General features: G+C 35.7%; 3 protein-coding genes and 1 long non-coding RNA gene across 9 annotated transcripts; 2 read left to right on the top strand and 2 right to left on the bottom strand.

Moving 5' to 3' along the window:
- Nucleotides 1–39,125: 39,125 nt before the first annotated feature.
- Nucleotides 39,126–49,125, bottom strand: Slc7a13 (solute carrier family 7 member 13). Its single transcript, XM_026384624.2, has 4 exons — nt 48,441–49,125; nt 46,902–47,033; nt 42,083–42,444; nt 39,126–39,377 (listed from the first exon to the last, which is right to left on the bottom strand). The coding sequence occupies exons 1-4, from the start codon at nt 49,123–49,125 to the stop codon at nt 39,126–39,128; spliced, it is 1,431 nt and encodes a 476-aa protein (XP_026240409.1).
- An 11,221-nt stretch (nt 49,126–60,346) lies between these two features.
- On the top strand, nt 60,347–69,779 carry LOC144255749 (uncharacterized). The gene is made up of 3 exons (XR_013343918.1): nt 60,347–60,432; nt 60,634–60,753; nt 69,728–69,779. It is a non-coding gene; the product is annotated as an uncharacterized LOC144255749 (long non-coding RNA).
- A 50,251-nt stretch (nt 69,780–120,030) lies between these two features.
- Nucleotides 120,031–224,235, top strand: Wwp1 (WW domain containing E3 ubiquitin protein ligase 1). Of its 4 annotated transcripts, none has more exons than XM_026381689.2 (25): nt 120,031–120,244; nt 138,506–138,601; nt 153,122–153,212; nt 157,133–157,271; nt 157,783–157,907; nt 163,387–163,524; nt 163,618–163,681; nt 166,321–166,505; nt 176,807–177,173; nt 186,852–186,947; nt 188,954–189,128; nt 190,716–190,770; nt 190,866–190,950; nt 191,060–191,188; nt 193,229–193,304; nt 193,407–193,478; nt 195,160–195,248; nt 199,091–199,250; nt 202,303–202,436; nt 202,529–202,669; nt 207,526–207,646; nt 211,182–211,286; nt 213,507–213,603; nt 214,255–214,327; nt 220,883–224,235. In XM_026381689.2, the coding sequence occupies exons 3-25, from the start codon at nt 153,143–153,145 to the stop codon at nt 220,980–220,982; spliced, it is 2,796 nt and encodes a 931-aa protein (XP_026237474.1). In that variant the 5' UTR covers nt 120,031–120,244; nt 138,506–138,601; nt 153,122–153,142; the 3' UTR covers nt 220,983–224,235. The 4 variants fall into 4 exon arrangements, with proteins under 4 accessions (XP_026237474.1, XP_026237541.1, XP_026237349.1 ...); XM_026381756.2 differs by having other exon boundaries at nt 163,615–163,681; nt 176,834–177,173; XM_026381564.2 differs by having other exon boundaries at nt 163,615–163,681.
- Rmdn1 (regulator of microtubule dynamics 1) lies at nt 222,428–259,072 on the bottom strand. 3 transcript variants are annotated; one of them, XM_026383439.2, is made up of 10 exons: nt 258,533–258,993; nt 252,464–252,581; nt 242,899–242,986; nt 241,264–241,423; nt 237,054–237,143; nt 233,115–233,170; nt 231,633–231,720; nt 229,827–229,857; nt 226,920–227,053; nt 222,428–226,467 (listed from the first exon to the last, which is right to left on the bottom strand). In XM_026383439.2, the coding sequence occupies exons 1-10, from the start codon at nt 258,659–258,661 to the stop codon at nt 226,429–226,431; spliced, it is 933 nt and encodes a 310-aa protein (XP_026239224.1). In that variant the 5' UTR covers nt 258,662–258,993; the 3' UTR covers nt 222,428–226,428. The 3 variants fall into 3 exon arrangements, with proteins under 3 accessions (XP_026239224.1, XP_077656648.1, XP_026239234.1); XM_077800522.1 differs by lacking the exon at nt 258,533–258,993 and adding an exon at nt 257,143–257,225; XM_026383449.2 differs by lacking the exon at nt 242,899–242,986 and having other exon boundaries at nt 241,264–241,418; nt 258,533–259,072.
- Nucleotides 259,073–259,613: the final 541 nt, after the last annotated feature.

Genomic DNA, 259,613 nt, shown 5'->3' with positions numbered 1-259,613 from the left:
TACTTAACTTCCTAAAATAATTGATGTTCCCAGCCATCAAATGCATTACCCGGCATTACTGGCTTTTGCAAAAAGATAGGTGAAAACTTTGTGGATTGGTTAAAAAAAAAAGGTCGACCAGGTGATATTTCCTGAAGCATATATCCAGAATTGAGTGATCAAATGGGACAAATTACTTTTAAGGTTTCATCTCCAGTGAAATAGATAAAAATTGTGCTCTCACATCCCTCATGGCACCTGGAAATGAATCATTTCTATCTTTTTGGTCATCTTTTATTACTTAAAGCCAAATAAAAGTAAATCAAATGGAAGAGTAAAGAGTGAGCAGACAGATGCATAATCTCCTCAGTAAATACTGTAGATCCAGGAAGAGCAGGTGGAAATTTAAGTCAGTATATTTCCCAGAAGGAAGCATATATCTTTATGTTCAAGGAATAGCTTATACTATCCTGCGCTATAAAGCCATTTCCAGGCAAAATCAGAAATGTGAATCAAAAACAGCTGGGCACACTGCTGACCCCTCCTGAGCCACATGGAAGGTATAACCTAACTTAAGACAGGAGGAATTTGCAAACATGAAAGGCAGTAGCAAGGAGAAAAGAGATGCTTCTGTAAAAAGAAAGTAGAAACCAGCAGGCAATTCAGACGGAACTTCAACAGAGCAGATGATTTTTTTTTCACCCCTCAAATTAGCTCTAGGTTGGAGCCATGAGAACTGCCCACTTTGAGAGATAACTTAGGAAAAGTAAACCAAAGCAAATCTTGCTGAGGTTAATGAGAGCATACACCCTTTGTAAGTCATGCTAATGCCTTAACATTTTCCCCATTTTCTTTCTTTTCATTTTTAGGGGTTTTGCTGTGTATTTTCCCAGTAGAATATAACTATTGTAGTACAAATGTTAAATTTAATTAGGATAGAATAGACTCAGAATGAGAAAATAAATGCCAACCTTAAATATAATTCCTAGGCTTTATGGAAGCCACAAAATGTAATATCTCAGAGACAAGGGAAAGCAATGTTGTAGCTTTTGCTAAATGTCCACAGGACCCACTAGAGCAGCTATTTAGGTGCTCTTTATCTCAGATTCAACAGTTAATAGAAAATAATCTCCAAACTCTGAAATTCTATGAATGTAGTTGCAGGTACAAAAGAACAGCTCTTTTTATTAAAATAGAAATTGTAAGAGTTTACTTATCATTTAAGCTGATGTAAATTGAGAGTCTATCTTTTCAGGCTTCTGAAAGTGCTAACAGCCCTATTACACTGTTTTAGGGACCAAATGATACTGCTAACTAATGTAAGCCAGAATTTAATAAAGAGAGTTTTTGAGCATTCTTTTAAAAAAAGCTAATGGGGACAGATATGTCCTATTTACTTTTGACACCACAGTTTCTCAGCTGTGCCTCATGCAGATCACAGGGATGTACAGATGTCAGTCCCCCAGCCTGAGGATTTCCGTCTTCTGGAGATAACCCAGGTTATCTTTTCTCCCAAGCTCCCAGGTGCCACTCAATGTTATCATTTTATGATTATGAAATGGTGTGGAAAATAGGGAAGCAGTTTTAGCTAAGCAAGATAGCAGATGAATAACCATGGTTTCTCCAAAGAGATATTAGCCACAATCAGTAGAACCCATTTTTATATTTTTATGATACTCTTATGGACCTCAAAACACCTGTTCTGCATGCTCTATATTCTCTGTAGCAAGGCCTTTGTCTTATGATGAAAATTCTAATGAAATATCTACAAAATATCTATGAATAAATTGATGTACAAGAAGTGACCTCTCTTAATTTTTATACTGTAAACAATTTGCTTTCTTGGTCATATCTTTGATCTAACAACATCAGTACTTTACACTAATATCCTTTGTTTCCTTATTCAAAGTTGACTTCTAAGAAACAGAACTTCATTTCTTCCTTGCTATACCTTTCCTAAAGAGAACAAGAAACAAGATGTATGATGTTAATAATGTATGAAATATATTCACTAAACACATGCTGAAAAATACAGTCACCAACTTAATGATGCTTGAATTACAATTTTTGACTCTACCAAACTGCAAGTGATATATGTCATTTTGATTCCCAGCAGTGCAAAAATTGGAAAAATGAAAAGAAAATCGTATTTGGAATTTTGATTTTTTTTTCCCCCTGCAGTATAATACTCGCTCATAAAGCTAAGAAGGTCAAGATAGTTTAGCCACACTATCACCAGGTAAATACCAACACTCTACAGTGGATTATGTTGCTAAGCCATGATGTTTGGCAAGTCAAGTGTATTAAATGCATTTTTGATTTACAGTATTTCCAACCTTCTATAGGTTTATTGAGATGTAACCCCACTGTAAGTCAAGGTGTATCTGTATAGAATTTCAGAGCTAGAATGGACATGAGTCTTCCAAATAAGAAAATTAATATCAGAGAAAAGAGTCAAAACTAGAGGTATGTGTCCTGATTTTTATATATATACATATATGACTTTCTCAGTGTTACCTTCATTTTTACAAGTCATACCATCAATTTAAGACTAAATAAAGTGTTTAGTGGGCCAGAATACGATCTATGAAAAATAAGAGGAAATCAAACTAGCTTAAAATTCAAAAAGGAAATTTTATTTTTGCATGTCATGGGAAAAAGAAGAGCTCATGGGATTGGACCCAGAGCTTCAAACTTTTCATTAAAAATTGTCTCTCTCTGTCTTTCCCCGTGTAGTATCAGGGAGATCAGCAGCAGCCCTGGCTCACAGACTGCCAGTACCCAGCCCAGTAAGTAGAAAGAGTACCTCTTGTCCAATAGCAACAAAATGTTCTGGGTTTGCCAGTAACTGACCTGCCAAGATATTTCAGGTAAACCTTTCCAATTATAATATTTATTATTCCACTAATATTTGAGAAGTTAGGACAAATTATAAAAATAATATGCTATTAACTTATTTCTATAAATTATTGGAATAGTAGAAGTACCACCTACTTTAATTATTCATTTAATATATTTTTGAGCATTTACTGAGTACCAGAACATATCACACTCTGTATAATTTGTGATTTCTAGTTGGAAGTGGTGTTGTCAAGTTGGTTTATTCAGATTTTAAATTTATAATGTTAATAGTTAAGGTTTTTTGTTTTTGTTTTGTTTTGTACCAGGGATTGAACCCAGGGGCACTTAATCACTAAGTCACATTCCCAGCCCTTTTTTATATTTTATTTTGAGTCAGGGTCTCACCTAGTTGCTTAAGGCCTCACTGAGTTGCTGAGGCTGTCTTTGAACTCACAATCCTCCTGCCTCAGCCTCCCAAACTTCTGGGATTAGAGGCATGCAATAATTAAATTTTATTGTGCCATTAGGTCTCTTTCTCCCATCATATACAACCCATCAATAAGTTCCCCCAATTCTACTAACAAAAATATTAATATAAATCATACCAGAAATCAATCTTTTTTCATCTTAGAAATCTAGATTAGTGCTATAGACCTCTAACTGTAATCTAATCTTTTTTCAATCTATTATCCTCTGTAACTGAGAGTGTTTTCTAAAAAATAAAATAAAATAAAGTCCGTGTCATCCCCTTATTTCAAACTCTTCTGTGACTTCCCCTTGTATTTGAAGTAAAATCAAAACATTTACCATGACTGAAATGCCCCAGAATGGTTAGGTTTTTGCCTACCTTTTCATTCTTTTCTCCAACTGGCTCCTCCTGCCCTCCATCCACTACCCCCCTCTCACTGGCCTTTAATTTTTATTTATTAAAAATGTAGCTACTTTTTCATTTGTTTATTTGTCCACTTTTGTGCTGGAGATCTAACCCAGAGACTCTCAAATAATAGGCAAGCACTCTCCCACAGAGCTACACCCCTGGCCTCTGGAAGTTTCCAATCCTCCAAGTTCTAATATTCATTTTGGAACCATTACACATATTCTTCTCTCTACATGGAATCTTTTTCTGCTGGATTTTCAGATAACTACCTCTTTCCCCTTTCAGATTTTAATGTCTCCTCATTGTCAAGTTGCCCAACTCCAGTAGGTATCTTTCATATCTTTGGAATTTTGCAAATCACCAGTACATGAAAATATGGCATACCACCCTCAAAGAGGTCCTCCAGTCTTAAGGAGGAACCTTGAATGTTGGTCTTTCTCACATTGTCTTTTGCTTCATAATTCTAAGCACAATTTGCAACAATAAATGCATTTTTTGGCTTTACTTGTTTTGCAATTTCAGTCTTCCCCATCCAACTATCCTACTAGAGTAGGCATTTTATTTATTTATTTATTTATGTCCATTGACAACTAAAGATATAAAAAAATTAAAAAACAAAGTTTAATTTCAATCACAGAAGAGTCAGAACAAACTCAGCAAATGAATGAATTCATATATTTCTAGTGAGGCACAGACATTTTGATACCCAGGAATGGAGAAGGCAAAGCAATTGAAACTGAAAGGTTCCCACAGCCTCACTCAGAGAACATACAAATAAACATCCAACGATAGAGACCCTGTTGTCTCCCTCTCTGATGAAACCCTGAATCACAGTGCAATGCTCAGCACAAAGTAGACACAACACATATTTGCTGCATGAATAATCCATATCTGGTACAACTGCTGCATCAGCACCACATCTGAATCCTGAAATAAACAAGGGAAAGAGTAAAAGGGGACCTTCCCCCAGTACAGCGTTCCCTGAGAGCAGGGAACAGCCAGACCATTGTTGTTTGCTTGCAGTGATATTTTGGCACAGCTCTGTCACTCAGAAGCCAAGCCAGTTCCATCACAGAAATATGCATCAGCCCAAAACTACTTAATTAAATAAAGTCTTCTTTCCATGAGCTACAGATAAATGTGCTCCCAGAAGACAAACTCAAAAGATAGGTAAATACACTGAGATTGCTCCATGATACTCACCAAACATCAAGACAATCTTGGGATATGACTCACAGCCCAATTTTGCCTCTCTGCTCAAATGTTTAAGATTCTACGCTAAACTTCATAGGAACCTAAAATACATAAAGAACTGGTTATTTCCTTCATTTATGGCATGTATTAAAAGAGAAAAAAATCAGAATAAATTATCAAGTGAAATTTACTCTGCCATGTACTGTTTGTTTATTCAACTAATTTTGTTATCTCTCCTTCAAAGTGCTCCTGGCACATAGGTCAAAACAGAAGCACAGAATATTCCATTTCAGTGATGAAAATTAATGAGTACATTAAAGGGGAAAAAAGATAAATGATGTAAGAAAAAGGAAGAGAGAAATTATTTCTAACATTTGCAAATGGCACTTAAGGTTAATTCCAAAGTCTCTGGCATTATTGAACCCAGTGTTCAAATACCGGGCACCAAGCCACAAAGTGTTCATCCCATCAAGAACAGAAAGGCACACAGACTACTTACTCTTAAGCTGGAGGAATAGGTATCAAGACTTTCTGAAATAATTGTTTTGGGGAGTCTTGCACTTATTACGTATTCATTGCATGCTCTCCTGACTCTTAGGGAACACTTAACCATCTATCCCATTGAGCGACCTTTTTCACTTAATGAGAGAGGGACATTCCATAATGGACTCCTTCAGGTGTAGGTGAAGATTAAGAAGCAAACAATGTTCAAACACAGACCGCCAGCCACATGAACATACCATCTCATAAACCCTCTGAGGTTGTGCAATTCTCTCTCGGGAGCTGAGGAATGCTGAAAATGTCCTTGCTAAGCACCACAAGCATGTCCTCAGTGACAGCTTCTCCAAAGCCCTTAAACATTAAACCTAACCTCAGCAAGTGTTTCTCACATGCACCATTCCAAGCCAGATCCTCAAGGAGGCATTTTCCAAATAAATCTATTCAATGGTCCTAATACTGCCATGTGCATAAACTGAACAACACCTGTGAAACATGGGCCCAGATTAAGGAAGGTGATAAAAGATGAAGGTATTTGGACATACTGGTCATTATTTGTTGTTCTTCTGCCATAGATACTTAAATCTTCACTGGAACCTACTTCACAGTCATGGGGGGGGGCGGTATTCCAAAAACAGGGCAACATCAGACACTTTGCTTTAGTAGTACATAGAAAAGCTCAAAGAGCTAAATAATGTGGAATGATAATGATGATGAAGATGATGATGATGATGATGATGTCGTCCAATTCCCAAGGAGATATCCCCCTCTAAATCTCTTATTGGTCCAATGGGTTGCCTTCATTCTGCTTGCAGAGCCCAGCTGATGAAAGCCTGATAAATAAGTGCTTCAAACCTTATCAGTCAAGAAACAAACAAAATTGGACTCTAAGAAATTAACTGATTAGAGCCCAAAAGGAAATGACTCCAAAATTTAGAGAGATTTGAATCTATCTGCTCTAATTTCCAGAACTATGAAATACTAGGCACGTTAATGAACTTTTCAGTTTCCCCATCTGTGACAATGACGTGAGTTTATCTACTTCTTCAGATTTCTATAAAAGTTAAATGATATGTTTTAGTGCTTAGTGTACAGCATGACATAAAGTGTGTGCTCAATAAATAAATTCATACCTCCTTTGTATTAGGATGACTTGTGTGACTACCCCAATCACCAGACTGAACACACATGGAAAATAAGCACCATCTCTTATTTATGTGTGTTTCCGTTAGTTCACAGCATAATATTTGCTCAAAATAAATCATATCTCCTTTTAAAATAAGACCAAAATTTTGGCATTAGAAATAGATAGATGGATAGACAGATTGACAGATTGACTGATTGATTGATTTAGACTAAAATAATTTTACATTACAGCAGGTTGCATATTAATTCTAATCAATGAGGACTCTCACCCTCTATATCCACCAACATTGTACTGCATGGTTTCCTTGGTATGGTGATTTCTCCTGTTACCAACCCAAGACCTCCCTTCCCCAACCCCCTAGAGCAGTTCATGTGCTTCTTTTGCAATTTCAGTTACTCCCCTTCCTCTTTGCCCTCCTAAATCCTTCATAGTACTTACTGTCTGCCACAATGACAGCTGAGCCCTTAGTCACTTCTGTTTCCTAGGACTCTTACCTTTCTTCATTCATTCCCTTTCCATTCCCCATGCCTCAACTCCATCTTACAATAAATTCCTGTAGGAAATTTAGATAAATGCATCTTGCCTTTTTAAACAGTGGTCTTCACATAGAGTATAAACTCTTCTTAACAGCTTGGGGTGCTCCTCCACCCTGAATAATAATAACAGACATTTATTTCAAGAAAAAAAATAAGCCCGGTAGACCTATGTGTTCTTCTTTGAAAACCTCCAAATGAGTACATGTTCTGTAGTTTTATGTGTGCTTTTTCTATAAATCATTTTCTTGCCCCTCTCTAAGGCCAGGCATGGTGGTGCATACCTGTAATCAGAAACTTGGGAGGCTGAGGCAGGAGGATAGCAAGTTGGAGGCCAGTCTCAGGAGTGTAGCAGATACTCAGCAACTTAGTGTTACCCTGTCTCAAAATAAAAAAAATAAAAAGGACTGGAATTCCGTGGTTAAGTACCCTGGGTTCAGCCACCAGTACAAAAAAAAAAAAAAAAAGGTTACTTTTAGTTACTTTTTAGAACTTTTCTCTAGCCTCCTTGTATTTCACTTGATTTGGGATTTATTTACATGAAGCCATAGACTAAAATTCTATACCAGTTAAAATTAGGTCTAAAATTAGAGAACATACAAGCTTTAGCACCTGGACTTTTGTGACGCTGCTTTGAATATTTGGTAAACTATTCAGCTTGATAGATTATCCTCTATTTCCTGAGAGTTTAGATTGCTTTCTTAAACAACTGCTGAGTACGTGAGGGTTTTTGTATTAACATTGTTGTTGACAGGAAGTGGGGCTGACTCAGCAGACTGATATGTCCCCTAAATCAGTATTAAGTAATGTCTTGTGAGATATGTAAAGACCTTGGGTCCTGGAGATGCCAGTTGCCAGTTGCCAAACTACATTAGAAAAATCAAGCTTTTAATTCTTTCTGATTATTAAGTACTCCTCTGAATATGTGTGTGATAACAAAACAGTACAGGAAGGATATTTTCTTCCCAGTGTTCTGCCAAATCTCAGCTTGAATTTAACACTTTGGCTGAGTACATTTCCCCTTTCTATTTCATCTGGATGAATTTTGCTTTTTTAGCTTCCTGTCATATAAGGTTATGTTTACAAAAAGGCCATATCTCATAACCTCTCATCTTTGGGTAGAAGGAATTTTTGCAGTGTACTGTCAGACTAATTAGTGAGTAAAGCTGCTTACTGCTAGCTGCTATGGAAACATCAGGTGCTTACAGACGTCAGACTGTGTCATTTTAATTGGCACTGAGGGAAAGTGGGCCTGATATCCAGGAACAATGGAAGCCAAATCCTTTACCAACTTAACATGTCATTTAAAATTTGAAGTGGAAAGTCTACTTCTTGAGAGGAAAAACATATTCTTTTTAAAAATAAGAAGAAGGAAAAAAAAAGGACAGTCCAAAAGAAAAACACTATTCAAATTGAATACACGTGGATCATAGGAAAGACTATTGACAATTGATGGTCTACTTTTTTTTTTTTCCTGCAACATCTAATCTCTCATAAGAGCTTTAGTGTGTGGGTTTATGAGAAGTGAAGTGCCAATCTGCAGAACAGAGAATCAGCCAATAATGTAGTAACTTTATAATAGTTAAGAGTCTTTTATTTGCAAGCGAAAGAAACAAACTTTAATTCAACCTAGTGAAATGGGTGTGAGTCTATGTGTGTGTGTGTGTGTGTGTGTGTTTTAAAAGGTCTGCTCACAGCATCAATGGAAGAGCAGGATACAAGAAAACCCTTGAAGAGAAGAGAAATAGCAATAGATCTGGAAAAATGACCAGGGTTGATGCTCATGAAACTTCTCTGCAGGATGCTCACATCAGATCTGGGAAACTTCAGTTTCTGTACATCTCAATTCATTTCCAAATGCTTGTCACAGCCAGGCCTCATTTTTCTGCCACTGATATGGATAGAGCATCAAGGGAAGGCAATACTCACAGGTTCACTGTGTACTGAGCAGCAACCCTGTTGCAGAGCAAGACTAACCACCAATCACAGAGGTTCTCGGCCTTCAGTTCTTTGGGATCTCACCAGAAGGATTTCAGAGAAGTCACTCAGAGTATCGGGAATGAGTTTATTAGAAGGGATAGGAAAAAGGAAAAGTGGAACACTCTTAAGGGAGAAACACAGAGAGTGGGTTCTCTCAGAGAGAAGAGGAATAGTGTGTCCCTCTTGCCCTCCTTCCCTGTCCCGGGGAAGTTTCCATAGAGTTCCACTCAAATCCACCTCTTGACTTTTGATCTGCAGCAGGATTGCTTCAGACTTTCAAGTCCCCACTGTGCATGGCATTACCTCTTGGAGGGGAGATTCTATTATTATAATGACATGCCAAAGATCCAAGGCAGCCCTGGGTCACCTTGGCCCACACTGACCAGTTCTAATTGGAACTTGCTTTTATAGACTTTATAGTTGGAGAAGGCTTTGCTTTTAGTTATCCTGTCTCCCTGAGTCCTGGATCTGTCTGTGTACAGGTCAAAAGAGTTACCCCCCAGGTTAATTTCTGTTCTTATCGGCAGGGAGGAAGCTTTTGAGTCTGCATTTCTCCTACGTATCCTATTGACTTAAGTCAGGCAGGGCCAGAGTAGCCTGGTAAATTGCCCTTGAAAAGAAAGCATGTTAGAGACACCACAGTAGTCCCAGTCCACAGAACTATCCCCACAATCTCATGTCCTCACTGCTCACGCCTGTCTGCACCTATCAACCCCACTTTGCATTTATTATTATTGAGGAGTACATATCCAGGCTCTAGATTCATGTAGCTATTAGCCGAACTTTGTTTTTTCACATGTTTTTAACCTTTCAAAATAATAATTTCAACATTTTATAAAGTACTTACAGCATACCAGGAAGAAGGCAATATGCCACCTATAAGAAGATAATCTCTCACTCAAGTAAAGAAAGATGCAAAAGTATAAAGAGATTAGCATCAGAGTGAATAACAAGGCTTGTGCATATGTAGGGGGCTATTAGAAAGCTTTGAAGAAAAGTGTCAGTGTACATATGCCTGAAGAGATTTTTAGAGAAAACCTCTCAGAGGAAAGACTATTTGGATTGAGCTTAAGTGCGGTTTTGCTATGAAACAGAAAGAAAGTCATGCCCTATAGAAAAGGTACCTTTCAAAGCATATAAGAACAACAGCAACAAAAAAAAGCAAGGCTCCTTTAAGAGCTGCAAATAGTTGAGTACTGTTGGAAATTTAGAATCTGAAGATGATACTGAAAATCAGCCTAGAGAAAGAAGTGGGTCCCTGAAGCTTCTATTATAAAACATCAAGGTGAATGGACTTGAAGCTTTAAACAATGGAGAGTTGTTGAAGGATTTATGATTTGTGGAATTGATATGATAAAGGTTGGTTTTAGAAAAATCTACTTTGGCAGCAGTGTGGAGGACAGTTTGAATAAAAGATGATCCGATATAAGATAGCTGCAATGGAGCAGAAAAGAGACATCTAGGGAAATTTAGTTTTCTTTCATAGACAGCAGACTGGCTAGTGGACTCACTGAATTAAAGAATTTAGGAAGAGAATGTTGAAACCATTCTAAGACCAGGTGCAAGCATGAGTTTGCAGTCAGAAAACGGAAATGCTAGACTTGTGCTTCTGAGTCAATGACATGATGTAACAAATAGCTCAAAGTGTGGGTATAGAGGACATTTTCTACATATAATAAATTAAGCACAAACCTCTGGCTGAATCCTTGGAGACAATTAAGGAGTAGATCAAGGAAAAAAAGATTGAGTTGGAAAATCAAGAATAGTAGGAAGATCAGTAAGGAGCCAATATGAGAAAGGGAAGAGAGTTAGGAACAGTATGTTATTCACTAGGATTAGACTTAGCTTCAGGCTATAGTCCTTTCATAGACCAGGTGTGGAGTTGAGCAGCCAGTCTTAGTATGGGGGTTCCATTATCATCTGGTCCTTTCTACCTTCTACTCTGTATTTTATAGTCCAAGATGGTTGCTGTAATGTAAGTTCCTGTAATGTGTCCCACTACCTCCTCTTTAAGAACTATGACACTGTTTTAGTCAGCTTTTTCGCTTCTTTGACCAAAAGACCCATCCAGAGCAATTGTAGTTTATTTGTGGGCTCACAGTTTCAAAGCTCTCAGTCCATTCCTTGGGACTCAAGATAAGGCTGAACATCATAGTGAAAAAGTATGGTAGAAGAATGCAGCTCAATGCTAATCAGAAAACAGAGACATCATTCAACAGGTACAAAATATACATCCCAAAGGCAGGCTCCCAGGGACACACCTCCTCCAGCCACCCCTTACCTGCCTACAGTTAACGCTCAGTTAATCCCATCAGGGATTAATTCACTGGTTAGGTTAAATCTCACAACCCAATCATTTCTCCTCTAAACCTTTTTGTATTGTCTTACACATGAGCTTTTGGGGGACATCTAATATCTAAATCGTGACAGACATATATTGGCTTCTCTTCCCCAGGGAACTATTAACTCCAACAAGTCTGTGATTCTCTGTTTGCCTCACATGGTAGCTTTAGTGCCAGCAGTGCCTGGCACATATTTGGTACCCAGTAAGTACCTGCTGAATACATACCTGCCTGTTATAATTCCTTGAAAATGATAAAATAATATAGACAAAATATATATATTAAGAAATATTGGGCTGGGGCTGGGGCTCAGTGGTAGAGCTCTTGCCTTGCACATGTAAGGCACTGGGTTTGATCCTCAGCACCACATAAAATAAATAAATAAATAAAGTTATTGTGTCCATCTACAACTAAAATTTAAAAAATAAATTAAACTTAGTCTTAAAAAATATTATGATTTTTGAACAATTTTTTTTTCTATTTTTAATAGCTTTTTCTATTTTACATTTAAGGTTTCACAATTCATTTCCTAAATGATGACATTTTTGTTTCTATAAAACACTCATAACTAAACCATGATAAACTAATTATTTAACTTGAATTAGATCTGACTTTTGTTATTATAACAGAATTATGTTAGAATGAATGAGGGTAATATTTATAATGAAGTTTTTGAAATTTCTTTTCTCCTATTTTAAAAATCAGCTTTCCAGAAACATATTCTTCCTCTTTATACATTAATATGGTTAAAACATAATATTAAACTATTTCCTGTCAAAAGAAATTTGTTTCAATTATCAGAAAACACTTATCTCTTGGAAAACACTTCCAGTAACTTCTAGTAAAGTGAAAATTGCATCATTGTCATAATTATTTAGATTATATCTACTGGAAGAATTTCCATGTATATGGAAAAGTATATTCATGACTATTTCCTCTTGGTTCTTTTTAACTATTTGTACATTTTTATGCTGTTCTCTTCCTCCCAATGAATGTTTTCTTTTGTCCTTATGGCACTAAATGCAAATTATATTTATTTGGTCATGTAAACAATTTCAAAGACTGGGGCATAGCTCAGTGGTAGGGCATTTGCCTAGTCTGCATTAGGCCTTCGGTTCAAACCCCAGCACCACAAAAGACAAAAACTAACAAAGAAACAAAATGTGAACTAATTGGTAAATGCAATACCTTTGCAAACATCATACCTTTTTCTTGGTATATCTATTTCTTCCACATTATTGCATCTTAATTTAGAGACTAAGATGCTCCATCATGGGGAAATATGAAGAAACAGTTGCTACTCTTTATTAATCTCTGTCTTTTGGAATTTAATGCCAGTTGTGATTGGGTAGATATATTTTAGATTAATACTAGGGATCTAGTAAGTCCCCTATGGTTCCAAGTCCAAATCATCTCCATATTAGACACAACAGAAACAAAGGCCTTATACAGAATAATCAGATTAAGTGGCCAACTCTTACCTGCGAGTTGGCCTCTCTCCATTGGTTTTCTTATTCTTATATCTGGATGTCATCCAGCAATACAATGTCCCTTGGTTGCAAAACTGCATGTTTGTGCATCACCTTATTAAATTTTCTTGTTTGTCTATCATTCTGAAAGTGCTCCTGTTCTTCAATGAAGCACTGTTTTAGTATTATGTTGTCTTTCCCTATCAGCACACACTATTTGTTGTAATTAGTCTCTGGCTCCAAGTCTACACAAAGTGAACAGGCAGTTGCTCAGTCTTTCAGTTGTATTTGATCATTATAGACAACAAACTGACAATTTAGACCAAAATAACCTCATTCTTCTCCTTAATGAGAGAATAGCTTGTAGTTTTTGCTTGGATTTTCTATGGACTTCAGTTGTCCTAGTAGATTTATATGAACATTTTTTTCCACCTCTTATTTTTGAACTAAGTATTATAATTTAAACACTAATCTGTGTTTGTTTGTTTGTTTGTTTTTTAATGATACACAGCTTTGGGAAGTGTACTGCGTGTGTGTGTGTGTGTGTGTGTGTGTGTGTGTGTGTGTATGTTCCCAATCTACTTCACTGCACATTTAAGGGAAGAAACTGCCATTCTTTCAATTTCCAGGGCTCTCACAAATTTATCCGTCCTGGAAGACTCATGCCCCATCTGAATGTCACTGGGCTACTTAGGGAGTGTCAGCCCAGATCATTCACTGCCTTGTTGAATTACTCCCACCCTTCTGGAGAATGTTACTTCAAAATAAATGATTCACAGTTAGGAAAATCTCCAGTAGAAGAGAAGAATGGTGTGTGGGAGGAGATTGATTTCTGTGGTTAAGAAGCATGGTTTTTTTAGTCTTTTGGGGCTGCTGTAACAAAATTCCATAGACAAAGTAGCTTATAAATAACAGAAAATAGATTTCTCACCATTCTAGAAGGTGGGAAGTTCAAGACCAAAACATAGATTGGGTGTCTGACCAGGGCCATATTCTTGTTGAAGCTTGCCAAACAAAGTCAAAAAAATTAAGCATTGGGTTGAAGGAGCCAGATTAGGAGCAGGAACATGTCCAAGAGTAGATCCCTTATGAAAATGTTAGTTTCTTATATGCTGAATGAACCCTGGGAAAAGGCACATTTGGGGCATATTTGATACCACCCTTGAATTACCCTGAGCTGTGTGATAGTTTGAGAAGACTGTTCTGTGTATGGTGGTAGTGGATGGCAGTAAAAAAAGAGAAGCCTGCAGTGCATTAACCTTGTCCTTCTTGGTGCTCATGGACAGTAGCTGGTGGCCCTTTACCAGGCCTGAGACAGAGCCAGTCTAAGGCAGTGTATTATATAGGAACGATTCTCATGGGCCATCTAGGGGAGGTAAGATTTCAAATTAAAGACGGCAGTCCCCTTCCCAAAAGTCATATAATTTTTCTCTGTCCTGCTCCTTATTTAATTCTTATTGGATTGATTTATCAAAGAATTAAGAGATTCCATGATTCTTTAAAGGACATTACCTGTAGTTCATCCTGGCCTAAATATTTCCATTTCCAAAGAGTTTGCCTATAAGTAAAAGTCAGAAGACAACAGATATTAAGCCACTTGTCATTGCTATCCAAGTGGTCTCAGTGATTCATAGAGCCATTGGTGGGAAGAAAGATGTCATGATAATGCTCTGCATTTCAATAACATAGTATTCTAATGACATAAGACAATGCATAGGAGATTCCTTATATTAAACAGCATTTATTTTATAAGCTTTATTTCACAGTAGTTAATCCAATAACTATTGAAAAAGATTGTTAGGCTGGGGATGTAGCTCAATGGTAGAGTACTTCCCTAGCATGCGTAAGGTTCTGGGTTCAATCCCCAGCATGGCAAAAAAAAATTATACATGTATAATATGTATATGTATATATGTATATGTATATATGTGTGTGTATGTGTATATATGTATATGTGTGTATATGCATATATGTATATGTATATGTGTATATGTATGTATATACACACATATGTATATATACATTCATATATAAGTATATATAACACATTTAAAAATTACATGTTTATAATATAAACAGGTTATCATCTGTTCTCAATTTAAATGTATAATCTCCAACCTAGACGTTCACTGAAAGCTAAAATAGCCATTCAGTTTTCAATATGCATTTATTTTATATGGATGTGTATTTATATATAATTTGCATGTCTAATATGCAACTATTCATTTCTCTATTAAATCCTTACCATTTTTTCCCATTGTTATGTGGGAAAAATGGTAAGTTAAAGGGCATGTACCCAACCAGCATTCAACAACTACACATTAATGATGACCATGCTGTGATGATTTAAGTGGTAAGATGAGTTAAATTCAACATTTTCTTCTGATCCAGAAAACATAATTTTTTTCTTTCATGACAGAATTCAAGTGAAAATGATAAAAAGAGCTTTTACAGTGGAATTTTCCTCATTTTGTCTGCACCTTCCTTTTTTTCACACCAAACCTATCTGGAGGGTTTCCTCCAGTGAATAAAGGGAAATATATATATACCATGCCTGCCATTCTTCTGCTGAGATTTGGACAAGCATTAGAAGCAGTTGCTCCAGACCTCTTCTTTCCAAAAGGCCCTACCCTGGAGCATCTTACCAACCTCCACTATCAATATCATATCAGCAACAAATTCTGAGACTCTTTCTGTACAGGTGACATGTGACTCCAGTTTCTTGGAAAATTCTGGTCTCCTAAAAGCATTAGGCAGACAAATCAATGCAGTACCATAATGGATAACTATGAGTATAATGCAAACCAAGTTGCACATTGGAATATCTGACCAGGTCTGCATATCCTTCAACCAGCTAATAAGTTCAACCCTCTGAGAAGCATTGTAAACCTGAAACCAGGTAATCTGAGTTTTTCCTTTGGAAGTTTGAAACCAGTGACCTTTATGTCTCCTTCTTTTTTTTTTATTATTTTTTTTTATTGGTTGTTCACAACATTACAAAGCTCATGACATATCATATTTCATACATTAGATTGAAGTGGGTTATGAACTCCCAATTTTACCCCAAATGCAGATTGCAGAATCACGTCGGTTACACATCCACAATTTTACATAATGCCCAATTAGTAATTGTTGTATTCTGCTACTTTTCCTATCCCCTACTATCCCCCCTCCCCTCCCCTCCCATCTTCTCTCTCTACCCCATCTATTGATCAAGAGGTCCCTGGTTCAAATCCAAGTGCCTCCTGTGTTATGTCTCCTTCTATGAATTAATTAGGAATGTTTATTAAGTGATTTTAGCTGGATCAGTTTTAGGGATACATTTGATCTTGCATCAGGCATGATGCTGACCTTAATCTCTTTGTTTAGTCTCAAATGAAATAGTGTCATATAAATTCCACATTTGATTCATGGCATTTCCTCCAGGTACAAGAAAAAGATTACTGTGTAAAGAAGATTTATCATGTTAAATGGGCCATGATGCTGTAACTTCCTATTTATCAGATTATTTCCCTTTTCATCCCCAGAACACATTTGAAGTTATAAAAAAAGTTTTGCCTGGCAAATAGTAGGCATAGAAATAAAAGGGCTTTACCATGAACTGATTCCCAGTCCCAGTCCCAACCTATTCAGTTTCAATTAACTTACCTGAGACAAATTGAAACATAATTATCAATGAAAATAACACTAATTTTTGTTAAAAAAATCATTCTCAGGGCATTCCCAAATTACAATATTTTGATTGTTATTACCTCAAACAATCTACCTCTCCCAAATTATTAAGTCAATTAATGTATCTATTTTATCCAAAGTTTCTAAAAGAAATTTGACCAAAAAAAATTAGATCCTTTAGTAGTACTACCTGCCAAAACAAATTAAACAATTTGGAAAAAGTAACAATTTGGAAAATCTACACATAAAATAATAAATGAGAAATTTATTGGAAAATTTTAGTTGATGAGGCTTTTTGTAACTCTGTGGGGATAAAAGTTAAACTGCAGAAAATTGATCAAAATGTAAATAATTCCTTTGTTCATGGTTGCCATGGTTTTGATATGGTTAGAGTGTGTCCGCCAAGGGTTCACGTGTTGAAATCTAATCTCCATTGTGCAATGTTAATTGGGTGAAAAATCCAAATACAATGTTTAGAGATGGGATCTTTGGATGATGATTAGGAATAGATAAGATCATCAGGGTAGAGCCCCCATGTCAAAATTCTGGTAGCTTTATACAAAGAGAGAGGAGGACCAGAGGACACCCAGGAACACATGCACCCTGTATCTTCCATGTAATGCCCTATACTGCCTGGAGAGTCTGCTAGCAAGAAGGCCATCACTAGAGGTATGCCTATGAACTCTGAGCTAAATAAATCTCTTTTCTTTATAAAGCAATATGCTTCAGATATTTTGCTATAGAATGAAAAACAGACTAATACAATGACAATGCAAATTAATTTTGCCTCATAAATAAATCTCTGTAAATCAAATACATATATATGTATATTTTATTTTTATTCATTTATTTATTTACTTTAGTACCAGGGATTGACTCCAGAGGTGCTTAACCTCTGAGCTACATCCCCAACCTTTAAATTTTTTTTTTTTTTTGAGACAGGGTCTTCCTAAGTTGCTTAAGTCCTTGCTAAATTGCTGAAGCTGGCTTTGAATTTGGAATCTTCCTGCCTCAGCCTCTCATACTTCTTGGATTATAGGCATGCTTATATTATAGGCATGATATAACATATCGTTGCTTTTTAGAAACTAACATTTAGAAATGAGGAACTATGATATTCACTATGTCTATAATACATGCTGGGATTCATTAGAGAGAAGATTGCTACTACAGGATTGTTATTAGAGGATTCATTATAGGGAGGATTGCTACTGCTTGGAGAACAGAGATTCCAAGGAAGGATTCAGACTGCTACCTTCCAATAACAAAGTCAGAGACAAAGAAAAGAGAAATTATAAACAAATACGTGGAAATGGAGCTATAAATTAAATGTTAAAGGAATGGCAACCAGATCAATTGAATCACAACATGAGTATAAACGAGGAAATCATAAAATGTAAGGTCAGCAGAGACTGCCATTTATAAGAACCTGAGGTAGGAGGTGAAGGAGCTATTGTTTCCCTTGGGCGCTTTCTATGAAACTGGTATTTCACAGTTTTTAGGGTGACATATTTACAAGATGACTTTTGAGACTATGATAAATATTTAAGAAATAAATATGAAATAAGTAATTGAGAAACTTAAAGGTTGAAGAATAATGCTATTTTTATAAACAACACATCTCCTTACTAGCATTATGCATTCCCTTTCCACCAACCATGCAACTTCTCCAATGGACCCAGGTATCTTTCTCAGGTGTGGGAATCTGGCTATCTGTTAGTAAAATGTTATATGAATATAGAAATGTAATGAACACTGACACACAGAGATTTAGGTTCAGCTCTTGGCTCTGTCACATACTAACTCTGGCCATGGGAGCGTCAGGATCTTCTTTTGTAAAATAATTTTATATGGTTCTTACCATCTTTTCTTTCGACTTTGTGGGGACAAGACTGGGGGATAGGGAGGCTGGGGAAGGAGAAGATGAGTCAGGCATTCAGCACTATTATTTCTTTAACTCCATCTTCTCATTCAAAAACTGAAAAGCTCAATTACCTGCTATTGAATTGAGCCCTGAGAGTGGTAAGGAATTTCTATTGCCTGGCACAGAAAATTCTAAGTAAAATTGAAGCATCCTTATTTGTGCTCAAGGTTTCAGTGATAAAATCAAAATAACACAGATGTAGGGAGTTATCTTATATAACTCTTCTGTTGGAGTTATCTTATATAAGAATATGGAATTGACCAAGCATGCATATATAGATGAATGAATAAGCAAATTGTGGAAGATACATACAATGGAATAAAATTCAGTTTTATAAGGAAAGGAATTTCTGATACATGCTAAAACATGCATGAGCCTTGAAGTCCATAAGACTAAACAAAATAATCCAGTCACAAATGATTCCACTTACCTGAGCTTCCTAAAGTAGTCAAAATTACAAAAAGAATTCAGTTGCCCGGGGCTAAGGAGAGGCAATGCAGAGCAAGTGTTTCAGGCAGGGAAAACAAAAAGGTATTGGGAATGGATAATGCAATGTTTGCATGACGATGTGAAATGTGTTTAAGGCCACAGAACTGGATGTTCAAAAATTGTTACAGTGGTAAATTTATATTATGTGTATTGTACCACAAAAAAATATGGACTTGAAATTCCCTAGTCTTCAAGGTGTCCTCAGAGAGTATTTCCTAAGTCAATGGATTGTCCTACATAGACCCTCTTGATGTTTCTTATGTTCCTATCACTTTCCCTCCACAAAGTCTCAACTTTCCCCTTCTTGATCTTCTTCCTTCCCCACTTCTTGGGCACTACCATACCACCAGCAGTTAGACATTCATAGGCTTTCTCTGGCATCTGGGAAATGTTATTTGCTTCTAGCACAAGTTTTGAATCATAGTCATTCTCCACTTCCCCCAAGGTCCACTATTGGGTAGGGAAGAAGAGGCAGCTTCAAGCCTCAGAAATGAGAAGATGATGAAGATAATCTTCCCATGTGTGTTAGAATTTGAGTTTTTGATTTGTTTTTCTTTGGTTGTTTTTGAGAATATAAAATAATTAAAAAGCATCCCTTCATGAATCTATGTTAAGAGATTCATATCTCCCCTGGTAGCATAACTTCAGGTTTATGTAAAAGAGCTGAATCCCTCTTATCTTCTCAGTTGTATTTCAAAATTTTTCCATGAATTTAGCCTGAGAAGGTTCCGTGATCAATTAAACCTTCCCCCAAATTAGAGTACCCTCATCCACTCAAGTCCCACCCATGCTAGGAGCCACAGCAAAAGTATTATGATACATGGCACTTTTGGTTTAGGTGACTGCCAGCTAGCCATTGAGATGATATGATTATGTTAAGATTTACATTCATATGGAAATTGGACTCCTGCTGTTCACCTCGGCCTGTTAAGGGACTCACATTACGGGACTCCCGGAGAGTTCCCATTGGTTGGGGAAGGATAGTAGGAGGGAACTTCCGGGGGAGGTGGGGGGGGGCCGGTTCCGGTGGCGAGACACGTGTGTCGACCGGCTTGCTAGCAGGGCGCACACGGGATGCTGGCGGCTTTTTAAAATAAAGCTTTGTTTCCCACTTGAGCGGCTCGTGTTTCTGTGCCCAGCCAGGTTGCGGCACACCCAAATCAAGAATATGGGACAATTGATAGTCTTACCATATTTGCCTAATAATGAGAAATAAAAACAATACTGGTGAAACCTCTACCAGCGCCTGACACAGATACTTAACATATTATGGACGTTATGAAGATCAGAATGTGGGCTGGGTGGGTATTCCATACCTGTAGTCATAGCTACTGGGGAGGCTGAGGCAGGAGGATCACTTGAATCCATGAGTTTGAAACATAGGAAAACATAGCAAAACCAGGAAACATAGCAAAACCTCATTTAAAAAAAAATCCAAAAGATACATAAATACCATGGTAAAATTTTAAACATTGATATAATCTTAATAGGGTACACATTATGGAATTTTGGTCAGGGGAATGATCTGTGCTTCAGAAAAAATGAAATTAGCATCTGTGAAGAAGATGGATTGGTAAAGAATGCAACTAGATGCAAGAAGATTAATTGAGAGGGTATTGCAGTAATTGCTAGACTCATACTAAAAGGAAAAAAAGTGGCTACGTCAGAAACACTGTTCAGGTAGAACTAAGAGAATTCAGATAGCTGACAGAATATGGAGAGTGAGGGAAGGCAGGGCTCAAAGATGACGGGTAATTATGATTCTAGTTGCTGGAGGATATTGATGCCACTAGCTGAGAGGTGAAAGTAGAGTAGATTTGGTAAAGAAGATGTTCTAATTTTATACCTGCTGCCTTTGAAATGCCAGTGAAATATTCCACTACAACAGCTCAAGTATACAGACATAAATATTAGGGTGCAGTTTGGCAACAATGTTACACTGTATTGAATCAATGGAGATCAGATCAACTAACATGGGACTTGTTGATATGTTATCCTCCATGTTGGGTGACTTTTAGAGGAAAATCAAACATTTAGAAATTATTTTTATTACTAAAAAAGCAAGTTGAGAAAAAGTTGATTTTCAGGAAATGAGAAAATATAAATTATCACTAAATCCCTGAAGGGTTTGCCTTTGACAATTTATAGAACATGTGCTATCACTGACCTGGAGACCAGACGATGCGTTTGTCTGTGTGGTGTGTTAATTATATTCCTGCTTCTCTAGGTCCGTTTCTATTTCCTTTGCTCTTCTGTATAGTTTTTTTTTTTTTTTAAGACTTTCTTGTCTTTCTGTTTTTCTACATTCTGAAATGTACCCTTTCAAAAATATGAAAATAATATTTATTAGCAATTTCCTTTAATACATTCCACTTTTTCACAAGCAGCTAACCGTGTCTAATCTTCCTCAGAATATTGAAATGATACAACAGAAAGCTGGCAAGATGTAGTGGGAGAATGGGTGGGAGACAAGAAGTTGTGAGATACGGAATACAGGAAGGTTATTCTGCACAATCTCAAGAGTACTTCTAAGACTGTGGCATGAGCTCTGATTTGCAGCTCTGGTTCTAATGATTAGCATTGTAGTTTTTATAGTAGTACATTTTCTGTTACTGTATAAAATACCCAAGGTTTGTTAACAAAAGGGAAAGAGGTTTATGTAGCTTATAGTTTGAGAGGCATAAAAACAAACAGCATGTTGTCAGCTCTGGTACAGTTCTCTTATCTACAGCACAGCATGGCAGACAGTATCATGTGGAGTGCATATATGAAGGAGAGATCCTACAGTGATAAAGAAGCTAAAGAGATTCAGGGGTCAGGCTTGCTCTTTTACAACAACTAATTCTTGCAAGAACTAACTCAGGGTCCCACAAGAACCACTTTGATCTCTTCTGAGGTCAGTGCTTCCAATGACCTAAACACCTCCCACTAGTCCCCTTAGTTTCACACCATCTCCCAGTACTACCAAGCTTGCAACACATAAACCCTTAGGGTTGGTGGGGGCACACCATAGCAGTTTTCAACTTTGCTGAACATTTTCTAGTATCTTTTAAAAGGAGTCTTGATACTTTTGGACTAAAAGATAATTCTCTCTCAAAATGTCAGAAATTCTTCCATCCATCCTGTCTTGCTAAAAAAATAAAAATAAGTAAAGCCTGAATGTCTGATTGAATGGTTGACATGTTCTTTCTATAGTTGCCTGATTCAGAGTAGCATCTAAAGACAATCTAAATAATAGCCTCTGTGCAATAGCTATTTTATATGGCCCATATATTAGCAATACCCACTCACATTTACTGAACCCTTATTATAGGTTAGGCAATTTTTATGCATAATTTCATTTAACTTTCACAACAATTCTAAGAGGATGGGATCTTGTCACATCAGAAATTCAAAAATCTAATGTAGAGAGTGATAACTGCTATTTTTAGTCTTTTTGCATACCTTAACTTAGACATTTTTGGGTGGATATTCTCTTATAGTGGAGTTTGAGCTCTCATTTTACTAATATTACTGCCACTGAAAATTCCTCAATGCTGACAGGCTCCACCCAAATCATCCATAGTGTCCCTTCTGGAATTACAGATTCACAAGTTTGTGAATGAACTTTTGTCCTCATCAGACCACAAGCTAAGTCCTCCCCTGACTGGCACTTGAAGGCTACTAATCCCTTGGGATTCAACAAGGGACATTTTCCAGCTCATCTACAAGGTGAAGAAAGCTGATGGCACTGTCCCATTAGTGGCTTTCTTTCTCTCAACCACAGATATGTGCCCATGATCTTTCAATAGCTTTTTAGAAGAGCAAAAAAAAAAAAAAAAAAAAAGAAGAAGAAGAAGAAGAAGCTACAGAATTAATTCTTCAATGACTTTGGCTTTCTGAAGCCATATGTCTAAGGTTCAGCCTTTAGGCTCATAAAATATTTAAACAGAAGTCATTTACTTCTTTCCAGTCAACTTTACACCAATTTAATAATTGGTTTAAGTCATTCCTTTTATAAAAGGCAATTTGGATTCTGTTGAATCAGCCATCAAAAACATCACGAAGGTTTGAGCTGTTGCTTTGTAAAATATGATTTCTGTAGAACTTGTAATCAGGCTTTGTAAAAATTACAAAACAAGAATGGGCTTTGAGTTCAGGTATGACGTCAAGAGGTTAGTGAGCCAGAATTTTTCAGTGAAAAACACAATGTGTACTTCCTATGAGCAAAAGAAAATAATATTATCTTTCAATGTTATGTATTTCTTTTAAAAATATAAACTGTTGTGATAAGATTGGGATTAACAGACAATGAAATTCTAGTTGGAATTGTGCTTGTGCTCAGGATGTGCCCATTAATTCAGAAGGGGACAGAATCACAGAGGCCCTAGGCTTTTATGAGAAACACCTTGTTCTGTAGAAACCTCTTCAGTGCATTCCATTTGTTTTAATGAGTTCTGTTAATGGCAAAATGCTAAGTGCATGTTATATAAATTGAAATTCAAAGCCATATACACATGTAAGATGATCAGATACAATCCCAAGATGAGAGACAAGATCTGTCCTTAATACCATTTAAAGAGATTTCTCATGAGGGACTCCAAGAATTTTCCATGATGCAATGAATTACTTACACCAGCACTCTAAAAACAAATAAACAACAACATAAAATCTAGCCATGAAGTAGAAGCAGTAGTAATAAAAAGACTTCCAACAAAGAAAAGTCCAGGAGCAGATGGATTCTCACTGAATTCTACCAGACTTTTAAATAAGAACTAATTCCAATGCTCCTCAGATTGTTCCATGAAACAGAACAGGATGGAACACTTCCAAATTAATTCTATGGAGCCAGTATCACCCTCATACCAAAACTGATAAGGAACACATCAAGGAAAGAAAACTACACACCAATATCCCTGATGAATTTATATGCAAAAACCCTTAGTAAATTATTAACAAATCATATTAAATAACATTAAGAAGGTTATACATCATAACCTAGTTGATATTTATCCCAGGGATGTAAGGATGGCTTAACATATTCAAATAAATAAATGTAATCCCCCCATCCCTGTAAACAGAATTAAGGACAAAAATCACTTAGTCATTTCAATTTTTTGCACAGAAAATCAACAAAATTCTTCTCCCATTCATGATAAAATCACTGAAGAAACTAGGAATAGAGGAACTTATTTCAATATTACAAAGAGTGTACACATCAACCCTAAAGCCAACACCATAGTGAATGAGGGAAAAGTGAAAGCATTTCCTTAAACTCTGTACTAAGATAAGGATGTATACTCTGATCACTCCTATTCAATTTAGTACTAGAAAATCTAGCCAGAGCAATTAGGCCAGAGAAGGAAATAAAGATATAAAAATAGCAAAGGAAGAAGTCAAATGATCACTGTTTGCAGATGATATAATCCCATACCGAGAAGATCTGAAAAACTCCATGAGAAGACTGGTAGAGCTAATAAACAAATGTGGCAAAGTAATGAAATCTAAGCACAAAAGTCGATAGCTTTACTGTATGCTAATATTGAATCTGCTGAGAGAAAAATTGGGAAAACAATTCCATTCACAATAACCTCAAAAAAAAAAAAGTACCTAGCAATAAATCTAATGAGGAAAACATCTCTACAATGAAAACTACAGAACACTGAAGAAAGAAATTGAAAAAAAAACACAAGAAGACGGAAAGATGGCCCATGTTCATGGATAGGCATAAGCAATACAGTTAAAATGGCCATACTACACAGATGCAGTTTAGGTTATCAGAAAAATTCCAATGATATTCTTCACAGAAATAGGAAAAAAAATAGTCCTAATATTTATTTGGAAGAATAAAAGACCCATAATAGCCAAAGCAATTTTAAGCCAAAAAAAAAAAATATATATATATATAATGCTGGAGATATTACAATACCTCCAAATTATATTATATTATATTACAAATTATATTACAGAGTTCTAGCAACAAAAACTGCTTAGTACTTGCATAAAAACAGACATATAAACCAATTATACCGAATGGAAGACAGAGACAAACCCACACATCTATCATCATCTAATCTTTGACAAAGATACCAAAATCATACACTGGAGAAAAATAGCCTTTTTAACAAATGGTGTGAGAAAATTGGTTGTCCATATGTAGAAAAATAAGAAGAGATCCATATCTCTCACCTTGCACAAAAGTCAACTCAAAACAAATCAAAGACATGGGACTTAAACAAGAAACTATGCAGCTCCAAGAAGAAAAGATAAGGTCAACATTCCAACCTATGGATGCAGTCAATAATTTTCTCAGTAGAACCCCTAAAGCTCAGGAAATAATGCCAAGATTTAATAAATGGAATGGCATCAAATTAAAAAGCTTCTGCCCAGCAGAATAAATAATTAAGAATATAAAGAGAGAACCTACAGGATGGGAGAAAATCTTTGCTAGCTACTCTTCTGACAGAGGATTAATATCTGTAAAAGAACTCAAAAAACATCCCCCCCCTCAAAAAAACCCACATAACCCAGTTAATAAAGGGGAAAATGAACTAAACAGATGTCTCTCAAAAGAAGAAATACAAGTTGCCCACAAATATATGAAAAAATGTTCAACATCCTTAGCAATTAAGGAAAGCAAATCAAAACTACACTGAGATTTCTAATTTGCTTGTTAGAATGACAGACAACAAGAATGCAAACAAGGGGGGATCCATCATGGCGGCCGGCGAGGAAGCAGCGATTCCAATGTCTCCACTTTAACGGGATAAGAAAGACCCACCTGAACAGATGCAACCTACCTACGGAGGAACTTCTAGCATAATTCCCTTAAGAGGAGAGCAGCTGTGAACTGGTAGGTTTATTGGAAGCGACAGTTCGTCCCAGAGAAGTGGATCTTGGACAGCCTCTCGGGCACAGAGGTACAGTCCCCCAGCCATCAGCCGCTCGGCAAGCGGCTCCCCCGGGAGGCCTAGAGCTCGCTCTGGGAACAGCCACTTCACCTGCCCGGTTCCTAATCACGCGGCCACAGTTAACTGGCTCCACAGGTGGCCCAGCGGCGGGTGCAGAAGTCGAGCCCTGAGGCCAGCGGCCACTTTTGCAAGCGGCTGACACCCGAGGGGTTTGGCCCGCCCCGCCAGAAATGGCAGTCAGCCTCCGCCATCAGGGCTCCCCTGGGAGGCATAGAGCTCGCTCGGGGAGCAGCAGCCTCACCTGCCCGGCTCCTAACCACGCGGCCGGTTCCTAGCCACACGACCACAGCTACCTGGCTCCACGGGTGGCCCCGCGGCGGGTGCAGAAGTCGAGTCCTGAAACCAGCAGCCTCTTTTTCAAGCGGCTGACACCCGAGCGGTTTAGCCCGCCCCGCCCAAACCGGCAGTCAGCCTCCGCCATCAGGGCTCCCCTGGGAGGCACAACCTCATTTGGTGTAGGGGCTGTGCAGAGCTGCCATCTGAGCAAGCAGGGCAGGCAGACCTGCAGCCCACTGGAAAGACAGGCCAGGTAGCTTGCCAGCGAGGTGGACACGCAACACCGAGGCAGTCGCGTCACACTGGTTGGAGTGGGGGTGGAGCAGAGTCGCCGCCCGGGCCCGGAGGGGGCTCAGCGACCCGTTGGAGAGGTAGTCAGGTACCCCCATTGGGAGTGGGGGCTGTGCAGAACTGCGACCCACCGGCCTAGAGGCCTGCCAGCGCGGTAGACACGTCACACCAATTGGAATGGGGACCCAGCAGAGCCGCCACCCACATCCAGACCAGGACCAACGACCCCAGGGCGTGGTAGTTACGTTACCACAATTGGAGTGGGGGCAGAGCAGAGCCGCCACCCGTGCCCGCAGGGGGGGCAGACCTGCGACCGATTAGCGGGGTAGACAGATCACCCTAATTAGAGGAGGAGCAAAGCCACTACCCGCCCTGCAAGGGAGACTTCCCAACTATACAAGAGCAATATAAATAAATAGGGGGTAAAAATCAAAAACACAACAGTTGCACCAAGCAGAAAGAAACGCGAGCAGTATGAAAAGACAAGGAAAGAAAGGACCACAAGCAATGCAGGTCAACTCAACTTTAGAAGAGGTAATAGCTGCAACAAATGGAATGTCAGATAAAGAGTTGAGGATATATATGCTTCAGATGATCTGGAGTCTCAAGGAAGACATGAGACAGCAAAATCAGACAATGAAAGGTCACATCGACAAACAAATCCAGGAAGTAAAAGATCAATTTCACAGGGAGATAGAGGTAATAAAAAACAAACAAATAGAAATCCTAGAAATGCAGGAAACAGTAAACCAACTTAAAAACTCAGTTGAGAATACTACCAGCAGAGTAGATCACTTAGAAGAGAGAACATCAGACAATGAAGACAAAGTATTTCAACTGGAAAAGAACATAGACAGCTCAGCAAGACTGCTAAGAAACCATGAGCAGAACATCCAAGAATTATGGGACAATATCAAAAGACCAAATTTAAGAGTCATTGGGATACAGGAAGGCACAGAGCTCCATACCAAAGGAATAAACAGTCTATTCAGTGAAATAATACGAGAAAACTTCCCAGACTTGAAGAATGAGACAGAATCCCAAATCCTAGAAGCCTACAGGATGCCAAATGTGCAAAATCATAAGAGATCCACACCTAGACACATTATAATGAAGATGTCCAACATACAGAATAAGGAGAGAATTTTAAAAGCTGCAAGAGAAAGAAAGCAGATTACATTTAGGGGTAAACCAATCAGGATAACAGCTGATTTCTCAACACAGACTCTGAAAGCTAGAAGATCCTGGAAAAACATATTTCAAACTCTGAAAGAAAATGGGTTCCAACCAAGAATCGTGTATCCGGCGAAATTAAGCTTCAGGATAGAAGATGAAATTAAAACCTTCCACGATAAACAAAAGTTAAAAGAATTCACAGCTAGAAAACCATCTCTTCAAAAAATCCTTGGCAAAACATTACAGGAAGAGGAAATGGAAAATAACATTGAAAACCAACAATGGGAGGTAGGACAGTAAAGGGGGGAAAGTAGTCAAAGTGGATAATAAATCAGGTTTAGTAACATCAATAAACAAATATGGCTAGAAGAACAAACCATATCTCAATAATAACCCTAAATATTAATGGCTTAAATTCACCAATCAAGAGACACAGGCTAGTAGAATGGATCACAAAACAAGACCCAACAATATGCTGCCTACAGGAGACGCATCTGATAGGAAAAGATATTCATAGACTGAAGGTGAAAGGTTGGGAAAAATCATACCACTCATATGGACTGTGGAAACAAGCAGGAGTGGCCATACTCATATCTAATAAAATAGATTTCAAGACAAAGTTAATCAAAAGGGATAAAGAAGGACACTTCATACTGCTCAAGGGAACCGTACACCAACAAGACATAACAATCATAAATATATATGCCCCAAATAATGGTGCAGCTGTGTTCATCAAGCAAACTCTTCTCAAGTTCAAGAGTCTGATAGACCACCATACAATAATCATGGGAGACTTCAACACACCTCTCTCACCACTGGACAGATCTTCCAAACAAAAGTTAAATAAGGAAACTATAGAACTCAATAACACAATTAACAACCTAGACCTAATTGACATATATAAACTATACCACCCAACATCAAGTAGTTACACTTTTTTCTCAGCAGCACATGGAACCTTCTCAAAAAATAGACCATATATTATGTCACAGGGCAACTCTTAGACAATATAAAGGGGTAGAGATAATACCATGCATCTTATCTGACCACAATGGAATGAAACTGAAAATCAATGATAAAGGAAGGAAGGAAAAATCAAGCATCACTTGGAGAATGAACAATAGGTTGCTGAATGATCAATGGGTTTTAGAAGACATCAAGGAGGAAATTAAAAACTTCCTAGAGTTAAATGAAAACACAGACACAACATATCGGAATCTATGGGACACATTGAAAGCAGTTCTAAGAGGAAAATTCATTGCTTGGAGTTCATTCCTCAAAAAAAGAAAAAAACCAACAAATAAATGATCTCATACTTCATCTCAAAATCCTAGAAAAAGAAGAGCAAAACAACAGCAAAAGAAGTAGAAGGCAAGAAATAATTAAAATCAGAGCTGAAATTAATGAAATTGAAACAAAAGAAACAATTGAAAAAATTGACAAAACTAAAAGTTGGTTCTTTGAAAAAATAAATAAAATTGACAGACCCTTAGCCATGCTAACGAAGAGAAGAAGAGAGAGAACCCAAATTACTAGCATACGGGATGAAAAAGGCAATATCACAACAGACACTTCAGAAATACAGAAGATAATCAGAAATTATTTTGAATCATTATACTCCAATAAAATAGAAGATAGTGAAGGCATAGATAATTTTCTTAAGTCATATAATCTGCCCAGATTGAGGCAGGAGGATATAGACAATCTAAACAGACCAATAACAATAGAGGAAATAGAAGAAACCATCAAAAGATTACCAACTAAGAAAAGCCCAGGACCGGATGGGTATACAGCAGAGTTTTACAAAACCTTTAAAGAGGAACTAACACCAATACTTTTCAAGCTATTTCAGGAAATAGAAAAAGAGGGAGAACTTCCAAATTCATTCTACGAGGCTAACATCACCCTGATTCCGAAACCAGACAAAGACACTTCAAAGAAAGAAAACTACAGACCAATATCTTTAATGAACATTGACGCAAAAATCCTCTATAAAATTCTGGCGAATCGGATTCAAATACATATCAAAAAAATTATACACCATGATCAAGTAGGATTCATCCCTGGGATGCAAAGCTGGTTCAATATACGGAAATCAATAAATGTTATTCACCACATCAATAGACTTAAAAATAAGAACCATATGATCATCTCGATTGATGCAGAAAAAGCAGTCAACAAAGTACAGCATCCCTTTATGTTCAAAACTCTAGAAAAATTAGGGATAACTGGATCATACCTCAACATTGTAAAAGCAATCTATGATAAGCCACAGGCCAGCATCATTCTGAATGGAGAAAAATTGAAGGCATTCCCTCTAAGATCTGGTACAAGACAGGGATGCTCTCTCTCACCACTTCTGTTCAACATAGTCCTCGAAACACTGGCCAGAGCAATTAGACAAACGAAAGAAATTAAAGGCATAAAAATAGGAAAAGAAGAACTTAAATTATCACTATTTGCAGATGATATGATTCTATACCTAGCAGACCCAAAAGGGTCTACAAAGAAGCTATTAGAGCTAATAAATGAATTCAGCAAAGTGGCAGAATATAAGATCAACACGCATAAATCAAAGGCATTCCTGTATATCAGAGACAAATCCTCTGAAAAGGAAATGAGGACAACTACTCCATTCACAATATCCCCCCAAAAAATAAAATACTTGGGAATCAACCTAACAAAAGAGGTGAAAGATTTATACAATGAAAATTACAGAACCCTAAAGAAAGATATAGAAGACCTGAGAAGATGGAAAAATATACCCTGCTCATGGATAGGCAGAACTAACATCATCAAAATGGCGATATTACCAAAAGTTCTCTATAAATTCAATGCAATGCCAATCAAAATCCCAACAGCATTTCTTGTAGAAATAGATAAAAGAATCATGAAATTCATATGGAATAATAAAAGACCCAGAATAGCAAAAACAATACTAAGCAGGAAGTGTGAATCAGGCGGTATAGCAATACCAGACTTCAAACTATACTACAGAGCAATAGTAACAAAAACAGCATGGTACTGGTACCAAAACAGGCGGGTGGACCAATGGTACAGAATAGAGGACACAGTAACCAATCCACAAAACTACAACTATCTTATATTTGATAAAGGGGCTAAAAGCATGCAATGGAGGAAGGATAGCATCTTCAACAAATGGTGCTGGGAAAACTGGAAATCCATTTGCATCAAAATGAATCTGAATCCCTATCTCTCGCCATGCACAAAAGTTAATTCAAAATGGATCAAGGAGCTTGATATTAAATCAGAGACATGGTATCTGATAGAAGAAAAAGTTGGTTATGATCTACATGCTGTGGGATCGGGCTCCAAATTCCTCAATAGGACACCCATAGCTCAAGAGTTAACAACTAGAATCAACAAATGGGACTTACTCAAACTAAAAAGTTTTTTCTCAGCAAAAGAAACAATAAGAGAGATAAACAGGGAGCCTACATCCTGGGAACAAATCTTTACTCCACACACTTCAGATAGAGCCCTAATAACCAGAATATACAAAGAACTCAAAAAATTAGACAATAAGATAACAAATAACCCAATCAATAAATGGGCCAAGGACCTGAACAGACACTTCTCAGAGGAGGACATACAATCAATCAATAAATACATGAAAAAATGCTCACCATCGCTAGCAGTCAGAGAAATGCAAATCAAAACCACCCTAAGATACCATCTCACTCCGGTAAGATTGGCAGCCATTAGGAAGTCAAACAACAATAAGTGCTGCAGAGGATGCGGGGAAAAGGGCACTCTTGTTCATTGCTGGTGGGACTGCAAACTGGTGCAGCCAATTTGGAAAGCAGTATGGAGATTTCTTGGAAAGCTGGGAATGGAACCACCATTTGACCCAGCTATTCCCCTTCTCGGTCTATTCCCTAAAGACCTAATAAGAGCATGCTACAGGGACACTGCTACATGGATGTTCATAGCAGCTCAATTCACGATAGCAAGACTGTGGAATCAGCCTAGATGCCCTTCAATAGATGAATGGATAAAAAAAAATGTGGCATTTATACACTATGGAGTCTTACTCTGCATTAAAAAATGACAAAATCATAGAATTTGGAGGGAAATGGATGGCATTAGAGCAGATTATGCTAAGTGAAGCTAGTCAATCTTTAAAAAACAAATACCAAATGACTCCTTTGATATAAGGGGAGTCAACAAGGACAGGGTAGGGATGAAGAGCTTGAGAAGAAGATTTACATTAAACAGGGATGAGAGGTGGGAGGGAAAGGGAGTGAGAAGGGGAATCGCATGGAAATGGAAGGCGATCCCCAGGGTTATACAAAATGACATATAAGAGGAAAGGAGGCGTAAGACAAGATAATACAAATGGAAGAAATGATTTACAGTAGAAGGGGTAGAGAGAGAAAAGGGGAGGGGAGGGGAGGGGAGGGGGGATAATAGAAAATAGGACAGACAGCAGAATACATCAGACACTAGAAAGGCAATATGTCAATCAATGGAAGGGTAACTGATGTGATTCAGCAATCTGTATATGGGGTAAAATTGGGAGTTCATAACCCACTTGAACCAAACCGTGTAATATGATGTATTAAGAACTATGTAATATTTTGAAAGACCAATAATAAAAAATAAAAAATAAAAAGAATGCAAACAATAAAAATGCTAGAGAGGATATGGAGAAAATAATATTTTTACACTGATGTTGGAATTGTAAATTAGTATAACTGCTATAGAAATTGGTATGGAGATTCCTTAAAAGACTTGGAATGAGACCACCTTATGACCCAGCTATACCACTCGTCAGTGTTTATTCTAAAGAATTAAAGTCAGCATACTAATCCAATACATGCATACTCATATTTATAGCAGCATAACCCATAACAGCCAAACTATGGAATTGCCCTAAGTGTCCATCAATGTGTGAATGAGTAAAGAAAATGTGGTATAGACACATTTGAGTTGTTATTGTTTAGATATAAGGTGTTACCCAAAAGCTTACATGAGAGACAATGCAAGACAGTTTAGAGGTGAAATGATTGAGTTAGGAGAGCCTTGATCTAATCAGAGAATTAATTTACTGATAGGATTAACTAGGTAGTAACCATAGGCAGGTAAGGCATGACCAGAGAAGCTGGGTCCAGGTCAGGGGTCTATATTTTGTCCTTAATGAGTGGAGCTCTCTCTCTGCTTCCTGATTATAGCATCCTCAGTTGCTTTGCTCTTCCATACCCTTCTGTCATGATGCTCTGCCTCACCTTAGGCCCAGAGCAATGGAGTCGACCCTCTATGAACTGAGATCTCTGAAACTATAATTCCTTCATAAACCTTTTCTCTTCTAAAATTGCTCTTGTCAGGTCTTTTAGTCACAGAGGCAAAAAATCTGACTAAAACAGGAGTTCTATTCAGCCATAAAGAAGAATGAAATTATGTCATTTGCAGGGAAATGGGTGGGGCTTGAGATCATTAAGTTAAATAAAATAAAACTCAGAAAGTCAAGGGTTGTATGTTTTCTTTCATATGTGGATGCTAGAGAGGAAAAGGGAAAAGAAAGGTAGTGGTAGGAAAATCTCATAAAAATTGAAGTGACATCAGTAGAGTAAAGGGACTAGGGGGAGGTAGGAGGGAAGAGAAATTAAAAATACTGGGAAAAGATATTGATCAAATTATGATGTCATATGATGTATTCATGTACAAATACTTAATAATGAATCCCATCATGTATAACCATAGTGCACCAATAAGAATATGGAAAACAATAAAAATAAAAATACAAGAAAAAAAACTTTAAATGATTAAAATGATAAGGCCTATCTTATGTCTATTTTCCCACAATAAAAAATAATAAAAAGTGGTTTAAAAAACATAAAAGAGCTATTTTCCCCATAATAAGTTGCAAATACAATGTTTTATGGAGAATTCATATTTTGCCACTTACCATTCTAAGTTCTCCAGAGAAACTATATTACATTTTTCATAGCATTTGTTTGGATACCACACTACTGTTTCTTCTAGCAATTTAAAGTAGTACCAATCGGCACTAAAATCTGTTGACATTTATTAGTTTATTCACGTATTCATTTATTTTTTCATTTATTCATTTATAAAAATGTATTTGATATCTATTATGTTCCTTGTTTTAAAATTTTTATGGAGCATTTACATATGCCAGATGTTGGACTTTAAAAAAAGAGCTGTGCATACCTCCAATTTGCATACCTTCATTAGGCCAAATCATAGGTGTTTTCAAGATGACTATTTAAATGAAAAAAAAAATAGAGGTCTTAATTTAAAATAATATTAACTTCCATATCTTTGGCATCTACCATGTGCCAATCACTAAGGAAAACACTTCTTATTTTTAAAATTTTATCTTATTTAATTCTCATAAAAATCTAAGTGGCAGGCATTAAGTACAATGTGTAGATCATAAAACCAGCTTAAAGAGATTGATTACCAACTTTCATCACTAAGTGATCTTAAGCACCTTATATTTGACCTTTTTTTTTTTTTTTTTTTTTTTTTGCTGGTTAAACCATTTTTGGTTTGAAGGAGAAAAGTTAGGTAAAAGTGTCTTAAGTCACAACATGTTCAATTAAGCCACAGAATAAGAAATCTGGAAGCAGCAGTTCCAGGACTGCAGAAGCTCTGTTTCACCCTGGTTCCCCTAACTGGTTTCAGGGTCACAGAACAGTCAGCACAGATTTAAGCGTCATACTTCCACACTAAGAAAGGAACGGATGGAGAACTTTTTCTGGTTTCTTTCAATCAGGAAGGAGATAATTTTATAAACTCTACTAGACTTTAGCTTCGGATTGGATCTTAAATATCCACCCAAGCCTGGAGTGTTGAAGGGTTGGTCTTCAGATAATGGTGCTATTGGGAGGTTTGGAACCTTTAGAAGGTGAGAGGAAGTTAGGTTATCAGGTGAATGCCCTTGAAGGGAATATTGCATGCATGCCCACACACCCACTCCACATGCCTCCACCAGCTTTGCTTCTTGGCCACCATGAGGAGAGCAGCTTTCTTCTGTCACTGTGGGCTTCTCCCTTGATATTCTGCCTCACCTTAGGCCTTCAAGTAACCAGGCCAAGTGATCATGAACTGAAACTATGTATCACAATAAACTTTTCCTCCTTTTAAGTTGTTTATCTCAGGTATTCTGTCACAGCAACACAAAGCTACACAACTTTCCTTGCCATTTCATTGGCAAAAATTGGGTCACGTGTGTGTACCAAAGCACAGGGCAGAAGGGATGGGATTTAATGATTGGCTAAGATTATTTGTGATTCATTCCTTGAAGCTGAATATGATTTTTTTTCTTTTTTGAGACAAAGTCTTGTTAAATTGCCCAGGCTGGACTCAAACTTACAACCCTTCTGCCTTTGGCTTCCCAAGTAGGTGGAATAATTTTGCCTTTTACACATATAAAAATAACTTCTCTTAGCAAGGAAGACAAGGGTAAACAATGAGTCTCACTCGCACACTAAAGCGCCTCTAGAGCTGGGCACAGTGACACACCTATAACTCTAGCTACTCCAGAGGCTGAGATGGGAGAATAACAAGTCTAAGTCTGAAGCTAGCCTGGGCAATTTAGGGAGCCCCTGTTTCAAAAACAAAAATTTTGAAAAGGTCTCAAGTCTGAATGGTAGAGTACTTGCCCAGCATGCATGAGCTCTGGGGATTCAATTCCCAGTGCTGCAAAATAAAATAACATTTCTTTTGCTACTATTAACCAATTTCTTGTGAACTAGCTACTGAAAGTTTCCCTGGGAAATGTTATTGACCTGTCACACTTGCCTAGGTGGTATCTGACTCAGATTTAGAATAGGTGTGTCTCAGCCATAATTTATATGAAAGATGTAGGAGGCATAACAAAAGTAAAATATTTAGAACAAAGGAAGTGATAGTTCTGCTTTACCCGGCCATAGTCAGACCATATCTAGAGAGACTGCATTGCTTACAGAATAAAAATTAAGATCGAATATTGGGGGGGGGGCTTAATCTGGAGGAGACTGAGAGCCATGATATGGTTGTCATTAAATTCTGAAAGGATATAATGTGACAGAGTATTAGACTTACCCAGTAGAAAGACATTACATGGAGATCATGTTAGGTAAAGGTTTAGAAATGCACATCTGTCCAAAGATGATGATAGCACCGGTTATTGGTGAGTCCTGCTTCCCCTCTTGTTGAAGTTTGTTAGAGAAGCACGCAGAGGCAATCATATAAAGCAGGGTTTATTTTAAAAGGGGAAACATAGACTTCTCTCACAAGGGAGAGGGGCACCAGAGCTGGTATCCTGGTATCCCAAGAAGCAAGGTGTTCTGCCCTTTTTTATGTCCTAGGCTTCTTTTATTCTCCTGCTCTCTTCCCCTTATCTTTCTCCTTCCTGCTCAGTGGTGTGGCCAAAAGGTGGGAAACAGGTGGGCTGAAGGCGGAAGGGCAGGATGGTGCAGCCCAGAACACATTAACAACCGTATAGCTCCCTGTAGAGAGGGATAATTCCTGGGACAGGTTACCTTAGCAACAGGTTGGAGCAGGGGCAGGTTCTTTGGAGAAAGGGCTCTGAGGCAATCAACATTTCAATCCCTCAGGGGGCAGTCTCCAACTTCCAGGGCTCACTCAAAATTGGCCTCCTTGATCCAAACTGACTGAATTTACCTATCTATACTGATTGCCTATCTAATTCTGGCTCCATTGGGACCAGCATCTTTACCCAGTATTGATTCCCTTACCCCTAAAAATATGCAGGTATAGGAGTGTGAGCTATTTTGCAGGGGGTGATGGCATTAAAGCTTTCTTTTAATTCTGACATTAATCAAATATGTATTTCTTCTCACTTATAATTTAAACATTTTCAGGTCCTCAGAATCTGAAGTTGTGATCCTGAATCTACTAAATATGAATGGCTTCTATGGAACTAAATTTAAGAAGCATTTTTTTTGCCACACACTACGTTGAAAGTTCACAGGAAGAGGAAAGTTAAGCTGTTGTATAGATATGGCACAGGTTTCCTATGTAGAGAAAGTTGAACCATATTGCCCACAAGGGCAACTATCTTAGGAAATGAATAAGTAATATGGTATACATAGATGTATCTATCCTGCTAACTTGAATATGTTGGCTAAACTTGAATGTTTAGCAACATATATGCCAAAAGGGGAAGGAAGCTGGGTGCAGTGGTACACACCTGTAATTCCAGCTGCTTGGGAGGCTGAGGCAGGAGGGTCGCTAATTAAAAGCCAGCCTTCACAATTTAGTGGGGCCATAAGCAACTTGGTGAGACCCTGTCTCTAAATAAAATACAAAAAAGAGCAGGGGATGTGCCTCAGTGGTTAAGCACCCTATGTTCAATCCACAGTACCAAAAAAAAAGAGGAAGGAAGGAGTGTCTATAACTGAGAAGATTTGTTGTTAGAAAGCAGCAACAGGAAGTCTAAATTGACAGAAAGCTAAGTTAATTTTATTAGTCAGGGTTCTCCAGAGAAACAGAACCAACCAACGCATGTGTACACGGAGAAGGGGGCATCAGTAATTCAAAGAAATAGCTACGGGATTATTGAGGTTGTGGTGTGGGCTGGCTGGCTGGAGAACAAGTATTGTAGTTCAAAGTCAAAGACCAGCTGCTGAGAATTTCCTCCTGCTGGTGGATGTGGGGTGGAGAGTCCATCTTTGTTCTATTATGAGCTTCAATTGACTGAATGAGGCCCATCCACACCTCATTCTGGTTTATTCAAAGTCCTCTTACTTAATTTGCTAACCTCATTCAAAAACCATCTTTGTAGAAATATCCAGAATAATGTTTGACCAAACGTCTGATCAGTATGACTCAGTGCAGTTGACACATAAAATTAGCCATCGATAATTTCCAGCTTGCTCTTGTTCCTTGCCCATCCAGGCATGGGGGCACTCTCCTGTAGTCCCAAGTACTTGGGAAAGCTGAGGCAGAAGGACAATTTGAGCTCAGGAGTTTGAGGCCAGCCTGGGCAAAATAACAAGAACCCATCTCAAAACAAAAAAATAAAATTTAAAAAAAGAAAAGAGAAGGAAGAGGAGAATAGAAAGGGGAAAGAAAAGAGGAAGGAGAAGGAAGAGGAGGAGGAGGAAGTACTGGAGGTGGAGGAGGAGGAAGAGGAAATGATTAACTATCACATTAGAGGATGACTTCTTACACTTGACAAGAGGCATTGTGGATGCCACCTTTGAGGCCCAAAAAGATGAGCAACAGAGCTGCCTAACAAAGGTTGCTCAATGTCTTCTGATATTGCCTCTCTTCTTTCTGAAAGTGTTAGGTCCCAAGACATTAGTAACTCCATTTTGGTTCTGGGACTCTTATCTTGACCAGAAACCAAAACATAAACTGCCAAGAAATAGAAACTTAAGATACCCTGTTCCCATACCCTCCCCCCACTCCAAGATCCCTAAATTCAAAATCTGTTGTTACCCAACCACCTGCACCCAAAGTCAATTCTAGCTTGCTGTACCTAAGGTCATTTCCAGCTTGCTTTTGTTGCTTTTCCAAAAGATATTTAAGCTTCCATTCTGCGCCTTGAAGAAGGACAGCCTCTGTCAAACCTTTGCTTGAACTCAGAGCTTGTGTCTCTGGTGGATATTTGCATCAGCTACCTTAACAAAAAGGACATCTCTTAACCCAGATCCTTTAAAACTCTATACTAAGTAGAGAAATTTTAAAAAATTGAATGCTACCAGATGAGGGTGTCTACTGGAACACTACCCACCCCTTTCACACAATTTTTATACATACAATAAACACAGATTGTAAATGGGTCAAATTTTAGTACAGTAAAGACATGGTAAGATTGTTCTTCTAAGGCACCTCTGAATTTAAAGAAAGGCAACCAAATGAAGATCAGTTAAAAACTTATGCTTCTAAAATAACAATTAGGTTAAAAATATATACCATTAGAGGGGAAAAGCTAACAGAACAAATGGAATCATTCTCTAGAGCTTCAAATCAGCACCACCACCACCACCCCCAAAAAAAGACTTAAGATGAAGAGAATGCTTTTTTTTATTTTTAATCATCAACTTTTACAATTAGAGCAGTGCAAATTCAGTAGCAAAGGGATGCAATACAGAAAAGAAAAATGAGAAAATGCGATAGCATCAATAAATCAAACTATACTAACTGATTTAAGTTTATTACCAAACAAAACAGAGCTTTAGTGATGCATAATTATTTCTCTATGAATTTAAAGTCAGGTACTGTCTTTTACACATATTATTTCATTTGAAAAAGTTGTCATGGGAATTTCACTGTTAATATCCCATAGTCTGTTTTGTATTTTTTGGAAGGCTGTTTTTTTTAAAATATATTTTTAGTTGTTGATAAACCTTTTATTTATTTATTTATTTGTTTGTTTGTTTGTTTATTTATTTATAGGTGGTGCCGAGAATCAAACCCAGTGCCTCACACATGCTAGGCAAGCTTTGTACCACTGAACTACAACTCCAGCCCAGAAGGCTAATTTTTTTAAGTATCTACTTCTGTCTCTTCATCAGATACATCAGGAATGCAAACATTAAATAGTAATTGTAAATAGCAAGTCATCTTCTCAAACCAAACCAACTTCAATTTAAAATATACTAAAGGTATGTAAAACAGCAATCCACTGAGAAGAAACAAAAAGACATAGATATAATGCATCTTGGGAGACTTTACCAATGGTATCAAAACCATGCCCAGGCTGATGGCCATTGTTATGAATGTAAATGGCAAAAACACCTGAAAAGAGCAAAAATTTAAAGAATAATAATTAGATATGAATATTCATGTGTGACACATACATATTTATGTAAACAAAAAATGAGGCATAAATTAATGATAGAAAATAGGCTAAATTGGCTATTGAGTTAGATAAAGCAGGCTTAGAACTTTTGATCAATGTCTGAATAAGAGGAAATGATTAAGACTCTAATCTGCAAGGTTAGGTTGGAGGGAATGGACATGTAGCCTTTGATTGTTCGGGCCTGGAAATAATTATGACCATGTGCTGGTAAAATAGCCATCTGTTGATCTAGATGGCATGAATTTGTTCAGAAGGAGTTTCTAGGGCCAAGGGAAAGTCACAACCATCTTCCCTGGAAAATACTTCAAGTTAGTAAAAAATTCAAAACAAAAACATAGAGACCATTTAGACTCTCTGTTACATTGGTAAATACTGGTAAGTAAAAAATTATGACTTTATAAGCTCAGCATATTAAGAAAGAAACCAAAAACTTAACTCAAACAGTTCTCCCTGGTTTTTTGTTTGTTTGTTTGTTTGTTTGTTTAGCCAAAAATCTTAAAGATCCATCCTTGGCACCTGCTTTGTGTTAGGATTAGAGAGATCCTATATTACCCATTCTAGGGAGATAATATCAGTCATTTTTGAGATGAATTTATACCCTTAAAATACAACACATCTAGTCACAATTTATGAAACACTTTAATGAGAGGGTCCTTCATTTCGGGCTTTAATGAATGAAGAATCTCCTCCTAATTTCAAAAATACCCCTAAGATAACGATCATCCTACAGCTCAACACTAGTTGTCAAATAATTGAGAAAGGAAGAAAAAGCACTAATGTGGGAAGACAAGAAAATTTTAACCTTGTACTTGGCCTTCCTTTTGTCACAAACATAAGTCAAATAATAACCATTAATGTCTGACCCTGGATTGTTAGCATGCCTTGGCAAGCTACAATATACAACATATTAGCATATACAACATTTCTAGGAGGCAAGTATTATGCATCCCCATTTTAGATATGAAGGAATTGAGGGTCAGAGGCTAAATAACAAGATAAAGTACAGCAAAATGGTGAGGAATTGGACTTGAGTCCAAGCTCTTAATGGTTATACTGTTTCTTGGCGTATTACAAATTCATAATTGATTCATAGCTTCTCTTTAATTTCGTCTAACAGTGTGGGTCAGAAAACAGCAAAGAAGGGATAGACTGAAAAGATTCAGGGTGTGAAACCAGAAGGATAGAAGACCTTGGGGAAGCCCCTCCAAGGGGCAACATGGACATCCATACCATACATCCATACATCCTCTCCCAAGGAAGGATCCTCTGGATGCCACTATGGAACAGTTAGCACACTATGGTTTTTGTGTCACCTGATTGTTTCAAGAGATTACAACCTGCCTAAAGGAAGGTGCCAAGTCTTAATTTCTTTCTCAACCCAAAGAACCTAGGAAGGTGTTTCCAATATAATCACTTCTTAATAACAAATATTCAAATACACAACATTGAAGTGGAGGCTGGATGGAAGAAGTAAAGGGAGAACTGGAAAGATGGCTGTCAGTCAATCAAAGTTGTGATGATTGGGACATTCATTTCTTCCTCCCAGAACAGTTTCTTTTATTTTGTTAAATACTCTGAAGAGACTGCCTAGTTCAAATCTTGGTTTGAACCAGGACCTTTACAGGAACTAGCTCCATGCTAGGTGAGCTCTGGTAAGTGACCTAGTTCCTCTAAACTCATTTCCTTGTCTGTAAAATGGAACAGAAGTATCCACCTTTTGGGGTTTTTTTGTTTGTTTGTTTGTTCAGTTTTGGTAACAGAGATTGAACTCAGGGGCTCTTAACCATTGAGCCACATCTCCAGCCCCTTTTATTTTTCGAGACAGAGTCTCACTAAGTTGCTTAGGGCTTTGCTAAATTGCGGAGGCTGGCTTTGAACTCGTGATTCTCCTGTCTCAGCCTTCCAAGCTGCTGGATTTACAGGTGTGCATCACTGAGCCTGGCTAGTATCCACCTTTTGTATTATTGAAGGGATTAAAGGTGATCATCCAAGCAAATCTTTGCTCATACTACCTAGCCAACCAAAACTATTGTATTAATCTGTTAGGACATCTTTCCCCATCATATCCTTTATGCTGCTAAGTTTTTGCTTATATCTTTTTCTATGGTTAAAGTACTGTCTCCTCTCCTGTGAAATGTTTCATCATCTAGACTGAAAGTAAGTTTAAAAGTAGCAAAGCTGAAATGATGAAATTAGTTAAATGATCAAAATCAGTTAAATGATCAAAATAAGCTGATGTTTCAGAACAGTAGATGTCATCCTTTGTGATCTCACTTTGCCTCTTCTCTTTCTCATTTGCTGAATTTGACCCCAAAAGTGGAAGAAACTTGTTTGTATAAATAGCTACATAAGTAAACCAAGTAATCTCTGGTCAAAAGACACATAATGATCTGTCCCATCACCCAGAGAATTATCTTTCTAATGAACCATTAGATGGAAACTTACAGTCTTTATACTGAGTAAAGCCTATCCAATAAAATTTAAAATAAAAATTAAGATCCGATTATCCTTACGTATTTCACAATTTGCTGAGTAGTAAAACATCTACTCATAGGTGTCCTGACTATAATCTTCAAATACAGTTATACATAATATGTTTTATTTCACATAGAAAAAAAATATTTAGAAAACCCACTTTTACCTTATAAGGTCTATGTAGATTCGGCTCCTGGTATCTCAGTTTTAGTATTCCCATCATTGTTAATACGGTCCATATAGAAATCATGAAATAAAGATTGTTTATCAGTTCAATTAGGTTTGTTAAGACAATCACAGTGGATGCTAGAGCAACAATTAGTAGTACAGACATTAGTGGAGAGGAGTGAATGTTAAGTGTATTAAATAACAAAGGCAGCTGGCCTTGTTGGCCTGCAATATATGTCACTCTTGTTGAGTCAAGCACATTAACCAGAATGTTGCTATATAATGAAGCAGAAATAGCAAAAGGAATAATCCATGTTAATTGGGGGATCATTCGATCAGTCCATGTAATAGCCACAGCATCTGCAGAGAAACAAAATACATGAAAGGAAAAGTGTTAAGAAAGAGAAATGAAGCATAAGCCTTTTAATAATATTATTTTATTTAAAAACAAAAAATTTAAAGAGAATAGAAATTTGTTTTTGTTATAATGTCATATGCATATGTCCATTTTAGCCTCATCACAATTTATCATAAGTGCTTATGGTGTTCATGTCTTCCCCAAAAGACCAGGAAATTTTTGAGGTCAAGGTCCCTCCATATCTTTTCTACAAACCTAGTACTTCACTCGCCAACAGACATAGAGTGAGTTTTCAATAAATACTTGTAAAATGAATTGGTTTTATTGAACAGATGATTGAAGGCATGCTTGTTTTCTAAAACAAATATGCAGAGTGCTGATAGATACAGTCAGAGAAAAAAAAGCACAGCACAACCCTGTTGCCCCAGGAATGAGACTTACCACACCACGGTGTGTAATAAAATACTCAGAAAAAAAGAACCAAGTACACAGAGAAAATAAATTGCACAAGAATAAAAACATGTATGACTTTTGGGATTTGTCTAAATTACAGGCAGGTGACTCTCAGCTAGAGGTCATGTGGAAATGTCTGAAGACTTTTGGTTATCACAACTAGCGGGGTAGAAAGTTGCTACTGAAACCCACTGGGTACAAGCCAAGGATGCTACTAAACACCCCACTATGCACAGAACAGCCCTATACAATAAAGAATTGCATAGTCCGGGCTGGAAACGTAGCTCAGTAGCACAGCACTTGCCTAGCATGCATGAAGCCTTAGGTTTGATCCCCAGCACCACACACACACACACACACACACACACAATATATGTCCAAAAATGTCAATGGAGTTGAAATTGAGAAACCCTGCTATACATGCTACAGATGAATCTTTAGAAAATATTCTTTTTATTTTCCTTCTTTCTTTCTTTCTTTTTTTTTTTTTTTTTTGGCTTAAAGGTGAAGAGACCTTATAATACCAATTCAATAAGAGGCAATAGGTATTAAAATCACCAATGAAGATAAACATAAATTGTTGATGAAAATCCACTTGAGTTCAATTTGTACTACATGGATATATACTAGGACAGATTATTCTATCACAGAGAAACAACTTCTCAGTTTTTCAGCGGAATAAGTACAACAGGGCCTAATGTCCCTGGGGGTAGTACCCTCTGGGATTACACTTTGATGTGTAGGTAGGCTGGTTTCCAGGGGAACCTCCAGGACATCAGTATACTGGTCTATATAACAAAAAGACTTTTCAAATGTGACAAAATTAAAATATCATCGATGCTTATGTTCTCAAGATCTTTATTTTTAACCCATTTTTAATAGCTTCAGGAGTCATGTTGATTTTCTCTTTGATACTATTCTATAATAGTGGTTAAAATATCTCTAGTTTCAGTTCTTAATCATTTCAAAAAAAGTATTGTTAATTGTTTGTCCAGACTTCCACATAACTACACACTTTCAGATACATTTTTAAAAATTTTTTTCTTGTAATGAAAAGTAAATTCTCCAATTTCCTAGTGAGTGACCTACAAATGTAGTAGGTTATAATAGGAGGAGAATCCAGTGCAGCTCTCCCAGTGTGGCTGGCAAAAATAATACATAATCTTCCTACATAATTTTTATCCCTCAAGTGATTTTTCTCTTTTCTACTCCTTTCCATGTGCCATTTTTTCTTTTTAAAATTGTATCATATATGCTTTTGTAAAAAGTAAAATAGCATTGAATTCATGAATTAAAAAATAAATGTCCCTCTCCTCAACAATTTCTTATTCATGCACCCCAAATGTAACTACGTTAACATCTCTTTGGATCCTATTCCACAAATTTTCTACAATTATACTGTAAAAGCATCTATGAGGGGTGTGTGTGTGTGTGTTTATACTTGTGTGCCTGAATGTTTGTATGTGTGTGCTTATGTGTGAGCATGCTTAGTCTCGCTTTTGCTCACTTCCCGAAGTATCTTGATTATATTTACATCCATCTAACTTATATCCATCATTCACATCGATCTAATTATGTTGGTGAATTCTCAATAAATTAATTTATGGACCCATTCCACAATGGTGGATTTGTAGGATATTTTCAGGTGTTTTTTGTTTGTTTGTTTTGTTTTTTGCTAATAAAAAGTCATGCTTTAAATTTTAATAATCGTATTATTCTCCTCAAAGTAAATTCTTAGAAGTGAGACTTGTGAATCCAAAGATATAGACACTGTCAAGTAAGAAAAATATTATAAAATCACTCTCTAAAAATGATTGTATCAATTTGCAAATAATTCTTATATTCCCACTTGAATTTCTAAATTTTTAACCACCTCTGGGTGTTTGAGACCAGCTTTCTAGAAGGTATGTCTGAAGAAGAAAACCTTCTTAGCTCTGTCTGCATACAGTTTATTTCCTGTTAAGATAATCTTGTCCTGTACCAATATTCTCTAGTCTTAAATATGTCATCAAAACCCCAACAACACTACTGTAAGCTCTCCTGTCAGAATGTGTTAGCAGGGCTTCCAGAACACTGAAATCCTAGGGCTGAAGAAAATGGAACCAGGCCTCCTCGCTCCCACGTTTCCATACACCTTGTTCTAGATGGTGTCCCTTCTTTCCTCACTAAAGAATATTTCCTTTCTTCTAAGAAAACAATGGATGAAGAAACAGGTCAGTTCTCCTACACTGACACAGACAAAAATGTCATGTGATTAACAGCTTTGGTTCTTTTACCACATAAACCATAGAATCTAATATTTATTACTGCTTGGCATAGTTTTTTCAGTGTTCCTCAAATGAAATGTAACAACCAATCCACATTGTATCAGAGATATCCCTCTGCATTTAGAAATTCTTCACATCTTTCTGATATACCCGTTTGAAACAAATGCAGCCCCCAATCCTTAAAATTTCTAATTCTTTTGTTGGTAACTTTTCTAACTAATTATACAAATTACGCACTGCACTAAAGAAAATCTGTTAAATTCAGTGTAAAAAAAAAACAAAGGAAAAAAATCACAGTACTATGCCAATTGATCATGATTGTTAACTATCTTTTTCTGTTTTATGTGAGAATATCATATTTTCTATCAGTATTGCATTATAAACATTGTTCCTTTAAGCATCGTCAAAAATATTATCTTTTATGGGTTTTTTGTTTTGTTTGCAATACTGGGAGTCAAACCCAGGATCTTATGCATGCTAGGAAAGTGATCTACCACTGAGGTATATCCCAGACCCTTTTTAAGTCAGGGTTTCACTAAATTGCCCAGGCTGGCCTCGAACTAGTAATCCTCCTGCTCAGCCTGCTGAGTTGCTGGGGTTGCAGATGTGCACTGCCAGTCCACAGTTTCAGAATAGTCTTTTATGTACTTTCCCCCAAATTATGTGTTTATTACAGATTTATTGGATATTTTGTGATCTTTAATTTTTGCTGCCACACTTAATGATGTGATTGATGGCCATCCCTATATAGATATTTTTCATACATAGTTCTAATTTTCTAAATTTGAACTTATGCAGAAATCTAAATTCAAAAATACTAATTCAGAATTTAAATGGTCTTAGATCTGTATTCCTGAAAGAGTAAGAATTATAAACCAAATTACAAGTGATTATAGTTAAAACACTTCATGAATTTTCCACACAAGCCCAACTATTGTGCCACCTACAAAATTGCTGCCACCATTACAAGGCTTGAAAAGGAATTAATCCTATAGGTGCTGGGTGACAGGCTTATCTCAGAAGGTGATAAATTAAGGTTTAATGCTTGTGTGAGAAAATTGCTAGATTTCCACTTTCCCTGTATTTCAATTTCTTTTTATTTTTTTATTCCTTAAATCTGCTATTTTTAAATATCTGTTTATTTCTCTAAAATTTTCTTATTCTTTTACACTGTATTCTACAATGTGAGCTTTAAAATGGTAATTTTTAGCCAAATTTCCACTATTTTCAGGGTCTTTTACCACTATAAATTTTAGAGTTAGAGTTATTAAGTATGAACTCCATTATTTTACATATTAATTATATGCATCAATTAATCATTAGTATTTACTCTTTTAATGGCTAGTATCGCCCATTTTAAATTTATCATTTCTTCTTGTCACATAGAAAGATATCAAGAATCAAATGCTTTGAAAATTTTAGTAGATATAAACACCGATTGTACAATGTCACTGTGATAAAAAGCAATCTTGAAAGGAATAATTAATTTCTTGAATTTTACATCAGAATTACACAAACATTTTCCACATTATCAGAAAATGTATAGTCATGCTTTTAAACATGAATCTCCTTTCTAAGCCAAATCACACTCCTCAGAACTCTGTTATTAGAAAATTACAAGTGTACTCTATATATAGAATAATGAAGAACAAATAGCAGTACTGACTGGTAAAGTGATACTTAAGATGTGCTGAAAGGAGCAACACTTTATTTATTGCCTTAGCCGTTTGTGTACAAACCTGAAGAGAGAATTTCTCTGGGTGTCAGAACAGTCAGGTAGGAAATGTTAACCAGTAAAAACAAAACAGTCACCAGAGGTATTGCTGTAAATATGCATTTGGGAATGGTTTTGCTGGGTTTCTTCAGCTCCCCTATAAAACATGAAAGAGCAAAATCATATCTAGCAAAAAAAAATCATTTCTTAAATTTATCTTTAAAATTGTTACACATTTCAAATATTAGGCAGGATTCTTCCTCCTCTACACACACACACACACACACACGCACACACACACAAACACACACACACAGAAGCAAGCCACTACACACCTATCCCACTCCAAATTTAGAGCTAAGTGAAAAAAAGGGAAAGTTTCCCAAATATTTCCCTTAGATGATAGTTTTTTGAACATACAAAAATCAAAAATGAAATTTGAGCCCATAGTGTCTGGACCATTTGGGATCTACCTACATCTTCGTTCTCTTCTAGTAGGAACCAGGCACTGAGTTAGAGTAGTAGGAATAAAATAGTGATCAAAAATTCCATGAAATTTAACCATTAAACAATCACATAAACGAAAGTTAAAATAAGGACTATTTGACCATCTGGAAAGAAAGTGTTGTGGGATATATCATGTGACAATTTGATGGTCCCATTTGCCATTTCTGTTATAAATACACAGAATGGCACTTTTTTATTCCTCAAAAATGTCATGCCCTGGCTTGCCAATGTGGCCATTCTCTTATGTGGAATGACCTTACTTTTCCTAGTTGCCTAGATGATCCCTACACAGCACAGCAAAATTACTACTTCTTCTGGGAAAGGAAAAGAGGAAACTATCCCTGGTTAACAAAATTGACTTCTTAAACATTTGCAAGGCTTATTTTAAAGAGAATTAAAGAATCAGTCATAGATTTTTCTCTCCCTTTCCTTTATACCAATAGTAAGTGCAAAAGGCGGGGGGGGGGGGCAGGGGGGAGGGGGCATGCTTTGGCATCATTGTAATGGTTTTTCTAGAACACTGTTATTTTCAAATGCTTTTCAATTTGTCACACCATTTTTCTCAATTTTGACATTCTCTAAAAATTACCCCAACCCAATGAACTCAACAACTCCAGACTTGTTTACACAATGTGACCCTCTGCCCTGATCACTGGCAATAGAAACAGGTGACATCCTACCCAATGGAAGCCAATCATTTCCAATATATAAGAAAATTTCTCTCAAGCATTTGAAGCAAAAGTCAACAAAGATTAAGAGAATCAAGAGAAAAAGAATGAAATGGTTGTTAAAAAAAGAAATATTAATTAAGGAGTCTCATATTTGTGGTCCTAGAAAAGAAAGGTTAAAAAGAGAAGTTGTTCAATAAAGAACTTTGGAATACAAAGGAAAAAAAAATTAAAAGTAAGTGGCAAGTATGAGGCTGACCGGAAAAAATATTGAATCATTTATTTAAGATAAAGCTCAAAATACAATAAAAAAGATGTGCATTTCATAATGTATACAATAAGTCAGGGCTTGAGTTTTTTTTATTTTTTCTCAATAGACTGGTAATTACCTGCTATGAACGATAAGTTTCCCCCGCCTGAAAATGCAAAATATCCTTGGAAGATGGCTTCTATTATCTGGGAGATGTCTGGAAACTCACCATCAAAAGCATTCTGAAATCTTTCTACATTCTCCTTCTTGCCTCTCACCAGCATGAACACTCCACTGAGGGAAATAAGGCCAAGTATGGCCACTTTCAGCATTGTGCTTACCATCTGAAGCCAGGCTGCTTCTCTCACACCTCGAGAATTCAGAATTCCCACACTCCACAACATGGCCAGGGCTAGACATTTCTTTGGTAGTTTTGGTGTTAAGCAGCTGGGATAAAAAGGTTGGATGCTGTACTCAGCAAGAAGCAGGGCTTGGGTAGCAATTACCGCTGGCCCCACGAACAAGCTTGTCCAAAGTGTCAGGAAAGCGATCAAGGGGCCAAAGCATCTCTTGAGAAAATAATAGTGAGCTCCACTGTATGGGAAGGTTATTCCTATCTCTGCAAAGCAGAGAGATTCTGTCAAGGACAACACGGCACAGATGGCCCAAACACACAGGGAGAGGCCCACGTTCATGCAAGTATACTCCAAAACCCCTTTAGGAGACACAAAAATCCCTGCACCAATTATATTAATAATTAAAAAGCTTGTGCCCCTGAAATATCCAAAATTTCTCTTAAGCTGTATTTTCTTCTCTTTATCCATGGTAATTGAGGAACTTTTAAAATCTGTATAAGTTACCTTTGCTGAATTTTCCTGCCTATATTGCTGAAAAGGATGGATTCTCTAAAATAAAACAGTGCTGTCCCTTTTGTGCCACCCTCACTAAATACAGTCTATTTTCAATGATTAACATAGTATAAGTGACACATTTAAGGGAAGAACAATAAATTACTTGTGAAAGTTAGTTTAACTTGTCTTTTAATTATTATCAAAATAATACATTCAGATGGAAAAAACGGAATTTCAAACAAGATGGTATTTTTGAAAAAGAAGCTTCTTTGCAAAACTTCTCAAAAACAAAACAAAACAAAACATTTCCAGAGCACTGTTTTTAGCTCTAAGGCTAGTGCTCTAAGGCAGATCTCTTAGTTCCTTGAAAAAGTCCCATTTGCAGGGCATAGGTTGCTATTTAATATGAGTTAGAAATTGCTCCATGGGAAAATCCCTATTTGTAGGTCATCTCTCTGTCATTATCTAACACAGCCATTGCCTAAGGCTACAATACCAGTTGAGAAAAACAGAATGCAAGACTGGACTATCTGGAGGAAATGTCCACAGGACCTTCAAAAAGTTCTGGCATATTCCTGAAGATTTAGAAGTCTACATGTATATTCAGAGATGTGCAAATTCCCAGGAAATATCTAAAAGAATTCTATATAGAGCAAAACAATTTTTTAAAGTTGGAGGAGACAAAAACATACTCCAAAATAAACAAAAGCTGAAGGAATTCACAACTAGCAGATCTGTTCTAAAAGAACTACATCAGCCTAAAAAGATGACATAGATGATAACTAAAATCCACATGAAGAAATATAGCATCAGTAAAGGCAACCACATATATATTTAAAAAGCAATATAAATGTCTTTTTGGTAACTACTATGTTCTCCTGAATTAGAACACCGAAGTTGATAGTCTTCTAATGCAGAAAGATTTAATTTGAGCTGTAGACTTGAATTATGTTGTAAATTCATGTCTGAATAAAGAAAAGGGAACAAACACAGATAATTTATATAAGATGTGTTTGGTTAAAAAAAATCAACAATAAAAAAGGTTTTTAAAATGAAAGCATTCAGCCCATAAAAATCTGATGTGAAGGAGATCCATTTGATTATATCTGCCTCTTTTCAGGAGAGATAGTCCTCCCTTTCAAGTCATGATCACCACTAATAATAATTAAGTAGCATGGTACTTTTAACTTAGTCATAGCTATCATCATACATTTTAAAATTCAGTTTTATTGAAACCAAATTTATACATAATAAAACTGACTAAATTTAAGTTGTATAATCTAAGTTTTGATGATTGCACACATAATTATATAACAAATGTAATAACTACAATATGGAACATTTTTATCATCTCAAAAATGTTCCTTTCTTCCTCTTCGCAGGCAATTCCTTCTCTCCATCTGTGATTCTGAGCAATCATGAATCTGCTTTCTGTCCCTGTAGTTTTATATTTTTCTAGGATTTTATACAAACAGAATAAAGTAATATAAAAGGCAGGAGAGATATTTTATGATCAATTCATTATGAATCAATGATAATTATAAACTTATAAATACTTAACAACTGAATTCAAAATATGCAAAACTAAAATGGACAGAATTGAAGATAGAAATAGAGAATTCAACAATAATATTTGCAGACTTTAATACTTCACTCTCAAAAACTAATAGAGGCAAATAGAAAGAAAATCAGCAAGGATATGTAAAATATAAAAGAAAAATTATCAACCAACTTAAGCTAATACCCATTAACAGCAGCAGAATACCCTATTTTTAACCATACATGAAATATTCTTCAGGATAAATCATATACTAAGCCATGCAGTATAGTATTAATAAGTTTATAAGAATATGAATCATACAAGTGGAGTTAAAGTAGAAATCAAAAATAGAAGCTGAGCATGGTGGCACACGTGTGTTATCCCAGGAGGCTGAGGCAAGAGCTTTGCAAATTCAAGGTCAGCCTGGGCAATTTAGCAAGACCTTCTCATATATATATATTTTTTTTCTTCCTTTGGCCTGATTTTTTTAGTTGTAGACAGACACAATACCTTCATTATATTTATTTTTATGAGGTGCTGAGGATCAAATCCAGTGCCTCAGAAATGCAAGGCAATGCTCTATCAACTGAGCTACAACCCCAGCCCCTTGTCTATGGAAGTCAAAATTTAAGAGCAATGAACTAGGATATCTGGCAAAAGAAATTTTTTAGCAGCAAAGGTTCATGCCTGGCTGCTTTTAATTGCTTCCAGTGAAATAAAACCAAAGAGAGAAGTCAAAGGCAGAATTTATAATTGAAAGGGAAACAGAATGAAAACATTTGGGAAATTTTCAGCCTGGCTGTGTGGTAAAGAATGACAGAGCATTTTCATCAGGTCAGGTGATATGTGCCTATAATCCCAGCTACCCAAGAGGCTGGTCAAGAGGATTACTTGAGGAGTCTGAGGCCAGCCTGAACAACACAGAGAGACCCTCTCTCAAAAACAAACAAGCAAAGAGATTAGCATAGAGAAGGGGTCATCAAGACAATGGGAAAAAGAACCTAAAGACATCTCAGGAATCTTTGAAGTTCCCCTCCCCACAGGCCCAGAGCTCCAGAAGGGCTGAATGGTCAGCAGGAAAGGCCCAGGGTACCCTCCCCATTTTGGTTCCCCACAGAACTTTGTCAGGATTCTGCTCCCTGCATTCCAGACAGCACTCCTGAGCTGCTCCAACCTCTGCTCAAGCTGACTCAAGCAGCCCAAGTATGACTCCACCTGCTGCTCAGCCAAGATCCAAATGGTAAGCCTTGTGGTATTTGGTGGGGTTAAGTCTGTAGGTACATAGAAATCAAAAGCTGGGGGGATATGGCTTCTTCTATCCAGGTCAGCTGGGGGCCCAGGTAGAGTCCTGATGCAGAGGTGGAGTCACTGCCGAAAACCCCCAGTAGGACACTGCTTAGTAAACCCCGAAGCCACCTCAGGGGCTTAATGGAGGCAAGGGAGCAGTATCACTTTGGAGATCCCAGAACTGTAGAGCTACCAACATGCAATATCAACATGGGAGAGCTGTCCACAGGAGATTCTAACCCAAGAGAGCTAAAATGTAGGCTAGTCCAGCAAAAACCACAGGTGCCAAGCTACAGAGGCCTATGCCAATATGCACAGAATGTGGAACACAGACTCAAAGGAAATTATTCTTCATTAAAACTTAAGTTTTCTGTTTGTTTTTGTTATTGTTGTTTGTTTGTTTTTTATGGTGCAGGGGATTGAACCCATGGCCTTGTGCATGCAAGGCAAGCACTCTACCAATTGAGATACGTCCCCAGCCCCTCTGTTTGGTTTTGAACTTACTTGTGACTAGTTATCCCTTTCTACTTGCCTCTATTCTTCTTCTGAATGGGAATGTCTGTCCTGGGCTGGCCCTCCATTGCATTTGGGAAGTAGATAACTTGTTTTGATTTCAAAGGCTCATAGCTGGAGTGAATTTACCCCAGAATTTGCCCTTGAGTCTCACCCATATTTGATTCAAATGAAACTTTGGACTTTCAAGTTGGCACTGGAATGAGTTAAGACTTTGGGGCTATTAGGATAGAATGAATGTATTGTGCATATGACAAGGACATAAATGGGGGGGGGCAGGGGCAGAATGCTATAGTTTGAATGTGTTCCCCAAAGTTCATGTGTTAGAAACTCAAAACCCAACTTTATAGTTTAATGGCATCTGGAGGCAGCCCATTGTACAAGCTCAAAAAGTCCTTGATGGAATTAGTAGCTTTACAAAAAGAGGAAGAGAGACCCAAGCTAGGTAGTAACTTGCTCTGTCTTATCATATCATGTCCCCACCACACTATTTTGCAGTAAGAAGGTTCTCACCAGGTGCTGGGCAGATGCTGGCACAATGGTCTTAGACTTCCCAACCTTCAGAACCATGAGTCAAAGAAATTTTTATAAATTTTTAGACTTTTATAAATGACTCAATCTCTGGTATTATAGTAACATAAACAGTCAGAGATACTACCTAAAGACAGAATCCACAAAGAGAAATACAATTACTTTCAACTTTCTTCCTGATAGTTCGCTAACCAAAGAAAATTGAATTCATATCATAAAGAAAGAGAACAAAAATTGAGCACCCACACCTAGAGCCTGTAGGAACTTTGTCCCAGGCCATTGTCTGTTCTTCAGGCCCATTGATTTCCCCTACAAATCATTTACTATTCCCTTTAAAATTGTCTACAGCCCCCTGACTTCCCTCTTCCCTATGAAGACACTATGCAACCTTCCATCATCTGGCCCTGCTTTGAATTTCATATTTTACGTGGCTTCTGCACACTTGCATGCATCAATCAATTTATATGGTTTTCTTCCGTTAATCTATTGCCAATTTGTTTCAGCCAACTCAAAAGAGGCAAATCTTCAGAGACAAAGGGGGAATTTCCCTTTGCCCCATATATATCTCCTCTTCCCCCACCTGTCTCTTTCTTTGTAGTTGTTTCAGTGCTGCAGAGTGAACCAGGGCCTCATGCATATTAAGCACATGCTCCACCACTAAGCAGCCCCTGTCCTTACATATGTAAGGAAACAAATACTTGCATGTACAAGATCAAATGAGGACGCCTGAGAACTTAAGTTACTTATTTGTTAATTTTGTTTTTTATTTTATTAGGTCTTTGTGGTTATGCTTAGCAATTGAGTTCATCCTGACAAACTCAGAGATTACTTATTGTAATAGTTTACAGATTGAGGACAAAGGTTTGCTTCTACAAACAATGATTTTAAAATTAGGGATCTTTCACCTATCTTACCTCTGAACTTTGGAATCTAGTTAAATGATGTGTGTTTAGACTTTTAGACTAACACAGGAAAACAGCACTGTTTGAATACACTCTTTCCAACCTTCTGAATTTAGAAAGAATGTTCTGGTTTGCTTCTCTCTCTTACATACTGTCTAGGTGGCCATTCGTTATCAAGGTTTGCTTTCAGTGTTTTACTCACCAGCATTTTTTTTTCTGATCCTTCAGTTTAAAATATTTACAACATATCAATTTGTGTTATTGCATTCTGTCTTGTTTTTCGGACACTGATCAAGGAGTTATGTCATTTAGCTAATAAATATAACATCAACATGTTAAGTATTTTTATACTTATGAACTGAAAAATGTTAGTAAATAATTGAATGTTAACTAGCGTTTTTATGTCATATTTTTACTTGGATCAAAAAGTTACAGCTCTGACATAATAGCATGTACTTAAGACAAGGATCATATTTGTACAGAATAAAGTAGGGAGGAGTTATTCGAAATTGAAAATTTAGAAAACTTTTCCACTACTAGTTCTGTTGCACATGGTGTGTTGTTTAACATGCTGGGGAAAACAAGGACAAACACAAAACTCACAAACTTCATAAAGACAAAGTGTCTTGCCACAAAGGTAGGTAAGTATTAAGAAAATCTCCAGATACTTTACAAAAAAATATATTGCAATGCAGTGATAAAAGGACCACAACCAACAACAGCAACAACAACCAAAACAAAGAAAAATGAAGGGCAGGAAGACTAAAGGAAAATGTTAAAAGAAGAGAGTTGGAAAGGAAGAGAGATGAAAAATGTAAGAAAGGAAATCTAATTCATCCTCTTGCTATTAATTAAATCATATTCTTCTAATCTTAAGAGATCATTCAAAACAAAAGTTTTTGGACTTGTTTGCTTGTTTTGTTTTTGCCTTTGCAGTACAATGGCTAGAACCCAGGGGCGCTCTATCATTGAATATCCCCAGTGCCTTTGAAGTAGGACAGAAAAGGTTGAACAAAGATTTAGGAAATTCTTTGAATTTTATATCCGGGAAGGTATAGGTGGGGGGTGGTTGGAGTTTGCATGACAAGTGCTCTCTGTTCCATCCACCTCAACCAGACACAGGGTTCACAAGTTCTTTTGTTGTTGTTTTTTTAACTAAGAAAACAGAGATAATATCTTTTTGTACAACAAGCCTACAGACTCTAACCCTGTCACACCTTTTGTGCACAAACCTGGCCTTTATAAGAGAGGAAACTACCAACCACAAGAACATCTACAAACATCCTGCTGATCTGACAAGAGTCTTTTAGGTGGAAGTGCCTGGTCTGCTTCACCTTTTTATCTTTTATTTTGAGACATGGTCTTACTAAACAGCCCAGGCTGACCTGAAACTTGCTATCCTCCTGCCTCAGCCTCCCAAGTAGCTGGAATTATAGTTGTGCATCACTGCACCTGGCTTCAAAGTAGAAACTCTTATATTGACCTATAATAATGCCTGAGGGGAAATGGTCAGTTTGTAAAAATTCATGCTTGTCTGCATTGTTCATGAGTTGATACTTATAACTAGACTTAGATAGAAAAATGGTAGATGGAAAGGGGGAAAGGTAAATAATAAATATATCTTCAATTTTGAAATTGGCCTTGAAAATTTTCATTATACAATGTCCAGTTTACCCTCAATCAGCAGTCTTCCAAGTATTTGCATAATCATCTCTCATTGTATCAGTTAGAACTATGTTCAAATGAGGTTCTAAGAAATCTGAACAGTTTTAAAAATATAGTCTATTTTTTCTTGCATAAGAGGAAACTTGAGGTAGCCATCACTCAGTGGCTTATCTCCACAAGGTCCTAATGATCCCAAGATGCTGCTGGAGATTTTGGTATAGCAACACCAACCAGGGGAAGAGTTAGGAGAGGGAGATAGTACAACCTCATATTACGTTTCTTCTAAAAAAAAAAAATTAAAACCAAGAAAATTCAGTCATTTTGAAGAATAGAAAGAACTATTGGGTAAATTAACCAACAGTCTGAGACGTTTTCAGCAGCTAGTTTTATTGTTGCTGTTTTTGTTTTTGAGACAGGTTCCAGCTCTATTGCCCTTGCTGGCCTTAAACACCTAGGCTCAAGTGATCAGATTCCCCATTAGCTGGTACTAGAAGCTCACACCACCAAGCTGTGTTTTTGTTTTGTTTTGTGGTACTAGAGATTGAACCCAGAACCTTCACATGCTAGGCAAGCAGTCTATTGTGGAGCTACAACCCCAGCCTAAATACTGTTTTTAATTCTTTAGCCTAAAATCCTTATTATGAAACAAATAAGTTTGAAAACTTCAAAATAAACTGTAAGTCATTGATTCTGATAGAATTAAATATTCTATGAACTATAGTAACCTATATGTCCTCATCTTGTATTATGCCCTATAGTAATAAAACAGTAGGGCCTGACAATCAAGCATAGAGATGCACACCTGTATTCCCAGTGGCTCAGGAGACTGAAGCATTATTCTAAGTTCAGGGCTAGCCTGACAACTTATCAAGACCCTGTAACAAGATAAAATAAAAAGGGTTGGGGATGAAGCTCAGCACTTGCCTGGCATGTGCAAGGCCCTACAAGAAAGACAAAACAAAACAACAACAACAACAAAAAGTTATGACATTGTACACTCTCTTTGTGTAGGTATAACAAAATCCCTAAAGCAAGGGCTTCCCTTCTAGTGTCCCAATGTGGCAAAGAAACAGAAAGAGGGGCAGCCATGTGACGACAGCCATATGTAGGACAGGAAGCAAGAGAGGGAGAAGGACAAGGCTCTCCCTTACATAACAACCTACTGTCATGGGAATTAATGAACGCCTGTTGGACCCAACCCACTCTGCAAGATCAGCACTAATCTATTCATCAAGGGTGAAACCCCCTTAACCTAGTTACCTTCTACCGGGCTTCGCCTCTTAGAAGTTCCACCATCTCAATACCACCACGCTGGAGACCAAACTTCTAGCACATAAACCTTTGGGACAAGTCATATTCAAATCATAGTCCACACCTCTTACTAAGAGAACACAATTACCTTCAGCATCTGTCTATCAGGGATAGTTACTTGGCCCAACAGCATACAAAATTCAGTGGCTTATGGCTGCTCTATGTGACCTAATAAAGAAGATGAGTTGGGCCAGCAGATTCTTCTTCAGAGAAAATGAAACTTAATAAAGGAAGCAGAAATGCCGTGAAAAGATCTGTGCCTAGTAAATGTGAAAGTCTTCTGCACTGTTGAAATGGATCCATGGTAAGCAATGTTCATGTGCAAGGAAAGGTTGAATGGAGCAGTCTATAGAAGAAATTTGAGTGCCTACAATGCACCATTTAAAAATGTTATTTACATGATTTGAAAACCACAGGCTTAGTGTTTTAGTTAGCTTTGATAATTATTAAAAAAAATACCTGTAATAAGTCAACTTAAAAGAAGGAAAGGTTTATTTGGTTCACAGAAGCTTTCAGATCATGACCAATTTGCCCCAGTTCTTTGGGCTTGTGGCAGTAGAGTTCATCAAGGCAGGGGCATGTAGCAAAGGAAGCCTGTTTACCTTTGGACAAATGTGAAAGAGGGGAAAAGGAAGGGACTGGGGTCCCATTATTCCCTTTAAGGGCACCCCCACTCCGCAATGACCTAAGATCTCCCCACCTCTTGCAGATTTCTACCACATCTTATTAGTGTCAATCTGAAAACTAATCTTTTAACACTTGGACCTTGGGGGAACATTTAAGATCCAAACTATAGCACCTGACAAGTTTCTTAAAGTCACGAGAAAAGAGAAATACAAAGTTTCCAGAAATAGCTGTTTAATTTCTGTAGATCTTCTAAGAAAAATAAAATGCTATTCATTCTAATCTTTGAATAAATGTTAACTTACAATCATGATTAAGCAAAATAAGCAGTGTAAATCGTAGCCAGCTTACACAGAAAATCAATCTAGATCCTTTGCTATTGAGTAATGGTATTGAAAGATCTGTGCCTAGTATTTCATGTGAACATAACAAGTTCTGCTTGCTGGAAATTTAGAAATCCCTTTACAGAAAAACAAAAACAAATAAATAAACAAACAAACAAACAAAAACCACTGAACCATATTATTTTCCTGGACCAATGTAGTAGATTGATTTTGTTGTTGTTGGTTGATTGATTTTGTGGTTCTGGGTATTGAACTCAGGGTCATGCTAGGCAAACACTCTGCTGCTGAGTTTCATCCCCAGTACTTTCTAAATTTTATTTTCAGACAGGGTCTCACCAAATTGCTCAGACTAGCCTTGAAACTATGATCTCCAACCTCAATCTCCTGAGTAGTTGAAGTGACAGGTGTATACCACTGGGCCCAGATGTTTTTCTGGCATCAAATTTTGGTTCCCTAACTGCTTTGAATGTTTGCCCTTCAATTTTATTAGTTTATTTATTATGTTTCATAATATGTCCATACAATAAGAATCTGAGAAAATATCTCAGGATGGAAATAATTTTTCTTCTTCCCAACTGGTTTCACATATAGGTATTGATCAGAGCTATTCTCAGAGGAAAGTTAATAAAATAGACTTAGCAATGTTGGAACCTATCTTCCAGGTCTAATGAGAAGTGAGCAGAACCATTAGATTGTGTTCATGTTTCTTCCAGCAAATTCTTGGGCAAGTCAGGCAGAACAATTTAACCAACACTATCAAAGAATCTCAGGTTATCTATAGAAGAAGCCACAAGTCTCTCTGTTTATAATTGTTCCTATTTCTGACTGAATATTTTGGTAAAGTTAGGACCTGGCCATTGAAGCCCTGTTTTGCTCTTTTGAAAAGATTTGGTAGAAAGAATGATTCTATGGAATTCATTGAAACTCAAGGACCTCACAGGATTCTATGCAGACACCACGGTTGAGATTATTTAGATTTTTAAATGATAGTTCATATTGAGAATGCCATGAATTTGTTCTTTCCTGCCTGCAGAGATAGACAAAGGCAGAATGGCCTTCAAAGCTCAGCCTCTGTGACCAGGAAAGGTCACACACAAAAACCAAGAAACTATTTTTGATAACTTGGCCTTGGCTAAACTAGCTTAGCTCCCTGTGAGCTATTTAAAACCTGCTCTAGATTCTCAGGCAGCACAAACTCTTCCAATTACATGTTTACTAGTCAGCCTTTAAAGATTTCTGCAGTCCTCTACTCCTCAGCTAGGACACCCAATGCTATTAACCTTTAAGGGGAAACCCAGATATAACAGATTAATCTCCCGAAATATCAATGCATGGAGTTACATGTAATCAATTCCATTTTAGAGATCAGCCAATAAGCTAGTCATCCAGTGTCATTGGGGGAATCCACACTTAATCTGCCTTTAAATCTATGCTTTTCCAACTTAGTAACAGCTCTCTGAATCTGGTTTACTGGAAATAAAAAACTTGAAGAAATAGAAGACACATCCTGAGAAGCATGAGAAGGAAGTGATACATATTCCAGAGTCAGACTAGCTATAAACTTTAGCACTTTGATTAATTTTTCTGTGCCTCAGCCCCCCATTTTAAAATGGAGATGACAATAAGCACCCCATAGATTTATTGTGAGAGCAGAATGAATTTAATTTTTGTAAAATAGTGAAAACAATTTCCTGGAACATTCTGAGTGTTATCAAGAGGATTCTCCATCATTAGTACAATGCAAGAAATCCTGTTGTCCATAAAGGTTTATTTCCAAATGCCAAAAACAACTAAGGTTTTATCTTTTCTCTAAAAATAGGAAGTTGCCCTTGCTCTTTTATGACACCAATGATCTATCTCTTTTATCTTGTAAAAGCTCATGTGTGAGACAATGAAAAAAATGTTAAGAGGTGGAATGATTAAATTAAGAGCTGTAACCCTGTTGGTGAATTAATCCACTTGAATAAATCAACTGGGTGGTGACTATAGACAGGTAGGGTATAGCTGCAGGAAGTATATCACTGAGGGGTGTACCTTTGGGTTTATCTTTTGCCCCTGTGAGCAGAGTGCCCCTTCCCCTCTCCCTCTTGCTCTCTCTCCCCCCTTCCTGGTTACCTTGTTCTGAGATGCTTTTTCCTCTGCTATACCTTTTCACCATGATGTTCTGCCTCATCTCAGGCCAAGAACGATGGAGTTGGCTTACCATGGACTGAACCTCTGAAACCATGAGTCAAAATAAACGTTTCCACCTCTAAAGTATTTCTGTCTTTTGGTTACAGGGACACAAAGCTGACATCTTGCTCTAGAATAAATGTGGTCCCTGTCAATCATGAAACCGTGGATGTGAGGATTTTTTTTTTTTTTTGAGAGGGGGAGATATTTTCCCCCCTGCAGCAGGGGTGGAATCCGAGGTGCTCTACCAATAAGCTACATCACCACCCTTTTTAATTTTATTCCAAGTCACAGTATTGCTGAGTTGAAGAGACTGAACTTGAACTTGCAATTCTCCTGCTTCAGCTTTCTGGGTCACTGGAATTACAGGCCTGTGTCACTCAACCAGCAGGTATAAAGATTTCAAACTGCAAATATCGGGAGTGCAAATGTCTGTAAATAACTTTTATTTATCTATAATTGAAATTCATTTTATTTTCAAACTCCAATTTCTATCTGTAGTAGATACTTCATTCTCATTAATTCAAGGTAGCTTAGTCACTTTCAATTTAAAACTGTCTCTTAACTCTCCTCCTTTCACCTCTCTTCACAGAAGAAAGTTCCTGAGAGATTTGTATGGTGCTTGTGGGAGAACAAGGATTTCTGTGTCTCAGTGCTGACCTCACTCATATTTGATTGCAACTGGAGTGGAGTTCTGACTACCTGGATTTGGGTATTTGCCTCTCTCTCTACCGCCCTCCCATAAATTCCCTCGGCTAGTAAGCACAATCTGTTGCCTTAACCTAGATGGTCCACCTTGCAAATCCTGCTACATAGTCCCATAACACTGGTCTTGAATCCCCTAGCAGATCTTAATCTTTAGCCAGAAAGAGTTGGGGGGAAGAATGGACTAGCTCATGTTCACTTTATCCAAATATACCACACCACCATTTCTATTGGAGCCAACTTTTGTTGGTGCAAGATTCTACTGGTCAGCTATTATTGTATAACATATTACCCCCAACACTTCATGGTTTAACACAACAAACATGTGTTGCCTTTGTTTCAGTCAGTGAGGAATTCAGAAGCAACTTAGCAGGGTAGTTCTAGCTCAGGTCTCTCTTCTGACCTAAGCTCAGAAGTCTACCACCACTTCTGACCTATTCCACTGGTCACACTGACACAATGTTAAAGGGGACCACAAAAGCATGTCAGTACCGGAGGAGATCACTGGGAGACCTCTAAGAGGCCAACTCTCACATCAGTATCCATCAAGCTTCCTTTGTCCCAGAATTCCACATGGAATGCTGGGCAAAAGTCATTCTTCTTTCTAATCCCAAAACCCATGGAGATGGTACAGGATCCGAAATGTATTGTTTGGGTTCTCATTCTGTTTAATCAGTTCTTGTTTTTGCAGCACTGGAAACTGAACCCAGGATACTCTAACACTAACCTGCACTCCCAGCCCTTATTCTTTTATTTTGAGATGGGTCTCGCTTAGCTGCTGAGTCTGGCCTCAAACTTGCAATTCTCTGCCCCAGCCTCCCAAGTCACAGTATTACAGGTGTGTGCCACCATGTCTGGCGCAATAGTTACTCATTATGTGACTCTGGGCAATTTATTTAATGTTTCTTCCTCATACTCCTCATGTTTAAAATGGAGAAAATCACCACTGCTAACTTTTATTATGAGAATTTTAAAAATAATCTATGTAAAGCACTGAGAAAATCTGGCACATGCCTATTGCTTAGAAAACATCACCACTATCATCATTATCATTATTGCTATAAAGATTCAACCCAGCAGTGGAGTGAAGCCTCACATGGTACCTAAGCCCTCTGTCTCTTCCAAATCCTCCTCCAATCAAAGGAGTAATATTTTGGGTGGTTGTTTCTACTTTTTGTTTGTCTGTTTTTCAGTTTTCTTGCTTTATAACTTAAAACTCTTCTTATCCTTATCAAAGCCTCACCCCTTAACTGGGAGGTTGGGCAACTCCCCAGAGTTACAGGCCCTTTATAAGAAGTCCCATTGTTCCATGGGTTTTAGCTGACCTTGGAGGGTGAGGGCAAAAATATTGGCTGTTTTCTTAGCCCTTTTCTTTTCTGATTTTGGCTTCCAAGTCTCAGTTCTTGAATATCTAGAAGGCCAGTACTACCAGTATTGAAGTGGGAATAGTGGGTTCTAATTTTAATTTTTGCAAATTTACAAACACCCCTTCCATTGAAAAGGAATCAGTAGTAGTATTAGAAGCCAGTGTCACATCCTATCTGTCCTGTACATGATGGTTGTCATCTCAAAATACTGCTAGAATATATAGAATATAAAAATATTGTTAGCAGATGTACTTCTGCAATATACTAATAGGCAACACTTAAAAAGGTTTACAAGGAAAATGCAAAACAATTAACAAGAGTAATAACAGCCAATGTATATAATAGTTCTGAACCAAGAAACATAATTTCCTTATGATAACACTAATGCACCTGTTTGGCCTTTCCAAAAAACCTTAAGTAATTTGTCAATTTAATCACACATAAATTTTATCAATTCTATTTCTTTTTAAAGCCCATTTATAACTTTTAACTAACTTTTATAATTTATAAGACCCTTACTTAGTTTTATCTATTTTTCTAATTTGGGATCACAGTAAAACTTTATGACAAATTTTATCCTTTTGGACAGAATTTCAAATGGGCTTAATTGTAGCATTCTTTGAGGCCCATCCTAACATGGAACAGAGCAAAAAGCAGAGCCTTACACCAGTGAGGATGGCCTTTTGACAAATTTTAGCTTAAGTTTTTATATTTGAAGCTAATCCTTGCCCTCCTTCTAAATATCCTTCTATTTAGTAGTAAAAGAAGACAAAGTTTCATGTCCTATTTTTTGAATTTGTTTGAGGATCATTTAACATAATAGCATTGCATCTGAAACATGAATAAAACAGAAAGGCGAAGAGAGCTTTTAATTTCTTTGTGGAAAAAAATGGCAAAATGACTCCATGTTCCACATTGTCAACCTTTAAATCAATCAGATTCTCCTTATTATCTTTCCAAAAATACATTTATATTTCCACCCTCATGTAAATAATAACATAAGTATCCATATATAACTTATCAATAACATGTTACTCTTAGCCAATTGCAAAATTTAAGTGACATTAAAAAATCCCACCTAAATTTTCAATTTTTATGTAAGCCTGAAAAAGGCTATCACTACTAACAATTGTAATTTGGAGAACAATAGCTTGGTGAAATGCTCTCCTAAACTTTATATTTTAGAAAGATTGTACACTTGGAGAAACATAAATACATTTTACATACATAGAATCCAGTAACTATTAGCATCACAGTTACACAGAAGAAAATAATTTTAAACCACTTTCTATACATCAGAAATTTATGAGAACACATTTAATAGACCCATATATATTGTCTTCTTGCAGACTTTAAGAAGCCAAGAATGTTTGAGTTTATAATTAACATTTTAGTATTTCAGGTTACTTGTAAACAATTAGTGTCTTTTTTCATATTTTTATTGGTGCATTATAGTTATACATAATGGTGAGATTTGTTGTTACATATTGATAATGTACACGATAGAAAAATATAATTTGGCCAATATCATTTCCATCATTTCTCCTTGCCCTCCCCACCCCCTCCCCCTGGTGCCTTTTCTCTATTCTACTGATCTACATTAGATTTTCATGAGATCCTCCCCACATACCTTTGTCTTGGGTGTTTTTGCTTATCCTATTTATATCTACATAATGTACTGCTTTCAGCTAGTTTTACATTACCCATGAAAACTAAAATATCAGAAAAGCATACTTAATCTTTTAAATTATTTTTGTCAAAGAAAAACCCTGAAATCAATGGACATTGTATTTCAAACATCTAACAGAGACAAATACAATCCTGATTGGTTAATAACCTAGGCAACTACATAGTTTTAAATTATTTATTATTCTTTTATTTTTATATGCGTGTATTTATTTATTAGTTAATTAATTAATTATGTGGCACTGAGGATTGAACCTAGGAGCAAAAAAGCATTTGGGTTCATGTTTTCTGAGTTTATGAGTGCTCATTTATCTACAAGCTAATTTGGCACTGAGGGTAGGGATTTTGGATAAAAAGAAAGATAAAACTGAATTAAAGGAAAAGCCCATGAGCCACTGAGATGCAGAATGCACAGTTGTAAATCTTGAGTGACAATCCCTTGGCCCATGCTCTTGTAAAATGAGGGCAATGCAGAAGCAAAGGGAACACTGGGGGGAAATTGTGTAGCTCTACCCTGCCTCCATCTTTTGTCCAACCCCTAGCATCAAACCTCAATAAATATTAACACCCCGCACAGATGGGTTGCAGACTCTTCCTCTGGAGATAGACTGCATTCTGCATTGAACATGTATCTATGTTCCTAAATAAACCTCTATCTATGCCTTTATCTGGCATGTGCTGAAATTCTTTCCCATCATGTATGCCAAGAACCCTGCCAGTCCTAAGTCAAGTTCTCTCTTCTCTCTGGGAAGTCCTTAGACCCTTCTTCTTAGACATCACTTCTCCCACCACAGTAACCATGAAAGCAAAGTAAAAACACAAATACACATGTAGTCACAACAGATAATAGGCACATGAACACAAACATTCTTTGAAAAATAGAAAATTGTTTTACAGCTTTCATTTAAATTTGGTCATTTGTTAGTTTTTAAAAAGTTACTATTGAGGCCAGGGTTGTGGCTCAGTGTAGAGTGCTTGCCTAGCATGTTTGAGGCATTGGGTTCCCACCCCTGGCACCACATTAAAAAAAATAAATAAATAAAACAAAGGTATTGGGTCCATCTACAACTAAAAAATAAATTTTTAAAGTTATTAAAGTTATTATTTTATAGCCTTAAACAATTCTTAATCTTAAATCTTCACTTCCAAATGTATAACTTAATTGGAAATTTTTCATCTCAAAGACAGAATTTAAACATCATTGAGAAAACTCAGTGAAAATAAAAGGTTTAAAGGTGAGGCTGGTTATTCAAATTTAAGTTAATATCTTTCTATATTTTTAAAGTTGATCCATAGAGGGTGACATATTTACAAATGGAAATTTCTGTCATAAAAGATCAGAAAAAAAAAAACATACTTTGGGGAACTATCTAGTTGATTACTCCTTCTGACCTACTTTGTTTTCCAACCAGATGGAGTTCTTCAATGAGTATGGAAAAGAGCACTTTTATGCGTACCCAACTTGAGAAAGCCTTCCTTGAGCTTTATAAAACTTTATTTTTTATTTTTTAGTTGAATGTTTTGCCCAATGCTGTTTTTAGAATTTATTGTTTTAGAGGTTTATTGGCTTGAGCAAGAGTCAATGGTAAGGAAGTGTTTGGGGGTCAGTAAGATATTCTCTTTATAGAGATTCTTTCCCAGTCACTTATGGGCCAGATAGATATCCCTTTTAACTAAGAAGTATAAAAGTGTTTCAAGAGACAGGAAATGGAAAAGAGTCAAAGACAGAGCTATTTCTTTTATAGCTTACATAGACCAAGGATTGAACTCCCACATATAAGGGACAAGAGATTTGCAGATGCTCACTAAACAGAGCACACACCATATTTAGTGTTTCAGAAACCAAAACAGAGCCCATAGAGTTTTAGAAACCAGAACAAAGACCATGTAATGGTTCACTCAGTCTGTAATCTAATACGGACTTTCCGAAACCAAAACAGAACCTGTCACAGATGACTATTGTGTGACACATGAGCACTAAGGATAAGAGAAAGATAATAGAATATAGCAGGGATGGCTGGGGCAGCACCTATCAGTCATGGCTGACACTGAAGCTGTGGTTCAGATGCCATTTGTCATCCATGAAGCAGATCTGCATCAAACATCAGGGCTGTTCATCACCTTCTCTGGGACCCTCTGAAGAGGAAGACTTTTCTTTTTTTTTTTTTTAAATGAATTCAAATACCAAGACCAGGCAAATGATTTTACAAAGAAAATCATCTTTTTCTTAGTCATGGATTTATACCTCTATGTTAACCAATCACCCCTTTGGGCTCTCCGAAGGTATTGAGTTTGAGTAGCCCACTTCAGATTTTAAGAAAGGAAACAAAAGAAACAACCAAGGGAAATCAAAACCAAATAAAGCACCCTTCCAAAACAAATGTCCCCAAAGGAGAAGCTGGTACTTGTCTTTTTTTATTCTGTTTTATAACATTTGTTACCCCCAAACATCCCACATTAGATCTAAATGGCATAAAATCCCTCAGAGTGGAGACAAGATTCTGGACTTACTCAGATGGAGTCTGTTGAGTGTCCCCCAATGCCATTTCCTTTTTTTTTCCCCCAACAAAATTAGTGGCAGTCAGTGCAGTAAAGGGAAAGAAAAGGAGGTATCCCAAAGGCAAGATAACCTATGGCAGCTTCTGGAAAGTTCTCTCAAGATTCTCTCAACATGGAGGGCTAGTACCACCATGTCCTTACCACACTCTAATAGCATGAATGGGAAAGACTGGGTGTGTGTGGGCTCATTAGATTCCTATGCCCATTGTAATTGAAGGGGAGGCTCATTAGGTATTCTAGGCTACAGCTCAAAAGTACATCCTATAGAAAGTCAATTTCTTCCTGAACTTTAGGCAGAGGATCATGGACATAGACTGTTGGTCAGAGAACTCTAAGTTTGGGGTCCTTTTATAATACCATGAAGGCCTGGACATAAGGAACTTCTGCCTCTTTGCCTTTCATTCACAAAAGAGATCCAACTGCAAAATAGGAAGAACATTTTTGAGCCAAATTTCTTCACTCCCAAACTTGTATTGAGGCCATACAATGTTACAAAAGAAAAACAACATCTTTTTCTTGAGGCCCAATATTAGAGGCAGCTCAATTATTTAAAATGCAACCCAAAAGGGCATCAGTTGGGATCAATGGGTACTACCCATTTGGAGAAGTTGACAGATGTGTCCTTTTGGTCTGGAGATAAAATAGAGAGATGGAGGGAGCCCTTGGTATTCTCTTAATTCATCCATTAGTAAGGAAGACAGAACAAGCATGAGGTATGATTTTATGTCATCTTACTAAGTGTTTTGCTTCAGAAATTTTAAGTGTCTTCACTTGACAGACATGTCTGCCTCCAAGTATCCCCAAACACCATGATCCTTCAAGTTTGCTCTAGGTCCCACTAAGAGAGAAGAGAAAGACCTGCAAAAGGTTGGAGGACTGCTGACGATAGTAAAAATGATCTGCTCTCCTTTTTTTCTTCCCTAAATAACACTACCAAAGACAAATATTTTGAAAAGCATTTATAAAAACACATTGTACCAAATCCTATCATACATCTTTAAAAATAAATTAATATTCAAAATATTAATTTCAACTCCCAAATTTAGCTTTATGTAGTAAATTTGACTTAGAAATGTAAACTATAATATAGGAAACATCTGTATGCATTTTACTCAACCTAACTGCATGGGCATCAGGCCAGACCTCGGAGTGGAAGTACACCTCTATGCAGGTGATGTGCTTGAGGGCTGTGTACCACACAAAACTCCAGAGACCAGTAAGCACCACCACGTCTTCTGAAGGTACAGCTCTTATGTCATGCTAAGGCTGTATTAACCAACAAAACCTAAACAGTTATTTAAGTAAATCATCTGTAACACTTAAAGTACCTTTTATATCTCCATTATAAAATCTGCTCATAAAATAAACTAAGCATTAGATATAAATTATAACCAAAACAAGTTTTATGGGGTGGGGATATAGCTCAGTGGTAGAGAGCTTGCCTTGCATGCACAAGGTCCTGGGTTCAATCCCTAGCACCAAAAAAAAAAAAAAAAAAAAAAAGTTTTACAAGAATTAGATGAGAATGGCTAGCACTTGTGATAAAAGGCAAATCTCACCAAGAGCCAGTGAAAAATGCTGTCATAGGAAAGACTGGACCCTTCAGTGATGGTGTCATGAGCTCCCATGCTGGTCACCACCTCCTTGTTGACCAATGTGTACGATTCCTAAAGGAGAAGTTCCTCAGGATGCCTTATTAGTATCTCCCAGTTTTGTTGCTTTTCCAGCCAACTGGAAAGCTGCAGGCAAAGATGAGGGCACAGGATACCAGCTGGATTGCTCACAAGTTGCTTGTTTTGTACTCATTAGGTTCATGGGCATGCCTGTATTGGACAAACAGTTCATGGACATTTCATTTTGGAGAGTCAGTATTTTTCTCTGTATCCCTAAATTCCTACCTCAGTAATAACTAACGTAAGGAACAGGCACAAACACAAATGCTTCATCCATTACTCATTTAATCATCACAACTGCATGACATAGTGTGACATAAGAAGAAGTATATATAATTTCCTGAGTGATAGAAGGATAGAAGCATCTTTTGTTATAATACTTGACCTGAGTCACAGTACCTGATGTAAGCACTTGTAAAACATTTGGAATAAGTGCCATCTTTTGTTATTCATAATAAGCCCCTTTCAATCTTACCTGAGTTTATAGGAATGAGTAACTTTTAGAGGAAGGGTGCTAGTCACAAGAGGAATCAACACTGTGATTAAACATGCCTATATAATGGCACATCCACACACACACAAAAAAATAGGCTAAACAAAGGGATTCAGAGAGTTTCAGCTTGGTCAACACATGGACATGCTGGGGAGAGGGGGTACACTCTGATTCCACAAGACCAGAGCTTGTGGGCTTGGGACCTTCCAGTCCTTGCCCTTATAGGTCTTCACCTGGTTGTTCATTTATATTCTTTTTAATGTTTTTATAATAAACCAGTAATAGCAAGTAAAGTGTTTCTCTGAGTTTTGTGAGCCATTAGAGCAAATCATCAAAGATGAGGAGAGGGAGTTGTGGAAAATTCCTATTCATCACCAAGAAATGTGGGTAACTTGAGGGCCCACTACTTGTGACTAGCATCTGAAATGGGGGGCAGTCTTGTGGGACTGAGCTCTTAATCTATGGGGTCTGTGCTAACTCCAGATAGTTAGTGTCAGAATTGAATTAAATCACAGGATACTCATTTGGTGTATGCAGAGAAGTAGACAATTGTTTGATATGAGAAACTAAAATACTTGGTGTCAGAAGTATTATGAGAAACAGTTTTCCTTTATGTAAGTATTGTTACCTGAATTTATAGATGAAGCAAGCACATGGAGTGCACAGAAATTAATCAAAAGAGGTGACCTTGGAACCCAGGCAGCACAACTCCAATGTTTGTGCTCTTGACCACTACCTATTAAACCAAAATTCCTGAGCCCAGGAGATCTCTGAAATAAAAGAGTTTATTGAGCCATTGCAGAATACTAGACAGAGAAAGGACCAGGTTCCACTACTACTGAATAAGTTATACTGAGTTTTTTCTTTCTTTTGCAGCACTGAGGATAGAACCTAGGCACTCATGCACACTAGGCAAGCCATGTAACACTGTAACACTGAACTACACCCCTGAACCCTAATGAAAATTTGGGGAGGGAAGGACCAATTACATTGAACCTACACTCGTTGTTGGTAATAGGGGCTGGATTATTCCAATGAGGAAGGAAAGTCTTCACCTTTGAGAATTTCTAAAGGAAGGGAACCATAGTACAATGTCATCACTTCTAGTCATTTACTCTCCAGTACCAGCTGTGGGCACCCAGCACTCCTTGCTTGTCCCAATGTGGTTCTTGCTATGTTGTATTTATATTTCTTTGTTTACAGGCTAACTTTCCTATTGGACCATGAGTTGCTCAAGAAAAGAGACTACCTTTCAATCATTCTTATATTTACAGTATCAAGCACAGTTCCAAGGCTAGAATCAGTGGTCAATGAAATGGCTTCTGGATAGAAACACTAGCAATTAAAGTAAAATTTGAAAGAAGCCTCTGGGTTTTTGTTTTGCTTTGTTTTGTGGCACTGTGGTTTGGACCCAGGGTCTCACACACACTAAGCACATGCTATACCACTGAGCCACATCCCCAGTCCCAAGAGAAGCCTTTTGGGAAAAAAAAAGCTGAAATGGGAGAAAGTTGTAAGACAGCCTGAGTAGTCTTTGTGCCAAGAGTTCTTTCCTGCAGCCCAGGACACTCATGGAGGATTTAAGAGCTTTGACAACAGAGTCAGAAATCCAAGGTTATATTCTCAGCCTGAAAACATGTTAGTTTCACACCCGTGGCTCTTTACTAAACTTCTCTATACCATGATTTTTCTATTGACAAAACACAGGTAATGAAGTACATAACATTTTGCTGATGTGGGAATTAGAATCACGTTGAGTTTTTGGCAGTATGTCTAGCATTCTGTAATGGTTTCATATTTGCTAGCTGCCACCCATCATCATCATCATCTTCATCGTCTTTGGTACTTGGCACAAACTTATAACTAAGACATCTTTTTCTAAATAATTTTTAAACAATTTTTAGTGTGTGTGTGTGTGTGTGTGTGTGTGTGTGTGTAATTGGGGATTGAACCCAGGAGCTCTCTATCACTGAGAAGAAACAGAGAATGAAGGTTCATGAATAATCCACTAACGGGTTTTAAACCTGTAAGCATTCCTAGTTGCATGGTTGTCCAAACACAATATTTCCTCAGGTCAGGAATGGTCTTTTTCCAACTTCTGCAAGAAATATCAGCTTCCACTCCTTTCCCATCCTCTCCTCTTCTCTTCTCTTCTCTTCTCTTCTCTTCTCTTCTCTTCTCTTCTCTTCTCTTCTCTTCTCTTCTCTTCTCTTCTCTTCTCTCTCTCTCTCTCTCTCTCTCTCTCTCTCTCTCTCTCTCTCTCTCTCTCTCTCCCTGAGGAATCATTTCAACATATCAGACTTGAGAGTTTTTATTAAGTAGTACCTTAAAGATAAGATGCAAAACAACAAACTGGAAAATTAGGATTTAGACAACATTATTGTTGAATGATTTCCCAGGCAAAGAGTAATACACATTGATATCCTATCAGATCATGACTGGAGCATCTTCTCAAGTAGAAGAAGAGTCATATGAAGATATGTTTCCCTTAGAAGATCTAAATTGCTTGAGTTCCTGCTATTTCCATTTCAGTTTCCCTTACAAGAACAAGGAATTTCAAGGATTGGGGTTGTAGCTCAGTGGTAGAGTGCTTGCCTCACATGTGTGAGGAACTGGGTTTAATTCTTAGCACTGCATATAAATAAATGAATAAAATAAAGGCCCATCAACAGCATATATATGCATATATTCCAGATTTGTAAAAGAATTAATTTATTGAAATGGTTTTTTCATTCAGTGATCAAAATGAATAGACTTTCCCAGTGTGGCGGTCATGCCTATAATCCAAGATACTCAGAAGCCTGAGGCAAGAGGATTCCAAGTTCATGGCCACTCCCCGCAATTTAGTGAGACCCTGCCTCAAAAGGCGGGTGGTGGGGGTGCTGAAGATGTAGCTAGGTGGTAAAGCACCCCTGGGTTCAATTCCCAGTACCAAAAAATGAATAAATAATTGACATTATCATCACATCCATAACTAGAGAGGTTAGAACACTTTGGGAATAATAAAGGCACATGACCCTCTGGTTTGCAGTGCAGTTCAGCTACATTGAAATAAATACAAATTGGTCAAAAAGGTGCTAAGAAAGGAAGGTTGTTCCTAAAGAAACATCTCTATCAAGGAAACACATCATGCAGAAGATGTGTTTGGAAACACTCTCTAGAAATGGAAATGTTTTATTGATACAAAATGGATATAGCTCTCTCCTGAATAACCAAACATGTGGAAGTCCTTTGTTTTCTTTGTACCGGGGATTGAATTTAAGGGCGCTCAGCCACTGAGCCACATCCACAGCCCTATTTTGTATTTTATTTAGAGATAGGGTCTCACCGAATTGCTTAACACCTTGCTTTTGCTGAGGCTGACTTTGAACTCAGGATCCTCCTGTCTCAGCCTCCTGAGCTGCTGGGATTACAGGCATATGCCACCGTGCCCCGCTAGAAGTCCACTTTTTAAATGAATTTTAATGTAATAGGTGACTCTCTTCTGTACCCCATGAAATCTTTGAATACATCTATTATTGCATTATACTTTTGATGTTCTGTTATCTCCCCAACTCTATTTCAAACATTTTTAAGATTGGTTCTATAGTTTTCATTTGTGCAAACATAGCACCTACCTTGGTTTCTGACATAGGAGATAATGGAAAAACATGTTGAATGGATGAATGTATAAATATTTTCTAAGGTTTATTGACCTTGTGGTATAGTTAGAATCACAGAGGGAAAACACAAAGCAAACTGCTGAAAATAAAGGAAGCAAGATAGAGAAGGAGGGAGAAGAAGAGCAAGACAGGAGAACAGAAGAGGAGATGGAGAGGGAGAAGGACTACATCATAGTATTCTTTAAAATATGGTCAGCCACAAAAGTAGACCACGAGATGAAGGCAGTGGATTTAGACACACAGGTCTGAATCAACTCAAAATCCGACATAAGGACTATTTTTTTTTATTTACAGATGAAAAATAGTTGGCATAATTGCCAACTTAAGGGAAGTCTAAGGAAATAAAATGCACTAATAATAAAACATATTGATTATTATGTAGATGCATGTGGATAGAACCAAAAGAATACTCTGGCACTGGAAAGGAAAGCATTTCATAACAATTTTTTTTTAATCTTTAAAAAGGAGATTTAGTCCCTAAAATACTAAGTGTCCTTAAGGATCCATTTGCTCTGGAACTCAGTAATTCCAGTTTGTCTTTGATGGCACTAACCTATTGGCCTCTCATAAAATAAGAATTTTCAACATGATGAAATTAAAATGACATCACATGGTTTGTGCATTTTAGTAGCTTCACTGAGTTCATTTTTTAAAAAGTCTCTGAGTATTTTTGTTCCCTTTTAAATGCCAGTATACAGTCTCATTTAAAGTTTTCTGTCTTATTTACTGTTCACATCCAATTATAATACCAATGCTGAACATCCCCACACCATTGTTCTTCTTTACTTGTCTAAAAGATTTTTCACCATAAAGAATTAAAATTCTGGGGCTGGGGTATAGCTTAGTTGGTAGAGTGCTTGCCTTGCATGCACGAGGCCCTGGGTTCAATCTCTAACACCACAGGGGGAACAAAAAAAAAAAATTAAAATTCCAGAGTAAAGCTGGGCCAGGCAGTGTGGTAGAGACCTCCTAACCCTCTTGTTCTGTTCACCCTATTGATGAAGAAGGGATCCCTCACTTTAAATAGTACAAAATGGCCTAGCATGTAACATCCAAGACCGAACAGATGAGAATGGCAGGTATTGAAAGAATCAGATGTAAGTAAATGAATATGGAGCACAGATATCCAAGATTGAACAGAAGTTATCCAGAAACTGACAAATTTAATTCATGCCACAAAAGCACTCAAAAATTATTACTAAAAAATAACACTCAAATAAAGAATGATTCCATCAGACTGAACATTTGTATAAACACGAAAGAAAACTTCACACAGAATAATCAAGTTAAAATATATGTTAGTAAAATTAGAATATTTTCAAAATGAAGAAAACAAATGGAAGAAAGCAGAGAGAGAGGGAAGAGGAAGAAAAAAGGTGGGAAGGCAACAGAAGGAAGCAGAAGGCGTTTTTCGGGCATCAAGCAGAAAATGAAAATCCTTAAGAAGACAAAACTGAGGCTGTCTTTACTTTCTCACAGCCTGATCCAGTCCAAAACACAGTGGAGAAATATATAAAGGAATTTTCTAAAGGAAAAAAAAAAAGCATATGGCCCAAGAAGATTATTCAATCAAGATGTCAGAACACCAAGCAAACCTTCAGAAATCTGAAAGAGCTCCAGGAACGTAGGACTCATGAGTTCTTACTCAGAGGGGGAGAAACCGAAAGACAAAAAACAAGTTAACAAAACTCAGAAGTGGAAAATCCACGTAAATAGACGGGTAGGCATGAGTCTACCTAAATACGGAATAAATACTATGCTATCGTGGTTCAACAACAATGGCATGAAAAACAATGTAAGTAGTACACAGTTTGACAATATAAAACAAGTTTCCCTAACCTTTGGGGATGAGGACACCACTGTAGAGAAGGCACAGCTGTGGGGTCTGGAGCTTAGGGCTCTGGGCCTAGCAGAGAGCTCCAACCATACTGCTTGCTCAGTGATGTGGCCCTGGACGCTCATGTAAACTTTCTGTACTTTAGGGTTTTTGTTCATCTAAAAAATGAAAATGATAGTTCCACCTCATGGATTGCAGTCATCTTCATAGGATGACATGATTTCATGCACTTAGAGCCATTTAGAATAATGCCTGACACGTGGTCATCCCTCAAGGGTGTGTTAGTTAACTCTTGCTACTACTGTCCTCATTTTCCATAGCAGAGACTTCAATCAATACTGTTAGAAATGGAAAGAAGTAGTTTTTAAGAATGACTTCAATTTCTTAATGCTTTTCACTATCACTTTTTTTTAGGCTAGGGAGATTCTCTAAATAGAATATCCCTCCAATATTATTTCCATTAAACAAAAAACATTTAAATGTAATATTCTTCATTTAGAATAAGATCTCATTAAAAAGTTATTTCCTCAAATCTATGCTTCTGTATGTACATATGTACAGACATATTTCTGGAGTAAAGTTATTTCTATGAGGGAGGATTGGCAATAATTTTTAAAGCTTGTTTTTAAAGCTTTTTTTGCATTGCTTAATTTCTTTATATTGATTCTGCTTGTGCCACAGCACCTGGCAGTCAGAAAATCTTTTGATTCAGCTCTCTACCCTAATGGAGCCTATAGGAGCTTTTAAAATCATATTTGTTTTGACTTTAAAAATCTTTTTAAGCTGGTGTGGTGGTGCATGGCTGTAATCCCAGTGAATCTGGAGGCTGAGACAAGATGATCCCAAATTTAAGACCAGCCTGGGCAACTTAGAAAGACCCTGTCTCAAACTAAGAAAAAAAAAGGAGAGCCTTTGTCTACTATGTGCAAGGTCCTGGGTTAACCCCAGCACCACAAATAAATAAATAAATTCTTAAATTGAGAAAACAATGTAATCTCAGAAAATCTCAAAGAAAAAAGGTATCACGAGAGACGTAAATCCTCTCATTGGCAATCCTGCCATTCCCATGTCCATTGCAACAATTTATTTTTTTAATTCAATAATCATGTTAGCTTCATTTCCTTAAGCAACAATTTCTTATCTCATTTCAAGAATTTGTTAAGTATTAACAAGTGTGTGTATGTGTGTATGTGTATTTTGGACACTCTTATTCACTATTTATTGTTAGCATATAAATATAAAACTCCACACATAGTTCACTACCTTAAATTAGCCTCCAAGGAAAATGGACTTGAGATAGAGATTTGCACACAGATCCTATATGGAAGGTGACCCCAGGAATGATCCCTGTGGGAGTATAAAGGAAACAGACTGGGCAGAAGTGGAAATGCAGTGCTGACAGCCCCACCAGGTTACTCTTGGCAACCACAATGATTCCATATAATTTTGTTCTAATCTAACCTTACCTACTCTTGCCACCAGAATTTATTTACAAAAAGATCAGTATCCAGTTCCTCTGAGGGAACAACAAGGGAACAAATCTGTCAGATCCTGGGCCAGGTATAAAAATCTGCAGTATAATGACCTTATATCTTTTCTTCTCAATCTTTTTTTTTTTATTAGTTGTTCAAAACGTACAAAGTTCCTGACATATCGTATTTCATATATTTGATTCAAGCGGATTATGAACTCCCGTTTTTACCCTATATACATATTGCAGATTCACATCGGTTACACATCCACTTTTTTACCTACTGCCATACTAGTGTATGTTGTATTCTGCTGCCTTTCCTATCCTCTACTATCCCCCCTTCCCTCCCCTTCTCTCCCCTCCCCTCCCCTCCCTTCCCATCTTCTCTCCCTACCCCATCTACTGTAATTCATTTCTCTCTCTCAATCTTTTTTTTATATGTTTTTCAATGGCATTCAAGAAAAATATACTGTCCATGTATTAATTTTGTTTTTTGTTTTTGGATGTAGTGCTGGGGATGGAACCCAGGACTTTGTGCACACCAAGCATGCACTTTACCAAAGAGCTATGACTTCAGGCCTACAAATTAATTAATAATGTTACCATAATAATGTTACATGACCAAACTAAATTCAAGGGTTTTCAGAAACAAGCATTTATTCTCAAGCTCAAGGATCTGCAAGTCAACTACAGTTCATTGATTTAATATGGGCTCAGCCAGGTGGCCATGCTTTTGGTTTAGGTCCAGAGTATAGGTCAGATTCAGGTTTGTTCTATGTGTGTTTGTTCTGCCGGAGCCATGCCCTCATGGTGTGTCACTATACTAGAATGCCAGGACCAAGCCAAATAGGAACCAAGCACATTTGGTTCTGTTCAACTCATGACTACTAACATTCATTGGCCAAAGCACATCACAAGCCCAAGTACAATCCCATAAGGCTGGTGAAGTATATCTTACCTACAGTGTGAGGAAGAATAAATACTTACTGAGTTATTACTCAGATTGCCACAGACTGATTCACTTAACTTTATAGATGCTACCATGCAGATCCTGGATGCAGCTAGTTAATTGACAACATCCTCCCCACCCCCATCTCTTTCAAAATTTAAGGAAACTTTTCTAGATTGGAAATAGTTTTTTCCAAACAAGAAATCATGCATGGAGCTAGGTTCAGAGGTACAAGCCTATAATCCCACTGACCTGGGAGGCTGAGGCAGGAGACCACAAGTTCCAGGCCAGCCTCAGCAATTCAGTGGGGACCCTGTCTCAAAATAAAACATAAAGAGACCTGGGGATATAGCTCAGTGGAGAGTGCCCCTGGGTTCAATCTCTAACAAAGAAACAAAGAAAGAAAATCATGCATGAATAATTTGGAAAAAGAGTATAAATAAAAGTTGGCTACAATAACATTAATAAGAGATTATTACTCGGTATGATTATGTATCATAAATAATCTATTATAATCTGTTTATATTTTATGTTTTAGAGCATGCATTTCAGTTGCCATAAGTGATGAGCATTTTATTAGGTCATTAAATATTCTTCATGAACAGGATTATATGATATTATATCATATGGAGATATCCTGATTTTTTTCAGTAATATTTATTACTGGACATCAGTGTACATAAATCTGTGAACCTGTGATATTTTCTCAGTACTCATTATCTTCTTCGTGCTTGCCCTCTTTGCTCCAGCCACACTTGTCTCTTAGCTGTTCTTCACACTCACTACATTGTGAAGAGGAACTTCAGTAGTTATATAACACATGAAACCAGCCTTCTATAAGGCCAAGTGGCCATTCTTCTGTTCAGATCTGGTTAAAAGCATGGACTTGCCACACACTCATTGATATATCCACAAACAAGGACTGCAGTCTAAATTCCAAGTACCAGAGACGGAAATCTTTAGCCTTGCAAAGACAGAACAGTTTGAACTTTTTGAACATTTATTGTGTTTTTTTCAGGGTATTCTCTGTACTTGTTTGTTGTGGTTTTAAAGCAGTTAGTAAAAAGAAAAAAAAAAAAAGTTCTCTTATGATCAAATTGGTCTAGGAGCCGGCATTTATTTTATTTTATTTTTTGTGGTGCTGGGACTTGAACCAGGGCCTCCTGCATATTAGGCAATCACTCTGCCACTGAATAACATTCCTACCCCAGAGTAAACATTTTAAATAATAAAGATCACATTCTATTCACTAAACCTTTAAAGTGTTTCAAAATCCAAATAAAGCTCTCATATTACATTACTATCGTATTCACAGTTTACATATACTTCACTTTGGAAGTAAATGAATCATTAGTTATTCATATATAAATGCTTTCAGATTGTGTCCCCCTACCCACCCTCCCCGGCAAAAAAAAAAATCAATTCTGCTTTTGTCTAGTTAACATGTGCTTAGCATAGCTGAATTGTTAAATCCCAACATCATCTACTCTTGGCATAATTTAAAAATATAAAACTAACAGAATTATTAAAGTTTCCCTAAGCTATCTCAAACCTCTTAACTATTCACTAAAGTGGTAGTAGTCTTGTATGCAAAAGGAATTTGCTTTCAGTGTTTATAGTATGTAAGTAAGTGAGGTTAAGTATTTTGTTTAGAATATTAGTAACTTATTATTTATTTAGTATATTAGTAATTTCTTGTTCTCTCTCTTCCAAATGTCCTTGTCTTCTTTGTACATGTTACTTCTTTATAATATATATGTATTTCTCTTTGAGATTTTTCTTCTTTGGTCATTTTTCTTCATGTCAACAAGAGGTCTAAAATATTGTTTCAATCCAACACTCATTATTTGGAGGAATAATTTTCTTTTTTAAAATAACTTTATTTTATTTGTTTATTATTTTATGTGGTGCTGAGGATCAAACCCTGTGCCTCATACATGCAAGGCAAGCACACTATCACTGAACTACAACCCCAGTCCCTCAGGACTCATTTTCAAACTAGCTTTACAATTAAACTCAAAATGGCATGCAGCTCAAATGTACAGTGCTTGCCTAGCACACAAGAGGCCCTGGGCTCAATTCCTTGTACTTGTAATAATAATAACAATAATAATTACAACAATAATAAATATATACTCAAGAATATTATGAATGGTTGATTTTATTGGCATGTTTTATTAATATTTAATTTATGCACTCTTAAAATTTTTTCTCTACATTTTTTTGGTGCTTTATAGTTATACATAATGGTGGGATTTGTTGGTACATATTAGTACATGCCCATAATATAACAATATAATTTGGCCAATATCCCTCCCCAGCACCTCCCCTGTTCCCCCACTCCCTGGTCCCTTTCCTTTAGCCTATTGATCTTTCTTTGGTTTTCATGCAATCAATCACCTTTCTTTTCCTTTTTTCTCTCTAATTTCCATATATGTGAGAAAACATACAACCCTTGACCTTTTGAGTTTGGTTTATTCTACTTAACACAATGTTTTCAAGTTCCATCCATTTTCCTGCAAATTACATAATTTTCATTTTTCTTTATGACTGAATAAAACTCCATTGCATATATATAGCACATTTTCTTTATGCACAAATGTGTTGATGGGTACCTAGGTTGGTTCCATAGTTTGGCTATTGTGAATTATGCTGCTATAAAAATAGTATGTATGTATCACTGTAGTGTGACGACTTAAATTCTTTAGGATAAACACGGAGGAGTGGTATAGCTGGGTCATACAGCATTCCTTCCATTCCTAGTGTTTTGAGGAGCCTCCATACTAATTTCCATAGTGTTGTATTAATTTATAATCCTGCCAACAGTGTAAAAGTCTTCCTTTTCCTCCACATCCTTTTCAGCATTTATTATTGTCCATATTCTTGATGACTGCCATTCTGGCTGGGTGTGAGATGAAATCTCAGTATAGTTTTGATTTGCATTTCCCTATTAGATAATAATGTTGAACATTTTTTTCATGTATTTGTTGGCCATTTGTATTTCTTCTTTTGAGATGTGTCTGCTTACTTCATTTGCCCATTTATACATTGGGCATTTTTACTTATTTATTTATTTTTGGTGTAAAGTTTTTTGAGCTCTTTATATATTCTAAATATTAATCTTGTCAGAAGAGTAGCTAGCAAAGATTTTCTCCCATTCTGTAGGTTCTCTCTTCACCTTCTTAATTGTTTAATTTACTCATTCTCTTTCAAAAGATAATACACTTTCACATTCATTGGAATGGTTAACATTAAAAACAAACAACAACAACAACAACAACAAAACAGAAGGTTTGGCAAGGATATAGAGAAATGGAACCTGCACATCAGTTGTGGGAAAGTAAAATGGTATTGCTTCTGAGACAAATTTGCAAATAAAATATACATAAAATTACTGCATGATCCAGTGATTACACTTCTGAGTATATACTTAAAAGAAGTAGAAGCAGGGATTCTACCAGTTATTTGCACACCTTTGTTCAAAGCATCGTTGTAAACAAGAGCCCAGACATGTAAGCAATGTAAGTGTCCATGGACAGATGAATGAATATATAAAATGTGGTATTATTCATCCTTAATAAATGGAAAAAAATTCTGATGTGCTGTTATATGGATGAACCTTTAAGACATTATGCCAAGTGAAATAAACCAGACACAGAAGAATAAATATTGCTGGGCATGGTGACACACGCCTATAATCCCAGCTATTCAAGAGGCTGAAGGCAGGAGGATCACAAGTTCAAAACTAGTCTCAGCAACTTAGCAAGACCCTATCTCAAATTTAAAAAGTAAAAAGAGCTACCACTGAGCTATACCCCCACTACCAGAAAACAAATAAATACATAAATAATTATTATGTGATTCCACTTGGAAGAGACACCTGACAAAGTGAAATTCAAAAAGGAACAAAGTAAAATGATGGCTACTAGAGGTGGAGAGAAGAGGGAAATGGGAAGTTAGTATTTAATGGGTATGGAGCTTTAGTTGATGAAGATAAAAAGTTCTGGAGATGGATGGTGGTAATACCTGTGCCACATGTGATTGTACATAAGGTAAAGAACCACACACTAAAAGTAGGAAGATGTATGTGTGTGTATTTTTACCATAACACAAAGCAAAAAGGACAGTTAAATAAATAAATGAGGGGTAAACACCCATTATTACTAATAAAGAATTGAAGCAAATCCTTCCAAAGGCTTGACACAAGTTAGGTAGCACTGATTGTATGGTACTTAGTGCAAGCCTGATGAAAATGGACTATGAAAAAGAAATCACAAACTTCAGTCAAATCTTTACTATGCAGCTTCAGTTCCTCTGTGTGAAGTTCATTTCCATATCATCAAAAAATACAAAATTATATTCAAGGATAAAAGACTTTCCTGCATCAAAACAGCTTTCTTTTTTATGATAGAGAAGTACATATCTATGATACTATAATCACATAAATTGAATAAATGCAATTTTCTTCCACATATAGGATGAGAGACATCCCTCAATAATACAGTGGCACTTAAGCACTTGATGAATGCAAAACATTTTTCTCTTAGTTGTTTGCTAACAAACATGAATGAAGAACTTTCTGGAGGGTCCAACAACATAACTAGAAAAGAAACCAGGTCATTATGGAAACTGCTATGAATTATGTATTGTGGAATCATCTAGGATGCTTCAGCAGCCCAAAATAAGAAAAGAAAAATTATGAACAAAATAAGTAGTGCTCATTAGTTATGATTTTTGGAAAAGATATTTGCAATGTAAAGAAAATAATGTTACAGAAACATTCAGGCTTTTCATGTTACTGATAGCTTTGTGAAATTTAAAACCACCTCAAATATTACATGCTGTTTTCGTGCTATGAGTCTCAACTTTTGTTTTAAAAAATATGGTTAATACACAGAACAAGAATAAGAAATTCTGGCTTTGTGGTTTACTGTCAGTTCAATCCAGAGCAATTTAATTGCCTTACAGTGAAATGAGAATATAACACCTACCTTGCTCTTATAAGGATTAGATAATAACATAACTCATATATTTGGAAAATAGTAGATATTTGTTAAATTGATATTACTGTTAATACTAGTAGTGTAAGGAGCTGGGAATAAAGAAGGAATCTGTCTAAATCATCTCTATTTTTCCAATAAACTTCATGGCTAGACGCAGTGGCACTTGCCTGTGATCTTGGCAATTCTGGAGGCTAAGGCAGGAAGATTGCGAGTTTGAGGCCAACCTCAGTAACTTTGCAAGACCCTGCCTCAAAATGAAAAATTAAAAGGGCTGGGGATGTAACCCAGTAGTAAAGTGGCCCTGGGTTGAATCCTCAGTACCTAATAATAATAACTAATAAAGTTAAAAAAAATTTAAAACACCATTATCTTCTTTGTAGCTTGAACCTAAGAGAAACTAGAATAAATGCTTTTTACTTATTGCATCCCAAGCCACCTTTAAATTATCCTTGGACAAGACACATTTTATTTCAGACTAAAAGTTCTACCCAGACCTGGAGTAAACACAGACATTTCCCCAAATGTAGTTCTCAGTCAGGTTCATTCCCACTGAGACCTGAAATACCAGCAGTTGGGAAAAGATTGCAAGATAACCTGCCTGGTAATGACTTTTCTAAACCTGTCTTTAGGGAGAGTGATGTTGACTTCCATTTATCCCATCTAGCAGGAGAACAAGAGGAAATTGGCTCAGATTGAGCCAGAAAGATTTACTGTTATTATGGAAGTTTTCTTCATTCTGTTCTTCCCTCAAATTACCATCCTATCATTCTTTACTTTCATTACAAATGTCACAAAAATAGCTCCTTCTTTCTACCAAGCAATCTATGCAATGTGGTTTTCTTCTCCTTCCTTCTCAGAGATCACTAGTAACCTCAAAACAGTCCTAAAATGCCTTCTTCCCACTAGCCCTCTTCAACTCTCTGTAGCATCTGACTCTCTCTACTGGCCTGTTCTTTCTAGAAGTGGATTAATCACTTTGAACATCATTTCCTAGCCTCCTGGCTGGATTCTCTTTTACCTGCACCTGAAGAGTAGACATTCCCTGGCCTTGTGTCAACTTTCCTTTTGTCTCTTGTGTAGCACACCTTCTTTGGAACCATTTTCATGACGATAAAATGCTGACCTCAGTACTCCTTCTGTCTCCACAGTTTTGCTCTTGTTATTTACTCTGCTTAAAAATCTTCTCTTCAGCATCGCTTTTCCAAGACTCAGCTCACATGGCCAGCTTCTCCGAGAAGCCTTCTTTCTCATCAAATTGAACATTCCTTTCTATGATTGTAGTAGTTTATTTGCCTCTCCTTGATGGTACTTCTGAGTTATTGCCTGTTCTTTCTTCAAGAGTAAATTTATGCCAAGGGAAACCAAAGTACTTAGCAAGCATCAAATTCATATATTAGAGGAAGAGGAAGCCAACAGCATAGGTAAGAGAATGAAACTGGTGTGCGAAAATCACTGATATTATTCCTAGAAATTTCCAGTTTCTCTGTCCCTTCATATGCATCTCTACAAAGACCCCTACAGGCACTTGAGTTTGTTATTTGTTTGTACAGGGGATTAGCCTCAGGGGTGTTTTACCACTGAGACACATTTCTAGCCCTTTTATTTTTTATTTTGAGACAGGGTCTCACGAAGTTGCCCAGGCTGGCTTTGAACTTGAGGCCAGCCTCGAACTTGCAATCCTGCTGCCTCAACCTCCCAAGTTGCTGGGGTTACAGGCTTGCACCACTGCTCAGGCACATCTCTTAAAGTAAACTTGGACTTACACTCCATGCAATAAAGTTGAGCAGATAATTTGAGTGAAATGTCTATTGTACCTACATGTATGTTGTTTCCTGGTTTTAGAAACACATTTACCTTGTCAAGGAGAAATGAACAAGAAAAGCAGATGAAGTACATAGCGAGGTTTCTATCTATTTTTCTAACCACAGGTAGAGTCTGGAAACACTAGGAATGAAAGGAATGAGAAAAACAGTAGCAGCAATCCTGGGGAAAAAGTGACCAAACTGTTGTCAATTTAGGGGGGTGGAGTTGTGGCTCAGTAGTTGAGTGCTTGCCCTAGCATGCCTGAGGCATTGGGTTCGATCCTCAGCACCATATAAATGTAAAATAAAGATACTGTATCTAATGAAACAAAGATGTGAAAGGAAGGGTCATTAACCAATCCTTATTCAAAAACAGAAAACAGCTTTGGTATTTAGTCAAAGTACCATGAACTGACAGTACAGCTCTAGGAGGCCAAGATTATTAAACCCTCTGACAGTTGTAAAACTGAGTCTCAGAGAAATTACTTGGCTCAAAAGTCATGCAGTAAGTAAGCACAGAGGCAGGGTGCACACCATTTTGGTGTATTTCCAATGACGGTGCTCTTCCTGGAAACCCAGGCAATGATGTCAACTGTTGCTCACTAAACTTTCACTAGAAGTAAAAGCTGAATGAGCCACTAATTTTAAAATACATAAATTAGAAAGAAATATTAAATATTAAAGTATTCCTAACAAACAATTAATGCCACACATTGGTCAGAAAACCATCAGTAGAAAACAGGACTAAAGGAAGATCCAGAGGACTGGATTTGGGATTGTTGTTTGTTTTAGAAATTCATAGCTTGCAGATGAAAAGTTAGTTCTGTAAATGATTACTTAAAATTAAATATTTCAACAATACTTCCCTTGAAACTTCATGTCTGGATTAACCTCTGAATTTGGACTTTCTGACTAAAGAGATCTGTCCTTGCTACTCACTGACAACCCGCATTCCCAATTCTAATTCCTTTCCAATCAAAACCGAGGAGGCAGCGAGATAGCAAAACAAAGATGTGAATTTGGATTATCATTAGCATTTTGACTGACTCAGTTTAGCCATGTTTTTTAAACTCTTTTATTTTGAAATAATCATAGATTCAAAAGTAGTTGCAAAGATTCCAGATGCCTTTCACCCAGCTCTCTTGAGTGGTTAATCTGACGTAACTATAGAATAATATCAAAGCTCCTTTGACATGGACTGATGCAGTGTGTATGTATCATTCTGTATCACTGTATCACAAATGTAGATTCATGTCACCACAACTTCAATCAAACTAAGAACTAACTATTCCATCACTGTAAAGCTTTTCCCTAGTGCTACCCCTTTTATAGTCATGCCCCATTTCCTCTCCCCCTCCCCATTCCTGTACCCTGGCAGCCATTGATTAGCTTTCCATCTCTATCCCTTTATCAGTTAGACTATTATATAAATCTAATAAGTGGGATCACATAGTATGTGACTTATTAAGATTAGGTTTAGGGAGAGAAAAGGGAAATTGTATGGAAATGGAAGGAGACCCTTAATGATATATAAAATTACATATAAGAGGTTGTGAGAGGAATGGGGAAAAAAAACAAGGAGAGAAATGAATTACAGTAGATGGGGTAGAGAGAGAAGATGGGAGGGGAGGGGAGGGGGGATAGTAGAGGATAGGAAAGGTAGCAGAACACAATAGTTACCAATATGGCATTATGTAAAAATGTGGATGTGTAACCGATGTGATTCTGCAATCTTTGTAATGTTTTGAACAACCAATAAAATTTTAAAAAAAGATTAGGTTTATTTTTTTACTTTGCATAAAGTTCTTGTGTGTATTAATAGTTCCCCTTTGGACCGAGCAATATTTCATAGACTTGGTATTAATCCATGATGGTATTCCATGGAAACTGTTGAACTATTAGCCTATAAAAAGACATTTTGAGTGTTTCCAGGTTTTGATTATGACAAACAAGGCTGCTCTGAAAAAGCATGTACAAATTTTGCATAGGTTCAAGTTTCATTTTTCTGGCATAAATGCTGAGAAGTGTGATTGCTGGATCGTATGGTCAATATATGTTTAACCTTTTAACAAACCACACAATTATTTTTAGAGTGGCTGAATCATTTTACATAGAGTGTTTAATATTGTTAATATCTTTAAAAATCTGTCCTAATAAGTACATAGTGGTATTCATTTGCATTTCCCTAATGGCTAATAATATCGAACACATTTTTATATGCATATTTGCCATTCATGTATCCTGTGGTGAAATATCTCTGTGTACTTTGCTCATTTTCAAATTGGATTATGGGTTTTCTTAACAATGATATTTGAGAATCCTTTATATATCCTAGATATTTGTCCTTTCTAAGGTATATAGTTGCAAATTGCTCCTCTTGATCTCTAGCTTTTCTTTTCACTTTAACACTTGAACTGCAATATTGACTCTTTTCTGGTCTCCAAATTGATGGCACACTCTGCAAATCTTGACTTTGCCAGCCTATGCATTGTGTGAGACAATTCTTTTTTTTTTTTTTTTTGAATTTTTAATATTTATTTTTTAGTTCTCGTAGGACACAACATCTTTGTTGGTATGTGGTGCTGAGGATCGAACCCGGGCCGCACGAATGCCAGGCGAGTGCGCTACCGCTTGAGCCACATCCCCAGCCCCTGTGAGACAATTCTTTAAGAACTCTTATCTATGCATCTACCCATCCATCTATCATCCACACTATTGGCTCTGTTTCCCTGGAGAACTAACTCCTGGCTAATAAAAGTACTATGTTTACTTATGAGTATTATACAAATAATCTCTTAGTGTTGACATATTATCAGTTTTAATGAGCATGGAACCCCTACTTGCCTTTATCTCTCTTTAACCTCTGCCACTGATAATATAATTGTCTTAAATATTTCCTAGATACTTTGAGAACAGCATTAGTCAGTATTGTATTTTACTCATATTTTAGTTCACGCCTGTGCTCTTTCTTTCTTTCAGATATCCCAAGATACTTCTTTCATCATTTGCTTTCTGTCAAGAATTTCCTTTAGTCGTCTTTTTAGAGTAGGCCTTTGGTGACAAATTCTAATAATTTTATTTCACCTAAAGATGGCATGATTTCACCTTCATTCCTGGAGGATATTTTCATTAGAGGTAGAATTCGGGGCTATCAATTCTCTTCTTTCAGTACTTGACAAATGTTTTCTTACTTCCTTTTGGCTTCCATGATTGCTAATAAGAAATTCACTTGTCATTGAATTATTTTTCCTGATAGGTAATGTATCATTTATCTGTGGCTGTATTCAAAATTTCTCTTTATTTTTAGTTTGACCATGATACATTGTGGTATGGATTTCCTTGAGCTTATCCTGTTTGAAGATCACTACATTTTTTTAATCTTTAGGCTTTTTAGATAAATTGTTGCCCATAACCATCACATTGAATGATTTGGGTTCCATATTCTTTCTGTTCTCCTTTTGGCATTCCAGTGACACAAATATCAGACATTTTAATGGTCTCTCATGTCCCAAGGTCTCTGCTCATTTTTTAAAAATTTTTTATCAGTCTATGGACTCTCTGTTGTTCAAATGACACAAATCTCTTCTGTCTTCAAGTTCAATGATTTTTTTCCTTTTTTTTAAATTCTTCTGTTGAATTCATCCACTGAAGATTTTTTTCATAATTGTTAATTTGAAATTTTCATTTGATTCTTCTTTATAACTTTTTATTACCATAAATTCAATTCATTTTCTGAAGTTTTCCTTTTTAAAATTTTGTTTCAAGTGTGTCCATGTTACTCATTGAAGTATTTTTATAGTTGTCACTTTAAAATCATTACTATACAATTCTAACATCTGTGTCATCTCAGCTTCAACAGGTATTGATTTTCTTGTCTCATTCAGCTCATTCTTGTCTCAACCAGATCTTACTGGGTTTTAGAATGACAAGAGATTTTTTTTTCTTTCTTTCCTTTTTTTTTTTTTTTTTTTTTTTTTTGTGTGTGTGTGTGTTTGTGTACTAAGGATTGATCCCAGGGGTACTTCTTTAGCTACATCCCTAAGACTTTTATTGTACTTTTTATTTTGTAAAGTTGCTGAGAATCTCACTAAGCAGCTGAAGGTGACGTCAAATTTGCAATCCTCTTGCCTTGGCCTCCTGAGTTGCAGGAATTATAAGTGTGAGCATCCATGCCTGGCCATAAAGTGATTTAATGATTGAAACAATGACATTTTGGGTATTATACTGTGAGACTTTGTATCTTGTTTGAATTCTGTGAGTTAGCAGGCATCTTCTGGTGCTGCAATGTTAGGGGGCACCTCCTTGCTGTTGCCACGTTGGGGAATAGATCAGATTCTCCACCCAGCCTCCATTATCACCCAGATGGCAGGGGTTCTTCATTACTGCAAGGTCAGATGAGAGTTCAGGCTCTCCCTTGGGCCTTTCCTGATACCACCTGTCTAGGAGAGAGAAGATGTCTCAATATTGCTTCCCAGGTGGCCTCCACTGACAGGAGGAGGGGTAGTAGCTTTGCTATAGCTCAGTGGAGGTTAATGTCTGACTCTCCAGTAGACTTCTGAGCTGTCTTGTTGTGGGAGGGAGAGGTGCCTTATACTATAGTGGAATTTCCACTATATCCTTATAATAATCCCACTATACCCTCCTTACTAGTCTACACTGACAGCTTTCAAGCAAAGGGAAGGCATTTAGGGATCCTAACTACAATCTGACAATGGGAGAAGTCTGGGCTTTCCATACAGCCCTTGCTGGTGGGGTCAGGGTGGGGCAGTTTCTTCTGTGGTGTTTGGCTGGAGTAAAATGGTTATTATCTAAAAGCTTTCTGCCTTATTTGGCTGCCCCTTCTTGAACCTTTGGCTAGGGAGAGCAGTTTTCTTTAGTTGTTGTTGTTGTTGTTGTTTTGTATGAGACCATTGGCAGTTTGGGTTGCCAGCTTCTCCAGCATGCAGTCTGGGATATACAATAGCCCTTCCTTTTCTAAGGTTTTTGCTTTCATGGTTTGGGCTACCAGTGGTCAGTTGCAATCAGAAATAGTAAATGGAAAATTCCAGAAATAACAATTTCTAAGTTTTATTTTTTTTTTTTAAAGACAGGGTCTTACTGTGTTGCCCAAGCTGGTCCTGAACTCTTGAACTCAACTGATCCTCCTGCCACAGCCTCCTGAGTAGCTGGAACTACAGGTGTGTGTCACTGCCCTTAGCTCATAAGCTTGAAATTGCATGCTATTCTGAGCAATGTGATGAAATCTTGTAAAGTCTTCTGGGATGTGAACCATCCCTTTATCCAGTGCATACATGCTGAATGTAGTTTTACTACCTCTGCCACCTTGGTAGCCATCTTCATTATCAGATCAACAGTCACGTTATCACAGTGCTGTGTTCATGTAGCCCATATTTTGCTCAGTAATAGCCAAAAAGCATGAGAGTTGTGACACTGGCAATCAGATATGCCAAAGACAAGCTATAAAAGCCTTCCTTGAAAAGATGAAAGAAAAATAAGGTATTCTGAGAACAAGATCACATTCATATAACATTTATTATAATATAGTTATAATTATTCAATTTTATTATGAGTTATTGTGAATCTCTTACTGTGCCTAACTTATAAATTAAAATTTGTCACATGCATGTATAGAAAAACTTAGTTATATATAGGGTTTGATACTATCCATGGTTTAATGCATCTCCTGGGGGTCTTCTAACATAACCCCTCCACATAAGAGGAGACTATTTATAAGACCAAATAATAATAATAATAAACCCAGACAATTTAGCACCATGTCATTCCTTAAAGGACCCTAGATGGTCTACCTTCTTCTTGGCACTTTTCAAAGCTTTCTTATTTGTTTTATGTATCACATCTAGGAGGTTTTTTTTGCATTTAGTGGGAAGAGTAGGGGAATGAATGCATGTTTACTTTATCTTCCTGGAAACGGAAGTCCTCTGTTTAGAATTTTAAAACATTTTAACATATTACACAAAAATACATAGACTTTCTCATTCTTCAGAATCTGAGGATTTCTTTAATAGATGTTAAGAACCTAAGGGCTGAATTGTGTCCCTTCAAAATTCATATGTTGGGTTGCTAATCGTGGGGTGTGCTATGGTTTGGATATGAGGTGTCCCCCAAAGCTCACTTGTGAGAATACGAGAAGGTTCAGAGGAGAAATGATTGGGTTTTAAGAGTCTTAATCCCATCAGTGAATTAATCCTCTGATAGGGAGTAAGTGAAGTGGTAGGGTGTGGCTGGAGAAGGTGGGAATTGGGGTGTGGTTTTGGTGTATATATTTGTATGTGACAAGTGGAGACCCCTCTCTCTCTGCTTCCAGATCATGATGTGAGCTGCTTTCCTCTGCCACACTCTTGTGCCATGATGTTCTGCCTTACCGTGAGCCCTGAAGAATGGAGTCGGCCTTTTATGGACTAATACCACTGAAACTATGAGCCCTCAAATAAACTATTCCTCCTCTAAAATTGTTCTGGTTGGGTCCTTTAGTCACAGCAGAAAAAGGCTGACTAAAACAGGGTGTTACCATAATTGTAGACTGGTAATTAAGTTAAAATGACATTAGGAAATTACATACAAGTGACATTAGTCCAATATGACTAATTTCTTTATAAGAAGAAGATATTAAGACGCAGACAGGTAAGAGGAGTAACCATGTGACGATACGGGAGCAAAGATGACTATCCACGAGCCAAGGAGAGATCACTAAAGGAATTGACCCTGCTGATACCTTGATCTTGTGCTTCTAGCCTCCAGAATTATAAGCAAATAAATTTCTGTTGTTTAAGGTATCCAATTCATGCTACTTTGTTATGGTAGCCCTACAAAATGGAGACACAGTACATTACATTAAATAATGTTTTGATTTTTTTTTTAATTTGGGGGGAAATTTTTCTACATGCAAAAGTTAGTTCTCTCATTTTTTTCTTATCCCTTCCTTTTGGCTTAGACTAAAAATTTCACAATTGTAACAGCCAGCATATGCTCCAAAAAAGAATTACTTTTCTCCAGGAGAGATATTCTAAGAAAGTATTTAGAAGTTGAAAGTCTGGAAATTCTTCTGCTATTGAATCTGTTCCATAGAATGCTGACTAGAACTTCTAAATTCACAAAATACCTGTCTGATGCAAAGACAGATGGTGCCAGAAAAGAAAAAAAATCTGGGAGAAAAATGTGAAAAATAGCCATACTGCACTGTACAATGAAGCAAGTAAAGACTGAAAGTTAGATGGAGGGACAGAAAATTTTAAAAGAGAAGGAAGTATGAGAAGAAAGAAGAGAGCATGGGAAAGGGGGGTGAGGAGGAAAGAGAAATGAGGTTGAAAAAGAGGAAAGACATAGTATAGGGACAGAGAGAAAAAAAGAGTATTAATTCATCTATCCTCTTTACTGTTATTTATAGAAGCTCATGGAGTTCTTCCAGAGTGGAAGTGTCTGTAGGGGTTGATAATAATGTTTTGAAGAAAATGGCCAATGTGCAAAAAATTATGCTGTGAATGTTTATAAAATAATACACACGGTTTCTCAGTTTGTTTTGCTGAGTTATTCATGACAATGATGCAGAATAGAATAAAACAGTTAATTGAGTGGTGGGAGTTTTCAAATGCAATGACCTTTCAAAAAATTGCAAAGCATAGAACATCAGAGAGAGGTTTTTCTTTCAATGTTTGGTTTCAGCAGTGTTGAACCATTCCAAGCATTTGTGCATGTTGTTACCAATGACTAATTGTTTTTACCGACTGATAACAACTCTTGGCTGCCCCTGTCCAGAGAATCGCCTCAGCCACACAGGAACTACTTTGGGGGTTCAAGGTTCTCAAGCACATCTACCCAGCAATAACTGAGAAAGCAAGTCTCTGATGACTGTGTAGAATCAAGAGAGATGAAATGTAAAATGGGATAAAGGTGAGTCTATTAATAGGTGCACAATGTCCCATAACTCAGAACTCGGTATCTTTGTCAGGGCCTTGGCTGAAGATTCCAGTATGCTATTGGGTTGGCTCCTGGAAAACTTGGGGGAAAAAGAACTGACCCCCATCAAAAAAAAGTGAAAGATACCTTATCTTCCAATGGCAAATTAGTGGAGGAAGGGATCAAAAAGCTCAGAGAAGTGGACATGCTAGAATGGGATTACAATGTAAGACTAGCAAACCTTCCACATGACCATGCTCAACTCCAGGTACTTCCTATCTTATAAGGAGCAAACTTAAAATTTAACCTCAGTTGGTAAAAGAATTTCAAATTCCCTCTTGACCTCATCTTATTCACAGGAGTGATATCAGATTAAGATGAGGACGGAGAACTATGCATAAATATCCATCCAGGGCCTTCCTCTGGTCTTGAGGGCCTCCACTGAGGTATAATTGTATTAACCTAGGCTTTATGTTTCCAGATTATTTTCTTTATTATACAATTTAGCATAATTTATCCATATGAACTTAAAAAATAATTCAAATATTTCTGTTTTTTAACTTTATATCTGTATGGCAACAAATTTTCTTCATATACTTCAACTGAAACAAAATATTATACAAGAGTGAATGCAAGCAGGGAATGGTGGTGCACACCTGTAATCCCAGCATCTTGGGAGGCAGAGGCAGGAGGATGGCAAGTTCAAAGCCAGTATCAGCAAAAGTGAGGCACTAAGTAATTTAGTGAGACCCTGTCTCTAAATAAAATACAAAATAGGGCTAGGGACGTGGTTCAATGGTCGAGTGCCTGTGAGTTCAATCCATGGTACACTTCCCCACACACACACAAAAAAGAGTGAATGCAGAAGTATATATGAGAATTCAGCTGTCCACTATCTGGCCAAATATGAAAAATATTTGCAAAAAATGTAGAGTGATTCTACTTCTTGCATAATTTCTTTTTTGGTTTGGCAGACTATAGTTATTTTTCATAAACATGTTATCTAGATTGCTATGTGATAAGGTTTTATGGATATTTAAAAATTAATTAATAAATGTTTTTAAAAGTTTGCATATAGTAAATATATGTAGCTATAACCCAAAATAACAAAAGCTCTTTGGAATCCTCAATAATTTTTAAGCTTCTTAGGTCTAAAGAGCTTAAGATCCACTAATTTACAGGTTCCTATGACTTCCATAAAGAAGCTCAAACAGAATCATTGTTACGTCTCTTGATTTATGGTGCTGGGGATTGATCTCAGGTCCTCACACATACTACGCAAGTGTGCTGCCACTGTGCTAAATCCCCAGCCTACAGATAGAATCTGGAGCAGAGGAACATAGAATCTGAAAATGAATGGAATCACATCTCATTGGGTCAGTAGGGTCTTAACAAGAAGTTCTAGTCATGAGTCCATTGTCATGTAGCTTCCAAGTTTCTATTGTTCATGCCCCATCTCAAGCCCAGTTCTCATAAATTAATGAATTTCTCATCTTTCAATAAATTGACTTCACTTAAGTTAGCTGGGAATAATTTCTGTTGACTACAATCAAATCATGCTAATGAACACAATGTTTAATTAATATTCTTTTTTTTTTTAAGTCTGAGTCTGAAATCTTTCCTTTATAGTTCAAACTCTGTTGTGAACACTCCACCAAATGAAATATTGGTGACATTACAGGGGTCCTCAACAACAAAGGAAGAAATGAATTGGAAAATCCGGTTTTGCTCTCCCCAATCTATTTTAAGCCAGTAAAGAACTGTCAGCTCATAAGACACCATCTCCCTTTCTGATTGCATGTTGACAAACTAGTCATTAAAGGTCTGCTTAGCCAGAGTCAGTATGTCTATTGCATTTTATCTTCAAAGTGTGGAACATACATCAGTAGAATAATCTCCTCAACAAGTATAGGTATTGCTGCAGATAATATTAGCCTCATTTTGAAAACTAAAGCAATTAAATCTCTTCTCTTAGGTCCTCAAGGGAACACACATTAAAAGCTTTGCTGTAAAGCTCACATCACTCAACAGAATCATGGCTCCCAGAGAAAACATGGATGTTCAGCATCTGTGCAAAAGGAATTTGAAAACAGCACATTTACTGAACAAAATTTGTATAAACCCTTATTTTAAAATGCAGTAGATAACTTGTGCTGCAAATTTATTTTACTTCACTAAAAGATAAATTTTCTATTTATCCTTTCAGACACTCTTATCTAGTTTCTTCTTATCTTTTTGTAGAAGAATATGTTCCCTGAGAAGGCTTATTTACTATCTTTGGTAAGTGTAATTCTCAAACTCTAGTTTTGGTAAAAGATTTATGAAATCTGAGAATCAAAGCATTTAAATACCTACAATGAGCAAAGATAAAGTCCTGCTCCACCCAGTAAAGACTACATGTGAAGGCTTTGCATTTATTTTTGGATATGACAGATTTAGAAAAGGTATGAAGTAGAGAAGGATGGCCAAGTTGATAGACGAGATCAAAATCATATTTTATAAAGAAATTTAGAGTGTTTAATCTAGAGATATTTGGACTACTGGGCATGAGTATTGTAGTCCTCCATATCTGAATAAAAGATTTATTAGACTTCATTAATTGATTCTAATTTGTGAAAGATACAGGCATAGTTCTCTCTTTTCTGAAGGTTTCAGAGCATTCCCCAATGCCAAGACCATACCAGTTAGGCATGTCATAGGCATTGGATGTCATGCCTAATCGGATCTGAGATGCTTTCACTCCCTAACTCACCTCACTTGTTATTTAAATCATTTCCACCACTGAATCTGAAAATCTAATTAAATTAATAGAAGTAACCATGGAACCTACATCATACAAAATAATTTTGTGCTAAAAGTTAAAAATCTGTAAGGATAGATCAGTTTTAACTACACATCTTATTTGTAATTGTATGAAAACAGTAGTGAATTTAAGAATACACTTCTGTCCTCAGGTAATTAAGAATACAGGAAATGTACACAAAAAGAAGTAAATTAAGTTTTAAGTTTAAGATCTTGGTTCTAAACATCTAAAAGGCCAACAGAGCAAATGAAGCTGTCATTTTATCTGGAATCAGAGCTCAAAATATATTTCAGGAAAGAGAAATAAAATTTTACTTTCATTGGATGCATTAAGAATGAACTCTATAGCTAATATAGAAGGGAAAGAGAACAAAAAGAATGGATGAGTGGAAGAGGCAGTGTATGACTTATCAAGATATGAATATGCAGCCGGGTGTGGTGATACATACCTGTAATCCCAGGGTCTCCGAAGTCTGAGGCAGGAAGATCAAGTTCAAGGCCAGCCTCAGCAATTTAGCAAGGTCCTATGCAACTTAGTAAGACCCTATCTCAAAAAAATATAATGAAATGAAAAGGGCCAGAGATGTAGCTCAGTGATAAAGCACCCTTGAGTTCATTCCCCAACACAAACAACAGCAACAAAAAAAGAGTGGAGTGTGTCTTACCATCATAAATCATAAAAGGCGACCTTTCTGGGCAGATGTAGCCTTCACTTGTGGGCACTGAAGCAAGCAGGACCAGCTGGCTAGATGCAGTTCCCACTGACCTGCATATCTTTAAGAAGCTTCCCTGTGACTAAAGGTACTTGATTTTCTTTTTAACAAAAGAAAGCAATTTTCAAGATAAATTCTGTGCAGTTATAAAAATATGTCTGTTACCATATGCTACACACTATGTACTTAGGAATATGCATATACATATGATTTCATTCCTTTTAAAAATAAAAAGATGTATAGAAATTTTACACTGATGATATTACCGATGATTTATCATTACATAGAATTTTGAGAATTTATTCCCATCTGAGGGATGTAAACATTTAATGGTAATTTTAAATATTAAATGATTTGTTTCAAACTAAATGGAACAAAATTAATAGTACAGTCAAGTTAATTATAATACAAATTTCCTCTAGCAAAAGGAGGAAAATATAGATTAAAATATATCTATGGAGGTTTAATTATTTGGAATAAAGCCCATCAGAAATTAAGGTTATATGGCCAATAGCATAAATATAGTTTTTAAAAATGCTATCTAAATTTTTTTTTAAAACCCAGATAAGTTTTTGTTTATCTTCCTGTAAAATACAAGTTAGTGGGGAAATGAGCTAGTATAAAGAGTTTAGCTAAGACTACTTTTGAAAGAGATTTTATGTTGCAGGATTTTATTTTAAAGGACATGGCCCAAAAATTAACTTTTAAGAATTAGATTAATCAGTATTCTACTTTTAGGATAATGGTGTTAAAGTAAAACAAGCTGCTAACTAAGTAGAATAGATTGTTTATGAGTTTTCCATGGAACCAACCTAAGTATCAACATGGTTCATTTGACTAATCTCAAGCAGGAAAACACCAATAAAATTAAAAATTAAAAAAACACCAAGCTGGGAGTAGGGTGCATGCCTGTAATTCCAGCAACTAAGGAGGCTGAGGCAGGAGGATCACAGGTCTGAGCAATTTGGCGAAGACCTAAGCAAATTAGGGAGACACTATCTCACAATAAAAAGGGCTGGAGATATAGCTCAATTATAAAGTGCCCCTGGGTTAGATCTCCAGTATCAGAAAAGTGGGAAAAAAAAGTAAATAAACAAACAACAACAACAAACCCCACAAGTTATAAACTCAAGTCTACGACTATTCACAATTGGAAAAGATCAACACTAACTGGTGTAATTTTCCACCTGTGAAGGGGTGGAGAATCCAAGGGAAATTTGAAAACTGGGCCAAAATAATTCTCCTTAAAGTTTCCAAGAGAAAAATAAATCACTATTACTCTCGACTTGATTTAACATTTGGAGGATTCTGCACTAAACTCTGCAGCTTAGGAAAAAAATAAAGTAGGCAGACACTTCTGATATATAATTTGAGAGAAGCAAGCCCTCTCTGCTACCCCAAAATATCTCCACAGCTAGTCTCAGATTTTGCACCCCATAATTAGATGTGCATTCTTTCTTCCCCTTTAAGGGGTTTTGTATCTGAAAAACACTCTTGGGAAAAGCAAATCTCTCCATTAACACTTGAAGGAGAATTAGTTACTAAATAAGGAAGTGAGAGGTCTGAAGCAACAGAAAAGAAGAGAAGCAAGGTGTACCTGAGGCAAATTACAAACACTCTTCAGTTGTCTCACAGGCCTGCAATCCCACCTGTTGGGAGACTGAGGCAGGAGAACAGCAAAATTAAGACCAGCCTGGGCAACTTAATGAGACCCTGTCTCAAAATAAAATATAGAAAGGGCTGGAGATGTGGCTCAGTGGTAGAGCACCCCTGAGTTCAATCCTCAGTACCAAAAGGGAGAAGAGACGCGAGGAAGATTCTGGAATAGGGAACCACATAAGCCTTCCTGTCAAGGGTTGGTGGTCTATAGAGTGTGTAGCCATTCTGAAAGATAGTTTTCTACAGTTCTCTTGAATTTCTGCCCTCATGAGCAGAGGTACTGGTAGTCTTTTGTTCTGGACTATTTTTTCACATATGTTTGTGTAGCAATCAGTATGGAAAGATGGAGTTAGTACCTGCTAGAGGAAAAGGCAGGTTTGTTTACTGCCAAATGTAAGAAACATAGTGTTTCCCTCCAAGACAACAGTGGATGTGCTTGCCTGCAGTGCATTAAAGATGATTCGGTTTCCTCAGCGCACACACATACACACACACACACACACACACACACACACACAATTGCTTATTCAGCATCTACCTTGGCCACACCATTTTCCTTGAAACTTGAAGAACAAGGGGGACAGACGTGAACTTAGGCCCTTCACAGTTCTTGATACCCGTAACATCCTGTTCTTGTCTTAATACAGCTCTTGCCATTATAGTCTATTAATTTCTATCACAGGAAGAAAACTGATAATGGAAATTAGTGACTTTAAATTTTGGAATACTTTTAACAATGACTTGTGCAGGAATAAAAGCCCTAATGTGTATAGTATTTTCCAATTTCCAAGTATAAATAACCCTTACCTTGGTCAATTTTAAGGTACAGAGTTGAGAGGAGATCAACTCTCACAAATCAATTCTAGTAACACCCCCCACCCCCCGGCTTTGTAACAGAATTCATTTCTTGCCAATGGTACATACTCTTCGTAATCTGTCTTTGACTCTGCATCAATTCATTCCCATTCCAGGCTAAAAAAATCAGCTCTTAACTTGGGACATATCAATTGTGTGGCAAAGGGAAAACTCTTAATGGTTGATTCTGAATGATTCTGTTCAGAATTGGTATAAGTCATTGTCACTCATATTTTATTAACCAAAGCAGATCACATGGCCAAGCCTGGGGTCAATAAGGTGGGAATTATATTCCTCGTGTCTAGGTAAACCCAGTAAGGAGAAACAGCAAAATTTTATACTAATGCAATCTATAACATTGCATATCTAGTCTTATTTCTCCTTGATATCTACATCAGCCAATAGGATGCTTTGAATTTAGTGAGTGCTCAATTAATGATAAAACTAAATGCCAACTCAGGAGGCTGAGGGAGGAAGGATTGTGAGTTCAATTCCAGTTTCAACAACGGTGATATACTAAGCAACTTAGTGAGGCCCTGTCTCTAAATAAAATACAAAATAGGGCTGCGGGTGTGGCTCAGTGGTCTAGTGCCCCTGAGTTCAATCCCCAGTACCCTGCCAATAAACAAAACAAACAAAAAACCTAAAAGGCAAGTTAGTGAGACTCTTGACATTAACATGAGAAAGTAGATTAAAATATTTTCTGTGAGACCAGCAAACATTGTGATTGGAACTTTGTTTACCTTTCTCTCAAAGTCTTCCAAGAAGTTTACAAATCTTTCTCAAGCAAATACACTATATCTAGTGGTTAAATTCATCCATGTGTTAGCAGTCTACATTCAACAAAAATTTTTTGAACCCATACTTTGAGTTGGCATTGTTGCAGACTTGGGAATAAATAGTAATAAAGAAAGCAAAGATCTTGTTCTCACTAAGTCCATCAGGAGACATATTGTTGGCAAATAAGCACATATATACCATGCCATGATAAGTTCTATGAAGAAAAATAATGTTTAATTAGTGTTTATAAACATGTATGAACCCATAGGGTATGAAAGAGAGTTCTTCTGCATCATCATTGTCCTGATTAGTAATCCAATATCCATGTATCAAAAATAGGAAATTACACAGATTCCATGACATGCATAAACAGTGAATTTGAAAAGAATAATCTCCTGCTGTGGTTTTTTTTATTCTTTTCTTTCTTTCTTTCTTTCTTTCTTTTTTTTTTTTTTTTTTTTTGTGTGTGTGTGTGTGTATGTGCGTGGGTACTGGTGGTTAAACCCAGGAATGTTTTACCACTGAACCACATCCCCAGCCCTTTTTATGTTTTATTTTGATATAGGGTCTCACTAAGTTAGGTAGGACCTTACTAAGTTGCTGAGGCTGGCCTTGAACTTGTGATCCTCCTTTCTCAGTCTCCCCGGTGGCTGAGGTTACAGGTGTACATGCCAGCCAGGTTTTGTGGTTTTTATCAGCAATTAATTCTTCATTAGATTTTATGTGGGTAATACTTGACATTCTTTGTTTCTAGTTTTAAAAATTAAGCAGACTTGGGTAGAGCTCCCTTGGTTTCAATCCCTAGTACCACAAAGAGAAAAAAAAAATTAAGCAGTTTGCTTTTTGGGGGGAGATTTTCATTTCATTTCATTTTTCTTTACAGGCCTTTTTTTCTTTTCTGGGCTCTATTTCATGTTTTTAAATTTCTCAACAAGGTACAGTGTTGCATGCCTATAATCCTAGAGATTTGGGAGGCCAAGTAGGAGGATTGAAAGTTAGTGAGACCCTGTCTCAAAATTAAAAAATAAAAAAATCTAAAAAGGATTAGAGATGTAACTCGGTGGTAGAGCATCCCTGAGTTCAATCCCTAGTACCAAAAATAAATAAACTCCTCCCTCCCTTCCTTCCTTTTCCTTTTCTTTCTTTCTTTCTGTCTTTTTTTCTTTCTTTCTTTCTTTTTGATACTGGGGATCGAAACCAGGGACACTCTTCCACTGAGCTACATTCCCAGCTTATTATTATTATTTTTAAATTTTAAGACAGGGTCTCCCTAAGTAGCCCAAGCTAGCCTTGAACTTGTGATCCTCTTGTCTCAGCCTCCTGAGTTGCTGGGATTATAAGCATGTGTCACCATACCCAATTAAAACTGCTTTATATTTTGAAGACATAAGTAAAAAAATATGGAAAGCCATTTCCCTGGGGCTTGAATAATGTTATTCAGTGTTGTTTAAAGTGATGCTACACTATACCAGTGCTAAGAAATGGCTGTGGAGTAACAAAGACACCTGCATGTCCTTTAATTCACTTTCTGTGTTTTTGTCATATACTATGGTTTGAATGTTTGTCCCCTCCCCTTAACATATGCTCATTTCAAAACTCATGTTGAAATTTAACTGCCATTGTAACAATTTTAAGAGATGAGACTTTTAAGAGTTTATTAAGCCATAAGTGTGCCCCTTCATGGTTGGGACTGATGACATTACATGAGGGCAAGTTCAACCTTCTTTTGCTCTCTCTCACCTTCCCGCCTTCTGCCATCTAATAATATGCCAGAAGGCCCTTGTCAGATGCTGGGACTTTGACACTGAACTTCCCAGCTTCCAGAATTGTAAGCCAATAAATTTCTATTCACTATAAAATTACCCTGTCTCAGGTGTTTTGTTATAGTAGTACAAACTGGACTAAAGACATATTATATGGGACCCTCTAAAGCAAGAAACTATGTAGCTCTTTATATGCTATAGTAAAGAATTCAGATTTTATTTTAGATGGAAACTCTTTGAAGAATTCTGATCTTACCTCGATTTTTAAGTTATGTTTTCTGAATGCAAAATATAGAAAAAAAATAGATGTAGGGAGACAGTTTGAAGGCAATGCTCAAGGTGTAAAATTTAGTTGTTTTGGACAACTAAATGGTGGATGTCATCAGAAGTGGTCAAATTCTGGGTATATTTTGAACATAAAACAGAAAGAATTTGTTGAAATGGATATGAAACACAGAGAAAGGTCAATGGATTCTTCAAGTTTTAATGCTCAAGTCTACCTTTCTAAGGTTAATATTCTCCACTTTCATATGACCATCTTCAAAACTGGATTTCTATGAAGATTAAATATAACAAGCCATGTAAGGTTGTTCTAATGATGCTTGGTATAGAGCGATGTAATAAATATTGGTTATTAAGTTACCTTTTAAGCATCACCTGATAAAACCATCTTTCCCAAATATCCTCTTTCATGCCTCTAAATTTTTGCCCATTTATACTTCTATAAGTAGGGATCCAACAACCCAGTTCTTTTCCTTTTAAAATCTATCTAACAAGAGTCTGAAGGTGAAAAAGCTTTCCAAGCTTAAAGGATTAAAGATCACATATTGAAGACAATAGGGGATGGGTTGATGTTTGAGGGACTTGGAGATCCCTTCACAAGCAGTTGCCTCTTTCACTTCCTAAATCTAATTGGCTAAATCTGAAACTAATTATTGAGTACTACAATAGAGTAGTATCGAGTACTATTTCACTAACAATTTATTAATTGCTAATGATTTAAAACAAACTCACCTACATGCAAGAATATATGCATAAAAATAAAAAACAAATCATCTTGCCAAGAGACTAATAACATCATTGCCTAACTGCTTCAGAAACCATCTCCAGTCTCTAATGAGAAAATATTTTTAGATTGAACTAAGGAGACCTCATATCTAGTAGGGCTTATAAATGATACACACCAATACACTGGAAAATTGGACTACAACACATTATCATTATATGTTTTACAATTGGTGAAGTTGTAAATAATCCTCCATATTGACATTCTGAATATATTCTTCCAGTACCATAGAACTAAACTTGTATTTTCAAACACAGGAGAAATTCTAAAGCCTGTAACCTTTAAAACTTGCTTTTTTCAGTGTTAGCAAGTAATCCAATCATTCATTATGCAGTCCAAAAGGTATTTGCAAAGTGAAGATAATTAGTCAAAGAAATTAAACTGATGTGATCATCAAAATGATTGCCACTATAGTTATTGGTGATATACAGTCCTTGCTGGGGAAAAGGGCAATGTTAAACTTTGAGGCAGTGAGACCATTTGGCTAGCAGTCCTATTCAGTCTTATATGGAAACTACATTTAGTCAAAAAGGTACTATATTTTCAGGCATAAACACATAAAAGTATCGTTTATGTTTTTGAGGGGATAACTCTTTCAAGATGGCCTTCAATAGGTGAATGGATAAACTGTGTTATATCCAGACAGTGGATATTATTCACTGCTTACAACAAATAATAGAAATGAAGAATACTTAAATGCTCATTACTAAATCCTTTCATTAAGTAATGAAAAGGCTACATACTGCATGATTCAACTCTGTAACTGGGAAAGACAACATTGTGCATGCAGTAAAATCAGGAGCTAGGGAAAAGAAGAGGTAAAAAGGTAGAACACAGATTTTTAGGACAGTGAAAATACTTTGATACTATAGCAATGGATACATGTCATTATGCATTTATTCAAATCCATAGAATGTGCAACACTAAGAATGAACCTCTATGTCAGCCATAAACTTGGAGTGGTCATGATGTGTCCTCATAGGTTTATCGTTTGTAACAAATGTATGGCCCTGATGGAGGATGTTGATAATGGAGGAAGCTATGCATGTGTGGGGTGAGGGAGTATATATGATACCTTTGCATCTTCCCCTCAATATTACTGTGAACTTAAAACTTGTCTTTAAAAAAATAGTCTATTTTTAAAAGCCCACCAATGATGTATAGTTTAATCAATTAAATTAAATTAATTTATTTGCAGTACTGGGAGTGAAACCAGGGATCTTCTGCCACTAAGTTACATCCCCTGCCTTTTTTTATTTCTTATTGTGAGATAGGGTCTTGCTAAATTGCAGAGGGTGGTCTTGAACTCCTGCCTCAGCCTTCCAAGTGGCTGCGATTGCCAGGGTGCATCACCACAACTATCACTTTAATCTATTTTAAAGTAATAGGAGAAAATTCCTGTGATAATGAAAAATAATGAACTCTGTGTTCCATTGCATTGAATAGCATTGAATTTTTTACAAGAATACCTATACTGTTCCATAGATGTTCATTTTTCATCAATTTATTCCATCAAGTTGTGAACCAGTTACTAAAATAAGGAACAGTAAAAGAGGTCTTAATAGAGATTTGAACAGTTCAATTCAAAACACAAATCTTTTTTTAAAAAATATTTTTAGTTGTAGATTGACACAATATCTTCATTTTATTTATTTATTTTTTATGTGGTGCTGAGAATTGAACCCAGTGCCTCACATGTGCTAGGTAAGTGCTCTACCCCAGCCCCTAAACACAAATCTTAAGCATCCAAGTGAAGATGTTGTTACAAAGGAATTGGGATACACAAATCTGGATATTAGAAGATTTATATGGACTGATGAAATGAATCACAGTAGCTGGAAGTAATTGAGGTCACCTAAAGTACTGAGTAGTGAAGTGATAGTGACTATGGACTGGATTCTAGTGAATTCTATCATTTAGAAGACGGAACCAACAAAAACAGATGAAGTGGTGAGGGACATACAAGAGAGTAGAGTATGCTTCTTGAATAATGAGAAAAGAAAAAAACATTTCAAAAAAAAAAGAGTAATAGAGTCAAATGTTACTAAAGGATAGGATAACTGGAGCCATTTTGTTATGTCAGGTAAGATTAAAACAGAAGAATATCTACTGGATTTGGGAAAATATTCACTGTTGTTCACCTTTATAAGAGTAGTTTCATCAGTGAGGTGTACTAAAAGCAGAATGGGTGTGAAAAAGTGGAGGCAGCATTTACAAATAACTCTTTTGAAAAGTTTTGTTGTGGGCTGGGGATGTGGCTCAAGCGGTAGCGCGCTCGCCTGGCATGCGTGCGGCCCGGGTTCGATCCTCAGCACCACATACCAACAAAGATGTTGTGTCTGCCAAGAACTAAAAAATAAATATTAAAAAAAAACTCTCTCTCTCTCACTCTCTCTTTAAAAAAAAAAAGTTTTGTTGTGATCTGGGTGCAGTGGCAGCAACTCCAATAATCCCAGCTACTGGGTGCAGCTGAGGTAGGAGGATTACAAATTTGAGGCCAGCCTCAGCAACTTTAGCAAGACCCTGACTCAAGGAAAAAAAAGAAAAAGTGCCTGGGAATTTTGCTTGGTGGTAGAGTGCCCTGGGTTCCATCCCCAGTACAAAAAAAAAAAAAACAAAAAAAGTTTTCCTGTGAGGGAAAATAGAAAAAGTAGGAGTTGGAGAAAGGTACCAAAGGTCAGTGTGGTAGGAGAGAGACATTTTCCTTTGTTGTCACAAGAGGGAACAAAAAATACAAAACAGGATTGTAGCAATCACAAGAGAAAATGAGCATGCTTTACTCAGTGAAGTATAAGAAAAGCCATTTAGTTGAGAACAAAGGAGTTAGTAGAGTAGGCATGAAAGAAGAGCAAAGTAATATTTCCTGAGAAGTGTGGTAGGATTTCTTCTGGTGGTTACTTGACATGCGTAGTTATAAACTGAAGTGAAGTAAGTCAGTGCAGTTTTGTGGTTTTCTTTGCAATATTCTGCTATTCAGTGATAGGCAGAGAAGACAAATAGATGGGTTCAGCTTGGGCTGGAATTTTGCCAGGCAATTATAAAGGCAGAGAAGAGGGTGAATAAGTTTTTACTAAGGAGAGAATTTAATGAGAGACCATGAAATGTAACCATGTTCCTGAGTGAATTGAGGAGGGATGGATAGGAACAAAGTGGTAAAATCTATGGTATGGAAACCTCAACGTGTTGGAAGAATTAGAGTAAGGGGCATACTCAGACAAGTAAACTGAAGGACGGGAGGCAATAGTTAAAGAGTTAGATGTTTGAAACCAAGATTTTGGAAAAGGTAATATTTATTGTATAGGGACAGAAAGTCCTGAACATACTACTGCATAACTACCCCCAAAACATAGTGATTTAAAACAACAATCTTTTGTTTGTTTGTTTGTTTGTTTCTCACAATTCTGGGTTAGCTTGTGAGTTCTGACCTGGCCTGGGACTATTTGATCATTTCTGGCCTTATTCATACTGAGGTCAGCTTAAAGGTCTGCTTGGAGCTTACTGGGTAGAGATGACGTCATCTGGGAAGACTGGGCTCTGCTTTACATGGTCTTTCATCCTTCAGTAGACTAGCCTGTGCTTGTTTTTCAGTAGTAGCAGAGGATAAGGGGAAAGAGAGAGGGAGCATGCATAAGAGAGAGAGAAGAAAGAGAGAGGGAGAATAGATGCATGTCAGCCTCTTGAAATCTAGACTCAGAATCTACTATAACTTCTACATTCTTCTATTGGCCAAAGCAAATCACAAATCAGCCAAAACCCGAGAGGTGGGAAGAGTATCTCTCCTGCCTCATATTGTTAGAATGAAACAACTAGGGCCATTTTGTTATCAACATGATCTAGGATGGGATCTTCTTCCTATCACCTTCTTCCTATCACCACTACTGAGAACACATTCACAAATATATTACATTTGAATAGCACTTTTGAATTTGAAAACCGTTTGTAACTATTTGATTGATCTTTAGTACAGTAAGTATCTAATCCCTCTTTACAAAGGGACGGTAATTAAGGGTTCAAACATGGTCAGATTTGTGCATTAAAACTTTATCCTGGGGCTGGAGACATGGCTCAAGTGGTAGCGTGCTCGCCTAGCATGTGTGAGGCACTGCGTTCTATTCTCAGCATCATGTAAAAATAAAAAAACAAAGATATTGTGTCCACCTAAAACTAAAAATGAATAAAAAAAAATTTATCCTGGAATGGGATACTTTTTAGGTATGGGATACTTAGAGAAGGTGAATAGGTCAGAAGAGCAGTTGGAAGTCTATTGGAGGGTTCTGTGGCTTTAGACTGAGTCTGATCTTAGGCATTAAACATTAAAAAAAATGATATACAGAAATATGTAAGAGCAAAGTCAAATACAAGATTTATTGACCCATTGGGTATATGTAGGCAAGGAAAGAAGGTGATTAATCTTGTTTTTAGGTTTCTAATTATGGCATCCAGATGGATCCTCAAGATAGGGAATTGAAAATGATCAGCAGGTTTGAGGCATAGGCATATAGGCTAGCAAGTTCAGTTTTTGTTACATGGAGTTAGAGACTCTTAGAAGACTTAAACAAATATTAATTGACTATTGGAAATGTGAGTTCCATAAACTCAGGAGAATTATGTGTTCAATGTAAATCGAGACTCTCTCTAACAGGTGGTAATGGAAGTAAATATATATGGAACCAATATATTAGGAAAGAGATTATAGGAAGAAAAGAATTTCGATTTAAAAGAGTTTATAGGAAGAAGAGACTTTAAAATGGAGCACTGAGAAACAGCAACACTGAAGGGCTGATCTGAAAAAGAGGAGGTAGGTATAATCACCAAGGAGACAACAGGGAGCAACAGTCGGAAAACCAAAATAGAAAATTATGGAAACTGAGCGACTGCTGGCTATCACGTCAGAAGTCTGAGTACCTGAGATTGTCACAAGGTGAGGAAGTCCGGCCACGTGGAGAAGCCATGTGTGAGAGTCTGGTCAACAACTCCAGCTAAGGTCCCAGCCAAAAGCCAGCAATGACTGCCAGATGTGAATGAATTGTCTCCAGGTGATTCTAGTCCCCAGCCATCAGGTCACCCACTGCTTTCAAGTCTTCCTAACTGAAGTTCCAGATGTTGTGAAGCAGAGATAAGCCATTCTCCTGAGCCCTATTGCTCTTTCTGACCCACAGAATCTGTGACCATTAAAAATGGTATTTTTAAGTTACTGAATGTTGGTGCAATGTCTTACACAGCAATAGTAACTGAAACATCACTGAAAGAAATGACATCTTCACAGAGAAAAGATGTGCTTTTTATGATATGATAATTTTCAAAGGATCTTAAATTTGCAAAATATCCTTCCCAACTCAAACTCTAATCCTTGCACATTTTAAGGTTGAATAGTGTTTAAATTATTTGTATCTTTTTCCAAGTTTCTCAAGATTTACAAGAATCCCTTACTATAATTTCCTGTTATCTAATATCTAAAGCCTGTCCTAAATCCTATCTTCTCTCTGAAATCTTTAGTGAGTACTTTTGATAAACATAATCTTTCATCCCTGTCCTTTGAATCCTTTTAACAGTTTTGTTTGTTTTTGACATAAGGTCTATCTTACTCAATACATCTAGCAAGTCTAGGACTTGGTTGTTTCCTTGCACGTATCTCAGAGTATTGTGAATAATAGATCCTCAAGAAATACCTGTTGAGTGATATTTGTTAATGCAACTATCATTATTGGATTTTAAAGCTGGTTATTTTGTTCTGTAACTTAATAAAATTCACTCTACTTGCTTGCTTTCAAAGAAAGAGATTGTGTGGAGTGTTATATAAAGTATATATCCTCTTAGTGTCTTCAAACTTTATTACTGTCAGCCAGGCGTGATAGTGTATGACTGTAATCCCAGCGGCTCAAGAGGCTGAGGCAGGAGGATCACAAGTTCAAGGCCAACCTCAGGAACTTAGTGAGGCCCTAAGTAATGTAAATCATCCTTCCTTCTTTTGAAACAGTGAGACCCTGTTTCAAAATAAACAATAAAAAGGGCTGGAGACGTTGCTCAGTGGTTCAGCACTCCTGGGTTCAATCCCCAGTACCAAAAAAATAAAACCAAAACAAAACAAAAACAACTTACTACGTTAATAGAATGTATTTTCACTTTGATTCTGCCCTCTAAATAAATGAATTTCAGTGATGAAAGTGTCCAGGCTAAGAAATGTGATCACAATCCATGTTGAAAAGTGCTGGGCCAAGTTTGTACTCACTCACGCAGTTTTATACGAATGGAAAAGAAACAGAGAGAGGAAGGGTGACTGGCTCAGTGGGAGGTAGCTTGTTAATTAGTAAACAAGTGCTGCATACATACTGAGCAGTGTGGCTGCTTTTCAAAAAAGCAAAGAACATGAGAAATCTCAGCTGTTTCCTGAAAATATGCTCACTTACTATTCCCTGTAGATAGAGGTGTGTTTTATTATCTGTGAGAACTGAGGAGTTTGTTTACTGAGAAGCGAGAGATAAAATGGTGATGGTGAGGGGACTTTAGAGTGTCTTTCTGGAAGCAGACTGAAGAAAGAGAAAGTGTTTGTGGTTGAGGGCCTGCTCAAGCAGCAAGCAGTGAGGACAGTCATGTAAATCACCCTTCTTTTTTACGAAATTTGCCATTTCAGAATTGAGATCAGAATTTGAGTGTGGATGGGGTGGGAGATGGGTGCCAGTTGTTTTCCAGATGTGTTTAAACATAGCCATTCACGGGTTGTGGTGGCAGGCCTGTCATCCCAGGGACTCTGGAGGCTGAGGCAGGAGGATCACAAGTTTCAATGCCAGTCTTAGAACTTAGGAAGGCAGGCTGGGGATATAGCTCAGTTGGTAGAATGTTTGACTCACATGCACAAGACCCTGGGTTCAATCCCCAGCACCACAGAAAACTAAACAGAACTTAGGGAAGCCCTACATAACTTAGTGAAACCCTGTCTCAAAATTAAAAAATAAAAACAGGCTGGGAATGTGGCTCAGTAGTTAAGCACCCCTGGAATCAATCCCTGGCACCACTCCCCTACCCCCCAAAAAAGCAGACATTCTAACCAAGGACCTATAGAATCACAGACTCAGACTCTTGTCTAGGCTCTCAGCCCATGATGGTGTTACTGAGTTCATGGACTTTTGTTTATTTATTTGATAAATATTTGCTAAGAACATATTACAAGCCAGACATGGTTCAAGGTACCAAGAACACTACAATGAGGCTAGGAGGAAGACCATATCAAAGTCTCTGCTCTAAAAGAATTTATATTGTATTGGTAGGAAGATAGACAATAGGCAAATATGATTTCCAGATGATGATAAGTGTTATGGAGAAATTAAGTGATATGATAGAGATTAAGTAATAGAAGTTAAGCGATGTAAGAAATTGGCCTTGACATTCAGTAAAATGAAATCCTTTGCAAGGCGCCAGACTGCCTGATGTATCAGAGCCCTTAGAAGGATCATGAACCACTCAAAGCCCACGCCTGTGTGGAAAACTGTGCATTCATCCCTATTGAATAACAGCTATAAAGTCTCTTGACTGGTCCTGGACCTCACTTTGGTTACGAGAGATTCTTTATGATCCCAAAGCAGGAATGTTGTCCAGTAACTTAGAATCCTTTTGAAATAATAGTCCTCTTTCAGCAGATGCTTCTTGACTGAAACAACTCTTATCTGTAAGCATGCCCTGATTTATGTCCACCTTGTTTGATTTTCGTGTCTTTATGTCATTGACATCAGATTCCACTTAACCTTGAACCTCACTTCCTTTTTTGCTGCCATATCTGGACTAGCTTGTTAATGTCATTGATATCAGATGACATTTAACCTTGAGCCTCACCTCCTTTCTCTACTGCTATGCATAAACTATCCTGCTTGCTTTCAGAGACAAGTCAAGCTTGCCTAATCCTATCTAGGACCTAACTGGATGGAACTTGCTGCTCATGTGCCCCATAATTATGACATCTAAATGGCAGGTTAACTAGTTGGCATAGAAAAACAACATCAATTAGTTCAAACAATGTTGAGTGGTGGGTACACCTATAGGCACAGATAGCCATGGGACTACCTGACCAAGACCTAGTAGTCCAGGCATGTACCAGAGAGTTTGAGGTACCCTGAAATAGCTATGTAAGCTTCTTATTCCAGAATCATTTGCCTGGAGGAGCTAAGAAAGATGTTCCAATAAACCAGGTGAAAAGAGAATTTATTTGAAGGATAAGTGGGAATCTCATATAATCCAACTGCAAATAGTACCATCGGGTCTCATAAATGTTGAAAAATCTTCCAACCACTTCTCTTTTTCTTCTGCCTTTTTGTTTAAGATAGCACCATTTCCCTCTTCTTCATCTCTCTACATGTCATTTCCTTGATATAGCTGGGCTTTTCCCCCCAGGTTCTTGTTTTGTTGTTGTTGTTGTTGTTGTTGTTGTTGTTGTTCCTGGATAAATTCAGTTTAACATGAGCCTCTGCTCTGCTGTGGAGCTATTTGACTCAGACTTGACCAGATATTTCAGTGCCAGCACTCACAACTAATTTGTAAGTCAAAGTCAACATCTCTTGGTTCAAAATCTTTGTTGTTGTTTTGCTTTTGTTTGCAATATTATTGGGGATTTAATCCAGTGCTTCCTGCCTTCAAAGCAAGCATCCCACCGCTGGAGCCACACATCCAGCCCTTTTTAAAAAAATTTTATTCTCTAACTCCAAGTCCTTTTACCTAAAGATCCTGAGTAGCTGGACTTACAGGTGTATGCCACCACACTGGCTTAGTTCAAATTGTATTTATTTATTTATTGGTACTGGGGATTGGATCCAGGGGCACATTTTTACTGAGCTACATTCCTAAGCCTTTTTAATTTTTTATTTTGCAACAGGTTCTCACTAAATTGCTCAGGGCCTAGCTAAATTGCTGAGCTGGCCTCAAAGTTGTGATCCTCTTGTCTCAGCCTCCCAAGTTGCTAGGATTACAGGCATGAGTCACCATACCTGGCTCTTAGTTCAAAATTATTGTGCAAGAAAATCTGATTGGCCTGAATAGACTTTGAATTGTTTTCCCCTGGGTATTATGTGGCAAGACCCCAGCGCTGGAGATACTATGAACCTGTGCTACAAACATGGTAGCCATGGGTGTGGTCAGAGGAAAGATTTTCTTAGATGGTGGGCAATGTAAGAAGGAGACAACAATCAGCATCCACTGAGGCTATAAAGCTCCAACAAGGCTATAAAGTTTGGCTGCTACCTTCAATTATCAAAGAGGCTAGTCCTAAGGCCCAAATATCGAATTGCCTATTGCTGGGGGAGAATATAGCTGTTTTGTTTTGCTGCACTAGAAATTGAACCCAGGGTCACTCTACCACTGAGCCACATCTCCAGACCTTCCCATTTTTAAAAATTTTGAGATCTGGTCTTTGTTAAATTGCCAAGCCTGGTCTCAAATTTGTCGCATCCCCCCAATCATTGGAATTACAGGCGTGTGACATAGCACCCTGCCAGAATATCAATTTGTTTATGTTACAAAGGGGGAAACAGATTGTAAACATGCTGAAGATGGACATTTTGTAAATATTGATCTAACAGAGTTAGTCTAGAAAAGTAAAAACTTTTAAAGCAATAGTGAACAAGGATTTGAATAAAAATAGTTTATAGCTGGCTATGATGGCACATGTACACCTATGATCCTAGCTACTTGGGAGGTTGTAGCAGGAGGATTGCAAATTTGAGACCAATCTAGGCAATTTAGTGAGATCCTCTGTCAAAATAAAAAATAAAAAGGGCATTGGGCATGATGGTATAGGCCTGTAATCCCAGCAATTTAGGATACTGAGGCAGAAGGATTGCAAGTTCTAGGCCAGCCTCAGCAAATTCAGCAAGACCCTGTCTTAAAATAAAACACTGAAAAGGTCTGGATATACAATTAAGTGGGAAAGACCCTTTGGGTTCAGTCCCCAATACTCTTGCCTGGCATGCATGAGGTCCTGCATTTGATTTCTATTACTGGGAACAATGAACAACAAAAGCAAATTTTATGAAGAAATACTCAATTTTCATTGAATCAAGTAATATCAATGTTTTCTCAGATATGTGGAAACTAGTCCAAAATGGGGCTGGGGGACAGAAAGGAAAAAGAAGGTGGGGGGGTGGAGATTCCATCAAAATAGCAGAAAGAACAATGAATTAGATGAAGGGGATTGAGGGGAAGAGAGAGGGATGGGATAAAGGAAGAACAGTAGAATGAATCTGACCTAACTTTCCCATGTACGTATATGAAGATACCACAGTGAATCTCACCCTCGTGTACATCTACAAGACATTAACTAAAAACAGAAAACAGCAGCAACAACAACAAAAATTACAAGTAAATAGCAGAAAGATCAGGAGAGTAGAGGAAAGGAAAACAGGGTGGGAGGGTGGATAGGAGGAAAAGGGGAAGTACTAGGGACTGAATTAGAGCAAATTATATTCCATTCTTTCATAATTTTGTCAAAATGAATCCTAATGGTATGTATAATTAAAAACAACCAGCAAAAATTAGCATATTTATTTTGTACCACACATCAATAAATGTGATATAATACAACAAAGTGGAGAACATAAAGTAAAAAGAAAGTCATAAATGTGTTATCATTACCATATAGTAATCCATATTGAATAGACGCTAAAACTCTATTCAATATTACTAACTCCCCCAATTAATCACTTTTGTTCTGGAACATCAATGTGCTTATCAGTTATTTGTTCAATACTTGTCTGTTTTCCTCCCTGGAACATATACTCCCTTGGGGCCCAAGCTAGGTTTGATTTGTTACTACTGAACCCCTGGTGTGTAGCTCAATGCCAGCACATAATCAAGCATTCAACAAGTCCCTAATGAATAAATAGTGAATGAATGTAGACATATAAGGATAAAACAGTTGCATATTTTTCAAAATCCAAAATTGGGACAGTTATAAAAAAGAAAATTAAGCTACCCTTTATTTAAGACAATTTATAAAACATAATTTATTCAAGAAAATGAGTTCTTACAAATAATGGAATCATTTAAAAGATAAATCTACTTTGAATTTTGGCAAAGGCTAATTAGTTCAAGAATTTAGTAACTTGGGGGCTGGGGATGTGGCTCAAGTGGTAGCTCGCTCGCCTGGCATGTGTGCGGCCTGGGTTCGATCCTCAGAACCACATACAAAGAAAGATGTTGTGTCTGCCAAAAACTAAAAAATAAATATTAAAAAATTAAAAAAAAAAGAATTTAGTAACTTGGGAAGCCAGACACAGTGGTGAATGCCTACAATCCCAGTAATTTGAGATGCTGAGGTAGAAGGACTGCAAGTCTGAGGCCAGCCTCAGCAATTTAGCAAGACACTTTCAAAATTAAAAAACACTGAAAAGGACTAAGGGTGTAACTCAGTGGTAGAGCAAACCTGGGCTCAATCCCCAGGAAGGAGGAGGAGGAGGAGGAGGAGGAGGAGGAGGAGGAGAAGGAGGAGGAGAAGGAGGAGGAGGAGGGGAGGAGCCCGAGGAAGAAGAAGAGGAGGAAGAAGAGGAGGAAGAGGAAAAGAAAGAATAGTTTAGTAATTTGTTCAACAAATATGTGTTGTGCAGGAGAAAATGAGGTAAGCTTGGTTTCTGTTCACATGGAGTTTATAGAAATCCAGAAGGTATTAGAAGGCTCAAAGGTTATTTTCCTAACATGTAAAAATAAAACAAAAAAAATCTATCACAAAGAACCTGCATATTTGATAAGCAAATACATAACAGACCTTTGATTGTATTCAGTTAAGTAACTCCCAGTCCCATGCTGTACTCTGTGATTTCTTGTATAATCTATGCTTTTCCACATTTCAGGTCGGTGTTCATGCTGTTACTCTCTGCTGAAATGTTTTCCCGCCTATATCCTTTTTGTTTGTTTTAACCAATTCATCCTTAACTTCTGAGACAGTCTCCCATCTGCCACTGCACAATTCTCAACCACTCTTTAAGCCTTGTGTGTACCCCTTATCCCTGGTTTATCATAGCACATTAAATTCAGTATTTGTTTAAATATTTGGGAACTCAAGTTTCTGGAGAGCAGATAAAATAGTTGCATAATTTTTAAAGTTCAAAATTTGGAGAATTATAAAAAAGAAAATTAAACTACCTTTTATTGAAGGGTAGAGCAGAGGCTAATTTTCACTGATTTTGTGTGTATAATGCCCAGTATATAACAGGTAGACAATAAATGCTTCAGTGGAGCTGGATGACTCTGTATTCTGCTTATAAACCTTTATTTCCCTAATATATGATCAAGGACTTTATGTGATGGCTTATATTTCCAAAATTTATTTTTTTTTAAAATTTTAGTTGTAGATGGACACAGTAAATTTATTTTGCTTATTTGTTTTTTTATGGGTGCTGAGGATTGAACCCCGTGCCTCATACGTGCAAGGCAAGTGCGAGCAAGGCAAATGCTCTACCACTGAGCCATAATCCCAGCCCTTTCCAAAATTTCTTTTACAGTTATTCAATCTGAATCATTGGAAAGGCCATAGCTGAAAGCATTCAAAGCCTGAGTACATTCTCTTTGCTTCCCACCAATAGCTCAAATCTACATGAAAATATGAGTTAGAGAACATTATTATCTTTACCATCTTTTTCTTTTTTGGTACCTGGAAATGAACTCAGGAGTGCTCATCCACTGATCCATGTCCCCAGTGCTTTTTATTTTTTGAGACAGGGTTCACTAAGTTGCATAGGGCCTCGCTAAATTGTTGAGGCTGACCTCAAGATTCTCTTGTCTCAGCCTCCCAAGCCTCTGGGATTATAGGCCTGCACCACTAGGCCTGGCTATCTTTACCATCTTGATTACATAAGACCCACTTAATTTCTTAATACCTCAAACTATCTAATGGTTGTATAATAAACAAGGTTAGAATTCTTTTTGGCAAGTCTAACACCTCAAATGCTACTAAAGTGTTAGTGGTTAACAAGGAGTGGTAAAAAATTTTTTTCAAAGATAGAATAAAACTTTTTTTATTCTTTTTTTTCCCAACTTGATTTAACAGGCATTTATAGAACCATCTTCATTATCTCCATGACTGCAAAATATGTACCATTCATATGCACTTGAAAATTTCATAAAATATTTTGGGGCATAAAAATAGTATTAGTAATTTAAAAGGAGAGAAATAATACAGAATATATTCTCTGACTCAAGATTAAATTAGGAATTAAATTAGGAAACAACAACAAAAAGGAGAATTCCCCAAAATTTTGAAAATATGTAACACATTTTCTAATATCTCATGAATCAAAAAAGAAATCATAAGGAATATAAAAATTTAGAACTACATGAAAATTTTTAAAAAATACATTGAAATTTTTGATGATTTTTTTTTTTCTGATGCCAAGTTGAGAAAGAAATTCATGATCTGTATCCTGTGTTAGGAAAAAAAAAAAAAAGCCCGGCTGGATGCAGTGCCCCACTGTAATTTCAGCAGCTCAGAAGACTGAGGCAGGAGGATCATAAGTTCAAAGCCAGCCTTGGCAATTTGGCAAGGCCCTAAGCAACTTAGGGAGACCCTGTCTCAAAATAAAAAATAAAAATGGCTGAGCATGTGGCTCAGTGGTTAAGTGCCCCTGAGTTCAATTCCTGGTACCACTCCTCCCCACCTCCCAAAAGAAGATTGAAGTCCCAATAGAATAATGTTAGCTTGCACCTAAAAGAATCTAGAAAAATAAGATTGAATAACCCCCCAAGTAAGTATAAATATGGCATTTATAAAGAGGAAAGCCAAAATTAAAAAATAAAATGAATAGCTGATCTGAAACAACACATGGAAGATTACATACTGGATAATCCCATTTATATCAAATTTTCGAGAAAATAGAATAATTTTATAGTGTCAGAAAGCAGATTATTAGTTGTCTAGAACCAGGAGTAGCTGGGGAGAGAATAAGGATTCTAGGATTTTTTTTTTTTTTTTTTTTTTGGTGTTGGGAAGGTTCTGTGTCACAAGTATGATGGTAAAACTACACTGGCATAGTAATTTGTCAAAATTCATTGAAATTTACAATTTAGATGAAGTTATGTTAATGCATGTAAATAATACTTCATCAATTAAAGGCTCTCCTGTGATAGTTAATTTTGGATGTCATCCTGACTGGATTGAGGGATGCCTAGAGAAGTGGCAAATCAATAGTTCTGAGCCTGTCTTTGGGGTGTTTCCAGAGAAGACTGGCATATGAATCAGTAAACTGGTGGGAGAGGGGCACCCCAAACGTGGGAGGACACCATCCAATTGGCTGGGGGCCAAGGAACAGGAAAACACAAGAAGTACAACTCCCTCTCTGGTTATTCTTCCCTGAGCAGGGTATTTTTCTCCTGCTGCCTACCCTTCAATAACAGACTCCATATGTGTATGTAGTCTTTGGGTCTGACACCAGTAGCCCTCTGAAGTTTTTGAGCCTTCAGCCTCCTACTGGAGGCTGTTCCATTGGCTTTCTTGTTCTGAGGTTTCCAGATTCTTGGATTGAGTTATTCCTACAGGCATCTCTGACTTTCTAACTTATAGATATGATGGACATGGAACTTTTCAACTTCTATGATTGTGTGTGCCCATTTCCTAACAAATCCACATATATATGTAGATATCCTATTGATTCTATTTCTCTGAAGAACCTTTACTAATACAATCACCAAACATGATTTGATTTATAAGATATAATTGCTTTAAGTTATTCCCAACCTTTAAGTCTAATATACTTGACAACTGTGTCATACTTCAAGAGTAAATAGGAGAGAGAGCCATCAAGGGAGAGGAGACCTGCCTCTTGTTGATTCCATTACTTTGGAAAGGAGCAGCAGATTGTCCTAAAAGGGGCACTGCTATCTCTGGACTTAGGCTTTGATCAGCAAGGGAGTTTGAGGAGTATACTAGGGAGGGTTAAGAAACAGGTGAAGGGGCATCCAAACCCTACCTTTTCCACAAGTACAATGAGAAAGGAAATTCTTAAGGTTCTAGGGAAAGTAGACAGGTTGGTGCAGTTTCTTCAGTGCTAATGCCATTGGGACCTGGCATTTGTGTTTTGCTTGAGTGGAGAAAGAGGGTCCTCAGCCTCTACTCATTAGATTGCAAAGGAACTGCTACCCCCAAACCATCATCATTAAAAATGTCTCAAGACAATGACAAAATTCCCTGCAAAATCATTCCAGCTTGAGAAACATCAGATGAGTATTAGTTTCTATGGCTTGGTGACAAATTATCCCTAAAATTTAGGGGCATTAAACAATAAGCTCTTATTAGCTCACAGTTTCTATGGGCGATTTGGATTCAAGATCCCAGTGAAGTTTCATTCAAAATGAATTAATCCATAAGCTTGATTTAGGCTGGAGGATCTGCTTCTAAGAGGTGTGTTCCACATGGAGATTGGCAGGAGGCCTCAGATCCTTGTTGATTGCTGGCAAGATGTTTCATCTCCCTGCCGTGTGGGCCTGTTCATAGGGCTGCTTGATGTGTGGTAGTTGTTAATGATCTGAGAGAGAGAGTAAGGAGAATCGATAATGCCTTTTTATGACCTAATTTGAGAAGTGATAGTTCAGTCTCATTGTATCTATTAGAACCAAGTCACTAACTATATTGCACACTCACTTGGAAAAGAATCAGATTCTGGTTTGTGAAAGAAGGAGGATCAACAAAGTTGTGGACATATTTTAATATTACTACAGTTAGAGAAAGTTTTTTTTGTTTTTTTGTTTTATTTGGTGGTACTCTGGGAATTGAACCCTGGGATCCTTTTTATTGTATTTTTGAGACAGCTTCTTGCTAAATTGCTCAGGCTGACCTCAAATTTGTAATCCTCTATCCTCACCCTCTGGAGTCACAGGGATTATACACAAGTGTTACCACCCCTGGCTAGAGAAAGATTCTTTGACAAATAGACTGGGAAATACTATGAGCTATTTAGAGAAAATAAAAGAATATCACTCTAAAATAAATCTTCAAAGATTAAATTACTTAATGAAAAAAAAAAGAATTGTCTAACACATAGAAAAAAATAAGAGCAGAAAAATTACATGACCTAACGATGAGAAAAAAATGTATGAGGTAAAAAGAAAACAAAAATGGAAAAGACAAATAGTTTAATGAAGGATCAATATCTACACGATAGAAAGTGCCCTCTTGTGAATTACGCATCCCAGCAAGAAAGTGGACTATGGACCAATGATAAGATAGCATATTTACCAAAGTTACTCATTGTGACTTGGGCACTGTGAAGAAGCACATTTATTGTCTTGTAGTGCTGTGGGAAAATTTATAATAACAATTATGGCAACAGGAATTCATTGATTATGTGTCATACTTATGTGCTAGATAGCTATAAGTTTTCTTGTAGCAAGTTATTTCCTTTTTATTACAATATCATGTGGCAGCACTATACTAATTTCCTAGCTGAAGTACAATCAGATTAAGTAATTTGGCCAAATCTCATGGTTTGTAGGTGGCAACAGGGCCAGCTAATCCATTAGGCATAATAGGCACAGTGCTTCAGGCTCATAACACAGTTAGAGCCCACAAAAATGCTTTAATTTCTATTTAGATCAGAAGGAAAAACATAAATGTTTAGGTAAAAGAAAAAATTGGGGGAGGGTACAATATGGGTTAATGGCATATGCTAGGCAACACTCTACCTCTGTGCTATAACCCCAGCCCTTTTTACTTTCTTATTTTGAGACAGGGTCTCAAAAAATTGCCCAGGCTGCCCTTGAACTTGCCATCCTCCTTTCCTCAGCCTCCTGAGTAGCTGGGATTATAGGTGTGTACCACCACACCTGGCTTAAAGAAAGTATTTTAATGTATAATGTCCATACATTTGTCTCTATACCAATGCAGTATGAAAACATAGTTTGTAATTTTGTTTTATGGAGGAAGAAGCCCACAAAAATAAAAGTGTCTAGTATCTTGAAAGTCAGAAGGTGGCCTGCAATGGCAGAGCTGTGTTTCAATCCCCGTGTTCTTCCTGGAAAGCAACTTGCCAACATGTTTCAAAAGGATTAAACTTGTTCACACCCTTTGATGACTTTTAAGAATTTAACTTAAGATAGTACATAAGGACATGGACAGTGATTTTTAAAAACATATGTACAACTGTATCCATTGGAAACCCAAGAAATGTTTAGTAATAAAAGTAAATATTTGGGGCAGGGGTTGTAACTAAGTGGTAGAGTACTTGCCTAGCATTTGAAAGGCACTGGGTTAGATCCTCAGCATCACATAAAAATAAATAAATAAGCTGGGCTTGGTGGTGCACTTCTGCAATCCCAGCAGCTAGGGAGGCTGAGACAAGAGGATTAGGAGTTCAAAGCCAGCCTCAGCAATGGTGAGGCACTAAGCAACTCAGTGAGACCCTGTCGCTAAATAAAATACAAAATAGGGCTAGGGATGTGGCTCAGTAGTTGAATGCCCCTGGGTTCAATTCCCAGTACCAATAAATAAATAAATATTAAAATAAATAAATAAAATAAAGGTATTGTGTCCATCTACAACTAAAAATATCTTTAAAATGTAAACATTCAATACTGGGTGTCAATTCAGGGGATGAGAAGAACATTAGGAGCTTCTGTACAGGGCTGAGGGGACACTGAGCAATTGGGGGAGATGAAAGTGAGACAGAGCAGGAAGCAGGAGGCTTTGTACAAGTTCTGGAGAAGGAGGACAGACGCTGCTGGGGATAGGCATAGTGTTTCTGGGGGGGTGTATATAAGCAGTTGCTGCATTTATTGAAAGGGACCTGACAGCAAAAATATGGGAAAAAAGAGGAAACAATATGTATTTAAGCACAGAGATGAGTTAACCCATTCAGGCAACTATGAAGAGTTCTCATTACAGAAGAAACTAAGGATGAAAGGGGCCTTGAATCTGGTTAGTCTTTGTCATAAAAGCTCTAAAGAGCCAATGAATGATGTTAAGCAGTAGAGTGATATTATCAGTTGTATATCTTAAATTGATCTTCATGCATCATGAGACGATGCGCCTGATTCAAGTGTGAAGTCAAAGGGCAGGGATTAAGGCACTAGAGTGGAAGGGAATGTACATTGTTCAGTCAAGAGATATTTGTTGAGTGTCACTGCTATTTTTGTTACACACTTCTTTCAAAAAGTTTAATGACAATGGAAAAAGATAACTAGAAAGATGCTTGAAAGTCAAGAGAAAACTTAGGATAGAAAAATCTTAAAACATGATTATGCTGTTGTAGCCAGGAGAGACAATAAAGTTTTCGAGACAGGCTAAGAAGGGGGTCCCAGGAAGGAGCAGTCAGTGGAGGAGTTTCCTTTGGAGAGGAGCAGAAACTCTAAACTCCGAGAGGGCGAACTAGTAAGCTTGGAGGTTGGTTGCAGGTAGTTTGTAGGGGTTGGGTAAGTGGTTTGGGCAAAAATTGTAGAAACCGACTTTGATTATTTATCTTAAGACCATGTCATCTGGAAAGTCTTCTACTTGCAGGGTGGCCTTTCTTCTAAAAGCAACAGATTATCAATAGCATTTTCCTAAACCAGTTAACTCATTTGTATAATGGAGCTAATAGACGCTACCTTACAGGACTGTGGTGTGGATTAATTGCATGGACACATGTATTTGCTTTATTATTGGCCTGATGTGGTAGTGGGTGGTGGGGGAAGTGAGCAATTTGATTACTAATAAAAATGGACTGCAAGTCTTCTGGTAGGACCATCTGCTGAGTCCAATTATTTATTCTTGTAATGGGTTCTAAGTAGAATACTAAGGTAAGTCAAGGAGTATTTACTAGCAGCCTACAAAAATAGGCTGCAAAGTGTTCGAGAAAGAACGCCACTGCCCCAGGACCTTACTTGAGGTCATGCACAGGGTTTGGCGGACCGGAAAGTCAAGTCAGCAGTTAAGTAGTCAGCGTGAATTTAGTGAAGCCTCTTCCTAAATCTCGGCGGCGGCCCCGCCCCTTCCACAGGTTCTGGCCACGCCCCGATCTTCTATTGGCTAGTTCGCCACCTCCACTCGACCGCTCCGAAGACCCGGAGGAGCGGAGTTGTCCAGAGGCAGCTTCGGTGCACCCTCGCTGCGCATGCTCGCGGGGAGCCGGATTCCGGGTCTGGAGTTGGAGGCTTTGGGCGGCTTCGGCGCAGCGCGCTGTGTAGGGGCGGGCGGGGAGGCGCGCGCTTGGTGCGCGTTGCCGGCGTCGCGGGTACGCGGCACGCTCCCGAGGAAGGGAGGTGTGGGGTCGGCTGCGGGTAGCGCGTGGCCGGGGTGGGGGTGGGGGGAGGGTCGGGTGTCCGCAAGCTCGGCGTGCGGGTTCCGAGTGGCTGCAGGCGGCCTGGGCTGCCAGGGCCGACGCCTGGGTGGCTGCCGCCGCGCCTGCTGCGAGATGGCGATCCTGGGCGCGGAAGGGTGAGAGCACCCGCCGGTGGAGGAGGCGCTGCTGCCTTGGCCGCCCGGCCGACAGCTTCGCGCCGGGTAAGGACGCCGGGGCGCGGGGCTGGGGCTGGGGCTGGGGGCGCGGGCGGGGCGGGGGCGGGGGCGCGGGCCGGGAGTCTGCGCTGCGGTGCCAGGAGCCCGGCGCTGGCTGTCCGCTGCAGGACCCTTGGAGGGACTGTCGGGGGTCAGTCCGCTCTGCGGTGGCTGCCTTCTTCAGTCTCGGGGCCGGGAGTTTCTGGGGTGGGGTCACAGGTCTTGCCCCGAGTTGGCCCTGGCACAGGCCTGTCCTGATGATACTGGAGCGGAGCGAAGTGTTTTCGTGACTCTGCAGCCGCAGTTCTCAAGCTTCCTCAGCCTTCAGTTCGCCTTCTTTCTACCTTTCTTCCTTTCCCTAGCACCTTTCTCAAAACTGCCGGTGCCCTGACTTTCACCCCAGTTCCACCATCCCAAACCAAGGACTCCTGCCTTAGAACGTCTTTTTCTGACGTGTTTTAAGCACTTCGCTTCTATACTGGCTCCGTAGCTTCCCCCACCACAACCCCCCACCTCCACCTTTTGTGACCTGGTAGGTTCCAGTGACCTTGCAGATTTTTACTAGTCCTATTTTATCTGGTGGCTTGGGCCCTGTCCTGTGATATTTTTAATTTTTTTTTTAGTTCTGTAGTTTGTGCATTGCTTTTACAACCTTTAAATGATCAGTTTGTGTGTGCAGGAACTGTGCAGTCCTTTCTTTGCTCCATCGATTTGGAGTTGAGGTTTTTATTTTTTTTTTGTTTTTTTTTTTTCCTCCAGAAATTATATGAAGTCTCATTACCAAAGAAGAGGAGTTATCTATTATAATTTTGACATTTTTATTCATTCAGGATAAAATATTTTCCAGGGAGCTTGATTTGTTTTTCCAAGTTTTTATCCTTTAGTGTAGGCGAATGTGCAACAAGAGTTGAGCTTCTGCTTTAAAATGCTGCTTGTAATAGTTATGGAAAAAGATAACATTCAGGCTTATCTTCTGCTTCCCTTTGGTGGCTTTTTTTTTTTTTTAACCAGAAATATCTGGTTTACAGTTGTCTGCAGGTTTGTACATGAGTTCAGACTTATGCATAAATCCACTTCACCTGTCTTACTAAGTATGTGTGTATTGTGCAGAGCAAAATTAGGAAAAAATTAAATTCTTAAATAAAGGCATCCTCTTGGTTTTATGACTTGTTTTCCCCATAAAGTAGCATATTAGCTATGACTGGAAATTAGTATTTTTCATAAATAGTTAATGTTTAAAAAATTAAAAATGTAGTGGCCAAGTTTGGGAACTACTAAAACTGAGATGTATGAAGTATATGGTATGTTTCTTTGGGTCATGGCTTATTAATATTTTAAAATAGTTCTTCCCATAAAATATAGAACTGCTTGTAAGACCTAAGACACCATGATTTTGAAAAGCAATGTGAAGATTTATGTTATTTGGAAGCCTAGCAAGATACAGGAGGTCACAGATCAAGTCTGCTTTAGAAGAGAGACTAATGTTTGCTGTTTACTTAACAATGGCTGAAATTTCTTTTCCTTGCACAAATATTTAGCATCTACTGTATGACTGAGGTGTTTTGGGAAATACAAAAATGAGGATGATTAGTATTGTTTGTCTAAGGAGGTAGGCACCTATGTCCCATTGTTCTTTTAATCTATACTTAAGTTTCATAAACAATACAAAAATCCTCTTAGAATTCAATCCCAGAGTGGGTAGAAGTCAGATCATTTGGCAAAGTGGAAGTAGAGTGGGTTAGTTCATGGAGCATTTGTCTTTTGAGATCTTGGATTTGAAGGATGACTATGACTTTTGACGGGCAGGGAAAGGTGATCCAAGCAGATAAAAGGATCTGAGAGTACAGAGTTTATACATTTAGAAGAGGCAAGTGATTATGTTTGTGTGGGACATAAAGTGTTTGTACTAGGATAAAGGATGATAAAGGTTGAAATAATCATTTGGTCCAGTCAATTGTCTTGTCCCCCTTCTCTGCCCCTCCCCCACCATGGGAATTGAATCCAGGAGTGCTTTGCTACTGAACTACATCCCCACACCTTTTTAAAAGTTTGAGACAGGGTTTCACTAAGTTGTCTAGGATGGCTTAGGACTTGGAATCCTCCTGCCTTGAGTCTCCCAAGTAGTTGGAATCACAGGTGTGCATCATCATGGTAAGCTAAGTGGCTTGTTTTTAATGACATGCTAATGACTTTGGATTTCTTAGGCAGTGAGGATTCCACAGATGATTTTTGAGTTGGGAGAGCAAAACAGTTTTAAAACTTTGTTTTAGGAGGATAAATCTTGTAGTAAAATGTAGTGTGATTTGAGATAGGGCAAGCCTGGGGTACATAGATCTCCCTATTGTTCAGTTCATAGGTCTGAGCTATGAGTCTGAGCTAAGGTGGTAGTAATGCTAGTGGAAAAGAGAAAGGCAGCAGAATAGACAATTTGATGAAGTCAAATAACTTGATTCTGATGCAGGTTTATTGGGAGATTATTGGTGGCATTTTGAGCAAAAATCCATGGAAGCATTTTGTGTTTTACTTTACAACCTTCTGGGGGATTTCTAATCCTTGTTGAAATTAAAGAATTCTGTTGACCTGGAATATTTTCAGATTCACTTATAGATTTTGGATATGATTTTAGGGAAGGCTGTGGATTACATGAATCTCCTGTGTGAAACCTGTGGGCCAGTCTGTTGGGCTGGAGGCAGCTCCCAGAATTACTGAGAATTTTTTAAAAATAGTAGAATCTTCATATTTTTCCATTCACTGATATTAAGAACTCCCACTGTAGGGACATAGGGACATTATTTGCAGCTAGAAACACGTGTGTTGTAGTTTACAGATAATTTTGACTAATATACATTATTTGCTGTTATGTTACAGAACAAAGTAGAACAACAGTTTATATAATTGCACTACATACTGGTCAGCAAGTGGGTAAAGCAAATCAGGAGTTTGTTGACATGATGGTTTTCTTTGTGTTTTAAAGATCATCCAACTCATTTACCATCAGTTGGATATAATTAATGCCTTTAAGTGACCTCAGCAGTTAAGGACTAGATCCAAGGAGATTCCTTCTAGTACTTAATTCTTGGATTTTAGATTTTCATTGGAATATGTGTACCCATTTTGTTTCTTAGTGTTTTGAGAGCTGATGAGTCTTGGGGGTGAGTTGGGTGGATGGAAAGCACATAACAATGTCAGACCAGTCATTTAATTATAATTGCCTTTGTAGCGCTCAGTTTTGGATGTAAGTGATATAAATGAAATAAGAAACTTTCAACAATTTTTTAATCTACTCTATACCTGCATGCCTTAATTAAGAATATTCTTTACCTTACCTTCATTCATTTTATCAATTGAACACCAAAACTTGACAAAATAAACCGTGTTTCTTATTTAGTGAGTTTTCTTAAAAAAAAAAAAATGAAGTTACTCAATCACTAGTGTGTTTAAGACATGGTTTGATTAATGAACAGTTGACCTATCTGCACCTTCAAGATTGTCTCCCTGGTAAGATAGAAACAGAACATGTTATTTGGTTTCTTTTCCAGCTTTAGTAACTTTGATTGCATAATTATTACAAAAACTGGAGTCTTTTTACTGATTGTATAAAACTGTAATCATAATGAACAGTGGAAAATCAATAAATTGCCTGTTATAAACTGTCCAAGGAACTAGTTATTAATACTTGATGGAGGAAAAATGTCTGTTGAAAGCAGATGTATTTTACTTTTTGATGGTATTAAGAAGAGTATCCTTATAACATTTTTCATTATTTCATAATGACTGTAAATGCTGGATTATCTGATTCTTTGTGACAATTGGAAACTAGGTGGGTCAGGAAGTAATCATTGCTTTTTAGATGAATATACAGAGGCTCAAAAGAAGTTTAAAGAACTTCAGAAAAGTTAAATTTGGAGGATATTTGGCTAGTTAGTGGCCAAAATCAGAACTAGAATTAAGCCCATATTTTTGTATGTAGGTCAATATTTTTTTCCCAGTAAATTCCAATTCTTCACCTACAATGGAACTTTACTTGTAGGAAATATGTGAAAAGTTTGAATTGATCTCTTTGGAGTGTTTAATTTTTGTGAAGTGTAGATTTGAACTTGTCTGTTTCCCTTTTTGTTGTGAAGATAGATGGTAACCTAATTGTAGTGGCTGTTTTTAGATAATGTTGAAATTTGTAAGTATTTTATCACAGAATAGTTATAATTTGTTAAGGATAAAGCAGAAGTGGTTTTCTTGTTTGGAATAATACATTGGTGAGATGTAAGTATTAATTTCCTTTTGAAAATTTGTTGATTTCATATATTTACATATATATTTTTCTTTGGTGGTGTTTGGAATTGAACCCAGGACCTTATGCATGGGAAGCAAGCACTCTACCAGCTGAGCTATATCCCTAGACCTGAAAATTTGTTGATTTCAATTCTGCTGTTTTTATAAGATGAAGGGCTGGGGATGTGGCTCAAGCGGTAGCGCGCTCGCCTGGCATGCGTGCGACCCGGGTTCGATCCTCAGCACCACATACCAACAAAGATGTTGTGTCCGCCGAGAACTAAAAAAAATAAATAAATAAATAAATAAATAAATATTTTATAAGATGAAGTCTTTGAAAAATTGTATTTTGGGGGCATATGAATCTGAACCCAATTTTCCAGAATATCTATCATGATATTTTATTATTTTTGCCTTTACATACCAAAATTTACCATTAAAAAAAAAGTTGTGCCATTGAAAGTCCTTAGTTTATACTTCAAATTCATGCTTAAACCTCTTTTTCTTGGACTGGGGTTGTGGGTCAGCAGTAGAACACTTTCCTAGCAAGTGTGAGGCCCTGGGTTTGATTCTCCACACCACATATAAACAAAATAAAGATATGTGTCCACCTACGACTACAAAAATGTATTTAAAAAATATTTATTTGTCTTTCTTTTTTTCATTTGGTGAATGTATTATGTTAAACCATGTGTCAGACACTTTCTAAGTTGTAGTGATCGAGTAGCTTTTGTTGACTTAGTTTTGGTATACTTACTGTGTGCCAGAGTTGGCCTAGGACAACAAATAGGAAACTGAGCTTAAGTATTGTTTCACTTATCTATTGCTTTGTAATAGAAAACCCTAAAATTAAGTGATTTAAAACACTTATTTGTTCACAGTTTGCTCTCTTGGGTTGGGCTCCCTTGGGTGGTTCTGCTGGCTTTATTGATGATCACTCTAATGGCTTCCTTCACCTGACAATTAAGCTGGGGGGTGGATGCACACACCTCTGTCTCTTCATGTAGGCCGGTATTCTCAGCCCTGTCCTCTCCATGTGGCCTTTGCAGCATTGTACCAGCCTTACCTGGTAATTTAGGGTTCACAAGAGTGCAAAATAAAAGCAGCCAGCCTTCTTAAGGCATAGGCTTGGGGCTGTCACAGTATTGCTTCTGTCTCATTCAGTTGGTTAAAGCGAATTATAGGTTTAACCTAGATTCAAGGGGAGGGAACTACACAAGCACATGAATCTATTCAAGGTCTTCAATGTAACAGATTACCACAATTTTTTTTTAAGTCCATCATCAGCTGTCTTACCAAAGATCTCCTGGAAGATTGCTTTGAGAGCCAAGGCTTAGACTGCTTACTACTTTCCCCAAATCTAGGCTTTGAGTCTTGCCTGCCTGAGGGAAAGCTAAGTGTGAAATGCAAATGGCAGCACTTTTGGCTTAATACGAAGCTAGCTAGCCTTGGTCAGAAATGAAGAGGGGCTGGGGATGTATCCCAGTGGTACAGAGACTGCCTAGCATGTGTGAAGCCTTGGATTTGATTCCTAGCACTCCCCAACCCCAAAAGTGGTGAAACTGGGACCTCTATGGTTTGATCTACTATAGTACTATTATGGGGTAGGATTAACTGGTTCTGCCTGAGAGCAGTTGGGTCTAAGAAAGTACCAGCACCCAGGACCCCAGGCTGCTAGAAGCAATAGGGATTTATTCAATTTCATGAGTGAGACCAGACAGCACTTGATGCAGAGAATGGACTACAGGTGGGTAGAAATCCATTACTTAGCCTTTGTGATTAGATATGAAACCTAGGAGGGCAGAGCTTCTTGACCAGTCACTCTGGATTTGACTGTCCTTGAGCATCTTGTGCCTCAGGGATGTATTTTTTGTTTACAATGTCTTAACAAAGGTTAGGATAGCTGGGCATGGTGGTGCATGTCTGAAATTATAGCTACTTGAGAGGCCAATGTAGGAAGATTGTAAATCTGAAGCCAGCTTTGACAACTTAACAGGACTCTGTCTCAAATGATTAAAAAAAAAGGCTGAGCTGTAGCTCAGTCGTAGAGTGCCCCAGGGTCCAATCCCTAGTATCATAAAACAAAACAACAACAAAAAGTTTGGGATAAGCCACTCTTCTCTGGGAAGAAAGAATGCTCTTTCCTTCTGTAGTCTGGAGTGCAGGTCTTCTCTTATGGAAATGTAAGGAATAAGGTAATAATCCTAAAACAGGTAGACACAATGATTGTTATCTGTTTATTTCCTCACTTGATCACTATCTCTATGACATTTTGTCATATTAGTCTCAGTAGTACCTTTTTTGTTGTTCGAGTTAGCTACTAAGTGATGGCATGGTATGCTTGAAATGAAGAAAATAAGTGTTTAGTTTTTTTTACACGATAGTTTCTGAGTGGAATAGTGAATTAATGCATTTCATTTGAAGAATTTCACTTAAAAACAGGCCCCCACAGTCTCCTGCAAATATCTTGCAAATTTCTGAAAATAGTAGAGGAGGAGTTTGGTGATTGAATGTACTGAGAAACATAATTTATAGAACTTAGGAAAGTCTAGTGTGCAAAGAAGGGGACAGATAGAATTACATTAAGGTGTTTCTTGAAGGCTCTCTGCTCTGAATTACTTGAATAGTTAAGCATGCTCCAGCAGTAACAGAAATGTAGGTATGATAACTTTATTTAACTAAGGAAAACCAGTTCTTTTGATAGCTGTTCAGTATACCCATAATTATGATTAAATAGGATGGGTGGAAGTAAACTGTTGAGTCCTGACTTGAATTAGGTTAGTGTGGCTGTGTGTTAGTTCCAACTTGCCAAGATATACCACTCTTTACCAGTGTGGAGTTAGGGTGAAGTGGAGAATTAACTGAACCTGGTGTGTGTAGATTAAGATATTCTTTACCTTAGAAGTAAACAAACCAAACCCCCTACCCCCCAACTCCCCTTAAAAATTTTAAGAATAGATACACTCTTGGCATATGGATTAAGAGCCTTGTTTTAAAGTCAGATCAGACTTCTGGCAGTGTTGCCTGTTTTCTTTTGCAAATATAAAGAACATTTTCATTATTGGATTTTTCTAAGGATTATTTGAAATCTTTATAAAACAGAAAGTGTGATGGCTACAACATCATAAGCCCTTAAATTATATTTATTGCTCTTAATTTGTTATTATTAAGTTGAAAATTCAAACTAGTAGTCATGACATTGTGGGCCATTCATTTCTCATGGGTAGTAGTTGGTATGGGCAGAGCTGCATGTTAACTCTCACCTCTTTAATTTTTAAAAGTAAGTTGCTAAAAGATTAAGGATGAATCTGGGAGAGATACTGACAGAACCCAGTGCATCAGTAGTGCATCAGTAGGTGATGGTTTGGCTATACAATCAGATCAAGAAATTGTTAACACTATCATTAGATAAAATGTGGTGTATACCAGTGTTTGTGAAAATGCAGTCCCTGCTTCACAATCATGCTTGTTAAACATGTAGGTTCTGGAATGTCTTTCAAGGTATATGGTTTGGTCCTTGAGAGGGGAGCCCAGCAGTCTTCATTTTTAATAAATACCTCAGATGATGTTACACACACACACACACACACACACACACACACACACATATAAAATAGCTGCAGATATAAACTGAATCTGAAATTTGGGATCTTAGTGTGCTCTGTGGGACCATTTTTTTCCTAGCTAAAGTATTCCTACTTATAGTTGTAATATAAACACAAAGAGAGCTTAACATCTGAATCTTCCACATGTTTAAAAAAGCTTAAGATGATTGCCAAGGACTTGATACATACAAACTATAGAAACCTGATATAAGGTGATTATAGTGAAGAATGGGCAAGAGAAATGACCTTGGCTTCCTTGTTCAAAAACTTTCCCACACAAGAAGAAATTCTTTTTAATAAAGACAGTTCTTTTCTTTTTAGTTTTTAAAAATATTTTATTTTTTAGTTGTACACAGTTAAAAATTTTTTTAAAGTGGTGCTGAGGATCGAACTCAGGGCCTCCCATGTGCAAGGTGAGCGGTCTACCGCTGAGCCCAACCCCAGCCCCAGTTCTTTTTTTTTTTTTTTTAATGCCTACTGATAGAGTTGTTATATATTATGATTATCACATGGTCTTATTGCTTTTCTCTTAGTTAAGGTAAATCACACAAAAATATTTTTTTTTCTTTTTCTTTTGTGCCAGGGCTCAAACCCAGGAGTATTCAACCAATGAACTACATTCCCAGCACTTTTTATTTTTTAATTTGGAGACAGGATCTCACTAAATTGCTGAGACTGGCCTTGAATTTAGATCCTCCTTTCTCAAGTCTTTCAAGTTATAGGGATTATAGGCATGTGCCACCATGCCTAGCCCCCCTGTATATTTTTTGAGACAGGGTCTTGCTGAGTTGCTTAGTCTTTATAAAGTTTCTGAGACTGGCCTTGAATTTGTAATCCTCCTGCCTCAGCCTCCTGACTTTCTGGGATTACAGGCTTGTGCCACCATGCCAAAAATAGATTTTGATTGAAGTGTGTCAAATTTGGAATTCAGGTTTTGAGGTAGAAAATAGATTGGCTGTGGGTGTAATATCTTTTGGGAAAAGCTATTGCTCAGCATAAGGGCATTGACTTATGAAGAAAGTCATGAGAAAAGGTTTAAATTTAAAATGAAAATGAAAAATACTTTAGATCAATCTCTAACTTGCTAACGGTGACAGCCCTATATCTGTATCTTAAACAATCCTCAGTTCTGTGACTAATAGGACCCCAGAAATCTGATCACATCTGTCATTAAAACAGCAGATCTTTAAATTGGGGACAAGACCTGGAAAAAAAAAATCTACAAGTACGGTTGCTATAAACTTAGGTTATTGCTAGTACATTTTGTTTTGTTTTTTTTAGTGAAAAAGCCATAATTCTTTCTAAATTTAAGTGGAAAGGATTAGTTGGCATTTTTGTTTGAGAAGTCTATTGTTTTTGTGGGTTCTTTTCACTGTCTTTCAGGGCCCGCTGTTTGTTTGTTTGTTTATTTATTTATTTATGAATGACAATGGAATGGATTTCAATTCTTATTACAATATAGAGCACAATTTTTCATATCTCTGGTTGTATACAAAGTATAGTCACACCAATTCGTATCTTCATAACTGTACTTTGTTTTTTTTTTTTTTTAAAGAGTGAGTGAGAGAGGGGGGAGAGAGAGAGAGAGAGAGATTTTTAATATTTACTTTTTAGTTCTTGGCAGACACAACATCTTTGTTGGTATGTGGTGCTGAGGATCGAACCCGGGCGGCACGCACGCCAGGCGAGCGCGCTACCGCTTGAGCCACATCCCCAGCCCCATAACTGTACTTTGGATAATAATGATCATCATATCCCACCATCATTAATAACCCAATGCCCCCTCCCTTCCCCTCAGGGCCCATTCTTTGATGGTGAAAATAACAATAGAGTATTTCTTTTTGACCTATGATCTTTGGTCTGTGGTTGTCAATGTTTAGCTGTGATTATCCAGAATGGAAAGAACACATTATACTTGGGAATTTCATTTTTTTAGGTTAAAAATTTTGGTAACTATAACTTGTTTTAAAACTCCCTTTGTGACTTAAGTTTTTCCTTTTAAGTGTTGTCTAATAAAAAGCTGAGGCCTTAAGGTAAAACAAACCTAGGTTTGGGTTCTGGCACTCACTTATTGGCTGAGTGATACTGGTGAAGTTAACCTGAATTAAGCCCCAGTTTTATCATATGTAAACTGAGTTTTCCTATGTAAAGTGAGAATAATAATACATAATTCATAGATTTAAACCTGGCACTAAGTATTCAGTAAATACTTACTAGGGTGGTATGTAGTACTTTGTCATTCATTGATTTTGGCATCACAGTTTTAATTTTTAGAAAGACAATGCATCCCATGTACTACCATGTTATGTAAAACCTCAGTGAAATCTAGGGTGGTCTCTGTTTTTGTTCTGTAAATGTTTAAGTATGAATAAATAAGAACAATAAATAGCCACACATTTGGCTAGATTTTAGTGCTGTATGAGTTCAGGTCAATTCACTTTTTTCCCAGCAAATGAGTTACAAAGTAACTTTTATAGTTTTTTGCATGAAATTTTGTAGATAAAGGGTTGTACACTTGTATTTTTACTGCATTTTAAGCCTGAGAAGGATTACATTAATCTAGGAGTAGCGTTTTAGTTATTTAATAGGTTATTTCATTTTGGAAAATGTGTTCTTATGTTTTTTTCTAAGAATGAAGAATATTTGATGAAAGTTGATGCTTTATAGCATGCTTTAACATTCTTAGGAATAGTATTTATATTCAGTAAAATAACATTATCTGTCTTTTGCTTGAGTAGCTCTCAATTAATTTGAAATTGTATATTTATAACAAAAAAATGTGATAGTAATACATTCCTCCCAAGTACTCTAACATAATTTTGATCCAGTCCTTACTGCAGGTGTGGGTGTTGCTGTGTATTATTATGTAATATGGCTATGTAAATGAAGAGCCTTTCTTTACCATGGTCCTTACTTAATCGCTGTTGTGAAGTATGGTAGAAAAATATTGGTGTTTCTATAGTTCAGAATAATTGAGTATGGTTCTGGTTGATATATCAATGGGAGAAGGGACTAGGAAATTAACACTTCCTGGGCACTTTCTATATTCCTGTTGTGGGAAGAGTCCCAATTTCCTAGGGTTAATGTTAACTGTTTCCCCACCATAAAACTACATTAGTTTGGTGTTGGTATCCTTATTTTTCAGATAAGAAAACTGAAAATCATGTTAAATATATACAAATAGTAGAGTCGAAATTGGGACATAGGTCTGACTTAAAAACCATTCTCTGTATTACATTACCCCAATATTCTGTTCTCAAACTGGAAATTGTCATTTAGAAAATGAAGAGTTAGAAAATCTCCATGGTTACTTAATGTTGGCAAATTAGAATTCTTTGTGTATTTAGAAACAGGAAATGTTTTGGCATCAAATTTTGGGTCATGATATCCTGTGGCCAGTACAGTATAGAATATTAGCCTTGTCAGCAGACCTGGATATGGCATTAAGGAGCTTTGTTTTCCTGAGTCTTCTAATCAGTTTTCTGCTGCTTCATAAAATATAGTAAATATAGTTGGCTTTCCATAATTGGTGGTTCCCCATTTGTGGATTCAAGTACCTCAGATTGAAAATAAACTCTGTGTATTAAGCACGTACAGACCTCCTGCCATTGTTCCGTAAATAATACAGTGAGCATTGGGTATTATAAGTAATCTAATATTTATATAAATAGTTTGTATGAAGGTTATTAGCAAATACTATCCCATTTTATATAAGGGACATAGCAAATGTGGATTTGGGTCTCTCATGGTTACCTGGGGATGACTGGTTATTACACAGCTCTTTATGTTAACTTGAGTTTGGAACTCAAGTTTTTATGTACTTAGTCTTATTTGAGTAATATTTTCTTTAGTGACATTGTGTAGTACAGGAGCAGGAAAACCTGTTTTCTACTGCTGCTCACTAAGGCAAAGGGAAAAATTAGTGAGTGTACATGCACACACATACACACACATATGGACTGTAGAAGTTTTGGTATCTTCTCATTGTAAACATAATATTTCATTAGACATTAAGAAATAAATTATGAAGAAAAGAAACGACCTCATTCTCAGTATACTGAAACTACTTAGGAATAGTTCTTTGTTTTTGTAACTTAAGTTTAGTATCAGTTTCTTTTTCCTTTTTTTTTTTTTTGCACTACTGGGGGTTGAACCCAGAACCTTGTATATGGTAGACATTCAACCACTGAACTACATCCCCAGCTCTAGTATCAGTTTTTTAAGACAGAAAAATAGCAATCATTGCCTTAAATTAGCATAGAAAAAATGAAGTTTTTCAATGTATAATACATAAAAATATATTTCAATTTTTTTTTTTTTTTTTTTTTTTGTTTAACAGGAAGGGAAAGTAGAGTAGGGAGAGAACCAAAATCAGTGTGCTGGGCTGGGATTGTAACTCAGTGGTACAGCTCTTGCCTCGCCCCTGTGAGGTTACCTCGCTCCTGTGAGGCACTGGGTTTGATCCTCTGATCTTCAGCACTCAAAATAAAGATATTAAAAATTTAAAAAAATGGTGTGATAATGAGAGACAGTAGTGCTGCCAAAGTCTTGTGTTTTAGTTTTATTTTTAAGAACCATAGCCATTTAAGTTGAAAATTGGAATAATGGTTACTAAATTTGATGAGTTGAATACATTTATTTACCATTCTCACTAATGTTTCCTAGTAAACAAAGTGCAGACAATTTTTATATGCAATGGAGTCAAGCTATTTCATTTTGGGGATGTTGGCATAATGTATTTAATTTTATAATTGATTTTTTTTTAAATAGAGCAACATCACCATCTTGTGGCCTTCTAGAATATTGTTGCCAAAGTTTTGTTTTCATAACTAAGGGTAAATAAATTACATTATCTCTTAATGTTAGTCAAGGGTTCCAGCAAATTTGTAATTTTCAGCTTTTAACGTAAAGGAGGGTAGGGAGAGGAAAATAAAAGGACTATAATAAAATAATTTATAAAATAAAAGGATTGCAGCTTTGTAAAAGTAAGTGTTCAAGGCAAATGATCATATAAAATTAAAAAAAATGAGAGGGCTGGAATTGTGGCTCAATGGTAGAGCGCTCCCCACATGTGTGTGAGGTCCTGGGTTTGAGCCTCAGCATTACATATAAACAAATAAAATAAAGGTATTGTTAAAAAAATGAAACCATTTTCATTGGTATAGTTATGGATGATTTGTCTTATTTCACATTTTTTATGGAAAACTATATTCATAGAAATACTCCATATTTCATATTGATGTAATTTTAAGCTAAAACATCTCAGTATGTTTTGTGGCTCTAGTTCTCATTTAATAAGAAAACTAAAGCATAAAGCAGGTTGGATACCCTGACTTACTCAGCCTATTGGTGGATTTTTAAGTTTTTTTTCCTAAAACAGTGTTTTCTAAACTAGTGATTCTTGGAGGAGTGGTTTTTATATTAATTTTTACACTTCCTTTTTATTTGGAGGAGAATTTTAAAGGAAAACAAATGATGTATATGGTGGTTCATTTAAAAAAGCATCTAAAATGAATATGAGGCCATTTGGTTTTGGTGCCTAGGGTTACTTAATTATTTTTGAAATTTGATTGACTCAAATATGTATTAAATATCTCCTGTGTGCCAGGCTTTGAGGTAAGCAAGGTGGGTACAGTGGAGAGGATTTATCCTGGTGCTCTTGGAATTTAGTATCAGGAAGAAAATAAAGCTGTTTGATGACACAGAAGTTTGAAACTTGGAAACCTTGGAACTCAGAAATATTAGGACCAGAACCAGGGAGTATGTTAAATAGGAATTCTGGATAAAAATAGCTATAATTTATTATTTCCTCTGGGTCAGACATTATGCAAGTGCATTAGGTACTTTTTCTTAGTCTCAGAAGTTTGTTTTGGAATTTTATTCTGATTTTTCAGAAGTAGCATATATACTCACACAAATAAGTATGTGGAGAAGCCCTGAAATATCTCAGTGAAACAATATGTTTACTTACAAAATTCAAGAAGTTAAGCACTTACAGGTCTAGCAGGTTTTACCTACTTGGTCTTGGCAGTCTACTGCCATTTGTAACATTGTTTCTGTGAAAAACACAGAAATTTTAAAAGTCTCATTAATGTATAATTTGAAAATTCACAAAATACTTTTGCAATGTTGTGAATGTTTAGTTAGAGCTGGAATATATCTAAGTGTAATGAACTTTTCTCTTGTTTATATATTTTTGCTTGTTTATTTAATAATTCAAGTGAGCATTTTAGGTTCTTTAATTTTGTATTGGACTTTTTTGCACTGAGCCTTTGTTTTGGGCTATGGAGATAAAACCACATTGATGAAGGTGGACATGGCCTTGGAACTCAGAAATATCAGGACCAGAACCAGGGAGTATGTTAAATAGTTTTATAGTCCACCTGTATAGGATCTCTCTCTCTCTCTCTCTACTGGGGATTTAACCTAGGGGTGCTTAACCACTAAGCCACATCCCAGCCCATTTTATTTTTTATTTTGAGACAGGGTCTCACTAAGTTACTTAGGGCCTCAGCCCCCAAGTTTTTGGGATTACAGGTGTGCACCACCACACTTGGCTAGGATTTCTTTATAATGTTTTAATTAAAAGTCTCAGTTCTGTGCTATGTAAGTCTTTAGGCAAGCCCTTATCACTGAGGCTATATCATACTTTTAGAGACAGGATCTTGCTAAATTGCCCAGGCTGGCCTCAAACTAGCAATCTTCCTGGCTTAGCCTCCCCAGTAACTGAGATTATAGGTATGTATTACCACACCTTTTCCTTTGTATATGCAGCTACCACATAGCCTAAGCTCATCTGCACTATAACCATCTCTCAAGAATGTTTTCTTGACAACTCTTCACCTGTTGACTACTAAATCAGATTAGAATGCTTCTGTAATTTACTCTCTGTACATTCCTCCCTGCTAGTGAGTTTAAATTTTTTTCCTCTTCTATAGGTTTAGCTTATAATCACTTAAACATTCCCAATAAGTATATGCTGAGTAGAAGAAAAATTATCAGAAGTGACTGATATCTAGTTTGTTTTTTAATCTATTTATATTTAGTTGTCAATGAACCTTTAATTAGTTTATTTTTATATGGTGCTGAGAATGTAACCTAGTGCCTCACACATGCCAGGCAAATGCTCTACCACTGAGCTACAACCCCAGCCATATTTTTATTTTTTTGCCACATGGAAGTTTGATTCTTTTTTTGCTGAAAATATTTTTTTCACAGTTTTTTATTGGTGCCTAATAGTTGTATATAATGATGGGATATGTTGTTACATATTCATACGTACACATAATTTAAGAATATAATTTGGCCAATATCATTCCCCAGTATTTTCCAGAAAATTTTGAACTACAGGTTTAGGTCAATATTTCTTTAGAGTATGGAAGCCCAGTCCATGTTTACTGAATGATTGCACTGTTGTCTCATGGTAAATATAGAGGTCCAGGAGATAATGGGTATGAGGTGGCCAGTATTGAGCCATGTAAAAGGGAGCAGACAATTTCAGTAAAGTAGGAGGAGGGCAGCAACCAAATTGCAAGGGTAGAGGTAAGAAAAAAGGTTGGCTAAATTTTTTAAGAAGTCAGTTCGTTAAAGGATTTTTTCTCCCTGTTTGCTTGCTTGCTTTTATTTGTTTTTGTTTGTTTAGTTTTCTGTACTGGGATTGAACCCAGGAGCACTTTACCACTGACCTACAGCTGCAGCCCTTTTTATTTTTTGAGACAGGGTGTTGGTAATTTGCTGAGGCTGACTTGGAACTTATCCTAGAAGGTTAGTAAAGTGCTGTAGTGACACAACTTCAGGAAGTCTGACAGGAAATTTCAAGGCAGTGGCATGGACATTGCTAGTCGATGTTTGCCAGTTTTACTGTGAAAATCAGCAGAAAGCAGAGGGTAAAGATTTGAAAAACTTGGAGTTTGGTCTGAAAAGTGGAGTAAAACTGGAGCCAAGTAAAGTATGGTTATTAAAAAGACTAAACAGATGCTAAAGTCTTACACAGAGACAACAGGAAAGATGACTTGAGGGCATCTCAGCAATTGGCAAGACCACACCTGTCACAGGTTCATGGGTGTAAAAGTAAAAATTCCTTTGAGAAGAGACTGAAGGGTCACCTGCTTGCACTGGGGGGTCTAGGAAGTTTTCTCACCATGCTTAGCATCCAGTTACTTAGAAAGTGCTGCAGACATGGTCCCAGAAACCTTGGATAGTGCTTGAGATAGTAGCAGAACTTGATGTCTACCAAGTGGTGCTGGTTCTGCAAGAATGCAGGATGCTGGAGATAGTGGGTCATAGAAGCTGCTACTGAGATTTCTAAGGAACTCCTGGGAGGCCAAGCAAAGTGTAGTATCGTCAGAGTCACTGCTGGCTGTCACTGAGAGGGCAATAGGTGAAGATATGAGAAGGAAGCCAAAGCTACGGTGGAGACCCCTGAGATTAAGAGATGCCAGCCAGTACAGTGGAAAGTCTGCCAAAAAAGCTGCAGGAATCTAGCAGAGAAAAAGCTTAAGAGAGAGACCATGTGGGCTGCAGCCAGCAAGGATGTGAGGCAAGCTACACAAGCCCTTTGGAGAAAACACCATGACACCATGTTCCCCAGATGCTGGATGTGGAATTGTTTGTCTAGCTGGATTTTGGTTTTACTTTGCTCCTGTTTCAGGATTCTCCTGTGGAGAGATGGGGCACTGGGGCGTTCAGCAGGAAGCAGCATTTATTAGTTGTGGCATTGGCTGAGTGGATTCATATCCAAAATCTGAGCCTTGAACACAGGAGGCATTGGTTTATATTACCTCTTGTTAGTTCCTCTTGGTAGCTCTTTGTCTCCCATATAAAGTAATACACATTCTGATTGGGCATTCTGTTTCTCTACATTCAGGTCTTTTTCTTGTGCAGTTGAATAATAATGAATTTTTCTAAAACTCTATGGCAGTTTTAAAGAGTTGAACTGGACATCATCAATTTAGATATAACTGGCTATATCCTTTAAGCATAGGTTATAACCTAAATTTATTTGGACGAATAACCAATTTGCTGTAAAGTTTGTTAAAATTCGGACTTTGATTTTCCTTTTGCCACGCCCACTTTCTAAATTCTTGAACCTGAATTGATCGTATTTTTTTTTCCTTCCCCCCTCACTTCCCCCCGCTCCTGTTCTCTATCACCATATCCTAGGAACAACTGGAAGATAGTCATATTATCATACCAGTTGTTGTCCCCATGGATTTGTTATATTAAGTAGTACTAATATTGTGCTTATAAGTTGATTGGCACCCTCTTCTATTCCTCTTTGTAGTCCAAGTATTTTCTCCATGAGCAAGCTTTTTTATTTTTTTAAGTTTTTTTTTTAGTTGTAGATGAAAAAAATACCTTTATTTTATTTGTTAAAAATATTTTTAAGTGGTGATGATTATCGAACCCAGTGCCTCACGTATGCTAGGCAAGCGTTCTACCACTGAGCCACAACCCTGGCCCCGCTTTTTTTATCTTTCATGGATTTAATACCACTTGCATAAACTATAACTTCAAAATATTTCTTCTTTGTAGACCTGTTTCAGTTTTCTAACTTTTTAAGTTCCACATTTGTTGGACTAAACTGTGTGTGACACCTGGATGAGAACAGTCTTCCTTTGAACAACATGTGCAAAATGAAACTTTTATTTCTAACCTCCTCCCATAATAAGAGCAATAGCTAGGCTTTATTAGGCGGTTACTTCTTGCCACATAATCAAAGAGCTAAGTATTTTACTTGTTTTATCTTATTTAATCTTTTATTATAACATGGGGTAGATGGCTTTGCTCTTCCATTTACTGATATAGAAAATGAGCCATGGAAAAGATAGAACTTGATCACATATCTCTTAAGTGGCAGAACTGGAAATGAAGTTCAGATAGTCTTACTCTGTAGTTGGGTTTTGAAAACTTTGCCATATTATCTCCCTAAATTTGCTCCTCTTCTTTTTCCTGTCCTTATAGCACCCTCATCCACTCAAAATCTGAAATGAGAAATTTTAGCTGTTTAGATTTCTCTTTTTGTAACCCTCAGCTATTCCATGACCATCTATCTGCTCAAAGATTTTTTCTGTATCCCAAGTTCATTCCGTCATACTACCAATAATGTGGTTCTGGAAAATGAGCTCATAGTTGCCAAAATTAATTTTTTCAAAATGAAATTCTCATTATTGAGACCCATCAGTATGTATAAGTTACCTTCTGGATAAACTTTAAAGTACTATGCTTGGTTTATTTAGATTACCAGGTAAACTATTCTGATCTTTTCTGTGAATCCTTTCCTGATCCCTGAATATTAGATTATCTACTTTGTCTTGTGTGCTCCAGGTGTACTGCTTTATATTTTGCATTTATTTGGTAACTATCACACTGAAAACTATATATTTGTTTACAGGGTTGTCTTCTCACCAGACTATGAGCTCTTTGAAAGAAGGAATCACATCTTATTCATCTTTGTATCCCCAGTGTCTAGGACAGTTCCTGATACATTGTAAGTGATTAACAGTGTTTTTAAACTAACATTGTATTTAATAATCAAACTCAGTACATGTTGATAGTTAATTATATCTACCCAAACCAGTAATAACGATGATATAAAAATATGACCATGGACCTTTTAACATTTCTGAGGCATTTTCTCGTCTCTAAGATGGACAAGGTACCTCCTTGCTCACAAGAGTTATTACAATGCTAGGATTAAAGAGAAAATATATAGAACAGTATATTCTAAGGTGCCAGGCAACTTTGTTTTTAAATGAAGCAAGGGGATTAATTATATGTTGAAATTGAACATTTTATTTGTTGTATATGTTTTTAGGACAAGATGGTATTTTTTAAAAATTTTTTTAGTTGTATGGATACATAATATCTTTGTTTATTAATTTATTTTTTATGTGGTGCTGAGGATTGAACCAGTGCCTCACACATGCTAGGCAAGCACTCTGCCACTGAGCTACAGCCCCAGCCCAAGATGGTATCATTTTTTAACCAGCTTATCATGTTTTGTAGTTTAAGTTTGCAGTTACTGGTTATCAGAGGCATGTGTTCTTGAGTCTGATGATTGGTTTATGTAGAAAGGTCTATATGAAACAAAGCAAGAAGTATATTGGAGCTGGGTATCAGGGTATAGGAAGTTTAGAATAGTAGAGTGAACAGTTTAACCTAGTTGGCACCAAGTCCCAGTCTGCTTGGTGTTTTAAACTTTAAAAATTAATCTCAAATAGTTAATCCAGTGCCTGTCTCCTTTATTTTCTGCAATTACCTGAAATTATATAGCACCCTCATCCACCCAAAATGTTTAAACTATTAATGAAGTTCCTTAATTTTTTTTTTTTTAAATGTACTTCCAGATGAATTAATTTCTTCCCCTTTCCTTAGTCCCCATTTGCTGACCAGGAAGAAGTGTCTTTTTCTTGGAAGATAAATAAAACACCATCTGTTTGAAAAATAATATTTTACCCTTCTCTTCTATGATAGACTATAGAAATCACACGAATTAGTGATTTACATTTTCCTCTGTGTACTTCTTGCCTTCCATGGATTCACTTATTAAAAATGTGTAATTTGAATATGCCAGATCATATGTAACATATGGAAGTCAGTAATTAATACATAAATCTGTGAGTCAACCATTTCCAACTGAAAACTAGGTTGATACCAGCATGGTTAAAGGATTACCTGTGAATGTCTCCTGATCCCATATTCTGTCTTTTCCTAACTCCCAATGTAACTGTTATCCTGAATTTGCTTTTCCCATTATTTTCATTTTTTTAATACCGGAAATAAAATTCTTTGTTTTGAGTTGGGTGTGGTGATACACATCTGTAATCCCAGCTACTCTGGAGGCTGAGGCAGGAAGATCACAAGTCAAGGCCAGCCTTGGCAATTTAACAAGACTGTGGCTCAGAGTAAAAAATAAAAAGGGATGGGGGTGTAGCTCAGTGGAAAAAGTATCCCTGGATTCACTCCCCAGTACCACCAGCAAACACAGAAACCCAATTCTTTTTTTTTTTTTTTAAAGAGAGAGAGAGAGAATTTTTTAATATTCATTTTTCTTTAGTTTTTGGCGGACACAACATCTTTATTTGTATGTGGTTCTGAGGCTCAAACCCGGGCCGCACGCATGCCAGGCGAGCACGCTACTGTTTGAGCCATATCCCCAGCCCCAGAAACCCAATTCTTTATTTTGAGTTTCATAATCATTCTTTCTGTAGACCTTTTAAAAAATGTGTACAAATAATATCATCTTATTGAGGAAAATATAATTTATAAATTTTTATACATTTCAAGGAAAACAATGAAACATTAAAAGAAACATCTGGATATGTAAATTCATGTTCATAACTAGAAAATAATCGTGGAGACTTCTTTTGGACTGTGTAAATATTGCTATATACCATTTTTTTATCCAGAGTCCAGAAATGTAGAAAAGTCCTAAAAATGTAAAAGCATTTCAGTACATTAGTTTCTTCTGTACAAAAATGTTTCAATTAGATTCATAGAGTACTCCTTAGAAAAATGACATCCTGTCATTTGAGACTCTTTGGACTTAAGCAATTCTTCAGTATGTTCCATTTAATTTTGTGTTTGTTTTGTTATCTTTTGAGACTCAGGACCCACAGTAGCCCACATTTGTGCATTTCTTTTTCAATCATGAAACCAGTACATTTTCAAAGGAAATTCATAGCAAAAGATGAGGTTATAATAATTTCTTTCTTCTTTGTCTTTAAGATGACTTTGTTACAGAATGTTAAATCTTGAAAGTAGGACTGGATGAGAGAAAGATGTTAATGCTCAGAAGTCCAATTTGTCTTTTTTTCCCCACTTATTATTGTTCCTAAGATACATTCATGAAGTTGCCTTAAGCTATAGTTCTTTCATTTTCACTGTTGTGTAATGCTCTATTGTGAGTTAACCTAATTTATTTAACCATTTTTCTACCAATGGATATTTGAGTAGTTTGCCATTGTTTGTTATTATAAAGAATGCTTGGAACTTAACTGCAAAAATATCATATGTTTTAAAAACCAGAATTGCTTCTGGAAGGGTACTTGAATGTGCAACTTTACATGAAAATATTATATTGTTTTCTATGCAGTTTTAACAATTTAAACACTTACCAGAAATGTATTAGAGCTACCACTATTCCATAGTTTTTGCCATTATTTGATACTAGCAACATTCCTGATTTTTACTTCTAATAGGTTTTAAAATGAAATCTTGTGGGGTTTGGGGTTGTGGCTCAGTGGTAGAATGCTTGTCTAGCATTTGTGAGGCCCTGGGTTGAATTCTCAGCACCACATAATAATAAATGAATAAAATAAAGGTTCAGCAACAACTAAAACATTTTTAAAAAATGAAATCGTGTGGTCTGAAGTTCTGTTTCTCTGATGGCAGTTACAACTGCATCTTTTCATATATTTGCTGATCTTATAAGTTTCCTTGTTGGTAAAATTCTAGTTAAGGTTGTTGCCCATTTGCCCAATGTATTGTCTTTTTCTTATTCTTTGTAGGCATTTTTACATAGTTCAGATACTAATCTTTAGTTTTTTTAATTTTGCAAATATCACTAGTTTTTTTGTGTCTGGTCATTTTGTTATTTTTATTTAAAAATTTTTTCCTTATGATGTCTTATGATAAACAAGTTCTCGATTTGCAGGTAGTCAAAATATTCATTTATTCACTTTTTTTCTTAATTAATAAGTTTTGTCTCTTATTTATAAAATCCTTCTTAAGTTTTTTTTTTTTTTTTCCTAGTACTGGGGATTGAACTTGGGTGTTCTGCCACTGAGCTTTGTCCCCAGTTCTTTTTATTTTGAGCACGATCTTGGTAAATTACTGAGACTGGTACCAACTTGTCACTTCCCCAGCCTCTCAAATTGTTGGGATTAGAGATGTACATTAGTGCTCCTGGCTTGTTTAAGAAATCCTTCTATGGGGCTGGGGGTATAGCTCAGTTGGTAGAGTGATTGCGTCACATGCACAAGGCTCTGGGTTGAATCCCCAGCACAAAGAAAGAGAGGGAGGGAGGGAGGGAGGGAAGAGAAATAGGGAAGGAGGGAGGGAGGAAGGAAGGAAGGAAGGAAGGAGGGAGGGAGAAATCCTTTTATGCTGAAAGAACATAGTAGTAAACAGTAAACAGTAGTTTACTACTATAATTTCTTCCATATTCACATCATTAGGTTGCCTTTCATGTTTACATTATTAGACCATCCTGCATTTTTCGTATCACTAACTCCAGAACATTTAATTTTCCTTCTTTCTTGTGAGTTGTGTTACTACATCTGTTGCATGGGTATGCCCTTTCATTCATTGGTCTGTTTTGGAGCTTCTTTTGTTTCATTTTTTTTTTTCTCCTCAGCAGTCTTGCTGATTATTTATTTATCTTAGTGTTTTCTAAGAATTAGCTTCTTACTTTCTTGACACTTTTTGTAATCTTTTTTGTACTTCATTAGTTTTTTCTCTCTAATCTTCTTTTATTGAGTTTATTCTGCCATTCTTTTTATCTTTCTCATCAATTTTCAACCTTTATTTTCCTAATAAAAGTCTTTTGTTGTTGTTTTGTACTGGAGTTTAGGCCCAGGGGTACTCTATCAATAAACTACTTCCCAGCCCTTTTTTATTTTTCTTTTGAGATGGGGTCTTTCTAAGTTGCCAAGGCTGGACTTGAACTTGTGATCTTCCTGCCTCAGCCTCCCTGAGTGGCTGGGATTATAGGCTTGTGCCACCACACCCAGCCTAGTATACAGACTTTTCTCCAAGTGTAACTTTTCCCATATTCTACAAAGTTTTATACTTTTTTTTTGTTATTATTTAGTTCTTTGAATTTTTAAAATAATTCTCCTGAGCCCTGAAACATTAGAAGGGCTTTAGAATTCTATTTGCCTATTTAAGATGTCTTTTGTTATTGATTTTAACCTAATTGTATTATGGTCCCATATGGTATTTGAAATTTAGTTGAGATTTCCATTGTTGCTCTATGGGTAAATTTTGGGGGGTAGTTCTTAAGAAGAATGTTTATTTTCTAATAATTGGGTATGAGATTCTCCTATGTCAATAAATCCTATTTATTCATTATTAGTTTTTTGGGGCACTATTGAACTATGATTAATTGAGATGTTGTGAAATCTTCTATACGATGGTTAAATTTGTCAATTTTCTTCCTATAGTTCTTATAGTCAAGGGTTACCCACAATAGATGGTGACTTTTGCCTTGAATGGTTAGAGATTTGATAAAGCACAGGATATAAAGTCAATTTGGTCAATCTTCCCTTTCACCATCAATTGAGGGAGCAGTATATTTCTAATACTAAACTTGAGGGCTGGATTATTTTCAGGTTTCTATGACTTGGGTACGGAGCTGGAGTCTTGATCTTTTTTTGCCCTCTGTCCTTTCAGACTTCTTCCATTGGCCTTTATTCCCTCCATCTCCTGACCACACTAAAGTTCTCACTTTCCCTTTTGGGATACTCACCCTTGTTTGCTTTATTTTATTTTTATTAGATGATTCCGGTTTAGCTGGGGCTACTTTCCCCCTTGAAGGAGATTGCTTTGCTCTACCTTAGTGCTGAAATCAAGCAGGATTAGCACTTTGCTTCATGTACGCCTGTTGGTAGAGAAGCTAGTTTCAGAGGTTTAGAAGTTGGAGAGTGACAGTCTTTTGTCTTTCTGTTTCATTTTTCCAGATATTTCTCGCTTACTCTGTCCTTCATGCATCCTGGTCTGATTTCTGACAAAAGTGACTTGAATTCCTATCTGAGATGACTCACTTCCTGTTCTTAACCATTTTGTTTTGGTTTTCTTCACTTGGTCAGTTTGGATGTTTCTCCTAAGGCCAGCATTCTAATTTTGGTTTACCTATCTGATACTGCAATTTCTACTGTTCCTTCTATAGCTGCTCTTCTACCACTACTTCTGCACCCAAGTCAGCAGGCTTTGCCCATCAAAAGAATTTGCTCAACCTGGACTAGGAGGTGCCAGCAGAAGTCACCTTTCTTAGAGTACTCTGAAGCTTCAAATTCAGTTTGGATGTTCTGGAGAGACCTCTATCATCACATCTATAATCTTCCTGAGAGTAATCAACTTTGGAGTTCCACAGCCAAATGTCTCTGCTGTCATATCATCCTAATTGTTGGTGCTTCCTCTTTGATTATTCTTTCTCCTAGAGTACACCCCTTTCATAGGCTGTATCATAGTTTTTACTATCTCAGTTATCGTAGAAATCTCTACATTATAGTCTCCATAATGATCATGACATTTGCCTTCAAAATTATCACCACTTACAGGAGGATGGATAATCCTCAAAGCTACTTATGGCAGGATAGGCTCTATCTTGGCCCCAAACCCAATTATTTCTATCTTTATCCCATGCATGATTAGCAGCATAGACTTACTTTGTTACATTCTACCCCTTCATTGAGACTCAGGACACTAAGCATGGAATCCAGATCCTCAAACTTAGCATATTCAAAGCCTTTCAATGTCTCTCAGTTGCTGGGTTCATGTGGTAAATGTACTGATATTTAATCCTCTAAAGAATCCCTTAATGGAATTTTCTGTCATATCATCACAAGTCAGATTCTATAGAAAAAGGTGTCAGTTTGGAAAAGTGACTATGGTTGATATTGGATTTCCAAAGAGCCTGTGGAGCAGTAAGTAGGTTGCAGAGGTCAATTAGAGATGCCCAATAAATGTCTGTTTTCATTATTGTGCCAGTGGTTGAAACAGTTGAAACATCATCTGATGTTTTATCACTTCATCTGACTGGTTTGGGACCTATGCTTTTCCACCAGTGCTACCACCAACTGGAGGTCTATTAGGGAGATAGTCATTCTTTTTTATTCTTTTCTTGTTGAAAAGAGAGAGAATTGGGAGAGAGATGCTTAGATGATATTTTATTTTAAAGTATACAAGTTTAGAGATAATACTGAATTATATCCTTTTCCTTGTTCTCATTAATAATACTGTTTTGTTGCCATTGTAACTAATTCCAGACTTTGTTTGTTTGTATTTACCTGGTGTGTTCTTTTCCTTATTTTTGTTTTCACTCTACCATATCTTTATTTGTAGGTGTTTCTTATCTTTCAGACTTGTCTGTAGACATTAATTAATGATTGTTTTTATATTTGGACTCTTACTTTGTGCTGATGGTCTTGGTTTTTTATATTCCCTGCTACCCTTTCCTTCCTAGCCTTCTGTGGATTGTTTCCTTTATTCTATTCCCACCTCTGTAGTTTAGAAATTATACCCTCTTATTTCTTGTGATTCACCGTGCCAGGAATGCTATGCAGTCTAAAGTTCAACCAGATCACAGTGCCCCTGTTGAATGAAGATTTACAACATGAGCTCCTATCCTCATTATGTCCTGCCCACCCACATTTAATAATAAGATGTAATTTTTGTTGTATTCCAACAATATTTAGTTTTCTTGTGTGCTTGGCAATTTCTTTGCTCATCCATCCTTGTACCTCAGAGGTCATCATTCTATGGTAATTTCATGAAGCACATCCTTTAGACTTTCTTGAAGTAAATCTGCTGTTGATAACTACTCTTGATTTACCTAGCAATGTTTTAATGCCCTCCATGTTCCCCAAAGAAAGTTTTGGCGGTTATATAATTGTTAATTCTCTCAGTCCTTTGCAGATGTATGTTCGACCTTCTATGTTTTCATTGTTGCAGTTGAAAATACTAATATTATTTTCCTTACTTTTATTGTCTGTAATCTCTTTTTTGCTCTGGCAGCTTTCACATGCTCTCTACTATTGATATTCTGCAGTTTTCTTGGCAGTGTGACCTATTGTGACTTTCCTTATGTTTATCTTGCCTCTTATTAATAAAATACTGTGTTTCTTGGAATTGTGGTTAAATATCTTTCATTGCTTTTGAAAAGTAAGTAATTTTCTCCTAAAATGAACTCTCCTCTTTCATAATTTTCTGGGATTATGAGTTGGGATATAGGTAAGATTTTATTTTATCTTTCATGTCATTTAGCCTCTCTTTGGTATTTTCTATGTGTTTATTTCAGTGCTATTTCTAAATTATATTTTTAGATTTACATTTGTTTGATTCTCTCTTAATTCTAATTTTAAACCTTTCAGTCATCTTACTTCTCTAATTTAAAAAATTCTGACTGCTTAAATAATTTGTGCATAAAATCTGGCCTTAAGGAAGTGGAACACAACTGCACTCACCTTTATTCTTCCAAAGCAAGCAGTGTGGAAAGGAAGAAAAAAGTCACTTGACAGTGGTGGACTCTGCTGAACCAGGACCTTAGCCAGATGATCAAGGTTGGCATCAGTAGTCAAATCAAAATCATGTTCATAGCATGTTCCTTAATATAGTTGCAAACCAGCAACCTCAGGTTAACAGTGAGAGAAGCATCAGGCGAATCCTAATAGAGGAATATCTGAAGGTACTCAAGACCATAAAAAACAAGGAAAGTGTGCTGGCAGTGTAGCTCAGTGATACAGTGATTGTTTAGCATGTGCAGGCCTCTCAGTTCAAGACCTAGCATAAAACCAAAACAAAACACAACAATAACAACAACAACAACAACACACACACAAAGCAAGGTCAAGTCCTGACAAACTTGTCATAACCAGGAGGAACCTAAGGAAACAATAACTAAATATTATGTAGTGTTCTTGATGAGATCCTAGAATAGAAAAAGGACATTAGGTAAAAACAAGGAAATCCGAATAAACTGAACTTCAGTAATAATATATATATATTTTAAATATTTATTTTTTAGTTGTAGTTGGACACAATACCTTTATTTATTTTTATGTGGTGCTGAGGATCGAACCCAGGGCCTCACACATGCTAGGTAAGTGCTCTACCACTGAGCCACAACCCCAGCCCCAATAATAATATATTGATATAGGTTCATTTATTATGAAAAATGTAACATACTAATGTAAGATGTTAAAATAGGACTGGGGACATAGCTCAGTGGTAGAGTGCCTGCCTAGCAGGAGGCCTAGGTTTGATCCCCATTTCCAAAAATATAAAGCTAAAATAGGGGAGGAGCAGGGAGGGAAGATAAGTAAGTTTTATGTGTCTTTAAAAAAATAAAAATAAAAACAAACACAAAAATTGAAGGGGAATTGGGTTTTCTACAAATCAGAAACTGTTCCAAAATAAAAAGTCTGTTTAAATAAATTCAATTTTTATTTTTCAAATGTCCAATGCGATTTTTAAAAAATTTGTTCTAATTAGTTATATACGACAGAATGCATTTTGACACATCATACATAAGTGAAGTGTAACTTCTCATTCTTCTAGTTGTACATGATGTAGTGTTACAGGTCGTTTAATCATATATGTACATAGGGTAATACTGTCTGATTCATTTTGCTGTCATTCCCACCACCATTCCCCCTTTCCTCCCTTCACTCCCCTCTGTCTAATCCAAAGTACCTCTATTCTTCCCTATGCCTGCCCCGCCTGCATTGTGAATTAGCATCCGTTGATCAGAGAAAACATGATAGATGGACTTTGGTTCTTTGAGATTGGCTTATTTTGCTTAGCGGTACAATGCCATTCCCCGCCCCCCCCCCCACCACCACCACCAAACAGAAGGGATAATTTATTGTACATGAGTTACACGGACCACAATTAAAAAACGAATTAGTCTAGAATGCCAAAAGTCCAGATAAAGGACCAACGGGGGATGTTAAGAGCAAGGTGGGTCTTCTCTCATTGGTGGTCTTGGTGACAGGGTGGTGAAGTAAGTTCTTAAATCCACAAAATTTGGACAGTGGCAGGCACTCCAACAACTTGTACCAATGTCCCTGGCCTCTGGCATTCCTTATCTCCACTCCTTTGGCCTCCACTGTGCACAAGCTAGTTTATTTGGATCTCTGCCTCATCTTTCTTTTGCGCTTCACCCCGTGCATTTACTTCTTCCTCCACTTGGCTCTCATGGCACGGAGGTTTCCAAGAAGTTAGTGCTAAGGCCGAGAGAAGTAAAATATCATTTTTATAGTCTTTTCTTGCTTGTCCATATTTTCTTTCATCTTTTATTGCTAAATTAGTTTCTAAAAATTTGTATAATTGTAATATTTAAAGGCTTTAGAGGTCAAAAACTATTGTATTTTGTTTAAGTCTCAGTCATAGTGATACATTTTCTTATAAATTAGGTTTTTTAAATTATAGGCTCAGATTTGGTTGTTTTTCATCTTGGATAATCCCAATGGTTTAAATGTGTGTTTTGATACATTTCCTTAATGAGCAAATCTCAGCTTCCTTACCTTGCAGCATGCATAGTTCTTTTGTCTCCTGATGCCAGTGCTACTCTCAGCATGCATATCCAGGACAACACTGTTATGTATGTATGTATTTTTTGCTTCCAGTTCCCCATTCCTTACTCTTTCAACTCACTTTATTTTTTGTGTGTCAAGTCTATTATTATATAGGGTGGTACACTTGATGATTTTCCTTACGTCTTGAGAACATAAGTTTCCTTACTTCTTGAGAACACATCTAGTGGTTTAGACTGCTAGAAATTAAAACCTTCAATTTCCTTTTATTTTCTTCATTGTTCATTGATTATTTAAGTTTTGTATTTTTATTGATTTTTTTCATGAATATAACAGCTGATTACCTTGAGGTAGACATAATTTTTGTTTTCTTTTGGTTTTTGGTACCAGGATTGAACCAAGGGGCACTTAACCACTTAACCACTGAGCTATATTCCCCAGCCTATTTTATTATTTATTTTGAGACAGGGTCTCACTAAGTTGCAGAGTCTGGCTTTGAACTTGTGATCCTCTTACCTCAGCCTCCCTAGCCTTTGAGATTACAGGCGTGGGCCACGGGGTCCCACTAATTTATTTTTTTATTTTTCTATTTTTTGCTGGTACTAGGAATTGAACCCTAGCCCAGTGGATAAATTCTTAAGTCTTTTTTCTCATTTGCAGAATTAGGATATTGGCTAAATGAGGTCTCAGAACCTGTGAATATAGGTAACTGCAATGAGTTAATCATATCATAAGCAACTGTTTTTCTTATGTATAAGCGCTTGGGTACACAGGCACATACAAACACTCACCCTACATACCCTCCCCACACATCAAACATATAATATATCCAACTATAAATGAGTAAAATGAATTTAATAATTTTAACCTATTGGGTCCCTGAAATGGGTGGTAGAATCTAAATGGAGCATAGAAAAAACTACAAATAGAAGGAAAACCAAATGTTAACATTCGTTAATATTTCTCAATCTTTCTCAGAATGTTCCACTTTATCTTTAGTAGGTTAAAGGCAGATACAAGTTGAACCTTGAGATATTTGTTATCTAGAAAAATATTGATGTAGCTCCTGTTTTGAATTTTATTTAAAAAATAAAAATTAGGGGCAGGCGTGGTGGTACATACCTATAATTCTAGCAATTTTGGAGGCTGAGGCCAGGAGTTTTCCAAGTTCAAAGCCAGCCTCAACAACTTAGTGAAGCTGTAAGCAACTTATGAGACTCTGCTTCAAAATAAACACTAAAAAGGACTGGGGATATGTCTTAGTGGTTAAGCACACCTGTGTTCAAGTTCAATTCCTATGCAAAAGCAAAGAGAGAGAGAGAGAGAGAGAGAGAGAGAGAGAGAGAGAGAGAGAGAGAGAGAGAGAGAGAGAGAGAGAGAGAGAGAGAGAGAGAGAGAGAGAGAAAAAAAGAAAGAAAGAAGGAAAGAAAGAAAGAAAATTGGGGTGGGAAATGTAGAGCCAAACTTGGAAAACAGTATCTGTAAAAAGAAGCATGCAAGATTTACTGGAGACCTAATTAATACTGTATATAAATCTGGGCTAGAGATGACATTTTGGTAAAGAATGTTGTTGAGATGATTAATTAAATTAGAATATGGACTGTCAATTAGATAACAGTAATGTACTTGCTAAATTTTCTAAATTTGGTCATTTTACTGTGATTATTTAAGAGAATTCTTTCATTCTTTTTTTTAATATTTATTTTTTATTTGTAGTTGGACACAATACCTTTATTTTATTTATTTACTTATTTTTATGTGGTGCTGAGGATCGAACCCAGGGTCTCGTACACACTAGGTGAGCGATCTGCCGCTGAGCCACAACCCCAGCCCCAAGAATTCTTTCGTTCTTAGAAGTACACACTGAAGTGCTAAAGAATAAAGGGCAATATATAGTTCAGATAATACATAAATTTGTATTATAATAAATTTGTTAATTCATTCATTTATATATTTATTTTATTTATTAATCAGCATATGACCCTGGATTCTTAGTAATATAATTTTTTTCTTCCTCCACTTTTCTTCCTTCAGGTATGATTATTGTTCATGTTCTTTTATAACATTTTGAATGACTTAAGTCTCAGTTTTAAATGGAGCACAAGTGTGAATTTGTCAACATATTATGGATTGTAAAGAAATGTGGTTTTTAGTTCTTTTAAATGAACAGTTTTTGGTTTGTTTTAGAGCCTATAGTTCTATACATAGTAGTTGGATTCCTCGGACAGAATCATACGTACATCTCTCTTTTCTCTTTCCCTTTCCTTTCTCCCTTTTCTCTCCTGTTCTCCCTCTCCCTGTTCTCCTTCCTTTACTCTGCAAGACTTCTTTTGGCTTGTCTATTTATTTATATTTGATTGATTTTTTAAAATTTATACATAAAGGTGAATATATAAACAGTGGTAATATATGTACTTAACATGATTTTTTTTAAAGAATTCATTCCACTTTGCCTTCCCTCTCCCATTCTTCTTCTCTGCCTATTGATCTCCTTCTTCTACAATACAGATCTTCCCTATATCTTTATGTTTTAATTCGCTTTTTTGCTGCTGTGATCAAAAGACCCAACCAGAACAACTGTAGAGGAGGAAGAGTTTATTTGAGAGCTCATGGTTTCAGAGGTCTTAGTTCACAGACAGCTGGTTCCATTCCTTGGAGCTAGAGGTGAGGCAGGGCATTATGGCAGAAGAGTGTAGCAGAGGGAGGTGGCTCACATGATGATCAGGAAGCAGGGACTTCAGTCTTCAGATACAAAATATATACCCTGTAGTCATGTCCCCAGTGAGCCACTTCCTCCAGCCATAGCCTACCTGCTTCCAGTTAGTGCTCAATTAATCCCACCAGGAATTAAGTGACTGATTAGGTTAAAGCTATAGCCCAATCAATCATTTCTCCTCCAAGCCTTCTTGCATTGTCTCACAATTGGATTTTTGGTGATACTACATCTAAATCCTAATACTTTATAATATCCTATCCTTTCTCGTTTTCCTTTATTTTACTCTAGTTTCCACATAATGAGAGAAAACATTAGACTTTTGAGTTTGTGAGTCTGGCTTATTTCACTTAGCATGATGTTCTCCATTTCCATCTGTTTACCAGCAAATGCCATACTTTCATTTTTCTTTATGACTCAGTAGAATTTCATTGTGTATATATACCACAATTTCTTAATCCATTCATCTATTGAAAGGCATCTGGGTGATTCCGTAATTTAGCTGTTGTGACCTGTGCTGCTACACATTGAAGTGCCTGTATTGCTATAATGTGCTGATTTTAGTTCTTCTGGGAAAATACTGAGGAGTGGGATAGTGGGTCATATGGTGGTTCCATTTCTAGTTTATTAGGAATTTCCATACTACTTTCCAAAGTGGTTGTACTAGGCTACAGTCCCACCAGCGTTGTACAAGTGTACCTTTTCCCCACATTCTTGCCAGCATTTATTATTATTTATATTCTTGATCATTGCCATTCTGACTGGAGTAAGATGAAATCTTAGTGTTGTTTTGATTTACATTTTTCTGATTGCTAGATATGCTGAACATTTTTTCATATATTTGTTGGCCAGTTGTGTTTCTTCTTTTGAGAAGTTTCTGTTTAGTCTTTTGGTCATTTATTGATTGTTTTTTTTTATTTTATGCTGTTAAATTTTTTTAGTTCTTTATATATTCTGGATACTTATCCCCTTTTGGAGTTGTAACTGGCAAAGATTTTCTCTCATACTCTAGCTCTTCATACTCTTGTTTCTTTTGCTGTGCAGAAGCTTTTTAATTTCTTGATTCTTGGTTTTATTTTTTGAACTTTAGGGATTTTGCTTGAGGAAGTTGGTACCTGTACCTGTATGATGAAGTGTTGACCTTATGTTTTCTTCTAGCAGTTGCAAGGTTTCTTGTCTAATTCATAAGTTTTTGATCCATTTCACTTAATGTGCAGGGTGAGAGATAGGGATCTAGTCTCATTTAATTTCTATGTTCTTGATATCAAGTTGTCCCTGAATCTTTTATTTAAAAAGCTGTCTTTTCTCCAAAATATAATTTGGGCACTTTCATCAGGTGTTAGATAGCTGTAAGTATGTGGTTTGTCTCTGTGTCTTCTACTCTGTTCCATTGGTCTTCATATCTGTTTTGATCCCAACACTACGCTGTTTTTGTTACCATAGCTTCGTAATATAATTTGAGATCAGGTATTATGATGTCTCCTGCTTCACTTTTCTTGCTTAATACTGCTTTGGCTATTCTGGTTCTCTTATTTTTCCAAATGATTTCAGAGTTGTTTTTTCTAATTCTGTGAATAATGTCTCAAATGAACATTTTGGAGGGGGTTTACTAGGGATTAAACTCAGGGACATTGGACCACTGAGCCACTTTCCCAGCCCTATTTTGTATTTTATTTAGAGACAAGGTCTCATTGAATTGCTTAGGGCCTCCATAAATTGCTGAGGCTGGCTTTGAACTCATGATCCTCCTGTGTCAGCCTCCTGAGCTGCTGGGATTACAGGTGTGTACCACCACACCCAGCTCAAATGAACAGTTTTTTTTTTTTTTTTTTTTAACATTTAAAAAATTTTTTTTAGTTGTAGCTGCGTACAATACCTTTATTTTATTTTATTTTTTGTGGTGCTGAGGATCGAACCCAGTGCCTCACACATACAAGGCCACAACCCCAGCCCTCAAATGAACAGTTTTAATCATTATGAAAATTAGAATTTTTTTTATCTAAAATGTGAGTAAATTATCTTTTTTTTTTTTTAATAGATTGAAGCTGAATTTTGGGACATGGCCACTGCTTCACCAAGGTCTGATACTAGTAATAACCATAGTGGAAGGTTACAGTTACAGGTAACTGGTAAGTAATTTTTCTAATAATTTAATATGGTGATTCTCTGATGAAACTTTTTTCAAATATTCAGTTCAGCAAATTTATTCCATAATTGATACTCTTGGAAAATACCAAACTTGGACCTATATTAAATAGTACCAAGTTTTAGTGCTTTACTTTACTTTTCTCTTCACCTTTTCCTCATTTTATTAAAAATTAAAACTACCTTATAAAATCCACAGCCTTACTGACTTCGCAGTATCTTGTGTCATACATATTAACCTTCTGACTAATCAGTGAGGAAATTTGTGAATCAGAGGAATTAAGTACCTTAGTAAAACCAACTAAGACCTTAGGACTCCCAAGTTGTTGCTCTTTTTATTAGATGAACAGTAATGTCTGTATTTCTTTTTCTTTTTTTCTTTTTTTGAAGAATCAAATCATGTCATGATAAAGGCCCCTCTGCTATTGCAGTGTGGTACTTTACTGTTTGGAAACTGAGGTGTACTTCCCTGAACTAACTTATTTTTAAAATCCTAATTTATTTTTATTGTGAGCATAAATATTTTTATTCTTATTTCTGTTCATAACCCACATCTGATTGCAAATAACAAATAAGAATAAGAACAGTGGGCTGGGGGTGTATCTTAGTGATAAAGTGCTTGCTTAGCATATCCTAGGTCCTGGGTTCAATACCCAGTACAGAGGAAGGAAGGAGGGAAGGGAAATCAGTTAGCATGGAAAGCAGGAAAACTATAATAGAAAGAATCAAACAGAACACTACCTACTATAATAATGGCATGTGCTATTTTATACAATGGACATAATCATTTGACTATTTGAGGTTGAAAAATTAATGGGCTTTTTAAAATATATTTTAAATTTTTTACCTGTTAGGTTTTCTTGTAACTTAATTTCAATTTTTAAAATAAAAAATTTAAGTCATTATTTTTGTATTAGTGGTGTGAATTATAAACTTTTCAACTACTTCAACAAACATGTAGGGAATAATCTCTCTTTTCTGGTTGATGTGAAATATCTTGTTCTATTCTCTTCATTTCTCTTATATCACTGTCAGACTGTTGTATTTTTTTCATATAATACTTTAAAAAGTAGAGAGAGCTGGACATAAGGATGCCTGCCATAATTCTAGCTACATGGGCGGCTGAGGCAGAAAGATCACAAGTTTGAGGCCAGCCTGGACAACTTAGCAGTATCCTGTCTCAAAATTACAGAAGGGCTGGGGATGTAATTCAAATGTAGAGTGCCCTTGGTTTAATCCCCTGTAACCCTATCCCCATAATTGGAGAAATCTTTTATTACATTGCATTTTATGCATGCTTTCACTGTTCTCTAATTTTTTTGCCTTTCTTTTGAATTTGAGTCTTAACTTCCTTTTCCTCTGCCCCCACCAAAAACACTCAACACCAATATGTTGTTGTTTTTATTTTAAAGTATTGTATTAAGTTGGAGGTAATTGAAATCTTTAAGTGTTAAAATTTCAAAATCCAACAATGTATCAAGTCATTCTCTTTTATGTCAGTAAAGCTTTATATATATGGGTGTGTATCCTATACATTTCTTAAATGTATGACTGTTTTTTAAAGGGAGGTTATTGTGAGTGGAGTTTTAATATTAACACCCATTGTACCCCTTTCTGATAGTTTTCAGTTTTTATATAACCTTGTGTTACAGGACATTCTGTGTATAAATCTAAAAGAAAACCTATTAAATGGGAAAATAAAATTATTCTATATATTTCCACTAGTAAGAACTCTTGATTGGAATAATTTGTCTTTGGCTATTTAAATCATAGTATTGTGTTTATATGCACCTACTTGCCAGCATATTATAATTTCCTTGTGAGAATAAAAATCATTTTTTTAAAAAAATCTCTTTCCTTATTGAGCACTCTATCAATTAAAGGTATACAATGGATGTATTTTGGATGGTTCTGTAGTTAAGTCAGACAAGTTAATACTTATATGATCAGTAATAATAGAGTAATAGTCACTGTGTTGGGTGCCAGGAATTCCTCGACAATGATGGTGTTTTGCAGTTTAACATGCCCTCACTCACCAATCCTAAGAATCAGATTCTATGGTTTTCCTGTTTATGATGAGAAAATTGATGGATAAGAGGTCAATTGTTTTCTTTTAAGGTCAAGCTTCTAGTAATTGGAAGAGTTAAAATATGAACACAGATAAATTACACCCTGTGCTTTTAACACCTTTCTACGTTGCATTCCCCTTCTTCCTGTTTTCTTCTAGTGTATGGATAAAATCTGCATATACTGAGGAAATGACACTTTTATTTGGAATGAAAAAGCTTATTTGCAAGATACCTTGAGAGAGAGCAAGTCTGGGTCTTTGACATCAGTCCAGTGGTGTTGAAACTTAGAGCAACTTGGAACAGCCAAGGACGGAAATGAGTTTTGCCAAGACCCTGAGAGTAGTTCTTCAGACATAACAGTGCACATTCTTTGGTAGTGCTGTGTTGCCAGTACTTAAATACAATATTTGCCTTGAATATTCCATTATTCTTCAAATATTGAGGACTACTGTATTTCAAACACAACCTCTGCTGAAGTACTTATTACATTGAATTTCATCAGTTTGTTTATACAACTATTCTCTCACTATAGAATGGAAGCTACATAGCTGGTGTATTTCATATCCTTAAACATCCTATGTATATGACATGGAGGAGGCTTTGTCTTTCTTCTCTGTTCATAGGTGATTGATGATAGAAGTGATTTTGATAAGATATTTTACTGTTTGGTATTCAGCATTTTGCCCTGAAAGTAGATAGTCCCCTATTTAGATTAGTAGTTTTAAACATTAAAGTAAAATGTTTAAATTAATTCCCTTATATCTTGTGTAAATCAGATTTAAAATTCACTTTTTGTAAAGGGTTATGAACTTTTATAATCACATTTTTATTTTTAAAGTTTGTATTTGAAAAAGCAGATATTTCTTTTTTTTTTTTTTTTTTGAAACCATCGTTCCAGGTGAAACATTTATTTTTAACAAGTGCAACAGTTACATGATGAATACCATTTAGAAGGTAACATCCATTTAGAAGGGATGTTAACAGGCATGTTAAATCTGTAGGCACTTTTTTCTTGAGCATTGATGAAGTTTAGAATTAAATTCAATGGTAAGTAAAAATATGGAGAAATCAGAATCTTCATACACTTTGATAGGAATTTACTCAGCAGAGACTTACTATGTTAGCAAGCAATTTCACTTCTAATATGCCTAAGGGAAATTTCATACACAAATTTATAGAAGCATGAGGCAAAACAGCCAAAATGTGTGAACAATTCAAATGTCTGTTAATGGGAGAATACATAAATAAAATATGATATGTCCATATAATGGAATATTATTTGTCAGGAAAAGAAATGAAGTACTGATGCATGTTACAACATGGGTAAAACTGGAAAACACTATGCTAATTGAAAAAAGGCAGTCCCAAAAGACCACGTGTATGATGATTTCACTTATATGAAATGTCCAAAATAGAAAAATCTGTAGAGATAGATGGTAGATTAGTGGTTGCCTAGGGCTGCAATAGGATTGGGTAGTTGGAAGGAAACAGAGGGGTTACTACTTAATGATATGAGTTTCTTTTGGGGGTAACAAAATTGTTTTAAAATTGAATGTGGTGATTTTTAAATGCAATTTGGTGAAGATGTTAAAAATCAATGAATTGTGCCATTTAAATGGATGAATATATGGTTTGTGAATTATGTCTCAATAAAACTTAAAAAGTCAAATGATTCTCAGGTATTATCAGTAGCCCTTTTGTATTATGTCTAAATTTCGCCAATAAGAAGAGTTCTAGTTGTACAACAAATACAGTTCCATTTTTAATGGTTTATTAGTAGGCAATCCTACTTTTTAACTATACATATTCAATAGTGATCATCATTTTTCTGTTAGTTTCTAGTGCCAAACTAAAAAGAAAAAAGAACTGGTTTGGAACAGCAACATATACAGATGTAGTTGTAGATGGAGAAATTAAAAAAACAGCCAAATCCAGTAGTTCTTCTAATCCAAAATGGGATGAACAGCTAACTGTGTAAGTACTTTGCAAAATTTTCAAGAGAATTGTGCTTCTATTTTATTTTCTTATAAAGGAAGTGTAATAATTCTTGCCTTTTTTATTAACTAATTTCCACATAGCCTTATTTTCTCTGAATATCTTATAAATAAATTGGTCTTCCTTAATTCTGGCATTTGTGATATAATGGTATAAATTTATTAAAAAATTTACATAAAGTATTATAACTAATGCCATCATTTAAAAAAAAATCTTCAGAAATTTATTCCAATAGTAACAGCATTATTGTGAAATCTCAGTATACTCTCAGTGTATTGCCAGTGTTTTGATTTGCTAGCCACAAAAAATTCTTATCTAGAATGTACTTAAAATATTTTAATTCATAATTCAGACAATTTACTATTTCATACAATATTAAATAAACTAAGTTCCCAATTTAAAATATTATTGAAATAAATGGTTTAGAGGGATTACCACTTAGAATGATGATGTATACTTCTATATTTTTGTTATAATTTTACCCTTGCAGAAATGTGACCCCACAGAGTACTTTGGAATTTCGAGTTTGGAGCCATCACACCTTAAAAGCAGATGCTTTATTAGGAAGAGCAACGATAGATTTGAAACAAGCTCTGTTAAAGCACAATAGAAAATGTAAGTTTTTGTTCTACTTTTGTTTCTTCATAAGTTTCAGACACTGAACATACCTTAAAGTCCAAAAGCAAAAAACAATTCTGTATTCATAAAAGAGAACTTTACTTCTTGCCTGTAATTACTTTTAAGTTTGTGGCATTATATAAAGTAGGTAATATTGACCCTAGCCTCTTGGCATCCTATAGATTTACAAAAATGACTTCAGTTATCCACAAATACCCTGTTATCAGTGGTTGTCAGCCATTTATTGTTTACTTAATATATACTTTAAATATTAAAAAAATCATCTGAGCCTATTCTGCTTTGTTTTTTGACTAATAACAACTTTATTGGAATATAATAAACTCTAACTTTAAAAATTTCTTTTTCATTTTATAATCAATTCATTGCAGAAAACATGGAGAATTTAGAAAAGTCACAGAATAGTATAATTATCTGTAATTCTTCTATCCAAGGGCAGAAAACAGCTGACCATTTTAAAGGAGACTATTGCAACTAAGGAACTTACTTTAAATTGTATTTCATTTTATTTAAATTTAAATAGCCTTATATGGCTAGTAGTTACCATGTTGGACAGTACAACCTCTACTTTTTGTTTGTTTGAATTGTAAAATTAGAATTTAGTCTTGCTTTTTTTTTTAAAGAAAAAATAATTTTTATTCTCAATACTTATTTTTTAGTTGTAGTTGGTCACAATACCTTTATCTTATTTATTTTTATGTTGTGCTGAGAATCGAATCCAGGGCCTTGCATATGCTAGGCACTCGCTCTACCACTGAGCCACAACCCCAGTCCTAAAATCCCAATTTTTAAACATTACCTTTAGTTATGAGTTTAGATCACTTGAACACCATTCTAAACTATAGAAGTTATTTAGTTACCTCTGCAAAGATGTGTGGTCTTTTTAGCTTTCTTTTCCTTATGTCATCAGCATCAGATACTGATATCTAAGACTTAATTTACCCTCTTTGTTTCACTGTTTCATAAGTAGATTTAAATCGGTAATAACACTTTTGTAAAAAGGAGGAGTCATTTTAAACTAAACTGAACTTCAGTTTGTACACAGGTGATAAGACATTTTAAAGGGAAAAAGAGTTGGTTTGAGCAGGAATTCAGTAGTCAGAAAAGTGAAAAATTACCAAAGGTTGATCAGCATAGTTGCAACTTGGCCAAATATGTATGGCAATTAGCAAGGTTAGGATTCTGTCCTCCCAGAGAGACAGAGATTTGCCTTGTCTTTTCTGATCATTACATTTTAAAAGAATTGCTTTCAGGTCCTTGAAAAACACACTCCAGTTTGTAGGAGAGAAAAGAGAGACACTTGGTTATAAAAGCCATTCGTACTTTTGCCTTTGTCCCTTGTATTACTCACTTTGAGAGACTCTTAGGAAGCACTGAAGTCTCTTTTCAACATCTAGCACTAACTTGCCAGATGTGTGTGGGCTCCTATTGAGTTCCTTGGTTGTAGAAGCTATGAATAATAATAAGTGGTTTTTGTTACTTTAAGCTACTAAATTTTAGGATAATTATTGCTCAACAATAAATAATTAATACATTATCCTAGCAGTTTAGAAAAACAGCTTCAGTAGGAGTGTGAGCTAAATATAAATTTGTAAAGCACCTTAAAAACAAAGATTTTTGAAAAGCTTTTGTTTCTCTAGGGAAAACATATTTTCAACAAGTTCATGATTATAGGATAAATCATTGACTTATTTACCTAGTTCCTCAGTGTCTCAGATTATTCTTTTGCTCTTCTTAAGCTAAGGAAGAATGTCTAAGTGATAGGGAAAAAACCTACTTCTGCCTTATAAGAATAAATTTCCCTTGGGGCTGGGGATGTGGCTCAAGCGGTAGCGCACTCGCCTGGCATGTGTGCGGCCCGGTTTCGATCCTCAGCACCACATACCAACAAAGATGTTGTGTCCACCGAAAACTGAAAAATAAATATTAAAATTCATTTTCTCCCTCTGTCTCTCTCTGTCTGTCTCTGTCTCTGTCTCTCTCTCTCTCTCTCTCTCAAAAAAGAAAAAAAAAAAAAAGAATAAATTTCCCCAGGACAGGACTGTCTTAATCACTTAAATGTTTATTAAGTGCCTGAGAATACATCTGTCACATGCTGAGAATACATCTCTGAATTAGATGGACAAGATCCCTTTGCTGTGTTGGAACCTTCAGTTCATTTGGGGAGGTAGATCAGAAAACAAATCAATTCTGGTGGTGGTGGTAATTCCAATAAAGGAATGGTAGGGTGTTCTAGTTTGTATTGGTCAGAGATCAGTCTTCCCCAGAGAACTGTGCCTGCCACAGAATAGGTACTCACATATTGAATAGATGAATAAATCCAAGTTTCTGTGTTAATACTGTGATGGAATAATACTGTTATCTCTCTATAAACATATAAACATATACATGTAAGTGGGAATTATTTTTTTACCTTTATTTTATTAATTTTTATGTGGTACTAAGGATTGAACCCAGGAATTTGCACATGCTAGACAAGTACTCTATCAATAAACCACAACCCCAGCCCTAAGTGGGAATTATTTATGTGATAGTAAATAGTTATATGATTCAGAGTATTATACTTCAATCTTCCATGTTCAGAATTGTGAAATATATGCTGTAAAGAACCTCCTATCACAGAAAGAACAACTAGATCCTAGACAGAACAAATTTTTGTGACATTGATGATTTGCAAAATGACAGAGGTCCCTCCTTGAAATAAAGGGCGAGCAAAGAAAATCTTTTCCTAGTAGCTACCTATAAACTAAATTGGAGAACAAGCTCCTGTCAAAAATTACAGAATATAAGAACAAATATTTTCTAGAAAGATCTAGATACTAAATATTTAAGCTTTATAGGCCAACAGTTTCTGTTGTACTGATTCAACTCTTCTGCCCTTGTAGAGTGAAATTAGCCATGAAAAATATGTAAATGAATGGGTGTAGCTATATTCAGATAAAACTTTACTTATAAAAACAGGTGATTTTTTTTTTTTTTGGTGGACTTTATTTACAAAGGCAGGCTAGATTTTGACGTATGGACTGTAATTTGCTGACCCCCAGACTAGAGGAGATATTTTAAGGGATAATGATATCAAATTTCTGAATAATAATGAAAAACATGATATTACCCCAAATAAAATAGCAAAGAGAAAGTCATGTTTGGACATACCATAGTGAAATGCAAGACACCAAAGACAGATTTTAAAAGGATCCATGGAGATAAAACAAGTTATTTGCAAAGATTTATAATTTAGAATTGTAGAATTAACAGCAGATAGGGAAAGGTAGTGAAATAGTATCTTTCTTCAGAGATTTGGAAGATCATTATCAATATAAAGTTTGCAAACCGATGTGATTCTGCAATCTATATACGGGGTAAAAATGGGAGTTCATAACCCGCTTGAATCAAATGTATAAAATATGATATGTCAAGAGCTTTGTAATGTTTTGAACAACTGATAATTAAAAAAAAAAAGAAAGTAGTTCTACTTTAATCGAGATGAATAAGAAAACAACGGAATTGGACTGGATAGGTAACAGATGATGTCACTTTTAATGAAGGAAAGTGACATCATAGCATGCCTCACAAATGAATCTTGCTCTGTGATTCAGAAAAAGAAATGTGTTTGGTTTGGGTTATCACAAATCCTTCAATGTTTATACCTGCTCAGGACAGATGCCCCTGAAAAAAAAAAAAAGTTTGCATATCCAACAAATCTGTCTTTCTAGGATGAGAATGCATACAATTAATAGACAAATGAATCAGAATTTACACAGAGATCTATATTAAAAAATTTCAAAATGCTGGGTTTTTTTAGTAATATGTTCAAATAGCTAAATATTTTATGAAAGAGCTCAGTCTCTTTCTGGGCACTTTAAATGGAGGAAGATAACATCAGTGAAATAGAATGTTGGTCAATATAGTTTTCTTCAGAGATAGATTATTAGATAAAATTGAAATTCATTCTTTTGTAGGTTTTTTGTGTTTTTTTTTTATTTCCCCTAGTTTCTTTAATTGCTTTTGATTTAGAATGGAGATAAGGCTAATTGTACCACAAATAGTTGAGTAGGTATTCTATTAAGTACATGGTTCTTCAATTGTTTTGAAAAGAATTCCTGTCCAGTATTAGTTGTAAATTTTTGTCTTTTCTGTACATGGATAGGTACTCAAGATGTTTGTGCTGGATGTTTTGTAAATGGGGGCAGGGACTCAAATTTGTTAAATATAAGCAATATCAAAGTTATGAACTTTAAGATGTGAAAAGTTCCATGAATTCAGTAGCTTCAGAAAGCCACTAAAGAGGGCTGGAGTTGTGGCTCAGTGGTAGAGCGCTAGCCTGGCATGTGTGAGGCACTGGGTTCTATTCCCAACACAATAAAAAAAAGAATGAAGAAATGGGTTCTATTCCCAGCACAATGAATGAATGAATGAATGAATAACCATTGACAACTAAAATATTAAGAAGAAGAAAGAAAGTCACTAAAGATCAGACTGAAGTAACTGACCCCATTTTGGATACTAAAGTGATCATTGATGAATTTTTAATTTTAAATTTTTAAAAATTCTGAGTTGACAGTTTTTAGTTGTATATATTTGTGTGATACAAGGTAATATGATGATTTGTAAATAAAATGTAATAATTAAGCTAATAAACATACCTGTCACTTCACCTCAAATACCACTTTTTGTAGTGAGAAAATTTGAAAGTTAGGCTTTTAGTGATTTTGAAATGTGTAATGTTATTATTTATGATATTCACACTGTACAGTGTATTTCAAAAGAAAAAAATCTTATTTCTTCTAATTGAAACTTTGTACGCTTGCACTCTCATCTTCCCATGTCTTCTGCCCCACACTAATAACTTTTAATACGTTGTATGATAGAAGTTGGTATGAAATCACTTGAATTTCATTCAGTTACAGCTAGGTCCTCCAATAATGGGAGTGAAGTGTCTGACTAATGTAAAAAGAAATAACAAACTATTGTCACAGTACTTAGCATTTAGTGAGCACTAACTGTGTTAGGTGTGGTGCTAGTGCTTTCTATATGGCTTTACATTAGGTCTTTATGACTGTGCCTAGAGTTTGAAGCTCTTATTATTTCCATTTTGTGACAGGGAAACAGGCTTTAAGAAGTTAGAATAACTTTACGCAGAGTCCCCCTAGTTAGTTGCAGAGTTGAAATTTGTAACAGCATCACCTAATTCATGTTCTCTGAAGTTCGTCCTGTACATGGAAATAATGAAAGATGATGTTGAAAGTGTGGGGTTGGGGGAGAAGAGTTACTTAACAAGGTATGAAAGAGAATGATCTTGGTGTAGTATAGAAGGAACTACAGATAAAAAGCAAAAAAATTACTTCCAAATGTAACTGTCAGGTACTGAACCTAAGAGTAATTCTTGAAATGTAATTTTGATTTCTAAAACATTTTTGTATGTGGCAAAAGCTTTTAAATTACGATTTTTTTTTTCTAGTGGAAAAAGTGAAAGAACAATTAAAACTTTCTTTGGAAAACAAGAATGGCATAGTGCAAACTGGTGAATTGATAGTTGTGCTTGATGGATTGGTGATTGAGCAAGAAAATCTAACAAACTGCAACTCATCTCCAACTAGTAAGCTGACTTTATGTGTTTTTAAAATTTAAAGGAAAAGATTGCCAAGGAGTATATAAAAACCTAGAGTGTTTGTTTCTTCTTATTCAGTAGAAATACAGCAAAATGGTGATGCTTTACATGAAAATGGAGAATCTTCTGCAAGGACAACTACCAGGTAGAATATTTTATTTTAGTGTTTGAGATGATATGATAAAACATTTCCTATGTATGACGTTCTAAATTTTAAACTTAGTTTAGAATTTGCCACATAATTTAACAGCTTATATGTGAACTTGTTATTTGTTGAATGCTTATGAGCATAGCTTTATAAAATAATGTTTTATTGAGATACAATACACGTACTACAGAAGTCACTCTTACAAAGTACATGTTTCAGTGGAATTTAGTATATTCACAGATGGCCAACTATGATCACTGATTTCAGAACATTCTTATCACCACCCCAAGAAGAAACTATAGCCATGAGTAGTTACTCACTCTCAATTCCTCCTTCCTCCCAGCCTCTGTTATCCAGGAATCTACATTCTCTCTCTTTTCTATTCTAGCCATTTCACATTAAACGTTCATATAACATGTGAACTTTTTTGACCAGCTCCTTTGACAAAGCATAATGTTTCAGGGTTCATCGTTTATGTTGTATCTTGTTAATGCTTCATTCTTCTATTGAAATGTCTTTAAATCTATATTTAGGCCTTTTTATTGGTAAATAGAGTCAGATATTGTGGAAAAATCATGTTTTATTGGAATTGTCATTCTCCTGTATATTATGATCTTCCTACAAAAATTATCCTGCCATTTCAAAAGCTTCCTGGCATTCACATTTCATGACAGTTGAGATTCTTTGGTTGAAGTATCTAAAGTGCAATGCAAGTGAATAATAGATCTATATTGTGAAATTAAAACCTGAAAATATAGAAATATATTACTATAAAGTTGATTAGGTACATTTGAAAAGGTTTGTTGGTGTATGTATAAAGTATGATCTTTATTACTCTACAAAGTTATTAATAGCACTGTTCCTAAATTGCCATTAAATGATTCTCATAAAAACACTTTGAACAGGTAAGTACACCTTCTAGAATGTATATTTGCCTTAAATATATTTGGTATCCACATTATAATTTACAGTGAGAAAATTAATGACTAAAAGTGGACAATAATTAGGTTGATTAAAATTATTAGCGTGTGAAATACGTCTTTTTATATTCTTTAAAGTATAATTTTAGGTGGTGGAACTTGAATGACTACCAATCTAAAACTTAATATTGTTTATTCATAGTAACACATTTGAATTAAGGATAGTTTCTACAGTACTATGAGGATTTCAGATGGATTCTCTCATCTCACTCCTGAATCACTCACTGATTCTCATTAGGTAGCTGTGGAGGGGTACACAAATTAGAATCATTTGGAAGCTTTTCTCAGTACCAATTAAAACTTCCTAAATATATCTCATAGGTGACAAGGGAGAGGAGGATTTAAGAGATGCTTATTGAGTGCCTGTTCAGTACCAGACACTAGTCCAAACACTAAGAGTACCAGATCAGTTCCCAAGAAATTTACATTATGGTGGGATAGATGTTGGTATTAGACTACAGAATAAATAAATAAGCTAACCGAATATAGCGATAAGAACTGTGAAATAATTGAGGTAGGATGGAGGTTACAGGAATGGAGAAGAACCTATTTTAAAGAGAGAGATCAGGGAATCGTCTCCAAGAAAGTCCCATTTGTGCTAAAATTAAAAAGCTAAGAAAACTTTCCATACAGAACTCTGAGGGGAAGAACAAGTTCAAAGGCTTTGAGTTTATTTGCAGTTAACTTCTTTTCTACAGATTCTTTTAATTCTAGAGTATAATTAACCTTTTCCAAAAATCTTATTATAATTCTAGTCTGGTATATAATAATTCAAAATACACATTTGAATACTTTTCATACTTAATAAAATTGTTATAGTATATTTTTTGCAAGGTGAGCAAGGAACTTGGAAAAAATAAGTCAGGGACATAGATGGGGTGGGAAATGTGGCTGATTTTCAAAAGCTTTTTTGACTAAGGTAAGAAGCCTAGATTTTATTCCAGATTTTAAATCCCTAGATTTAAGTAGGGAAGGGACAAGATCTGATTTGTATTTTTAAAACAATACTTAGGCTGCTTGGTGGATGTAGGGTGTCCTGTGTATTTGGAAAAGCTTTCCTGGCCACTTCCAAAATATTTCCAACTCCTCCCTATTGGCAACAGGATTTAAAATATTTGATTTTGTAGTTCTAGTTTTTATTTATTTGTTTATTTGCAATTAATTTATATATCATAAATTTTTATAATTCTGGCATATAATAGTTAACTTTCTGTGATCATCATACACTCAGAATTTTATTGCTTACTACAAAATACTTTGTAATGAATATTAACAGACATTTCAGCTTTTTTTATTATTCAATAAAATTATAAGCTTAAAATTGATTTTTATAAATTTTATGAGTTTTTTGAAACTACAGAGAATTAAAAATAGGTTAATATTCTTATACTGAAATATTAAAATGTACAACTGGATCATTATTTTAAGGGCCTGATTTATTTGAACTTAGTATATTTTTAATATCAGTATTTTTACTTGCTAGTATTGTATTACTGAAACTTCAATAATAATAATAGTAGGCCATATCTTTGTTCATCACACTTAATACCTATCACTTTACTTGAATGTTAAGAACTCAGCAAATGTTTTTCATGAACATTCTAATGAAAAGTTGTTTAATTATACTTATTGAAGTAAGACTTTTTCTTTTTAAAGGTTGGCTGTTGAGAGTAGCAATGGAGTAGATAATCACATACCTACCAATACTGTTGTCCAGAATTCATGCTGTTCGTATGTAGTTAATGGAGACAACACACCTTCATCTCCATCTCAGGTTGCTGCCAGACCCAAAAATACACCAGCCCCCAAAGCACTCACATCTGAGCCTACTAATGACACTGGTAAGTGTTGCTATTTATGACATATTGTTTCAATGTAAACTAAATTAAGTTTATTTGTCTTTGCCTATGTTTCTCTTATTGTGCAGTCTTTCTTTATCTTCTATTCTGATAGTAATTTTTAAATTGTAATTCCTGAATTTTTTCTGAATTTAAATTTTTCTAGATTATTTAGGATGATATTCCAAAAATATATTAGAGATAACAACACATTTTTCTGAGTGGTTTTATGATAGCTAGATTCTTGGGCTGTATGTCACAAAATACTGTTTAATTCATGATATAAAATATATTTCTGAAAGAACTTTAGTGAAGCATTGATTTAATAATGAATGATTTTTTAAATTGTCTTTTAATGTGCAAGTGCTTCTTTTTAGCCTTAGTACTTAACATAGCGGAAAAAAAAAAGTACTGTGGGTTGATAGAGCTATCAGAAAGTTTTATATTTAGTAAGAATTACTCTATTATAGAAGGAATACTTAAAGAATGTTTTCTTTCTAATCTTTTTTTTTGATCTGTCTGAATCTGCAACATAATATGAAACACATAACATGGTCTCTCATTCTAAGAAAGCAAATATAGTGGTGAATTTCATAGAACTCTGCTTGATATTCTCTATCTTCAGCGTAGAATAATGATATATCTTCATAGTACAAGTCAATTAAAAGTCATCCTTTGAGTAGCCATAACAGCACATTCTAAATACTTGGCTTGCTTATGGGTATTTGCTTAATCTTGAAATTAAATTTTGCAATTGAAAAAATATAGTCTGAGTAAATAGCTATACAAAGACTGCCCACTTTTTTTTTTTAATTTCACATAGTAAAAAGATTTATCAGAGTATCAAGAGTTCTTCACAATAAGGCATGAAGCCAATGATTTTAGTCAGGAAAGCTTTTTAAATTATCAAATAGTTACCCATACTTAAAAAAATGAATTGATTTATTATATGGGGCTATCTTTGGATTTAGAATGGTTGAGCCAGTTCCATTCTTTTTGGCAGTAATTAGATAGCAGGGCCAATTATTAAGTCCACTCTGAATTAACAAAAGGAATAAGATGGAAATGTTGAATGCTCATTTCAGAAAGGATTATATCACCTTTCTATATCCTTCTTGTCATCTTCATTTAAAAGAATGGATTTGAGGGTATAGCTCTTATTACTAAAACGGTTAGCTATTTGATTAAATTGGTGAAAGTATCCACCACAATTAGTTCGTTTCATGTTTTAGCACTTGGGCATAGTCAGGTGTTGATGTAAAAGGGGAAAGGAATTAACCAAGGCTCTTCTCATTGTAGGAATCTCTTATTTAAACTCCCTAGCATGTCAAATACTTCTATGGCCTCTTTCGATGGGGAATAAATTCACTTTTCACATTCCTCTCTTATCCTTGCATGGGATTTCAAGGTAAAAATAAAATATACATGTGAGGAACAAGAAATGAAAGCTCTGTCATAACTAATTCCTGTGGCATTCCTAATAATTATAAGGTAATCTAGGGCATCTGAATAAAAGTAAGAATGATAGCTAACATTTGTGCTGTGCATGTTTTATACATTGCATATCCATGAAATGAATTAATGCTCACAATAACTCTTTGAAATAGAAACCAATATTTTCCTTTTTTTCTCTGATGAAGAAACTAAAGCACAGAGAGATTACAGCTAGGAAGTAGAAGAGCTGTGAGTGACATAGCTTTGTGGTCCTGAACTGTACACTGCTTTCTTGTTCACTTTGATGTATATGGTTTTTATAGTGTCTCAAAGGGGTAGTATTCATCTTTTATACTATGATAGGCTTCAAATAGTATTCCTCCAACCTCTTCATCTCCTCTGATTATTGTTGGTGTTATGTGACAAAACAATCCAACTACCACCATTCCGTAGGCTGGTCTACAAAGGCTTCCAGAACCTACTTTGATAGCAACCACATAACTGATGCCTTTTGTATGATTCTCATCCCTTACAAGGAGGATGAATTCAGGTATCTTTTCAAGGAATGGGTTATCCCTGCCTTTTTTAAGATGGTGGTACAAAATGGTATTTATTTTTTAAAGTAAGGATTTTAAGGTCAGTTTTTGTTGTTGGAGTCGTGGGGGTAAGGGTGGGCATGTGTGCATATTCTATTATAACATATCTTTAATTTCCTATCTGGTGCTATAGTTTATATGTTATTTGCCCCTCAAAGGTTCATGTGTTGGAAGGTTGACCCTCAGTGTGGTAATGTGAAAGTTAGTTGGACCTTTAAGAGGTGGGACCTAGTGGGCGGGGCTTAGCTCATTGGAAGTGTGCCCTCAGAGAAAATCAAGGTAGTCTTGTGGGACTCTTAAGTTAGTTCCGAGAGTGAAGTGGTCATAAGTGGGAGCCTGACCAGCTAGTTACTTTCTGACTTCCTGCCTGGAAATATGATTCCTTCTCATACATGCTCTCCCATTTGCCATGAGGTCTTTAACCAAGTTGAACTGAGGCTGATGCCATGCACTTGAGCCTCCCAAACTGTGAGCTAACCATACCTCTTTCCTTTATAAAGTTACGCAGCCTTGAGTATTTCTTATTAGTGAAGATAGATTAATACAACTGTTAATTCCAAAATACTGAAATCACTAAAGTTGTTCTTTTTTTGAGGGAGGGGGGAAACTCATTTGATGGCAAAATGACTAGAACTTACAAGAGGTTATTTGTAGTTTTTACCTGTCATGCTTATTATGTGTATCTCTACATTTTATTGAGGAGTGTTTAATAACAATGTGTGGCCTCCAGCCTGCTCTGATATTAGTGTAATATGTAATATATGTGCTATATAACATCTAAAGTAATGAATTCTGGAACACACCTGACTACAAGGTTTTCAGATAAGGTATGGTGGGCCAGGAGTTTAAGACATACAGTATTTTTTCACAGCATTGTAAGTGAGGGTTTTCCCCTTCCTTTCCTTTCAAGTCTTGAGTAAGAGGATCCATTTGACAGGTTGTGTGTATTAGTAGTTATGTTAGGCTGCAATGGGAAGCAGTTGTGATGTAGTTTTCACAGAGATTAAATTTGGCCTCAGCCAGGACTGAGCTCAGTCACCTAACATGTTAACTGATGTTGGAGAAATCTTCAAAATTTAGCTCCTTCATTTATAAAGAGGTTATTACTCTTATTCAAATACCTTCTAGGACTGTATGGAAGATTGAATGAGATAGTAAGGAAAAACCATCTACTGTAGTCCTTGAACAATGGTAGGTATATATTTTACAGTTTGTTCTCATACCCCTAACTTTTAGTGTGAATTGAATTTTTCTACATACTATTATTTTATTAATAGATCAGAACTCAGTATGGTAAGTTTCAGACAGAACCTATTTTATAAAATTTACTGGACTTTTTTTTTTTGGCTTCTTGTTTTTTATTCTGAAGAATTTTTAAAATACATTGAGAGTTGTAATCTTTTCAAACTCCTTGGATAACTACATTACAAAATCAAATTCAAGAATTTGACATATATAACCATCCACAGAGCTTGTTCACATTTTCTAGTTCTACCTGTACTACCTGTGTGTATGTCTGTGTTTGTCTGTAGTTCTGCACAATTTAACTTCCATTTTAACCCCCCCCCCCGCCTTTTTTGGTGTTAACTGAGAGTTGAAACCTGGGCCTCTAGCATACTAGACAAGCATTTTACCACAGAGCTACATCCCCAGTCCCACACTATTACCATGAGACTCCCTTGTGTTCCGTTCACTTTATAACCATAGCCTCTCTCTCAAGTGTGAATAAACTTTTAAAGAAACTTGCAATGTATGTGCAAATATCTGTTTTTCATGTCATAGTTATAAATGGGAGTAAAAATGCTATAATAGTCTATATTCTGTGGCTTTGATAAAATAACTCAGTCTGGATAACTTATAAAGAAAAAAGGTTTATTTGGTTCACAGTTTTGGAGGCTGAAAGTTCAAGATTGAGTAGCCCCATTTGTTCTTTTGTGTGTGTTGGGAGAAGAAGGGGGCAACACTGGGGATTGAACCCAGGGCTAGGCAAGTGCTCTGCTGCTGAGTTATATCTCCAGCGCAAGTAGCCCTGTTTATTTGGCCTCTAGTCCTTGACTAGAGGCCAGAATGGATGAAATTGTGGTAGAAGTGCATACAAAGGGGAGAGATCACTAGGCTAAATAGGAAGCCAGAGATCACCAGGCTAAACTAAGAGGTCAGGCTTGCTCTTTTATACTGACTCACTTTCTCAGGAACTCAACTGGGGTCTCAAAAGACTCACCTTTAACCCCTTCAAAGTACCATCCCCAGTGACCCAATCTCCTGTCTCTAGATGCCACCTCTAGAGGGTTCTGCATCCTCTGAGCTACACTGAGTACCAAGCTTCTAAACATATTAGCCTTTGGGAGCCAACACATTCACACACTCCAGTGTTTATGGTATTCAGACACCTCCAGTGTTTCTACCTTTGTCTTTTTTACCTAAAAGACCTGTTAGAATGAGGATAGCTGCTTATCCATGAAATGGATATATCATACATCTAAAACTTCTCAAAGATTAAACATGAGGGGCTGGGGATGTGGCTCAAGCGGTAGCGCGCTCGCCTGCCATGCGTGCGGCCCGGGTTCGATCCTCAGCACCGCATACCAACAAAGATGTTGTGTCCGTCGAGAACTAAAATAAATAAATAAATAAATATTAAAAAAAAAAAAAGATTAAACATGAAATTAAGGAGGTGTGTCTTGTGACTTCAGAAATCATAATGACTGAAAGTGAGATTTGGGATATGTTCATTAAGAAACCATGTCAGTTTGGGTGTGTGGTACACCTGTAGTCCCAGTTACTTGGAATGCTGAGGCTTGAGCCCAGGAGTTTGGAGCCAGCTTGGGCAACATAGAAAGACACCTTTTCTTTTTTTTTTTTTTTTTCTTTTTTTTTTTTTTTTTAAAGACAGGGTTACTGAGGATGATTTTTTTTTTAATGAGAGAGTGGGAGAGAGAGAGAGAGTGGGAGAGAGAGAGAGAGAGAGAGAGAGAGAGAGAGAGAGAGAGAGAATTTTAATATTTATTTTTTAGTTCTCGGCGGACACAACATCTTTGTATGTGGTGCTGAGGATCGAACCCGGGTCGCACGCATGCCAGGCGAGCGCGCTACCGCTTGAGCCACATCCCCAGCCCGGACACCTTTTCTTAAAAGAAAAATTGGTAGATGTGTTCTTATATCTCATGAAGAAGGTGTGAGATGTTTTGTAAATGCACTATCACACCTATCACATAATATTTTAATTATTTGCTTGCATATAATTCACCATATTTCCTTACAAGCAGGGAGCCTATGATCCTGGCCTTTTCCCGTTCATTTCTCTTTGACTTTCCTTTGTGAGTTTATCTATTCATTCCTTGTTATATCCACTTGTCAACAGATGTTTATTTTGTATAAACATCACAAGGTTGGACACTGCCGGGTATCTGGGTGTATATTTGTCAGAGTTTGTCAACCTCAGCACCATTAACATTTTAAGTTAGCCAATGCTTTGTCACTGGGGGTTGTCCTGTACATTGTAGGGTGTTTAGGAGTATTTAAACTGATCAGTAGGTGCCAGTAATATCACCCTCCCCTCTAGTTATGACAAATATATCTCCAGGCATTACCAAGTGTCTCCTGGGGGCAGTGCAGGGAAACCCCCCCCCCCCATACACATACAACAGTTGAGAACCACTGATATATATGAATAGTAGTCCCTCCATTCAAAGGTATTATTGTGTTATCTTTAACCAGTTGGTAGTATCGGCTAACAAGTGTTTGTTGAGTTATTGAAATAAATGGTCTCTAGCTAGTTTTTTAAAATTTATATACTTTGTATTTCAATATAGTTTTAGATTTAGAGAAAAAATGAGCAGAGAATACAGAAGTCCCATATTCCCCCTGAATCTAATTCAGAATAATCCCTGTTGTTAGCATTATATATTACTGTGGTATACTTGTTACAACTAATGGATCATTATTAATGAATTATTAATAAATTGTCACTAACTGAAGTTCTTAGTTTATATTAAGTTTCACTCTGTGTGTAACAGTTTTATGGGCATTTTTACAAATGCATATTATCATATATGCACCATCATTACAGTATCATGCATAGTAGTTTTCATTACTCCAAAATTCTTGTTCATCATCAGTCTATCTTTCCCCCAAACCTTAGAAACCACTGATCTTTCTACTATCTCCAAAGCACTGCCATTTCCAGAATGTCATATAGTTGGAATCATACCATTTGTGGCTTTTACAGATTGACTCCTTTCACTTAGCCATGTGCATTTAAAGTTTCTTGGTGTGTTTTGAAGGTTGCTATTTCTTTTTATCACTGAATAATAGTTGACTATATGGGTGTACCATAATTTGTTTATCCATTCACCTGTTGAACGAATTTGGTTGTGATAAGTTTTGGACAGTTATGAATTAAAATTACTATACACATTTGGGCACAGGCTTTCAACTCAAAAGGGGTGAGGTGTGAGAGTGGGGGATTATATGATAAGATTATGGTTAGTTTTTATAAAAAACTGCCAAAGTGTCTTCTAAGGTGGCTGTATTGTTTTGCATTCCCACCAGCAAGGAATGAGAATTCCTGTTGCTTTGTATCCGTACTAGCATTTATATTTTAAGGAGAATTATTATTTTTATTATCTAACAATATTGAATCTAGAGCTTTTGAAAATCTTTATTCATTCTACTTTAGAAAATACCTCCCTGCCATTCCTCTGGGTTTTGAACTTAGGGACATTTTTCTACTGAGCAATATCCCCAGTCCTTTTATTTTTTATTTTGAGGCCTTGCTAAGGCACTGACAATGGCCTTGAACTTGTAATCCTCATACCTTAGCCTCACAAGTCTCTGGGATTACAAGTGTGCAACATCATGCCCAATTAAAAAAAAAAAATACCTCTTAGAACTGCTTTTTAGTTTTCTTTATATAGATCTTGACTATAATCTTGATGTTTTATCTGATCATTTTTGCTGAAATGATTTAGTTTCAATTAATTGGTTCTATATTTTTTAAAGTTGATTTTCTGGTGTGTTCTACAAATAATCTTTACAAATGTAATTTTACTATTTTCTTTCTAGTATCAGAACTTTTTCTAATCCTAATGTGTTGTCAAATATAATCAACAATAATGAGTTGAGTTGTGATCTTATTATTTTGTTTTGATTTTAGTTTTTTAAAAATTTTAATAGAAGTTTTTCTAATGTTTTACCTTTGATACATATATGCTTACTATTGGTTTATGATAGTTAATCTAGATTGTTATACATGATTTTTCCTTGATTTCTCAAGTATATCCTCAATATTTTATTTAATGCTTTTGGGTTTGTATGAAAAATAATCTCATGGCCTTTATCTTACACAGTAGATTTCTTAACATAATTCCCTAATATTGAACATTGTCAAATTTATTTATATGTGATGTTGCTCTGTAGTCTTCTTGGCTTCTGCTGTTCGGTTTCAGTTTTGAAAGAATTATATTACCTTTATAGAATGTTGGAAAGCTCCCCTTTTCTTCTTCTTTTTCTCTCCTCTTTTAACATTTTAAATAACATGGAAATCATCTATTCATTAAAGGCTTATAGAATTTTCTCAAAAACTTCTCTGAGCCTAGTGCCATTAAGGTAAATGGTGTTAGTTCTTTTGTCACCTTTTCCATTTCTACCTTGATTGGTCTTCTTAAATTTTTCTTTTTTTAAAAAAACTTGGCAAGCTATATTTCATGGTTTCTCCAACTTTGCTGATTCAGAAAGTCATCTGATGCATTTGTTTAAAATATAGACTCCCAGGACCTTCCCTACAGCTTTCCCCTAGAGTTTTTTTTAAGTCTAGGGTAGGAACTGAGATACAATTTTTTCAGTAAGATCCCAGTTGATTCTTATCAGGTGGTTTAGGAAGTTCTGGTCTGTTTTGTCAGTTTTTGATTAATTTCTTTTGACCAGTTTGTTTCTCCCCTGGCTCTGTAATTGAATTGTAAGATTATTTATTACCATTCTTTCTTATATTCTTGGGTACTTCTTTGACCATGTCCAATAGCATTTGACATAGATGTTTGTCATTAATTCCTCTAAAGTTTGTGATTTCATTTTCATATTCTTTTAACTTAATAATTATTTTTTAATCCTCTAAGCAAATTGAAGTAAACTATATATAGTTATACATATAATACAAATATTTGTGATTGCTTTTTAACTCAAATTTAGATCAAGTATATTGATTTAGGTTATTAGATCTTTCATATTATTAATGTTTCTTCTAATGCACTGTTAGTTATCTGCATAGTTTTGAGACAGGTATGTTCAGTTTTGCCTTTGTGATTTGTCTTTAATTTATTAATTCAGTAAATATTTATTGCTTACATATGTCAGGCATTTTTTTAGCTATTGGGAATACAAAATAAACAAGTATGACAAAGCCTTTTCACTCCAAACTTAATGAGAAATAATAAAAACAAATAATTTCAAAACATGAGAAAAAAGAATCATATGCAGTCTGGAGTGAGTGGGCATGTGCATCATTAATTAATGTGTTCAAGGACTGCCTTGCTAAAGGTTAAGTGAGCATGGACTTTGAACCATGAGAAGAAACCTGTTATAAAGTATTCATAAGAAGTCAGACATAGCTGTGAACTAGCTTTTGGTAAAAACTTTGCAGTATTTTCATATTTATTCTGCTTGCAATGGGAACCTTTTTTGGTACTGGAGATTGAATCAGGGGCACTTAACCACTGAGCCACATCCTTAGCCCTTATTTATTTTTTGTTTTGAGAAAGGGACTTGCTAAGTTGCTTAGGGCCTTGCATATTTGCTGAGTCTGGCCTTGAACTTGAGATCACCCTACATCAGCCCCCCCTAGTTGTTGGGATTACAGGCTTGGGCCACCATGCCTGGCTACAGTTGGAATCTGATTGCATGTTTTTTCAGGCAAACAAGGAGATCTGTTAAATGTTTTAAAAAGATTACTTCTGTTGGAAGAATGGACTGTAGTTGGAAAAGACAAGAGGTAGGCAAATAATTAGGAGGCTTTTATAATAGTGTAAGCAAGAAATGGTGATCTCGAGTGTATTGGTAAAGACGAAGAAGAACTGAGAGCACTTGTTCAATTACATATGGGAGAGAAGTTTTGCCTTGAGTGACTGGTAAAGTTTCCATTTAATTTTCTTCCTCTGTTTCTAACAATTTTTGTTTCATGTGCTATGTTGAAGTATGCACCAAGGTTTCTTCTTGGACAGAATTACATCTTTCCTTAAATATTCCTGTTTCCATTTAATGTTATTTTGCTTCAGAAAGATTACTGATAATCCTTTTTTTTTTAATTTTGTGGAAAATCGAAGGAAATATTGTTTTTAAGTAAACATCATAAAGCAGACCTGGGAATTAAGTCTTTCTCTGCATAGTGTCTTTTGTGTTTTTCCATGATACCTTAACAGTGTTAGGTATGGAGTAGCTCTGTAGATATTTTCTCTCTCATATTTCACTGTTGTCTTCACTCCATTTCCCTAAGCCATTCTCTCCTCCATATTTGGTACAGCACTTGATTTATTCTGTTGTTTCACATTTGATTCCTTGAGTAATGTACTCTTCTTTTTTCCACTATTAAGTCTTATTTTTTCTTTTAAAAACTACCTGAAGATTTATTTCACTTGCCTAATTACATCTCCCTATATCAATTCCATTAGAACTTTGAGGTGGACCACTCTGACAGGTTTTGTTCAGTAATCTATTTTCCTTGCAATTTTAATTGACTCACCTTTATATGACACATAGTTGAAAATGGATCATTAAACTTAAAATGAAACTTATGGAAATTACATCACCATTACTCACCAGTATACCAGTCTCAGTACAGGGTTATTTCTTCAGAAAGCAAATGGGTTCATGGATCTTTTTACAGTTCCCTATTGTACTATTTTAAGAATTAATACCATTATATATTTCCTATAGGCAAAAAGTGGTTTTTATAATAGCTACCATTTGTATACAAGAAGAGAGGTTGAAAGGGATCATTTTGAAGTTTTTGTATAGCCCTTTTAGACTTTTGTCTTTTAGAATAGATAATTTGGAGGGAAAATATTTATTATCCTAATGTTGGTTTCTCTTTCCTGAAGTTGATTATATATACTTTTTAATTTGATTATTTATTATTTTTTTCTAAAATGAGAGCTTTGGAAAATATAATCCTCTTTATTTTCATCAGTACCTACTGTATTGCTTATTGCTCAGTCTGAATTATGTTCTGATACAGTGTAATTGATTGATTAGGTAATTAGGTGCTTTGTCTTTACTTCCTAGATCATCTTATTAATTTTCCCTTCTCAGTTAATCGAGAATCATCCTCACCTGCACCAACTGATAATGCTTCTGCCATGGGTACTCAATTAGCATCTGAAGAAACCACCTTGACTTCAAATTACACTAGCAGTACCATTGAAGATCCTCCTGATCAAGAGATACAAGAGAGTATGGTTTCCTCAGAACACAGTGAATGTGTTCCTTCTGTCAGTACAGAATTGGGATCTGAAGCTAGGAGCATTTTAGACCCTGACTCCTCTAATTCTGGAAATAGTTCTGCTTTTGACAAATTAAGGCAGCCAGATGGGTGTGTGGAATCTGTACGGCAGCAGTCTGGAAATGCCAACACAGAATCTTTGCCATCAGGGTATGTTAAATTTTTTTTTTTTTAGTTTGACTTCCATTTAAGTACTAACTTTTTGGTGATATGTGACTACTGAATATGTATATTAAATGTTTCTGTTGTTCAGTAATTTGAAATCCTAAGTTGGAATCTGATTTTTACTATTTATTTATGCCAAGCACAAGTACTTTCTGGAACTAAGAACAATTGCTCATCTAGTTGAAGTATACATGATATGAAGGGAAAAATAGAAAACTGATGTTAATTTGATTTGATTTTGACTTTTTCATGAAAGTGACCATAACACTGTAATAACCTCAGTGTTCTACTCTCCAGATGTCACACTTGAGAACAACTAGTCGTTTTTTTTTTTTTTTCTTTTTTCCCTTAATATTGAGTGCTGGTGACAGTTACAGTTATGTAATCCCAACAACTGGCTCTATTACAAACTGATTTTCACTGAAGCTTAGTAATTCATAATCTCCTTCAAGTTTCCCTCTATAATTAATTCAGTTCCCCATAATTTTCTTTAAGAGTATTCTGTATGTGTGTTCCATTTGGTGATCTCTTCCATATCAGTAGGTTTTTTTTCCTTCTTATTTGGTACTGATGATTGATTCCAAAGGTGCTCTACCACTGAGTTATACCCCCCCATCCCTTTTTAATTTTTATTTTGGGACCATGGTCTTGCTAAGTTTCTTAGATCCTTGTTAACTTGTTGAGACTGGCCTTGAACTTGAAGTCTTTCTGCCTAAAACCTCCCAAGTCACTAGGATTACAGGCATGTGCCACAGTGCCTGGCTACTCAGGTGTTTTTTTTATTTTTTCAGTCTTGGCTCTGATGACATTAATATTAATCATTCATTATTTTTATATTCAGAAAGGTTACTTACAGGTTCAGATTTGAAAAATGTGTACATATAATGTAGTTTATGCTGTAACAAAAGTATAGACAGTGTTTTCAAAACATCTTATAGTGGACAGAATGTCAACTCATAGCTGTTTAAACTACCCTTCTAGAGGTCTCTAAGTACTTTATTGACCTCATTTTCTTATGTAATCATGCTCAGACTCCTTTCCTACTTTGGAACCATTTTTTCTTAGTGCTCTTTACTGCACGTGTGATTTTTGCTCACTGTATGCGGTTTAAGCCTTTGTTGTTATTGTATGTGTGCATGCATGCACATGCATGTAGATCTAGTACTCTCGTAGCACTTTATTTATAATGTCTAACCAGACCTTTCTCTGAGCTGATTTTCAGCTGCTTTCTGGAGATACCTTCTTGTGTTTCCTATAAGCACTTCTGACTATACATTATCTTCCATTTTTTTCCCTCAAAAATCTCTTTTCTTATGTTTGTATCTTCTGTAGCTTTTTATCCTTATTTCTTGTGTGTATTGTGATGTAAATATAGAAGAAGAAGTTCTTACTGTCAAAAATCAGTGACTGTACAGTTTATTTTAAAGCTATGCTAGAGGTACGTTTAGGATGCTCTGGGAAGGAACATAGCAGAGTTGGGATAGGAAGAGTAACTGATGCTCTTGAGGCCAGTGAATACTTTCTGGAAGAGATGACCCCTTAGTGGATTTCTGAAAGAAGAGTAGGAGTTAAGCAATCAAGTAATTGGCACAAGTGTAAAAAGTTCCATTCTCAGAAGAGCCATTTGCATATTTCAGATCACTAGCCTCTATGAAATGTATATATCGAACCCAGGAATTAATGTTTTGTTGTAGATTATATTAAGCATTTGTGGAAAGAAGGAATATAATGTTGAAGAGTAAATAGTCCTGTGAAGAATTTTGTATGTCTGCTAAGGGTTTGATAGCTTTTCTGAAAAACCATGAATAAATATTAAATAATTTTAAGCAGGGAGTAGCATGGTCATATTTTCATTTTACTAAGATCATTCTTTTAGTGATTATGAACAGATTGGGAGTTAAGAAGGCAAGTTAGAATAGCAGCCAGCCTGTTTTATAAATGAAGCAAGAAAGCATTCCAGTTCAAAACAGCAAGTACATAAACTTAATCTGTGGGAGCCAAATAAATGCTTCAGTACACCTGTACCTACTATTTTATAGTCTTTTTATTAGGGAAATTTGCAGTAATTTAAATGAACTTCAGGTTGTGGTTTGCAGCCCATTAATAGGATATTATAATGAAATAAATCAATATAGTCTAGAATAAGAAAGTTTGCTTTCCTCATGTGCTTGTGTATATTAAATCTGGATAAATAGCAACCTAGTATACATAGAGATAATTATGTAAAATATATTTCTTGCTCTGTAAGCCATGATCAAAAAAATTTTAAAAACCATTAATCCACGAGAGACTTTAAGGGAACTTGAAGTGAGATAGACGCTAGTCTTTTAAGGTTGTATTAACATGGGTCTTAGTAATGAGCCTTGGGGAAGTACAAGAGGAGAAAGAGTGGGAGCAGATGGATTCTTCTGGCATAGACAGTACTTGGTTGTGTAACCCTGAGACAGCAAATTTCAACTTTATATCATCATCCCTTTTTTGCTTAAAAATCTTAGTTCTTGTGTTTCCTCTCTGGTGATTTACCAGGTTATTTAATTAGCTACAAGCATATAAGGCTTTGTGAGAATGTTATAGCCAGTTTGAGAACTGGTCCTTCAAGTTCTCTTGTAAATAATTCTTTACTCCCCAGTCTTAATTTTGCTTCTTTTTATATAGAGATACATAGGTAAAATGAAAAATTCCATGTTTCAAAATCTTACTAAAAGCACAGGTCTGGAAAAGCAGACAAGTGTATTAGTATTGGATTACTCCTTCAGAGAGATTAAAAATAGATCTTGGGTCTTTCTCTGTCCCTGAATAGTATTTAGGCAGCTGAGTGATGGTGTATTTGATTGAAATAATGAATAGAGCATTGGACCTGGGGCAAGAGAATGAAGAGGCAGTGTTGTGTTTATAGGGCATCCAGTTACTCTTTTACCACATGACATATACCAGGGAGGTATCCTGAAGTCGAGTATTCTAGCCTGTTGGTGGCATTCAAGTGTTTCTGCCAGTCATGACCTTGCCTAAGGACTTGTTTTATCTCATATCTCTTTATCCACCTAATCAATCCTCCCCTCCCCTCCCCTCCCTCCCTCCTTTCCTTCCTCCCTTCCTCCCTCCCTCCCTTCCTCCCTCCCTCCCTTCCTCCCTTCCTCCCTTCCTCCCTTCCTCCCTTCCTCCCTTCCTCCCTTCCTCCCTTCCTCCCTTCCTCCCTCCCTTCCTCCCTCCCTTCCTTCCTTCCTTCCTTCTTCCTTCCTCCTTCCTTCCTTCCTTCCTTCCTTCCTTCCTTCCTTCCTTCCTTCCTTCCTTCCTTCCTTCCTTCCTTCCCAGGGCCTCATGCATACTAGGCAAGCACTCTACCACTGAGCTATATCCCTAGACTTTTCTATTTTTATTTTGAGTCACGGTCTCATTAAGTTGCCCAGGCTAGCCCAGGAACTTGAGGTTATCCTGCCTGAGCCCCCCAAGTAGCTGGGTCTACAGGTGTGTACCACCATGCCTAGCATATCTAATTTTAAAATGTGTTTCTATTAAGTTGTACATATCAGTATATTTTACTCCTCAGTACTTCAGCATGCATATCATTAACTCTAGAATTCAGTATATGCTTAACAATTTTGGGTGAAGTTTACATAGAAGGACAAGTACAAGTGTCACATGTACTGTTTTGATGAATTTTAATAAATGTAAACTCTGATAAATCCTTATTAAGACATAGAATATTACCATCACTTCAAAAAATTGTCTCAAGCTCCCTTTTGAGGCAGTCAGTATTCCATATTTTTTCCCTACCGTAAATTCGTTTTCCCTGATCTAAAACTTATTATAAATAGAATTAGTTCAAACTCTTTTGAGTAGGGGGCTTTTAATCTGCATGCTCTATGTAATCTGTATTTTTTTAACACTTAAAATTACTACATGATACATATTTATGTGTTATTGACTATTTCCACTGGACTTATTTTTTAATTTTTAAATAAGTGAATTAGTGCTCCATTAAATGATTTTGATGGAGTAATTAGGCAAAAGATCAGGCTTTAAATGCCAGTTAAAGAAATGGTTATTGAGGTCAAAAGCTGCTGAAAGGGGAGAAGGGCATAGGGTAGCTCAGTGGATGGAAGAGCATGCACTGGCTCTGTGTTCTGTCAGGGCATGGCAGGAGATGGGGGACTACTGAAAACTTAAAGGAAGAACTGAAGAACACCCAATGAATATAATTACAAAGAGGTTATTTATTGTTAATCTTGTTAACAAAGTTGTCTCAGGGAATAATGAGAGCTGTATTCAGATTACTGTCATTTGGAATGAACAAAAGAGGAGGAAGTGGGATAGAAAATTCTTGAAGGGTGATACAGTGAAAGAGGAAAGCTTGATACAAGTGGTCAGAAAAATCACAGAACCTGGAGGTAGTTTTTGTTCTATTTTATAAAATGGAAGAGACTTAAAGATCTATCTGCTGATAAGGAGTGGAGGCAGAAATTGGCAATGTAGGAAAGAGAATAACTTGAGTTGTGGTTTATGTGAAGGCACTAGTCTCTGCCCCATTTGTAAAACCAGTTCTTTACCAGTCACTAAGTTTTTTACCAAAGGGGATGGGGGGAGATGGATTCTCTGGATAGTTAGTGAAATTGGCCAGGCTTCTTCCCTGTGGGCTAGGAATTCTCGTCCTGAGATTCCACTATCCGCACTCCCCAACACACATATATTACTGGGGTTTGAACCTAGGGACACTATACCATTGGGCTATATTGCCAGACCTTCTTATTTTTCACTTTTGAGTCAGGATTTCCACTAAGTTGCCCAGGCTGTTCTCAAACTTGGAATTCTCTTGCCTCAGCCTCCCTAGTTGCTGGGATTACAGGTATGTGCCACCACACCCAACCTTAAAATGTCGGCAGAAGGCAACTGGGTACACAGCATACCCAGTAATCCTCAGGCAAAGTGTAGGGGGCAGGGTAGGAGTTTTTCTCTTTTTCATATGAGTACTACATAAAACCAGGTACTGTGGTGCACACCTGTAATCCCAGCTACTCTGGAGGCTGAGGCAGGGCAATCACAAATTCAAGGCCATCTTCTACAATTTTGCAAGACCCTGAATAAGTTGAACATTTCCAAAATATTATCATAAGCACAATGCCAGAGATAAATATCTGTATGTTCTCCCCCAAAACATTTACCAGACACCAAAAGCCAGTGTGGCTCATCATTTTCTTGGGCAAGACTTCATCAAGAAAATAGATTAAAGCTAGGATCTGGGGTGTTGCTCCGTGGTTAGAGAGGGTACTTAGCATACTAGATGCCCTGAGTTGATCTCCAGCACTGAGAGAGAGAGATATATACAGACACTTTGCCCTTGATTCTTCCAAAGATATTTCGGATAAGCTCCCCAAAGTAAATCCTTCTAAGATGAAAGTCCAGAGATACAGCATTTGGTCTAGTGATTTCAGAGAAAGAATGAAACTTGAAGGGACTCTCAAGAGGTAATTGAACTTCTAATGAGACGAACCCATATCAACAATGGATGGTGCCAGAAAATTAGCATCCTCTTTGATTATTTGAGGCTTCAGACCTCAGGAGCCCACCTGGAAGAGCACACAGGAGTTCAGAACACTTGCCTGTCTAAAAGCATATAGAGAAATCATCTTGCTTTGACTTTTTCTTTTTTGGTACTGGGAATAGAATCCAGGGCTTTACTCCTGTTAGGCCAGTGCTCTACCACTGAGCTACATTCCCAGCCAGCGATGAATCCTATTTAGAACACAGACACTGAAATCTGAAAGTGATCTCTTCTTTTGGAAAAAATAAAGTGACTTGGAATGTAAGTGTTTATTGAATATTTGTTCAATGTTAATTAGAAATGGTTGCAGTTAACTTAGAAAATGGTTTCATAGCCCAGTAAGTACATGGAAGGCTTGGTTTACTTTTCCCTCATATTTAAATTGTTTTTGATTAAAAAATTAATGACTAAAATATTTAATTTATGCAAAAAACATTAGTAATCCTTAAGCTTACTAACCAGAGTGGTATCTATATATTTATTATGGCAGAGAATATTTTAGAGCCTTCTCTGAGGCAGGTGATAGGCCTTGTGTGTACAGACAGGAAAACCCGTTGTTCTGTGGAACGTGTGGTTCAGCAAGCAAACAGGCAGTGACTTATGTTAAAAACTTACTTAATAATGTCAGGTAGTTGCAGGTTCTATAATGAATAATTAAAGAAGGCAAAAACAATAGAGAATAGATATATACATTATTATTTTGCATATACTTGCAGAATTATTTTCAGAAAATTGTTTCATATTTTACTATATTCTGTTTTTTTTTTTTAATTTTTAAAACTTGGTCATATAACCATGTCATTACAGATAGATCACACAGTCACCAAATATTTAGTTAACATTTAAACACCTTGAAAGTAGCAGATTCAGTGCTGGGTTCTGGGTGAGCTAAACAAAGGCCAAACTTTTTTGGTACTTATGGGCTAAATATATAGTTCTTCCTTAACTGTCTATTGCTGTGTAACAGATTACTCCAAGATTCAGCATTTTAGAACAACGCCTTATTTCATGGTGTCTGAGGATCAGGAATATAGAAATAGCTTATGTGTATGCTTCTATTCAAAGTCTGTCATGAGGTCGCAGTAATCTGGAGCAAACCCAAGAGAGCTGAATTCTGGCTTGTCAATGGGAACAGCCAGTCTGTGTATTGGTACTTCTGAAAGGTTCAGGAATTGGCAGCATCTGATCCTTAGTAGGTGGTGGTGAAGATAACATTATAAACAGAAAGAGTAATTGAAAGTTAGTTTGAAAAGTTAACACCTAATTCTCTCTGCAGCCAGGATTATTGCTTCTAAACATTCCAAAAATTAAAAACAAAAGGATAAAGATGGCAAGTTTCATATCAGAATGGCATCAGACTTTTCAGAATCAATATAGAAGCTAGTGGACAAGGAACCAGAATCAATGCTGAAGGAAATTATATCTAGCTTAGAATTTTGTGTCCAGCTATACTGTTGATGTATACATACAGTTAATGCATTTTCAGACATCCTAGATTTCCAGAAGTTCATTTCCCATGTCGTCTTTATTAGGAAACTAAGACCTGTGTTTCTTCATGAATCTCAGGTCTTTCACTGTCACCACTGGATTTTGGAGAAACGTGAGTCAGCCTTAGTTCCCTAAGAAATAAGACACCAGTCTGCCAGGAGAGGAGTGAAAGGAATGTCAGCATCATGGTAAAGAGAAGATGGCACCAGGCAGTGGGTCTTGTTAGAACATTCCAACAGGACATTTACTCAACTACACAAGTGTTTGTGGTTAAACAACTATGTAGAAAATAAGGCAATGAGAGGGTACAGGTATTCCAGCTAAGAGTTGTTTTTGTTTTTTTAAAGAAGTCATGGTATGTTTCATAGTTTAGCTATCAAGAGTCTATATAGATGTAATAATAACTGTGAGAAAAGGCACAATGCATGTATATGGTTGAAGCAGTTAGGAGGAAGTAGTCAGTATGTTTGTTCAGGAAACCAACCTGAAAAGCTTCATTTGTCATGGTGAGAAGTTAGTACTTATGTTTGAAATTAAGTCGTACTAGAAGTTAAGCATATTCATAAGAAAAAGAGGTAAACACCAGAAAGATGGACTAAAACATTTGAAAATGTGAGGGGAAAATGAAACAAAAGAGAGTAGGTGGTATTATTTTTCACAAAGGGTTCAATAGTCTATAATAGACTGTTTAAACTATGTGAAGTATATATAATCATATAATTATGAAGGTGTGTATTAAATTATGTGAAAGTTTATATAATTTTGAATAAAATTAAGCTAGACTTAAAATAATAAAGGGAATTTTGTTGTTGTGGTTATTGTTTTGTTTTGGTACTGGGGATTGAATCCGGGGCACTTCACCACTGAGCTATATCCACAGTCCTTTTTATTTTATTTTTTTTAATTTTGAGACAGGGTCTTGCTAAATTGCTAAGGTTGGCCTTGAACTTGTGATCGTCCTGCCTCAGGTTGCAGGGATTGCAAATATGTGCTATCCATATAAAAAAAAGTGTATTTATGTAAAAAGAGTTGAAACCAGGGAATGTTGCTATAGAACAGCAATAACAATTTAAGGACTAATTATGGGAACTACTACCTCAAAATAGCATAGTACCATTATTACTAGGAAGCTCTTGAAATTAAATCAAGTTTTTAGGTTTTCATTTATTTTTGGTAGTTAAGCTTTTATATAGATACATAGCTCACTTTTCTATGTTATCGGTCTTCCTGAAATGCCTTTAAAATGAATTATATAAATTATAAAATCATGTAAATTATAAATTCTTTCTTCCCATGAAATTTTAAAATTTGAGTTTTTTTTGGGGGGGGTATTGAATTCAGGGGTACTTTACCACTGAGCTACATCCCCAGCCCTTTTTACTTATTAATTTTTTAAAATTTTGAGACAAGGTCTTACTTAGTTGCTTATTAGGGTCTTGCTAAGTTACTCATTCCTCAAATTGGCGATCCTTCTGCCTCAGCCTCCCAAGTTGCTGGGATTATAGGTATGTGCCACCACACTGGGCTCCCATGAACTTTTTATTAAAAGAAACAATTGAAGTTAATCTGAAGATTCAGGTTATGTATTTTTAGTGAAACGTTTTATACAGAATATCTATATTTTGGTTGTGCAGACTAGCACAAATATTCAGATAGGATTTTATATCACTGTTTTTTTAATAGATAAGTTTAATAACTTGTATGATTCTGAGTGATTATGAACTTGGAGATCTTTGTTGTTCATAGTTACTCAACATTTTGTGACTGAGGTGTGGATTGAAATTTTTTTGTGTAATATATGTAATTTTAAGTGTGTAAGTCGGTAGGTATATCCTAATGTAGGGAATAGCCTTAATAGGTATGCTCTTAGTGTATAAAGATTATGTTTGGAAAATAATTTAAGAACTTTTTCTCTGTTGATGAGGTTTCTGTGTTTAAGAGAAAGGAAAGTATTTTCAATTTGTTTTATTTTAAAATTGAAAACAAGAGGGTTAAGCTCAGAAATATCAGGTTTTAATTTTTTTCTCCTCTCACATTAAGAGTGGAGAAGAAGAAACAGATCCCACAGAACATCGGAGTAGGGAAAATGAGAGATTGAAGTAGAACAGGAAAAAGATAAAACTGTGATATCCATAAATTCAAAGCCCTACTAGAAACAAGAGCAGGTTGGATGTGAACAATGAGACACTATATGCCAAAGATGAAAGAATTTTCATGGAGTATTGTCACTACTTACTCCTTTAAGATTTTTCTGCTACAGTCTCACAGTTATGTATTTTTGAAATCAAAAGTAAAATGAATATTAATGAATTTGTGCCTTGGGTTTGATATTAGGCTGAAGTTGTACTCTTGATTTTTTTGTTTGTTTTCTGATGATGTATAATTTTGAAAATAAGTAACTTAAAAGTTTTAGGCATTCCACCCTTTTGATAACTATAACTGTAATTACTATTTGAGTTTCCAATACTATTATGAAGAGGGAATAATTAAGAAGTTAAAGAAGCACTAATACTTGAGAAAACAAATATGTTTTTATATATGTAAAGCTTGTAATTTTCCTGATTGTAAGGAAATTTTCAGATTGTCTTAACATGTTTTTGTTTACTTTTGTTTTTGTTTTTGTATTTTTATTAAAGGTGGGAACAGAGAAAAGATCCTCATGGTAGAACATATTATGTGGATCATAACACAAGAACTACTACCTGGGAGAGACCACAACCTTTACCTCCAGGGTAATGTAGCATCTTAATGTATATTCAGTTGTACTTTTTTCATACATGTAATGTTTACATTTATTTAATACAATATAGAGTGTATTAGGCTCTAAAGATAAAGACAGTAGCTGCTTAAAGTTTGGATAGTAGTTTTAGTGAAATAAAACCCATGTTATATTATCAGTGGGTTTAAATGAGTGACAATAATGTGGTGATCCTGTCATAATTAAAATGAACTTTTGGTTTGTTATTGAAATATAAAGTTCATTTTAGTATCAAATAAGGTATGATAATATCTTATTTGATACTAAAATGAATTTTTTTAAAATATGGAAGACAAAAAGAAATCTGGAAGGACTAGATATTTTGATTATCAAGGACAAAAAACATATTTTAAGCATAGGCAGAATGTTTAGCGGGGAATGTATAATTCAAATAGCTATCAGTGCAGTATTATGAAATATTATAGAAGAATTAAAAAGTTAGTAAGAATGCAGTTTGGGCATGACATTGAAAGATAGCCTAGAAGCTTCAACATTATTTAATATGTAATAATTTTTTTTATTAAAACCCTCTATAATGTAATACAAGTTCACTTATAGTCATCTTTCTAGATCATCATTTTGAACTAGTCTATTATCTCTTATGTCATTAAATATTTTGATATAACATAGGTTAGATTACTATCTATGGAGAATTGTGTATATAAACGGTTTGACTTTACTCTAGTTTCAGTAATAAGCTTATGGAAAGAATTTAGAATTGGTTTTTGAAAGGATTCTGAAATAGTTATAGTATACTTAATGACAGATGTGTGGGAAAGGTGAGAGATGCACTGAACCCTTGATGGAGCCTGAGTAGAATTCTGGTTGGTAGAGGAATAGGGAAGGCCATTCTGTTCTCATGGAATATAAAAGAATGACAGCGTGAAACACAACACTCTTGGAACCAGCAGGAAGTAGTGACTTTGACTCTCAGGGAGCCCTTTTTTTTTTTTTTTTTTTTTTTTATTGGTCGTTCATAACATTACATAGTTCTTAATACATCATATTACACGGTTTGATTCAAGTGGATTATGAACTCCCGCTTTTACCCCGTATACAAATTGCTGTATCACATCAGTTACCCTTCCATTGATTGACATATTGCCTTTCTAGTGTCTGATGTATTCTGCTGTCTGTCCTATTCTCTACTATCCCCCCTCCCCTCCCCTCCCCTCCCCTCCCCTTTTCTCTCTCTACCCCTTCTACTGTAAATCATGTCTTCCATTTGTATTCTCTTGACTTACCCCTCCTTACCTCTTATATGACATTTTGTATAACCCTGAATGTTCTCAGGGGGATGAGGCTGAAAAAGTAGATGGGTTCATTTGTATGTCATACAAAAGAGCTGTGCTAAGTGGAATGGAATGCTTTCAACTGCAGTTCAAGAAGATAAGTGACAGCAGTGTGACAGCAGAGGGCTAGTTAAGAAGCAACAAAAAGGGTTCCGTTCATTTAATATCCTGATGTAGGCAGTGATCACAAGGCAGATTGCTTGGTGTACATTAAGCACTCTCAGTAAATGCTTATTAAAGAAAAAAAAGTGGGGGAGAAAGGGTAGTAGGATTGAAACTGTTAAATCAATGACCTCTCTTTTAGGCAGTGTTTAGAAATTATGTTAGTTATGGAATGGTAAATGAATGACAAATATTTTATAGTTTCATAGATTTTTTTAAAGACTAAAATTTATTTTATGATTTTAAATCATTCTGAGTGAAGTATTAAAATTTAAAAATTTCCCTTTTTTTTTTTTTTTTTTTTTTTGCTTGTTTGTGTGGTACTGGGCATTAAACTCAGGGCCTTGTGCAGTAAGCTACATCAATTATTTAAATTTTTATTTTAAGGCAAGATCTCACTAAGTTGCCCAGGCTGGACTTGAACTTGAGATTCTCCTGCTTCAACTTTCCAAATAGCTGGGATTATAGGCATGTGCCACGATGCCCACAGTATTTTATTTTCTTTTATTGTTTTTATTTGTGGTAGTTGGGAAAGAAGAGTTGACGATCGTGGAAGAGTTTATTATGTGGATCATAACACCAGAACAACAACATGGCAGCGGCCTACCATGGAGTCTGTTCGAAATTTTGAACAGTGGCAATCTCAGCGGAACCAATTGCAGGGAGCTATGCAACAGTTTAATCAACGATACCTCTATTCGGTAATTAGCAAATTATAGGATGTTAACTCAACTTTTTCTCTCAGGCATTTGCTCTTTTTGTACTTTAGTTATTTTCTAAAATGTTATATAGTGTATTTCAAGGTATTTCCTAGTCAGCCTTTTAATAAATAAGAATTTTTTTGGTAAATTTTGCATTCAGAATTTTTGCAGGTTTTGGAGCATTTCAGATTTCAGAGTTTTGAATAGGAATGCTCAACTCGTACTTTGTAAATAAGAAATTATGTACTGTGTGAATTTATCTTGTTCATTTATGGAACCTATCTGTATGCATGAACCTTGGGTGAAACAAGGCAGAATTAAGTATTAACTATGTGTCAGAAGTATGTTCTACAAGTAACAGAAATCCCCTTAAAAAACTGACGTTTAGGGGCTGGGGTTGTGGCTCAGTGGTAGAGCGCTTGCCTTGCATGTGTGAGGCACTGGGTTCAATCCTCAGCACCACATAAAAATAAAAATAAATAAATGTCTTGTGTCCAACTACAACTAAAAAAAAAAAAGAGAGGCTTATTTATCACAGTAGAACATCAAATCTCAGGTAAGAGTTTAAGAGGAATACTGCATTGGCTTAGTAGTGCCGTAAAGTACCCAATTACTCTCTGCCTTTTAGTTCACCCATCCTTATTATGCATCATGCCTGTTTGTTTGAACATATGGAATTGCTGCCCTCTGAGCCTCACTCCCACAGTTAAGCAAGAAGAAAGGGAAAGGGGAATTGTTTTAGCTGGGTTTTATGTAGCAAGTTCTTGCCTGTTTAGTGAGGCATACCCTCACCTTGACCTTCTGCCTATACTCAGTAGCCAGAATTTGTCACTTTACCAGTTCTACTAAGGGATTGAAACAGGGAATGAAATATTTCTTATGGATACATTGCTATCTCAAACAAAACAGTGGGTTGGTTACCTAGCTAGGAGTAAAAATGCTCATGGGGTACAATTAGCAATATCTGTGAAAAGAATAAAAAATATTCATCAATATACTTTATCTTTAGGAAATTATTTTTCAGGTTGTTATTTTTATATTCTTTTAGAATTTAAGAGATAATACATTTTCTTCAGAACATATTTTTAGTTGCAATCATAAGCATACATGGAAAAGTTTTTTTAAATGTTTGAATATACAAAAATACTAAGTAAAAATAAAAGTTCATTTCTATAAAGATGAATCTGGAGTTTAATATTGGCTTTATTAAAGGACATTTATTTTAAAGAGTACTGTGATAGTTGTTGTGTTTTTAAACAAATAATATTGCCTCATTTAAACACCATTTATGTGCTCTTTGACCATCTCATCTCACCCTTATAGATGATTATAGAAGGACTAGGAGATGAAAATACCGATATCAGTGTATTATTTCTAAATTGTTTTAGTAAAAACCTAAAAAGCTTCTCAGTTGATAGGCTGCTCTTACGACGTATTTAGAACTCTGTGTCTTGAAATTGATATACTTATCTTCATCTTTATTATATTTTTTAAGAATTATAGATTCTGCCAAGTGCTTGGCTTATTTCTGCTCTTCTGTTAAAATGCTGTTATTTGATTTTTTCTCTCAACCCCTTCTCCAATCAGGCTTCAATGTTAGCTGCAGAAAATGACCCATATGGACCTTTGCCACCAGGCTGGGGTAAGCTGATATGACGTTGGTAAAAATGTCTGTAAGATATGTCTATATCAAATACTTATTAAATGCTATGCTCACTTTATTTATTTAATTTTTAGAAAAAAGAGTGGATTCAACAGACAGGGTTTATTTTGTGAATCATAATACAAAAACAACCCAATGGGAAGACCCCAGAACTCAAGGGTATGTTTATACTTACTATAGTCATTTTGCATGCATCTGTAGATAACAATCAGTGAGTCTTGAATCCTTACAAAATATTCACCTTGTGATTTTAACTTTTCTCTTTTAGCTTACAGAATGAAGAACCTCTGCCAGAAGGCTGGGAAATTAGATATACTAGGGAAGGTGTTAGGTACTTTGTGGATCATAACACAAGAACAACAACATTCAAAGATCCTCGCAATGGGAAATCATCTGTGTAAGTGAAAACCTGTTCTCCTTAAATGCTGCTTAATGAAGACATGAGGTCCAGTCTCTAGTGTAGCCTCAGTTTAGCAACAAATTTTACCTTTTGGTTCAAGAAAATGTGCACAAGTCATAAAATACCTATCTTTGTTCTGTCCTATACCAGAATGGATTTGGCATGGAATTCCTTAATTACATTATATTATATGTAATAAAATAACTGACAAATATATGCATAGTAGCTGCTACATTCAAGGATTATCCCAAGCACTTTATACATATTAGTTCATTTTTCTCTTGCCTTTGAAGTAGATCTTCTTCTTTATCAAGTAAGGACACAGGTATAGCGAGTATACCTACTACCAAGTTATATGACAAGTAATAGAGCTGTTTCCAGAATCTGTGCTCTTAGCTCTTATATCATACTGCTGCAAAATGAGGGTGAGATATTGAACAAAACTGAATTTCCCAAATAGATTCCTGAAGTAGTGGATAGATCTCTTCTTCATCCTTACTCTGAGGTGTTATGTCTTTGAATCACTAAGAAAATGGAAGCAGTCATAAGAAGTCTTTTGCAAATTTCTTCACATCTACCTGTCTCCCAGCACTCATCCTCCATCTTTCTTCTTTGTTCCCAACTTGAGAACATCTCTAGAGCCCAGCTATATCTTATTACTTCTGATATTGCCATGTTGGTTTATTTACCATTGTCTGTCACCTGGAGAGTATAAGGGTCCTTGCTCTCTCTGCTTTCTACTCACACCTTCTGTGATGTTATATTATTCTCTATATTGAAGGAAAACTTTTTTTTTTTTTAAATAAAAAGTCATTCCTTAGACTCTAAACTTCTGGCAATGATTTTCATGTGAATTAGAGTAAAAAAGCAGTTTTTAAAATGGCTTCTAAGGCCTTGTAGAATCTGATCCCTGTTAACTTTTAAGTTTCATCTCTATTTTCTCCTCATTTACTCTGAACTAGCTCCATTGGCCACCTAGCTATACCTTGAACATTTTAAGTTTCTACCTCTGAATCTTAGCCTTTATTCCCTCTGTTTGGTATGTTCTTTCTCTAAATACACATATAGCTTATGCCCTCTCTTTTTGTGTTTTTGCTCAAATGTCACTCACTGTCTATGAACCCTACACTCTTTTCATAATTGCAAAAGTCTCTCCCCATATCACTCCTTATCCTTTGTCCTCTTAATAAGACTTTTTTCCCCCTTTAGGAAGTTGGAAGTTATTTACCTCCCCCTTTTAACACACACCATTTGTAGTTTACTTATTCATTGTGTTTCCTTTCTTTCCTCTTCACTAATACTGAAGTTCCATCAAAAAAGGCATTTTATTTATTAAAAAGTAATACTCTAATTTTCTAGAAGTATGCCAGGTACATGGCATACATTTAGTAAATATTTGTTGGATGAATGGATAACTAAAATGTACCCTAAGATGGTAAAAGTTTTTTGAACCTGTTAGATTCTCAGTAGGAAAGAGACCCAAGCCTTCTCCCTGTGAGTCAAACCATATTATAAAACCTTCATTTCTAAATGCCATTCACATTGCCTTTTGTCTCAGTGACCAACTGAGCCGTATGACCTGAATGTCACTTCTTGTTCCTAGGAGTTTGATTTTGCTTTGCTTATTATCTCTTCCAATATGTGTTTCGTTCAGGTTAGGTTTAAGATGTGATACAGTTGCCTTCCATGTTCCTTTCATAAAAATAGAGATTTTGTTCTCCTCAGATTTAAGGATTAATGTAGGCTTTCTTTGAAATGGCCTTCAGTAGACCTTAATATTTCAATTATTAGTTAACACTGATATATACAGTCTCCCTCTTTTTGAACATCTGTGTCCTATTGCTGTATTAGCCCTATGATCCAAACCTCTGTTGGCCCACTAAATAGACCTTTATTCTTCTCCCAGCAAATAATATTCCTGGCTTGTGTGTAGGACTCTAGTATACTCTCACTTAATACTGAACATGAAATATTTATTTAATTTATTTAATTAATTTATTATAAATTAATACATACTTTGTTTTTTGTTTTCTTTAGAACAAAAGGTGGTCCACAAATTGCTTATGAGCGCAGCTTTAGGTGGAAACTTGCTCACTTTCGTTATTTGTGCCAGGTACTACAGTGGTAAATAAACCTTATCTTTATAATTGTTTCGTATTACTTTATATTATACATTTATATGGCTTACATGATATGATACTATTTTTGTTTTTAGTCTAATGCACTACCCAGTCATGTAAAGATCAATGTGTCCCGGCAGACATTATTTGAAGATTCCTTCCAACAGGTAAGGAAGATTTTATCAGAATAAAATAATACTGTTGTCTTATTTTACTCATTTTAGGGTTTTAGGAATTTTAAACCATTTACAGGTAAAGGTACTAAAACTGAGAGAACCATCATTCTATCATGAATTTAAATGTGTACTTACTAATATTAGATCAACTTGTTCCAAAGTGGTTTGTTTTGAAATTTATTTACTTGACTACAGATTTACTACATCATACAAAAAGTTTTGAAAATGCTAACAAATTAAGTTTAAAGATACTATATTCCATTTGAATATTTCATGAATACCTCTAATGTTCATTCTTTCCTCTAGGTTTCTTTTTAAATGTCATAGTCTCAGAGCAACTTTGTCTGAGCATATTAAGATAGCAATACCCATTCACCTATCTCACAGTCACATTCTAGCCATTTATGGTACCATATTCTTTTTCATAACACTTAACTACTATCTTACATACATTTTATTCATCTCCCCTATCAGAATGTAAGCTCCAGGAGAACAAGGACTGTTTTGTTTACAGCTTTTTTGCCCAGTTTCTAGAATTGTGCCTTGCACATTACAGGTATCCACCATGAATGAATGAATAAATGTAGTATGTATGCCTTCCTGAATCATCTGTAGAATTTTAAAGATTAAAAATCAGAATACTTTTTTTTTTTTAACGATTAAGTAGAGAATTTTTCATATGAAACCTCTCACTCTCCTCCAAAGTATTATAGTGATGAACCAAACTTTCCCCTGTACTCAAATACAAAGGGGTTTTAAACATTTATTCTTTGTACAGGTCAAAAATGAAATAACTACACTCTAAATTAGTCGTAGAGGTATTCAAATCCTAGCTTAGTTTTTACTAGCTGTTGGACTTGGAACAAGATAGATAATAGCTATTATCAAAACTTTGTGTTGATCATTTTAAGTGTGCATCTAAATTCATAGTAAACCATCTTGTCCTGCAGGAGAATTATGGTCTATTAGGAGAATCAGGGATTGAGCCCTTATTGTCTCTAAAGGAGAGGCCTTCTAGAGAGATGTGTTTCTAATGCAGATCTGCCAGTCTTGGCTCTGGTTCTGTGATGGAAGTAATTCATTTTTTTATACGAAAAGTAAAGCCTACTTTAGTAACATTGATAGATGTACTAAGGATTATGAAAATTTGGTACAGGTACCTTCTTAATATATATTATTCTATGTACAAATGCATCATCATAGAAATAATGATTATAGAGGAGTTACTTTCCTCCCAAGAGAGAGAATGTTTGGTATAAGTAGGGTGCAGAACAAGTTCTTTTGCCTCGTAAGTGTTGCTACTCAAGAAGATTTACCTGTTTAAAATAAGGAAAGATTTTGGTATGGTTTTGGAGAGTGAGAAGGAAGAGAATATTTTCTAACTTTAACAGCTTTCTGTGTCAAATTCTTTCTTCCTTTTTACTAGCCCAAAGTATAACTGTAATTTAGTTCTAGAAGAGGGGAAAGAATATATTAAAGTGGGTCAGAGAAAGTTTAACGGATTATATCTAGCCATGAAAAAAAAATTCTCTCTTAAGTTAAAGGCATCTTTGCATTAGATAATGAAATGTGTAATTCTGAAAATATAGGTTAAATTTGAATTGAATTGTTTTGGAAGTAACTAGTGCCCATCTATGAGTGTTTAAATATTCATGTTTTTTATTTTAATTAGATTATGGCATTAAAACCCTATGACTTGAGGAGGCGATTATATGTAATATTTAGAGGAGAAGAAGGACTTGATTATGGTGGTTTAGCAAGGTAAAATTAAAAAATATGTATCAGCTTTGAAATAAGTGTATCTTATTGTATGCAGTAGACGTATGCTTGAAAAAATATGTGATAATATTGGAGTATTTTTTTTCCAGTAGCAATCCACCGTTATTTTTAAAAATAAAATATTTGTACAATTCTACAGGTAAATTTTATTATTACCTTTCTTAATTATCCTATTATGTATTTTCTCTGCATATATGTATAATATGTAAATTTGTATTTACATTAAAATGGTATATGTTTATTGCTTTTAGTAGATTTAATTATACAATGTATAAAATGTAAGAATTTGTTTAGAGGACTAAGAGTATGGTTAAGTGATAGAGTACTTACCTAGTATGCAGGAAGCCTGCTTGTGATCCCCCATGATGAAAAAAGGGAAAATAATAATTTGTTACTTTATATATGGATATCTTTCAGTGTCAGTATATATGTAAAGAGTGCATGCATACACATGCTAATACTTTTTTTCAGATGGTTACACAGTTTTTCATATATAGTAATATAATAATTAATGGATCAGCATAAGGTTATTTCTTAGTTTTTGCTGTGATAACATTGTATTTTAGTTTTATATTTGTATTTTCAATCCAGATTTCTTCTTTTTCCTCATTCACTAAAGATATTATTAACAATAGACATTTGTGAAGCAATAAAAAAACCTATAACTTCCCAAGTTTCACACAAACCTAAATTGACACTTTTTATTTATTTTTTTTTAGCAAAACACTCACTGAATCTCTCCTAAGAATTCAACATGTTTTTTCACAGAAACAACTCTCTTAACTCATATTTCACTGGTGTACAGAATTATGAAATCACAATTTTAATACAACTAACAAAGAGTGATGTAGAGTCGGGTACAACTGTCAGGGCAGAAATATGATATTGTAAGTGAGACTATCAGAATTTTATTTATGCTATCATATTTATTCATCCAAAACATTAAACTTTTTCAGTAAAGAAACACTAGCACAATTAATGTTCATATTACATCTATTGTGAATTTTTCTAAATTTCAGAGATGTTCAGACATTAAAAAGAAAGGTAGATTTTAGAGGTAAGGAAATGTGGTATGAGTTTTCCAGTGTCTGACTTTATAACATTCGCAGTCTTGTCTGAACCCTTATTTGCCTTAACTGTTTGGGTCTAGTTTTGTATTTCGACAGTGTCCTCCCACAACTTTTTATTTATATATTTATTTTGTGGTACTAGGGATTGAACCCAGAGGTGCTTTACCACTGAGCTGCACCCCACTCATTTTTATTTCCTGAGACAGGGTTTCACTATATTGCCAAGACTTGCCTCAAAAAACCTTGTGATCCTCCTGCTTTAGCCTCCCAAGTAGCTAGGATTGATAGGCATGTGCCATTGCACATGTCCTATTTTGGCAGTTTTAATGCATATAGCCAGTTTTTCTATCCCATGATTTTTTTATTTCTAATTTTTTTTAATTCATGTGTTTGGGCTAGACTCATTATCAAATGATTTATTCAAGAGTTCACATGGTGATATATCCTATAGTCTTTGCATGTTTGAAAATGTTTTCTGTTGCTTTTTTGTATACAGAGAACAATCACTAGATTTAAATTTCCTCCACAAAATTCATTACTCAAATACTCTAGACACTTGCTTCACTATTTCTAGCATTGAATTGTCAGTACTACAATGGTATGAAGCCAATCTCTTGTAGGAAACTTTTCTCTGGGTGTCCACACAGTCCTTTTCCTTGAAGTTCATTAATTTCATTGTTGGTTATGTTATATCTTTTTTTTTTTTTAGGAACATACTAAGATGTTCCTTAATTTCAGGGAAATTTTCTTCTATTATATCTTTGAATATTTTTTCTGTTCCATTTGTTCCATTTTTCTTCAGGAACATCAATCATGGGTATGTGGAATCTCCTTTGTCAGTCTTACTTGTCTGTCATCTTCTTCTAATCATTTTTATCTTCGTGCTTCTCTATTTTGAGTTTTCTGAAGCCTGTCCTCATGTCACTGTGTGCAGTATTGCCCCATGTTTTGCTGCTTCTAATGTGATTTTTCTTCATTAGTAGTTGTACTATTTTCTTTAGGCTCTGCTGACTCATCTGTGTGTCATAATTTTTTCAACTTCTTGTGTCTCTTCAATTTATTTGAGACTGTAGAGAAGGACATGTTGAAAATTAATTCTTCTGCCTCCTGTTAGAAATTTTTTCTTCTTTTCTGCTAAGGCAACGGTTAGGTGTCATGTTATGGCCATTCTTTGAGTGAACTTGTTTTTTCTGAGCTGCTGTTTACTAAAAGTGATCTGAAGCAACCGGAAACTTTATTCTGAGTTTTTGTGTATCTAAATACATTCTCACTAGACTCCTCAGTCCACTTCCCTGAGGCCATGTCTTTCTTTAGCCTTATCACAGAGTAACTTGGTTTAACTACCATGTTGGGTCTGGATTTCATTTTATGAATTGCTTTTTATCATTTCTTATTTGATTTTGTTTAGGGTCTTCCTTCTCTCCCTCAGGTAGGTTTAGGGATGTTTTAAAAGCTCTTGAAAGGCATTTTTAACATGCTGTGGAGCCAGATGACCTGCATAGAGATGCCTCATTGTGATTTTAAATTTTGTAAATTACTTGATAATGTATTTTTTTAAAACACCAGATTATACTTAAGAATTAAGTTTCTGACTTTTCTTTAAAATCATAGACCCATATTTCCACTTTTTTACTTGCATCAGTTGGCTGCATCTTAGTAGCTGTTTCTTCTTTAAGGGAGCATAAAACTGTTTCACTATAGTGCTCAGTACTACCCACTCTATTAAGACTAGGAAAATGTGTCTAGAAAGTCTCCTTATTTAAAGCAATTAAGTTTAGCAATGCTGTAATGAAGAACAGAGGATTGTGGCTAAGTAGAGAATATAAGCCCCTGTACTCTTTGATTGTTGTAACCATTTGAGCTTGAAATTTGGCTTTAGAAGAAATTGTTGTTGAAAAGAACCTTCTGCAAATTGAGTTTCATTTTGTGATATGAATTATTAATCTCTTATCTAGTTGAATTCTTAGACTTTAAAGTGAGGGAATATAATTCATATATTATCATGTTTAATTTCTTGTCACATTTAACTATAATTTTAAAATTATAATTTCATTTTTAAGGCATTGGCAACAAAATAAAACTGTTCCATAGCAGCAACACTATGTGTTTCACTAGCAAATGTTTTATTAAAACCCATTATGGAGCCTGGGGGTATAGCTCAATGGTAGAGTGCTTGCCTAGCACCACCAAAAACAAACAAGTGACCATGCAAACAAAACAGAAAAACCTATGGTGTATAGATCCTAGGAAGTTAAGGATACAAAGAATACATAAAGACATGGCTTTTGCATTTGAGGAGCTTGCTCTAGTGGATGGGATAGGTCATGTGGTTAAAATAAATAAAATTTTGAGGACGTTACCACAAAGTAGTCAGTGGCTGAATAGATGATATACTGAAATCGCTTCAGAAATGAATGAGGTTGGATTTACACTGAACTGAGATAAAGTGGGATCTATAAGTTGAATTGAAGTTGAGAAAAACCAAAATGAAAGTGTGGTGTAGAAATTAGCATGTATCCATGATGAACAGTGCATTTATGGTTTGGCAATGCAGAAACTAACAGGTAAATTTTGAATGGAAAATCAGGTTATAGAAAGGCTAAGGAATTGTGCAGTAGAACTTTAAAGGTTAGTGAGCATAATATTCTCTCTCTCTCTCTCACACACACGGTATATATATGGGTATATTTAAGACTTGTTTTTAAATTCCCATATATGAATACTAAAAAATAATCTTGATTTATTTTCTTATAGAGAATGGTTTTTCTTGCTCTCACATGAAGTTTTGAACCCAATGTATTGCTTATTTGAGTATGCAGGCAAAAACAACTATTGTCTACAGATAAATCCAGCATCAACTATTAATCCGGACCATCTTTCATATTTCTGTTTCATCGGTCGCTTTATTGCAATGGTGAGTTCCCACCTTTTGGTATTTTATTTTAATTTTCCCTATTTTGAAAGTATTTTATGAGAACTTTAAAAGACAAAGATAAGCATTAATTATTATTCAGATATCTTGTTTCCATGGAGTTTTGCCTAGGAAGTAATTATCAAAATATAATTCATATATTGAGTGCCTGTATGAAATTAAGATTATGAATATGAGGATTATTTATAAAGCACATCTTTATAAGTCATTTTATAAAGTAAAGCCTAATTATAGATAAAAGGAAAATCAATTATCTAATAAGTGGTTGTTTTTGAAAATTTCAGAGCATTGAAGAAGCCCTTGTGGAATTATTGTCTTTTGAGAAGTGTTTGTATTTATTTACACTGGACTATCAATTCATTCGTTCAGCAAATATTTATTGTGTGTCTACTGTAATGCCTAGCACCAATCTAGGCTCTTGAAGAGAAGACACATTCCTTACTGTTAGGAATCTAAATCCTGTAAGAGGGAAAACAATAATAAATATGTGCTCAGGGAAAGGGTGTATTGCTCTTTTATATAATGTCATAAAAGGAGGTCTCTAATGGATGACACATGAACAGAAACATGCAGACAGCACAGGATTTAATTTTGTTATTCCTTGGAGAACATTTTAGGCACATGGAATAGCAAGACAAAGGCTTTGTGGTGGAAGTGCATTCTTTGTTGAGAAATAGGCCAACATGGCTGGAGCAGAATATATGAGAATGTGGTAGGAGGTGAAATTAAATACTATGCAGGAATGTCAGAAAATTTACATTAGGGTTTTCAGTAAAAGGCAGTGAGTAACATGAACTAAGTAACATGTTACTTAAATTTTATTAAACTTACTTTGCTACTGTGTAGAAGAAAGACTAATTGGGGGCCTAGGGATGTGGCTCAACCGGTAGTGCGCTCGCCTGGCATGCGTGCGGCCGGGGTTCGATCCTCAGCACCACATACAAATAAAGATGTTGTGTCTGCAGAGAACTAAAAAATAAATATTAAAAAATTCTCTCTCTCTCTCTCTCCTCTCTCTTAAAAAAAAAAAAAAGACTAATTGGGGCAGGGAAAGATAAAGAGTGGAAGTAGGAAGACCATTGGCAATAATCCAGTTGAAAGATGACAGTGACTTGGATTTGTGTGATATAGCAGTGGAATATAGGGGATGTGGTTTGGATTCTGGATATATTCTGAAGTTAGAACTAAAGGTATTTTCTGGCAGGTTAGGATTTTCTGTGTGAGAGAGTAAAGTATGGCACCAAAATTCGTGACCTGTGTATTTATTTGCAGTTGCTATTTCCTAATAGGCAAAATGACAGCAAAAGAAAATTTGGTGTGTTGAGGAAATCAGGATTTGGCTTACTAAATTTGGGATACTGTAGACATCCATATGGAGATATGGATTGACATATAGTTGTATGTATAAGTTGGGCATTGAGGGGAATATCTGGGTTGAGGGAGGGAGAGACATGGGAGTTCTGGGCATGTAGAGAAGGCTGTGATTGTTTAAGGAGTTTCAAGGACATTTGTAAGTTGGGGAGAAAATAAGGAAGGAGCAAAATAGCTGAGGTGGGAAAATCAAGTAGGAGTAGTTCCTAGAAAACAAGGGAAGAAGTAGTGTGTTACAAAAAAGGGAGCTATGATTAATCCTGTCAAGTTACTGCTAGGCCAAGCGAGAAAAAGTCTAGAGATTGACCATTTGATTTGGGAAGGTAAAAGATATTCATGGGTGGTTGGATGGAAAGATTGATGAGGAAAAAATCAAGAGAGATTGGAAGAAGAGAGAGCAAACAGAAACGTATCTTTTAAAGGAGTTTGCTCTAGAGGATCATAGAGGAATGGGCAGTAACTAGAAATGGGTCTGGATTAGAGACAGGAGGAGAATAATAAAGCATTTATATTGCTGACAGAGATGATCAAATAGGAATGAAAAGAATTTGGTGAGGTCAGTAATACAAGGAATATTGGAACAGTGATGTTGAGTAGGAAGAAAAGGAATGGTACACAGAGAAGTACACAGAGAAGTAATAGTAACCTTATTTATAATAAGTGTGTACTGACCCAGCCTAGTAATGAGCAGATTTGGTGGGACACAAAAAATTCTTTTCTGATTGCTATTTTTTTGGTGAAAGAGGAATTAAGATCCTCAATTCAAAGTGAGGAGTGAGAAGAAAAGGACTTGAGGCAAGAAGAAGAGGAACTAAATTAGTCATCTTAGGAGCATGGGAGAGTAAATGCCAGACAACACATAGCTTCAACTTCAGATTGTTGATCGTGAACCAGTTAGTTTGTATATGCATTTCCAATGTGTTCTACCACCTAGGTACAGGTATTGAGTAAACTGAGAGTTGAATTTAGCTAGCCTTGGGATTTTGCTAGAAATTGAGCGGGGGTGGTGGGGTTTGAAAGTGTGCAGATAAAGTAATTTTAATGATTGATGTGAGAAGCCAAACTGAATAAGGGGAGAATATAATTTCATATGCAGATAAATAATTTTAATGATTGATGAGGGAATCTAAACTTAGTAAGGGGAGAATCACTTCATGAAGGGGTTGAGATACAATGATAGGATAATAGTTTCAGTGCTTGTTGTTGTTGTTTGTTTTTTAAGAACCCCAAGGAGTCAAAAATTGCTGGGAGCCTGGGGTTTCTTTCTGTGTTGGCTGTAGTGAATGGGAGTTAAGGCATAGTGATTATGGAAGTCTTGCAGGAACCTCTGAAAATAAGAAAGGAATGAGATAAGAGTCCTTAAGGTTATACAGGGCCCTTCTTCATTTCTGCATTCAGTTAGGTTAATTTATAAGAAAGTGTGAGGGGTGATTGGTAGTAAAGTTCTTTATCATACAATTTTTAGTTTTGATAATGCATTATACAGCTAAGTGTTTGACCATGAAATAGGTTTGAACTCTTGTTTTTTATAGTTGGCATTTTATGTTTTAATTTTCATGATTTATGCTGTTCATGTCCTAATTTTTTTCTATAAAGTCTCATATTATCATTATGCTCTAAATTATTGCAAATTTTAAATAAATATTTTTGTTTTTCCTGGCAGGCACTATTTCATGGAAAGTTTATCGATACCGGGTTTTCTTTACCATTCTACAAGCGTATGCTGAGTAAAAAACTTACTATTAAGGATTTGGAATCTATTGATACTGAATTTTATAACTCCCTTATCTGGATAAGGTTTAAAAACTTATTTTTTTCAATAAGGCATTTTCTTGAAACCCATTTACATATTCTGTTAATTTAATATTTTTTTTCTTTTTTTAACCTAGAGACAACAACATAGAAGAATGTGGCTTAGAAATGTATTTTTCTGTTGACATGGAAATTTTAGGGAAAGTTACTTCACATGACCTAAAGATGGGAGGTTCCAATATCCTTGTGACCGAGGAGAACAAAGATGAATATATTGGGTAAGGTGATATACATTGTTGAGTCTAATTTCTAGAATTTAACAGACACATTGGAACTAAATTCTCTATCTGGACTTTAATATTATCCTTTTCTCTCTCCTTCAGGAAGTTCTAAATAGTACCAGTGTTCTTGAAATAAGAATACATGATGACCTTTACTTTCCTACTATCATTTGCTAAAAGGCATTTGCCTTTGTCCAGATTCAAATCTGTAGAATATGTAGATGCTGAATAGTGGCTCTGCAAAGACTGTGCCCCTTAATTGTTTTTTGGTTTTGAAGGCCGGAGTACTGGGGATTGAACATTAGACCACTGAGCCCCAGCCCCAGCCTTATTTTGTATTTTATTTAGAGACAAGGTCTCACTGAGTTGCTTTTACTGAGACTGGCTTTGCATTCGCAATCCTCCTGCCTCAGGCTCCCGAGCCGCTGGGATGACAGGTGTGCACCACCGTACCTGGAATGTGCCCCTTAATTTTTGATGAAGTTATTAGGCTTTGTTTGATATAAACAAAGCCAAATCTGGAACCTAAGCTTTTTACTGTCAGTCTAATGCTTATTTCTGTGCCATGTCACTTTTCCATTTTTAACTTAAACTTAAATAGTGCTCACCACAACCTGTATTTTGAAACCTTGTAGTCTCTTGAATTCCACGATACTGTATTTTCCTGATTTTCTTAGCTTTCTCTTTTAATAGTTCTCTAAATTTCCATTTCCTAAACAAAGGAGTTTTTCCAAGACTCTTTATTTAGCCTGCTTTTCTGTTCTGCTACCGTGGCTTCATTTTTTAAATTAAAGTAATAGCTAAGCTCTAGAAATAATATCCATTTGCTATCCAGGTAATTGTAAACTTTATCAGGAAAGGACTAGGTAGTTAAATATTTTAGGCTTGTGGGCCACATACATTCTTACTCAGCTACTCAGCTCTGGTGACAGTGCAAAATCAGCCATCGATAACTTATAAACAGAAAATGTGATTACATTCCAATAAAATAAATTTTATTTCATATAGTTGTATATCACAAAATATTATCTGAAACATCTTTTTTTTTTTTTTTTTTTTTTTTAAAGATGGCCAGCCAGGTAAGGCTGTAGTTTGCTACCTCCTGACTACTCAGTCAATGACCCATCTGAAATTTAACATGTCCAGAATAAAAATTCTCATTTTTTCCTACATATTATCTCTTCTTGACCTATTTTTATTAATAACACTACCATTTTCATCCTTTTAGACTTGGATTCTAGCTGTCATTTTTGTTTTTTCCTTTCATATTTTTATATGTTGTATTTGTTTCAATAATGGGATCATATTCATACACATTACTCTGTAGCTCATTTTTTTTCTGACCTTCACCTCAGTAGAGATAGATCTCATTTTCTAATGGCTAAATTATGGTCTATTTCTTTTATATTATTTAGTCACTTCTACTCCAAGGGTCATTCAGATTGTGGTGTTTGGGCCACTACAAACAAGGAAGGAGGATATGTCCTTAAGTATGAGTCCATACATATTATTACTTATTTTTGTAGGATAGATTTATATAAAGTGAAATTATTGGGTCAAAAGTATTTAATAGATATTACCATGTTGCTTTCCCCCAGAAGATCATAACAATCCTACAATCCTTTTTTCCCTTCTTTATTTGTAAATTGTTATGGCCTTTCAGTTTCACATCCTTTGTGTCTCTCTGTTTACGAAGTTAAGTGAAGACTTTTTAGCATGATATTCTAGGTCTCTTACTACCTTTTTTTTTTTTTTTTTTTTTTTGCTTTTAGTGAGAAAAATTACCAATAATTGATTTTCTTGTTTGTATGGCTTTCTACTTTGTGAGGTATTTTTTGTTTTACTTTATTATGTAATGAGCATTTATTATTGCTATTGGAAAAAATAAAGCTATTATAATATTTAAGAAAATACATTCACAAAGAAAACACTAGGCTTTTATGTTGGTGAAGCCTTAAGATTTTTACAAAGTCCAACAGTAATTATTAAATAACAACTTAAGCATTTAAAAAATGCTATATAAATGATTTCAGATAACAAAAGCAGCTTAAATAAAATTTCATCATAGGAGGTTTATAGTACTTATTACTTTGAACTTTATGATTTCTGAAAAGTCACCACTATATTTTAAAATCTTACTTGTTAGTAACTACTGTAAGAGTTAATAATCTAATTTTGAACTCCCATTTTTTCCTCCGTATTGTGCTGGGAGTCAAACCTAGGGCCTCATGCATGCCTCATGCAAGCACTTTACCACTGAGTCACATCCCCAGCCATAATAATCTAATTTTGAATCCCAACAATTTTTAGAGGATTTTGTGTGCATCTCAAACAAAATCTTTAATCTTGTTTTTAGTTTTGCTTTTAAAAATTATGTGATAATACTTTTTTTAGTTGTGATACCTTATTTTTGGTGCACAAAATAGGATCTTAACACATCTGAGTAAATGAATGGAAGAAATATGTATGAAGTTTTGTCAGAATCCAAAGTGGGAAAGAAGCTATTTATTCTCCTGTGAGGGCCAGGAAAGCTCTTCATAGAATGTCATGGGTAAGTTAGGTCTAAAATGATGCCCGAGAGCTAGGAAGGTGAAATAGAACAAGAGCAGAGGAATTGAGATATTAAAGGAATAGTTTATTCTGTGATTCTACAGTGCTCTAAGGATGTTATAAGATGATGAGAAATAGTGGCTACATAGCACTCTAGCATAAGAGTCAGTTGCACCTCAATTTAAGAAAACTATTATTCTAAGAGAAGAAGGTTTTTGCTCTAAATTATAAATAGTTATTATAAACAAACCAAGGTAGAATCATCAGAATGTTTTTGGACAACTAATTTTGGCATCTGTGTGGAAGATGAATAGGGTAAGAGAGCAACTGGAGACTAGAATACTAGTTAAAAAGTAGTAAGGTATTGTAGGCTTGAGATAGGGCCTGTGAAGTAGAGATAAAAATGAGGGAGTAGATTTTTGAGGATATCACAAAATGGTGCAGATTCAATGATTGATTATATATAGTGAAGGAAAGAATAGTAATTTGAGATATTTGACAGTTGAGGTTTATGGTTTGGTTGACAGGTGGATTGTGTTAACAGGATTATCCAAGGAGACACAATTTATAACTATCTTCATCTAAGGAGGGAAACCAAAGAATTCCTGGCTTTTCTGTGATACTTGAAACTGCAGTAGTTGAAAATATCATATTTTTTAGAGAGTGAACAACTGAAGGAGAAAAGAAGGTAGAGATTTGAGTAACACCAATGTTAATGGAATATAGTGTGAACCAATGAAGAGTCACCAATGCCCAATTAGAAATGGCATTAATTGACCTGGGAAGAATTGCAAGAGTTTAGAATGCTAATATCTAGGGATATAGACCATTCATGTACCATGAACACTGAAAAGAAGACATTGGGCTTGGCAATTAGAAGTTCCTTGGTGACATTCATAAAGAAAGTTTATTGAGGCTGGGGTTGTGGCTTAGTGGTAGAGCACTCGCCTAAAATGTGCACACCCTAGGTTCCATCTTCAGAACCACATTAAAAAGGGCTGGGGATGTGGCTCAGCGGTAGTGCGCTCGCCTGACATGCGTGCGGCCCGGGTTCGATCCCCAGCACCACATACCAACAAAGAACCACATTAAAAAAATAAATAAAGGTATGTGTCCAGCTGCAATTAAAAAATAAATATAATTTTTTTTTAATTCTTGGGAGAGATATTGGAAGCTAAATTATCAAGGTTCAAAATTTGAATGAACAGGAGGTGAGAAAGTGGAGACAGTGAATGTAACCTAGTCTTATAAGTCCAGTGCTAAACAGAAGACAAACAGTGGTTTAAGTCACTGGGTTGAAATAAGGGTTTTTGGAGAAGATTTAGTCTGAACACCTTTGTGGACAAATGGAAGAGGAGGAGTAGAGGATATGGAGCAACTTCCTGTAGGACACAAAAAGAGATAGAACCTGCTCTTATTGGTGACCTCTCTTCATCAGATACTGTATGTTGTTTCTCCAGAAGATTTTCTGCAGACTCATCTCCTTTTCGAAGCTTCTAATACAGATTTTGTATTGATGACAGATTTTCTTTCTTATTTCATTATCCTGCTTCCCTATTATACGGATGCTTTACATGTCTTCTCAGAATGTTCCACTTCAACCTTGATTTTTTAAAAATATTTTTTTAGTTGTAGTTGGACACAATACCCGTATTTTATTTATTTATTTTTATGTGGTGCTGAGGATCAAACCCAGTGCCTTGCATGTGCTCGGTGAGTGCTCTGCCCCTGTGCCACAACCCCAGCCCCTCAAACTTGATTTTTTTGGACTGTTTTGGTTAGGAAATCTTCATGCTCTCCAACAAACCAGCATGTAAAGAACCTGTTATCTAGGTTTAAGACTTCTAAAGCCATAAACCTATACAGGCATGGGGCATGTAAACAGATTGTCATTGGAAGTTCCTGAGAATCCCTGATCTAGCACCCTCAACTCTTCCTTGCAAATGCATTGTACAAGGAGAGCCTTTTAAATGATTAGCAACTCCCTTCCTGTGTCAGCTCACAGTAGTTGATATTTTATATGTGAGGAAATATTAGTGCTAGAATTTGACTCTTACTAATAAATGAAGAACCTCTTATTTTTAAAACGTCCTTTCTAATAGCTACTTATGTGCTAGAACTGATTATCTTGAGAAGTATGTTGATTCTAAAATTTTTTTTGTGTGTGTGTAGATAGATATACATTAATATATGTGTACACACACATATTTATAGAAAGGAAGGAACTTTAGAAATTCTTGGTGCTTTTAATCCTTTAACTTAACATATAGTAATCTATTTCAAATACCTTTCTTTATTTTCAGTTTAATGACAGAGTGGCGTTTTTCTCGAGGAGTACAAGAACAAACCAAAGCTTTCCTTGATGGTTTTAATGAAGTTGTTCCCCTTCAGTGGCTACAGTACTTTGATGAAAAAGAATTGGAGGTTAGGCTCTTTTATTATGGTGCTGTAGGGAATGTTACAACATGGGGGAGGGGGCATGTGCTTTCATGCATCAGTGGACACACATTTGAAGTCATGTAGCACAATCTTGAATCCTCAAATTTGTTTAAATTTTTAGGTGGCATTAATACTACCATTGGATGAGAGTCTCAGTTATATTCTATAAACCCTGATGATCTCATAAGCATAAAATCATCAATCATAATCTGATGTTGGATCATAGAGTGATTTGAACATTATTAATAATTTTAGGAATTAGTAGTGAGTTTCTTCAAAACTCAGTTTTCTTGTTTGTTTGTTTTTGGTACCAGGAATTGAATCCAGGGGTGCTTAACCACTAAGCCATATTCCTAGCCCTTTTTATTATTTTGAGACAGGGTCTTGCTAAGTTGCTTAAGGACTCACCAAATTGCTGAGGCTGGCTTTGAAATTCTGATCCTCCTGCCTCTGCCTCCCAGTCTGCTGGGATTATAGGCATACACCACTACACCTGGCTTAAAGATCAGATTTTAAAATTAGGAATTCTTAGTGGTCTTAACTATATTTAGGGTTGTTAAAAGTATATCAGAAATTCTTTTTGTTGTGTATGATAAATATAAAATTTACCATCTTAACCAGTTTTAATTGTGCAGTTCACTAATGTTAAATATTATCATGTATCTAGTCTTCAAAACTTTCCTCTTGTAAAACTGAAACTATACCTATTAACAATAGCTCCTTACATCCCCCAGCCAGTGCCAACTACTGTTCTTTGTTTCGGTGAAATTGACTACATTTGAAATCTCCTTATAAGTGAAATCATATAGTATGTTGTCTTTTTGTGACAGCTTATTTCAGTTTGCATAAGTCCTCAAAGTTTGTCCATGCTATAACATGTATCGGAATTTTCTTCCTTTTTATGGCTGAATAATATTACTATATACTGAATAAAATTCATATATATGTGTATGTGTGTGTATGTATATGTACATACACATGTATGCATATATATATAACAAGTTTAACCAAATATACATAAGACCTCTATACCAGAACCCCAAAACATTGCTCAGAAAAAAAAAGCAGACCTAAATAAATGCAGTGAGATGTATTAGAAGACCCAATATAGTTAAAATGACATTTCTCTCCAAATAGGTCTATTAATTCAACATAATCCTAGTCAACAACCCAACAAAATTTTGTTTTCCAGTGTTAGCAATTGAACCCAGGGCCTTGCCCATGCTAGGCAAGCTCACTAACACTAAGGCTGCATCCCTAGTCCTTTTAAACATTTTTTTTATTTTGACAAAAGGTCTTGCTAAATTACGCAGGTTGGCCTTGAATTTGTAATCCTCTTGCCTCAGTATCCCAAGTAGATGGGATTACAGGTGTGTGCCATCATGCCAGCCTCCAACAGAATTTAATTTTCTTGTAGAAAGTGAAATGTGATTCTAAAATTACAAAGACATACAGAGGCTCTGGAATAGCCAAAGCAGTTTTGAAAAAGGACATGACTTATTTATAAAGCCATAGAATACTGTGGCATTTGTGGAAGTACACACAAATATATCAGAGGAGCACCAGAGAGTTCAGAAATAGACCTACACATATATTATCAATAGATTTTTAACAAAAGTGCTAAGATATTTCAGTGGTAAAAGGGAAAATCTTTTCAATAAATGTTGGGTCAACTGGATATCCATATGGAAGAAAATTAACTTTAACCCCTATCTCTCAGCCCATAAACAAAGATTAATGTTAAGGTGAAAGTTTGAAAGAAAACAAGAAAAAATCTTGATAGGCACAAGTTTCTTAGAAAAAGAGCAGTAACCACAAAAGAAAAATATGGATAAATTTTACTTCATCAAAACTAAAAACTTCTGTTCTTCAAAAGACACTATTAAGAAAATAAAAAGGCAACCCATATACCGCGAGAAACTATTGAGACATGGTATTATATCCAGAATATATTTTTCAAAACCTTTATAGCTTAATTAAAAAAAAAAAAACCACCATTCTTTTTAATTTTTTTAGTTGTAGTTGGACAGCAATTAGGATTGTTAAGAGTGTATCAGAAATTTTATGTATTTTTATGTGGTGCTGAGGATTGAACCCAGTGCCTCACATGTGCTATGTGAGCGCTCTATCATTGAACCACAACCCCAACCCAACAAAAGCATTTTTAAGATGACAAAGATTCACTTCACCAAAAAAGATATGCAAATCATGCACAGTGGTGCTTACCTGTAGTGCCAGCTATTCAGGAGATTGAGATTGGAGAATTGCTTGAGCCTAAGAGTTCAAGGTCAGCCTGAGCAATGTTAACAAGACCCTGTCTCAAAGAAAAAGATATGCAGATGGAAAGTGAACACATTAAAAAGATGCTCACTAGTCATTGGGGAAATACAAATTTTAAAACTCAATGAAACAGCATTTTGGGATAGTGTTGATAGTTTCTTAAAATGTTCAGTGTGTAACAACCTACTTTATGCCCTAGCAGTTACATTTTTAGGTGTTTACCCAATTGAGATATGATATACATCCATATATCATATGCTTTTGCATAGTATTCATTGCAACATTATTTCAGTGTTACAAACTGCAAGCAACCTAAGTGTGTATCCTGTGAATGGATAAACAAATATATAGTCATGTCCTGTAATGCTACTCAGTGATATGAATAATGAACTGTTGGTTCCCATAACAACATGGATGAATCCCAGAAACATTATGGGAGTGGGAGGTGGAAAAAGATCAGAAATCAGAAGACAGTATGTATAGAAAAAAGCATGTATATATGCTTATATATAACTTCTCAGAAAAACAGTATAAATGGTAAAATTCTTGATCATCTAAAACTGTAGATGATTTTACCTACAAAAGGCCAAAAAGGAACATAATGGAAATATTCAGTATCTTGATTGTGATGGTCACACAGGTGAATACATCTGTTGAAACACTTAAATTTGTGTTTTTTGCTGTATATAAATTATAGTTCAGTTGATTTATAAAAATTAAAATAAGTACTACATATTTTATTATACCTAAAATAGTTACTATCTTATACATATAATCTGGGAATGTTTGAAAATATTATATATGTAGAATATTTCTTCCCAAATAGATTGGATGAATGAATAAGAGGTTAGTGTATTTTTACTTTTTAAATATATAAGATAGCATAGATGTTTTAAAAAATCATCAGAAATGTATGTTTGAACTAATCAACAATTTGGATACCCAACTTGGGACATGTATATATTGTAAATAAGTTTTTTGGTACAGTTGTTTTTCTTGAAGAATAGATAACTCTAAGTGTTTTCAGCTCAATAAACATGGGTAAAATAAAATAGTAAAGGATTCTTTATGCTCTGTTGCTAAAAATTTTGTTGGACTTGCTTAGTGTTATCATTTGCCATGCACGAAGCTGTTCACATAGTTATGCTGTGTGCATAACTGCACAACAGAAAATTTTAGTCATATAATTATTATCTTTACTAAATCTTTATTGAGGCCTAATACTATGCTCATTTCCCAGGTTATGTTGTGTGGCATGCAGGAGGTTGACTTAGCAGATTGGCAAAGAAATACTGTTTATCGACATTATACACGAAACAGCAAGCAAATAATTTGGTTTTGGCAGGTATTTGCTTTATCTTTTCAAAACAGAGTATTCAAGGAAATGTTGTCTAATGAAATGTGATTTTTTAAAACAATTTTTTTAATTGAGACTGCTTTTGGATGTGGATTTTTAGACTTCCAGTTCTAAATCTGAAAGAAGTAATGTGAACAGTTGCTAAATGTGTTTACCATTACTTCTTTGACTGTCTTTCTGAATGAGGGAATTAATAACAGTTTAAGTAATAATTTAATGGTAATAGTTGTAGGCACACATTTTTTCTAGTAGTGTCAGAAATATTCTGTGAATTTCACTTAAATCCAAAAGCAAATGAGGAACTATGTTTTCAGTGAGAAAGTCCATGCAGATACTTTAAGGAAATCAAATAATCCAAGGAATGATATCTAAGAACAACTTCATTTATTTGCTTATTTATTTTTTGTTTTATGGATTGAACTGTAATGGGATTGTCTCTGGACATCCAAGTGCACCATCCTAATCTTGATGCACATTTTGTGTGTTTAAGAATTCAAAATCTCTAGTTCTGAGATATTTTTCCACATAAATATCCTATTGATTAAGACTGTTTGAGCAACTTAGTGATTGAACTTTTAGTTTACTTCTGCTTAACTGTTTCACTTTGAGATGAAAAGCTGGTGTTTGGTATAAGTAGATAAAGACTTTTCCAAGAACTGTATCTTGTCATAACTTTATTGCTTAATAAAGAACACTTCTAAAAATCTATCTTAAAATATATTTGAACATGTGCAAAATGATACATACCAAACTGTTTAATACAACATTGTTAATATCCTAACAGATACTAGAAACAACCTAAATGTCCATTAGGAGAGGACTGAGTAAATAAAGTATAATAAAATGTGTGTTCTGTATAAATTATTCACTATTAATATTTATGTATTAGTGTATAAAATGTACCATTAAATATGCTGTCTCTGAAAAGGCAGGGAGTAAAAGAAAAACAGTTCCAAAAGCTAAACAGTTGGAGGCCAAGCTGGAAAATATGCTTTTTTACACTGTTTACCCTTATAGTTTTGAATTCTGTTCTGTTACCTATTATTTATAGATAGATACACATATATTATAGATAAATAGAAGTAAGTTAATTTTCAAGCCTAAAAAGTACCTGAATTACATTACATTATCAAGTATATGCAAGTGTTTGTAAATGTCCATTTTAGGCTCTTTGCTAGCTTCATTGCCCTTTTTATTCTCTTGCTGTTTGGACATTTTGATCTACATAGCTAAGGAGCTAAAGCTTTGAATCATATAAAAATCCAAATGAACACTGTGTTTTCTGAATTGGGTTTGTTTGTGGTAGGTTTATGCCGGACCTGATATTAAGCTTGTCTTATGCTTAAAGTTAATTCCCTATTTAAAAGATACATTTCTACTCTCACACTGCTTCCTAAGTTCCTTGCTTTCTATTATACTCAAAGCAGTCAAATCACTATTTCACCATATTTCCATATTTTATGTCCCTTTGTCAAAAGAAGTAATCAATGAAGTAATTTTTTGAGGTATTTGCAATTTGTTTTTTCAGATAATAAAACACAAAATATTGGGAAAATGTTTAGTGCCAGGAAATACCACAAACTATTCAGAGTGGAAACAGGGAAATATTCTATGTTTTTTGTAGCTTAAAAGGGAGAGGGTAGTTGACTCAAGGAAGAATAACAATGATTTAGAAGTGAACCATTCCTGAACTCAAATGTTAGTTCTACCACTTATTAGCTGTTTGAAAACGACAAGTTATTTACACTCTACAGGCCATATGCAGCGTTGATGTTAAGGATCTAACTTATCTCATAGAATTGCTGTGAGGTCTAAATGAGAAGTATGTGGCATAGTGCTTGGCAGAAGCCCTCAGTGGGTGATAGCTGTTACATTATAATCCACTGACATCTATTCTAGTTGTACCTTTTAGTGATATAATATTAGACAAGTAACTCAACCTTTCTAAGCTTCTTATTTATTTCTTCTCTGTAAGATGGATACGGTGGCCAATCTATAGTGTTTTTTTGAGGATTAACATATACTTAACATGATGCCTAAGCTGAATAAATATTATAACCGTCTTTTAATCACATATCCTTTTAATCAATTTCAGTGTTAAATATTATTTGATTTATTCAACTGTTTTCATTGCATTTATTTTGTATTAATGTGTATTTGAGAATTTAGCATTTATATTATATTAAAATACATTTGGTTTTGTTACAGTTTGTGAAAGAAACAGACAATGAAGTAAGAATGCGACTATTGCAGTTTGTCACTGGAACCTGCCGCTTACCACTAGGAGGATTTGCTGAGCTCATGGGTAAGTGCAGTTTTTCTGTAGATAGTTTTGTATTGATAATGGCTTTTAGACATATGATGAACTTAATAAACCTCAGGATTACTATTATGGGTTTCTTATAAAAAGCTTTTAATATCAAAAGTGTTTATAAGACAAAAATGTGTCTCTTTATATAGCCCACGTGGCCATTACTTTGCCTCCTGGGCTGATTGTGAAGGGAGTAAGAAGCTATAGAAATCCTAATCTTTGCTGGGCATGGTGGTACACGCCTGTAATCCCAGTGACCTGGGAGGCTGAGACAGGAGGATCAGAAGTTCAAAGCCAGCTTCAGCAAAAGCAAGGCACTAAGCAACTCAGTGAGACCCTGTCTCTAAATAAAATACAAAATAGGGCTGGGGATAAGGCTCAGTGGTCAAGTGTCCCTGAGTTCAATCCCTGGTACCACCCCCCTCAAAAAAAAGAAATCCTCATCTTTATGTGGTATAATTCTTAACTGCTAAATTTGCAGCACCAAGAAGCTTCTAATACAAAAGCAATGTACACTATAAATCTCTTCTTTAAGTTTATATACTGTATTATTCATATGTCTACGTGATATGTTCTATATTTAACTGTTGTCAGAATCAAAAGTGTAAAGGACCAGATAAATATTATCCTGTTTTCCTGGTTTAGGAAGTAATGGGCCTCAAAAATTTTGTATTGAAAAAGTTGGAAAAGATACCTGGTTACCAAGAAGCCATACATGGTAAGTTTAAGAATCCTGTAACAGGAAGATAAAAGTCAGAATATTTTGCTTTTTAAAAATATGTATGATCCTGTATAATATATTATTTGTCAGAATTTCAGTTTTGATAACAGACTAATTAATACAGCATTCTCCAACTAAACATGTGAGAATTACTGTTTATTAGTTAATACAAATTCTTGAGAACTGTTTCCATTCATTCAACAAATATTTATTTTTTTTTATTTTTGTTTTTTGCTTTAAAACATTAGATGCCATATTTCTTTATTCTTATGAAAGAATAATCCAATGAATATTTAAATGAATGTTTTTTATCATTCACAACTATAAACATTTTGTATACTTGTACACAATTTTACATACACATAAAATGTCTATAGTACTTTTTGCTTTATTTCTTCATAAGTTTTTAAATGAGCATATCTGGTTTTTCAAACCCAGATATGCTCATTTAAATATGATAAGACAGAAAAAGAATGTGTTGAAATAACCCATCAACAAATATTTAGAGTATTGAAAGTAAGGCCGCATTGTTCCCTACCTTTTGTGAACTTTACACTCCATGGTAGGGCACAAGTGACAAACAGGTGAACAGATATGTAACTATGGAAAAAGAATAGCCAGAAGGGTCCTGCTCTGGATTGGGTCATTAAGAGGTTTCTTGGAAAGGGTAATGTTTGAGTATAATAAATAGTATGCTGTAGGAAGAAATTGGGGAAGAACATTCTTTGAGCCAGTATGCTGTGGAGTGAGCAAACCCCTGAAGAAAGAAACCATTTCATTACAAGGAAATGAAAGATGTCTGGTGTGATTGGACTTGGTAAGTCAGAGATGAAAAGAATTTGGAAATATAAGTAGGGGCTAAATTCAAATGGAGCATTATTGCTTATTATACAGAATTGAGATTCCATACTAAGGAAAATTAGAAGCCTTTAAAGAGTTTTAAATCGCAAGTAATGGGATCGAAGAAGAATCATTTGGGAAATAGGTTAGAGATGAAATCAGATGTACAGGTGAATGCAGGGAAACTAGCTATAGCAATCAAAGCAGCTGAAAACAGGAAGCTAGGTTCATTGAACTTTCATCTTTATGAGGCACTGAAATTTTTTTTTTTTTACTGAATCTTCATCCTTGAGTTATGTCCAATAGTTGTGTCATAAAATACAAAGTCTGCATACAGCTCTTCTGCATACCAAAGAATGGTGGTTTTTCTTGAAGGAGAGCTCTTGGGTAGTTGTTTTGAAATTAAAAGCTGGACTAACTTGCTTTTTTTTTATGGAATTTATTTTTATTTCAAAGAATGGCAAACAAACCATGTTTATTCATTGGGGTATTGGCATTTTCTTGAAAAGTAATGAAGTAAACTTATCTCACTTCAAGGAAAGCAACAGATATTTGTTGACAGTGATAAAAGTTGAAGTTTCGAGTAAAAATAAGAATTCTGGAAATTTTGTATATGCCACCATAAGCTTAACTACTTCCCAAGACTGGTAAGATTAGTGGTGTTATTAGTAAAAACGGATTTTTTTCTATTAAAGTGACCCAATATTTAGCAATATAACATAACCAGTGCATATTACACAATCATGCCTGGGTAAAAGATCTATTCAGGGTGTGAGAGAGACCGGTGGATTTTTTAATACTTATTTTTTTTGGTGTAGATGGACACAACACAATGCCTTTATTTTTATGTGGTGCTGAGGATCGAACCCAGGTCCCACCTGTGCTAGGCGAGTGTTCTACCACTGAACCACAATCCCAGCCCAAGAGACCGGTGGATTTTTTTTTTTTTTTAAAGAGAGAAAAGAGAGAGAGAAAGAGAGAATGAATATGAATCTTTTTTTTTTGTAGATGGACACAACACAGTGCCTTTATTTTTATGTGGTGCCGAGAATCAAACCTGGATCGCGCCCATCCTAGGCTAATGCTCTACCACTGAGCCACAATCCCAGCCCGACCAGTGGATTTTTAACAAAGAATTCTTTGATATGGTTTCAGGACCCATATTGTCCATATCTTTATCAAATATACTATTAAGGAATTATCCATTTATCTGAAGATGATTATAATACATCTCCATTTTCTAACTGCTTATCTATAAGACTTTCATATACTTGATTCAGATTTTCATATGCTTAATCCAAAATAATATAGTATGATCCATTGAATACACAAGATGTTTTCTTTTTCTTCTTTAATTTTTAAAAAAAAGTTATACATGGACACAATATTTTTATTTTATTTATTTTTATGTGCCACTGAGGATTGAACCCAGTGCCCCACATGTATGAGGCAAGTGCTCTGCCACTGAGCCGCAACCCCAGCCCCCCACCCCACACAAGATGTTTTTTATTAGATCAGATATTTTTTAAAAAAGATTTGTAAAACAATGTCAGTCCACTGGTTTTTGGAAATAGTCATTGCATTCATTGCTTATTTAAAAATTAAAATTAATATTTTAAAATTTTGTTTTTAGTTCTGTGGTAAATATTGATAAATATAATTCACATAAACAAAAGCCCTTTAGAGTGAAGAGTTCTTGTGACCAAAAACATTTAAGAACCTTTGGCCAGGATTCAAGGAGCAGATCCAATAGAGGTAGAGATTGCTGAGGTAGAGGAGTTAGAAAGATTTTAGATTTATAAAGAGAAAATAGTTATCAACATTTGGTTTTTCTGTATTTTCAAAATATAAGGTGAGGTCACTGGATAAGAATGAAGAAAATAAAATCTTCTAAGGAGAAAGAATTGGGCATTTCAGAAAAGAGAAAAGTATTTATTAGGCTGAATATTGGGTAATTGGATTGCTCACTTGGATTTACTACTTTATTTAAAATGACAACAATCTACAAGATTGTGTGTTTTTTTTTCCCCCAAGCAATTTTTTAAAAATATTTATTTTTTAGTTGTAGTTGGACATGATATCTTTATTTATTTATTTTTATGTGGTGCTGAGGATTGAACCCAGGACTTCACTTGCTAGGCAAGTGCTCTACTGCTGAGCCACAACACAAGCCTTCCCCAAGCAATTTTTAACTGTTAAGGTGCAGGGAACAAACAGAAGGTGGAATTCATTCAGGATTTGAGTTTTGATTAGTTAATTCAAAAGAAGGAGAGACACAGTATTTAAAACTATTTGCAAAGTTGTGATTATAATAATGGAATAAGATCACTAATTATAATGATGTTCTGCAGATAAAGATAAAAGTGAAGACAGAAGAGCTGAGGATGGGATAGGATGATGAAGTAATAATGGGTTAATAGGCTGGCATTTTCATTGACCATTTTTCTTTCCAACTTATTTCAGAGAAAAAGATTTTTTAATTAGAAATGTACTGGTGGTGGTGAGGTTCAAGTTATGATCCTGGGGTTAGTAACTCAAAAAGCCACAAGAGCAAGGAACTTGATGGCCATATTGTTGCGTGTATCCATGTAAATGAGACGATTATGCCCCCAGGTGCCAGAGCTCTCAGTAAATGAAGGAGCACAACCAAGCAATCAGCAGGTAGGCTATACAACTATGTGCCTCAGAACAGGCTAGTTTTATTAATTGGCTACAGAAGAAATGGCATGTTTAAGACTTAACTGGATTTCAGTTATGATAAGAAGCTATTGAGACTATGAAATAGAAGTTCAAAACAATAAGATGAAAAATATGAAATGGTAGACAGGTTGAGTTTAATTCAAACCAAGGGAAATAGATCAGTATTGAGATGAGCATTTGGATGAAAATATACGATCTATGCTGGTCATGGTGGCACATGCCTGTAATTGCAGCAACTTGGGAGGCTGAGGCAGGAGGATCGAAAGTTCAAAGCCAGCGTCATCAACTAAGGGAGGCCCTAAGCAACTTAGTGAGATCCTATCTCAAAATTAAAAAGGCTGGTGATATAGCTTAGTAGTTAAGCACCCTGGGTTTGATCCCTGGTGCCAAAAAAAAGGGAAATATATGATCCAGAAAGACTTGGATTTTTATCAGTGACTGTGGTAAGCAGTGATTTAATCTGTGATGAAATTAGTCTTAATGATTCTCAGATATAGAGACACAGGGTCCTACTGTTGTCATCTCCAGTGGTTTGTTTTGAGAGGTAGGAGCTTTAAGCTTTCTGAAAGCTATATACAGTTGGTAAGCCAATTAGCATACAGTTCCTTCAGATGAAATAGATGCGTTGGTCAGTCTCTTTTTTATAATACACATCACACCAAAAAAAAAAAAAAAAAAAACAGAATTAGAACTTAGTACTTTCATATTTACATAATAAGTACTCAATAATAAGATGAATGGATTTTTTATTAAGTCTCTGTCCTGTAAAACATCACAGCTGGGCATAGTGGCTTATGCTTCTATTCTCAGGAATTTGGGAGGCTGAAGGTAAGGAGAATCACAAGTTTGAAGCCACCAAAAATAAAAGGGTAGGAATATACAGCCAAGCAATAGGTCCTGGGTTTGATCCCCAGTGCCCCATACATACCTTAAATATAATCAAACAGCACAAAATATAATGACTAAGATCTTAAAATAGAAACTATTTGGTATTTTTTCAGATTATCTGCTTTCTTAATGTTCTTCAGCTTAACACTAAATATCTGCAGTATGCATATCAGATCAGTGTTTTAGGGATACAGAGCTAGCTGATGCTACCCTTGTAGATTTTAGAGTCTAAGGAGAGAAACCAGTTAGTTGAAAATAAACACTAAAATAGAAATAAAAAGAGGTCATGGATAGGCGAAAGATGCTCTAGGTAAACTTCTTGGACGAAGCTGTAACATCTGGGCTGATTCTTGATGAATTAGAATTTCATAGGCTGAAAAGGATATTATAGACCAGGAAACTATTACAGCATAGAAATAGAAAAAGAAAAGAATGTGCTATACTTAGAGAACATTAAATAAGTTGATGGAGGCTATACTAAAAACAGGGTAGGCTTTTTTTCTGTCATTCTACCCCCTCTGTTCCCATAGCTATTTGAGGAGATAAAGGTTTTTAAAGAGTCCAAAAACTAGTTTGTGAGTCCAAAAACTAGTTTGTTTAGCAGAGTATTTCTGACTAGACAGAATGTTGAGAAGTAAATTTAAAAATAGGGATATCATCAGTAGATATTAGGGAAATGCAAATTAACATTATAATGTAACACAACATAGCATTAACACGACCAAATTAAAACAACAATGAAAAGATTAGCAACATTATCTGTTGGTGAATTTTCCTTCTTTGTAGGTGGGAGTGTAAACTGGTATGCTTCAAATAAAGTTAAACATGCAGATATCATTATAAACATGTACATATATGTGTGTATACCTATAAATGGTAATTCCATTTGTAATTATTTGCCCAAGAAATAAAACAGGTGTCTGAAGAATTCTTACAGGGAAAAAAAATTGAAAATTTCACTAAAGCTTTACTCACAATAGCTTAACAAAATGGGGGGGGGGGGTGTCAGATAAGAAGGCAGGAAATTCTCTAGTGATTCAAATAAGAGATATACACAGGGATGTAGTGGCAATAGAAATGATAAACAGGGAGAAGATAGGAGAGATTTAGGTGACAGAAATGAGAGAATTTGGCAAAGGCTGTATATATAAATTATGGAAGAGAATTAGAAAGGAACAGGTTGCTTTGGTTATAAGATTATTGAAATGATATTTCTTGCTGACTTCAATCATTATCAGATACTTTTATAATTTAAATGGGAGGGCAATATATGGTCTGCTTATACTAGGAGAATAATATGGTCTGAGAACCACACTATTTTGGTCTGTTGCTTCCTTTTAAAGGCTCTTTTCAGCTTTCCTAACTTACATGGGAGGGGAATATTTCCACATGAGGAAGGGAAGTTACAGAAAGGCTCTAATAGAGGGGGAACCAAAACTTTGGATACTGAAATCCTAATATAGCTAGTCAGTGCCATGTTCTAAAATATATCCTTCAGAAACAGTACGTTGTTATTTTAAGCATTTTCAATATTTTTGTTTTTCATCATTTTGTCCCAGAAAGGAATTGAATCTGAGCAGAACTGAAAGTGTCATTATAGAAAAGGTTATAATCTCATTGGTGAAACTTGAGAAAACTATATATTTGTTCATTGACTATCTCCACCCCAGAACATAAAGGACTTTTTTTTTAATCATCACTATATCACTAGCATATGAAGATTCTCAATAAAGAATGAGTGAGTGAGTGAAAGAAATGGACTATTACAAGAGAACTTAGGGGGACTAATGACACATAGGAGTAGTAAAGAGAAGATTAATGATTTTTTTTTTTTAAATTCCAGAATCTTTATCCACATTGCTATAGTCAACATAATCCTATTTTTCTCTGGGAAAAATTAATTTTTTAAAAAATATAGGTCTTAAATTTGAATGGATTCCTCTAAGATATCTGAATATCCTAATATACTAATATTAATAGTGAATTGTTAGAATATGTTTGGCAAAATTTTTACATACATAACATACTTCTCTTCATTCAGCTTTTCAGTGTGTTTTACTGTATTGGAAATATTTTCAGTTTATTTTATTAAAAATATATGATTTTGTTTTTGTTTTTGTTCAGTTTTAATCGCTTGGATCTACCACCATATAAGAGTTATGAACAACTAAAGGAAAAACTTCTTTTTGCAATAGAAGAGACAGAGGGCTTTGGACAAGAATGAATGTGGCTTCTTATCTTGGAGGAGCTCTTGCATTTAAATACCCCAGCCAAGAAAAATTGCACAGATGTGTATATAAGCTGTTCATTCTGTACAGTGAATTTTCTGAACCTCAAAAGTATAAATGTTTTCCGTTCTTCCACAGAAATATGCAAAAGTTCATCATTTTCTACTTTATTTATTGTTCCCTTGAAATGACTGACCAGGAAAAAGATCATCATTAAATTTTGAAGCAAGCAAGAGACTTTATTAAATATAAGAAGTATATTATCTATATAAGCATATATGATAGTGGCTCTAGTTCTATAGAGCCCCAAGTGTATTAAACATGACAGCTGTTCATTCACAAAGATCTGAATTTGCTTTACCTTGTTTCTATTATCCAGGGAAAAAGTGCAAATTGCTCCATGTTCTCCCTTATGTAACATCTCCTGAGGGTGTTTAGTTGCATGGCTGTTCAGGAAGGTATTAAGGGCTTAGGCCAAATCTTACTTTGAGTATATAAAAAAATGCTGCTGGCTTTTTTTGAAGACAGGTGCTTGAACTTGTCACTTTGTTTTAAAATAAATACAATAGTTGAAAAAATTTCCACTCTTTGCTTACATCAGTAATACATTGAGTGAAATCATAACTAACATAGAAGTCACGTACTAGATCCAATAACATTTAGTTTGTTACAGAGATTGGAAAAAATTCATTGAGCAGCATAGAGATTTGTTTACATGTTACTTTGAGATGCTAGGTATTTGTGAAATTAAAAGAATCAGCCACTTACGTACTTCTGTTTTATAAATCTTTGATGTTCAAATTTAATAATAAACTAATGCAGCTTGATACTTAGGAACATATAAAAAGGTAACTTGAACTTTGGCACTTTTGTGTTGAAAGTTTTGGTTTTGTAAAACCAGAGGCATTGAATAAGTTACATAAACATTGAAAAGTTACATAAACATTTAAACACTCAAATAGGTGAATAATGATTTTTTATTAGTGTTTGAATATCTTCATTGCTCTCAAATTCATGAAAGTTCTATATCTGAATTACAATAAGCATGTAAAAATCTTTTCACTCAGGAGGATATTTACTTAACTACAAAAATACAAAATCCAATGTTAATATTGCTTTTAGCAAACTGGGCTTCCTAATAAAATCAAAAAATTTTCAATTTGTATCATGCTTTCAGTATGCACCAGAAAGTTCATTAACTCAGATTACTTTATAATATTGGGAAATGACTTATTTGAATGTGCTGCCTGTAAATATTCCACCATAAGTGCATATGGGAAACACTAGTATACAGTCTAACTTCATATATACTATATACTAGTTTTTGTTTTGCCAAAATTTTTATTTTTCTACATATTAGCTTATATTCTGCTTTTTTTTAAATTCAGGAATTCACAGTAAAGATGAAATAAAGGCAGTGACTCACATAGTTGAAGACTCATTTCCAAATCCTAACCAAAAACATGCTGTTTTTTTTTTTCAAATCTAAAGAATTATAAAAAAAAATTAATGGGGCTGGGATTGTAGCTCAGCGGTAGAGTGCTCGCCTAGCACGGGCGGGACCCGGGTTTGATCCTCAGCACCACAAAAAAATAAAGGCAGCCCATCTACACCTAAAAAATAAATACTAAAAAAATTTAATGTATGACAAGCTATGAAATACAGGGTGACCAGTCCCTCAAAAGGACTTATTAAATCATTCCGGAAAAAAGACACCAATGGTAGCACTGCCACATGAACTAAGAAGTTATTGACTACCATTCAGCAGTGATATCTGAGAATATAATTTAGCAGATTTGACTGAAGAAGGTGGCATTCAGCTAGTTTCAGGGAGCCGCTCCACTGAGAGAGAATTAACTACACAACAGGTAAGGTTACAGAGATCAAACCAGCTCACTGGAGAAGACTAGTTTGGAGACCTCAGCAGGACCTTTAGAGGCAATTATAGATACCAGATTCACAAACAAACTGTCTTGACTTATCTACTTAGTGATAGTCATGGGAAAAAAAAAAACACAAAACTGTGACCTACATCTCTTACCTGTCTCCTCCCTTATCATCTGTTCTGAGCTGGACCAACCAGAAAGAAATTAAGAGGAAATGGGAGAGAAAGAGGGAGTTCAGAGGCCATCTCACATTGTTACTTCATTTTTGTGGCATTTCCCTCCACCACTAATAAACTGAACCCAGAAATGAGTCACAGATCCAGCACAATCCCAACAATCAGGTCAACTGTCTTCCAAGAAAGAAACTATCAATCAATGTTTACTTTTTTTGTACTTCCTTCTAACGTTAACCTTTACCCGTACTGACTTAAATTATCCGCCTAACTCTTCTTACCCTGAAAACTAGATAGGATGGTGATATGTTAACAATATTGCCAGGTAAGTTTAGTCTACTAAAAATTACTTCAATTGTTAAGTTGCATCCATAACTCATAGAACTCTAGATATGAAATAGGAAGTTCTACATATGTGCTTCCCTGCATGTGGAACTCTTGAAAGTACATGTCCCTTTTGAGGACCCTGAGCCATCATTTGGAGAGATGATGGTTCTTAGAAAGTTTTTGTAGGTATTCTACACAGATTATTAGAATACCATCTCAGATGAGACCCAACATGGCCCTGCTGGTCAGTTGTGGTTCCTGTGTTAATGCTGAATAAAATAATGCTGACCGAATTCGGCTTTACAGTTGACTGAATCTAAAATGATCTTCTAGATAATTCAGAAATAAAGCAAATTTATTAAAGTATACGATTGTGAAAATAAAAGTTCTAGAACACTTCCCCCTTAGTCTGTTGAACATAGCCAAGCTTGAGGCCAACTCAAAAGTGTTCAAAAGTGGCATGTCCTGAATTCCAAAATTTCTCTCCCCCATCTCAACCAAGGAAAATACAGGTGAAAACTTTTAAAAGTACTTACTAATACTCATTATAAATCTTTGATGAAAAGTATAATCTTAATTCTCACAACTACATGAGATTGGTATTTTTGTTTTAATGATGTTTGCTTTATAGGTGACATCAGTGAATCTGAGAAGTCATTTTAGAACATTCATAGCTAGTCCCCAGTCCATAATTAGAAATTCAGTTGGGAAAATTTCTTGGTCAAGAAGTGAGAGTCTCAGGTTCTTACAATATCATGGCCACATTTTTCTAAATTCAAGTTTCTTCTCATATCCTCAAAAGGAAGGAAAAAAAAAAAAACATAGGAGAGGTTATCACAGGAGAGGTTATAAATTCTGTAAACCAGTATGTGGAGAAATAAGCTTCTCAAACCAGCATATTCATCTCTGGAATGCATAAAAGAATATTCAAGTGGAGAATGCACAGGAAAGAGAATGTAACGGACTCCAGACATAGTGTCTCACTCCACCCTGAATAAGGAAACATCAAGAAAAAGTCAGGATCCTGGAGTCAAATGGAAAACTTTGAAAGTACCCAGAATCAGAAATATGGAAAGGCATCACATCTTAGGAAGCTATTCTCAAGTAATGTGGAAAAGGAAGTTAAAAGCTCCTTAAAGGACCTACCAACCACACTCTGGAGATAAAATTAATGTTTGATAAAAAAAAAAAAACTTACATGTAATGTTCATAGCTATATTTTTAATACCTAAAAACTGGAAAAAGCCTAAGTGTCCTTCAATGAGTCGTTAAATGAACTGGTACATCCATATAATAAAATATGCATCGACACCAAAAAGAAACTACAGATAGAACTCGGATGGATCTCAAAAGAGTGGAAGAGGATAATCTCAAAAGGTCCCATACAGTGATTCAATTTGTTTAACATTCTTAAACTATACATACAAGTAATTCTTTGACAAGTAAAATCTGAACAAGGTCTGTGGATTGTACCAATGTCAATTTCCTAGTTTGGTGGTAGAGTTATTTAAGATCTATAACTACAGTGGATCTTAACTATACCACTGGAAGAAGAGTACATAGGTCTCCTTTGTACTATTATGAATTTATTAATTCTTTCAAAATAAAAATCTATTTGAAAGCTGTATCAAGTATCAGAATATATATGCTCCCATCCATAAAAGGCTTTGTTAAAGATACCCCATTTCACAAAACAACTTATTGCAGGTGTGTGTGTGTGTGCGTGCACTGGAGGGAATAACCCAGGGTCTTGTTCATGATAAATACATGCTCTACCATTAGCTACACTCTACCCAGTTATTCTTGTACTATCCCAAACCCTCCCAAATTCCTAGTATCGCTGTTAACAAATACACACACATGCTCCTAGAAAAATGCATCCAAAGTCATTGAGAAAATTGAAAAAATAATTAGCAAGTATGAGGACCCCAGCTCTGGAAAAAAAGATGGAAGGGAGAAAAAATTCTAATTAATTTTAAAATTAACACCATATTAATTAATTAATTAATGTTAAAATTAACACCATATGTTAATATGAATTGAGTTGCCATTAGGGGGGGAAAAACCTGAATTAGAAATTTAAAAACTCAGAACTGGACAAACATGAAGATGTGAAATGACTGTGGATTAAAACTGGGAAAAACTGAAAAAAAATACAAAAAGCATCTCAGAAGTGAAAAATATAAAGTGTCTGAAGAATATATAAAATCAAAATATAGGGATATGAAAAGAGCTAAGAAAATGAAACAAAAATTAAAAATCAGGATGAATATAAAAATCAGGTAATGACTGAAAAATATATATTATTAAATGGAGTCCCTAAGATAAGAATGAACAGTAGTTTTCAAAGTGAGGCCAATGGGGTCAATCTATTTGAGCCAACATTGATAAGAACTGCATTGTCTTCTCCAAAATGTCAATGTTATGAGAAGAAAAAGACTGGGGAAATGGTCTAGAATAAAAGCAACTAAGCAGCAAATCAAATGCAATGTACGGCCTTTGGTATTGGTTTTGAAAAGTACATTTTTAGGCATTTTCAAAGTATAAGATGTTTGAGAAAATCTGAACATGGCTATTACACAGGTTGGCTCCAAGATATACCACTTAACTACCTTAAACCAAGAACCCTAAACATTCTAATCATTTGACTTTTAGTGCACCTTCTCTGTAAGATTGCAACTCTGAACATCAAATCCAACTTGAAAATCTACTCCCCTATATGCTACCTCTTTCACAAAACTCTTTTCTTGATAACTTCTCATCCTAGTATTTAGAAATCTTATACCATTTTACATCTCTGATGTCCTAAGATACAAAATAATCTCTGAGCCATGGAAATTTATTGCTACCACTCTTAGGACAATATGGCAATTACTACTTTTACCTTGTTATTTGTGAAGAAACCTAGAGTTTTGTAAGTTTATTCTGTAAAATGGTCACGACATTAGAAGAACTGAAAAGTCATAAAACAGTCATGATTAACATTATCTTTATAAATAAAAGGAAGTTTATTGGGTATTTCATGTATTTTCTTCTCTGAAAGGTCTCATTTCTTTTCACAAACCTGTAAGCAACTGAGTAGCTTCTGTTTGTACCTAGAATGGAAAAATACATTATAAACAAACAGTATGGCTTAGAGAATGTGAAATTGAAGTAGACTCATTTCTAAGAGTTTCTAAAAACTGGGATAGATGATTTTAAGAATAAAATTTCTTGACAGGAATGATTGGATAAGACTTCAGAGAATTCTTTCACATTAGTACATATTCCTAGACTTTTATGTAGTAAAAATGTATTTGATCTGTATGTCAAAGATAGTAATTCTTTATTGCACAAAGCAACCGCTAACATTTATTTGGTGATAGTACCTAAATAGTTACTATGTAGAAACAAACATACTGTAAATAAATTCACATTTGAAGTGAATACTACTGTATTTTCAACAATGTTTGCATTTAGACAATTAAAGTTCTTAATTCACCCTTATTTAATAATGCCTCAACGAAAACCTATCTACCTTACTACTACTACATTAGAGCTATTTTACCTGCTTATCTTCCTCTGTGTGTGCTGGATAGTCCTTGGCTTTCATTAGCCAGAAAGCAGCAAGCTTTTTGTTCTTTAATTTCAAGTATGTCTTTCCTAAAAGAAGCAAGTTTTTGCTGTAGAAGTTTGGATCCACTGTATGTAAGAAGAAAAAATACACTTAGGTCAAGATAAATAGTCTTGCTTTTCTTTTAAATGTTTAATTTTTTGGTACAATTAATAAAAATTTTATGGTCAATAAGTGATTAGACTAACTAGTATTCTCTTGTTCCTATCTCAAACAAGTATCTGTAAAATAATCAGGATTTACTGAATGTCTGCTATGCGCTAGGTACTACACTGCAGACCATATCTCATTTTCACAACAATTTTATAAAGTAGGTATCTCCATTTTCAGATGAGAAGCTGAAGCTTCTGACATATAATAATAACAGCAATTTTCTTTTTAAATGTCTTTTCCCTACTATATTCCCAAATGCTTAGAACATGGAAAATAACATATTTAGGACATTTAGTAATCAGTGAATGAAATCATGATATGTAAATTTGATCAGCCTTTTCTGACGGGCAGCTATACTTAGCTATAGAAATAGGATGAAAGTTTCTCTTCCTTTGGAATTTACAATGTAAAGGTGAAAAATGAACCCATTATGTAAGAATGAAGAACTGCTTTACCAGTTAAAGATCAAAGTGCTACACAGAAGGGCTGAGGATATAGCTCAGTTGGTAGTGTCCTTGCCTCACAAGCATAAGACCCTGGGTTCAATCCCTAGCACCACAAAAACAAAGTGCTACAGAAAATCAAAGGAAAAAAGCAATTAATCTGAGAGATTATACCTAAGCTGATTCGGAGGATGAACAGGATTTTAACAGAAAAAGTGGAATGCGTTCTTGGCTTACGGAATTTGTGATAACTTTTTCAATTTGAAGAAAAGAAGAATTAGGCTGGGGTTGTGGCTCAGTGGTAGAGTGCTTGCCTAGCATGTGTGAGGCACTGGGTTCAATTCTCAGCACACCATATAAATGAATTAATAAAATAAAGGTCCATCAACAACTAAAAATACATATTTTTTAAAAAGAGAACAAGAATTATCAGTGTACAGGAATCCAAATTTGAGAAACTTATTACAGTGCTTAAATACTTTTGAAAAACTCACAATTGTGGGGTTGGGGCTGTGGCTCAGAAGTAGAGCACTTGCCTGGCATGTGTTAGACACTGGGATAAAAAAAAACAAAAACAAAAACAACTGTATTGATGACCTGATTATTTTCAAATGAAAAAGTAAGAATCAGAGATAATTAACATTTTCAAATGTAATTTAAAAAAATTTTTTTTAGTTGTAAATAGATATAATACCTTTATTTTATTTTTTTTTTATGTGGTGTTGAGGATTGAACCCAGTGCCTCACTCGTGCTAGGCAATCACTCTGCCACTGAGCCACATGCCCCAGCCCCTTAAATGTAATTTTTAGAAAATGTTTTTTAAAAACCTATAATGATGAAACATTTGAACAAGTACATGTGTAGAATCTCAAACTTAATAAACACTGTTTTCTGAATCTTCTGATCAAATTTTATAGAAATATATTTACATTGTTTTTTATAGTGTATTTATAGTCAACTTATACTTACATCCCTTACTTTCATGTTGTTCGTATTAAAAAGGATAAATTTGTAGGATTGGCTTATAGCAGTAAGGCTAGTGATTTTTTCAAAATAAAAAAAACAAGAAACACTTTTTCACAAAGAATATTCTGCAACTCAACAAAATCAGCCTGGTTTAAAACCAGAATTCCCATTTAAGTGTGTCTAATTTAACTGTATAATATCAAATAAAATACTTAACCTATCTAGGCATCCTCTCAAAAGGAAGGCTGAATTACATTAAGAACCATTCCTGAATTACAGCTCTAAATTCAGTAGTGGTATTTTTCTCTTTTTGTTTGAGAAAATTAGATGTCCCAAACCAGTAATCATAACCAAAATACAAAAATTTCAAGATAAACCTGACTTTCAAAATGAAATCAGATCCTTGTAATAGAAATTGCCCAACAGTTTTTTCTTGCACACAAACAACATCACTTTGCAAAATGCTTACAAAAATACAGTATACACAGAAATAAAAAAAATAAATAAAAAGGCTCAGTATAATACCCAGCAATAGCTTATAGAAACAGAAGCTTCAGTTGAGACATTGTCTGTAAACTATTCCCCATCTGGCCCCAAAAGACAACCCCAAAGTCAGCTGGCTCTTGAAAACAGAACAGCTTGTTTCAAAACTTCCTCTAGAGTTCTTTGAGGCAAGGAAACAACGTCAGAAACCACTGTGGTTTGGAAGGTAGCAAGCAGCTAGTGTTCTGAAGCCACAAATAGTGCTTTCCTTTTCCCTCCCAGTAGTGACATTTTCTTTTTCAGGTGAGCTTCATTAACTAAGGACTTCAAAAATTTAGCCGGGCATTATAGTGCACACCTGTGATATCAGAAATTCAGAAGACAGACAGAAGTATCACAAATTATAGGCCAACCTCAGCAATTTAGCAAGATGATATCTTGAAGTAAAAAAGCAAAAAGGGCTGTATGCAACGTCGAATGCCTGTAATCTCAGTGACTTGAGGGGCTGAGGCAAAAGGATTCCAGGTTCAAGGCCAGCCTCAGCAACTTAGTGAGACCATCTCAAAATAAAAAATAAAAAGGGCTGGGGAGGGGGCTCAGTGGTTAAATGCCTCTGGGTTCAATCCATTGTACCAAAACCAAACAAACAAAAAAAACTTTAAAATTTGTTTTATGTCTTGTGCAAAAAATAGTATAACAGAATGAATAACTTATCTTTCTTTTTAAAATCCCTATTACATATTCAGCATTCATACAATTTTAATTATAGTAAAATGTGAAATTAAAAAATGTTACCTTGTTCTGCCCTATGAAAGTAGCCCAAGGCCTGTTAAAACCACAAGTCCAAAAAAAAAAAAAAAGAAAAGAAAAGAAAAGAAAAGAAAAAGGATTAAAGTAGACCAAATATTTTTAAAAAGCATTTTCTCAATAATCTATTCCTATACTAAATATAAGTCAGGAAGTAAATTACCTTAACATAACGATCTTATTCTTCAACAGTGAGATCAACATAGACAAACTGAACACAATACTATTAAATCATCAGAGAATTAGCATATGTGGACCACTTCTAGTAATAATATAGTTGCTCTTGAGAATTTTGACCAAATTATCATGCACAGAAGAAAATCCATCATTGTTACTTGGCTTTTGACCCTAGCAGTCCTACCAGTGACTTCTAGTAAAAACCATTTCAAAATCAAAAGCTGAAGGTACTGAGCAATAATAGGTTTCACCAGTGTAATTGGTTTGTTTGGATTTTGTTTTTATGGTGCTGGGGAAAAATCTGGGGTCTTGCTTGTGCTAGGTATGTGTTTATCATTAAGCCACACTCCCAAATCCCATACCAGTGACTTTTTAAAAAAAATATTTATTTTTTAGTTGTAGTTGGGCACAATACCTTTATTTCACTCATTTATTTTTTATGTGGTGCTGAGGATGGAACCCAGGGTCTCGCGTGTGTGAGACGAGCACTCTACTGCTGAGCCACAACTCCAGCCCCCCAGTGACTTTTTTAAAAAGCCCACTGTGAATCTGAAATTCTCTGCTAATCCTTTTGTCCCACTTAAACTACTATTTCTACAGTGCATTATTTAAGGCAAGCACACTGGTATACTCCTGTAATTCTACATACGTAGGAGGCTGAGGCAGGAGGAACTCAATTTTAAGGCCAGCGTAGGCATCACAGTGAGACCTGGTCTCAAAAAACTAAAAAGAACGAAGACAAAAAACCTATAATGCATTATCCAAGACATTTTGTTTCTTAGAAACATAAAAATTTGTTATAGTAGAGCTGACTGTATATATTTTTCCTAACAATGTATTCTTTTTAGTAATAATATTTCCCAGCTGTATTCTAGCTATACATTTAAATATTCTTTACAACAAATTTATACTATAATTTGGTCCCAAGAGTAAAAAGAAAACAAACAAAAAAAATGAAATAACAACCAAAACAACCTCCTAAGAGACAAGTACTAGAAGAACTTTCCAACTGCCTATTTCTTCATACTGAAATTTTTGCTTAACTCAAGATGTTTTCACAGGGCTGGGAGTGTATGTAGTTTAGGGGTATAGTACCCACTTAGCACACACAAGTTCCTAGGTTCAATCCTTAGCACCAAGCAAAAGCAAAAATAGAAGGATGTTTACCTAGTATCCCTTTCACATTTTAACAGGAAAAGCAAAAGGCCTTGAAAATAGAATATGAGGCTTTCATACTCTTTTATAAAAAGTTATAATTATTATTCTTATCAATTCAAACATGATCTCTATTTTCCTAAATGACTCTGTTGTACAGAATACAAGCCAGGTAACAGCTGCTATATTTCTTCTATTTTTTGACTTTTATATGGTATAGCTTTCAAATAGAAAATCAAGGCAGATTTCAGCCATGAGCTATTTTAGCTGACAATATACCAGAATTATCAGTTGCTTGCCTAAAAGGGGGAAAAAAGCACTCACCAGTCATGAATAATAAGTATAAGCCTTTAGAAACTTGCTCAAGTCCCTCACTGAATAAGATCTCCATGTGTGTGGACACTGTAGAATGGTGCTTTAGTTAAGAAATAGGTACTAACTTAACAAAGGACATCATACTACCTCCTCATAAGTGGAACTAGGAGGAGTTGCAAACAGCATTTTAGCAATTCTTCTTTGATACCAAGGCATTTCAGCAAATGTATAGCACCTAAGGGAAATAAAATAGCATTACACATTCAAATTGTATTTTTTTTTTACTTAAAAAGAACTAAACATCAACAGTATTATAAAAAAATTTTATTGTACCTTTAATCATTTTGTATTTTACATGATATCTAGTTGGTTAATATTCATACTAAATTATCTAGGATTGACCTGATCCATTAATTAGGGTATATTTTATAATTAAATATAAAAAGTAAGCAATAGTATAAGTAATGATGGTACAATGTATCACTACCACTGAGTATTCATTTTGTTCCAGATAGTAGACTAAATGTTTACCTCTCTCATCTATTCCTTATAACAAATGAGACAGGATCCTTACTCCTTTATACAAATTAAGAAAATTCAAAGGAGTTAAAAAACTTACCCAAGAAAAATGACAAAACATGATATGCATGAATAACAATAACAACCAACAATTTAAATCCTTTTTTAAAGGGGTGAAGCAAATGACTGACCTTTACAACTTTCTGATAAAAGTGGAGGCGGGGAGAAGATTTAGATCTTTGACTAAGGTCTAAATTTCTTGAGGCAGAGACTATATCTCATCTTTGCTTAATAAGTGAGTGTACCTCTGTCATTAATCCTTGGTAGTTTAATATGTCCTTCATCCTGGAAAATATCTACTTCTATTTTAGAAGAGTCTGATATAGGACTATTTACATTGTTATCCCTTTTAAAGAATTTTTTTCCCCCATGTTGGGAATCAAACCCCAGGCTTCATGCATGCCAGACAAGCACTCTACCACTGGGCAACATCTCTAGCCCTACCTTTTCAGTTGATAATAAAAACAAATATTTAACTCTGCACACTATATCCAAAGGAAACAGTGGCTAACCTGTCATCTCTATAGACTCTATATACCATATATGTCAGCTATATACCAGAGCCAACAAATATTTAACATATTGGTGTACCCTCATATCAGTGAAATAATAACCCATATTGGACACAAGATCACACTGAAATGGAAAGAAAGATTATAGTGTTTCCCAGATTAATCAAGACTATATTAAGATATTTTGAAGATGCAAAGACTCTCTTAAGGTATCCTACTATAACAATGTAGTTAAGATTAATTCAATCACCATTTAACATAGTGAATTTCCCAAGAATCGTCTTTCCCAAGAAAGGGAATTTAGAGGTCTACAAAGAGTTTTAAGATCATTTTTAGTCTAAGTACATGTTTCTAAGTGACTTGAATAGCAATGTTTAACATGATCATAATCAAATTTAGTCTGTTTTAACAATACATGGATTTAATATTCTGAACTCTGCTGAATGTTTTAAAATGTTTTATATCTTGTTTTTGTATATGCTAAATATGAATTACAATAGTGGTAAATAGCACTGAAACATTAAAAAAGATTGCTTACCAAATACCCATCAGGTGAACTGAGGTGGCATCTTTAGGATTCAGTTCAATTGCTTTCTATCAAGAAATGAGAAAATCAACCATATTTGTTTTCTAAAAACCAGTAAACACCTTACTATACTGAAGAAGTCATGATTTAAAAACAAAAACAAAACTGCAACCCTGTATTTTTATTCTTCTATTAGTCAACACTTTCTCCCTCCTCATTCTTTAAATGATTAAAATGTGTTCTAATACACTATTAATGACTTGTACTAAAGTTACTATTTTTAAGGTTTATAAACTGATAGTAGGATCTATTACGAGAAAACCAACAAAATATACAAATTAATCTAATTCTAAAAATTGTAATAATCTACAGCTCTCAATGCTTTTCCTCTTCTAGATTAAAAAAATAATTATAATAAAGACATCCTTTTATAGCAAATCCTAAATGAATACTGAATAAAAAGCATCCTTTCAAAAAGAAGAACTGAAAGTACATAATTTTGAATGTTTCCTATATGCAGAGTTTATCTTCCCTTGAGGAAAATTTATTATTATTTATTCATAAAATATATTAACAGAATAATTATGTATAATATTAATGATGTATTGATAAAATCTTCCCAATGTCTATTACAATGTCAATTACTGTAAAGTATAAACTAGAGAATAACTTAAAAAAAATTATTCCACTTTTTAGCCACCACTATGCTGAAAACCTCACAGATTAATATTGAACCTAATTTTAAAATAAAGACTTTTTAAAAAAAATTAAGACTTCTTAGTTCATGCTTTTCTATAAACTTACATTTTCACTTTTGGTTTGGTGATAATAATTGTAATGGTTAAGAGTAGAGTTTCAGGGGCTGGGGTTGTGGCTCAGTGGTAGAGTGCTCGCCTAGCATGCATGGGGCACTGGGTTCAATCCTCAGCACCACATAAAAATAAAATAAAGATATGTGTCCACCTAAAACTAAGAAATAAATTTAAAAAAATATTTAAAAAAAAGAGTAGAGGTTCAGAAGTCAGACTGCTAAATGACGCCTAACTGATTAACTTCATCAAGTTCTATATTCTGTGGCTGGGTTTTCTCTTTCATAAAAAAACAAACTGGCTGGGTAGGTATATCTAAGTGGTAGAGCTGTTCCTTGCCTACCATGCAAGAGTCCCTGAGCTTGATACAGAGCACAACAAACAAACAAACAAAAAAACCACCTTTCATAGGGATGTGGTGAAAATTAAATTAGCCAGTAAAGTAACAGGAGGTGTTTAGTACAGTGATATCTTCTATCAACACTATCACTGTTTTCACTTTTCATAATATAATATCCAGCAGTAGTAGTGGAGCCAATTGCTAGAATAATGCAAACCAATGACTTGGCAGAAACCTTCCTTTAGTAATGTGAGTAAGAATCAACAGTTTCTTAATATTTACTTCTTCAATACAGTGGTATAATTAATACCAAAACTATTTTATAGTATTTATAAATAAGTTATTCTCTAAGAGCATTTCCCAACTAGAGTTCTGTTAGAAAATTAATTCCTAAAACAAAACATGATATGAGTAATTATTTTTTCCATTCTCCTAATGCCATTCTAGATGCCTGGGAAAAAATAAGCACACACAATGCATGCCTTATGGCATTTGGATTTAATTCCCTTATGGGAGGTGTTGAGGGGAGCTATTTTTAAGAAATCATTTTATAATCTTTTCCTGCCATTAGTGTGTCTTTCAAAAACTCCAAAAATGTTATTTTCTTGCTATTTTAGATATAATAATGGAATCCAAAATAGCAATAAGTAGTATAAATGATCATTTTAGTATGTGAATACTAAACAACTAAATATTATCTTTTTCATACTTTAAAATATGAGTTTATACAAAACATTAATTGGTTTTGTGGTACTGGGGACTGAACCCAGAGTCTCAATGCATTCTAGGCAGGCGTTTTACCACTGAGCTACATCTCCAGCCCTTTAGTTTTTTGTTTGTTTAAATCTTTACCTCCCCGCACACTTTTTTTTTTTTTAAGCCACCCCCACCCCGCGTCCCCAGTGCTGGAGATGGAATTCAAAGCTTATAACAGCACAGAAGAGAAACCATTAATGAAGCCTCAAAACAATCAAGCCCATTTTTTCCTAAGGCCTGATTAACTTGCACATACTAGGTTAAGTGGCCTACCACTGAGCTACACAACCTACAATCCCTTTGCTATTTTCTTTTTTCATTTTTTAAAGTTAAAAGTATTATGCTGGGTGCAATGGTGCATGCTTGTTATTCCAGCCACATGAAAGGCTAAGGGAGGAACCACAAGCTTCAGGAACTTAGAGACCCTGTCTCAAAATACAAAAAAAGGGGGTCAGGGATGTAGCTCAGTGGGAGAGTAACCCTGGGTTCAATCCCAATATCAGAGGAAAAGAAAAGAAAAAGAAAAAAACAGTAAATATAAAATAAAAAGTATTACCTAAAATATTCTCTGCAGTCTCTCTTTACCTACATTGAAAGTTGTATCATGTATTTCTATGTCCCGAGGCAGAAAGTAATTAAATAACTTATCTAATTCCACTGAGATTAGTGTATTTAATACTAAATATTCAAAATAGTAAATTACATCATTATCTTACATACCACTAAAAGAGAAACCTGCTGCCAATTATATCTTCAAATATCAAACAAATAAATGATTAAATATCAAACAAATAAATGATTAAATGATTAAATTCTAAAATGCAAATTATTAACTATATCTACTATTGATGCCTGAACCAGAATCTAAGTTTCCTGACTCCATCCAGTTCAATGTTACTTTTTACTAGTAGTTATATAAACTAGGAATTGAGACTATAACCATAAAATTCTAAAGAACAATTAGATAGCATATCCAGCACTATCCCTTTGTTTCTATTCCTTGTTTTTCTCTTGTATTTTTTGAGGTGATTTACAACAACACAAAAGAAACTAATATGCTAAAATTCTTTATTAAATTTATTTAGGATAACAAGTCTTGTGTATATGTTATGAAATATACAAACTCATACATAATTTTTGTCAAAGGAAAAGCTTACTAAAAATAAGTGTATTAACTTTAGGGAAACTATTAAAATACATGCATAATATACACATAGAGCATAATCTTTAAATACAATGCTTACCATTGAGAATGGTATGTCAGTTGTGGTAGACTATTACATTAGATCATGCTTTCAGGTATTCAGGACCTTGTGTGACTAGTTCCGTTCCTCAGAAACTGTGCTTGGCCCTGTCACTTGTTTTAGGTTGACAAAAAGTCAAGTGTAATGCAAACAGAAATTTAATAAGTTTGTACACTGGAACTTTCAGTTGGAATGCTCATTCTTGAAAGCCAGTTACCATTCAATAAAGAAGCTTAAGTTAGGGCTGAGGATATAGCTCAGTTAGTAGAGTGCTTGCCTTGTATGCACAAGGCCCTGGGTTCAATCCCCAGCACCACCACCAAAAAAAAAAAAAAGAGAAGCTTAGGATACACCATGATAAAAAGACAAGTGGACAGGCACTCTCAAATATGAGAGGACATCTTACATTGTAGTCCCAGCTGAGGCTCCAGGTGACTACTGTCATCTAAATGACCTTAGCCATACTAAAGCAAGGCAGAAGCACCACAGTACTCAATTTTTAAATCACAGAATTCTATGAAATAAACTGTCAATTGCTCTGGACCACTAAATTTTCTTTCTTCTTTCTCCCTTTCTTTCAAGATAGGGTCTGGTTGTCTGCCTAGGCTGGTCCTCGCTTAGGCTCAGGTGATTTCATCCCTCAGCTTCCCCACATAGCTGGAAATATGAGTATGTAACTCATAAATACCCAATTTTAGGACATTCAGTTTTAGATGGTTTGCTACATAATGTAATTGATAACACGTAAATCTATTCAGAAAAATACTTTTTAAATTCATGAACTTGAGTAATTCGCCAGTACCTCAAAATGCTCCTTGATAATGTACGCATTTGCAATTTTAACCTTGATGCCTTCATAATCTCCAACATCACTAATGCAGATTGCATACCACTGAAAGTAGGGGAGAAAAAGGTGTGAGAATCCTACTCTCTAACAGTCAATTCAATAAAAAAAAAATTAAAATTTATTCCTCAAGGTCATTCTCATTTAACAAAAATATATTGAGCACTGTATTAACTATAGTAGAATACACAAAGAAAAGAGGATTTGAGGGATTAGATATGTGTCTAGGAAAGTATAATACAAGACAGAAAGTAGTGAATTATTTAAGAAATTTGCCAATACAATGAGGAGACAATGAATCATGTCTACGGTCTGCGTAATACATTTAAAAAAACTTGTAATTGAATCACTGTTGGTATATCTTGTCATACTCTTTTTGGGATTTGTCTTTCCTCCAACGTCTGGATTGTTACACCAGGAACAGCCACAATTGTCAATTTTGATATTGTCCCTATAGTTACAATTGATAGTTATCCAGTTGCAGAAATCGAGTTGACTACAAGTGTCCCACAGGACTTCAAACTCAGTGCTTTAACCTCTTCCCACATGTGTGGCTCTGAATAAAATCACTTCTTATCAAGGGGGTGGGGGGGTGTCTAGCTCAGTGGTCAAGCATATATACCTAGCACAAGGCCCTGGGTTCGATCCCCAGCAACACACGCGCGCGCGCACACACACACACACACACACACACACACACACAAAAATCATTTCCTATACATTCAACCATAACCCTAAGCCCAGGGTTCCCTTAGGGCTGGGAATATCAGTTGTGGAAAAAATTAATATAGATCAAATATAATAGTTTCTCTTAGGCTCTAGTCCTACCTAACAAGCCTTAAGGCAACATCTAAAAGGATCTAATTATTTCTGCATAACACAAGCATGTTCCAGAATACACCTCGAGAACATATTTAGCAATATAAACATATTTAGCACTAACAAAGTAAAATTCACAATATCTGGCACCAAGCATTAATCAAAAATTACTAGTAAATTCCTCAAAGAAGAAGGAAAACAAGACTAGTGAGGGAAAAAAAATTGAAAAATGACCCATAAATGACACAAAAGATAAAACTGATAAACCAAAACATTAAAGTAGTTATTATAACTTGGTTTCATATATTAAGAAGCTGGAGGAAAGGCAAAAATGTTGACTAAGTAAAAGTAAGATACTAAAATCAGATAAGTCATTTTAGAAAAGATTATTGAACTTGAAAACAAAACTAACCCAAATGGAACACTGAGAGGCAATAAAGTTGAAAAAAAAAAGCAGCAAATAAACAAAGAACAAATTGGTGAATTTTTGAACAATTTTATGTGAACATATATAAGTATAGCTGAATCCTAGAAAAGAAGGAATCAGAGGAAAAGAACCAAAAATCACCTATAAGAGGCAGAACAAGATAGCAGTGGAAGAAGACCCTCCAGAGATCATCTGCCCACAGAAATATCAATTTGAATAGCTATTGATGCACAGAACTACCTTCACAAGAGCTAGGGAAACCAAGTGAGAGTCCATAGTTCATGGTTGTAACATAATAATAAGATGCACTGAAGAAGGAAGAAAGGAAAGATGTGCCTGTGTCGTCATCCTTCACACAACTTCAGGCAACACAGCATAGAGAGAAACCTGCTTGGCAGTTGGGGGGGGAGAAGGGGGGAGACTGAATAGGTAATTAAGACCAGGCTTTTAAAGTTGAAAGCCAATACTGGGTCTGCCATGGTGAAATCCAGTGTCTCTTAACATATTAATGCAGTCATTATTATTATTTTTGCTTTGTAGTCTTTATATATATACATATATTACATAGATATAAAAACTTTATGCACCAAGCTCTCAATACCAAACAAGAACACAACATAAAAAAGTTATAGGCCAATATTCCGGATGGACACATGTGCAAAAATCCTCAAGGAAAAAACACTAGTAAATTAAATCCATTAGCATATTAAAAAGATTATTTCCCATGATAAAGTGGGATTTATTCCAGGGATGCAAGAACAGTTCAATATACACAAACCAATGAATGTGACACCACACATCAGCAGAGTTAAGAACAAAAAGAAGAGGCTAGGATTGTAGCTCAGTAGTAGAGTGCTTGCCTAGCATGTGTGAGGCACTGGGTTCGATTCTCAGCAACACATATAAATAAATAAAATAAAGACCTGTTGACAACTTAAAAAATATTTTTCAAAAAGAACAAAAATATCATTGACAGATGCAGAAAAGACATTTGTAAAATTCAGCATTCCTTCCTGCTACAAACTCTGAACAAATCTGTTACAGAAGAAATGCCCTGGACATAATAAAACAAGCCTATAGCTAACATCACAATGAATGGGCAAGTTTCCTAGACATACTTTCTATGAATTTCAACCTGAAAAAGAACTGAAGAAAATATGAAAACAATCTCACTATCTCACTAAATAGACACAATGAATAAAATGAAATTATAGAAAAGAACCAAACAAATGTAAGTTAAAAGTACTGTAACTGAAATGAAAACTCACTAGAGTGCTCAAGAGAGTTAAACAGGCAGAAGGAAAGATCAGCTAATGTGAAGATAGGTCAGTTGAGATTATCCAGCCTAATCAACAGAAGGAAAAAATGAATGAAGAAAAATTAATATAGTCTCGGAGAACTGTGGGATAATATTAAGCACATCTAAATATGCACAATAGATCCCAGTAGAGAACAGAAACAGAATATCTGAAAATTCAACTATAAGACAAATTCAGAGATCCACAGGTAGTTACATCATAATCAAGGCACAACAATCAATTCTTCTGTCTTCTATTAAAAATAAAAGAATCCTGAAAGCAACAAGAATGAAGTGACTCATCATGTATGACTCATGTACTAAGTATGATTAACAGTTTATTTTTTTACTAGAAATCATGAACACCTATCTAAAGTCTGCAAGGATTACCATAACAAAATAGTATAGGTTGAGTAAATTAAACAACAGAAATTTAGCCAGGTCTGATGATGCACACCTGTAATCACAAGTAGTTGGGAGGCTGAGGCAAGATGGGCACAGTTTGAGGCCAGCCTGGACAACTTAGATTTAAAAAAGGGGTGAGGATGTAGCTCAGTGGTAAAGTGCTTGACTAGCATGTATGAGACCCTAGATTCAATCCCTAATATTACAAAGGGAAGTAAGGAAGGAAGGAAAGTAGGGAGAAGAAGAAGGAAGAGAGTTATGAATTTATTTTTCAAGTATGGAGGTTAGAAAGTCCAAGATCAAGGTGCAAACCAATTGAGTAAAAGTAAGGAAGAAGAAGCAGAGATAAGAGCAAAGCTTTGTATAATATTGAAATTAAATTGACATCCAATGACTACATTATTATGAACTATGACAGTAATTCTCAGGACAACCACTAAGAAAATAACTAAAAATATACAATAAAAGAAAACAAAAGGGAATTAAAATGGTACACTAAAAGAAAGAAAAACAAAAGAGGAAAATCTATTTAATATCCAAAAAGGATACTAAGGGAAGAACTGAGAAACAAAAAGACACAACAAATAAAAAACAAATAGCAAAATGGCATCATCAATTTTTTTTTTACATACAAATAGCTTAATCTCTCTTAATTAGATATCAGAAATTGGCAGAACATATTAAAAACATAAATCAATGTACTTTTCAGGACACTTCAGATTCAAAGAAATAGGCTGAAGGTAAAAGAATACAAAATGATGCTTTAGGAAGACAGTGCTAGAAAAAGCAGGAGTGACTACACAAATACCAGACAAAATAGATTTTATAACAAAAGTTAGTGGAGAAAAAGGACATTATCAAGAAAGTACAACAAAATATATAAAGCAAAAACTCAAGACAATTCAACTATAATAGTTGGGAGACTTCAAACAACTTCCAAAAGAGAATAGAAATACTAGACAGAAAAACAGCAAAGAAAGAAAATTTGAACACTAACATATATCTTGAAAACATTCAACACAATAGCAGAATCATATTCTCAAACACACATGATAAATGATATGTCAGGTCAGGCCATAAATCAAGTCTCAACAAATACTAAAAGATAGAAACCATTAAAAAGTACTTCTTTTTGAAAAAGTTACAAAATAGATAAAAATAAATGTCTTCACTACTTATTTAATAAGTATAAACAATGCACCTACATGATAACCACTTACCTTATGAGCAGCAAAACTTGATTCATTTTTTTCTAGCGCTCTTTTTGCATACTCTAGGGCTTCATACACATAAAGCTTTTTCTCCTCTTCTGAAGTCCCGCTAAGCTGAGCAATATCACGTGATGCCCGAGCCAATCGCCACAGTACCTCTGCATCTTCACTTAATTTGAAGTAAAATATAAAACCACCATTTTAATGCACTTAAAAATTACTAAAGGTCACATCACTAACAAATGGTCTTTCAGCCTGGCTAGAATATAGCAAGCAATATGATATCAAAAGCCATTTTTAATAACACTAAATTTATTATTTTCTTTCTTTAAAACCTTTATTTACTAAAACTTCCTATAAAAATGTCTAGTTTTATTCATAAATATTAATTCATCTATAATGTCAAAAATACTGACTTCCTCAGAAAATACTTTTGATTTTCAATTCTTTAATCATTTTCCCTACAAAACGCAATATGTAATTTGAAGCTTTTTACCTCACTGGCAATGTGCTTTACATAATTCACTAACTGGCTCAGATGGTACCACAAGATATATGAACTTTGTAAAAGGATCATGCACTTAAAAAAAAATGCTAACAAATCTGTAGCCCCAAATAGAAAACTTTGCACCCCACACGTACCTGTAGGTATTCGTTAATGAATGAGTAAATATATTTTGTAATCTCAAAATAAATCCCATGTTAGAATGCCCTGCTATAATACATGGCTTATTTTAAGTAAAAGTACTGGAGTCCTTGAAAAGCTGCTATTTAAATATAATTATTTAAAATAAGAAATAGTTAACAATAGCCACAGTGAACAAAATTTTTTAAAAATTAATCTTAAACCTTTTTGTTAAAAGTCTACCCTTACACCTACTTTATACATTTTTAAACAAAAAAAAAAAATAGCAAGTTACCACTAAAAATGACCATACAATGCCTAAATAGCCACTTCAGGTTACTGAGTGTACAATGAAGAAGGGAAGGTTGATTCTGTAAATGCTTAGGAAGTAAAATTGACAGGTTTGGGGAGAATGTTCTTTTCTTGGATCTACGAAAGCTGAAAATTATTCAGTATTTTTAGCTTAGGAGATGAGGCAGATTGATTATCTGGAAATTTCAGTTAGCCTTATTTGACTTATTTTACAGGGAAAAGTCTTCCTCTACCTCCACTCTCCAAAAAAAAAAAAAAAAGTGTAAAATGACTAAATATGTAGTACTAGAAATTGAGGAAGGAGTCTTTTTTTTTTTCCTCCTTGGAAAACTGTGCTCTAAATAGTTTCTATTCAGTGGTGGCAATAATCATCTCAAATCCCAGTGAATTCATTTAAATCTTATACCAATAAGGTATTACTTTAAAAGAAAAGAGAAATATATAATATAGATATATGAGATAAATATTCAGTGATATCTTGTAAGGTCCAGGATAAAAAGGCAAAAAAGATTTCAATATTCCTCTAGAATAAGTAGAGAACCATCTTTTCTAACTCAACATATCATGTTTTGAGTAATTACTATAAACTCTAAGAAATATTACTGAAGAAAAGCTACAATAATTCACAAAATTTAAAGCACCAAGGATCATTAATTAACAAAAATTCTGAGGAAACCTCAAACCCATACCTATCATATAATGCCTACCTTTCTTTGTATTGGGTTAGCAACTGATAAAGTTTTTCTGTTTCTCCACTTTCGTACAGATAGTCAGCTTGTTCAAGAATCTCTTCAACTTCCAACATTATGAAAGAAAAAAAAGATATAATAAAGTAGGTCTTTCCAAGTCAAATGGCAATAATTTTAAGAAAGAAATGCTTTTATATATAAGGAAAAATCAGATACAGAAATTACTTCTAAAATTGTGAAGAAGTATTGTAGGGATAAGTGCAAAACCAATAAAATAAATGATTTATTAAAGCCATGGAAAATAAAACTTGGAGGGGTTGGGGTTGTGGCTCAGAGGTAGAGCACTCGCCTAGCATGCGTGAAGCACTTGGTCCGATCCTCAGCACCATATAAAAATAAAGATATTGTGTCCATCTATAACTAAAGAATAAATATTAAAAAAATAAAAAGCCATAGAAAATAAAACTTGGAGGGGTTGGGGTTGTGGCTCAGAGGTAGAGCACTCGCCTAGCATGCGTGAAGCACTTGGTCCGATCCTCAGCACCATATAAAAATAAAGATATTGTGTCCATCTATAACTAAAGAATAAATATTAAAAAAATAAAATAAAACTTGGAAACTTATTCTGATGCTGACTAAATATGATACCTACATTTTCAAAAAATGAAAAAACAATTTTGATGAGGAATTTGTGGTACACATACCTTCATACATGTAATCTTTTTGTTGGCACTATTTTTAATATCATCCGTTATAAAAAGAAAAAAAACTTGATAACTCATTCGATTACAGCATTGAATACTGTTAATTTGCATGGACTGAATCACAATATTTTCCTAGGTTCTTTCATGACATAGCTTATACTTGCAGACACCATTATGAAAAAAAAAGTCCGTTATCAAAAACTTTCATGTTGGGCAGGGGGACTAGCTCAGCTGGTAGAGTCCTTGCCTTGTATGCACAAGGCCCTGGGTTCAATCCCCAGCACCACAGAAACAAAAAACAAAAAACTTTGATGTAGTTAACTACAGACAGAATCTGAAACTTAACTCACTGGCACCAACTCTTACAACTATGTTATATACAACGACAAAATATATAAGCCTTATTGATGGTGTATGCCCTACTAATTGAAAAAACAGTATGAATTTCAGAAAATTCCAATCTATACTTTAATTTTATCTTCTCCAAAGGTGTTGTATTATTTTGTCCTACTTATAAGCCAACACTATAATGTGTTAAGTTTATTATTTATCTTGACATAGTTTAATTAATCTTAGTGTATTTGAAGTTAAAAGTTTAAGCTTTTCAAAAATTCAAATCCAGGCTAGGCATGGTGGTACACACCTGTAATCCAAGTGACTCAGGAGGCTAAGACAGGAGGATCAAAGTTTGAGGTCAGCCTCAGCAATGTAGTAAAATCCTTAGCAATGTAGTCACACCATGTCTCAAAATAAAAAATTTAAAAGGGCCGGGATGTAGCTCATTGATAAAGTTAGATCCTGAGTTAGATCCCCAGTTATCAAAAAATAAAATAAATAACATACATAAAATCGAAACTAGCAAAAGAAAGAAAGAAATATGCACAATAGTGCAAGTGAAGTATATTTAAACATTATCATGTAATTAAATTAGTTAAGAAATTAAATGACATAACAAAAACAAAAAAGCCTTAAAATTAAATAAAGATTTTTCTCACTAATATTATTTCAGTATGATTAGAAACATAGAATTTAATATAAGTATTCACATGGCTGACTAATTTCTGAAGTTTGCTTCCATTCTATTTTATATTTTTAGCTAATGTAAGGCTGATTCACAAAGTTTGGGTTTTAAACACCCAAACTGTCTTAAAATAAGCAGTAATCTCAGCATTCTTAGTTGATATTTATGGTAGGCAAAATGGTCTCCAAGGACATTTGTATCTTAATCCCTGGAATATGTGAATATGTCTGGTTACACGGCAATGTAAATTGTAGATGGAATTAATGTTACTAATCAGCTAACCTTAAAATAGGAATTATCCTGAAATATACAGTTGGCCCAATATAATTATAAGGTCTTTAAAAGTAGGAGGAGGAGGAAGAAGACAGAAAGGAGATATATAATGAAAACAAAATCATAATGATGAGATTATTGGATCTGAACATGGAGGAAGGAGGCCTTTGGCCAAGGAATGTAAGAAGCTTCTAGAAGCAGAAAGAAATAAGAAGTTTCTCCCAGAGGGCCTCCAGAGAGAAACACAGCCCTATCAACATTTAGATATTTAGTTCAGTGAGAGCCATTTTGTACTTCTCAATTACACAACTGTAAGATTAAAAAACTATGTTGTTTTAAGTCACTGAAGTTTACTATGGAAATGACAAAACACTAGCAAAATATAAGTAGGTAGGTAGGTAGATCAATTAATCTGGCGTATCTGGAAGTGTATGTGGCATGTATAAGTAGCAAGTTACTTATATTCATTTATTATTCTGATTACCTAAAAGATGATTATTGCACTTAACAGAAAATTTACATCTCCTCATCCAAGTAATTAATATGGAAATCTAGTGTATAACCTAAATCTTCTGTGTGTATCCTGAATAATCTCTCAAATCACATGGCTCCAATTTCTTTATTATACAATATAGCATAATAAGTTATAGTATCCAGGCTTTAAAAATTTTATTTTTTCTAATTCTAAAAAGGAATTTCTAAAACAATATAGTATCCAATTTATAAGAAAAAAATACACTTATATATAGACTTGGGTGAAAACAATGTAGAGCACTCTACATATCTCCAAGTCAGCTGTTTTGTACTTTCCTAAAAATATTTAGAAATAAGCAATATTTAAAAATAAGCTATGTTACTGACATAGAGATCATATTCTATAAAATGAACTAACTTTTGAAGTAAATCACTTTCAACATAATGAGTAAATATCCTAAGATTTTCATAATTCACCTACAGTGAAATATTAAATTTAGCCTAAAAATGCTTCCTAAGAGTTTTTCAAAGAAAGAAATGTTGCCAGGCTCAGTGGCTCATGCCTGTAATCCTAGCAGCTCAGGAGGCTGAGGCAGGAGGATCTCAAGTTCAAAGTCAGCCTCTGCAAAAGTGAGGCACTAAGTAAGTCAATGAGACTTTGTCTCTAAATAAAATACAAAACAGGACTGGAGATATGGCTCAGTGGTCAAGTGTCCCTGAGTTCAATCCCTGGTACTCCCCCCCCAAAAAAAAAAAAAAAAAGAAATGTTAGTGGTAAGACACATGCATATATTAGTAAACTTGGTTTTCTAGTTTTTTCTTGTTAACAGTAGTCTGTCTAGCCATGCCAAAGGTATCTGGACAAAAATGAATACTCCTTAGGTACTCCTCTGTCAAGCAGAACTTCTCTACTTCTAAAGTTGCTCTACAAAGAACTTTAAAAAGCAGAAAATCTGGATTCCAGGAACCAAGTTATAATGAAATCATCCAAATTTAAGGCAAATCTTTCACATCAATAATATTGTATGTTATATAATAATGTATGTCACTGGAAATAACACTACCAAAAATGTTCTGCAGTACTACAAATGAATACGTAAGAAGGAACACTTAGTTCTATAGGTTCATCAGAAAAGAGGAATTATTTAAAGTACAAGAAAAGACAACTAAAGTATACATGAAGAACCTTTAAGTTACTTATCTTTTAAGCATTTTATGAGTGAACTTTCACATACACAAAACAGTACTGTGAATGTATTAGAATATCTTTCTTTAGGGGGCTTTATAATTTGTCTATTTTAAAGAAATAATTTGGGCTGGGGTTGTGGCTCAGTGGCAGAGCACTTGCCTAGCATGTGTGAGCCACTCACTGGGTTTGATTCTCAGCACTGCACACAAATAAATAAAATAAAGATCGGTCAGCAACTAAAAAGTATTAAAAAATAGAAAAGAAATAATTTAAGTTTCTGCAGTTCCTTCAGTTACTGCAAGTAAGTGGGTATTTAGCACCACCTTGTGGTAATTATGTATATTACTACTTTTAAAATTCAGCCCTGAATTTGGGATATAGCTCTGTAGGACAGCATACCTACCAATGCAGAGGTCCAATAATGTGGAGGAAAGAGAGGGGAAAAAGGGGCCCTATAATCCCATTCAACTGAAATATCAGTAACACATAACATATGTCTTTAAACTTTAATTAAATTACAAGAAAGTTCCACCACAGAATATAGTCCTGGTAAATGGAGGAGGAAAAACCTTCTAAACTGGCTCCAGTAAGCATGAAGCAAATATAATGAGAAATAAGCAGAAGTTTGAAGGGCAAAATTATCTGAATACCAATTCCTAAAAAAGTACAGCACAGAGAAATATAAGACAAAAGAAACCTGTAAACACCCAAATGTATATTTTAACAGAAACATGGATCATTTTCCATGTTTAAAATTTTGTTAGAATTATTTTTATGAATTAATGTTTAATAAATTAACTATTTTATGAATTAATTTGTCTTTTAATCTCACAAATTATATTAACTAACCAGTAAATTAATTACAAAGTGGTGGTTACTGTTTAATAAAACTACAGCCATTATAGAAAACAGTATGGGGGTTTCTCAAAAACTAAAAATAGAACTACCATATGATCTAGCAATTACACTTCTAATTAGGTGGAACATCTCTAATCAGAAAATTCAAAATCCTGAGAAAACTCAAAAAAGTTTTTAAGTGCTGACCTTATATTAATAAAAAGTTTGAGATTTTGGAGCATTTCACGTTTTGCATTTTGGGGTTATAGAGGATCGAAGTCTATGAAAAACTCCAAAATTTCAAACATTTCTGCATCTCAAGCCTTTTGGATAAAGGATAATCAACCTGTATATCCAGAAGAATTGATACCAGTATTTTGAAGAGATATGTGCAGTTCTATGTTCATTGCAGCATTATTCACAATAGATAAAATATAGAAGCAACCTAAATATCCATCATATGATGAATTTTTAAAAAGTAGGGCAGATATACCCAATAGAATATTATTCAGCCTTAAGAAGAGAAGGAAACTGTCACTTGTGACAATATGGATAAATCTAGAGGTGAAATAAGCCAAGCACAAAAATATAAATACTGTATGATGTTATTAACATGCAGAATCTGAAAGAGTCAAACTTGGAAGTAGATAGTAGAATAGTGGTTACCATGGATGACCACTGGGATGGGGTGAGGTGGCAGAGGGAATAGAGAGAAGTTGGTCTAAGGGTATAAAATTTCAGTTAGGAAGAATAGTTTTTGAGATCTACTGCACAGCATGGTGACTACAGTTATTAATGTGTTATATATTTCACAATTCCTAGGAGAGTAAATTTTTGTCTTATCACAAAAATACAGTGATGAAATGTTAAGTATCTTGATTTAATCACTTTGAATTATATTCATATATCAAAATATCACATTGTACCACATATACAATTATTACATGTTAATTAAAATTTTTTTGAAGTTAAAATAGGCAGTGTTCAGCCAAAAATAAAAAAGAAAAAGAAAATAAAGCTAAATAAAACCAAAGTAAGCTAAATAATTTTACTCTTTTTTTGTATTAACTTTTCAGTGTTCCAAATATGCTTTCAAAATACAGAAGGGATTCTAAAATATAGGCCAGTTTTCATTCAAATTTAAATAAAAACAGTGAACTTAGTTTTCAGAGTAAGTCAACCCTCAGAATGTGAAAACATTTTCCTGCCAAGGTTTAATGTTAGGAATAGTATTAACATTTAGAGTTATTTTTCTGTTTACATCCTTATATTTTTATACTGAAAGGAAGTTACAACTTTTTTATAGCATATAAATGAACATAGGAATAAACAATTCAGAACAAAAACAATGAGCATGATAGGTGGAATTTTATAACACAATAAACAGATTCATATGTTTTTTGGACCAAATGGCAACCACAAAATACTAATACAACAGAGATTCCTTAAAACCCTTTCTTTGATGCAGTTACTTAGGAACTGTAAAAATAAATACCACACAATCTGAATGCTAGGAAAAAGAGCTAGAGGGCTAAATAAACAGGGCAATCAGTCTACCCCCTTTACTTTTCCAATGTTTAGGAATCCAAGTTTATTCAAATATACAATTCTATAACTACTAGCTCTTCCTCAAATACTTCAGAATGGTAACATTAAGCAACTTTAAAAGCTTGAGCTTCTTCTGAATTTCTCATAGTTTTTCTGCACTTTTTCAAATGTGAAGCTTTATAAGGTCTACCATTTCATTTTCTTCCAGTATACAAGGAATACTTCATTTATTTCATGGAGAACCTTACTTATGGTAGAAAAAGATCTACTCTCTTAGAATATTCAAAATATTTTCCAAAATAAATCAGCTATAGATAGGCCAATGGCCCTGTCTTATATCCACAGGTAATCATTTTTTGTGAATTTTTCCCACTGTTCAAGATCATTATCTTTGCCTATATCTGAGTTCAGACTCTTCAGGACACTAGCCGGGTGTGATGACACCTGCTGTAATTAGAGTGGTTCAGGAGGCTGAAGCAGGAGGATAGTAAAGTCAAAACCAGCCTCAGAAACTTGGCAAGGCCCTAATAAGCAACTTAGCAAGACCCTGTCTCAAAACAACAACAACAAAAAATTTTAAAAAGTCTGGGAGCTTGAGTTCAATACCTGGTTTAAAAAAAAGACACTAGAAATGTAAATTTCACTCCACACAAGAACACCTGAGTCCCCATGCTCTTCAAGGAGCCATCCAGGACAGCTTTCACTGTGGGTATTAAACCTTGGTACAAGAAAAAAATGGAAATGGGCTGTGTTCAGATTACAGCCACTTTCAATAACATCAACTTAGGAATTGTAAAAATAAGTACCATGCAATCTGAATGCTAGGTAAAAGACCTAGAGGGCTAAATAAATAGGGCAGTCAGTCTACCCCCTTTCCTTTTCCAATGTTTAGGAATCCAAGTTTATTCAAATGCACTCAACTTCCAAAATACATAAGATATCTACTAAATTGAAAACTACTATTTAGTTTGCAGTGGCAATTATATTGGGTAACACTGAAAATCATGAATTTAAAGATGGACACATTTCAGTGGACTACATTAAGGCATGTTTCTCCTTTTTCCTGGACATTCACATGCTGTGATAATCAGTAGGCTGGAGTTTGCAATGATGAAGTAATCTTTTGCTGCAAACTATATTTGGCACTGAAAGAAACACCATGCTGCTGGGTGTGGTGCTATATGCCTGTAATCCTAGCGACTCAGGAGACTGAGGTAGGAGAAACACAAGTTCAAAGCCAGCCTCAGTAAGTTAGTAAGAATATAAGTAACTTAGTGAGGCCCTGTGTCAAAATAAAAAATAAAAAGTGCTGGGGACGTAGCTAAGTGGTAAAGTGACTTTCGGTTTAACCCCCAGTACCAAAAAGAAAGAAAGAAAGAAATACCATGCTGAAGATCTACTGTCAAACCCTTAAATTTGCCTTCATTAACACCTAGGGAGGCAAGTTCGTTACTCAAGCCTTTTAATAAGATGCCTATCGCACAGGCAGGCCAACCATTCCAATTCACTTATAGAGATCTTTACTATTTTACTGTGATTAATGAATTCCTCTGAAGTGAAATTTTTAATAAGTTTGCTCTCAACAGTCCCCATCTTGGAAACAGGGGTGAATGGTCAGCTGCCCTTGAGTGGGAAGCATGCTGCCTCATGGGAACACTCAGCCATCCACTGGTAAGATAAATTTGCTCCTATAGCATCAATTCTCTGGTTGGTCTGCAGGACTCCCACAGTCCAGCTCAAGGTTGCTCTCTCAAAAGATGGAGGAAGAAAATGGCAAGAAGTAGCTTAAAGGGGCTGGGGATGTGGCTCAAGTGGTAGCACGCTCGCCTAGCATGCATGGGGCACTGGGTTAGATTCTCAGCATCACATAAATGTAAAGATATTATTGTGTCCACCTAAAAAAACTAAGAAATAAATATTAAAAAAAAGAAGTAGCTTAAAAACTTGCTGAGGTGTGAAAAGAACCACTGACTGTTTGATGTCTCCTCAATTTTGCTATTGCAGCTGCACCCAGCTAGTACATGACTCAAGAAGGCAAATCATCTTAAAATGTTTTTGTATGAACATATATTCAGTGATTTTTTTATGTCATAAAGACACTTCTGAAAAAAGTGTTCTGTGATCACTAAGGCTAAAAACAATTTTGGCTTTGCCTTTCAAAGTGTCATACTTTATTGCCTAGGGAAGCACTAAATCAGTTCTGCAACAATACTAAAACATAATGAAACTAAGACAGAAAAATAAAAATATGGGTTCTAATCTCTGCCACTTTGACTCTTAAAAAATAATTATAAAATTAAAGTTACTGTGAAAAGTCTAGGGAGCTTTAAACAGACGCTTTTTGTATTTATCAAATATTGTCAATGAGCCAGTGACAAATACAAATCCTCTGCCTTTCTTTATAAAATGATACATTAAAAAAGTAATAATAAAAAGAAAGCATAGCAGTTCTCAGTTATCTGTTTTAAGACAAAATAGTAGCCAGGTGCAGTGGCACATTCCTGTAATCCCAGAGACTCTGGCAGGAGGATCCCAAGTTCAAGGCCACCCTCATCAACTCTGCAAGACCCTGAGAAATTTAAGGACACCCTATCTTAAAACATATATTTTTAAAAAGAAGGGACTGGTAAAATGCTCCTAGGTTCAATTTCCAGTAGCAAATAAAAACAAACAGTCATGGATAAATGACTAGGCAATTAATCATTTTTGATAGCAATTTCAAATTATTATTCTATTAGAACTTTAAAAGATATTCATCAGCCAGGAATAATGGGCATGTGCCTATAGTCCCAGCAACTCAGGGAAGCTGAGGTAGAAGGCTCCAAACTTCGAGGTCAGCATAGGCAACTTAGCAAGATCCTGTCTCAAAACTAAAAAAACAGAGAAGGGCTAGGAATCCAACTCAGGGATACAGTGCCCCTGGGTTCAATACCTTGTACAACTCCCCATCAAAAAAACTACCTCAAATCAAATGTTTCTTTTCCCAGTCACCTTTTATGATTTAAAAATGAGGACTATAGGGGCTGAGGATGTGGCTCAAGCAGTAGCGCGCTCGCCTGGCATGCGTGCGGCCCGGGTTCGATCCTCAGCACCACATACAAAGAAAGATGTTGTGTCCACCAAAAAAATAAATAAATAAATATTTTTTAAAAAATGAGGACTACAAACCAAAAAGTATTAGTCCAAAAAATTAAAATCATATTTCTCTATATACCAAAATTTTAGCTCTTTTCCCTCAGAAAACTGATTTAACTAAATTTGTTTTAAAAATTAGCCAGTCTATATTATACCAAATAAGACTTATAATATTTTTTTCACTTTTCAACCAATTACAAAAATATTAAGTATTAACAAAGTATTTGTTACTAAAGAAATTTTAGTTTGTTAAAAAAAAATTAATACATGTACAGAATAAGAGCAAAAAATAACCTGGACTATAACAATATTAGTTTCATTATCTATTAAAAAAAAACTGTTAATAACAAAATATCAAACAAAAATAACTCTAAGTCTCCCAGATATTTAGTTTATGCTTACCTTTGGCTGTGGCATGAACAACAGCAGCCTGTGAAATGACTTGATAAGTTTCACAACCCAAATAAGACAAGGCTGAGAATAAAAGGCCTCTTTTCAAAGTTCCTGCGTTACCTATCACCTATGGAAAAACAATATGGCAGAGTTATCCAACTTAGAAAATTTGGAAAAACTGCTACCCCAAGCAAAATTTTACATCAATTTTCTCTCATCTCCAAAGCAATTAATCATAAAAATATGGGATGCTCAAAAATGAATTCTTCAAATTCTCCAGGAAATCTATTTTAAACCTTACAGGGATAGTGTATTTTATTAAGAAAAAGACTATCTAGAAGTGGTAACTCATCTAAAACTCAAGTCATGGGCTAAGGATATAGCTCAGTGGTAAAGCACTTGACTCCATATTCAAGGCCCTGGGTTAGCTCCTCAACACTGCAAAAATAAACAAATTATTAAAACTCACAGTTGTGATGGTAAATGCTGGATTTAAAGACCCAAATTTTTACGTGGAGGCCTAGATATTACAAATTGTATGAAACAAAATATGAGACATCAACACATGACAAATATCGACTTTTGTTAGTAAACAAGATGAAGAGTATCAAATATAGTAACTGCAACACATAAAAAACGTACACAGCTTTAAGTGAAAACATGTTTGAAATCACCCATGAAACCCAGAGGTTTTAAATACATGGTGAATAAAACAAAATTATATTCAAACAGATTTAGAAATTAATTTTCATAATCATGGCCAGATTTTTTTCCTTTTTCTTTTTCCACCCAGTACTGGAGACTGAACCCAGGGGCAACTTACCATTGAGCTATATCCTCAGTCCTTTCCACTTTTTCAAGGCAGGATCTCAATGAGTTCCCTGGATTGGTCTCACACTTGCAATCCTTCTACCTCAGCCTATTGAGTAGCTAGAATTATACGTATGCCCCACCATGCCCGCTATTATAACCATATTCTTGAGACCAATGACAAAGAGGAATGAATATCATTCCAGCAATTTCTTCCTTTTCCTGAATTTTTCCCTTTAAATTTATTCCCATCAGTATAAAAAGTTAGTTTCTTACTTGTATAAAAAACAAAACAAAAATCACAAAACAACAACAAAAAAACCCTTTCCCCTTCACTTCCTATACTCCCTTCCCATTCTCTCTTTAACTCTCACAAATAAACCAGGCACAGTATTGCAAGCCTGTAATTTCACAATTTGGGAAGCGGAGGCATGACGATTATGAGTTCAAAACCAGTTTTGGCAACTTGGGCAGCCCTAAGTAACTTAGTAAGACCCTATCTCAAAAAATATAAAGGGCTGTGGATGTAGTTCAGTGGTAAAGGACCCCTGAGTTCAATTCCTAGGTTCAATCTCCAGTACCAAAAAAAATAAAAATAAAAAAGAATCCCCACAACTCCACTGATGGTATTCTAGTAAATGATGCCAAAGGTGCTGCTACATATTGAATATCCCTTATTCAAAATGCTTGGGATCAGAAGGGTTTCAGATGTTGGATTTTTTTTTTTTTCAGATTTTGGAATATTTGCATCAACCTTATAAGATTATCTTGTGGATGATTTATGTTTCATATTCACCTTATCGCACAGCCTGAAGGCAATTTCAATACTTTTAGTGTCTATGTTTTGACTGTGACCCATCACATGAAAGCAAATATAAAATTTTCCACTTACAGCACTAAAAAAGTTTCAGATTTTGAAGTATTTAGGATCAGACTCAGGATATTCATCCTGTATTTTCTGTGGTCAATTCTGAATTGTCACCTTACTTGATCTATTTAACAGCATTTGACTGCTGATCACTTCCTCTAAAAAAAAAATCATGAATGTATGTTTAATTTTTAAAAACAGCTTTATTAAGACATGATTTACATACAATAACTACATAAAATGTACAATTTAAGACATATATGTGTGTATATATCTATATCTATATATAATATAAAAACCTGGAAAACCATTATCATCACCACAATCAAGATAATAAACAATGCTACAAATTTTCTCTTCACAATGCCCTTCCCAGCACTTCATTGCTACCTTGAAACAATCTGCTTCTGAAATACTACTCTCTTGGATTTCCTTATGTCTTAATGACTTCTCTTTTGTTAGTTCATCTCCAATATCACCTTGCTCATGTCCTGAGCTGAGTCTTCTTCTTTTCTCTATTCATGATCTAACTTTGTCTCATATCATTAATAAGCCCAAAACACTCTTATCTCTAGCTAAATGTCACCCCTAATTTCAGAATCATTTATCTACTGCCTATTCAAAAATTGTCTCTGAAAAACTCTATTAGGCATCTCAAAACAACTGTTCTTTCTACCAAATTCACTCCTCTTATTTTTCTCTATCATGGTAAATGGCAACTCTCTTCTATTTGTTCAGTTTAAAAAAGAAAAATCAACGAAAAACCCTGAAGTCATTCTGGACTCCTCCAACCCACATCTGATCCACATTTGCACTTCTGATAAGCATCTAGAGTAGGAATGGGGAATCCACCATATTCCAATTTGCCAAATGCTGTTTCCTTGGTCCAGCATGAATATTCAAGGCATTGCACACAACTGGATTAAAAAAAAAAAAATCCACTGTAAAGTAGTAAAACTAAATTTGTCATGGTCACATCTTCAGCATTTAATTTTTTGAGTTCATGCTTAATTATCAAAAAGAGATGGAGTAGGGGCAAAAGGTATATACATGTGTAGAGGTGTTGCCTGGAAAAAAAGACGAAAAGACTAGTTTATCAGGCCAGGCCAGTGGTGCAAGCCTATAATTCCAGCAGCTCAGGAGGCTGAGGTACTAGGATAACAAGTTCAAAGCTAGCCTCAGCAAAAGTGAGGCGCTAAGCAACTCAGTGAGATCCTGTCTCTAAATACAAAATAGGGCTGGGGATGTGTCTGGATTGAGAGCCCTTGAGTTCAATCCCTGGGAGGGAGGGAGGGAGGGAGGAAGGAAAGGAGGAAGGAAGGAAGGAAGGAAGGAAGGAAGGAAGGAAGGAAGGAAGGAAGGAAGGAAGGATGGGTTTAGTATTAAGTGTCTTAGTTTCCTATTGCTTTTAGGGATAGAGTATATCACATAGTAGAATGCATGTGTAGTCCACTATAGCCTAAGGAAATTTGACATTTAGAGTGTCAACTTTCTGTGCTGAAACAAGGCACAACAAAGAATACCCTGGCTTTCATAGAAGGGAGAAAATGCAACTCTGTTGGGTGGCTATTTATATTTCTTATTATAAATTTATGAAGTGCCAGTTATTCAGCTGAGCTCTTGTTAGTTTGATTAATATAAAGCAGCTCTTTGCTCATCTATGGGAAAGTAAATGAAAATCATATTTCTGAACTTTAAGAAAAAAAAGAAAGACCCACACCTCAGTGACACCTCCAAGATACTGATAACTTATAAAAATATCTGAGACAGTTGGAACACATTATTTCACTATGTACTTTGAAGTTGCAGTGCATTATTTTCAAAAAATTTCAATATTCAAAAAGTATTTGCTGAACAAAAGAAGTAGGCTCTCTCAGACAGTCTTTTTTTTCAACACTGAGTATAACAACTTTGTTCCAGGCAGAATTAAAAATATAAGCTCAAGTCAGGTCTGGTGTTGCAAGGCTGTGATCCTAGCAACTGGGGAGGCTGAGGCAGGAGAATCAAAAAGTTTGAAATCAGCCTCAGCAACTTAGTAAGACCTAGACTCAAACATTTTAAAAAATGGACAGGGAGTGTAGCTCAGTAGTAGAGTACCCCTGGATTCAATACCCAGTACCACAAAAAACAAAATTAAACCCATCAGTAGATGAAAAGAAACGTGTCACCACTATCTCCTGCTTTTTCTCTTAAATTCTTGCCAGTTTCTTCTCCTCTTTAATATTAGAATTTCTCTGACTAGTATTAGACCTTCTTTTGGTCTATTAAATACTCTCAATCTCTACTATGGCATAATTTACAATTATAGGGTAGATGCTCCAGAATCTGTATTTGTAGCCCAGACCTCAGAAGGCAATCAGCAGACCTAACAAACTTCCACCCATCAATGTAAATCTGTTTATATTACCACATTCATCTTAATTAGTCTAAAACCCAACTTATTTCCCCCTTACCCCTCAAGTCTTTCTGTGGTCCTACCCCAATAAATAACACTACCAGAAACCATTGATTCTTCATTGACTTTCCTTTCAACCCCCACACTGCACCTATCTTTTAGGTCCAATAATTCTACATTCTTGATATTCTTTGAATGAATCCACTTATTTCAATTTCCACTAAAGTTCAAACTACCACATTTACCTGTCCTACAGCAATGATCTTTTATTTGGTCTCCAGCATTCACTGTAGCCCAAGACAGACTAATTTTTTAATCAAGTATGATCAAATGACTTCCTCATTCAAAATGTTTAACAATCTGGACCCAGTGGCACATGCCTATAATCCCAGCTACTTGGAGACTGAGACAGGAGAATGGCAAGTTCAAGACCAGAGTCAACAATTTAGCAAGGCTTTCAGAAACTTAGTGAGATCTTGTCTCAAAAAATAAAAAGGGGAGGGCAGGGAATGTATCTAATGGTAAAGCACTCCTATTAAATTCCCAATACCAAAAAAAAAAAAAAAAAAAGAAGTAAAACACTTAACAGTTAAGACTAGAATCAGAAATACTTACCATGGTTTATAAGGTTTTTAGAATCTGGTTGTGGTAGGCAGCCTCTAAAATCTCCCCAATAATCCTGCCTTCTCATAGTCACACTCTTGTATGTATGCTGAGTTTATTGCCTCCTTTCCAAGAAATAGAATACAACAGAGCTAATATCATATCCAAGATTGTTATTATTTTAAAAAATCATTTACACATGCTCTCATTTGTTCTCTTTGATCACTTGCCTGCCCAGGGGGTAAGCCAATGACTTTGAAATGCTGGCAGCAGCAGGCAGAAGAGAAAGTGTGCCTACAGCCATGCAATCACATTGAACTTGGAAGCAGAACTTCCTCTTTACCCCAGACCTCAGCAGCTGACAAGTGTGACTCAACCTCAGGAGAGACCTTCTTCTGCTTGAGGTAGGTAGCTAAGCTGCACCTGAATACCCAACCAATAGAATCCAGGGATAATAAACCTTGTTGTTCTAAGCAATCTGCTAAAAATGTATTACAGTTTAAAATAATGAAACACTTAATCCAAGTGAAATAGCTCATAGGCACCACAAGAATGTCATACCCACTGCCCAACTTACTTTCAAGATTAAACTGAGAGCCTGATGAGATGGTGCCTGCCTGTAATCCCAAAGGCTCAGAAAGCCCAGGAAGGAGAAGCGCAAGTTCAAAATCAGTCTCAGCAACTTAGTTAGGCCCTAAGCAATTTAATGAGACCCTGTCTTCTAAATAAAATATTAAAAAGGGCTGCGAATGTGGCTCAGTGACTAAACGCCCCTGGGTTCAATCCCCAGGTACCAAAAAATAAAAAATTAACTGAGTCCCACAAGCAGTCTAATAGAAATGACAGAACTGCGACTACAATATCCCGACATCCTTTCTTAACATTATGCATATTAAAAAAACAACTCAGAAATAATTTCTTAAAATAAAGCCCCAAACCCAAATTGCGTGTGGTGTGTGTGTGTGTGTGTGTGTGTGTGTGTGTGTGTGTGTATTTCTGTGTAGGAAGCTTTCTGTCACACCACAGTAGTTTAAAAGTCTATCTAGCAGACTCGGCTAACAGCTGGAATTGCTAAAAGTGAAAATTATTTCACAGCGGCCAAAGTTCCTTCTCCGTCCTGTTCTCCAGGTTTTCACACGGGAAGGTCAGCCAGCAGGCAGCTTCTCCGTGAGACATACCCACTACTTCTCTGACCTAAGCCCAGTTTTCTAAGGAGAGGAGGCTTGCGGAAGGGCAAAGACCTGTCCATCGCGGTCAAGGGGCGCGGTCCAGGCACACTTGCCCCTGAGTTTCCTCCACGGTTCTCTTTCCCACAGACGGCACGGAGCCTCCCTGCCAAGAGCTGGCGAGAGTCCCAACCCACTCGGTAGGGAGGGAGAGGGAGCCAGGGCGGCGAGGTTACCTCAGGGCCGCGGAATCGCCCGGGGCAGCACTGCTCACGGCTGCCCCAAGTCCTCGTCGGAAACCGAGTACCCGGAACAGCTCCACGTGCCAAAGGGAGAAAGCGCCACACTCGCGAGGCCAGCGCCATGACCTACACGTCCCCGGCCTAGCCCTTGATGTCAGGCCGCCACGGACCCGCCTACGACGCAGCAAATAACACCTCAGTCTTCGCACAGAGAAATGCCACCCCGATCCCCGCTTCCTGGCCAGTGCCTCCCAGTTCTCACCACTTCCGATCCACCACTTCCGGGGGCGGGAGAGATCCCGAGTGGGTGGGACTTCGTCGGTCTGCTGCGCCTGTGCCCAGCGGGCTTGGGCAATGAGTGACAGCGCGCGAGCGCGAGCCGTGGGGCGAGCTAGTGAGCGAACCCTACGCTGGCTCCTGAGTGCTTTCGGCTCCGCGCTCTTTCTTGGTTTTGGTAAAAGGATAGATCACCAGAACAGAACTAAAGGCTTTGAAATAGACCCGAGAATAGGTGTGTGGAAGAAAAAAAAAAAAAACAAAAAACAACAACAAACCAAAAGTCGGTGACGCCTGGCATTAAGAGGTTCTTTTTGGAAATAAATACGTGGAATTAATCCGACCACATAAGAAAGTGAAAGGAAAAGAATGAGAAACTGGAGGGAAAGACTCAAGAGGGGAAGTGAGAAGCCAAAGAAAAGAAATGAAACCCGTAAAGCATTAGCTGGTGTTAGACTATGAAGAAGAGGACTCTAAACAAGATGCTGGTGCTGGACTGGGGAAGTTCAGTGCGAGAGCGCTTACCTAGAATGGGGGACAGACTCCCCGATTCTGTCCCCAGTATCGTCAAAAAATAAAATCAGCACTGCTGTATGGTATGGGATATGTAGCATAAAACCTGGTCTCTCCTCAAAATCTTCACTAGGTCAGTGTTTCTTACCAGAGTAGAATTCTTACAAAGGGAATAAGTAAATTTTGAGCCCAACTTCAAGGTCCTTGTGGGTGAAAAACACAGGCTGCAAATGGAGTACTTACTGTATGGAGTACTTGAGAAAATCGTCAATAAGAGAAGGTAGTC

Source organism: Urocitellus parryii, chromosome 7, assembly GCF_045843805.1.
Source record: "Urocitellus parryii isolate mUroPar1 chromosome 7, mUroPar1.hap1, whole genome shotgun sequence".
Lineage (NCBI taxonomy): Eukaryota > Metazoa > Chordata > Mammalia > Rodentia > Sciuridae > Urocitellus > Urocitellus parryii.
This window is presented reverse-complemented; position numbering and strand designations above follow the sequence as displayed.

Bases quoted from the DNA above. Each gene is read 5' to 3' on its own strand.
- Slc7a13 (XM_026384624.2), bottom strand. From the start codon at position 49,125: ATGGATAAAGAGAAGAAAATACAGCTTAAGAGAAATTTTGGATATTTC. The intron at 47,034-48,440 runs GTAATTACCAGT...CATGTTTTATAG, and splicing joins AAACTTATCGTTCATAGCAG to GGGAGCTGAAGAAACCCAGC. The intron at 39,378-42,082 runs GTAAAAGTGGGT...TGCTCTTTTCAG, and splicing joins ATCTACATAGACCTTATAAG to GTGTTTTTGCCATTTACATT.
- Wwp1 (XM_026381564.2), top strand. From the start codon at position 153,143: ATGGCCACTGCTTCACCAAGGTCTGATACTAGTAATAACCATAGTGGA. The intron at 193,305-193,406 runs GTACTACAGTGG...TTTTGTTTTTAG, and splicing joins ACTTTCGTTATTTGTGCCAG to TCTAATGCACTACCCAGTCA. The intron at 202,437-202,528 runs GTTTAAAAACTT...TTTTTAACCTAG, and splicing joins AACTCCCTTATCTGGATAAG to AGACAACAACATAGAAGAAT.
- Rmdn1 (XM_026383439.2), bottom strand. From the start codon at position 258,661: ATGGCGCTGGCCTCGCGAGTGTGGCGCTTTCTCCCTTTGGCACGTGGA. The intron at 233,171-237,053 runs GTACTGGCGAAT...ATTTCTTGATAG, and splicing joins TTATCAAGGAGCATTTTGAG to AAAGCAATTGAACTGAATCC. The intron at 227,054-229,826 runs GTAACATTTTTT...TCTTACATACAG, and splicing joins CTTTCATAGGGCAGAACAAG to TGGATCCAAACTTCTACAGC.